This window comes from Hemicordylus capensis, chromosome 6 (genome assembly GCF_027244095.1).
Source record: "Hemicordylus capensis ecotype Gifberg chromosome 6, rHemCap1.1.pri, whole genome shotgun sequence".
Lineage (NCBI taxonomy): Eukaryota > Metazoa > Chordata > Lepidosauria > Squamata > Cordylidae > Hemicordylus > Hemicordylus capensis.
The window spans coordinates 35,351,812-35,638,067 of record NC_069662.1 but is presented as its reverse complement, the minus strand read 5'-3'; the positions used below and the strand labels follow the sequence as shown (position 1 = coordinate 35,638,067).

General features: G+C 47.4%; 6 protein-coding genes and 2 non-coding genes across 20 annotated transcripts; 6 read left to right on the top strand and 2 right to left on the bottom strand.

Annotated features, from left to right (window-relative positions):
* The first annotated feature begins 20,251 nt into the window (after positions 1 to 20,251).
* POLD1 (DNA polymerase delta 1, catalytic subunit) lies at positions 20,252 to 63,599 on the top strand. 6 transcript variants are annotated; one of them, XM_053264164.1, is made up of 27 exons: positions 20,252 to 20,406; positions 22,477 to 22,691; positions 25,134 to 25,247; positions 26,774 to 26,914; positions 27,029 to 27,154; positions 28,525 to 28,693; positions 29,878 to 29,992; positions 31,332 to 31,461; positions 31,867 to 32,033; positions 35,019 to 35,123; positions 37,371 to 37,511; positions 37,661 to 37,771; positions 40,731 to 40,922; positions 42,524 to 42,612; positions 43,595 to 43,711; positions 44,649 to 44,762; positions 46,382 to 46,529; positions 49,650 to 49,745; positions 51,324 to 51,461; positions 52,459 to 52,634; positions 52,894 to 53,046; positions 55,989 to 56,091; positions 57,590 to 57,722; positions 59,323 to 59,436; positions 61,092 to 61,144; positions 62,057 to 62,154; positions 63,232 to 63,599. In XM_053264164.1, exons 2-27 carry the CDS (start codon positions 22,487 to 22,489, stop codon positions 63,326 to 63,328), a joined length of 3,345 nt encoding a protein of 1,114 aa, XP_053120139.1. In that variant the 5' UTR covers positions 20,252 to 20,406; positions 22,477 to 22,486; the 3' UTR covers positions 63,329 to 63,599. The 6 variants fall into 6 exon arrangements, with proteins under 6 accessions (XP_053120139.1, XP_053120137.1, XP_053120135.1 ...); XM_053264162.1 differs by having other exon boundaries at positions 20,402 to 20,447; XM_053264160.1 differs by lacking the exon at positions 20,252 to 20,406 and adding an exon at positions 20,424 to 20,495.
* On the top strand, positions 54,708 to 54,779 carry TRNAP-UGG (transfer RNA proline (anticodon UGG)). The gene has a single exon. It is a non-coding gene; the product is annotated as a tRNA-Pro (tRNA).
* SPIB (Spi-B transcription factor) lies at positions 63,595 to 90,287 on the top strand. 2 transcript variants are annotated; one of them, XM_053264167.1, is made up of 6 exons: positions 63,595 to 63,651; positions 75,958 to 75,985; positions 77,143 to 77,230; positions 82,048 to 82,253; positions 83,854 to 83,998; positions 89,193 to 90,287. In XM_053264167.1, the coding sequence occupies exons 1-6, from the start codon at positions 63,599 to 63,601 to the stop codon at positions 89,489 to 89,491; spliced, it is 819 nt and encodes a 272-aa protein (XP_053120142.1). In that variant the 5' UTR covers positions 63,595 to 63,598; the 3' UTR covers positions 89,492 to 90,287. The 2 variants fall into 2 exon arrangements, with proteins under 2 accessions (XP_053120142.1, XP_053120141.1); XM_053264166.1 differs by lacking the exon at positions 63,595 to 63,651 and adding an exon at positions 72,787 to 73,104.
* Positions 90,288 to 94,224: 3,937 nt separating this feature from the next.
* On the top strand, positions 94,225 to 176,289 carry MYBPC2 (myosin binding protein C2). The gene is given in 31 exon segments (XM_053264010.1): positions 94,225 to 94,257; positions 94,259 to 94,409; positions 121,974 to 122,075; positions 129,368 to 129,394; positions 129,902 to 129,979; positions 131,921 to 132,069; positions 135,054 to 135,171; positions 137,195 to 137,243; positions 137,432 to 137,494; positions 139,124 to 139,332; positions 140,343 to 140,475; positions 144,232 to 144,356; positions 144,541 to 144,646; positions 147,590 to 147,756; positions 147,861 to 148,026; positions 149,728 to 149,834; positions 151,739 to 151,768; positions 153,429 to 153,571; positions 155,026 to 155,185; positions 155,817 to 155,921; positions 156,710 to 156,898; positions 158,142 to 158,276; positions 161,520 to 161,687; positions 163,681 to 163,769; positions 165,052 to 165,247; positions 169,795 to 169,934; positions 171,375 to 171,534; positions 172,666 to 172,802; positions 174,277 to 174,463; positions 175,232 to 175,274; positions 176,045 to 176,289. Coding segments are annotated over 30 exon segments (3,633 nt in total). The 3' UTR covers positions 175,243 to 175,274; positions 176,045 to 176,289.
* Positions 176,290 to 176,432: 143 nt separating this feature from the next.
* Positions 176,433 to 209,610, bottom strand: GARIN5A (golgi associated RAB2 interactor 5A). The gene is made up of 5 exons (XM_053258879.1): positions 209,456 to 209,610; positions 195,107 to 195,248; positions 189,197 to 189,372; positions 178,314 to 178,559; positions 176,433 to 176,646 (listed from the first exon to the last, which is right to left on the bottom strand). Exons 2-4 carry the CDS (start codon positions 195,188 to 195,190, stop codon positions 178,328 to 178,330), a joined length of 492 nt encoding a protein of 163 aa, XP_053114854.1. The 5' UTR covers positions 195,191 to 195,248; positions 209,456 to 209,610; the 3' UTR covers positions 176,433 to 176,646; positions 178,314 to 178,327.
* On the top strand, positions 198,088 to 207,844 carry EMC10 (ER membrane protein complex subunit 10). Of its 2 annotated transcripts, XM_053258876.1 has the most exons (8): positions 198,088 to 198,246; positions 200,905 to 200,971; positions 202,136 to 202,248; positions 203,184 to 203,288; positions 204,738 to 204,919; positions 206,460 to 206,553; positions 206,731 to 206,820; positions 207,690 to 207,764. In XM_053258876.1, exons 1-7 carry the CDS (start codon positions 198,112 to 198,114, stop codon positions 206,812 to 206,814), a joined length of 780 nt encoding a protein of 259 aa, XP_053114851.1. In that variant the 5' UTR covers positions 198,088 to 198,111; the 3' UTR covers positions 206,815 to 206,820; positions 207,690 to 207,764. The 2 variants fall into 2 exon arrangements, with proteins under 2 accessions (XP_053114851.1, XP_053114850.1); XM_053258875.1 differs by lacking the exon at positions 206,731 to 206,820 and having other exon boundaries at positions 207,690 to 207,844.
* Positions 209,611 to 214,195: 4,585 nt separating the features above from the next.
* SYT3 (synaptotagmin 3) lies at positions 214,196 to 270,535 on the bottom strand. Of its 6 annotated transcripts, none has more exons than XM_053264011.1 (10): positions 270,260 to 270,535; positions 247,050 to 247,539; positions 244,057 to 244,197; positions 241,477 to 241,858; positions 239,165 to 239,717; positions 225,764 to 225,884; positions 221,749 to 221,920; positions 220,514 to 220,643; positions 218,655 to 218,778; positions 214,196 to 215,917 (listed from the first exon to the last, which is right to left on the bottom strand). In XM_053264011.1, exons 3-9 carry the CDS (start codon positions 244,190 to 244,192, stop codon positions 218,692 to 218,694), a joined length of 1,581 nt encoding a protein of 526 aa, XP_053119986.1. In that variant the 5' UTR covers positions 244,193 to 244,197; positions 247,050 to 247,539; positions 270,260 to 270,535; the 3' UTR covers positions 214,196 to 215,917; positions 218,655 to 218,691. The 6 variants fall into 6 exon arrangements, 5 of the variants coding, with proteins under 5 accessions (XP_053119986.1, XP_053119987.1, XP_053119990.1 ...); XM_053264012.1 differs by having other exon boundaries at positions 270,175 to 270,272; XM_053264015.1 differs by lacking the exon at positions 270,260 to 270,535 and adding an exon at positions 270,103 to 270,127.
* Positions 237,829 to 237,900, top strand: TRNAT-UGU (transfer RNA threonine (anticodon UGU)). The gene has a single exon. It is a non-coding gene; the product is annotated as a tRNA-Thr (tRNA).
* Positions 270,536 to 286,256: the final 15,721 nt, after the last annotated feature.

Here is a 286,256-nt window from a genome sequence, read left to right as displayed (position 1 = left end):
TTTTGGCTACAGGCAGCTTATTGTTGTTGTTGTTGTTGTTGTTTTACACAGTCAGACAGGTGTTATTGACTGGTTTGTTTTATCCAGACATCGAGTCCTTCCCAAGGACCTGGGATGGCTGAATTTTATTGTCAATTGTTATAGATATCGTCGCAGAATATAGGCTGTTCCCAGTAAAGCTGCTTTTTGTAATTGGCTGATGGTGATTTCTGTGACCCCCTATGGTGTTGAGGTGCTCTTCAAGGTATTTTGGAACTGCACCCAGGGCGCCAATTACTACTGGGATTATTTTGGTATTATTATTATTATTATTATTATTATTATTATTATTATTATTATTATTTTACACAGTCAGACAGGTGTTATTGACTGGTTTGTTTTATCCAGACATCGAGTCCTTCCCAAGGACCTGGGATGCCAGAATTTTATTGTCAATGTTGTTGCTGTTGTTATAGATATCGTCGCAGAATATAGGTAATTATTATTATTATTTTACATTTATATCCCTGAGAATCCCTGAGTTTAGAACCCTGAGCGTCTGTGCAGGGGGTTAGGCTAACCGACGGGCTTCAATTTTCACACACCCTCAGGGGCACTGTAGTAACCAATTGTAGAACACCTGAACAAAGCTCAAAGGACACAGCTGGGGAAACCAAGAGCCACTCCCAAAGAGAAAAAGGAGTAAGAGGGCAGAAGAAAAAGGAAGAGGAAGGCCTGTTCCAGGTCAGAGAGAGGGGTCAGAAAAAGGGTTTTATTTAATCAGGAAGAACGCCCACACAATTGTCACAGCGCCAGCTCTTGAGCTCACCAACTGCTACGGAGCTGGTGAGCTCACCAACAACATGAAGTATGGCATAGCAGTTAAAGTCTTGAACTAGGAACAGGAAGCCTTGCATTTCATCCCCACTCCATCATTGGGTTCACTGGATGACCCTGGACCACCCAGACCTCTCTCAGAGGTCCACAGAGGCCCAGGCCGCTTTTGAGGCCCCTACTCCTAATGAAAAATTTAAAAACAAGTTGTGGAACTTGTCGCATGCCAAAGAATTAATAAGTGTCTAAATTTAAGGTCACATTTGAGCTTGAGGACAGGGGCCCTCCTGTCCCTGCCACCCCCCAATTAACTTTCGGACCAGTTCGGGGGCGTAGCTATAATTGAGCGAAAGGGTTCAAAGAACACGGGCCCCCAGCTCCTGAGGGCCCTCCAGATCCATCCATCCCTATTTTCTTCATTATCTCCCTCACTCTGGGGGGGCCACCAGAGAGAGGGATGAACACGGGCCCCCTCTCCCCTAGCTATGCCCCTGGACCAGTTCACTAAACCAACTATCCTGGAGATTTTAGTAGCTTGATGCTGTGAAAAATACTGAGGGGTAAAGACAGAAGGGACAGCTTGGGGAAGAACTGAAATTTGTTTTGGGGGAAAGGAAAGACACTTGGGGTGAGAAAAATATTTTAGGGATAGTTAAGTAAAATGAGGAGAGGTTCCTCAAATGTTTAGGGGGATCTGAACACTGTGAAAACAAATATGGGAAAATAAATCCAGGAGTAGCTTCAGTCAGCATTGGCAGGCCTAGCCACTCAGAGGGACGATGTTGTGATTACAGATTGTTATAAGTATAACGTGACCTTAGTTTGATACAGGAAAAGATGAGAGAGATCACATGGTTGTTTTACAACATGAGACTGCTAGCCAGGGGTGTAGCGAGGCTGTTGTGGAACAAGAAGTGAAGATGGACATCTGCCTCCTGGACCCTCCTACTTTCTTCCTCCTCCTGTCAGTTAGGCTGAGGGAGGGGTAGGCTGAACTGAACTCTAGGGAAGGTTGCTGCCTGACACTCCTCTCCCTCCTCTCCTGGAGAGGGCCCATCTCCCTTGAAGCCAAGAGGAATTGCCAGCAGTGATGCGTCTTGTTGGGGAGGCAGGAGGGGGAGAGCAAAGAGAGAGCTGTCACCCAGCCAGTGGGGACCCCCTCCCTCAGAAGCCCAGGGACATTTTCATTCATTCATTCAGTTTATATACCTCCTGACTGCAAAGACTCCAAAAATAAACACACACACACACACAAAATAAGAAACTGTTAAAACACTTTAAAACATTCAAATATTACTAAAAGCCTGGCTTAAAAAAATTTCTTAAGGGCTCTTTTAAAGGCTGGTAAAGATGTTAACCCACGACCTATAGGGAGCGCATTCCACAGTCCAGGAGCCACCACAGAGAAGGCCTGCTCCCAAGTCACCGCCAGACAAGCTGGCGGCATATGGGGACGGACCTCTCTCGGTGACCATAATGTGTGGTGGGGATTATGCAGAAGGCGCTTTCCCAGGCAACCCGGTGCCAAGCTGGGCCTGTCACCACCACCCCCATAATTCAATTATAGCTACGACTCTGCTGCTGACCACAGGGTTAAGGATGGGCAGAATGAAAGATAGGCTTTTCCTGAGTTGAATGATAGCCTTGTTTCCCCACCTTCAGGGGAAACCTGTCCTGTCCGTATTCCTTGATATTGTTTGGATTCCTTCCCACATTAATAAAGCAGAATTGCATTCCCTTGCATTGCCCGATTCTGCAGTAAGACCAGGTCAATACTCCCGCCCTATTCCTGTTAATATTCAGTTCTAATTCTGTGGCTTTAATCCTCCCTTTCTTTCTCTCCTTTTCGCTTTCTGGGAATCCAAGAAAACAGGGGATCCCCCCATCTTTCCTTCTTCCCTGCCCAAGATCTGCAACCAGGGACTTTCCAAGCCGTTATGGTTGTCGTTATTATACATCACTCCACTTCATGACCTGAATGTCAGCTGCCCTCCCTCTTGCAACCCCTGAACACCACAAAGGGAGGATGAGCTATTTTTGAGCAGCTACTGGAGCTCCCCTGACTCTGTGGCAGAGGGGTCAAATTTGTGGGGTTATTCAGACATTATGTTGTATGAGTGTAGAGATGTCTGTACACATATACATGCTTTTTGTGTGAATGACTGTACCTGTGTTCATTTACTGAACCTGGAGGCTTTACCGACAGGGCTTCTACCCCGAATCTCCTTCAGAAGAGAGTATGTGCATTCACACAACAGCCAAACTTACCCCAAAGTCCCTTTTGAGATCCTTGGACCCAATCCACACACAAATCGGGCTTTGTCTTGCGAATTCTAGCTTATCTCGATGTATTTCCAGGTTTTTAAAAGGCTGGTTTTAAGCTACTTTTTCTGAAAACACTGGAGCAAAACACAGGGAGAGGCAAATAGGGAGAGCATGATAAGAGGGATACTCTCTTTAAAAACGCAGATATAGCTCTTTAGTAATCTCTCTCTCTCTTTCTCCCTCCCTCCCTCCCCATCGGCTAGAAGGAGGCATCACTGAGGCATCATGCATGCCATGTGAACTTGCAAAAACAAAAACCAAGAGCAGAGGGGTGGGGCTGCTTCCCTCAATGCTGTGAGTGCAATTGGAAGTGGCTTCACTCAACATTTACCCCGCAGCATGAAGCCATGTGCGAATAACTCCCTGGGTACGGGCCCCTCAAATGCATAATACATACAGGAAGTGTACAGCTGTACCTGTGTTCAACATAAAAAGTGAATAACTGTACCTGTGTATAGATTTGTGCTTTTGTGTACTGCACACTCATTATAATGAACGTAATATCTTAACAGGGCTTTAAAGTAAAAGTAAACTCCTGGCGACCACAGAGCCCTGTGGTTGTCTTTGGTAGATACTGGAGGTGTTTACTATGGCCATCTCCCATGCAGTATGAGATGATGCTTTTCAACATCTTCCTGTATCGCTGCTGCCCAGTATAGGTGTTTCCCATAGTCTGGGAAACATACCAGCAGGGGTTCAAACCGGCGATCTCTTGCTCACTAGGTAAGTTACTTCCCTGCTGCGCCATTAGGTGGCTGTAGTAGGTGGCTGTAGTAGGACACAAATTAGGAGCCAGGTTCTGGGGGAACTGAAATGTGAGGTCTATCCAGTGGCTCCTTGTGCTTTCTCTGCAGAGATCTTGCCTATCAGTGGCTGTCCTTTGTCCTGTGTGTACATGCCTCACCTGGTATCTTGTCAATGCTGCTATGAAATGAGAGCCAGGAATCAGAAGTCAAAAGCTGGGGAACAGAAGCCAAGAGTCAAAACACAATGAGAACTTTTGTTATCCAGGCGAAATCCCAGCCTGTATAATTTTTCCAGTTCAAGAGGGTCAATGTCCAGCAAGGGTGGACAGAGTCACTCCAGTACTTGGTGATAATCACACAGTCTTTCTAGCTTTGCTATACACCTGCTATACACCTGCAGTGGCAGAGAAATTTGGGTCTTGACTGAGTCCCAAGCAAAGTGAATAAAACAATCCCAAGTATCTTATGACTTCCAAAAGCTAGGGTGCCAGTTTTGCAAAGTAGCCAGGGATGTAGCTATATGGAAAAAATGGTGGGGGGACGAGACAAATGTCCCTCAATCCCTGAGGGAGGGGACCCCATTGGTTGCGTGATGGCTTGCTCTTTGCTCTTCACTATGATGTTGTGTGTATATATAAGTTGATTGTAATAGGTATCTATGTTAAGAAATGTTTTGGGGTCAGGGGAATAAGTGTGTGCAAGGGTGTGTGGGAAAGTATCTCTGTGCATGGGGAATATGTGATATTAATTGCATAGGAGTGAAACAAAGGGCATGCTGAAAATGTTTTCTTTTCCACCATGTCCTTACATGTCTTTTGCAGCAAAGAGATTTGTGGGCATGTGGGTGTGTGTGGAGAAGATGTGGGAATTGAGCGGCAGGGGCCCTATCCACTTCTTGCCCCAGAGACAACTTGCTAAGCCCCTGAAATCAGCATTCCAGTTTTCACACATAAACATTGATAGAGGTATCAGCCATTGTCATGACTGCAGATGGGTCATGACTTTCATTCACGATGGGATGGGAGTTGTAGTTTGAGGATCCAAGTTTGAGGACCCCCCAGCCTGAAGGACTGTCTGCTCCCATAGGAACCTACCTGGTGTGCTGAGATTCCATGGAGGCCCTACTGCCTCCTTCTGAAGTTCAGAGTGGTGGTGGCTCGTGACAGGGCCTGCTCTGCAATAGCACCCCTTTCCTAGTGGCACAGTGGGGAAATGACTTGACTAGCAAGCCAGAGGTTGCCTGTTCAAATCCCCGCTGGTATGTTTCCCAGCTATGGGAAATAACTATATCAGGCAGTAGCAATACAGGAAGATGCTGAAAGGCATCATCTCCTACTGCGCAGGAGGAGGCAATGGTAAACTCCTCCTGTATTCTAACAAAGACAACCACAGGGCTCTGTGGTCGCCAGGAGTCAACCCTGACTTGATGGCAGACTTTACCTTTACCTAGTGAAGTGCCGCATAATTACTGGTTTTAGGCACTTTTCTGCAGGGCTGAGATCTATGGCTCATATTAAGGTGGCAGTTAATTAGTTTTTACAGTTTGATATTTTTAAAAATGTGATTTTATATTCTATCCATTATATGTTCATCCCACCCTTCCACCAAGAAGCTCAGGATGATATACATCAGGAGTTCTCAAACCTAAGTCCCCAGATGTTGTTGGACTACAACTTCCATCATCCCCAGCCACAATGGCCTTTGAGAACCCCAGGGTTATGTGGCTCTCTTTCACTCCCTATTTAGTCCTCAAAACAACCTTTAGACTGTTAAGGACTAGCCTAAGGTCACTCAGGGAGTTTAATGGCTAAATGAGGATTTGAACCCAGGTCTCCCCATTCCTAGGTCAGCACTCTGACTCAGGGCTAAACAGCTTCAGTCTTCCTGTGGATGTTAGATTATATCATCCCTGATTATTGGCCACAGTGGCTGGGGATGATGGGAGTTGTAGTCCAGCAACAGCTGGAGGGCCAAAGTTAGAACTGTGTTCTAACCATTACAACCCACTGGCTCACTATACTATTTTTAACATGTTTTGTTATTTATCTTGGACACTTTTCATTGAAAGGCAAGCTATAAATACGCAATCAGTCAATCCATACAAAGGAAAGTGAACAGTGAACTATGAAAGTGAACTATGTTACCCAACATCCAGATGTCATTCCCCCCCGCCCCCAACATTTGGGAAAAGGAATCAGTAGTGTAGGTAAAACAAACTATAGTCTCTCCATCTCCATCTCTCTCTCTCTCTCTCTCGTCTATATACATATAGTCTATCTATCTATAATTATCTAAGGCATATAGTCTATCTATCTATAATTATCTAAGGCATACCCATGGCTAATCCCGTGTGTGGCAGCTCTCGCAAGAGTTCGTGAGCAGAAGCACCTGACTGGGCAGTGGGGATTCCATATGCAGATAGGGAGGAGGAGCCTATGAGAGCAGAAGTACCATGGTGATTGGGCAGTGGGGATTCCATATGCAGATAAGGAGGAGCCTGTGATGGTTAAAGTCAGTTGGAATGCAACCATTACTGGTAGGAAGATGTTCATGATTGTAGAGGAGAGGAATTCTATATATATAAAAGGATAGTGGGCAGGGGTCTGTGAAGAGAGGGGTCGTGAGGGAGGAAAGAGCTGCCGTTGTGTGAATTAGATGAGGAAACAAGATGAACAAGATCTGTTAACTCAGGAAGGGAGAGAGAAAGAGATAGAAAAGGGAGGAAGGGGAAGAAAGACAGAGGGGAAGAGCGAATGGAGGAAAGAAAGAGAGAGAGAAAAGGGAGGGGAAGAGAGAAAGAAGGAAGGGTGAGGGACAGGCCAGAGCCTGTGGGAAACAAGAGACCATGGCAGTGGCAGCAGCAAGGAAAGGCTTGATCAACCACTGCTGCTGCTGGGGAATGGAGTAAAGGGATGGAGGAGTGACTAAGAGGGGTGAGGGGGATGGAAGCAACCGGATGGAGCAGGAGGAGCTGCTCAGGGGAGGGTGGAGATATCTCTGAGGTGAGGGGGGCTGTGGCAGGGGGTGAGGGGAGCAATTAAGTACTAGTGCACAGATGTTCTGCGCGGGTTATGCTAGTCTATATATTTAATTCTCTAAGGCATACCCGTGGCTAATTCTGTGCATGGCAGCTCTTGTAAGAGTTCGCAAGCAGAAGCACCTGATTGGGCAGTGGGGATTCCATATGCAGATAGGGAGGAGGAGCCTGTGGCACCATGGTGTTTGGCCGTGGGGATTCCATATGCAGATACTGGGGAGGAGCCTGTGATGGTTAAGGTCAGTTGGAATGCAACTGTTACTGGTAGGAAGATGTTACATATACACGTATACACACACACACACACACACACACACATGGATAACAGGCAGGGGTCTGAGAAGATAGGGGACATGAGGGAGAAAAGAGCCCCTTCAGGAGAAGGAGGCTGCCGTTGTGTGAATTAGATGAGAAGACAAGATGAAAAAGATCTGTTAACTCAGGGACGGAGGGAGGGGGAGAGAGAGAGAACATGGAGGGGAAAAGGGACAGGGGAAGAGCGAGGGGAGGAGAGAAAGAGAGAGAAAGAAGGGAGGGGAAGAGAGACAGAAGGAAGGGTGAGGGATGGGCCCAAGCCTGTCAGCAGCCTGAGGGGAATGAGCGGCCATGGTGGCACCAGCAGCAAGCAAGGGTCCAGGCAACCACTGCTGCTGTTTGGGGCTACCGAGGCCATTGGCAGAGGGAGGCAGGCAGGCAAGGGAAGGGCCCCGGGCCTGTCAGTGGCCTGAGGGGAACAATGTGGTGATGGGGGCAGAAGCAAGGAAGGGCCTGGTCAACCACTGCTGCTGCTGCGCCTGTGGGGAAGAGCAGGAGTAGGGCTCAGGAGGAGAGGTCTCTGGGGATAAGGCAACGCTGCAGCCATGACCAAGAGGAGTGAGGGGGGTGGAAGCAATCGGATGGAGGAGGAGAAGCAGGAATGCAGCTCTAGTGAGGGTGGGGAGATCTCTGAGGTGAGGGGGGCTGAGGCAGGGGGTGAGGGGAGCAATCAAGTACTAGCGTGCAGATGCTCTGCGCAGGTTAAGCTAGAAGAGAGGCGGCTGGGAAGAATGCGGTGGGGGTGGCAAGCAAAAAAGCGGCAGGGATGGGAGGACTAGGGGCGCAGATGCTCTGTGTCGGATTAGCTAGTGTATATATATATATATATATATATATATATATAATTCTCTTAGACGTACGTATCCGTCACTAATCCCATGTGTGGCAGCTCTCGTGAGAGTTCGCAAGTGAGGGGAGGGGGAGGGAAAAGTGACAGCAGAGAAAGGAAATGGCCAGGCGTTCAGGCCAGCGGGTGGGGATAGAAAGTGGTGGCTAGGCCGGCCGGCAGGGGTTGGGTGGGGAGCGAAAGTGGCAGCCAGGCCAGTCGTCGGGAGGGGGGTGGTGGAGAGAAAGTGGTGGCCAGGCAGGCTGGGGGTGTGAGGAGAGAAAGCGGCGGCCAGGCCCAGGCCAGTTGGCGGGTGGGGTGGGGTGGAGAGAAAGTGATGGCCAGACAGGCAGGCCGGCAGCGGTGGGGGGAGAGAAAGCAGCAGCCAGGCCAGTGGGCGAGAAAGAGGGAGGGGGTCCAAGAACAAGGGAGAACTAGAGGCGCAAATGCTCTGTGCCCAGGCTAGCTGGCACCCGGGTATTAAATAATATTCTTCACGGAGAACAATTATGTTTTCTGATTTTGATTAAAGCTTTTCTTCCACAATCATGCAAATTAGAAATGTGCATTTCTTAAATGTATTGACTGACATACTGTGCAGAATTCTATCTGCATTTTAACAAAACATGTGCACACTTGCATAAGAGTGCTGTTGTGCAAACACATGGAATTGCTCAGAGTTGCATGATGGATGACCCTAGGGAATAATGTCTATCCATTGAGCATCACTGCTTGTGCAATTTTGCACACTTCCGCAAGAGTGCTCTTGCACTATTGTGCAAACATTTCATTACAGCACAGGCAGAATTTTGTGCAGTGTATCAGCCATTATTAAAATACACACATACAAAATATCTATACTCTACAATATACTCCATGATATATATTACATAAATCCAGTCAAAAATACATGTGGCTCAGTTGTTCAATAACTCAACCCAATCATTAACTCTTATTTGATTAAGCCTTATTTGATTAAGGCATGGCTTTAAGAGGGGTTTGGATAACTTCATGGAGGAGAGGTCTATCAATGGCTATATGCCACCTCCAGCCTCAGAGGCAGGATGCCTCTCAATACCAGTTGCAGGGGAGTAACAGCAGGAGAGAGGGCATGCCCTCAACTCCTGCCTGTAGGCTCTCCTAGTGGCATCTGGTGGGCCACTGTGTGAAACAGGATGCTGGAGTAGATGGGCCATGGGCCTGATCCAGCAGGGCTGTTCTTATGGGGCAGGGAACCCAATCCATACAATTAAAAAATGCAACAAAAATTGAAACATAGGAAGCTTCCATATCCCAAGTTAGACCATTGGTCCATCTAGCTCAGTATTGTCTATGCAGACTGGTAGCATCTTCTCCAAGGCTACAGGGAGGAATCTCTCTCAGCCCTATCATGAAGACTCTAGGGAGGGAACTTGGAACTTTCTGCATACAATCATACAGGTACTCTTCCCAGAGCATCCCCTGAGGGAAATATCTTGCAGTGCTCACACATGCTATCTCCCATTCATATGAAACCAGGGTGAACCTTGCTTAGCAAAGGGGACAATTCATGCAGGAAGCCTGTCCTTCTCTGTCCTCCTGTCCTGTGTTCTGTTGCTGAGAACAGGACAGGAGAGAGGAAAGGGGGTGTCACAGAGTCACATGACTGAAAGTTGGGACTGGAGCTATACTAGTAGGTGCTTTTGTTTTGCAAGCAGCTGCCCCACGTAAGGACAAGCCTTGAGATTTGCAAATGTTTTATTTATTTATTTATTTATTTATTACATTTGTACACCGCCCCAAACTTTCATCTCTGGGCGGTTAATAATAGTATAAAACAAGTTAAAATATATACAAAAACTTAAAACTATTTAACAATTTAAAAATCAACCATGAATTAAAACCTTAAAATTTAAAGAACAGAAAAAGCTTGGGTGAAGAGGTGGGTTTTCAAATGCTTTCTAAAAATTGTCAGAGACGGGGAGGATCGTATCTCAATGATGTTTTTAAACATCATTAAAAAAATTTTTTAAGGCTGAACCACTAAATAAACACACGATTCCCTATTATGCTGCACGTTCATGATAACCAGACTAAAAACATGATCACCAGAATGGTTTTAACTGGCGAGCAAGAGTAAAGAGATGTGTCTAGTGTAAGGGAAACATGAGGAAACGGTCAAGATCTTTTGATAAGATGAGCCTCAGGAAGAACAAAGGCTACTGAGCTATAAAAGGGTAGCAAGGGATAACGGGATCTCAAATGGCTAAGCAAGATAACGAGAGTGTAAGTGGCCAACAGGCAGCATGCCAGACAAAGGGAAGAGGCTGTTGGGAAACATATATTTGAGGGACTTTCTGGTCTATAACCATGTTTTAATCCTTCTCTTCTGCAATAACAAACCAGTCTTTTGTGCATTCTATGTTGCCAATTCTTTTAACAGAAGTGTTTCTTTCATCCAAGTGTGTTTACCTGTTGTGAAGTAAATTCTGAGACAGCCGGCCAACGGCCTCCATGGATATACCCAGTATGGAGTAGCGGATAAAAGAAGTGGCTCCCAAATACTGTAGAAGGAGAATGTTTCACGTTCCAGGATTCAGTACGGCCAGTAATAAGAGCCAGAAGCCTGGCCTGACACTTGAGCAGGAAATACACCTTTTCTGCTCAGGTGGTTTACTTAGGGGATAGGACATCCAGCAGAAGAGCATCTTCTGCCCAATTTCAAGAGGTCCCAGTTTCAGGCATTTCCTGGCAAGGGTGGAAAGAGCTCTGCCTGAAATTGTGGAGAACTGCTGCCAGTCAGAATAGACAGTACTGAACTAGGTGAGCCAGAGATTTCAGATGTAGCGGCATAAGGCAGCTTCCTATGTTCACCCCTGAACAATGCACCAAAGGGTGAGCACAGACCAGTGATTCCTTGCAGGGTTCCTCTAAATGTTGCTGAACTACAACTCCCATCACCCCCATCCACAATAAATTGTAGTTGGGAATGATGGGAGTTGTAGTTCAGCAACATCTGGAGGAACCCTGGTTAGGAACCACTGGCACAGACCTTCCATCCTGAGCCTGGCTGTGGCCCTTTCAGACTGTTCTGCCTTCTGCAAGTTGCCCCATTACCCAGCAAAACTCGGACTTCAATGCTGGAATGCCTTCCCTTGTCACCAGCCAGTGGGGTAGCCACTGTGGAGCAAGGGGGAGGGGATACAAATGTCCCTGGCCACTGGAGTCCAGGGGCCAAGCCAGGCCCCCCTCTCGTCTCCCCAGGACACCCATTCAGCTGGCAAATGAACCAGTCACTGGCTGGGAGGGCAACAGACTGCAGATCTGGGTTTTGATGCTGGTCACACCCTTTGCAACTAGTGTCAGCATGTCAACAAAGGGGGCGTGGCCAGCATCAGAGCACGGTGGCACGGCCCATCGCCCACCCCTCTCCCAGTCGGCAAGAGGTTCCTTTGCCAGCTGGGTGCTTAATTGGTTTAAGCACGCAGCCAGCCAAGGAATCACTTGCCAACTCGGAGGAGGTGAGCAACAGATGGTGCAGCCATGCTCTGATGCTGACCATGCACACTGTGTCCATGTGCTGGTGCTGGTGCAAGCAGCCAGGGACGTTACTAGTGTTGAAACCCAGAAGCTCAGCCTGTTGCCCTACCCAATAGGTAGAAGACGGGTGGCAAAGGTGGTGGCGAGGGAGGGCACAAAGGCAGGGTAGGGTCACCGCCAACTTTCTTATGCCTCTGTCACCAGCCAAGCAGAATTTGAGTCCAGGGACCTTCAGGGGGGAACCACCTGACAGAACAAAAAAAAAAAAAATCAGGTTCAGGACAGTCTCTGCACCTCCTTTGTCGCATTGTTTAGGGATGAACACAGGAAGCTACTTTGACATTGATCTCTGAGTGGTCTTCGTGTATTGGTCTACCTAGCTCAGTGTTGTCTACACAGTTCTGCAGCCCTCAGGGACATATATCAGGATGGCATAGAGGGCTTCCTGGGGAAAGGATGGGGGTCCTAAAATACTGCCCCATCTCCGGTGCACTGGTGCAGTTAGTCTAGAAGTACAAGTTAATCTGCTCCTCTCACTGTACTGGCCCTTCCTTGCTCTGGACATGTCAGCTATTGACATTTTTCAGTCCAAAGTAATTATACAAAACTGAAAGATTTGCAGGTATTAGTTTATTTTGTACAAATATTTCAGCTGAGAGAGAGAGAGAGAGATTTGCTAATAGAACATGGTGGGGGCAATAGGTGTGTGGAGACAGAGAGAACATCCCTTTGTTTTTGTAAGGGCATGTCTACACTACAAATCCAAGCAAATTTCAGAATGGTTAACTGTCACAACTTCCAATGAAGGATCCTTGGGAACTGTAGCTCTATAAAGGGTTGGATATTGAAGAATCTAGAGGAAAGAGTTGTGATATGCAAGGAAAAGGTAGTGGAGTAGAATCAGGAATATTAATCATTTATTGAAATATAGATTATTTACAGAGAAGCAAGTGTAGACTAGCCACCTAATGGTGCAGTGGGGAAGTAACTTGTCTAGGGAGGAAGAGGTTGCTGGTTCAAATCCCTGCTGGTATGTTTCCCAGACTATGGGAAACTCCTATATCAGGCAGCAGCAATATAGGAAGATGCTGAAATGCATCCTCTCATACTGCACGGGAGATGGCAATGGTCAACCCCTCCTGTATTCTACCAAAGAAAACCACAGGGCTCTGTGGTCGCCAGGAGTCAACACCGACTCCACGGCACAATTTTACCTTTAAGTGCACTCTGCCTTCAGTGCTTTTGCTGCTGGCTGTTTGTTAGCTCCGCCTCTACTCCAGGACTGGAATAAAAGTAACTAAAGCCCCATTCAAAAGCTGGTCTGGATTAAGGAATGGGTTAACCAAAAACACCAGAGATATTAAACTCTAACACATTTCTCAGTACCTACAGTTCCCTTGGTTAATTGGTGTAGACTCTGACAGTTAAAACTGTTTTGAAACTGCTTTACACGTATTGTGTAAATATGACTCAAGCGTTTTCCTAGATGCAGGTACCTACCCATTGGGTAAGACTGCTTAACAATTGTGCTTTACTGGCAGGAGCCACGGGGTAGCCCAAGGTATTTTGCTGCCTGAGAAGGAGAATATTACACACGCCCTGTCTGAGGGCGGGTGCTGTGCAGTTTCAGGCCTTGCTGTTGAAGCAATGGCAGCACCTGAGCATGAGCACCCATCAAGTCAGGCAGTAGTCGCAGGAGCCCTCCTAGCTTGCAGTGGGGTGGGAGGGAGGAAGAGGGGAGAGAAGAGGTGCACCCCAGTGACTTGAGGAGGGGTGTGTGGCACCGGTGGCGGTGGGGGGGGGGCAGTGCTTGCTGCCCCCTGCAGCCCTCTTCGCTCCTGTGCCTGAGGCAACCACCTCACCCTGCCTCTTGAAAGGGCTACCCCTGAGCAGCCATATGGAATGATAAACCCTCTCTTTACGCCCTGGAAAGAGGTGACTGTCTAAGCTAGTCTTGCTATGGAGGAAGTCACTTTAATAAAAATAGCATATGCTTGAGTGCTGGAAAAAGTGAGCCTGGATTTTTCAAAGGGAGGGAAAGCAAAGAAATTAGGGGGAAAACCCAGAGGGAAACAGCAGTTTAAAAATAAGTCTGCCCAGTATGTTTTCAAAATTATTTTTATCTGTGTCGCTCTTCTTACCTCTTTCTCCTGTTTTTATAATTGTTGTTTTAGAATTGCTTTCCAAGTGTAATAATTTTGTGTGTTTATTGATTTTGCATTATTTTATTGATGTGATCCACTTTGAACAATATTTTGGAAAAGCAGGCTATCCCCTTAGGACGGGGATTTCAAACTTGGGTCCCCAGCTGTTCTTGGACTACAACTCCCATCATGCCCAGCCACAATGGCCTTTGTGGAGCTACACTCCAACAACTGGAGCTACACTCCAACGACAGCTGGGAACCCAAATTTGAGAACCCCTGCTTTAATAGATACATAACTTAAATATATTCAAAATGGCCTAAGGAGACAGAGGAGGGATTCATGATGCACCCGCAGGAACCACACAATGAAAGCCTAAAATTCTAGCACAGCTACCATCCCCACAGTAAAATATTTGCATACATTAAGAACATAACAGGAGCTCTGCGGGGTCAGATCGAAGCCCCAACATTCTGTTTCACATAGTGGCCAACCAGAGGCCATCAAGAAGCCCAGAAGCAAGGCATGAAGTCAACAGCCCTCCTCCACTCCCAGGAACTAGGATTCAGAGGTATACTGCCTCTGAACATGGAGGTTCCATTTAGCCACCATAGCTGCTGATTGAATTGTCCTCCTCCATGAATTTGACTAATTCACTTTTCAAAACATCTAAGCCAGTGACCAACACCTTGTGATAGTGAACTCCATAAATTAATTTATGTGTTATGTGAAGAACCCACAACCCCAGCACAGCATCCTTCCAGTGGCTGTTGCTGATATCTACTTTATGTTTCTTTTTAGATCAGTTCTACTCAACTTAGCCCCCACCCCCAGCTGTTTTTGGACTACAACTCTCATAATTACCAGTCACAGTGGTCAATAGCCAGGGATTATGGGAGTTGCAGCCAATGTCTGCAGGTGGGCCAAAGTTGAGCAGCCCTGTTTTAGATTGTGCCTTTGGGGACAGGGGACCATCTTATTTATGTATTATTTATTTTTCGATGTAAACCACTTTGAGAACTTTGGCGGAAGAGCGGTATATAAATATTCATAGTAGAAGTAGCAGTAGTAGAAGTACTTTCATTTGTCTGCCCTGAATCAGGCAACCAGTTTCAGGAAAGACAAAATAATAAACAATTAATAAAATAATAATGTACTTCTGGCACAAGTCACTCATTTTATCACAGAGATGCTTCTCTCTGTGTGCCCTGCCCCTCAGTTTCTTTAAGAAAAATAAAGTTTATTTGAGTTTTATTTGGGAGGAGGTATGTTAAATTGTTTTGTTCTGTGTGTTTTTCTTCCTTTCTCAGTTGTAGTCCTCTATACTAGAATAGTGCCATGAGAGAAGTTATGAGCTGTGCGAAGTTGTGGTGCTGCTGGGAATTGTGCAATTGGAAGCACCACCAGAGTGCCTGCTCAATAAAGGATGTGAAGTAGGATGTTGCACAATTGCAACACTAGTCTGGAGCAGAAGCTCCCATTTCCCCCAGAACTAACTTATGCCATATTCTTGCACCAGCAGCACAACATTTTTGCACTAGGGCAGTACTAGTCTGGATGTCAGCCACTATTTTGTAGGTTCCTAAGAGAGTAAGATGGGTGAGCTTTGTGGTAGTATTGTCTATTTTATGAACATCTGTAAATTGTACCATATAGGTCAGAAACAATCTTTTAAACTTACACCTGTTTACAAATTTTATCTTGATCTAGGAGCCAACCCAAAAAATGAGGAATCAGACAATTTAAGGGAGGGTAGATGGGCTTCTCTTTATCCCCTTCCCAAGTAACATACTTAGAACAGAAACAGGGCTGCCTGGGACAAATACATATTTTATTAAATAGCTCTGCCTCTGGATATCCTAGTCTAGGTGCCATGGGAAAATATTTAGGTGCCCAGGAAGCCCAGGCTTACATTATAAGCCTTTTGCAGTCATTGTAATTTGGAAAATAAAAAATAATTAATGCATTAATTAAGAAAGAAAACAGTACTTTAAAAAAAAACACAAAACCTCGGGTTAGCAGCAATCTGTATTTCCTCTACCACAGAAGTGCTTGATGGGGCAGCAGTGTTTGTTTGGTTCAGTGATGGCTCCGTCCGTCCTCTCAGCTAGGCTTGGAATGTCTATGGAGCCTTGAACCCTGAGACTCAGGATAAGGAGACTGGAAAATAAGTAGTGATGCCTAGGTAAGTTGGAGGAGAGCATGATGAGGTGGGCTTTGGCCATGGTGGCTGGGGATGATGGGAGTTGTAGTTCAACAACATCTGGACCCAAGCTTGAGAACCCCTGCTATGATATGAATGAACAAGTGAATAAAGCCCTTAAGTATTTGTGGAAACCTCCCCGTTATTTTATTTTTCTGATAAGATAAATAAATAAATAAATAAATATTTAAATTAAACTTGGATTTTCAGAATTGTATTTTTTATTACCTCTATATCCCATTATTCCTGCATTCGCTGAGAGTGGTGATTTATAATCCCATGCATAGGATAAGTACATTTCCAAGGGCAAGTACTTGGGACTAGGGATGTGCACGAACCTGTTTGGAGGCCCTTTTATGGGCCTCTGAAAGCTACTTCCTGTCACTTACTTCCTGTCACTTCCGGTCTGAGGAGTCACGCTACTTCCTGTCACTTCCGGTTCGAGGAGCGGACGGGGCAGCAGGGAGGTATGCTGCCGCCCCGCCATACCAGTTTTTCAGGGAAACGCGGCGGCGGGGAGGGTAAATGCACCCTCTCCTGCCCTTAAAGTTATCCCCCGCCACCGTTGAACCAGCCCCCGCTGGTTCCATGCACATCCCTACATGGGACTAAACCCCAAGTAAATGTGAACAGGACTACAGCCTTACAGCACAATTATATGTACACTGACTTGTGAGTCAGCCCTGTTGAACTCAGCAGGATTTACTTCTGAGTACACATGCACCTAATGGCTCAGTGGGGAAGTAAGTTGCCTAGTGAGTAAGAGGTTGCTGGTTCGAATCCTCACGGGTACGTTTCCCAGACTATGTTTCCCAGACTATGGGAAACATCTATATCGGGCAGCAGCGGAATAGGAAGATGCTGAAAGGCAGGAGGCAATGGTAAACCCCTCCTGTATTCTACCAAAGACAACCACAGGGCTCTGTGGTCGCCAGGAGTCGACACTGACTCGACGACGGCACAACTTTTACTTTACACATGCACAAGACATGCATGATAGGAGTTACTCCAGTGTCTGACAGGGTTATGGTAGGTTAAGCTGAAAGAGAGTGAGGTCATTCACAGAATAAAAGAAATGGTGTTCTACCTGGGTTTGGGAAACCAGGTTTTCCTCCTACCTTTCTTACACACCACCAAAAATTAGGAGCAATCACAGACAGCTCCCAAACTCCGGAAGAACACAGTTTTTGATTCTGTGAATGATCTCAGTGACTAGCCCAAAGACTTTGTGGATAAGCAAAGATTTGAACTCTGACCTTCTGGACCAAAGTCGAATACATTGACCATTATACAACACTGCCAATCACTTGGGGGAAAGTATGATTTGAACCCATAACTTTCAAGCCTCTTTAGGCACATAACCAGGTTAACGCCCAGTAACTGGTTTTGTTTTTAATTAAACACAAGTGCACCACAAAAAAGAAGAAAAAAAGGAAGTGCTTTTCCTTAGAGAGGGGAAACAAAAGAGAAGCTTTTGCACAATCCGGGGGGGGGGTTTGAGAGAAAGAAGCCTCTTGCACCGCATTGGGCAGACTTCACGGAAATCCACACAGAAGATCAAAGTCTCTCAGGCCAGTCCTATGCTGCAGCTGACAGCACATTCCTGTGCAACCCTCATCACCACAATTAAAACATGGATTCCCAGAACTTTGTTTATTGATTTCCTCTATATCCTCCCCTATCCTTGTTAGTGAAGAGTGGCAATTGAGAGCTTGATCCTAAACAAAGGATAGGTACTTCACCAAAGGCTACTTGTCTAGTATCTACTAAGATACCTCCAACTTGTAAGCCTATTCTTCACTATTAGTATAGTGGAGGGGCATTGTATGTATGGTCCCTTTGTGCTGGTACTGCTTAGTTTCCTGTGTCTTCATTGCTTCCCCACTGAGTTCCGTTTACTGCGTTCTGTTTTTACTCCATTCTATGTGTTACAGGAGCCTGTTCCATGTTTCAGAACAGGCCAATGTCTGTATGCTCTGTTTGGGGATACCCTGGGGGATGCGTGTGCGTGGTTAGCAGACCGTCCAACATTTTACTTATGAAAACTGGGCCATACCGGGCGAATGTTTAGGGGTATGGCCAAGCAACCTGGAGGAATGGCATAGCATTCTGTCTACATGCCTCCCCAAATGGAAAGCAGGACATGCCTGCAGAGCACATTCTTCCAGAAGACCCAAGTCCATACCCTCCAGCATCCCCCACCCCCAGATGAAAATGGGGATACCCTTGTAACAATCAATTCTCATTTGGGCTTACTGCCCAACTCCTCCAGCTACTAGTCTATCACAAATTGCTGGATTCCCAGCATACTGGATTTACAGTATGCTGCGCATTGCACAGTGCCTTAGCTTAGCGTGACCACTTACACTTGTGTAAGTATGACCACTCACAGTACACACAGGGGCATTAGAGAGAGAGTTGTTCCACTCACCTACTTGGAGATTCAGTTTCTAGAGGCTCTGGGAGGGAGCTGACTCCTGAAGAATGACAACTCTAGCAATTCAAGGTGGGGGGTGGGGGGTTGTACAAGGCATCCCCAAGATGCAAATCAGGAACAAAGTAAGGACCATGACTTACCAGAACAAATTCCAGAAAATAGGGACTGTCCCTAGCAAAACAGGGACGATAGGAACCTACTTCTGCCATTTGGATGCATAAAAGAAGCAGAGATGTGGGTTTTCTGGGGGGAAAGTAGAATAGAGATACTCCAGGAATTTTTTCCCATTAAAATTTCCCCCTCATTTGCACAAAATTTGCATTTTTTTTCTAAAAAGAATTACAATTTTGATTAATGCTCTAAATAGATCGTGATCTGATTTGGCATTTTATTTGACCTTTCTATCCACCAAATAAACCACCTCCAGCACCACCATATTAATTTCCTCCACTGTATCTTTACGTTTTTCAAGTAGCCAAGTAGTTGAGGTGAAATATTTGAGGGTGGGGGGTCAATAAATACACTTCATGTGCTCTAATTGTTATACTGAAACAAATTCAAAGCTTTATGTGGATTTCTTTTTAATTGGAATACTCAACAAACCAATAAAACATATATTTACTCCCTCACATTTGTTATAATTACCTGAAAAACATTAATTACAATGCTGAAATTGATGAACTTGGAGACCCATGACCGAGCTTTCTCTGTGGCTGCCCCAGGGCTTTGGAATATGCTCCCTACTGAAATAAGAGCATCTCCTCCTCTTGTTTGTTTTCAGGAGGAACCTCAAGACTCTCTTGTTTTCATCGGCTTTTAATTAGAATTACTTTTAATAAAACTAATAAAACTTGTTTAAATATCTATTTTAGTCTATTGTTTTAATTATGTATTTTAATTTGTAACTTTTAAATATTTTACATTTTGTACACCGCCTAGAGATGTACATATCAGGCAGTATAGAAATATGATAAATAAACAAATTATTGCATTGGCATCCACTGTGTTACTAATGAATTATAAATGAAACCATGCTGGACATCCAAGACCTGGCATTATGCATATGTTAGCACAACTGTTCCAGACTACCGCTGCGCAGTGTAACTTGAGCAGGGGAAGGGCGATGTTCTTCCCTTCCCTCTGAAGGCCACTGTACGTCAGTCATAAGGTGTCTTGCAGTATATATCTCCTCTACACCCGTCTTATTAAGATGATTACAAACCACAGACTGGGGCTCTTTCATCACGCTCGGTAACATCTCCCCGCCCCGTTCCTTTTATAGTTGTAGGGTTTCATTGTTTTTGTTTTTGCTTATCATGCTCCAGGCTGAAGAAGCGTTCTGGTGAACGCAGAAGCTTGCTGTTTTGTGACGTTTCATTTGGTTCTCCCAATAAAGGCATTACGCAACGCCACTGCTGCTTTGGGATTTCCCCCCGCTCCCGCTAATGAACGAACGTCCAATTCGCCTCATTCCTGCAGAGCGGGTATTCTCTTAACTCTTTGAGTGCGGTTTGATCTGATTGGACCTCTGCGAGGCAGGAAACATCCGAAAGCCAACAGAAATAGGAATCGTTTACCACTCTCAAAATGTCGCTAAACCCTGCCCACCGAAAGCCGCACTCAGAATGGTGTCCTTCGGAAATCTGCCTTTGCTTTCCTTAGTCACTTTCACCCAAGACTACGCTATTACCGAATGCGCATGCGGCTTCGTCTACATTGGTCTAGGAGTCTACAACAGTTCTCTCCTGTGCAAGACACTATCCCACTTGAGTTACTACGCATGTCTTTTTGGATACCCGCTCTTTTGCCACTCTAAATATGGCGGCAGCCGCCCGCCGGAGGGGAGAAATACGCATGCGTAGTTTTAACAGGCTGCAAAATGTTTGGTTCCTCGTCGCTCTCTGGATCGAGGACAAGCACATGGTGGAGCGGCGATGACCAATGAGGAGAGGGTTACCATGGCAACAGGGGGTGGAGAAAAGGCTCCTCCCCCGAGTCTGTTGGCGGGAGACTGTCTGATCAGGAATTGAGGGGGAGTGAGGTGAGGAGTATGTGGGGCGCATCGGGGATTGGAGACGACAGGTGCCAGGGGAATATGGGGAGTGAGGATGCTGGTGTGCAGTGGGGAAGGTGATCTGAACCTCTTCCATGGGAAGAGGCTAACGGAACTGGGGAGCAGGGCGCATGGGTCTCCAAGTGAGCATGGAGTAGATAAGGGGGTGCTGCTGGATGCTTGAAGTTGGGGGCACTCCTTTGGGAGGGGTCACTACAGGCCCTCTAGAGAACTGGGGCAGACCATATGAAGTGCAATTAAAGGAGAGGGTGCTTCTGTGGGTTAGGATAGATGTGAGAGTAATTGGAGCATGGACAGATCTGTGGCTGCAGGATCAGAGGCCTATTGCTCTTGAGTTCGCTGGTAGATGGGTGATGTGGGTGCTGCTCACACACACAGACATAAGAACGTTATTTTGGGGGAGCTGGTCTTGTGGTAGCAAGCATTAATTGAGTTTTTTAAACTAAGCAGGGTCTGCCCTGGTTTGCATTTGAATGGGAGAAATTTGTGAGCACTGTAAGATATTCCCCTCAGGGAATGGGGCCGCTCTGGGAAGAGCATCTAGATCCTAAGTTCCCTTCCTGGCATCTCCAATATAGGGCTGAGAGAAACTCCTGCCTTCAACCTTGAAGAAGTTGCTGCTCGTCCATGTAGACATCCCTGAGCTAGATGGACCTACGGTCTGACTCAGTATAATACAGTTTCCTATTTCTTCCTATGGGGCCAAACCGAATTGCCTTTTGGGGTTTATCTAGCTCCGCTAAATGCCTCACTTAAAATGTTTTTAAATGAACTAGGAAAAGCTCTTGGGAGTACAGGTCTAATGGTCATTACTAGCTCTGAGAATCAAAAGCACAATCAGAGATGGCCTGTCTCTTCTTGGGGACAAACCATAGGACCACTGCTTGTAAATGTTCTTGCCAGCTGGTCACTTCTGTAAGTCAGTGTTGCTCTTGGTGCTGTTCTGATTCTGATCTGTATATGCTTCTGGAAAGAGAACTAAAGGCCAAACTTTCACGGGAGAGGCATGCATACTTTCCCAAAAGTTTTTATTTTTTTAAAACTGAAAAGTAGCTGCTGGTGCCTATGAGTTTAAGCAGAAAAAATAGTTGAGGAGGAAGGGTTGGATAATCTCTCCCTGCTGTCTGCAAATTCTGAGTTGATCTTCTGAAGATGCTTTTTTTCCTGAAGGAAAAATATATGGGCATTCTGTAGCACTCCCTCCACTGCAGGGAAAGCAGCTTGGAGGGGAGTGTTATTGAATGGGCAAATAGCAGGATGGGAAAGAATTAGGCAGCCACTTATGCTGCTTGTTGCCACTTCTGAGGCTGCCTTTCTGGCTTTTTTATATAAGACGGCCTGACTGGAGACTCTTCATGCATCTTCTACATCATGTCTAGTTTGGCCCTATTTGCCATTGCTGGTGCTTAAGTGTTGTATACTGCTTAGCCAGTGTGATGAAGTGGTTTGTGTATCACACTGGAACTTGGGAGACCCAGGTTCAAATCCCCACTCAACAGTTGGTGAACTTTGGCCAGTCATTCTGTCTCAGCCTAACCTACCTCACAGGGTTTTTGTGAAGATGAAATGGTGGGGAGGACCCTGTATACTGTCCTGATTCCTTGGAAGAAAGGTGGAATAAAAATGCAATTATAATAAAATAATTTACTTCTTCTGATAGTGTAGCTATTTGATAGTGTAGAAATAATTAAGTTCTTTTGCCTGCAAACTCTTTGGTTGTCTCGGTGGTAGTGCTTCTGGTGTAGGTGAAAGTTTATACTATATTTGTGTGGGGGTGCAATGGCAGGGGAGGAAAGCAATGAGCTGGGCCATAGATTCCATGCAGGGAGATGTGCAGTCCTGGACTGCAGCAGCAGGCAGTGTGATCAGCAGCTGCAAAAGAGGCTTTTGGGTACTGGTGACTTGAATTAACATAGCCTTGCCTGATTCTTCACAAGATGTGACCAGGGACTAGTCCTAGGTTTTGAAGGCTTAGGGGAGAGAGTTTGATGATGAATTGGGTTGGCCATTGATATGGGGTACCCCTTGCTTCCTTAGGAATGCCAAGATGGAGAACAAGCGGAAGTCTTCTCAGGGAGGCTCTGGTTTGGGCGACCCTGCATTGTCACAACGGAAGAGGCAACGAGGAGCGGATTGGGATGAGGATGGCCCTTCACAGTTTGAAGAGGAGCTGGCTTTTCTGGATGAGGTGGAAGCTGAGATGGCTCTGGAGATGAAAGAAGCACAGTTGGTACCAGATGTTATCCCCCTTGGTGAGTCAGATGAGTGCCAAATAGGGAAGGGGCTCTCTGGGATAGTGAAGCAGAGGGACACTCTGTGCTAGAGCATCTGCTTTGCTTGCAGAAAGTCCCAGCTTCAATTCCTCACATCTCCAGGTAGGGCTGGGAAAGACCTCCATCTGAAACCATGGAGAGCCACTGCCAGTCCGTTTAGACAGTTCTGAGCTACATGGATCAATGGTCTAACTCAGTATAAGGCAGCTTCCTATGACTTGGGTGTGGAATGACAAAACAGTGTGATCATAGTGGAAGGCTCTATCTGGCACATGTTGCTAAAAGAAGTACTGATCAAGTACCCAGTTGTGACGAAAGCACTAGCCAAGTACTCAACTGTGTTGGGTGATGACACTTATTCTTACTTAAAACAAATAAATATAGAGACCTGTTAATAGTTGCTCCCATACTACTAAAGTTATGTACATCCTTTATGTGTGTTGATTTTCGGTACTTCAGTGTTCAGTCATTCTCCCCCAGTGCAGGAGGGTATCCTTAAATGTGGGTTGTATTCCCCACTTGCTCCCGTTGGACAGGACCAAATCAAAATAGACTGAGTCCTATCGCACCCTGAGTGGTTGAGGTACCTCTCAATTTCGGTCCTTTCTTGCTCCTGAGAACAGGTCCTCTGGAAGAACTAAAAAATAATAATTCTCCTTTATATCTGTTCTTTCCTGGTTTTATTACTTTATTCTTTGAGTTCTTTACCACCCTTTACTTCTCCCTCCATTTTCTCTCTCTCTCTCTCGGATCTTCGGATCAACCCATTGAAGGAGAGTACTGCAAGTCCTCTCTTTTCTCCAGGCAGTTCTCGACAAGGGTGTCAAACCAAATACTCTTTCTTCAGTTTTGCATCATTGTTCCAAGACCTCTCTCACCTACCATCATAGCTGGAGATTCCTCCGCAGTACTCAGAACATTGTGCTGCCTGTCCTTCTCATGTTCCCATCCTGGAATTTAAATGAGGTCCTCAACCTCAAGGCACCATTTAAACTCTTGAAGTCTGTATCTCTCAAACTTCTCTCATACGAAGTTCTCTTCCTAGTGCCAATAACAGCACACAGGGTTTTGGAACTGGGTGCTCTCTCCGTATGTAAACAGCTTTGTCTCTTCCAACCAGATTCAGTTTTACTCAAAACATCCCACTTTTCGCCCAAAGGTCAGCACTTCTTTCCTCAGGGACCAGAGTATCATAATGCCCTTTTTCTGTCCTTCTCCTAAATATCCACGGAAGAAGCTCTGGCACAAGTTGGATGTTAGAAGGGCTCTCAAGATTTACATCAGGCACGCCAAGGCTTTTCACTAATCGGATTCACTGTTCGTCTCCTTCCTCCTAGCATCTCTGGGCAACAAGGTCTCCAAGCAAACTTCAGCCCACTGGATTAGAACCTGCCTCACTCTCACTTACAAATCTCTATCCCTTCAACTACCTAGCAGAATCACCGCTCATTCAACTATAAGTGTGGCAACCTCCATGGCCTTCTCAACCAATACTCCTCTGGCAGACATATGTAGAGCGGCCATGTGGTCTTCTGCTTCTCCTTTCGTCAAGCATCGCAAGTCTTCCAGTCAGGGCAAGCAGCCCTTCAGCCACACAGTTCTGTAACAAGTAGTATCTACATAAACCAAATCTCTCCCTATAATAACTTGCTTTGGTATGTCCCGCCATTGAGGATACTTTCATACGCTGGGGGAGAAAATAACACTGGTAGACTTAGGGTTCTTTCTCCCCAGTATACGGAGGGTATCCAACCCACCCTTGGTTCATCGGTGTGGTATTTTGATTTCTACAGTTCGGCTAATTGGCTTCCTTCCTTAAGGGCCTCTTTTCCTTTCACTGATAGGAAAAGCTCTGATATGGTATAATCTACTTGTCGTACCAAATATCGTTACATGTAACTTTTTTATAGTTGTCTTTTTCTGTTGACATATCTAGTGTTTTTAAATCTCGCATTGAGCCTTCCTTTTCTACAGTACCCCAAACTGTCCTGGAACTGGGAGGTTCCTCAACTGTCCAGGGTGTGATAGGACTCAGTCTGGTTTAATTTGGTCCTGTCCAGTGGGAGTAAGAGGGAAAACAATGCACATTTAAGGGTACTCTCTTTACACTGGGGAGAAAGAACTTTTCATGGTAAGTCTACCAGTGTTACTTCTAATGGTTTTTATTATGCCATTTACACAGAGCCCTTGAGAAATATTCTGTTGAATTGTGTTGAGTAAATCACATATTGACATATATTTAATTTTTCAATCATCCATTTGAGGCTTTGCCTCTTCTTTTGGCCCTTTGATATTTTGGGTACTTCTCTTTTCTGCCTGTAGGCTGAAGGACTTGGAAGGGGTATGAGTTGTTTAGGGGTCTCAGGCTGGTTAAAAGGAGCTGATGTTAATCTCTGATCCTGGTTTTTCTGTTCCTTTAAGGTACTCTCTTCTCATCTGTGCAGAATCCCAAATGGCAGAGGCCACCGCTTCGCAAAATAAACCCCAAAGAGGAGGCCCTGTGCTTCCAGCAGGTGGACCTGGATTATTATGTAGGTAGGTTGACAAGCACATTGAGATGCCAGTAAGGAGTTCTTGAAGGCATTGGGGAGTGGATGGGTTGGGCCCCAGGGATTCCTGGTTGCCTACCACTTCCTTGGAACGGGTTTGCAGAACTGGGTATTCCCTCCCTCTGGCAAAACAATGACTCTCTGCTACTGGAGGGGAAGTCTGAAGTTGTTATAGTTCTTGGGGCTTTTGGTAGCTACAATGGCCCTACAGTGGCCCTAGCTCTGTGTGACAGGATGGACAAGGTCTGGAATTCCCCAGAGAGGTTATAGTCCCATTTTGTTTCTTATTTATGAGTTGTGGGAAGGTGCTTCGGCCAACTTGTAGCAAGGTGTATTTGGAAATCCGCATGCAGAACCTTTTAAAAATGGGTTTCATTTTGGTGAAATGAAACATTGTGGTGAAATGGACAGTGGTGCTTGGTGCTGTTTTTCTCATTTCCCCCCTTTACACAGGAGAGGGATGGGGGTGTTTCACCTCATAAGCCCAATCCAATATGCAAAATAAATAGGACAGTAACACAAGAACAGGTGAGAAATGAACCAAACATGTATGAAGTGTTTACTTTGTTTAATAGCAGTTTCCAAACTTAGAAAGCAATGAGTGTTCTAGAGAGAAGTGAGAGCCCAACAATGTCACTTGAGAAAAGAGGTCTCTCTCTGTCCATACACTTCACAGCCAGTGTTCCCTCTAACAGGGATTCCCAGATGTTGATGACTACAGCTCCCATAATGCCCAAGCAAAAGCCATTGCAGCCGGGGATTCTAGGAGTTGTGGTCAACAATATCTGGGAATCCCTGTTAGAGGGAACACTGTTCACAGCTAAACCCAGAGACCCACTACTGCTCTTGCTAACTCTAGAGATTATTCAGAAAGGAGGGGACGTTGTTTACTGAGCCATTGCGAGAGAGAGAGAGAGAGAGAGAGAGAGAGAGCACTAACCCAACCAGTTGGCAGTGTAGGTGCCAGACATAGGGTAAGAAATGGGGCTTTTAAACATTGACCCATGTAGCTACAGTGCCTGGAGGAACAACACCAGGGGGGGAAAGGGTACAATTCGTTAAAGCAATCTTCCTGCTCAGATTCCGGGACATTTCATATCCAGGATGACATTTGTCCTACAACCTGGGCAGGATGCCTCAATCTTGGACTGCCCAGGCCAATCCTACTTCTAGCCTAGATAGTTGTGAAATTTAACCAAAAAAAATCTACAGAAACCAGAATGAGAAAATACTGATAAGAATATAAAAGATTAGGGGGGACCTAGGAGAGCCTAGAGCATCTCAGCTCACATTTGCACTCTTCTCCACTCTGCTGTCTAAGTAGCTTGTGTGCACCGTGGATATTTTTTTGGTGGAGGGACATTGTGTCCCAGTATACAATGGTGGTGATTCTGCACAGACATTATGCCTGTGCATAATGTCTGTGCCTCAACTGGTTGTAAAGCATTTCTGCAGTTGGGGTGGGGACACTTTTTCAGCAACTGACCTGGCCTCCCTCTCTTCCTGAGGCAGGTTCTCATCTCCCTGGATTCCCAGGATCCACCCAGGGCCCAGTTCCGGTGTTGCGGATGTTTGGCATCACTGGAGCAGGCAACAGTATCTGCTGCCACATCCATGGCTTTGCCCCTTATTTCTATGTGCCCAGCCCGGCTGGTGAGTATGAGCACACATGGTGGAAGGTACTACCCCCAGATTATCCTCTTTATTGCTACAGCTTAATCAACATCTTGCTCTCTCTCGCCAACCCCAACCCCTTTATTTTCCCAGGGTTCCAAGCGGAGCACCTGGCTGACTTTCAGAGGGAACTCAATGCAGTTGTCCTTAAGGACATGCGGTCCAACAAGGATGGGTTGAGCCAAGCTGTTCTGGCAGTGGAGATCTGCAACAAGCAAAGTAAGTGAGAGGAAATGTGTACAGGTGCCCCCTTTTTCCATTGGGTCTTCCGCTGGGTTAGGGTGACAAGCTGGAGGGGTGGGAAATGAGTCTCAGCTTCTCCGGTACTGGCAGCCGCTCTTGCTCCCTTCTGGCCGTGTCCCTGCTGTAATTGAGCGTGCAGGCGGCCATTCATCTGGTAGAGGAGGCCATTCCACCTGTTGGTGACTTCCTTCTCCTACTGGACAAATGGCTTTCCACATGGTTCAGTTACAGCAGGAGCCCAAAGGGAGCGGCTGCAGCTCATTTTCTGTCCCTCCAGCCTGTTAGTGAATGGGCCCCTACTAGTGAAACCCAGATTTTGAGTCTTCCCCCCACCGCCCCCTCATATCCCAACAGTGACCCTGCTCTCCTGGCATGTGAACCAGCATGCTCTTTCACACTTGGCACCAGCAGCACCATCTTGCTGCTTTGACTGTCCCATAATGGTTGATTTGGACCTGAAGAGAGCGCATTGCATTGGAGTGAAAATCGATTAATGAAATTAAATCAATTTGATTGAATGATCACTTATTTAATAATTAAATCATACCTATGATAGTTAGTTCAGTACTGCCTTTCTTACATGGGAAGCTGCCATATTCTGAGTCAGATCATTGGTCCATCTCACTCAGTATTGTCTAGTCTGCACAGACTGGCAGCGGCTTCTCCAAGGTTGCAGGCAGGAGTCTCTCTCAGCCCTATCTTGGAGATGCTGTCAGGGAGGAAACTTGGAACCTTCTGCTCTTCTCAGAGCAGCTCCATCCCCTGAGGGGAATATCTTACAGTGCTCACACTTCTAGTCTCCCATTCATATGCAACCAGGGTGGACCCTGCTTAGCTAAGGGGACAAGTCATGCTTGCTACCACAAGACCATCTCTCCTCTATGGTGGAACACAGGAGGGTTCCCTGGTGGTCTCCTGTCCAGGCACTCGCCCGTCTTAGTTTTGGCAAAGTTGCTGCATCATGTGCGTTGGGCAGCCCATGTCCTTAAGAGCTCTGGCCCTTGGTTTTGATCAGTTCCAGCCACTTCCTGATCTAGATGTCCCTAGCCAGTTGCCTGCGATGAGTAAGAATTGCCTCCCGGTTCCACGGAGGAAAGGCTTCACAACTCTTCTCTCTGTGGACTAATAATTTTTGTGAACTTTGCAGTTTGAAGGGCTTCTGGTATACAGCAGATGCACAAAGTTAAGGGGAAGGAGAAAGATAAAAATATGGGAGCCTCTGATTTCAGTGTAGAATTTGGGATAGGGTGGGGAATATGGTGGCTGAGAACTTGGTAAAGCGATCCTTAGTTCTTAAAGGAAGCTGAGTATCTCCTGTGCTCTACAACTGCTTTCCTTCATCTCAGGCATGTACGGCTACCATGGGCAACATCTCTCACCTTTCCTGAAAATCACAATGGCGATGCCCCGGCTGATTGCCCCGGCCAAGAGGTTGCTGGAACAGGGACTGCGGTGCGGCACGTTGGGAGTGCACCACTATCAAGCTTTTGAGGCTAATATTGACTTCGAAATCAGGTAGGATCCCTTATCAAGGCAGCCCGTCCCCCCCTCCGGAAAGCAGACACCCTTATCCTGCCTTGTCTCACAACCAGGGCAAAATGCATTGTGTAGCCACATCAGAATATTGCTTCTAGCTCTCATAGCTCCTTGGGAAACGTGTGGCATTTGGAGAAGGCTCAGAAGCTGAAACTAGGAATGGGCCATAGCTCAATGACAGAGTACCTGTTTTGCATGCAGGAAGTCCCAGATTCAGTTGCTAGCATCTCCTGGTATGGTGACCCCTACCTGAAACAATGGAGAGGCACTTCTAGTCAGTGCAGATCATCCTGAGCTACATGGGCCCTTGGTCTGGCTTGGGATAAGGAAGCCTCATATGTTCTTCAGATGACTGGGCAAAGCTTTATTAGTCATGTATGTTTCCACATATTTGATTCTGGGGTGACTGCTGCTTGCTTACAAATACAATGGATTCGTACCATTATATACCGCTTTTCAACAAGAGTTCCCAAAGCGGTTTACGTAGATAGAAATAAATAAGAGCCAGCATGGTGTAGTGGTTAGAGTGCTGGACTAGGACTGGGGAGACCTGAGTTCAAATCCCCATTCAGCCATGAGACTTGCTGGGTGACTCTGGGCCAGTCACTTCTCTCTCAGCCTAACCTACTTCGCAGGGTTGTTGTGAGGAGAAACTTAAGTATGTAGTACACCGCTCTGGGCTCCTTGGAGGAGGAGCGGGATATAAAATGTAGATGATGATGATGACAAAATGGCTCCCTGTCCCCAAAAGGCTTGTGATATAAAAAAGCAACATAAGATAGACACCAGCAACAGCCACTGGAGGGATGCTGTGCTGGGGATGGATAGGGCCAGTTGCTCTCCTCCTGCTAAATAAAGAGAATCGCCACTATAAGAAGGTGCCTCGTTGCTCAGTTAGCAGGGGACTAACTGCCCCTCTTCCATTGGAAAGAAATGGCCAGGATCCTGCTGTGGGATACAAGTACATCTGGATTGACCCAGCGTAGCCTGCACGGATTTTGGGTGGTATGGTCACTGGGGCGGGGGGGCGGGACCTGCTGAAGATCTCATTTGTCTTGGTGCCCTTGATGCTCCCATCCCTCAGTTGGTCTCCCTGATGGCCCTGTATTGGAGGCAGCCTCTTTCCCCTGTTCCACTAAACCCAAGATTTGTCTCCCATTTAGGTTCATGGTGGACCGGGATGTTGTCGGCTGCAACTGGATTGAGTTGCCCGCTGGCAAGTATCACCTGCGGCCGGAGCAGCCTGCCGGTGACTCCAGCAAAGAGAACCCACCCAAGGTGCTGTGTGGAGGGAGAGCAGGGCACTGAAGGAGTGGAGGGGACCCTGGGGAGGGACCCTGTTCATGGGGGCTGATAGTATAGATTCAACTGTCTCTGCCCAGCAGCAAGTGATTCAGAGAGGCCTCTAGGATTTAGCATGGGTGATGCTTTTGATGGGCCAAAACCCCTGCTAACTGGGCAAAGAGGCACCTTTTAAAGATAGTGACTCTTTTATGCTTAGCAAGTGGAAAGCAACTGTCCCCAGCACCGCATCTTTCCAGCAGCTGTTGCCAGTATCTACTTTGTATTTCTTTTTCTATTGTGAGCCCTTTGAGGACAGGGGGATGGTCTTATTGTGTGTTCCAGCATTGAGAACTTTTTGTTTAATTTAAAAGTTGTATATAAATATTCTTAATCATTATTAACAATAATAATCTTTATCAAAGAGTGTCCAGGGGGTTCTTGGATAAGGGAGATTATTGGGCATAACAGAGCATTATACATTTGTTCTTGAGGCCTTATGGAAGATTTTAAACCAGTATTTGGAATAATTGGCTAATATGGAAATAGCAGCAGGACCTGTTGGTTACATCTGAGTGCAGGGAGAGGAGGTTTTATAATGTAGGTTATTACTTTTATCAATGCTTATATACCACTTAATGACGATGACAACCACAAAAAGTCCCCAAAGCAATTAATGTGCCAAAAGATATGAGAAAATAGTTCCCTTTCCCCAAAGGGCTTACAAAGGAAAGAGCGGCTGACATGCTGACAACATTTACTTGAGGAAGTCCCTCAAGACTCACTCACCTAGAAGATGCTACTCGAGCAGACTTAGTCTCAGCCTAATAAAGGCCAATGTGGCTGAGGACGATGGGAGTTGTAGTCCAGCACCATCTGGGGACTCAAGGTTGGGAACCCCTGTGTTAGGCTATTGAGCTGTGGGACAGGAAGCAGCCCTGCATTGGAGTGGTGGGCAGTCCAGGCCTAACTCTATGCCACAGCCAGCCCCATGGGCCCTCTCCCACTCCTTTCCATACCAGAGTCTGGCTAGCTGTGCCACCTGTACCTCCATGTTAGAGACACCCTATGTCTCATACCTGTGACCAAAATTCCCTAACAGAGGTCTGGCCAATCTTTCTTGAAAGTGAGTAGGGATGGAGGGTTTAGCCAGGGTTTGGTGTATAAGCTCCGGTTAGGCCCTGAGAGGGGAGATTTTTCTGGAAAGCGTGAACACAGTATGTGTGGAAGCTTAGGCTGGGAAGATGCAAAGGGTCTCTCAAGACTGAAGACTTCTTGTTGAGGAGTGTAGGAACACCTCGCCCATTAATGCTGCCTTTCCCCTCCTCACCTGCAGGTGTCGCTCTGTCAACTGGAGGCTGATGTAGCGTGGATGGATTTCATTAGCCACCCTGCTGAGGGGGAGTGGCAGCGCATTGCACCCCTGCGTGTGCTTAGTTTTGATATTGAATGTGCTGGACGCAAAGGTATCGAGGGCTTTTAAGGGGGCAAAATGTGACCTGGTGTGGGGGATTTACAGTATGACCTTGAGCATGTTTACTTAGGAGCTAGTCCCATGGAATTCAGTGGGCCATTTCCATATGACTGGACTAGAGATTTCAGCCTTGGGCTCTGGAGATGGGAGGTTAGGGTTAGAGTCCTTCTGGATAACCCCATGAGGGCAACGAACCCCAAAGTATCCCTCAGTTAAGTCTCGGCCTGAACGGTCTGGGAGGAATGGAACGGTGAAGTGGTGCATATAGCACGGAATGAACCTTTGACTGATGATTTCACCATTATTGGTCTTCACCGTGAATGCCCACCCTGTTTTCACTGAAGGGAAGGCCACACTTTCCGCTCTTGGGTTAACCATCTCCTGTGTTTCTGCTCAGGCATTTTCCCTGAACCAGAGAAAGACCCAGTGATCCAGATTGCCAATATGGTCCTCCGACAGGGGGAGAAGGATCCTTTTGTACGCAACGTCTTCACCTTGCAGAGTTGTGCCCCTATTGTCGGTTCCCAGGTGCTCTGCTTCCAAAAGGAGGAGGAAATGCTGAAGGTAAAGGCAAAGATTTTGGGGCTGCATTGAAGATGGGGAGCATTGATGGGGGTAAAGAAGGGATGGTCAACCGGAGTCTCTGTAGCTGTTGTCAGACTACAACTCCCATCATCCCCAGGCCAACAACCACTGGAGGGTCTCAGGTTGGCCAACCTTGGTGTAAAAGAGCTGAGCAGCTGTAAGTTAGATATGGACCTGGTAATATCGGCATATTCCATCCCTTAAGGTTCGAGGGTGTACACCAGGAGGGGACAGAGTAGAACCAGGTAAAGAGCAGACAGAAGGATGTGCTATCTGGTCAAAGAGATAAAATGGCCATAAATAAGAGATTCAGCATATAGATGCTTATATGCCAATGCCAGAAGTCTCTGAGACAAGAAGGGTGAGCTGGAGTGCTTGGTTCCTAATGAAAACATATAGTGGGTGTAATGGAAACATGGTGGAACAGTGTGAATCAGTGGGGCACTGTTATCCCTGGATCTAAACTCTATAGAAAGGAAAGGGAGGGGCGAACTTGGGGTGGAGTAGTGCTGTATTTGGGTCTGGAAGATGAGGAGCATTGATGGGGGTGTGGAAGGGATGGTCAACCGGAGTCTCTGTAGCTGCTGTCAGACTAGAACTCCCATCATCCCCAGAAAAAGAAGGGATAGAATCTAACAAGCTAGAAAACCTAGGAGGACTGGAGTTCTCCACAGAAACTCAGTGGGTGACAATACAAGGCCTGAAAGGGAACGTGCTACTAGGAACGTGCTATCATGCTCCTGTTCGAAATGCTGACAGTGATTGGGACCTGCAGAAGAAAATCAGGGACGTGTCAAAGAGAGACAGAGCTATAATAATGGGTTACTTCAATTACCCACATATAGACTGGGTAAATTCACATCCAAATAATGATAAAGAGGCCCAGTTTCTAGATATACTGAATGGCTGTGCCCTAGAACACTTGGTCATGGAACTAACCAGAGAGAAGGCGACCCTGGAATGGTGCACAGGACCTGGTGTGAGATGTCAGTGGCGTGGAACCTTTAGGGAACAATGACCGCAGTGTGATCAAATTCATCATCTTTGTTAGGAGAGAATCACCAAGGAAGTCTAACAAAGACACTTTGAATTTCATAAAGAGCAAACTTCTCTAAAATGAGGAGTTTGGTGTGAAGGAAAGGGAAAGGGAAAATCAAGAGAGTCACTTGGCTCCAGAATGCATGGAGTTTATTTAAAACCACAGAATAGAAGCCCTATTAGAATATATACCAAGAAAGAGGAAAGGTTCCACCAAGTCCAGAAGGATGCCAGCATGACTAACAAGTAAAGTCAAGGAAGCTATAAAGGGGAAGAAGAATTCCTTTAGAAATTGGAATTGCCCAAATGAAGAGAACAGAAAGGAACACAAACTCTGGCAAGAAATGCAAGGAGACAATAAGGGAGGCAAAAAGAGAGTTTGAGGAACATTTAGCTAAAAGCATCAAGAGGAATAACAAAAACTTATTTAAATACATCAGAAGCAGGAAACCTGCCAGGGAGGTAGTGGTTGTATTAAATGATGAGGGAGTGAAAACTATTATTAAGGAGGAAATGGAGGTTGCAGAGAAGCTAAACGAGTTCTTTGCATCTGTCTTGACAGCAGAGAATACTGAGCATATACCTGTGCCTGAACCAAGTTTCTAAGAGACAGAAGCTAAAAAACTGAGTCAGATAGATGAGAGATGATGATCTAAACTCTTTGAAAAATAAAACATTAACAAATTGCCAAGGTAAGATGGCATCCATCCAAGAGTCCTTAACTCAAATGTGAAACTTCCGACCTCCTTGCAAAAATATATACCTTATCCCTACAATCAGGCTCTGTACCAGAGAACTGGAAAGTAGCCAATGTAATATACCCATTTCCAAAAAGGGATCCAGGTGAGATCTAGAAAATTACAGGCTGGTTAGTTTAACTTCTGTGCCGGGCAAATTGATGGAAAGCATTCTCAAGGATCAAAAATTTAAGCATGTAGAAGAACAGTCCCTGCTGAAGGAGAACCAGCATGGCTTGTGCAAAGGTAAATCTTGCTTCACCAACCTTTGGGAGTTCTTTGAGAGTGTCAACAGGCATGTGGGTAAAGGTGATCCAGTTGATATAGTATACTTGGACTTTCAAAAAGCTTTCGACAGAGTTCCTCATCAGACCCTTGAGAAAACATAGCAGTCATGAGATAAGGGGACAAGTACATGTGTGGCTTGGTAACTGGTTGAAGGACAGAAACAGAGGGTAGGTATAAATGGGCAGTTCTCTAAATGGAGGGGAGTAAGAAGTAGGGTCCCCCAGGGATCTGTACTGGGACCGGTGCTTTTAAAATTATTCATAGATGATACAGAAGTTGGATTAAACAGTGAGGTGGCCAGATCTGCTGGTGCTTCCAAATTATTTAGGGTAGTGAATTCCAAAACAGATTGTGAGGAGCTCCAAAAGGATTTCTCCAAACTGGGTGAGTGGGCAACAAGCAAATTTCTCCCTCTCTCATAACACTAGAACCAAGGGTCATCCCATGAAACTGATTGCCAAGAAATTTAGGAGTGACAAAAAGAAGTACTTTTTCACACATCGCAGAATTAACATATGGAATTCTCTGCCACAAAATGTGACAGCCAACAGCCTGGATGGTTTTAAGAAAGGCTTAGATAAATTCACAGAGGACAAATCTATCAATGGCTACTAGTCTGAGGGCTCTAGGCCACCTCCAGCCTAAGAGGCAAGATCTCTAAATACCAGTTGCAGAGGGAGCAACAGCAGGGGAGACGGCGTGTCGTCGCCTCTTGCCTGTGGGCTTCCACCATCCAGTAGGCTACTGTGTGAGACAGGATGCTGCACTAGATCGGCCTTGGGCCTGATTCAGCAGGGCTGTTCTTAATAGGACAACCACTTAAAAGTTGCCTCTTAGCTCAGTTAGTAGGAGTGTAATGTGTACAATTAGCATGGCTATAAACTCAGCAACTTTCTTCCAGGCCTGGGCAGAATTCATACGAATTGTGGACCCTGACATCATCACTGGTTACAACATCCAGAACTTTGATCTTCCCTATCTCATCAACCGTGCCCAGACCCTCAAGGTATATTTATTCTTATTTTACACATTAATAATTGTCATCTACTGCTTTTCAACTAAAATGGTTTTCAGAGTGATTCCCAATAATGAGAATCCAATGTGTAGATGGATGATATGGCTTTCGCAATGACAGATTTGGAATACCAGGTGCTTCGATGGTCTTGTGTGGCTCATGGCTCTGCTCTCCTGAAAGATGGTGGTATCCAGGGCTGCAGAAATCTAGTTCGTGACGAGTGAAAAATGATGCCTGGCGAGTGGAAAAAGTCCTGATATACAGTGTGCCAACATAGCTTGACAAGTAAAATAGTTTGTCTGGCTGATAAACTGAGTCAACAATTCTTCAGCCCTGGTGGTAGCAAAAGGGGGAGCTTGGGGAGGGGGGGCAGATGTTTTCCAGAGTCCTCTCCCCAGTCTACCAGAGGTTCTTACTGCTACTGCTGCTCTGAGCAGATAATATCCCCATCCTGCCTCATTCTAAAGCTGGGCTGCACAACTTGCCCCTCCTACTGTTTTTGGACTACAGTTCCCATCACCCCCTGCCACAGAAGTCAATAGTCAGGAATAATAATGATGATGATGATAATAGAACATTTTATATCCCACTCTTCCTCCAAGGAGCCCAGAGAGAGCGGTGTACTACATACTTAAGTTTCTCCTCACAACAACCCTGTGAAGTAGGCTAGGCTGAGAGAGAAGTGACTGGCCCAGAGTCACCCAGCAAGTCTCATGGCTGAATGGGGATTTGAACTCGGGTCTCCCCGGTCCTAGTCCAGCACTCTAACCACTACCCACACTGGAGTTGTAGTCCAGTATCTGTAGGAGGCCGGTGTTGTGCACTCCCGTTTTAGAGGGGGAAACAGGGCAACTGGCAGGGGCCAGCTGCTGGGAATGTGATCAGCGTTTCAAGCCCTGCTGAAGTTGCCACGTGATGAAAAAGAAAGTTTTGAAGAAGAAGCCCACTGCTGCCACTTACTTGGGTATAATTCCTGGCCGCCAGAACATAAGGCAGCTCTGATGTACTGTCACACTTGCACCGGCGTGTCTGTGCCCATTGATATGTTTTGACATGCAGCGGTGTGCATGTCCTCCTTTCTTGCACGCACATCACCAGGCAGCAACTAAAGGAAGAGCAGAGGAGAAGTGCTGTCCTTCTCCCCGAATCAGGGAAAACAGTCTGGGTGTGGGGGAAGAGTCTCCTTCCTCTTCCCATGCTCTTTGGAATTAGCTGCTTGGCAAAGAATTTGCCTGCTGCGGTTGCAGCTGTGGACGTTGCCTTGGCCAGACGGCCACCTTGACAGCTCCGGGCCCCACTTCTGTCACAAAAGCTCTCCTACCTTCTGAAAACATCATCAGATTGGTCCCTGATGTTTGGGGGTGTTGCCAAGCTAGCAGGGGCTGGGGGAAAGTCACCGTGAGATAAACAGGAATGTGCTCCAGAATCCCTCCCCTTGCAAAATTCATGATCAAGTCCTATAGCAACTTCCCAGCCTTGGGTCCCCAGCCATTGGTGGACTACAACTCTCATCATCCCCTACCACCAGGGCTTTTGGATGATGGGTGTTGTGGTCGCACAATGTCTGGGAACCCCTGTTATAGTAAACTTTCATTTCCAGTTTTTCCCATGCTGGCTGCCAGTGTGTTCCCTCTAATAGGGATTCCCAGATGTTGTTGACTACAACTCCCAGAATCCCCAGGCAAAAGCCATTGCTGCTGGGGATTCTGGGAGTTGTAGTCAACAACATTTGGGAATCTCTGTTAGAGGGAAGTCTGCTGGCTGCTCTTTAGAAAGCTCCATTTCTGGCGCATTCCCCAACACAGTGGCCTCCCATCTGGGGAGTACTTTGATTCCCCAGTGCTTTGACAGACTCCAGGAACTAGGTTTGTTGCCCGATTGGAGAAATCATAGTTGATTGATTTTGCATGTGAGGGAAAAGGTGTTAAGAAAAACTGGTGTTCTCAGATGATTATGCATAATCATGCATCTGCTACTTGCATTGCAGCAGATACCATCCTAGAAGATGCATCCCCCCTTCCCTCACACAGAGGAATGGATATTCCTTCTTAGATAGTGCCAGACATCAGCAGTTCTTACAAGTATTTAAAAATAATTTAAGTCTGCTTCCTAACTAATCGGGAGCACCTCCTTTAGTCCACTTAAAATGTTTTTAAGTCGACTAATCTAATTGGTTTTCTCATCACCGTAGGCCTACTTCCTACCATGCCCCACGACATGCTTTTTCTGCATCCCCAGGTCTCCACGTTTCCCTTCTTGGGCCGCATTCCTTCCCGCAAGTCAGTCATCCGCGACTCTTCCTTCCAGTCCAAGCAGATGGGCCGGCGGGAGAACAAAGTCATTAACATGGAAGGCAGAATCCAGTTTGATCTGCTTCAGGTAAGGAAGGATGGACGGCCATCCCATTATACAGATCAGGTGACTGAGGCAAAGGAGTGGCGATAGGCAAAGCCTTTCAAGGACAGGGTCAATATTCTGTCCATTGGGACCCTGCCAGCTCACAGCGTGGCTCTTCCTTCCCCCTCCAGGTTTTGCTGCGGGATTACAAATTGCGCTCCTACACACTGAATGCTGTCAGTTATCACTTCCTGCAGGAGCAGAAGGAAGACGTCCAGCACTCCATCATCACAGACCTGCAGGTAAGGGTTCGCAGCCACGACTGGCCAGCCATCCCCTTGGTTGCACAGACTTGTTGGGTGAATTTGATCCTCACGGTCACTTTGGTCTCCATCTGTTGTGTGATTGCCCTGATAGTCCTGGGAGCTTGCCCTTACAGAGCGAGGATGTTTCAGTCCTCCAACATCTGGGGGCGCAATAGCCTGAATGCTCAGATAACATGGATTGGCCCATAAAATGTTCCTGACAATGTTGAAAACTATCCCACCCTAATTTCCCCATAACGGCAATTCCCCTAATTATATATACTGGCTGGGCCAGGCGCAGAACATCTGCGCCTCTAGTTCTCTTATCCGCCTTCTTCTCCCCCCAGCCCTGGCCGCTGCTTTCTTCTTTCCCACCCTGGCCGCCGCTTTCCTCAGCCTGACTGTTGGCCTGCACCTTATCTTCTCTGCCGCCACTTTCCTTTCTTTCTCCCAGCATCTTTCTCACGAAAGATGCCACGCATGGGATTAGCAACTGGTACACCTGAGAAAAAAATTTATTTTATTTTATTATACTCTCTCTCTCTCTCTCTCTCTCTCCCTTGTTTTAATTATTGCCTTTTCTCTTACTTTCCTATTAATTCTGGATTCATATATGAAGAATGGTGGCATATAAATTCCTTGCAAACATATGCTGACATGAAGTATACACACACTCACACTCACACACAGCTCATATTGGCTTTGTTCTTTTTTGTCATCAGCAAGATCTGTCTGGAATTTACTATAACTGCCTTAGGTTTAACCTGTTAATATTGTGTTGCAACTTGTGTGATTTATTTTGCTGAGTTTATGCAAGTATGTATGTTTCATTATGTATGGGTCTACTGCCGCAATAAAGTGTCCTGTCCTGTCCTGGCTTCCAAGAGAGGGGCTTTGTCTAATGAAGCATTTGTATGTTGGTTCCAGCTCCTGGCCCCTAGGACCCTTGCAAAACTCTTCAGTTTCTCTACATGCAAAAATTCGGCTTCCCAGGGAATCTCAGCTTTTTGGAAAAGCAACTTCCTAGCTCTCATTTGTGTACATACTGGTAATAGAAGGTCCCAGTCTTTGTAGAATGTTTCTGTGCTTTGCAGGGACTTTCTTCCCTTTGAAAATTTATAGCCTGACTTTCTATACAGTGATTCTTAAGTTTGAGAACAACAAAGGAAACCAAATACATTTTACGCAAATTTTTAGATTGTATCAAAAGGAACAATAAGCAGGGAGGGAGCGGGGGAAAAAACCCTAATGTAGCAGCCAATAAAACCAACAGACACATAAACCACCAAAAAAACACCATCCATCTAAATAGGTGGGTATTTAACCTTCAGTTGAAATTGGGGTCAAATATATCCCATTTGAGGGGGAAAAATAATGAAATTTCGTGTTCAGTGTTCTAACTACGAAAAACATGCTACTACAATTTGGATGTGCAAAAAGGATGGTTAATCCTTGGGGTACTATTTACCACCCAAACCATTTGTACATATGCCTGAGATGAGTGAGCACTTATTCAGTTGGGAGAGATTTTGTGTGTTCAGCATTTATACTTCTCCCCCGCACAAGACATGGAAGGAATAGGTTCTCTTCTAAGCATCTATGGACCTAAAGCCTGTTTACAGTATTACGTTGTCATTTTGTGGGGTCTTTTTGACCCCTAGAACCATAAATGCATGGTAACTTTCATTTCCCCCATGCAATGCATTCGGGTTGTTGATACCCCGATATCCATATTAATAAAAAGGGCACTTTTAGACAATATTACGGTGGGGGGGTGATGAATGAAACACCACAGGGTATTTAATCTCACTAAGGTTGATCTTGACCTGGGAGTTACAGAACACTAAAACGAAGCTTTATCATCCCTCCCCCGGCCCCACATTGGGGTATAATCCACTCTGATTTTGACAAAAGTTTAAAGGCCGTTTTACAAGAATTCTAAATCTGGCAGACCTCAGCAGGCAGCTGGTTCTGTAATTCACCACAGTGGCCACCAACCTAAGCATTCCACCAACCTCCACAGTGGCCACCAACCTAAGCATTCCACAATCTATCAAAAGTTTCTCTCTTCTTGATCTTAAGGAGCAGGGAGGCACATATTGAGGAGCTATCTCCTCTGAGGTCCCTCCACCATAGCTTTTTCTCTTTCTCTCTGCTCCTACCACTAGGCTGCAATTGCCTGAAGGAAGTCTAAAGCGACTGCTTCAGTACTACCTTAAAGGACCTGAACCAGCTTAAACACAAATGAAGTCTGTTTGCATATGCTTTGTTGACTTCCATATGTCCGCTCTTGGACTCTTGTGGTACAGAGCATGAATGTAGTAGTAGTAGTATGTTTGTTGCAGTCACAGACCAGGTTAACAAACAATAACAATTAATAGCATTAATAAGAAAATTCAAAAATTTCAAAAGTTTACAAAATCACAAACTATTCAAATTACTAATACAGTCTTTACGGAGCTTCGACGCCGCCACAAAACAGAACTTTGCCACATTATCTGAAATTACAGGTTTAAAATTGGCCAGCATAATTTCCAAATAAAATTGGTCTGTGTGACCAGGATAAATGGCTAAAATAGGAGCAATAAATTTGGTGCGAGCGTCCTTATAAAACTGGCAATAAAGAATAACATGGGTGATAGACTCTATATCCCCTGAGCCGCAGGGACAACAGTGCTGATCATAAGGAAGTTGTTTGAATTTACCATCAAGTACTGCCGAAGGGAGAACGTTCAATCGCGTGAGGGTCAGAAATCTCCTAAATTTTGGTACCAAGATCTGGTCTAAATATTCAGCCGGCTTATAGAGCATGAATGACCTGAGCGGAGGGGGCAGGATATGTTTTGAGTCTGGAACAGCCACTAGCCTGTCTACTTCTGCTTCTCTGTATCCAGAGGCAAAGGTGATATCTGTTCCTCTGAACCCACGAGCTTTGTCTTTCCCTCTCCATTTCCAGAATGGTTCAGACCAGTCACGCCGGCGGCTGGCGGTATACTGCCTCAAGGATGCCTACCTGCCTTTGCGGCTCTTGGAGAAGCTCATGTGCGTCATCAACTACATGGAGATGGCCAGAGTCACTGGTGTCCCTCTCAGCTACCTCTTGGCACGGGGGCAGCAAATCAAAGTTGTCTCTCAGCTCCTGCGGCAGGTGAGGAGCATTCGAATCCAGACCCAAAGCCAGAGAAAATAGAGGGCGGTTGGGGGTTCACCTTCCATAGCCAATCTTAGAGGCACTGAGTTATTAAAGACATGTACAGTGTTAGTCCTGATGTGCAGAATTGGGGTAACTCGCAGATATGTTGTCAGTGTCCGGGTCCCACCCTGACACCCCTTTCAGTTCCAGGGAGGTGATTTGTTTTTATGTTGTTCTATGACAGTTTAGTCTCCAGGTTCTGGGCATTCATCCCGTTTTTACTTTCCCTCGCTGCCACCATATAAATTCTTGTTACTCTGTTCTCAATACTCAGCACCTTTGGCTACATAGCTTCATGAGCAGGATAGGCATATATGTTCAGGATATAAATGAAACAAAACTTGAGGTTCAGAATACAAACAAGAATAAGTATATTATTTACTGATTAGAATAAAGCTCTCTGCAAAGTAGGGCAGACATGATTCTCTACCAAGTTACTAGGTACATCCGCTGTTCAACTTTCTAAGTGGTTCTTTCCTTCTGGATAAAATGTAACATATAGGGTGAGATAACTGGATCAGAGATAATTAAAACTGGGTTTGTAAACTTAGTGATTTTTTCCAGACATTGTCTGTTTCTAGGAGCTGCCCAGTACACTGCTGGTTCCACAGCCTCCACACATTCACGCTTCCACACCCCCCCCGAACAATCTCTCGTGTTCAGAACACACACCTCAATCTCTCATCTTAAACCTCCTCCTACTCCAACGCAACTAACTCCAACTCTCCTCTCCCTCTCTCTGTCTCAACTGCCTTAATTTAAATCCCTCCCCCTCTGAAGCTTCCATGCCTGGTTGTTAGGGCAACACTCACGCACTCACTCACCAGCATATATGTATATACACATGTTCCATCACAGTTGGTTTCACAAAAATCTGAAGAAAAGGGGGGCCAAAAACCACACAATTGCCCCAATGTAACCCAAAGGAGTGGAATGTTTATGGACTCAAAGGGCACAACAGACAACCAGGTGGGCGAATCTAATGGAATTTGGTAGTGAGGAGTTGTGGAAGGTGGGCTTGGAAAAAGTGGGGTGGGGAGCTTCTCAGCTTGAAGAACACTCCCTTGAAATAACCACACACCCCTTCTGCTTCTGAGGGGGAAAGTTGCCTAAAACTTTCACAATGTTTAGCCACAGGCTTGGGTAACACATGCATACGAAACATTTTGTTGTGGGTCCATAAATGATTATGAGAATTAAAAACATGTACATACTGCTACAAAAACAGCAACAAAACAAGTTGTTTAGATTGTAAAAAGAATGAGAAAATGGTCCCCTGTCCCAAATGGGCTCACAGTTCCAAAGGAAATACAAGGGAGACACCAGGAACAGCCTCGGGGAGGGAGGCTGTGCTGGGGCTGGATGGGGGCAGTTTGCTTTTTTACTTCCTGCTAAGTAAAAAGAGCCACCGCTTGCCCAGTGAGCGGGGGTAAGTTTGGACCATAGGCAGGTAGCACAGAGACTGGCTGGGCAGATCCTAGTAGGGGCTCCTTGTGAGTTAAGGTGGGGGAGTGGCAAAAGAGCCCCCGAACAGACTCCTCTCTCTCCCCGCACAGGCCATGAAGCAGGATCTGGTGATGCCGGTGGTAAAATCGGAAGGTGGGGAGGACTATGCTGGTGCTACCGTCATTGAGCCGCTGAAGGGGTAAGTCTGGCAGCAGCTGGGGTGTGGAAGAAGGGGGAAGAGCCTTAACCCCGGCCCAGAGAGGGGGATTGCTCCTTTCCCAAGCGCATCTCATGGCTGAGCCGACCCCTTGGACATGAGTGCAGGAGGAGGAATGGGCTGCAGCTGGGAGGCAGCGGGAAGCCGAGATCCAGAGGTGTGGAGAGGGAGCGGGGAAGGAAGAGGGTTGAGTGGTAGGGGGATCGGGGCTGGCCCTGGGCTAAATAGCACCCTGGCCAAGGGCATAGGAAGGCTGGCAGGGCACCTCCCCGCTGCCTGCCTCCGAGAGCGGGAAGGGTAGTGCATGCGCACCCTGATATTGGTCGTGCCCCCTGCACTGGCATGCTTCTGATGTTGACGTAGGGGGCGCGGTGGCCATCATCAGAACATGGAAGCACTGCCTACCCTCTCCCAGCCGGAGAGTGGTTTGTTTGCCGGATGTGTGCTCGGGTGCGGGGGCTAGATGGACCCCAGAGGCCCAGGGACATTTGTGGCCGCACCACTGACCCTGGGCAAGGAATGCCTTTGGCACGCGCGCGCACACACACACACACACACACACACCCTTCTGGTTAGTTTATCAGTGTAGCCAGGATGTTGGCTTGTGCAAGTCCAGTTTGGCACCCCCTTAGGGAGGCGCCCCGGGCAACCTCCCAGCTTGGCCATCCCAAGGCTTGGAACCTGCAGTGCTCAGTTTAGATGAAGGCTGGGACAAGGAGGCCCTCGTTTGGGGAGGGGCTTCTGATTATACTGCGCAGAGCTGAGAGACAAGACGACGTTGATGCTCTCTTGGCAAGAAATGGTGTGCCTGGCGGGAAAGGAGGGGCAGGCGTCGGAAGCTGGAACTCCTGGCTTCTCTGGAGGGAGGCCTGGGATGGATTGTTCGGAAAGGTGCGGAGGAGGAGTGCAGAAAGCCCTCTTCCGGTCTTCTAGCTTCTCCCTCCCCCTCCTCGATTTCCTTTAGCTATTACGATGTGCCCATAGCCACCTTGGACTTCTCCTCGCTGTACCCCTCTATCATGATGGCTCACAATCTGTGTTACACCACGCTGCTGCAGCAGGGGGCGGCGGAGCGCTACGGGTGAGTGGAGAAAGCCCTGGAACCTGATGCCGGGATGGTGGGGGAGAGCCATGTGGGGAGAACCAGCTGACCCCATTGCAACCCTGTGGAGGGCGGTGGGGGAGGGGGGAGGGATTCCTTCCTGCTGCCTGATGTGGCAACCGGTCAGAACCTGAGCATGGTGAAAGCCATACAGGAGAATCTTGGTATTTGTGGCACTGCTATTCGTGTTTTTTGTCTGGAGGAGCCCAGGCAGAGACAGGAGGAGCCACTTTATGGCTGATTTCTTGAGGAGAAAAGGACTTTTCCCAATTTTTGTGTGTGGGGGGGGTTGTGGGGGGCATTCTGTCCGGGGGGGGCATTCCGTCCGGGGGGGGCATTCCTTGGCACATGGGAGGCCCGCGAAGCATGCCCCAGTAAGTACTGGGCCGTTTGGGAGCTTTTAAAAATTTCCTCCTCCATCCTGGAACCACATACAACCCCTTTCCCCATAGCCGTTATGCCTTGTTGCTCATGGTTCTGTTTCTCGTGCTAGTAGGTGAGGAACAGAGCCCTTGCAAGTAACAAGGTTCTCCTGTATTTCAAGGGTCTTTGGGGTTCAAGTCCTTGTTGGCCCAGCAAAAGCAAAGAACTCTTCAACCCTTGCAAGCTCTTAGTGCAGGCCTGCTCAACTCCAATCCTCCTGCAGATATTGGCCTTCAGCTCCCATAATCCTTGGCTATGGGCCACTGTGGCTGGGGATTATGGGAGTTGTAGTTCAGAAACAGCTGGGGGGCCAGAGTTGAGCAGGTCTGTCTTAGTGGCATGAGGGAATTTGGGGATGGGAGCTTTCCAAAGGAGGCATATGGTTGGAGGGGGCACTGGCCACACAGATGGGGCTGTGGCATCGCGGGACATGGCTGGACTCGGGTTGTGCGGCCTCTTGCAGATGGTTACCTTTCTCCCCCACCCTTCCCAGGCTCACCCCGGAGCAGTTCATTCGCACCCCGACCGGGGACCATTTTGTGAAAGCGTCCGTCCGCAAAGGGCTGTTGCCGGAGATCTTGGAGAACTTGCTGGCTGCCCGTAAGAGGTGAAGCAGGAGGGGCATTTTCGGGGTTTAAAGTAGCTGGGAGGCGTGGGCGGGGGGTGTTTGCCAAAAGGCCCAACCCTGAGCTGTGGTTCGGTAGGAGAGCGCCTGCTTCACATGCAGAAGACCCCCCAAGTTCAAGCCCTGCTGTCTGAAAGGTTGAAGGGCTGTGTGGAATCGGTGTGTGGACTGAGCTAGCTAGACGAATGGCTGGGCTTGGCAGGAGGCAGTTTTGTATGTTCATAAACACCGAGGAGCGGAGCCATCCCCCAGTGGCACAGCACAGGCTTTGCATGGAGAAGGTCCCAGATTCAATCCCTGGCACGTCCAGTTAAAGGTGAGCAGAGCTGGGAAAGTGTAGGGACGTAGGCAGCTGCCATATACTGAGTCAGACCCTTGGTCCATCTAGCTCAGTATGTTGGTATTGTGTAACCAGAGGAGAGCTGGTCTTGTGGGAGCAAGCATGACTTGTCCCCTTAGCTAAGCAGGGTCCGCCCTGGTTGCATATGAAAGGGAGACTAGAAGTGTGAGCACTGTAAGATATTCCCCTCAGGGTATGGAGCCGCTCTGGGAAGAGCAAAAGGTTCCAAGTTCCCTCCCTGGCTTCTCCAAGATAAGGTTGAGAGAGATTCCTGCCTGCAACCTTGGAGAAGCCGCTGCCAGTCTGTGAAGACAGTACTGAGCTAGATAGACCAATGGTCTGACTCAGTATATGGCAGCTTCCTATGTTCCTATGAGTTGAGTCCCTGAACAATCTCCTTGCCCGCTGCAATCCTGTCTGTTATTTACATTCTATACCACCTTTCTCTGAGTATCAAGGCAGCGTTTTAGAGGTTTCCTTCATTTCTAGCCTCACAACAACCTTGTGGTGTAGGCTGAAAGATACTGACATAGCAAGTTTCATGATTGAGTGGGGATAAAAATCCGAGTCTGCCTGGTTTAAGGCTAATGCTTTAGCCACTATACCATACTGGCTTATTTTTGTCAAAGGGCTTAAGAGGGCTGTGACTGGAAGCCAGAATACTTGGGTTTTGCATACAAGGTAGGTAGGGGTGTGTGTCTGTGTCTGTGTCTTTTCACACTTATATCCCACTCTTCCTCCATGGAGCCCAGAAGAGTGTATGTAGCTATGTTTCTCCTCATAACACTGTGATGTAGGTTAGGCTGAAGGATAAGTGATACGTAAGCTAGGACATGGATTTCTAGTAATTCAGAGGGGAACAGCCAGAAGTCCTGGGTGCACGAATTTAAAAGGTTCAGGCTTGTCAGTGGTTGGCTGGTGGCATTTATGGGTGGGCATTCTGGTTCTTTGTGGTGGGGAAGTATTTTTCTCCTACCTAGGAAGCTGCCTTATACAGAGTCAGACCACTGGTCCATCTAGCTCAGTCTTGTCTGCACTGACTGGCAGCAGCTCTCTGAGGTTTCAGGCAAGAGTCTTTCCTCAGCCCAACATGGAGATGCCAGGGATCGAACTTGGAACCTCATGTGTACAGGGCAGATGCACTCCCACTGAGCTGCAGCCCCAGCCCCACACGAAAATTGGTATGAGGGGCCAGTATGGACTAGCTGGTGGATGTTCCTTAATGGACCTTGCCATGTCCCTTCTTCCCTGTTCGTCACAGGGCCAAGGGAGAGCTGCAGCGAGAGACGGATCCGTTCAAGCGCCAGGTGCTGGATGGGCGGCAGCTGGCCCTGAAGGTCAGCGCCAACTCCGTTTATGGCTTCACAGGGGCCCAAGTGGGCAAACTGCCTTGCCTCGAGATCTCTCAGGTAAGCCTGGCTTCCCTTAGGGGAGTTTTCAGGTTATGGTTTTTATTTTATTTTATTTTATTATTGTGCTAACATCACTTGAGTGCGGGAATCTGCTGTTACAGATCCCCTGTCTGTTATCAGATCAGCCGCTTGCAAATCAGCAGAGAGCAAGGCAGGGGGTGATTAAACAATTCCTCATTTGCTGTCACGTAAACAGACGGAGTGAATTCCTATGGACTCCTATCATGGGCCTTGGCCTGGCCTGGCTGTCTGCTTCCAATAACTAGTTAGGTTATCGTTTTGAATTTTTCAGGCAACAAATGCTTATGGTTATGATTGACAGCAGGCTTGGCACTGCACAGGATTAACTTCCCAGAGTTCACCGTCCCGGGATGCCGTGACTGTCTGCTGATAGCTTAGAGGACTCTTTGAAAGATTAGATAAATTCAGGGAAGGATAAGCCTATCTAAGGCAATTCGCCTAGCCAGCTTAATAGAGACGCCACGTGCAGAGGCAGTATACCTCTGAATGCCAGATGCTGCCTGCTTGTGATCGTCTGGCTCTCTGGTTTTAGGAACAGAGACGTGTTCAGCCTTGGTCACTCCAGCCTAATTAAAACCTATTGCCGTATACCAAGGCAGACCATTAGTCCTCTCACTCATTATTGTTTTCACTGACCAGCAGCACTCTCCGGCATTTCTGGTAGGGGAGTTTCTGGGACCTTGGGCACGCGGAGCAAATGCTCTGCCACTGAGCTGCAGCCTTATCTGGAATTCCACCCAAACCCAGGGCTGAGCATTTGCCAGAGATAAGTAGGAGGGCTCCTGTATTGGCTTTTAGGTAGCTTTAAGCAGCTTTAGTGTTACCATATGTGTCCTGGCCGATGCTGCCAAGCTGAGCTCGAGTAGCATGGGTGGTGTCCAGTGTTCCCTGTCACAGGGATTCCCAGATCCCAGCATCCTCGGCTGCAGTGGCTGTTGGCTGGGGATTATGGGAGTTGTTGTCCACAACATCTGGGAATTGCAGGAGAGCTGGTCTTGTGGTAGCAAGCATGACTTGTCCCCTTAGCCAAGCAGGGTCTGCCCTGGTTGCATATGAATGGGAGACCTGATGTGTGAGCACTGGAAGATATTCCCTTCAGGGAGGATGGAGCCACTGCTCTGGGAACAGCAGAAGGTTCCAAGTTCCCTTCCTGGCTTCTCCAAGATAGGGCTGAGAGAGACTCCTGCCTGCAACCTTGGAGAAGCCGCTGCCAGTCTGTGAAGACCATACTGAGCTAGATAGACCAATGGTCTGACTCAGTATACGGCAGCTTCCTATGTTCCTGTTACAGGGAACACTGGTGGTGTCCTGCTAGGACCCAGGGTGACGCCTTGCTTCAAGCTCCAGATGGCTCCATGCCCCTGGCCAATGTTATCTTGGGGTGGAGCCCACATGTGGAGGGCAGGCTATCTTTCCTTTATCGGACCCTGCCTGGGGACTTCAGATGGCTGACTGACCCCCCCACAGAGCAGCTGCAAGACTCTTTGGTGCGGGAACGAGAGCCCGCCAAGGCCAAGCCTTTGGGCCAGGATGCCACTCCTCAGTCTGAACCAGGTTTCCCTGTTACAGGGATTCCCAGATGTTGTTGACCGTACCTCCCAGCATCCCCAACTGCAGTGGCCCTTGGCTGGGGATTATGGGAACTGTAGTCAAGAACGTCTGGGAATCCCTTTTACAAGGAACACTGGTATGAACCCGCTGGGTCAGTGGGTGCCAAGCAAAGGGCCCATGTTATGGAAGGAGAGCTGGTCTTGTGGTAGCAAGCATGCATTGTCCCCTTTGCTAAGCAGGGTCTGCCCTGGTTTGCATTTGAATGGGAGGCTACATGTGAGCACTAACGCATGCAGGGAAGGCGCAGAGAGCGGAGGGAGACTGAGAATCCAATCGAAGATCAGAGGAATTTAGCCTAGGATAGCAAATACGGAGCGAGTAGTGACAGCACCTGCTGGAGCCAGACAGGGTGAAAAACAGAGACTGGGGGATTGTCCCTCCCTCCTATTGAGGGGAAAGCTCTCTCATTGGCCCTGTCTGGAGCAGGAGGTCGAGGCAATCCCATGATCCTCAGATACAACCCATACTTCTGAGGAGAATGACTTTTCACGTACGTGCCAACAATTCATGTTCCCCCTCAAGGGATGGGGCCACTCTGGGAAGAGCACCTGCATGCTTGCATGCAAGAGGTTCCAAGTTCCTTCCCTGGCATCTCCAGGATAGGGCTGAGAGAGATTCCTGCCTGCAACATTGGAGAAGCCGCTGCCAGTCTGTGAAGACAAGACTGAGCTAGATGAACCAATGGTCTGACTCGGTATAAGGCAGCTTCCTGTGTTCCTACCCGCAGCAGGAAATGGCTGTGGCATTAACGAGCCAGGAGGCCCAGCTGACCGTTGCCCCAGCACTAGAAAGGAAAGGTGTATTGCATAATCCTGTCAAAGCCAATAAATCCTTTGAGCATCTCTCTGCCTCCAGTGACTCTGTCATGCAGCCATTATGAGCAACTTAAACCCCTTTCATGTAGAGCACTCGTCCTGGAGCGATGGCGAGTGGGGCACCATGTTGATATGTAGCGGCATGTAAGAATGGGTTGGCTGCAAACGTGTTCCTACAAGCTGCCCCCTGCTGAATGTTTCAATTAAAAGGAAAAACCAGAACAACCTAACTTAATTCAGACACTGCTGCTCATTAGGATGTGATGAAGTGAAGCTAACAGAAGTTGCCAGAAAGTTCTACTTGGTTGAGGCCCACAATGACTTTGCCCAGTATGGGCAACTGTATGTTGGATACAAATTTCTTGAAGAGCCATTGTTAGTGGTCAACATAACTTTTATAAGCATGTGTTTTCAGCTACCCTGGACCTCTCAAAGAGGGTGGAATGTTGGTTTGAAATTAGCAAGGCTTTCTTGGGATTGGGATGTAGAGATTCACACAGTGTCTGATTGTCAGTGGGGATGGCATAAGTTGCCCTGAGGAAAAATCCTGAGGGTAGCATTAAATGTGGTGGGGAGATTCAGGTTAAATCCAAGACAACTCAGAGTCTCCTTGAGCCCTTAATTTGTTCGTGAAAACCCTCCCTATCTCACCATCTCCCTCTTTGTCCAGAGTGTGACTGGATTTGGGCGTCAAATGATTGAGAAGACGAAACAACTGGTGGAATCCAAGTATACCATTGCCAACGGCTACAGCGCTGATGCCAAGGTGAGAGGGGACTAGAAAGGCTCCATATGTAATGGTGGGTAGTATCAGGGCCTACAATAAAGGAGATGAGAGAGAGAGAGAGTGTGTGGAAGATGACCTGCTTCCTTGGGGCAGAAGACCTGTTAAGGACAGTACTTGGTTGTTAAAGTTAGCTAGTACTGAACCCATCCTGAGGCAGTTTTTTGCCTTGTTCTCTCGCCTCACACGCTGTTTATGGCGGTGTTGTTGTGTTCAAAATGGCAACAGGGAAGGGGGTGCCGTGACTGAGAGGCTTAGGACTTAGGACTTGGTAGGAATAAGGCTATTATGTGATTGGGGCCTGCATGCTTTTCAGAGGTACAGTCAATCACTGCACAGGGCCCCAATCTGGCCTGGGACTGTGGCATGGAAGGACTTTAACCCTTTGCCGCTCATGGTCCCAATCTGGATCAGAGGGTCCCCTGTGGCTGCTTATTTGCCCCAGGAGGGAAGCTCCTATTTGGTGTCAAGGAGAGCTTTTTACATAGATCAAATAGCCACAGGAGGAGGCCTCAATCTGGATCAGGACTCATGTTCTCTGTAAATTTTTTCATCTGTGTGCAGAATGAGTTTTGTTCTGAGTGGGAGTATCAAGGCAGTGTGTGCGTACATGCATTCAGAAGGGGGCCGTCCCGATCTAACCTGAGCAGGATCTAAAATTAACTAAGCAGACATAAAAAAAACTTGTGAATGCAGGCATGCGCACACGCCTTAGAGGGGACACTGATCAGGACTGTAGGGGAAAGGATTAAAGTGCCCCCACACATCAGGACCCAATGCTGCTGCTGTTTACACTTGAACAAACAAGCTCACAGACCTCCATCACACACCCTGAATATTATCCAGTTTGGCCATTAAGAGGTGATGGTTGGTTGCTGAGAATACTCATATTCTGCTTTCAATTAAAAGAAAGTTCTCAAAGCAGTTTATAGAGAAGGTGGTTCCCTATTCCAAAAGAGTCTGAGAGTGACTCTAAGGCAGGAGTTCTCAATGGTGGGACCCCAGATGATGTTGGACTACAAGTCCCATCACCCCTAGCCACAATGGCTGAAGGCCATTGTGGCTAGGGATGATGGGACTTGTAGTCTGACCGCATTTGGGGGCCCACAGTTGAGAACTCCTGCTCCCAAGTGAAATTAGTCTTGTGGCTAGAAGAGTAATACAGGCAGTGCCTTCATTATTTCTCCAGCCGGGAGATTTGTTTCCCTTAGAGCAGAGATTCCCAACCAGCAATACTCCAGCTGTTGCCGAACTACGATTCCCATCACCCCCTGCCACATGTTCAGCAGCAACGGGAGTACCACCAGTTGGGACCCCCCTGCCTTAGGACAGCAGTTCTCTATGTTGGGCGCCCGGCTGTTGTCGGACTGAATAATGAAAGGCATTGTGGCTGGGGCTGATGGGAGTTGTAGTCCAATAGCATCTGGGGACCCAAGGAAGAGATCGGAGCTGCCAGGGGAAGAGATGGCTGGCAGTGGGCATTAACTGCGCGGTGACTGTGAGGCGTGGAGAGGTGCCTCGTAGTTTCCAAAGGTTTAGGGTTGCCTTTCCCCATCATAGGTAGTGTACGGGGACACGGACTCTGTCATGTGCCGCCTGGGTGTGCCAGCGGTTGCCGAGGCCATGGAGATCGGCAGGGAAGCAGCCGCCTGGGTTTCCAGCCACTTCATTCCCCCCATCAAGCTGGAGTTCGAAAAGGTGAGTTGAGTGATGGGCCTCTTCCTCACGTCCTCCTGTGGGCAGAAAGGTTAAAGTCTGCCTTTGAAGCTGATCTGTTGAAACCCAACGCCTCCTTGATGCAAGATTCTCAAAGCATAAGGTGATCTCCCTGGGAAGTATACTGGTTTTAGAGACAGGATATGTTTGGGTTTTTTTTAAGGCGAAAAGGAAAGGAAAATTGAAGTGTTAGGAAGGGAGGAAGAAGATGTGGAAAGAGCAGAAGCGCTTTCTGTAAGCCAGTGAATGCTTGAGGAACATTGCCCCAAACTGACAGTAACGGAACTTCCCTCTGACTTTCTCACGCCTCATCTAATTCTTGAGTAAGTTGTTGGGAAGGCAAGCTAGCACCTGTGCTCCATTCTGGGGGTTTGGTTGAAAACCCTGTCTTCACATGTTCCCCCAGCCACTGAAACCTGGCTTGATTGTTTGTACAGGTCTTCATAAACTCTGTCACAAATAGCTGATCACTTGTCTGCAGGTAGCTGCGGAGCTAAAAATGGCTCTGCACTGCAAATGAAGATTTGCAGGATGTCCTCTAGACCTTTGGTGGAAGATAGTGCTGCGCCTTGCTTAGTTAGAAAAACTCCTCTATCCAATGCCCTGGCACTTTTCCCAAGTTGATTTGGTATTATTTTGGTAAATGACTATACAAACCGTTTACAGCTTCCTGTGTGTCCTGGAACATTTTGGAAGTTACGCTCTGATGACTCAACCTCTTCACTTTTTCTCTTTTTTTCTCTCTGGCTTGCTGACACCGCTGACCGTGGAATGATGCAACTTGCTATGCAATATGCTGATCTGTTTTTGGTATTTCTGGCTGCCAAGGTTCTCCTTTGTATTTCTGCTGTTGTAAATGAACTGCTAATTTCTTTTTTTTAAACCAATATATTAAGTTTCTGAAAGGTGTTTGGTGCCTGGAGGCTCATATGTGGACTTTTTTTTTCCCCCTGTTTCCTCCATCTGCCCCGCTCGACAGGTGTACTTCCCCTACCTGCTGATCAATAAGAAGCGCTATGCTGGCCTGTACTTCTCCTCCAGTCCCGACACCCATGACAAGATGGACTGCAAGGGCATTGAGACTGTGCGAAGAGACAACTGCCCCCTAGTGGCAAACCTCATCAACACCTGTCTGCAGAAGCTGCTGATCGATAGGTCTGTGAGATGAAGCCCCGTTCTGAATGAGGTCTGGCAGTCTGATAAGCACCTCTGAGGAGCAGGATGGTGGTGTGGCAACACACATATGGTCCAGACCTGAAGAATAAAACTTGTAAAAATGGGCTGCTAAAAATGGCACTGGAGAATATTTTCCAGTCCTTCTCTTGTTGATTAGAAGTCAGACTTGGGTCCTACTGGAGTCCATTCCATTCTGAGCAAAGTGCTCTGATTGTCACTTATGTATCTCTCTCTGCAGGGACCCTTCAGGTGCTGTGGCCCATGCCAAGGAGGTCATCTCTGATCTGCTGTGTAACAGAGTTGACATTTCACAGCTGGTGATCACCAAAGAGCTGACGCGCACAGCAGACGAGTATGCAGGACGCCAGGCTCATGTGGAGCTGGCGGAGCGGTGAGTAGAGGAAGAGGGATTCCTGCCCCGGGCACCCTCCATTAGAGAATGAAGGCAAGCGCCTTGACTCCTAACCAATTACAGAAGAGAGCAAGGGTGGTGGTCCCCGATAGCCCAACTTGGAATGGATGGATTTAACACAGAAGCTCTATTCACATATTATGTGGAACACTTGAGTAATGACTGTACAGTGTACACAGGCACAGATCTGTACACATTATGTTGTGCACACAGGCACAGAAATACACTTCCTACCTGTACCACACATTTGGGAGACCTGTACCCAGGTTCACTTTTAACACGAACGCAGGTACAGTCATTCACACAAAAATATGTACGAGCGTACAGACACCTGTACACTCATACAGCATAATGTTTGAATAGGCCTATCCAGACATTACATTGCATATGCTTGTAGATGTCTGTACACATGTAGATGTGTTTGTGTGAATAACAACACATGTGGTCATGTTAACAGTGACCCTGGGTACAAACCCTCTCAAATGCAGGCTACAGATAGGAAGTGCACTACTGTACATGCGTGGAGCGTGGTGTTTGGATAGCTGTGCATGCGTACAGATCTATCTATGCATATACTGTACAGAGATTGTATGTATATTGAACATAATGTGTGAGAAAATTTGCGTTTTGGGCGGTATAAAAATGTGATGGATAGATAGATAAATAAATCAATAAGAACTGCCTACTCCCATATCTGTTGCCTTGTACACTCTGGTCATCATCGGAGGCCCTATTGCGAGAGAGAGAGGAGAGGAGAGCTGGTCTTGTAGCAAGTATGACTTGTCCCCATAGCTAAGCAGGGTCTGCCCTGGTTGCATCTGAATGGGAGACTACATGTGTAAGCACTGTAAGATATTCCCTTTAGGGGATGGAGCCTCTCTGGGAAGAGCATCTAGGTTCCAAGTTCCCTCTCTGGCTTCTTCAAGATAGGGCTGAGATTCCTGCCTGCAACCTTGGAGAAGGAAGGCACTGCCAGTCTGTGAAGACAATACTGAGCTAGATAGACCAATGGTCTGATTTGGTATATGGCAGTTTCCTATGTTCCTATGAGAGTCTTTGCCATCAGAAGTACGGTGGGTGTTCATCAGAAGCAAGGCCCCATTGGTGGTGGTGCTGACTTTGTGGAACACCCCTCCCCTTGTTTGGCATTCACATGATTATTCTTCCATTTCCATCTTAAAACATGGGATTTTGATTAATACTGGGGGAGGCTGATGGGCACTGGCTGACGGGGTTTTAGTTTTCTGATTCCATTGCCGGTTGTCCGCTTGCTTCTGTGCGTTTTGGCTTTTGTGAGTTTTGGTTTGGAGATATGGAGATATGTTTATAGTTACGGGCGTTTTATTGTTTTGCAAAGTGCCTTGGATTGACTTTACCAAGAGAGGAGCATGAGATGTCTTTTAAAATAAATCAGCAAAAATAGCGCTGCCTCATACTGAGTCGGACCCTTTTCTGTCTAGCTCAGCACTGACAGCAGCAACTGGTCGCAGCTCTCCAAGATCAAAGATTTTGTAGGAAGCTGCCTATTACACCTGCAGGGCCACTGGTCAATCTAGCTCAGGTTTACAGAGTCAGACCTTTGGTTTATCTAGCTCAGTTTTGTCTGTACTAACTGGCAGCAGCTATCGAGGGTTTCGGATGGGGCCATAGCTCAGTGGTAGAGCTTCTGCTTTGGATGCAGAAGGTCCCAGGTTCAATCCCAGGGGTCTCCAGGTAGGACTGGGAAGGACTCCTGTCTGAAACCCTGGAGAGTCACTGCCAGCCAGGGCTGCACAGCTTTGGCTTTGGCCCTCCAGCCGTTTTTGAACTGCAACTCCCATAATCCTTAGCCACAGTTAGGGATTATGGGAGTTGTAGGCCAACGCCTGCAGGAGGGCCAGAGTTGTGCAAGCTCTATACAGTCCTGAACTAGATGGACCAAAGTTCTGACTCCGTATCCGGTAGCTTCCTAGGTGGATGTTTCCCAGCCCCACCTGGAGATGCTGGGGATTGAACCTGGGACCATCTGCAAGCAGAGGAGCTCTTCCACTGAGCTACACTTCTCCCCAAATCGGGGCAAAGTCACATTGGAGGTAAAAGAATTGCCCAGCCTGGCTCCTCTGAACTGGAGAGGCCGGTCACTGACCATGTGCTCGACCCCCGAGCGATGGTCCCTCCCTTGTGTAGCCTTGTGGGCCATCTGAGGCCTTGGTCTCTTCCTCCCCCCCATCCCCCCGCCAGTCTCTTCACCCCAAGCGATGTGGGGCTGTCTCAAGACAGCGGAAAAAGGTGGGTGGGTGTGGGGTGGCCAATGGGGCATGACTGAAGGGAAAAGCAGAAATAGCCGTGGTTGGCACAGCTGCAACCAGTCCCTCCTGGGCCGCCCACCCCTCTGCTCTGAGCTTCCTGTGCCGGTTGCAGTCATTTCAGCCGTCCTGCGGAGACACTCTGGTGGAACAGACTCGCTCCTTCTGCTTGGCTGCTTCGCTGCCTCTTGACAAACAAGTGTTCGGAAGGTGAAAGTGTCCCCGACAGGGTCATGTTTGGGAGGCAGAACTGATGCTGGTGGCACTTGGTCGTTTTCATTTTTCCTCCCGGTTATTTCTCAGCAGTGTCTCTGCTCGGGGGAAAATATGTTAATAGGTTGCTATAATCATGCATTGGAAACAGCCTGACATCTGACCCAGTCTCCCACGTTGAGCCTCTTCTGACCCTTTGGAGGGGACATGTCGAAAGCGGCTTTTTAAATTCCTCTTTAAACTCCTTGCTCTCTTCCCACCCACCCCAACCCATCCCATCTGTAAATGTTCCTCAGGTCTGCTCCACAATGCTCAGGCTGTGGATCACGTAGTCTTGAAGGGTCACGCTCTGTCCATCCTGACAGGGCCACTTCCCTCGCACTCCTCCATCCTGACCCACGTGACATCTTTTCTCACCTTTAGGATGCGCCGGCGGGATCCCGGCAGCGCCCCCAACCTGGGGGACCGAGTTCCTTACGTCATTATCGGCGCTGCTAAAGGCGTCGCCGCGTACATGAAATCTGAAGTGAGTGTGGAAAGAGGGATGTGATGGGTAGTTGGGGAAAGTGTGTGTGTGTACGCATGTGTGTGTGTTATAGTGAGGAATTGCTCTGTGCTGTAGTACATCCCCGGCACAGCATCCCTCCAGTGGCTGTTGATGGTGTTTATCTTATGTTTTCTTTTTTAGACTGTGAGCCCTTTGGGGACAGGGAGCCTGTTTGTTTGTTTGTATGTTGTTGTTATTATTATTATTTTACATTTATATCCCGCTCTTCCTCCAAGGAACCCAGAGCGGTGTACTACATACTTGAGTTTCTCTTTCACAACAACCCTGTGAAGTAGGCTAGGCTGAGAGAGAAGTGACTGGCCCAGAGTCACCCAGCTAGTATCATAGCTGAATGGAGATTTGAACTCAGGTCTCCCCGTTCCTAGTCCAGCACTCTAACCACTGCACCAGTTATGTAAATCGTTTTTGGAACTTCTGTTGAAAAGTGGCATATAAATATTGGTCGTATTCCCAAGCAATAAATTGTGGCTGGGGATGATGGGAGTTGTAATTCAGCAACATCCGGAGTACCCCAGGTTGGGAGCCCCAACCGTAGAAGATAGTAGGAATGACCAACATGAGGCTTTCCAGTGGAAGTTGGATTACAGCTCCCATCATCAGTGTATTGCAGCTGGGGATGATGGGAGTTGTAGTCCCAGCAACAGCTGAGGTTGAGCACCCCTAGGACAGAGTGTTGGAACAGGACCAGAGAAACCCAGGTCCAAAATCCCTGCTCGGCCTTGAAGCTTGCTGGGTGACCTGGGACCTGGCTGGCTCTTTTTCTCAATCTAACCTATCTCACAGGGCTGTTGTGAAGGGAAAGGAAATGGAAGGAGGAGCGTCAGTGAAATAAAATAAAAATTAACCCAGGACTTCAGGGCAGCAAAAAGCTTGGGGTGGGGGGGGCGGGCAGGAGTATCCGTTATACCTTGGGAGGGAAGAAATATTGGTAGCAATAAGTGGAGCCCAGTAAGTCATTGCTATTGCAGGTTTTGAAGGATGTGCGTGCATGTTAGTGCACACCACACACACACACACACAATTTCAGTGGGTTAACTTAATATTAGTCCTCATGTTGAGTTTAACTAATCCTCGGTGCATGCGTGTTGCAAACGTCTGATCCAGCTGCACCATTTCCCCCACTTCTCCTGCTTAGCTAATTGGTGAAACCCTTGGAGGGATGAGTTGCCTCCATGCCCACCCTCTTCCAGCTCTCTGTCTCTCTCTTGATGCCCAAACGTTCTGCTGTTTTCCCTCTCCTGGACCTGGCCTCTGAGGCCGACTGCTGCCAACTTGAGCTTCCCACATGACTGTCTGCACATGCGCTCACACGCATGCGCGTGCACACTATCTAACAGCCTTTTGCCGGCGTCTAGGGTAGGACCGATTGGGCAGGGGGGAGGGTGTGCTTTGTGTGCCAATGTCCACTCAGCCATATTTCCTGCCTCCTGGTTTCCCCTTGTTTTTGTTGCTTCAGGATCCCATCTATGTGCTGGAGAACAACCTGCCCATCGACACCCAGTACTACCTGGAGCAGCAGCTGGCCAAGCCGCTCTTGCGCATCTTTGAGCCCATCTTGGGAGAGGGCAAGGCCCAGAACGTCCTCCTGAGTGAGTCTGTCCTTTGACACAAACCCCTGCCCCCCACACACGGCGAAGGGCTCAGGGCCTTGCCTGGGAAGCCATGACTCTCGTAGGAGAAGGGAATACACCTCTAACCCCCATGGCTCCAGGCCCATATGCCCCCAGATCATGCCCCCTTAATTAGCGACTGGTGTGCCTGGAATACCTCGCCACCAGTGCAGATGCTCACTCAGGACAGTTGCTTGGACCAGCATTCCTTTTATCAATGTCTCCAGCATGGTTTGGGTGTATTCTTCTCAAGAGAATTCTCGATCTTCTTGAGGATAGCTCTGTGTGTGTGTGTGTGTGTGTGTGTGTGTGTGTGTGTGTGTGTGTGTAATTCTTTGCACATCTCGCAAAAAGAGGGCAAGCGCATGGGCCAATATGCATTTCTGGCTCTGTCAGGAGGAGCAGGACTTGCCCACTTTATCCACACCTTGACTAGGGTCTCCAAAGAGGTGGTGAATGTGTCTTTAGATGTTCCTCACCTCAAGGCCGTGGTCCAGAAGCCCTCCTCAAGGGAGCGGGGAGGAGAAGCAGATCTTTGCCTGTGACATTTGTCACAAACTTGTCCCTCTAGAGCTGGGTGGCACAACTTTGGCCCTCCTGCAGATGTTGGGCTACAACTCCCATAATCCCTGACCTTTGGCTGCTGTGATTGGGGATGATGGGAGCTATAGTCCCAAAACAAGTGGAGGGCCAAAATTGTGCAGCCCTGGAAATGGAGGGAATCTCCAGATGTGAACCCCACCCATGAATGATGAAATTCAGGGCCTCTTTGGAGGGACTTCCACCACCACCCTCTCCACATTCTGTTTGGAGACGCGGAGGTTTTCTCTCTCCACCCCACAGATTACACACCTTTCACTTGAACCGTAGGACAGAAGACAGCTTTAATACTGCCCAGTCATGTAAGGCAAGGGTTCTCAAACTGGGTTCCCTGGATGTTTTTGGACTACAACTCCCATCATCCCCAGCCACAGTGGCCAAAGATGATGAGTGTTGTCAGCCAACATCTGGGGGACCCAGGTATTGAGAACCCTTGATGTCAGGAGACAGTATCTGGAGTACAGCCCTCTTTAAGTTTTCAGGCACCGACGACTCACTCTATAACAGGCCTGCTCAACTTTGGGGCCCCCAGCTGTTTTTGGACTACAACTCCCATCATCCCCAGCCACAGTGGCCAATAGCCAGGGATTATCGGATTTGTAGGCCAACATCTGCAGGAGGGCCAAAGTTGAGCACTCCAAATATCAACCCCTTTCTACCCCAGTAAAATTGTGAGCAGACTGGGGTGGGAGAACACGGGAGTACCATGAAACTTTTATCTTTTCTTTTTGTTTTGTTGTTTTTGTTTGGGCTGCTGCTTTTATCTTGCTTTTGTTTTCATTGGCTCACTTTATTGTTTTGTTGTTTTTAATGATGTTTGTCCTGTGAGCCTCCCTCTGCATGCCTGCGCTCAACCCGGGGGAAAGCGGGACACAAATCTTTCAAATGACACGTACGGTTTTCCTTTCGCTTTCCGAACACATGGTGGAGGGCTCAGGGAGTGGATTACACTTGACCCTTCCCTTTGCCTCCCTTGCAGAGGGGGAGCACACCCGCTGCAAAACAGTGCTGACAGCCAAGGTTGGAGGGCTCATGGCGTTCGCCACCAAACGGAGCACCTGCATCGGCTGCCGAGCTGTCCTCCCCCACCATGGTGAGCGCCTTGTCTAGGCCCATCTCTCCTCGCCCCTTTTCCCTGCTGCACAGCATCTGTAAAAATGGGTTTCCCCTCCCCCCCAAGCTTCTAACCAGCAGTGAATGTTGAAAGTTCCTATTGCCGGAACTTGCCACAGAGTGTGTACGTGTGTGTGTGTGCGCGTGCGCGCAGTGCCACTGAACTTTTGTAACTAGCAGGGGAAAGATGTTTGCTATACATAGAAACTGGCCTCTGTGCCCGTCCTTGCCCACACCCCAGTTCTCACTCTCTCCCAAGATTGCAAGTGGCAGAAGAAAGGGTGGCGCCTAGAGCCAGTCTTGCAGTAGTGAGCATGAGTTGGCCCCTTTGCTAAGCAGGGTTCACCTTGGCTTGCATTTGGATGGGTGACAACATGTGAGCACTGTCTGCTGTAAGATATTTTCCTTTAGGGGATGGAGTCATAGGCTCAGTGGAAGAGCATCTGCTCTGCCTGCAGAAGGTCCCCGGATCAATCCCTGGGAACCGAGAGGGAATCTCGCCTGAAAGCTTGGAGAGCAGCTGCCAGTCAGTGTAGACAATACTGAGTTAGATGGATCAATAGTCTGACTTGGTATGAAGCAGCTTCCTTTGTTCCTTCCTTTAAAACTGTGGAGTAAAGGTTGAGAATTAAGAATTCTGGGTGGTGTAGGATGAGGCCACACATAGGAACATAGGCAGCTGCCATATACTGAGTCAGACCATTGGTCCACCTAGCTCAGTATTGTCTTCACAGACTGGCAGCGGCTTCTCCAGGGTTGCAGGCAGGAGTCTCTCTCAGCCCTATCTTGGAGATGCCAGGGAGGGAACTTGGAACCTAGATGCTCTTCTCAGAGCGGCTCCATCCCCTGAGGGGAATATCTTACAGTGCTCATACTTCTGGTCTCCCATTCATATGCAACCAGGGCAGCCCCTGCTTAGCTAAGGGGACAAGTCATGCTTGCTACCACAAGACTAGTTCTCTGGGAAGGGCGCCTTCATGCTTGCCTGCCGAAGGTTCCAAGTTCCCTCCCTGGCAATTCCAAGATAGGGCTGAGAGAGATTCCTGCCTGCAACCTTGGAGAAGCTGCTGCCAGTCTATGTAGACAATACTGAGCTAGGTGGACCAATGGCCTGACTCAGTATATGGCCGCTTCCTATGTTCATATAACTCATGGACTTTTCTGAGGGGTAGAGAGCAGGTGGTATGCAGAGGCACTGGGAACAAGGGTTTCTGGGAACTTATTGGGACTTCTTGAAGGCGTGGTCTGCACAAGTCTCATCCTTTGAGGGAGGAGAGTGTTCAAAGCGGGTGGCCTCCTGAGTGCCACCCACCCACCGCGCTACAACCGAGACCATGATGCAGCAAGAAGCAGATTAAGCAAGTGAGCCAAGCCACTCTTCAGATGAAAGGCCAAGCCAAACCCTCCCAGTCAGCCCTGACTAAGTAAAAGTCTGTTTCCAGACTCAAAAGCAGAGTTCAGACCCTGAGCATGAGTGAAATTCATCCACCCAACCTTCCCGCAGCAAATGCTGCTGGGTACTTCTCCATGCCACCCAGAATCCAAGTTGTGGCTTTTCTTCAAAATGGTCATGAGGCGGGGAACCCCAAGGTCTCAAGGAGGGGAAAATGCTTCTTGCTTCCTGCACTCTTCCAGGTGCTGTGTGCAAATTCTGCCTCGGCCGCCAGTCTGAGCTCTACCAGAAGGAGGTAAGTGGATCTGCGACTGAGTGGGTAGGGTCACAGACAGCCAGACTGAAGGAAATTACTCTCCATCGCAGAGGATTTTGGGGACCTGAAATCTTCAGTACTGTACAGTTTGAATTTCACCATTTGCTTGAATTCTTTAAGTGGTGAGAGCCAGCATGGTGTAGTGGTCAGTGTGTTGGACTAGGATTGGGGGGACCCGAGTTCAAATCCCTGTTCAGTCATGAAATTCACAGAGTGACTCTGGGCCTGTTACTTCTCATCAGCCTAACCTACCTCACAGGGTTGTTGTGAAGATAACCCTATCCATGTATACCACTCTGGGCTCCTTGGAGGAAGAGTGGGATAGAAATGTTTTTTAAAATTTGGTGGCCTCAGGTGTATGCCAAGCCACTCCCTCCCTCATCCTCAGTCTCCCCTCTGCAATGTTTGTTTATATATGTCGGTTGGTTGGTTCAGTTTGTAACACCTTTCCTAAAACTCATCCCAAGGCAGCTTACAAAAGTCAAAAGACAATAAAATTCCATGAAAATTCCACGAAAATGCTAAAATCAATTAAAAACAGCACAACCCATAAAAACACCGCGATGCAGCAGCCGTAAAAAGACAAAGAGAGCAGGGAAGCAGAGAGATTAGCAGCCTCTAAGGGGTAAAAGCCCGAACAGATAAAAACGTTTCTAGTTTTTTAAAAAGCAGCCACAGGTGTCAGAGAACGGACGCCCCCCAGGAGAGTATTCCAGAGGCTGGGGAAGGCCCTGCCTTGGGATATGGGGTTAGCAGTACTGCCCCACCTTACAAGGCTGTTGTAAGGAACGTTCATGCTATGTCAATACCAAGTGATGTGCTGCTGCTGCTGCTGTGTCGGAATGCCTGGCTTGTGCCATCTGCCTGTTTTTCCTCCTTCCTCCCCCATAGGTGGCCCATCTGAGTTCTCTGGAGGAGAAGTTCTCGCGCTTGTGGACGCAGTGTCAGCGCTGCCAAGGGAGCCTGCATGAGGACGTCCTCTGTACTAGGTGAAGGCAGGCCGCCCGCCCCACCCTCACCCAGCGGCACCCGCCCTGGCCCGTTCCCACGGGAGAGTGGGCTAAAAGATAGCTTTATGCCACCCCCAGGTGTTTACAGCAGCTTATCAGGCTGGCCCTAGACCAGCAAACAGATGGCTCCCACGGAGAGGTCGGGGTTGGGGGTACTCCCGAAGATGTTTATTGCCTCTGTGTATGGATCTATCTATCTAGCACCTGTCAGATGCCTGGGGCGTGGCAAGGAGTGGTGAGCGAGAGAGCTCTCCACTCCAGTATGCAAGGTATCAGCTGCCTTGTCAAGGGAGGAGAAGGCAGTGGATAGAGAGAGGGAAATAGCAGTGACCAGGGCCTGGGCTGCACTTTCAAATGAGGGGGCAGAGTGGACTCTACCACTTAAAGACCACAAGGGGAAGGCACCATTTCTGGATGCGCCCATGAAAACGACTCCTTGCATCTAGAAAACGAGTCCATCCGGCAAGGAGGTGAGGTAGAACCCTTTTTCCTGCTGTGCTAGTTTTCTGTTTTCAGGGAGTTCTTTTTAGGTGAAAGAGAATGCAAAACCAGAATCCTCACTCCCCCAACCCCGGCCCCTGAAGTGGCACAGTCTATTCTCCTGCTTATATGTTGATCTGGCCAGAAACGAGGGGGACCGAGGGGGACCGGGTGAGCCGAAACTTCGGGTTTCTGTTGCAAGCCCCAGCCTCTTCGCCTGCCACTGCCCCACCAAATGTCACCAGCTCTTCCACTAAGATGACGGCAAATATTTGTATACTGCTTTTCAGCAAAAGTTCTCAGAATGGCTAACGCAGAAAAATGAACAATAAATAAGAAGGTTCCCTGGCCCACTCTTAAAAAGAAATACAAGGTAGACACCAGCAACAGCCACTGGAGGGATGCTGTGCTGGGGCTGGAGAGGGCCACTTGCTCTCCCCCTGCAAAATGTCAGATAATCACCACTTTAAAAGGTGCCTCTTTGCTAATTTAGCAGGGATTCTACCAGGCCCCTGTAGGCTTCCTTCTCCTGTCCCCTTTCACTCACTTCTAACTAACCATCTCCTCCTCCTCCAGCCGTGACTGCCCCATCTTTTATATGCGAAAGAAAGTTCAGAAGGACCTTGATGACCAAGAAGTTCTGATCTCGCGCTTTGGCCCCCCCACGTGGTGATGTCACCTCTTTATCCAGCAGACTGAAACCCCTCCTTTAAGTGAAGACGAAGGCACAGTGGGGCCTGAGCAGCAGAAGGAAAAGTTGCCCCCCACACACACAAGATAGGGCGTGGGCGTGGCCTCCAATGCCGGGCTTGTGGCTGGGGGCAAGAGGACCCAGAGTGTTGCAGGAAAGATGTCATACTAAGCCCCAACCCCTCAAGAATTACTATGGGAACTATATTTGTAATATTGATTTCTACAAATGAAATAAAGATTTTTTTTTCCTATGTGTGCATGGCTTTTTATGGAAGAAGCATGGAGAGAAATAGAAGCAGCACGGTAAGTTGTCTTGAGTACTCTGGGAAGAGAGGATGTACATGAGTTTGGGTGTGGACAGCTGGAGGAAAGATAGCGAGGATTTTCAAAGAGAGGTGTTGAGTAAGAAATTGTGGATTAGGCCTCAGTATCCTGCAGATTACAGCTGATTGCAGAATCTGGCTTCTTTTCCCTCCTCTGGGTGTTGATGTATATCTGCATGAAGCACACTCATGTTTGTGTGCGATGATACATATTGGGACCAATCAATGCTGGGTAGTGCAGGCAAGTCAGATACCTTTATGACAGTCTTATGGACAAGCTTCTTGTTCTCATGGGTTATTGAAAAAGCAAACCTGAGGAGGAGGTGGTGCTCAAAATATGCAGAGGAGATCTGGACTGGGCTTTTAGTCATGAGGCTGACCAGTTTCCATTCAGAACAAATGCTGATCATGTTCTAAGATACCCCATGGTTGTATTGCTTATGTATTGCTTTCACCTTGTTCTCATTCTCCCTTCACCCATTATCATGTGTTCACAGAGATAAGGAAAAGCCATAAATTACTCCCAAACATATACTGAATGTCTACTGTATGCTCCTTGTTACCTCGTTTGTCATCCCTGCCCAGACAGTTTTGCCAACAAATTGTTTGACAGTTTGCCACCAAAAGAAAACAAATATCAGCAGTTGAGTCCAGTGGTTATATAATTATAAAAGAGGCATCTGGCAGGCCAATGTTGGTTCAAATCCCAGCTCGGGCAGGATTTATGTGGATTAAGTTGCCCACCCTTGGCCTCAGTTTTTTTCAACTGTAAAATGGACATATTTAATCAATTTCACAGGGCTGTTGTGAAGAAGTGCCACAGGGCACCATGTTGTGTGGGAAGAATTGGGAATGATCTTGTGTACCTCAAGCACCACTTGGGGTTTCTGACTGTCATTTTGTCTACTTCAAACACGAATGGGGGTTTCTGATGGCAATGTTTGATCCCTCCCTCCTTATAACTGTTCCCTGTTCTGAGTGCAGCACTGCCTATACCCTTTCCTTGGCCTGCTCCCACTGCAAGTGTGGGCAGGATCTGGCATAGCAAGGAGCAGGAGGTGGGTTGTGGCAGAGCTTGCTGGAGAGGGAGCCAGTGACAGCCACTCAGAGCGCCTTCCTGATTGAGCAAGGACCCTCCCCCGGGCCGCATGGAGGAGACCGGGCAGAGGAGATAGTAGGGAAATGTGTCTGAAGGAGATAACTGCTCTTTCAGGGTCTTTCACAAGTCATGAGTGTCCTTCACGTGAGCTCCCCTCGTGAGCCTCATGCAGATCTGGGGGAGGCAGAGAGGGAAGAGTGAATCCAGGCCCCTCTTGGCTTGTGCCGGGCTATACTTGACCTGCCTCTGGGATGGAGGCAGTGAATTACGCAGGGATCCTCTGCTTATGGAGAAGAGCGTTTTTCTTCTCTTTAGAATAGCCTTGTGCCTTTAAAGACTATATGGTATAAATGTGCATGGACTACAGAAGGGATTCCCAACCTGGGTCCAAGGGCATAGCTATACTTGAACTTGAAGGGAACAAATGGCTCTGGGCTCCTGAGCGAAGCAGGGTCCCACCAGCTGTGTGACCACCCGCCCTTCCTTTCCCGCTCCCTAACACACTATTGGCTTCTGATCGAGGAGGCCACATCTCGGCTTCAGGCAAGACAACCCCCTTCACAGGAGGGGAGCTTCTGGAGGGAGGTTATTAGGTGTATCTAGTGATGGATTAATTTCTTGCACTGAAGGACCTGAACACAGTACTGGCGTAAATCCCAGCTGATGGGGGCCTAAAATCAAGTTCTAAACAATGGCTATGGAGCGGCTGACTGGTAGCCAAGAGACTAATACTGTGGCAATGGAGATCTCCCACTCCCTAGGATTGAGGACAGGGTGCAAGGCCTGCTCAAGTTAGCAGCACATGAAAAATGGGCCCTCATAGAAGTAAATAAACCAGATCAATGGTCAATAGTAAATCTGGGACAACTTCTTTGAGTTATTCTTAGAATCAAAATCCTTTCCGTTTTACTTACATCTATTGGAGCAACAGAGTGTATTCCTTCTCTTCTTCCCTCCCTTCCCTTCTGCTCTCCTCCCTCTTTCTCTTTCCCTCTATCGCTCCCTTCCAGAATCAGCCAACCCTCTCCACCACCACCCGCTGCACCCTGCCGCCCCTGTCTGACTGGCAGGCTCAACAGTGAGGGAAATGTCACTGAGCATCGGGCACCCAGTCACGAGGAGAGGAGGGGACGCTGCTGCCTGGCACTCCTTCCCCGCCATCTGAGACAGAGCTGAAAAGATCTTTCGGATTTTAAGGCCCCTTTTTCGAATCCTGCCCACTTTAAAAAGGAGAAGACTGCAGAGGCCCAGAAGGCAAGAACCCATCTTCAGCTTTTTGTCCCAGGGCACACTCCAACCTTGCTATGCCCAGTTGTTGGACTACAACTCCCATCATCTCCAGACACAATAGCTGAAGGCCATTATGGCTGAGAAGGTGGGAGTTGTAGTCCAACAACGTCTAGGACCAAGGTAGGGAACCCCTGCCCAGTGCCCACTTCAACAGCTGAATAAAGTGTTGCATTTTGCATGCAGCACTGGACTTAGATCTGAGCTCAGGTTGCTCCTCACTCACTCAGACTAGCCACTTTTTGCTTATGGGTGTAAGTACACGTGTATTTCTGCTTTCTAGGGCTGGTAAGATGTGATGGTCCTTCTCACATCCCAAAAGGCAGAAGGCACAAGTGCATGTAAAACAGGGCTGCTCAACTCCCCCTGCCCCATGTTTTTGGACTACACGTCCCATTATCCCTACCACATTAGCCAATAGCCAGGGATTATGGGAGTTGTAGGCCAACATCTGCAGGAGGGTGAAAGCTGAGCAGACCTGAGGTAACGCATCTCCTTTCCTAACCCCCACCCCACCCCAGCAATTTGTAACGTGGGAAGCCAGCTCTTTGGCCCAGCTGTACACACACCTTAGTCCTTTCCCTGTAAAATGGGGACAATAAGGGCCTACTTCACAGGGCTATTGTGAGGACAGACAAGATACGGGGTGGGTGGGGCTGTAGCTGAAGGATAGACAGGGGTGTATCAAGGTTGGAGTGGGTTCCAGGACAAAAACTGAAGTTGGGCCTCTGCCCTGCCTTTTTCAGAGAGGTGCAAAGGGAAGAACAAAGAGCAAAATCCTCGCCCTAACCCTGGCATCTCCAGGTAGGGCTGGCAGAGACTCTTGCCGTGATTAGCTGCAGCCAGCCAGTGTTGCCAATATTGAGCTAGATGGACCAATAGTCTGACTCTATAAAGAATGGACATCCCTTAAGGAATAGAGGGAGTTCTGTCTTTTATTTTCTTGCTTGTTTTTTCAAACTCAATAAAACAGAGGCCATTCACACAACCAAAACCTGTGTTCTATCTTGGTTTGGGAGCTGTGTGTGCTCCCAGTGTGTGGTTGTGTGGAAGCAAGGGAGGAGGAAAAACCTGGGTAGAAGTGATGGTGTGGAAGCAAGGCAGGAGGAAAACCTGGTTAGATTTTCGTCCTATCTTACTTCCACAGAATCACTTCTACCCAGGTTTTTCCTCCTCCCTTGCTTCCACACAACCACACATTGGGAGCACACCCAGCTCCCAAACCCAGATAGAACACAGGTTTTGATTGTGTGAATGGCCTCAGAGAGTTCACATACAAAAAAGGCCGGGGTGGGGGAGAGGGAGCCAGTGTGTGTCATTGCCTGACAAGGAGCAGGATCCCCAGGTTAAAACCCACACTCGGTCATGAAGCTCACTGACTGACCTTGGGCCAGTCACTCCTACTTAGCCTAATCTATCTCCCAAGATAGTTGGCTTTGGGCTTTGAATTTATATCTTCCTAAAACACAAAGATAAAACAAACGGAGGGGGTGGGAATAAACCATGCATATTGCCCTGAGCTCCATCAAGGAAGGGCAGCATAGCATAGGCATTCAATAACTAAATAACAATGTTTAATAGGAGAGCTACTAGGTGCATACTGGGTCGGGAAGCCCAGCCTCAGGCCTGGGGAGGGAAATGAGGCTGCTGCTCAGTGGAAGACCCTCTGTTTTGTATGCCAAAGGTCCTGGGTTCTCTGGTATCCACTGACAGGGATACCAGAAAAGGCCTCTGATGGAGAGCCACTGCCAGGCAGTGTGTGGACCAGGCATCCCCAAACTGCGGCCCTCCAGATGTTGCTGAACTACAATTCCCATCACCCCCAGCTACAATGTATTGTGGCTGGGATGATGGGAATTGCAGTTCAGCAACATCTGGAGGGCCGCAGTTTGGGGATGCCTGGTGTGGACGATCCTGAGCTCGCTGGGCGGATGGTCTGACTTGGTATATAAACCTCCTTCCTATGAAAGGCACTCCATGAGGAGATTCTCACGATCCACCAAAAGCGGGCTAAGGGGAGCCTAGCCCGCTTCTGGTGGATCGTGTGCTGCCACAGGAGCCACACAGCTCCCAGCAGCAAACCCTCCTAATTCCCCCTCCCCTTCGCTGAGGTTAGCAGAGCGAGCGCTCCGCTAACCCCGTCTATGTGATCGTAAATTGGGCTCTGAGCCACGGCAACACATGAAGAGACCCCCGCCGGGAGGCTGAAACAAGCCTCCCGGCTCTTGGGGGTCTCTCCGGGATGCCCTGTGTGCTTGTGCAGGGCATTCTGGAACTTCCAGGGACCATGTGGTCCCTGATCCCCACAGCCCCCGCCAGCTCCGTGATGGAGCCGGCAGTTGTGTGGGATGCTGATCCGGCCACCCAGGGCTGTCTGGGGATCATCTGCGGGGAGAGCGGGCTAAGCCCACTCTCCCCGCAAAGCCTCTTAAGGCGGGTCTCACTGATCGTGAGACTCGCCTCAATGTGTGTTCACAGGGATTTGTTTAGACTGGGCGGGGTGGGGGGCGCTGAGCCCATTCAAAAGAGACTCCTGGAATCAAAGCCTGTTGGACTCTGTGCTGGTATCACACCAGCAGGTTTTTCACACCCCACATTTAGCTCACATCTCCTCCGGAATGGAGGGGGTGCATCCACATATCGGCCAGCTTTGCCCTGAAATCCCTGTGAGCTATCGGGGGTTTGGGTTTTTCACTGCACATTAGAGTGTAAGCCCGATGTATATCCTGGTTAACAAATCCACTTTTTGAATCAGTTTTTGGGGAGCAACTTTGAACTCGCAGTAAAGTTTCTGTTTCTGCTGTTTGGGAAAACTCCAGGATGTGTCATGTGTCTATTGGACACCATTCTTGATCCCTTTGGATGGTGACGAGACTCCATCATTCTGCCTGCCTTTGATTTTAAGAAATATAATCATAGAATGTCAGAGCTAGAAGGGACCTTGGAGGTCTTCTGGCCCACCCCCCTTCTCAGTGCAGGAATCTCTTATAGCATCCCATAACAGGTGGCTGTTTGAAAACCTCCAGCAATGCTGGCAGAAGGCAGACTGTTACACTGTTGAACAGCCCTTATAGTCAGGGAACTCTTCCTAATGTCTAGCCTAAACCTGCTTCCTTGCCATTTCAACCCACTGGTTCTAGTCTTGCCCCCAGGAGTAACAGAGAACAAACCGGTTCCCATTCTGTGTGACAGCCCAATTACTCCAAGGCAACTATCCTTTCTCAAAGGAACATAGGAAGCTGCCATATACTGAGTCAGACCGTTGGTCTATCTAGCTCAGTATTGTCTTCACAGACTGGCAGCGGCTTCTCCAAGGTTGCAGGCAGGAATCTCTCTCTGCCCTGAAACATACTGTATGCTTTGGTAGTTTGTTGGTTCAATAAAAAAATCTTGTCCTATAAAAAAAATCTTGTCCTATCTTGGAGAAGCCAGGGAGGGTTCAGGAACCTTCTGCTCTTCCCAGAGCAGCTCCATCCCGTGAGGGAAATATCTGACAGTGTTCACATGCCATTCAAATGCAGCCAAGGTAGAACCTGCTTAGCTAGGGGGACAAGTCATGCTTGATGCCACAAGACCAGATCTCCTCTCCTCTCCCTTAATCTCCTCTTCTCCAGGCTCAACATAACCTGCTCCCTCAACTAATCCTCACAGGATTTATTTTCCAGACCCCCTCAGCACCTTGGTAGCCCTCCTCTGAACTTGTTCTAGACTAGAGTATCAATGTTTTTCTTAAAAGGCAAGGCCCAGAACTGGACACACTATTCCAAGTGAGGTCTCACCAGCACAGAATACAGTGGAACGGTCACTCATCCTGATCTGGGCACAATGTCTCTGTTAATACAACCTAAGCTTGCATTTGCTTTTTTAGGAGCTGCGTAATAACTGGCTTCTTTTCAACATATTGCCCACTATGACACCTAGGTCCTTCTCACAAGTACTGCTGCCAAGCCAGGGTGCTTTCCAGATTAACTCCTACAACAGCGTCACAATGTACCTAAGTGTGCTTCTGTACTTGCTGTGTTGTGACAGTGCAGACACTATGCTGTCAGCAGGATGCTGTTCACATTTCGGATGCCTTGTTTCAGATTTTATTGCTGTGATTTAGTGCTCTAATGTCGTATGTCCGTTGCACAATCGTAGCTGTATTTTCCGTTGTAGATTCTGGGGATCGTTTTCAATTCAATCCTGCCAAGCCGAAGCATTTTACCACGGTTGAAGTGGGTAATCTGGAAAGCACCCTAGTCTCCCCCATTGTGTATTTGTGTGTTCAATTTTTCTTATCAAATGCAGGACTTATTTATTTATCTATCACATCTTATCTATCTATCTATCTATCTATCTATCTATCTATCTATCTATCACATTATTATACCGCCCAAAACACGAGTTTTGACATTTGACATTTATCTCTATTGAACTTCATCTTGTCCCAAACAAAGTCTGTCTAGATCAGATTGAAACTTGATTCTGTCTTCTAAGCTATCAGCTATCCGCCCCACCAAACTTTGTGTTGTCTGCAAATTTGATAATAAGCATCCCTTCTATGCCTTCCTCCATCATTTATGAACATGTTGGACAATGCAGGATCCAGGACAGAGCCCCCGTGGCACTGAATTCAATACCTCCTTCCAGGATGACGCAGCGCCATTTTATTTATTTATTTATTTGATTTCTATACCGTCCTTCCAAAAATGGCTCAGGGCGGTTTAGGTACCCACTGGGTATGATTGTACTACCAGCTATGAATCCACCTAACAGTAGTTTAATTTCATCCACATTTTACCAATTTGTCAACAGAGATATTATGGGAGACTTTAAGGCTGTTCTCATGCACTGTCTAACCCAGGCTAGGGAAACCCAGCCTGGGTTAGGCTGTGCTTGAGAACCACTGAGATCGGACCTGATTCCGGTGGGGCAGAGCCTCGTCCAGCTGCCTAGTCCAGCTTTTGAGCCCGACTTTCAGCCGAAGTTAAGGGAACAAGCACTCCCTTCATCTGGGCTTCCTGCTAATATAGCTAATAGCCTATAGTGCCTGTGTCCTGAGGGAATCCCCCAATGCATTGCATTGCGTGGTGAATGTGGGATTTCCAGAGGCTGGGATGTGCCATCCCGGCCTCCGGAGCTCTGAGCTGTGTTGGATTGTCTGGGAGCTTGATCTGCGCTCCCAGCAACAGACAAGCAAGCGGTCATCTGGGGGGAAGGTGAGTTCAACCAGCCACCCTGCCCGCCCAGTCGTGTGAACGACCTCTTTTCAAATGCTTTGCTGAAATCAAGAAGCATTTGTGCCTATGGCACTGCCATGATCTACTAAACTAGTAATTCTATCAAAAAGGAGATGAGATAAGTCTGGCAGGAGATAGGCAGCAAAATCCGACCCTCTAGATGCCCCTTTGTAATGGGGCAGCTGCTTTGGATAAACTTTGGAACTATCAGGAATTATGCTTTTGGCAAGCAGAGCTCAATAGTTAACTTCAGGCCTGCACAACATAAGGCACACCACTACATGGTGGGTTTCCGGCCCACGGGAGGGGGGCAGGCACGCACTGCAGTTGTGCACCCCTGGTTAACCAGAAGATGTCCTGCCCTGTTGGACCATTTTGAATCTCTTTGGACTCAAATACAACAAAAAGTTGCAAATGGAGAGGAAGTGGGTTCTCTCCAGTTTTGTTCCTGGGAACCCTTGGTGCCAGGAAGTAGCCAAATTCTTCATGGATGGAGGTGATTTGCGGCTGAAGACGAATCTCCCGTTGGAGGCTATCTAGGATTTGTGTGTGTTTGTTGCGAGGGGTGGTGGGGTCGCCATCTTGCTTCCTAGCACACGGAAAGAGGGTCTCATCATTCCTGGGGACTTTGGCAGCATTCATACAATCGCACTTGACTTGAAGACATCACCTTTGATCTGAACAATTGTTTTGGGGTAGGACTGCCAGCTTCCCATGACTGGCCTGGAAACTCCAGGCAGAGGCATCAATGTCTAGTCAAGACTGGAAAGCAACCCTGGAGATCTGAGTAGCTTGATCTTGTGATGACCATGTCCGTGTGGGGTGCGGGGAATTTCCAGGAACAGCTTCACTCAGAGTTGGCAACCCTACTTTTGAGCTGGTTGCTAGTCCTCATTGTTCACTAGACCACCTTTCGTCCTCAACCCAGGAGTTCTGGGGGCGGGACGGTCCGGGGACTGGAATCTTTCCGATCGGATCCTTTGGGTCACTTGAAGGGCCAAAATTGCATTAAGTCCGTCAGTGTTGATGGGTTCTCTCTCCAAAACTAGCAGCAGGAGGATCAGATGAAGGAGCTTTAGCGGTTTGCTCCCATCATGGGTCCGATCCGGTTCGGACCCTTTCCCCCTTTGCTTCTTGACACGGGGGAAACAACTCCCAATTGGTTCTAACGACCCGCTTTCCTGAACACAGAGATCGCAGTGCCTGTTGAGTTCCTTGTAAAGCATACCCTTCGGGTAACGAACGGTATGCTTTACAAGGAAGTTAGCCTCATTAGCCTCAGAGGGAGTTACTCCTGAGTAAACGTACCGAGGACCGGGACCGCCGCCGGCTTTAACGATGAGGCGACTAGCCGTGGAAGCCGGTCCCGACCCGATCCTCAGTCAGGGAACTGAATTTGGGTTTGCTATAAGAGCTTCTTTCTATGGGAGTCCCTCCCCGCTGCCGGTGGTGGGAGGGAGTCTCTTGCACGACCCCACCACTCACCTCTCCCTGCATCTCCTCCAGGGGGAAAAGGACGGGGGGAAAGTGTGGCTTTTGCTTACTAGTCCACCCACAGGCGCCCCGCCCCGCCGCCCGTTTCCTGGCTCTGGGACCCAATTGCGTAACGCCGCGAGCCGCGCCTCCTTTTGGGGGAATTTCAGTGTGAGATCACCACTGGACCCCACTGCCCCTCCCCGCGGGATGCCATATAAATGCTCCCCTGGCAAACTACAGCTAGTAGCCGAAACCGGACAGCGAGCCGCGACCGTTCCCAGCATTGCCTGCTGGGTGCCCTTTCGCCCCCTCCCCGACCGAGGATGCTGGACGTGGACTACGCGGCGCAGTGAGTGCCCGGGGAACCGGTTCGGGTTCGAGGGGATGAGCCTGGCGAGCTTGCAGTTGGAGCTTGCGGTCTGCCACAGAACTTTCCCCTACCCCCCAGCCTTCTGTTTGTTAAAGGCAGATGGAATACTAAACCGAGTGTGGCTTCTGAGCATGTGCAGAGTGAAGAAATACGCCCCACTGCCCAAAACTGACGCTTTCAGGCAGGCTGGAACCTCCGGCGCCGCTGCTTGGCTTGTACAGGGTGGCCCAAGGGAGTGGACTAGCGTTGGTCGGCGGTGATTAAACTCCGAAGGGTTCTGCCCCCGCAGCTCAATGGCAAGCTTGCAGATTGGATCGGTCCGTTTTAGGGTGCTGCAGAGAGAGCGCCCAAGACGGGCTGAGGGTTGCTGTGGAAAGCATTGGGAGCCCGGGCTCCTGGATTCTTTCGGAGGGAAAGAGAGTCTAGCGGCGCCAGAACTCCTGGGTTCTTCTAAAGAGAGGGAGACGGGCAGGCGGCGTGTGTCTTGAGTTCCGCTCCCTGACAGAGAACTTTTGGGGTTGCAAGTGCGCTATAAAGGCAGGCAGCGTGGTGTAGTGGTTAGAATGCTGGACTAGGACCAGGGAGACCCGAGTTCAAATCCCCATTCAGCCATGATACTAGCTGGGTGACTCTGGGCCAGTCACTTCTCTCTCAGCCTAACCTACTTCATAGGGTTGTTGTGAAAGAGAAACTTAAGTATGTAGTGCACTGCTCTGGGCTCCTTGGAGGAAGAGCAGGATATAAATGTAATAATAATAATAATAACATGATGCCGACTCTCCACCATCCAGCCCCTCAAGGCGGCTTGCTGTGAATGATTAACAATATCCTAAAACAACATTAGAAGTTTTTGTTTAAAATTAAAAACTGCGGTGGCAGTAAGAACAAATCCAATGAAGTTAAAAGGCAGGAGGGGAAGCCTGGCGGTGAAGGCAGGCTTCTTCGCTGTAGACTGAGGTATCCCTTCAAGGTCCAAAATAGAATTGCCCAGATTTAGCGCTAGGATGTTGGACTCCTAAGGGGTGTGTGTGTGTGAGAGAGAGAGAGCTGCTTGCACAGAGGTAGATTTGGGGCTAATGTCGCTTATTAACTCCCTCCCCCAATTTACATTTTGATAGTGCCTTTCCTCCATGTAGCTCAGTGTCCCAGGTCTCTCCCCATGACTTTTCTTCTCACAACTCTGAAAGTTGGGCTGAGGGAGTACCTGGTCCAAGATCACCCAGTGAACTGAGATCAAGCAGGGATTTGAACTTGGGGTGGTATCCATGGAAACCCACCCCTTACAGTGTGGTTAATTAAGTTGGGGCTTCCTAACTTAATGTCAGTTGCAAAAGATCTGGGGCAAGGCAGGGGCTGCTGGTTTCTCACATGAAGTTCAACTTCTAGGATCCTACTATGGGCATTTTTGTCTTTGTTTCTTGTGCTCAGAAGTTCTCTGGTGTTGTATCTTCATATATCCCACAAGAAACTTCAGTGAGGGGCTTCTTTCCAAAGCAGGTCGCCACCAATATGTTTTGTGGGGCTCCTGTGCATACATGGTGTAATGGTTAGAGTAGACTAGGAATGGGGAGACCTGAGTTCAAATCCCCGTTTAGGCATGAAACTCCCTTGTTGACTCTGGGCCAGTTACTTCTCTCTCATCTTAACCTACCTCACAGGATTGTTGTGGGGATAAACATAACCATGTAGACTGCTCTGGACTCCTTGGAGGAAGAGCAGGATTGAAATATAAAAATAAACAACAGGAAAAGTACATGCCAAGGAGAACTTGAACAGAGAGCACATTCCATGCTCACGACAGGGAACCATTTTATTTAATGTTCTGTGTAAACCACTTTGAGAACTTTTGTTAAAAAGCAGTCTATAAATATTCGTAGCAGCATGTTTGTCTGTCCAACACAAAGGTTTTGCTGTTGTTTTTTTAAGTGGCAACCTTATTACTCTCTATCTGATGTAGCAACCCCTTCCTCTTGATCTGATGTCAGGTGCTTTGCACTACACACACACACACCCATGAAACTTTCTCCCTCTCATTTTCCCTCCCCTTCTTTGGCCTTTTATGCAAATACTGAGGTCTGCAAAGATGGGGGAAAGATTTGAATATTTCCTTAGCTCTAAAGAGTTATGACTGAGAGAGGGCAGTGCTGGATATTCTCATCCCCCACCCCCCAGCTCAACCTTGGAAGAACTTAATTATGCTGTGAGTGTATTCCCATCACCCTGTTCCCCTTTGCCCCTCCACTTTCTCATCCTATTTTATCCCATTCAGTAAGTACTCATTTCCCCACAAATTCCACACACACCCCAGCTTTTCTGACTATACCTGTTCTCCCTCCTCTGTCTTGTCCGTCTTCTGAGTACAGGAGATAAAATTAAGTAGCACTTGGTCGTGACGAACTAGTCTGCATGCTGCCCACTGCATTTTCTGAGTACTTATTTGTGGTGTTTTTGGCTAATCCATTCCTTGATCCAGGTCAGCTTTTGAATGGCATTCCAGTCCTGGAGTTGAGGCAGGGTTAAACAGCCAGCAGCAAGAACACTGAAAAGCAGTCTGCACTTGCCTCTCTGTACATAATGTCTATTTCATTAAACTATTAAGATTCCTGATTCCACTTCACTGCCTTCTCTTTGTATACTACAACTCTTTCCCTTGGATTCTACATCCTTAAGGCTCCATATGGGTGTTGATAATGTAATGGACATATTATCCATTGATAATATAATGGATTTATTATTTCAGCCCTGGCAGGGCTGTAAACACAGTCATGCTGTGGGAAGGGAGAAGAAATGTATCTCATTTCCGTTTACTAACTTATCTTTTCTTTTTAACAGGTGTGAAGGATCCCAGTATGGCTGTATGGTAAGTATGTATTTGAATATTTCTGAGACCTGTGGGAGCGGAATAGGGTTGGAGTGTTAAAGCGGGCTTATTTATCTAAAAATATTCATATCTTGCCTCTCAGTTGCTATTTTGAGGCAGCTTGCAATATAATTGTTGGATTTTAATGTGCATAGAAATCAAGACCAGTAAAATGACAACAGAAGCCAAACCTCTAGTATTCAACTTTAGAACCTGTTCAAAACCAGAATATGCGCACGAGGTCTTAAACCTCCTTAAAAGCCTGCATAAACAGGTGCTCTTAAAAGATGCCTAAAAACTACCAAGGAGGATGCCAAGTGAATGGACAGGGGGAGGATACTGCACAGTTAACATAAGAACATCCCTTCTGGTTTGGGCCCAAGTCCAGCATCCTGTTTCCTACTGCACCAGATTCCTCTGGGAAGCCCACAGGCAGGAGATGAAGACATGCCCTCTCTCCTGCTGTTTCTCCCCTGTGAGGTAGCCTATAGCTTAGAGAAGTAGCCAGCGAAGTTGAGGTGCCACAACCGAAAAGGTCCTGTTTTGTATTGCCACTTGCCTTTCGCAGGGCCTCAACAATTGGGTGGATTCTTATAGAAATAACAGTCCTTCAGCAATATGGGATATCATCCCAATTTTAAATTGTATATATATACACACACATTTTAATGCTTGCTAGTTTTCATCTTCTATTTGGTCAATGACTGTAAATAAAATTATTACTATTACAGTCCTTCAGGTACCCTGATGATGATCCCAAGCTCTTTGGGGGGTTGTTGTGTGAGAGAGTCAAGACCCCTGAGTTCTTGTTGCACAAGCTCAAAACTGAGTGTTTGGAGAGCTAGGATTCCTGTATGCACTATCTCTATTATTCTGTGCAAACCGCTTTGAGAACTCTTGTTGAAAAGTGGCATATAAGTAATAGTAGGAAGTGGAGCAGGGGGCCTAATTTTATTATTATTTATTTATTTGTTCGATTTCTGGATCGCCCTTACAGAATAGCTCAGGGCGGTTCACAAATATCACAAAACAGTTAAAATCAATCAATGATCAGGAACAAAGATTTTAAATTACAATAAAGCATCTAAAAATAAAGAAATAGAACAATTAAAACCCTATGTTTTAATGTGGCTCATGGACCTGTCTGTACTCCCCAGCTCACCAATAGCTTCATCAGCGACCTGGAATTTTACAAACAAGAACCCTTGTTTCCTCCCTGTCTTGTGGACCCTGAGAGCTCCCCAGGTAAGACACGGTTTGGTTGGGTGTTGTGGGGCGGGAGTTGCAAAAACTCAGAGAGCAGTCAGTGAGGCAGATGACTGCAAAATAAACTTAAGGGTTTTTTTTTGTGTATGTGGTTTTTTTTAAGGCACAAAAAAGATAATGGCTATTTTTACACAATTCAGTTTAATGAATGTTCTATCTCTTACTTGCTGATCTGCTGATTAAGCTTTTGCCTGGAGAATCACTTTGCTTCTGAGCAGGAAGATGCTCATGAGACTGTAACTAGTGGCAACATCAGGAAAAAGTATTGGGGGTGGGATGGGGAGGAACAAAGTGCATTTGGAGGCGTGAGCTTTGTCCCACCTGTTCAATTTCAGAAAGAGAAATCATGCTTTATTTCACAATAATGCTTCCATCCGAAACCTATTTTCTCCAAAGGAGAAGAAACGGAGGCAAAGCCTATGTTCAGATGACGGGTGGAAGTTGAATCCACCTGTTTTGCAAATTTGTGAAAGGGTTAACAGCAGCTCAAGGTTCAGGGCTCTTGTTTAGGGGTACTACAAATCCCAGCGGCCTTGACTACTTCGGGCACTTCTGCCACAAACTAGCTACCCATCGCTCGGTCGAAACGTAGCCTAAACTTCTTCCTTAAAGCAGGATCTTCTACACCCCAACCCACACTCAGACTTCATGGCAGACTAATAAGTATCATCAAGTGAACCATACACTCCAAAAGTGTTAATTTAATGTCTTTATTACAGTCACTGTAATAAAGTTATTACAGTACAGAAAAGGAAATGCATACTGAAGCCCAATATAATAAGTTTTTAAAAACCACAGAAAGTGTTTGTGTAATTTGGTGTGTTTCTAAATAAATTTTTAACATCTTTATTTGTAGACTGCCTCCCTTGCCCTCATAGAATTTAAGGTGGTGTACATCATGGGCTTTCCAGATGGTCCCCCATTCAGTCACTGGCTAAACCCAGACTTACCCCAATACAGCAAGCTTGCTGTATTGGGTGCCTTAAGGCAAGAGTTCCCAACCTGGGGGGACGAGAACGTGGACTACAATTCCCTGTCTTAAGCCTTTTTGTGGGGCCCTCTAGTCTTTCCCAGGACAACAGCCTATACATAAAGTGTACTCTTATGCGAATCTACATTTTCTTCTTCTGACCTTGCTTTGTCTTCAAATATCTGTCTTTTTCTTGTTGCCATTTCTGACTAGATTTCCTGAAGCTTAATTTTCCCCACACTGAGGTACTGGGCTGTCCTCTTCCTTCTGCATCTGTACACTTCCTCTTCTTTCTCTCTCTTCTTAGTTTTCATTTATATCCTGTTCTTCCTCCAAGGAGCTCAAGGCTCCCAGAGAGCTGGTCTTGTGGTATCAAGCATGACATGTCCCCTTAGCTAAGCAGGATCTGCCCTGGTTGCATATGAATGGGAGACTAGAAGTGTGAGCACTGCAAGATATTCCCTTCAGGGGATGGAGCCGCTCTGGGGAGAGCAGAAGGTTCCGAGTTCCCTCCCAGGCATCTCTGAGATAGGGCTGAGAGAGATTCCTGCCTGCAACCTTGGAGAAGCTGCTGCCAGTCTGTGTAGACAATACTGAGCTAGATGGACCTATGGTCTGACTCAGTATATGGCAGCTTCCTATGTTCCTATAACATAGTTATCTTTCTCCTTGCAACACCTCTGTAGACATAAGTGATTGATCCATGGTAACCCAGTGGCAGAGGGTTACCCTTCATGGCAGAGTAAGGATTTGAACCCAGATCTCCCCAGTCTTAGTCTGATATTCTAATGCTTGTACCATATGGACATTTCTCTCCCTCTGGGTAATGCTTCCTTCTTCAGATATGGAGCCTTGGCCTCCTCTTTGACTCCCCCCCCCTTCTTCATTTATTCATGCTCCTGCAAAAACCTCTTTTTCAAAACAAATTTATTGATTTGTTATACTTGCATGGGGTTCGAGTGACTGCCCATCCAGATTACTGATCAGGGTTATGCCTGCTTAGCTTCCTCCATTGTTCTCAGAGCAGGGTCCCTGATATTGCAAAACAACAACAATACCACCCTCTGCTACCCTTCTAAATATTGCTGAAACACAATCTTATGCCCTTTTCTACTGAAAAGACACTAGCGGATTCTCTCCCAACTTGAGAGAATCGAAAGGAAATACTTTTCTTTCTGGTTTGCCTCTTTCTCAGCGTCACCCTCTCTCCTCCACTCTTAGTTCTGCTTGAACATCTAGTGCAGAACCTCTAGAACCTCTAGAACCTCTAGAAGCATCTAGAACATCTTGATCTAGTGAGCTCAGTCCTACCTATGAACTGGTAGCAGCTCTTCATGGTTTCAGACCTCATTTTCATGGATCTAGTTTCAGCTATTGCTTTTTAAACCCCCTACTGTTCCGACTCCTCTTCTATTTGCTTTCCCATTATTATTGTCTTGGTTCTGCCAAAACATTATGCCTTGGGCTCCTTCTTTCCCTTTTCATACCTCTCCTTTTCTCTGAGCAGACTGCCTCCGGCCATCCACACCTTTCTTCCCTTGTAAGGATTTGATTACTTGCGCTTCTGCAAGCAAGTGCAAATTACTGCACACTTTCAATTTCTATTCTCTGCCTCCCCCTCTCTCCCTTCTTGTTGTTTTCAAGGTATTTCTCTCTCTCTCTCTCTCTCTCTCTCTCCCCCCCTCTCCCTCTCTCTCTCTCTTTCTTAGAAGACTGCAAGCAGGGTCCCCCCCTTTCAATACTTAATATTCTCTCTTCCACTTTTCTTCCATGGGATCCAAGGCTGTGCACATGGAGTTCCCAGTTAGTCTCCCATCCAGGCATGGGTCTGGCCCAGACCTGCTTAGCTTTAGCACAATTGCTGTGTCATGATCCTTTAGCCTCTGCCCTGTTACTTATGATTGCTGCAATGCCTAGCTGCTGAAGCACTTTATAAATATTGTTGTTTCAAGGATTTTAGCCAATACTCTAGGCTCAATTGGGATGGCTGAATGGTGGGTTTCTTCTGCCTGGCACTTTCAGGGCATCCTTTTGGGTAAAATGGCTAGTTCTAAACTCTGAACGAATAGTTTCAAGCATGCAGAAGGCTCCGGGTTCAATATCCCTGGCATCTTCAGGGAGGGCTGGGAAAATACTCCTATCAGAAAGTTTGGAGAGCTACTCCCAGTCAGTGTAGACAACATTAGCTAGATGGACCAATGGTCTCGCTCGGTCTAAGGCAGCTTCCTATGTTCCTAAATTATGTTCAGCATCTGTACAAACTGTGTACAGTGTATACAGGTACAGATTTGTAGGCAGCTACAGTTATTCACAAGTTATATTGAAGGCAGGTACAGCAGTACACTTCCTATCTGTATCCTGCATTTCATGGGGCCTGTACTTGGATTCACTTTTAAAATGAATGCCGGTACACTCATTCACACAAGAACATATTTGTGTGTACAAACATCTGAATGCAGGCATAACATAATGTTTGAGTAGGGCTTATGTAGAGTGGCTAAGCCAAACAAATGCATTCTGAACAAAAAAGTGTGAACCCCTGCGTGCACTCCAGGACCAGTGTTCCCTTGAACAGGGATTCCCAGATGTTATTGACTACAACTCCAAGAATCCCCAGCTGCAATGGCTTTTGCTTGGGGATTATGGGAGTTGTAGTTGTCAACATCTGGGAATCTCTGTTAGATGGAATACTGCCCAGGACCTGGGGCAGGTAATGGGATCTGAAATAAAAATTAAGCATAGAACATGAACTAAAATTGCACACAAATGTAAGACACTTAACCAAATGCCCTGCCCATCATAATGGGTGGGGTAGTGTGTGGAGGTAGGCCTTTTGTAATGAAAGGCTCTTGGAGGCAACAACCCCTTGCCAGACTCTTGCCTTGGTTCTCTCCTCCCCCCAGAATTAGCCAGAAGGAAAATATCAGAGTAAGAAACATGGAAAGAAGGCAAAGAAAAGAAAAGATAAAAAGAAGGGGCTGATGAATGAAAGATTTTAAAAGGGAAGGCAAAGTGTGGTATTACTTAGAGAGGAGGAAGTTCAACTTGTCCAATAGTTCATCACATGGTAAAAAAAATTGCTCCCTCTAATGGGCAGAGTCAAAACTGCAGCCTTGCATCTGGGATGCCCTTGCTGTTCCCTATGCAAATGATGGCTTAACACATTTGCACAGTCTCAGGACTGCAGCTGTCCATGCACAGAAAGCCCTTTGTAGCCTGAACTGAACATATGTATTTGCTTCTCTACCTGAGAGCCAACCACATGGCTGCTTCAGCTAGGACTTAAGTTTTCTGGAAGGGGGAAGGGAGATAGAGTGGTCAGGATTAAGAGTTGCTTGCCACTGTAGGCAGCAGCCTGTTTACACTAGTGTTGCCCTGGTGCTTTCTAAAGTAAACTGGGCAGGTGCATGTCCCTAAACAAACATTGCCTTTGCACTGGGGAGCTGTACCAGTTTTCTTGTACTCTGTGAGCAAGAACACATTACCGTTCCTCCCCACAAGAATCTCAGCCAGCCCATACACATGAAGAAAGGGAAATGGAAGGAGGGAATGGTTTGAAGACCGGGGCAGAAAACATTAGCTATGAAAAGGACAAGGAGTCTTGAAGTCACCTCTTTCCCCCACCCCCAGTTTCAACAAGAGCAATGAGGACTAGAAAGTTCATTTTATTAATTTAAAATTACAGTTTTTAAAAATCAGATGTGAGATCTCGATTCCTCTAGTGGTTCCTGTGTATCTGTAGAATACCCCCTCCCCCCTCAGCAGTTTCTTGGAAAGGAATCTTGAGTTTGGATCCTCTTTCCGACGTGACCCTTTGGTTTTTCAGAGTCCTGTATGAACTGGCTAGAGATGCAGGAGCCTGGCTATGGTAACTTTGAGGTGGGACAACTGGCCCAGCTGCAGAATGTCCACGTCTCCTACCTACAGGGTTCTTACCCCCAGCACTCCATGGATGCCACCATATGCAGCCAAGATGGAATGATGCCCACTCAGAACATGTGCCTTGGACTGAAGGAGGAGTACCACGCTCAGGTGACTTGGCAGGACCCAATGGATGTGTTTTTAGGGGAGGTGGGGAAGAGCCAAGACCACTGGTTTCTCTCTGGGAAAGAAGAAGAGTCTAGTGAGCTTGAGAATGTAGGAACCCTGACTTCCTTTCTCTAACAAGAGAATGAGATTTGGTGACGAGGAGAGGGCTGCTGGGTGCTAGGACAACTGGCTCCACTGCAGAATGTCCACATCTCCTGGGGTCAACACTGGGGTGAACAGGATAAACACCATGGGAGTTAAGATGGACAGGCATGGTGGGTTTGACCATGTAGGGAGTTAAGGTAGCTGTTGTGGGAGGCACAATTTAAGGGACTCCTGCCACACTGGAAGCTGCAGTCCAGTCCAGAGCCACTCAGGTTCCAGTGTGGCACTCTCCCTGTGTGAACTAAGGGCCAAACTAGATTTTATATGCAAATAGGGCCACAGCCCTGTGGTAGATCATCTGCTTTCCACAGGTTCAATCCTTGGTATCTCCAAGAAGGGCTGGGAAGGACTCTTGACTGAAACCTTGGAGAGCTGCTGCCAGACTGTGTAGACCAGGGATTCTCAACGTTGGGTCCCCAGATGTTAGTGGACTTCAAGTCCCATAATCCCCAGCCAAAGGCCACTGGGGCTGGGGATTATGGGACTTGAAGTCCAATAACATCTGGGGACCCAACGATGAGAATCCCTGGTGTAGACAATACTGAGCTAGCTGGACCAATGGTCTGACTCGGTATCAAGAAGCTTCTTATGTTCCTGTCATCTCAGTAACACTCTTGTACCCCTGCTGTACTCGATGACTTCTTGAACTCTTTCCCACACAGGGAGCAGTTTGTCTGAAATAGCAGCCCCTCGTGTGAAAAATTCCAGGGTTGCCACAACAGAAAATGCCAATTCTGGAGGGTTCTCTCTGACTCTTTAACATTGTCATGCATTTGAGACCATTAGTATTCTCTCCTTCTCATGTGAAAATGGGGGGGGGGGGAGTTATCATGTGGTGGCTTGGCCATCTTGCAGACAAAATGTGAGCAGGCCTCTCATTAATATGGGTAAGCGCAGAGTGTGATCTGATGGATCGTAGCAAGGGCAGCTGGGTATTCAGATGCCTACATTCTCTGAGAAGGTATTACTTTTCCAAGGGCTAAGTGACGTGCTTCACAGAGAGCCTGTGAATGGATCTCCCAGCACTTTTTTTTTTAATTAAATGGAACCATAGGAACTGCCAGTTTGATCAGAGCAGTGGCACAGGGGTCGGGGGGGGCAATTTTAACCTTTTCCCTCTCACTCAAGCAAAAGAGATACCCTGTTTGTTCCCCCCCCACCCCGATGGAGCAAACAGTAGCTGGGGGACAGGTTCTGACTGAGGAAAATAATGTGGGTGAAGGGGTGAAATTTCCCCTCCTCAGCACTGTTCTGATCAATTTGGCAGCCTCCTTCCATTGCATTATATTAAAAAAAGAAAACCTGGGAAGATTCAATTACACATCTCCAGTATAATGTGTAACTTGGTTCTAACTTGACTAGAGAACTGGGAATTGTGCTTTGGCCTAGTTAACTTTTCATTCCCTTACTTTTTCTGGATGGTTTCTGGGCTCTACAGATCTACAGCCCATATGAGCAGTTCTCTATTCCTGCGGAAGTCTCCAGCCCATCATCTGAGGAAGAAGAATTTCATGGGGACAGTCGAAATCTTGAAGTGTCTGACAGCGATTCAGATGAGAATCTCTCACCTGGGTTTGATTCAGGTGGGTTTCTCCACCTCGCAGTTTTAGGCCCTAGATTTGTCATTTAAGACTCATGTGCAAAAGAAAGAAGCCACTCTTTGTGTGGGTAAACCAGCCCTATTGTGGCTTTCATGAGACTTAACCCAAAAGTCCAAGGGATCAAAATAAAATTCCTCATCTGTTTTGTCGTTGTAGGCCAGCATCTGTTGGCATTAAGGGTATGCAAGCTTTCAAATGGCATCAAACTTGCTGTTATGGAACAAGAAAGGAGCTTCTTGTTGGCTTCAGGCATATCAGTATTTGATTTGCATTCATGATTAAAAACAAATGTTAGGATGATGCAAATAATTAGGCCATCCTTAGCAGCACAACATAACCAGTCCAGCATGAGGGTGTACCAAAGATGAGTGGGTAAGGAGAGTGGGAATTGCATAATAGGGGATATAGGGAGTCTCTCTCTCTCTCTCTCTCTCTCCCTCTCTCTCTCTCTCAGCTGGAAAGAGAGAGTCCCAATGTGGTGGTGGTAGCACTACAGGGACGGGAGAACAAGTTGAATGGCGGTAGCCAAAGTTTTTGTTGAATTGGCTCCTTTTCTGTCCTCCTCCTCCAAATGCACAGTGGACAGTGATTTAATTTCTAGCAAGAGTGCTGCTGGGACTCTAATTTGCATGAAGGCTTCACCTTTGGACCTGGAATTTTTTACTTCTCATAACAAATGTGTGGGTTTGTTTGAATTACTCAGTGATCATGGAATGTACTTGGCACGTGATCAGAGATGCTCATATTCTTAGCCATTAATTGAGAACTAAAGTGTGGGTCTGGAAAATTAAAAAAGCAATACCCAAACTCGGAAGGATTATTCTCGCATTACAGTTTAGGCAGGAACAGGGGACTGTACACACGTTCATGTGTGAGTGACTACACAAGTGCTCCTGTTAAAAGTCAACACTGGGACTGGACCCCTCAAATGTAGAGTACACAGATTGTGCCTAGTGCTTGTGCGCTCTCTCTCTCTCTCTCTGTAATGTGACATGTAAATAACTGTATATATGTACAGACTGACAATCATGTCTACGTTGTATACTCATTTAACATAAACATTTGAAGAGGGTTAAGGGGGTGCTCAAGAAATTCAGTGCTAGAATCAACAGTCTGTATATATACAGTAATATATATTTGATTTATATCCTGCTAGTGGCTTACAGGATTTTAAAGCAACAATCCTGTCCCAATAGGGCTCACAGTCCTTTTTTAAAAATAAAGAAAAAACGGGTGAGAGGGGAGGAGAGATCTCACAGGGTAGGGTTCAGGAAGCAGTTAATTCTCCTGCGTCTGATGCAGGGGCATTACTGCTTTTTCTTGCCCTCTGCATTGAGAACCAATGTGGGGTGGAGGTTAGAGTGTTGCACTAGGACCGGCGAGACCTGAGTTCAAATCCCATTCAGCCATGAAACTCGCTGGATATAAATGTTGACATGTCCATTTGCATAAGCCAGGGCTTCCCAACTTGTGCTACTCCAGATGTTGCTGAACTACAACTCCCAGCTACAATTTGTCATGGCTGGGGATGATGGGAGTTATAGTTCAGCAACATCTGGAGTAGCACAGGAACCCTGGCAAATGTGAAATTGGGATCATAAAATCAGACTGTGTACTGATGTGTACTGGCTGAAGTGTGGTGACCGTGGCATTTCCTTGGAAGCTTGTGTGTGACAACTCAAGCTTAACTGTAGGGTGTAGTTGGGAATCTTCTTTGGCACAAAGAACAACCACCTCTTTTAGAAAACTCCAGTATAGATCTCCCAGTCTTAGCCACCTTTCAGCATCTATGGCTCCATATATCCAATAGGTTGTTGCCAATTCAGCCGGTAGACATACTGGAGAAAAATAAAATTGCGTCCTTTATGCTTAGTTGTATCCACTAAAGTGACTATGTCTTAGAACATTAACCCTTATTTGGAGTAATAGTTTTTGTTTTAAACACACAGATAGGGCCTCCAAGTAGTCCCATTGGTTACACTGGATGCCCCACCCCCATCCCAGGCAACAGAACCCACAATAATTTAACATTTTACTCCAGGGGAGTGCAGCGGTGATGCCCACATCCCAAGTGTAACTCCCTGTGCCATGAGTGACTGACTGAGAATATGAGCTGTTAGCACAAAGAAATAACACTTTAAACCCCACACTAATACTTCAATATCTCAGTTCTCAGCATATCAGCTGAAAGGACACTGTGACTGAGCAACCTGGGAGTTGGTCAAGTTCATTCTACATGCCAGTCATCCACAATCAACAAATCTTTTGCTTGGTCAGCTCTCCTGGACACAAACTTAGGAACATAGGAAACTGCCATATACTGAGTCAGACCATTGGTCTATCTAGCTCAGTATTGTCTTCACAGACTGGCAGCAGCTTCTCCAAGGTTGCAGGCAGCAGGAATCTCTCTCAGCCCTATCTTGGAGAAGCCAGGGAGGGAACTTGGAACCTTGATGCTCTTCCCAGAGCGGCTTCATCCCCTGAGAGGAATATCTTACAGTGCTTACACATCAAGTCTCCCATTCAGATGCAACCAGGGCAGACCCTGCTTAGCAATGGGGACAAGTCATGCTTGCTACCACAAGACCAGCTCTCCTCTGTTTACACAATACCAACATTTTCTGTATGTCCATCCAAGCCAAACAAAGATGACAGGCTTTCCTTTTGTGAATGTGGTTGCATTTCTTGGGGCATGTCTGGCTTTTTGTGTCTCATAGTGCCCATACAGGTCAGCCCCTTGCTTAGGAGAGCCTCTGCCAGTTATACAATCGGAAAAAGGTTATCCCTCACCACGATTCTCTGAGGGCAGGTTCAAATGAACATTGCCCTGCACATGTGAGAACATCAGGTTTGTGGCAAGAACACACCTGCCCTGATGTCACTGGTGGATGTGCCAATGGGCTCTTGGCACGTTCTTTAATCACATGAGAGGGATGCTCATCTGTATCACCCCTCTACACACATTTCAACAAGGGTTTGGAGTGCATGTAGAAGGGCAATTCACCTGAAGCAGCCCCAAGAGTTGTCCCATGTCTGTACACACTGCTATACAACTTGTAGGCCTACTTGTCTTTGTTGCACTCCTCCAGCTTGCTTCCCAGGGTCAACATCTCCTGTCAGTGGGTAGGATGTCTTTTTGCATCACAGCACCACCATATTTTCAAACCGTACTTCTTTGGCTTGCTTGGCATGTGTTGCCAGAAGGGATGGCATCTTGGAAACCTAACAGCTGCTCATCAATTGCAGGTCAGACCCAGGAATGTAGCTGTGCTGCAGCTCCCGCACCAACAGAGTCCAGATTCCTCTAATGGTTGCCAGCTTGGCAATCACTCTTCTCTCCTGTCATGTGGCTTTGTCATTGATCCTTAAATTACTTGTCATGTCCTCAAATCATCTTAGCTGTATCATGGCACAGAAATAGAAGGGCCCCAAATGTACTGCCCACAGTCCCTGCAGTACTTCATGTCTGGCATGAAAGACACCAGCCAGGATAGCAGGCTAAGTTATGCTTTCAGTTCTGTTAGGTCAAGATGCTTCCATTGGAAGCTGCTGCCTATTGAGTCGGATCGTTAGTCCATCTAGAGTAGCACTGTCAACTCTGGCAGTGGTTCTGACTTGAGGCAGTATTTGGATGAACTCCTTCTGGGCTCATGATGGCTCTCTCAGACTGTAGGGGAGGGAGTTGCTTCACTTGCTGCCTCCTCCAGCTGGACGAAACCTCTCTTGGTCTGGTCTCTCACTAGAGGACCCCGACCCCGTCTCACCACTGTGCAGTGGGCCAGTGATAGACTGGTTGTAGACCACCTATTGCCATTTCATGTAACCCATCATCTCAGTACCTTCACTGGCAGGTGAATGAGGTTCAGCAGACTGTCCAGTGCCACAAATTCCACCTCTACATCTTCTTGCTCTCTCCACCTGGAACCAAGTTCCAACACCACCCCCACCTCCATTCTGGGCTGTATCCCACTCGAGGAAAAGGAAAGGACCAGAGATGTACTGCAGAGGGTTGATCCACTGATGCCAAGCTTACTGAAGTTGACGTGTTGTCAGCTTGCTTCACTTGTTGTGGTTGCTGCTGTTGTGATCCTTTTGGCTTTGTTCTAGAAGAAGAGATTTTAGCCACTAGGAGGTCAGATGCTTCCAATTGCTTTACTTGTTCCAAATACTAGGTCTGGCGCTGTGGGAGGGATTGGTTTCACCTTCCCTGACTCGAGAGTGCAAAACTATACGGTACCCCAGACGGCTTTTGAGACACTGTCGTCATCAAGGGAAAGAAAATTGAAGTTTCCAAAGAGAAACAAGGAGTTCTTCTCCATCCCAAAGGGCTTAAAATGGGCATGGGATAGAAACCACCCCACCATAGAAAGCCCATTTATTTGGGGGTAGTTTTCTACCTTGTGTCATAGTCTTTATTAATAACATTTATTTTAACTAGTGAGGGGCCATTCTTGTGGATATATCATGTGCCAGAGTGCAACTAAGACTTTGACAACCGAAGCACAGCTGAGAGCTCAGTGGTTTGCGTGTTTATGCACCTTTACGCAGCTGGGGGTGGAAATCCACCCCAAAATCCGGGTGACGGTTGAACACTGACTCTAGAAAAGGGCTCTGGGTCGATGTGTTTGTTTTTGTTGTAAATGTTATTTTCTGTCCCCATCACACAGACACACACCTACTTAATACAATCAGGGGGAACTGTAAATTTGTCAGTCTTCACGGTTCCTGATTTCTTTCTTTAAACTCGTGCCAACCTTATATAGTAGAAAGTCTGCAGCTATGGCAATGGAGATCAGGACTGGTGGCCACTCCTGACGTTGTTGGACCACAACTCCCATCATCTCCAGCAACAATGTATTGCAATTGTAGTAGCTGGAGAGCTTCAGGTGGGCCACCCCTGATGCAGATTCCTCATCTGGGGTAGGGCCATAGCACAGTGGAGGAGCATCTGCTCTGCATGCAGAAGTGGCCAAGTTTCAGTCCCTGGCAGCATCTCCAGCTAGGCCTGGGAAAGATCCTTGTCTGAAAGCCTGGAAAGCTACTGCCAGTCAGTGGTAGACAGTCCTGAGCTAGATGAACCAATGGTCTGCCGGGGTGCAAGGCAGATTCCTATGCATCCCTCAGCCTATGCAGAGCTTCTGACATATACTCATCTAGATTTTGTCACCTCCTGCAGGCTCCCGCCGGAAGCTGCGCCTCTACCAGTTCTTGCTGGAGCTCTTGGAACGTGGGGACATGAAGGAGTGTGTGTGGTGGGTTCAACGTGACTCGGGCATCTTCCAGTTCTCCTCCAAGCACAAAGAGGTCTTGGCACACCGCTGGGGCCAGCAGAAAGGGAACCGCAAGAAGATGACGTACCAGAAGATGGCCCGGGCACTGCGCAACTACAGCAAGACGGGTGAAATTCGCAAGGTGAAGAAGAAGCTCACGTACCAGTTTGGGACCTCGCTGCTGGGCCAGCCGCCCACCTCCTAAGCCCCTCTCCCAGGAAAACAGGACTCGGACAGTCACTAATGAATGGACCCTCCATTGTCTGCCTTCCCCAGAACCCTTTTCTGGTGTCAATTGGTCTAACCCCCTGAAAGACTCTGCACAGCCATGCCATAATGTAGACTAAACGAGGGAGAGTAGTTTCCAGAAGGGGAGGCTGGGTGTGAGGACATCTAGCTCCTATGTCAGGGAGGAAACTCAACTTTTCGTTTGGAGGGTTGGGGACCAAGGCTACCGGATTCTCTTGTGTGGGATGGGTGAGTAGGATACTCAGGACTGAGCTGGGAGCAAGGGCTTCTGGGATACCTGGTAGGAGATTTGGCTTTTAATGGTGGGGGGCGGGGATTGGGAATAGATCCCAAATCTCCTGGAGTCCAGTACATAGCTTTCTGTGTGTGGGGAGGCTGATCAGGGTGGTGAAATCTTTCAGTAGGGAATTAAGAGGCCCGCCTTCTGATGCTTCAGGCCAGGTGCTCCTTTGCCAGATTGGGGGCCAGGGTGGTGGTGAGGCCAAAATTTGAGTCAGGGTGTCCATATTCTTTCAGGGCTCTGTGGAAATGAATGAGAACCACAAGACTTTCTGCAAAGGGAATGAGATTATTTGGGTTAAATAAGGCAGTGGTACCGGAAACTCCTACCCGGGAGCTGTATATAGTCAAGATGTTTTATTTAATGCAAAGGTTTATTATCGGAGGCATTTGTACAAAATCTGATTTATTTTTAAATGGATCTCTTCTGTATAAATTGTAAATTTGCTAATAAAATTTTACAACAAAAGAGAGAGGCTAACTTGTACTTATGTCTTTTAGAAGTGTGTGTATTTGTGTTGGGTAGCTAAGTGCACATTTTGGATGCTTCTGTATTAGCCTTTTCCTCTAGAATCACCTTTCTTTGCTCACTCACGGGAGAACATCCTCATGACTTTGCAAATTTCTGGCAAATTGTGTGTGTGTGTGTGTGTGTGTGTTCTAGACATGATTTATGCCTTTTAAAAAATAACAAACATGCAATGGCAGATCTGGTATAGACAGCCAAAGCATTATTAAGGCTTTTCAGGGCTCCTATGTCTTTAAATCGAGCACTTCCTCTTTCCAAGATCAGGCAGTTTTATTGATCCCGGCTGAGGGATTAGTGAGTATTTGCCTTTTTAATAGCCTCCCTGCGACTTGTTCCATATCAGTTTCTATTCCTGTGAGGTCTCTATTTACTGATTTCCTTATTTTTTTATAACACTATATCACCATTTTTTTTAATTAGTAAAAAATAAAAATGGGGAGGAAACCAGTAAAATCAAATACATCCCACGGGAATATAAGCTGACATGAGACTAGTTACAGAGAGACTATTCAAAAGGCAAATATTCACTAACCCGCCCCCAGCCAGTATCCACTGGAAGCAATAAAATGGCTGAAGATAGAAACAATACACTTATCTGAAATTGCCAGGGACCTTTGCTGAATGGAACCTACTTGTGAGTAGGCATTTATAAAAGGATCCTGGCCATGGTGAGGAAGGGCACTACTAGTTAATATAGTACTATATTAAATGTTGTGTAGATCCTCCACTCTAACTTCACTTCCACCTAATTGTAGAAAAGCGATAGACCTTGTTATACCGGTGTCTGGAGAGAGAGAGAGAGAGAGAGAGATACACATATACATATACATATACATATATACATGTATTTGTGTGAATGACTGTACCTGTATTCATTTTTAAAAGTGAACCTGGGTACAAGTGCCTTTTATGTTATTGTTTTTATTATTAATAATAAAAACAATAATATTATTGTTTTTATGAATATTTATCTACTGCTTTTCAACAACGTTCTCAAAGGATGGTTCCCTGTCCCCAAAGGCTCACGGTCTAAAAAGAAACATAAGCTAGACACCAGCAACATCCACTGCAGGGATGCTGTGCTGGGGTTGGAGAAGGACAGTTGCTCGCTCTCTCCTAAATATAAGCGAGTCACCATTTCAAACTGTGGACTTTGTGATTCAGATTCAGGTAGAACTACACAATACATATAATTTCCTTACTCTCATTTGGAACTTTGATTTCATATTATGCAGCCACCGAGGCTGTCATCAGAAGTGGAAGACTAGTGACCTGGGTGTCAGGGGAGAGGGTTTTTTTTTTTACCCTTCCCCATCTGATGTTTTTCAGCTGAAAATTGTCTTCCTAGCTGCTTTTACCCCTGGGGTGGAGGGAGAAAACCCTTACAAGTATTCATCCTTCAGCTTGTTAAGGAGAAAGAACTCCTTCCCCTAGCATGCCAGGGGAAACCCATGGAACTCCTTCCCCTGGCATGCCCATTTACTACATAGAGAGCATCTAAAAAATAAAAGAGGGCTCAATATTCAAACATGCAATACTGCACCTGCAGCCTGAAGTAGTGGAATCCAGAAGCTTTACTGCATGAATGTCTAAACTAGTCCTTGGACTGGTTTGCACAAATAATGTGCAAATAATAATGCATTCTAGTGGTATGTCCTGCTCGCCATGGCCGCATGGGGGCGCTAGGCCCTAATCAGAGACTCCCTTTAAGACATCTGGCTACCAAGGCTGGGTCTTCCAGCAAGGTTTCTGGGGCCTAGTGAAACAAACTAAACAAACAGAAAGCATTACAGCACCGGGCTAGAATATTTTTCTGTGATTCCACCGCTTCAAATCCCATGTTTCTCAGAGGCTGCCAATCTGACTTTCTTTGCTCCCCCAGACCAATCTCTAGTAAGTTGGGGATTTGTCTTTATCCCTCCAGCTGGAAGCTTCAAATCCTTGTCCTGTAATTTGGCAGCACAAGTGAGAATGCCAGCTATTCCTGGCCTGAGCTAAAATGGCCCAGCCCGTCTTTGAAATGGTGCAACATTCTTGGCTTTGGCGATCTTTACAATGGAAACCACTGGATTGGACTGGACTACAAAGGAAACTCTTATCAGACACTGAGGCCCAACTGATTTCTGGGATGCTGCCATTGCTGCTTCTACAGCCATCAAGATATAGCTTTGTGGTGGTAGCTGTCACACTGTCAGAGGTGCACCTAGATAATTTTGAAGCCTGGACCTAAAGGCCTTGGGAGCACCCCCCCTGCTGGAGCCCCCCCCCCAAGTTAAGCATAATCCCCCTACACACACACACACACGTGTGACACATGGGTATTTTTAACATCTGGGTTTTTCAGGGCAAAACAGCAACTGAACTCATAAGAATGTAAGAATATAAAATGGATCTATTTATGCAAATATGCATTAACAGAAACATTTCAACATGCAACTTAACACTTTCCCCACTCCCCACTCTGCCTCTAAAGCACCCAGTGGAGGTCACCGTTGTTTTCGGCTGCCCGGCACAATGTGGGCCCACACCGCAGTGCCACGAGCACACCACCCAGGACAGACGAAAGAGGATTTGGGGGCCCCCAGGGGGTGTGGAGGCCCTGGACTTTGGCCCCGAAGTCCAAAGATAAGATCGCCTCTGCACACTGTGGCTGGTTCGGAGCCAGTGCACACAACCCAGTTGGCTGGTCAGTAAAGGTGACTCCATGGGTAAATTTGTGCAATATTTGACAATGTAGAACAGAAGTCTCAATTCTGTTTATTATTTATTTATTTATTTATTTATTTATTTATTTGATTTCTATACTGCCCTTCCAAAAATGGCTCAGGGCGGTTTACAAAGAGAAATAATAAATAAATAAGATGGATCCCTGTCCCCAAAGGGCTCACAATCTAAAAAGAAACACACCAGCAACAGTCAATTTATATCCTGCCCTTCCTAAAGTGGAGCAGGGCAGTTTGCATTAAAAAAACCCCACACAAAACAAAACAAAAATTTAAGCCAGGTTAAAATTCATTAAAATTATGACTCTCCGGCTGCAGATGTTGGCCTTCATCTCCCATCACCCCTGGCTACTGCTATTGTGACTGGGGATGATGGGGGTAGTAGGCCAATGATTGCTGGAAGGCAGCAATTTGAGACCCCTGCTGCAGAATGATTGTGTGTTTACAGAGACCTTTCTCACAATTCAAATTAAACCTGAACTCAGAGAGCTTCCCCCCACCCACCCCCAGTGAACCCAATGCTAACATTAAAACACTTGGTTGCCTTGAACCTGAACCAGGACTGGGCGGAGGCAGAGGCTTCTCTGTGGTGGCACCTCACCCCATTAATTTATCTAAAAATGTTGAGTTCCAAGGAACTCAAAGGCAATATGCACAACTGCCCACCCTCAAAACACACACCATTAAAAAGTACACTGATAGAACTCTCCCTCGCACAAGTACACTCACCTGGGCTATCGTGGTTATCTTTCAGACAAAGTCCTGTTAGATCCAGACTCCAGTCCATAATAACCAGTCATATTGATTTACTGTTGGCCACTATCTACCTGTATATTTGACTTTATGTTCTCTTCATTTGTTTTATGGGTGTTTTAGACTCTTTTACATAACATTTATAAGCTCCCACGAGGGCCTAAATTGTGGAACCATGGGATATACATTTTTTGAAATTAATAAATAGACAAGTACATTTGATCTGTTGGACACTGTCTGTGTTAAGGGTCCTCTTTTAAAGTCCTCTTTAGAGAGATGCTTTCCCTTGACCACCCCCCACTTTTCTTTCAGCCAGTGTGTGCCTGTATTTCCCCTCCCCTCCCCTCCACCCCTCCAGCTGGGTTCTTTTTCTAGTAAGGCCAAGCCAGGGATTTGAAGACGTTTATGCCACAGCTCTGGAATTTGGCACCGGGCCCTGGGGGGTCAGGTGACGCCTTCTCAGTGTCCCCTTCACTGGGTCTTTAAAGCGACTGGGCCAAGTGCATTCCCCAGGGAGAACCTACACTCACTCAGACGGGCACAGCATATCGACCCAGCGGTTTTAGCCATGCCTGAACCTGCCAAACCTGGTAAGGAATCGGCAATGCAGTCAAGGTCATCTTGGCAAAGATGCTAAAGAACCTGGGTTTTGGGGGGGTTTTTTGTCTCGTGAAAACTGGGATTCCGAGCCTGGAGTGGTGGTGATGGTTAACATGTGTAGTTTGGGTTTTTACTACCCCACCGTCTTCATGTTTTGGGAAGTAATGGGGTAGGTCAGTCCCTGGATCCTGCACCAAAATCTAGGGATTAAGAATGTTTGTGTGTGAGAATCTGCCGTTCATAGATGCTTCAGCATGTAGCAGATCACCTCTGCTCTGAGTCTCTCTGGAGCAGTTTCTGTGAACATGTGATTGTTCCATGGGGCAGAAAGCAGAAGAGAAGAATTTGCAAGCTGAATATGCATTCTGGAGAATGTAGGCTTGCCATTTGCATCTTGAACCAATTCGAGAGGGGGGAAATCAACTTTCACCCTCTGTATGTTCTCTTTTGCTGCTCCAGGAAGTGGTCAGAAACAGTAGCTTGGGCCCTCCAGGTGGGTCTTTTGCAGAGGGTTGTGGCTGAGGGTGGGGTGGGGTGGGGTGGAGAGGAGCTGGGGGTGATGTGGCAGAGTGGCAGACTTAATTGTGAAATAATCAGCTCAAAAGTATCCATGTTTATGGATGGTCTGCTGCGGGTTTAAATAAAAGAAGATCCCCCAGTGTGTTCTGTCATTGTGAAACAAGAAAGAGAGTACTGCTGCAAATTAGAAATATCCTTTAAAATATTAGAGTACCAGGAGAAAAACCAATGAGCAATATCTGTTCTCCAGCTAGCAACCTCTTCCCCCTGAACACAAACTTGAGGCGATGTGGTGCAGTGGTTAGCATGTTGGACTAGGGCCAGGAAGACCTGAATTAAAATTTTGCTCGCCAATAAAACTTACAGTGTGACCTTGGGCCAGTATGTTACATTACATGTCACTGGCTTTGTCGTGCTTGGGTTTCCCCCTAAATAGTAGCCATGAGCAGGAGATAGAGTCAAATCAGGACCATTGCATGGAGGGAGGACATTTTGTCATGGTTCCAATCCTGAAGAGTGCTCTGTGGCTGCTCTTTGTCCTGGGAAAGAAGCGGCCACCCTTTCCCCCACACTGAAACTGTGATCTGGATCAGAGGCCCATGTCTGCTATTTAGGAAACAACAAAAGAAAAAGCCAACATGCCAGGGCAAATTACATGCTTGACCTAATGTGGTGTTGGCTCGATATCTTAGCCTACTTCACTGGGTTGTTGTGAGGAAAAAAGAGGGATGATGTTGTATGCAGAGGAATGGGAGTTGTAGGAGGAGGAAGAGTGGCCATAAGAATGCCGTACATGAAGGCTCCACAACTTTGGCCCTCCAGCTCTTGTTGGACTACAACTCCCATCATCCCTAACTATCGGCCACTGTGGCTAGGGATGATGGGAGTTGTAGTCCAACAACTGGAGGGCCAAAATTGTGCAGCCCTGCCGTAAATAATTAACTCCACTGCCCAGCCTTCTCTGTCAATTATATACACCATCGTTGCCACCAAAATTCACTAGCTTTTGAGCTGCTATCTCTGGGATGAGGAAGACTCCCACCACACCCCAACAGCTGTTGGCCAATTGCATGTGTCTACTTTCAACACCCGACTCTTTTTTAAACATTTGATTCCATTCTTTTAGCTCCCCTCCTCAAATGAAATTAAGCCGAATGATTTATGCCTATATTTATATAAAATATAGTATAAATATCTCCTCCCTCGCTGCTGAAATGTAGCGAGGGAGTATATTCCTTCGCTGCTAAATATATTCCCTCACTGCTGAAATGTAGATTGTAAACTCCTCTGGGCAGGGACCTAACTTCGTGTTTTAATACTTTGTAAAGCGTGACATTCATTGAGAGCAATAAATAATGGAAATGCAATCAAAGATTAATATTGCCCACAGACATACACTGAAGCCGCATGTAGAAATACCCAGGCAGGCAGGGGGCCATCCCTGCCCCCACACTCTGGGGAACAGGTGGCTGCATCATTTATGATAGCTAATACTTCTTTGCCTGGATAGATACGCCAATCTTTCATTCACAGCTAATAAATCATATCTTATATCTGTCTACAAAACCCCCTGCATGTCACTCACTCGCTGACATCTTGAGTGCTAGAAAAGTCTGACTACAGGAAATTTTTAATCTAATGGTCTGAATACGCAGTCTAAGGTCTCGCTCATAATAGCAACCCAGCACCCCTCCTGCTGAAAGAAAGACGAAAGAGTTTTTCAAGTGTGCAGAAGAGGGGTGTCCCATCCGCAAATTAGGAGAGGTGTTTGCAGTGGCAGCTGGGAACAAGCTGCATTTAACTAGTCATATTGTTTTTATATGATCAGTGAATTAATCCAGGGGTTCCCAAGCTTAGGAACCCTAGATGTTTTGGGACTACAACTCCCATATTCCCCACCATGGCCATTGTAGCTGGGGATGATAGGAGTTGTAGTCTCACAACTGGGGAGCAAAGCTTGGGAACCCCTGGATTAATTCATTGAGTTTTCATATGAGTAAAACCAACAGTTTTGAAGAGAGAAAAGCTGCTGTCTATGGTTCTAAATGCTGCACTTGCATGTCAGAACAGGAACCATCTCAGAAGAAGTGTCCTGTATGGAAGAGGAGGGCGGAAGGGCAGGATGCCTCTTCTCATATCATCCTATCTTTAAAAATACATGCATACATACATACACACACATACACACAATAGGCTTGTTCTGATGACCATTAACTGGGTAGGATAAGTGTCCTACCCAGTTTTGGGAGCTGTGTGTGCTCCTGGTTTTTGATCATCTGCAAGTAATCAACAAGGTAGAAGCAGGAGTGTTGATTTGTGAGGCTCCTGCTGGGTAGGACAGTGTTATACTACCCACCTCTTGTACCCAGTAGTTGAACGAGATAAGATAAAAAGTTGTCCTATCTAGTGGGAGCCTCATATATGAGCACTCCCCCCAGTCGCAAGTGGTTGTTTACTTACAGATGATCAAAAGTCGGGAGTGCCCACAGCTCCTGAAACTAGGTTGTGCTGCTCAGTTAATGATAATCAGAATAAGTCTATTGTAGAGCTAGAAAGGAAGCAGAAAAGGACAACTACAATGATCAGAGGGTAAGGCACCTTCTGTTTGAGGAAAAGCTACAATGTTTGGGGCTTTTTTGTTCAGAAAAAAATGCAAGGGGGCACCCAAAAGATCTAGGAGATTATGCATAGTGTGGAGAATGTGAATAGAATATTTTCCTCCCTCCCCATGATTCTAGAATTTTGGGTCACCCAATGAAATTGACAGGACAGGAAAAATCGCTTCTTTACTCAGCGCTTAATTGGAATTCCGTTTTGCAAGATGTGACAGTGGCCGCTGCCTTAGATGGGTTTAAAAGGGGATTAGAGAAACATTCATGGAGGAGGGGACTCGAGCTTCCTGTTGGCCACAATGACTTTGTGGGACTGTCATGTTCACAGACCGTATACTTCTGAATCTCAGCAGCTGGCACTGAGAGTATCTTGAGACAGACCTTTAAGGTTCAAAAACTTGTAAAGATCTATTAAGGAAGTTACATACAGGGTAGAAAGCCTGTGTCCCTGAGCTTTGTGTCTTCATAGTGCAAGAGCAGAACAAGGAAGGAGGAAAGGTGAAAATGCAGCCAGCAGGAGCATTCCCAGGCAGCAGGCGTCCTGGGTTTTCTGTGAGGCTTTACTGTGAGTTCGAAGTTGCCCAAAAAAACTGGTGCAAAAAGTGGATTTTTAAAAATCCCAGATATACATTGGGCTGCACTCGAACGCACAATAAAAAACCCAAATTGTGTGTGAAGTGCTCCCTGATAGCTCGCAGGGACTTTGGGGATAAATTTGGCTGATATGTGAACACACCTCCATTCCGGAGAGGAGATGCGAACTAAAAGCCGGGTGTGAAAAACTTCCAGGTAGGAAGAGGAGGGGGAGACCTAAGCATATCAGTTTACCAATCCGAAGCCAGAGCAGAGAGAGAGAGAGAGAGAGAGAGATTCAACAAGAATGGGGGAACAAAGCGGAAAACCCTTGCTTACTATCTCTATTCCCAATGGCCCTAGTAGTCAATAGGATAGAAGATATAAAGAGTTGATGCTACTGAACACCTCCAGTACGAGACTCAATATCACTCAAGGTTTATGGCCAAATCACATATCTGTGCCAGTAGGAGGGGCTTAAGCAGGTAGGAGGAGCCCATGGAAGTTAGTTTAGTGAGGCCCCCCTCCCTCCCCGAAAGCTGGAGCCGGACTTGCTGCAGGCCCTGGTGGTGTGCTGCTCTTCCTCCTGTTCTCCACTCATGATGACCCTCTGCAGGCTAATCCTTAGAGAGCCACTGCCAGTCAGCGTAGACAATACTGAGCCAGATGGGTGCCAGCGTGGTGTAGTGGTTAGAGTGCTGGACTAGGACCAGGGAGACCCGAGTTCAAATCCCCGTTCAGCCATGAGACTTGCTGGGTGACTCTGGCCCAGTCACTTCTCTCTCAGCCTAACCTACTTCACAAGGTTGTTGTGAAAGAGAAACTCAAGTATGTAGTACACTGCTCTGGGCTCCTTGGAGGGAGAGCGGGATATAAATGTAATAATAATAATAATAATAATAGATGGACCAGTGATCTGCCTCAGTTTAAGGCAGTTTCCTAGGTTCCTATACCCCTAATCTTTAGGGCAGAGGGTCTAAAGATTGATCTGACAATCTTCTCATGGCCTCCAGACCTGTGACACACTGGCCAGCAACATATTTCCTTCCTAGCACTTACGCAAGGCCTGGAGTTGGGGGTCTGAGGAATGTACTTGACTAGAGGGTGTTGCTGGATGCCGGTACTCAGAGCCTCTGCCAGGATGATGGCAGACGAGGCTGTGGGAACACGGCACTCAGCCTGAGAGCCACTTTGCGGCTGCCAGAAGGAGGAGGAGGTGGAGGAGGAGAAGATGGGCAGTGGCCAGATTTTCCATGCCTCTGTGCCAAGGGCTTAGAAGAATCACTGTCATCTAGCAGGTGCCACCAGCCGAGTCTGAAGGGGCAAGCTGGAGGGAGGTGGAGTGTGTGCTCCCAGTTTTTGGTTGTGTGGAAGCAAGGTAGGAGGAAAAGCTACCCAAGTTTTCCTCCTGCCTTGTTTCCACCCAGGTTTCCCTCCTACCTTGCACTTTGGGGTCCTTCCAGACAGCACTAAGCTATTTTTCTTAATGGCCTGGACCTTTCTCTCCCCTGCCTTTGGAATGTGACACTGATCAGGGTTATTGGGAGGGGAGGATCAATAGTTTGTATTATTCTTGAATGGAGAGAGAGAGAGAGACAGACCGATAGACCAAGTCAGAGACAGAGAGCTGTGTCTGGAAGAAGCAGCCTCAGGATACTGTGAGGTTCCAGCAGTTGCTCTTTTCCTGGTTCAGAATCTGATGGAAGATCAGGAGTTTTGCTGCATGCTGATGGAGTGCGTATTCTACTTGAGAGAAGAGCTGTAGCTCAGTGGCATAACACCTGCCAGGGGTCAATCCCTGGCATCTCTAGGTAGGGCTGGATAAAACTCCCTCTCTGAGACTCTGGGTATCCACTGCCAGTCGGTGTAGACAATTCTAGATGGACCAACCCAATATAAAGCAGCGTCATATATTAATATGTTCATAAGTAATATGATTGTAAATAAAACAAACCTTACAAGCATACTCTAAGTCTGTTTCCTTCCTTTTTCATACAAAGTATCCAAGTCCTGTGGCACCACCCCTGGTCTATTCACTGGTTGGGTGGGGAGTGCTTAAGTATATGCAACACAGGAGTGGATTGAAAGGACTTTGTGCAATGGATATGTGTACAAGCTACACAGACTGGCAGCGGCTTCTACAAGGTTGCAGGCAGGAATCTCTCTCAGCCCTATCTTGGAGATGCCAGGGAGGGAACTTGGGAACTTCTGCTCTTCCCAGAGCGGCTCCATCCCCTGAAGGGAAGATCTTACAGTGCTCACACTTCTAGTCTCCCATTCAAATGCAACCAGGGCAGACCCTGCTTAGCTAAGGGGACAAGTCATGCTTGCTGCCACAAGACTAGCTTTCTTTTCATTGCACAACCCTCAGGGACATATTTCTGGGTGGCACAGAGGGCTTCCTAAAGAAGGGGATAGTGCCAAAATTTACATACACTGCAAAGATTCACCGGTGCGGTTAGTTGGGAAGTTCTGTTAGGCCTGTCTCTCACTGCACCAGCGCATCCTTGCTCTGTATGTCAGCCAGTGGCTTTCGGACCCAGGAGTGGCATATTTTGGACTGCACCGCATTCACTGCATGAGAAAAAGCTTTCAGGCCCCCAGCCATGACTGAAGTAAAAGCAGGGAGCGGCTGAATTTAACAACAACAACATCAACAACAAATATTTATATACTGCTTTTCAACAAAAGTTTCCAAAGCGGTTTACATAGAGAAATAATATATAAATAAGATGGATCCCTGTCCCCAAAGGGCTCACAGTCTAAAAATAAACATCAGATAGACACCAGCAACAGTCACTGGAGGTACTGTGCTGGGGGTGGATAGGGCCAGTTACTCTCCCCCTGCTAAATAAAGAGAATCACCACGTTAAAAAGGTGCCTCTTTGCCCAGGTAGCAGGGATTTAAGACATGTTCTAGACTACAAGTCCTTCTAGATAGCAAAGATCTGTGTGATGTGAAGAGCTTAGTTGCACTGGCTGCTGATATGTTTCCAGGCAAAATACAAAGTGCTGGTTATTACCTTTAAAGCCCTGAATGGATAAGGTACAGGGAGTTATTCGCACATGGCTTCATGCTGTGAGGTAAAGAGGGAAGCAGCCCCTCCCCTCTGCTCTTGGGTTTTGTTTTGATGCAAGTTCACATGGCAGGCGTCCCTGTTTTCCTTATAGCCAGTGGTGGGGGTGGGGGAGGGAGAGAGATCGATTACCCAAGAGCTACATCTACATTTCAAAGACAGTCTCCCTCTTATCATTCTAATGATTCTACGTCAATGCCTTTCCCTATTTGCTCCACGTTTGCAGAACAAGTAGCTTAAAGCCAGCATTTAAAAAACCTGGAAAGACCTGAAGATAAGCTAGAATTCACAAGACAAAGCCCGACTTGTGTGTGGAGTGGGTCCAAGGATCTTGAAGGGACTTCGGGGTAGGTTTGGCTGGTGTGTGAACACGTGCATTCTCTCCTGAAGGAGATTCAGGGTAGAAGCCCTGTCTGTAAAGCCACCAGGTTACCTTAGAGAGCGCCTTCTTCTGCGTGATCCCCACCACACGTTAAGGACATCTGAGGAGGTCTGTCTCCAGTTTATTTGTTTGTTTGTTTGTTTATTTAGTTATCACATTTTTATACCGCCCAAAACACAAGTTCTTTGGGCGGTTTACAAGACAAACCGCCACCGGTACGTCTGGTGGCGACTCAGAGGTGGGGCCTTCTCTGTAGCTGCTTCTGGGCTGTGGAGTGCACTTCTGGCAGAAATCCGTAATTTGAATTCATTATTGGCCTGGCCTTCCAGGGTTTTTAATTTCTTGTAAATGTTTTTATTTTGCTGTAACCTGGTTTTCCAGGGTTTTAAAACTGTTTGGAATGTTTTAGCTGTTAATCGTTTTATGGTGTTTTATAGTCTCTGTTTTTAATTGTTAATTGATTTTAATTGTTTTGTTTTAATGTGAACCGCCCTGAGCCATTTTTTTGCAAGGGCGGTATAGAAATTGAATGAATAAATAAATAATAAATTCAGCCTCCTGAAGGTTTGCATCTTCTTTCTCAGTGGGATCTCATGGACTGTTCATACAGACAGCAGGGACCATGTGTGATTTCCACAGCGCCACCTGCTGACCACCTCTTACTTTCTGTGAATAACCCACCCTTTCCTCCATTCTCCATAAAAGTACCAATAAAAGGGATGGGTAATTTTCAGAAAGCAAGTGATGGCCAGAAGGTGGTGCAGTGGAAGTTGTGCAAGGTCCTTGCTGACTGTCTGAACAGCCCTTGAGATCCCACAGGGAAACAAGACACAAGCCTGTTGGAATGGGTGGAGCTGAGTAAGCTCTCACTTCCAACTTACGTGCAAACTCTTCATGTCACACAGTTTTCTGCTGTCTAGAAAGACCCTACATGTTATATTAGTCACATCTCTAGTTGCAGCACTTTTGCTTTTTCTGGTGTAAACTGAAAGCGGGAGGTGTGATCTGGATCAGGACCATGGCAGTTGGGAGGCTTTAACCCTAACTCCAGCTGCAGTCCTGAGCCAGATATCCTCTCTCCCATATTTACAGTTTATATAAACGGGCGGGAATTCATTGAAGTGAATGGGAGCTTTTTGAAGGATGTAAATTGGACACATGGACACTTAGCAGTATAAGGTGTTATGGAAGTGACTTCTTGAGGATATTTTTGGCATGAGCTGTTATTTCCATGGCTTTGACTGTTTCATTGCCCTGGAACTTTTTGTTGTTGTTTTGCTTTGTTGACATTTGATAAGAGTTTATTTCCTGTTTGTATTTTGAAACAACAAAAAGGGAAGATCCAGGTCCTGGAGAATGGGGCCGTAGCTTAATGGTAGAGCATCTGCTTTGCTTGCAGAAAGTCCCAGGTTCAATCCCTGGCATTTCCAGATAGAGCTGGGAAAGACTCCAGTCTGAAACCTTGGAGAGTGTCAGTGCAGACAGTCCTGAACTAGATGAACCAATGGTCTGACTCAGTATAGGCAGCTTCCTGTGATGCTATATTCAAAAATAAAATGCATGGGCAAGTGTGAACTGGATTGTGATTGCCTTGGGGTTTGGCTTATAGCCTTTGTACCATTGCCACAGTCCGATTCTGAATTGCACCTTGTGCATGCCAAAGCAAGCATGCTAGGGCTTATGATGTGACTAAGATCACTTGTTTGAGCCCAATTCAGCTAAATTCTCATCATTTTAGGAAGGTTGCAGGTTATCCAGGGCACGTGATTAACATCATTTGTTTGTTGGTCACATTTGTATCCTGTACTTTCTCCAAGAAGCTAAGGAAGTGCAGAACAGAGCAGGCCTGTTGTAGATTAAGATTGGTTAAGTGGAATGATCATCAACAATATCAACTACACTGGCTGCTGGCTGGTATCTCTCCTGTGATATCAGATTGTGGGTCCCTTTGGTTCAGGGAGTCGGGTTTTAAAATTATTATTATTCCTCTGCTACGTAAATTACTTGGTGAGCTTTTTGTTGAAAAGTGACATATAAATATTCTGAACTAAACTGCGGCTTAAGCTAAAAAGTCACATCCCCAGAATAGTTGTTGGCGATTTGTTGTGAAGCCTGGAAAACTGCACAAAGTGGGTTCTGTTGAGATTTGTTCGAGTTCTGAGCTTCTTAAGGAAGCATATGCTTATCAGATTTGTAGGTGCTACAAACTTGGAAACTTGCATTGATACTAGAGGATTGCATGGTGTGCAGATTGCAGAGGACTGGAATTGATCCAGATGAAATGTAGGAAAGACAAATGTGAAATGAATTGTGTGTTTGAAAATGAGATTGTGGGTACAATCAACATCTAATTGAAGTAAATATGAAAACCCCTATTGATTTTATATTTTTGTGAAATGGGAAAGGTCTGGCTTGCTCTGTGGTTGAGAAGAATGAAAGAGTTTATACACACACACACACACTAGCATGTGTTATGCCACTAGGATGCTGCACTTTGATTGCATGAAAGCATCATCAGCGCAGTAGTTAAGCTTGTCATCCTCAGCATGAACCTGGTTAGACACAGCATGAGGCAGGATGTTGGACTGGATGCTGCTTAGGCCTAATCCAGAGGGCTTTTCTTATGTTCATCTATTAAGATCTACTGCAAAGGTCTTGGGACACACTGTCTTAGTTTCAACTGTGTGGGGGCAGTTTGTTAATATAAGACACAATCCCCAGGGTGAGGGGTTGCGTTAAATGGGGCTAAGTGTGACAAGGAAGGAAGGACTATAATACTGAAGTGTAACATGGTGTTTGGTCCCTGGGAAGTTTTTCTGGGGAACTTCCAGAAAACTCAACGGAAATTATTAAGACCAGTGCATGAACACTCCTGTGAAATTTTACCTTGTAAAATGATATTTTGTTATAATGTTATCTAGTTTTAATTGTAATTTTAATCTGCTTTTAATTGGTTTTTGATTTTAATTGTTAATTGATTTTACTTGTTATTTTATTTTATTTTATTTTATTTTATTTTAATGTAAACTGCTGAGCCACCTTTGGATTGGAAAGGTAGTCGCATCCCTTCTGTATATTGTTACATTCACTTAATGAAAGGACTTGATGTTTCTAAGTGAGGGAGGGATTTATATTTTGACCTTGATCCAGAGTAACCAACAGAGGTGCACCTAGGTAATTTTGGAGCCTGGACCTAAAGGCCTTTGGAGCCCCCGCCACTGCAAGTTAAACATCCTCCTCCCACACACACACACACACACACACACACACACACACCGTGACACATGCAGTATTTTTAACAAGTGGATTTTTGAGAGCACAAACAGTAACTGAACTCACAAGAATGCAAGAATAAAAAACAGATAGATTTATGCAAATATGCATTAGCAGAAACATTTCAATGCACAACTTAACATTTCCCCCCCTCCCCCCTCTGTCTCTAAAGCATCAGGCGCAGGTCACAATCACACTTGGCCACCAAGCACAGTAAGGTACTGTGACCACACCACCCAGAACAAACTAAAGAGGATTTGGGAGGTGTGGTACGCCAGATGTTGCTGAACTACAACTCCCATCATCTCCAGTTATTGTTGCTGAAGATGACGGGCATTGTAGTTCAGCAACATCTGGAGTACCACAGGTTGGCAACCCTTGACCTAAGTCATGGTCTGACACTCTAACCGCTAGACCACACTAGCTTTCTCTCTTTGTGTTGCAATCTATTTATATATTTATCTAAGACGTACCCATTGCTAATCTCATGTGTGGCAGCTCTTGCGAGAGTTTGCGAGCAGCTGCCGGATAGTGGCAGGGATGGGCGGACCAAGGCAGGGACTGGTGGGTGGGAGAAAAGAAACTTCTGCCCAGGAGAACGGCCGAGCAGATGGCGGAGAGGGTGGCGCAGCTTCTCTCTCTGGCCCGCCTGCCGGCCAAATGTAAGGAAGGCCTGCACTGGGGCTGAATGTGGACGGACGGGCGAAAGAAAGAGATGGCGGCGGTGGGGGGGAAGTGGCAGGGAGGGAAAGCGGCAGCCGGTGGGGGGAGATAAAGTGGCAGGCTGGCAGGCAGGCAGACAGGCGGCCCCGAAATGAGCTGAGAATGGGGGAAGAGCCGAGGGGGAGGTAAGAGGGGAAAGGAAGGGGGAGGGCCGTGAACGAGGGAGAGGGGCCAAGAATGAGGGGCAAACTAGTGGCGCAGATGCCCTGTTCCCGGGCCAGCTAGTATAAATTAATACACTAGTGTTTCCCGCCCCTCACCTCACCCCTCAAGCCTTTGAAGATGGGCCAGGCCAAGCACTTAAGCAAACAAAGCCACGTTAGTGTAAACAGACTCACTATTTATCTGGACTGGGGATTCTATGAATATTTTGGACATTGTCCAGACCACTTGTTGTACAGCATTGTAAGATTCTTTGAGGATGCTCGTACCACATGGATTTATTTGGCAGTTTGGGAATGCAGATTATAGTGTGCACACTGGTGTGGGTGTGCACTTTTTAAACTGTTGTGGTCTATTCATGTTTCTGCATGTGCTTATATTGAATCAATTGATTAATTTTTATTCCAGCCCAATAGCCGTAAAATGAGAGTGATACAAACTCAAGGGAAATAAATATGTCCATGTAAAAAGCAATTAATGGTTAATGTCTTAAATAAATAAACAGAAAACCTGGGGGGTGGGGGTCTTCTAGGTTGGAAGAAACCATGTGGAGCCCTACAACCTAGAAGCTGGGCCCATCCGTCTCAGATGTTTAAAGCCGGGCTGTGGCAATTCAGGTGTCAAGTAACACTGCTCTGCACATGCTCAGAGGGACTCTTGTCTTTCTTATTACTTCACGCATTTCAGGGCGGAACCTAGAAATGTCAAACAAGGGGCAGCATTCAGAGGACTGCGGTTTCTGAGATTCAGGCTGGTGTGGTTGATCTCTTGAGAGTGTATTCCTCCCCATCTTTCACTCACTCACCAACCCACTGGAGGCCAGTTCTGTGCTCGAGGGGGTTATTGCTCTCATTCATCGAGGTGCTGCTGTAAGGGCTCAGCCTAGTGGCAGCAAATACCCTGGACAGAAGCAGGAAGGGGTAAACTGAGAGGCCTGCCTTGCCTAAAGTGCTGATCCCAGGGGATTTTGTTCCAGCCTGGGGGTTGGGTTACCTTAGGGGTTGAGCAAGAGCAGCCTGAAGCCAGGCAGCTAATTATAAACACATCTTGGCCCTGCCTGCTTCCTTGTCGCACGGAGCCCTGTTCTCTCCGTGCCCCTAATAGGACACAGGGTCCCCAAAAAGGCAATGTGAGACGGAGTCCACGAAAGGTCAGGCAGGCACTCAGGAAGGGATGAAGGACCTGCAGGTGGATGGTGCTAAATCAATGCCCCCTGCAAGGAGCCTGCCAGGCCCTTGAGGCCCTGCTGTGGTAGGAAAACCTGGGTTTATTTTAATCCAGCCCAAGATTTACACTGAAAGTCGAAGTAAAGGTAGAGTGTGCCGACTCCTGACAACCACAGAGCCCTGTGGTTGTCTTTGGTAAAATGCAGGAGGGGTTTACCATGGCCATCTCCTGCGCAGTGTAGGAATCCTAAAAAACAAAGGAAAGGACGAACAGGAGACTGGAATAACATTTCCAAAGAAATGGCGACCCCATTCATATGTACTTCCAAGCAGGCCTCTACAAATGTTCTTTGGATCTAGGAGGCAGCCCAAGAATTTAGGTGACAATGGACACTTGCAAAATTACTGACATTGTGGAGCAGGAGGGTAAATGGGTTCCTCTTTATCCCCTTGACAAGGACACACGTAGAACAGAAACAGGGCTGCCTGGGACAAATGAAGATTTGATTAAATAATTCTGCCTCTGAATATCCTAGCCTAGGCACTGGGGTTGGCTCCCTGGCACCTGGGATTTGTCAAACTCTGTTCTAAAGGCATGAAAGCCACTTCCCCACTACCAGATTCCAAGGGTCAATACAGGCCTCATGTGGGCAAGCTCCATTCATATAGGGTTGTCAACCCTCCAGGATTAACCTAGAGTCTCCTCTGGAACTGTAACCCAGCTCCTGGGAGTTTTACACACATGGCTTTTACTCCGAATCTCCTCCGGAATGGAGTGTGCCAGTCCACATATTAGCTGCATTTACCCCAAAGTCGCTGCGGGCTATGAGGGACCAGTACAGACAGGATTCTGTCCCCCACCTCCCCGAATCATGGCTGCGTATTCTGGCTTAGCCCGAATTGTGTCCGGCTTTAAAAAATTCTTTATTTTCAGTGGCTTTATTTAAAAAAAACCCTGAGGCTTTTGTTATGCCCCCAAGTTTCTCTGTGATGTGTGGAGGGGCCATTGCTGATAATTCAGCTTCTTTCCAAACTCGCACTTTCTTTTTTAAAAATTTTAAATGTATGCTGGATGGATTTCCGGAACTCCAAGTGTCAGCAAAGGAGAGTTTGACAACTCGGTTTGGTGAACTCTTTGAGTGATTTGCAATTGCAAGTGGTGGCGGTGGTTGTGGTGGTGGTGGGGGTGTTGTGGCAGATTGATGCAGTTCAGTGGAGGGAGTCCAGAAGCGGAGGGGGAGGGAGAAATTCCTGAGTTAAATGCAAGCACATGCAAAATGTGGGTCTTCCTATGCTTTCAAGTTCGTCTTCATCTTATTGAAGCCTGGTCACCATAGGAACACAGCTTTACATATGCAAATGTTGTGGAAGCTTAACAATGGAGACCGCAGGTTGGGTGTAACCTGAGCTCTTTGTGTCTGAGCTTATTTTTCTTCACCACAGAGAGAAAGCAATGATTTAACAAAGGCAAGTTCATTATAAAAACCAGCAAAGATCTGGGACAGATTTGGCAGGCTGGGGTTAAGTGTTCTGTTGTTTTTACTTGTCACTTTTGCGGAAATCCAGCTGGCTATCAAACTAAACAAAAAAGTAATAATGAAGGGAAGTGTTTCGCGCCTCCTCCTGGGATGTGACTGGTGGGAGAAAAAACCTGGAGCAAGCAGTGGGAACACACACAGGAGAAAGATTGCAGGGAATGCAGGGAGGAGCCGACGGCTATGTGGACGGTTTATCTAAACCCCTGCATTAAACTGCCTTGCATCTGCTCCGAAGCAGATTTGCTCTTTGGATAACCTGCGGCATAAAGCCATGCGTGAATAACTCCCAGGGCGTTTTTCACACAGCCGGCTTTACCACAAGTTTATTGCGAGGCTTTACAGTGAGTTTGAAATTGCCCCCCAAAAACCCGATGCAAAAAGTGGATTTTTAAATCCTGGGTATGAATCAGGCTACTCCAAACCCCAATTGTGTGTGAAGTGCTCCCCGATAGCTTGCAGGGACTTCAGGGTAAATCTGGCCAATATGTGAATGCAGACCCTCCATTCTGGAGGAGATGTGAGCTAAAAGTCCTGTGTGAGGAATGCCCAGATGACTATTGAAAGCAAACCTGGAGATTTCAGTAGCTTGATATTGTGAAAAATATTTGCTGGGGGGTTAGGAATCTCCAACCCTATGTGTGAGTCCTTTCCCTCCTGATTGTGACCGGCCTTCCCTCTCTTTCTCCATCCCTCCCAGTTGGGTGATGATCAGGAGGGGAGGAATTACGTGATGGACCCTGCCCATATGAGGCTTGCATTTGGATACTTAAGGGCCTCTACTAGTGCTACCAATGCTCCCACCCCCACAAAATGGCACCTGGGTTGGGCTTGGGGGTGGAGCCTGAACAATCCTGGGGGTAGAGTGAGGGGATGAGAAAGCAGCAGTGTTTGGTAGCTCTGGGAGAGGAGACCAACTATTCTTGGTAGAGCCGGGGGCTGAACCCAGCAGAAAAGCTGTCTGTTCACCAGAAGTGCAGAATGTTTATCCCCCCCCCCCACACACCACAAATCAACAGCTGGAGTGGTGGGCGGGGGAGACGGACAATGGCCTGGCAGTCTTGCTTTTCTGGCAGCTGACCCAAAAGGGAGAAAAAAAGGCAATGGTTTTTTTCCTCCTGATTGATTGCCAACTATTGCCCCTTCTCAGGATTGGTTCCAAGTATCAGTAGGCCCTGGGCAAAGGACCTATAGTCAAGTTGGGGTCAGTGAACCCCCCTTTAGGAGATGCTGTAGCTCAGTGGTAGAGTAAATCCATGTGTTTTAAACTAGCATTATATTTTTTTCAGACTATTCCCCTTTTTGGTGGTGGGGGGAACAATTTTTCTCATATTTAAAAGTGCCAAATGCAAAGGCACGGGCAGGGCCTCAACCACGCAGGCAGACTAGGTAGCTTCAGTACACAAGAGCAGGGGCGACCCTTCCAAGAGGCGAGGTGAGGCAGTCACCTCAGGCAGCAGATTATTGGGGAGTCAACAAGGCAGCAAGATGCTGTCCTCTTACCCCCTTCTTTAAAAAAAAAAGAGGGCTAGGAGGCTGCATGGGGGCGGTGGCCTTTGGCGTCCTGCCTCAGGTGCACAGAAGCCTTGAGTTGTCACTGCACAAGAGAACATGTCCCTCCACCCCACCATCTAATGTGTGAAATCGCTTTTACTTGTGTATACACAGAGAAGAGGAAGATGCACATTAGACACAGGGGCACAGGCAGGAGAAAATAGAAAGCAAAACCCCAGAAGCGCAGTTATAATTGTACAAGGGGGTGGAGGGCAAATGTCCCTGGGCCCATGAGGGAGGGAGGGAGGCCACCGGTTGGGAAACAGCCTGCTCTTTGCTCTCCACTCTCACTTCCCTGACTCTTTGGCAAGCGGCTGGCTCTAAGTCTTGATCAGAGTGTGGAGAGCGTGTGATTTTATTTGCACCTGTTTTGTTTTTCACCCTGTCCGTATTGTTCGTCTGCAGCAAAGACATGGGGCAGGGAGAAGATCGGGGCCCAGTGGTCCACTTTTACCTTGCTACGCCTCTGCAGAACCCTGGCAATATATAGCCAGGGGACGATCATGCCGAGCTAGCAGAGGCACCTCCGGTATTCTATGAGGCAGTGAGTGGGGTACTGAAGAGTGGCTCATCGCAGGGAAAGGTGGATTCTCCCTCTTGCTGCTGTTGTGTGGTCTTCATGCATCTTTGATCTCAGGAGGGAACCTCAAAGCCACTCGGATCCACTTCTCCCTTTGCGCTCCGCTCTTCCACTGGGAACTATGCAAAGCATCCTGGACTGAGCTGAGCCCTGCCGGTTCTGGCGGAGTCCAGGCGACAGCTGAACCCCTCTGCTGCTCATCTCCCGGCTCCCTTGACTGTGGCCCAGCAGGCTGGGTTATTATTGATCTCCGGTGGTGATGGCTCAGCACTTTCCACCTGGCTATATTAGGGGGTCAGACAGGCTGGGAGAAAGGAGTCAGTGCTGGTGGCTTTATTGGGAGGCGGGGAGTGCGGACTCAGCGCATACTGGGAATGGAGCAGGGAGAGCGTCATGGACTGGAGTGCTTGCTTTCTAAAAGGGGAGGTGCTGGGGCTCAAGCCTGCCTAGACATCCCTCACTCAGACCTGGAGGGCCTGATCCCACATGTGCTGGGGCTCACTGGGCTCACTGAGTTGTGTGGCAAAGACATGCTGCACATGCACAAAAGACAGCTTGTGATGAATGTCTTGGGCAATGAGGGCCGGGGGGGGGCGAGGTGGGGGCAAAATGGCCTTCTGATGTTTGTAATAAGACAAGCTGATAAGAGCTGATAAATGGGCATATCCATAGAAACAGATACATTATACTGTAATGTAATGTAATAAATAAATAAATTGGGCATATAAAATCTCTCTCCTCCCATCCCCAAAGGATGTCCCCAACTCCTAGCCTTTAAATTATACAACTAGTTCCCCTTCTCTGTTGCCAGCATTGTGGTTTTATATCACAGAGTAATAGCATCAGGGCATTTTAGAGTTGGAGGGTCCCGGGAGGTCTTCTGTGCCAGCCCCCGGCTCAGTGCAGGGAACTGCTCCTGCCTGCCAGACAGATGGCCATGCAGTCTCTGCCTGAATACTAGAGAAGGGTTCAACAGCGTGGTGGTGTGAGGCAGGCTGTTCCACTGGCAAACAGCTCTTACAATTAGGAAATTCAGTGTCTAGCCATGTATAAATTCATTGGGGGCCAAATGGAATTCTATCCTATTAATGTGGACTGTCACCAGATTATAGAAATCTCAGTGGGTTCATTGTATGAATTCTAATAGATTAGTCTGATTAATCCATTCAATCTGCATAAGAAAATCATTCCAAATTAAAAACACACACTTTGTGTTTAGGTGATTTGCACATGAATAATCTGGGAGTCAACTATATGATCTCCCAACGGGATGCTTGACGTGCACTGTAAAGTATTTTTCTTTCATAAAAAACAGGGGGGGGGGCTATCTTGATTAGGGACATGGCGTGCAGGGAGGGGGAGGCTAACCTTTTGCCAAAAGCAGCTGCATGGGGGGCTTCAGACTGGGATTGTAGTGTACAGGAAGGAATTAACCTTTTTTCACTAAATATCACATCCCTAAAAACTGCTGCAGAACTCCAAAGTGGCTCTCTGATGTAAATAATAGCCACGTTGGGGATTATTCATGGGCATCCACAGGACATTTTCCAGCCACGAGGTGGGAAGCTGAAGTCCTATACCCACTTACCTGGGAGTAAGCCCTACTGAATTCAGTGGGGCTGGCTCAATCTGGGAGGCGGGAACTGCCCCCTTGCCCACCCTACGGTCACCCATGGGGCTATTAGCAGTTTGTGTGTGTGTGGGGGGGTAATTTTCCATGAGAAAGCAGCATCAAGGGAGAGGGTTAACCCCTCCTCCCCTGTATGTCACAGTCCCAATCTGAATCAATTTCTTATATTAAACAGAAATGCTTGCATTAATGCTTATATTAAAAAATAAAACAATTTAAAAATCTGCTGCCACCTTTTTAATCTGTCAAAATGTTTTAAACCAGTTCATCTGAATAAAACTGCAGTCCTAAACACATTTACTAAGTGCACAGTAAATGTTGCAGCCTGTGGTGTTTGGGGTTAATCCATGCCTTGATCCAGGCCAGTTTCTGAACGGCGCTTTAGTTACTTGTATTCCAGTCTTGGCGTAGAGGAGGGGCTAACAAACAGCCAACAGCAAGAGCCCTGAAGGCAGACTGCACTTGCCTCTCTGTAAATACAGTAAGCTCTGTCTCATTAAACTGTTCATTTTCCTGATTCAGCTCCACTGCCTTGTGCTTGCATACCACAGCTCTTTCCTCTGGATTCTACTCAGCCCAACTATTAATTAATTTGATTCGCTCTAGTTTAAGTCAATTTTGAATTCAATGGCCTGAATAGGGAACATGGCAAGATAGCAAATGATAGTTGTCTTGAGCTCTGTTTCAGCACCGTTCTCTCCTGTGTGTTTCCTGTGACTGAAATCTGGAGTTAAAAAGGGCTCAAGTCTAATGATGATCCACAGAACATTAAAAGCAAACAATCACTTCTTAGCCTCAGCAGTCATCTTAACATGTTTTTAAAATCTGGGTTCTTAGTTTTTTCACTGATGAAATAACAGAAGAACTGATTAGAGCTAGCAATTTCCCAACACTGGTACTCTTTCCACCCTGTTCTGCTGAAAGGTTGTGGTTATGATAGACCTGCTTGCAAAACCTTGTAAGGGAACAACACAAAAAGTGGCCACTTTGCTATAGCACTAGTTAGAATGAGATTAGATTTTGCTAATGGTTATATTTTTTATTGTCATCTGGATCAGTCTGAGTATCTGATGATTTCTGATTTGTATCAATTGTAGGTGTTTTTAAAATCCAATTTTAACAATTTTGCTTGTTACCACTACTAAAAAAGCATGATTTTTAAAAATTTGATGTGGCAACAGGTTTATTCTGATATAATTTTCATTTAGTTCAATGGGTCTTACCCCCAAACAAATGTGCTTAGGATCTCAGCCTATGCATCTTTCTAGTCAGCAAAAAACTGCCCGTCATGAAGCATCAACGGCTACTAGTTGGAGGGCTGTGGGCCACCTCCAGCCTCAAAGGCAGGATGCCTCTGAGTACCAGTTGCCGGGGAGTAACAGCAGGAGACAGGACATGCCCTCAACTCCTGCCTGTGGCTTCCAGCGGCATCTGGTGGGCCACTGTGTGAAACAGGATGCTGGACTAGATGGGCCTTGGGCCTGATCCAGCAGGGCTGTTCTTATGTTCTTAACCTGCATGCAAGTTGGAAGTGAGAGCTTACTCAGCCTCCACACACTTGTGCAGGCTTGCATCTTCTTTCCCCAGGGAATCTCACAGGCTAGTCAGCCAGCCAGCCAGGACTTCTCACAATTACTGCAGCATCACCTGCAGGCCAGCTCTTGCTTTCTGTGAATAATCCACCCATTTCCCCATTTGCCAGAAAAGCACTAACGGAAAGAGGTGGCTTATTCACAGAAAGCAAGAGCTGGCCTGCAGATGGTGCTGTGGAAATTGTGCAAGGTCCCTGCTGGGCTTCTGAACAGCACATGAGATCCCACTGAGAAAGAAGATGCAAGCCTGACGGAGTATGTGGAGGCCGAGTAAACTCTCACTTCCTACTTATGCTGAGGCTGTTCACATCACACTTTTTTAAAAAAAGTCTGGAAGGACCCTATGTTTGTTATCTCATGACCAACAGATAATATACAAACTATAATATGCACATCCCTCTTTCTTAGTCCCCCTGACCTGAGTTTTTTGTCCCTGGCTTAGATTAAGCCATGTTCAGACAGCACTCTGTCTACATTTCCCCAAGGATACACCAACAAGTGTGACTATGGCTCAGTTCAGACATTGTGCCAAACCATAGTTGGTGCTAAGCATACCTTAGAACCCAAACCATGGTTTGAGTTTTTAGACATATCAGCAAACCATGGTTTATAGTTGATTGTCCACTTTGGTTTTCTGTCTGCTCAGCACTCCCATCTCCAGGTGCAATAGCTTGTCAATTCAGGTATGCCATGTTTTGTTAATTCAGACATCACGAAAAACCCTTCCAAAGAGTGGGGCCCTTTCCCTCCTCTTCTGACTGCAACCTCCATAGGCTGTTTTCATTTAAAAACCAAATACCTCTCTCTGTATTTTATGTTATGCTTTGTGAAGCTCAAAACTTGCATCCATGGGCCCAATAAAAAATACAGTTCTTCAAACTATGTACTATTACATTATTAAGCATAAGCATGAATCTTGTACTCATTGCACTGTGCATCTGAGTGCTCTACAAAAAATTCTCTTGAAAGAAACAGAATCAGTGTATGAATGGTAGGTTGTTTCACATGATCTGCCCCTTGCAGTTTTGCTTATTTTGTCTGTGTTCTTCTCATGGGTTACATCCCACAAAGATGATTGCTCTGGCTTAGCTTCCTGCATCCTGGGTCCACTCCCCCGCCTAGCCATTGTGAACCCCAGTTCCCTCAGGCTCATCCCAGCTCTACAGTTGCACAGTTTGCTCCCCCAAATCTGCATCCCACAGTTCCTTCTTGCTCTTTCTATAGGTGGTAATTAGGGTCCTTGCCTTGGATTAACACCCCCAGCAGACACATTTACACATAGGGGGTGTGGAAAGCTGGAGAGCAGCCCAAGAAAGGACGGGAAAATTCAGCAAGGGGCAAAATGAAATGAGTTCAAGGGGGGTAGATGAGTGGGTGCATTGAAACTTAGGGGGCATCTACAATGGGATACCCCAGTGGAGGATCTGTGTTGTGGGGGCATTATTCAACGCAAAGGTCAAACCTGACACCTGTGTTGTCTTGTATACTTTACCCAGTGTCCCACCACAATTTGAAAGGATGTTTCTGCATTATCAAAGCATGACCCCCAAAGGCATTTTAGGTGTTGTGTGTGATGCTCCCATTAATCCCTTCTGGGACACAGTTGTATAATAACTTCCAGTTCCCATACAATAGGTTACGGAGGGACAACTTTGCTGCAGGGTGGGGTGAGGAGAGAGCTGTGATTCTGTTGACTCCCTTTGGGTTTTATACGGAGAGTTGCCAACTTCTGATTTAAAAAATAACACATTGGGTATAGTGCTTCTGCACATGTGCAGAGTATTTTTCCCTTGTGAAGGGAACCAATTTTTTAAAATTATAAGTCCTCAAACATTATGAACTTAAATATTCTCTAAAATTTCTCTCCCTCTCTCTTTCTCTCTCTCTTCCTCCCTCCCTCTCTCTCAACCAACCCTCTCTCTCCCTCTCCCTCTCTACACACACACTGGATAGAGCTAGATGGATCAATAGTCTGACATAGAGGCTCTACTCACGATCCGTGTGTAGAGCCTTACCGGGTTCTGTGGGGAGAGCGGGCATAGCCAGGTCGAATTGGCTGCCCACACAACTACCGGCTCCGTCACGGAGCCAGTAGGGGTGGCAGGGATCGGGGGCTGCCCGACCCCCCAGAAGTCCCAGCATGCCCCCCCCCCGTGCTGGGAGGCTTATTGTAGCCTCCTGGCAGGGGGTCTACTCGTTAGTCGCTGTGGCGCAGAGCCATGGCAACTCACAATCGGATAAATGGGGTTAGCAGAGCACTTTAAGGACAGGGGTACTTTGTGTGGTTTGCTGCCGGGAGCCGCACAGCTGCCGTTGTGGCACACGACTGCAGGAAAGAGGGCTAGGCTCCCCTATCCCAATTTCCTGCAGTCGTGGGGATTGCCTCACAGTCTGTTAGTACATAGGTAGCTGCCTTAGACATTAGACAGCTACCTATGTACTATTATTTATTTATTTTATTTTTACATTTATATCCCGCTCTTCCTCCAAGGACCCCAGAGCGGTGTACTACATACTTAGGTTTCTCCTCACAACAACAACCCTGTGAAGTAGGTTAGGCTAAGAGAGAAGTGACTGGCCCGGAGTCACCCAGCAAGTATCATGGCTGAATGGGGATTTGAACTCGGGTCTCCCCGGTCCTAGTCCAGCACTCTAGCCACTACACCACGCTGGCTCCATACTACCAGGATAACCAGGGCCAGTCCACATATTAGCTGCATTTACCCTGAAGTAGCTGCGGGCTATCAGGGACTAGTACAGACAGGACTCTGTTCCCCCACTGAATCGAGGCTGCACATTCTCTGGCTTAGTCCAAAGTATGTCCGGCTTTAAAACATCCTCTAGTTGCAGCGGCTTTTGAAAAACAACCCGAAGCTCCTCTAATGCCCTGCCGCTTCTCCCTTGATGTGTGGAGTGGCCATACCAGTAACTCAGATTTTTTCAAAACTCAATGAAAGGGAGTTTACATAGGCTTTAGATATGCAGAATGGATGTAACCTGAGCCTTTTTGTCTGAGCTGATTCCATTAGCCTGCAGTTTTCTTCATGACAGAGAGAAAGCTCTGGTTTCTGCTTTAAACTTCCCTTCCTCTTAAATTGTCTGGGGTGTGTGTGTGTGTGTGTGTGTGTGTGTGTGTGTGTGTGTGTGGTGGGAAACATGAGGTGATTAAGGCAGTCACTCCCAAAGGGAAGGGTTAAGCATTCTACTGTTTGATCCAGCTTTTGGCAACTTGTCATGAAGGTCTTCAGCTCCTCTATAGCTGTCAACAAAAAAGCTCTCTTGCCTCCTCCTCTCTGTGATGTGATTTGTGATTGGTTGCAGGAAAAACCCAGAGCAAGCTGGTGAGTACGCACAGGAAAAAAGATCTGCCAGGGATTGCGTGGAGGAGCCGACCCTATGTGAACTGTCCATTTAATCCCCTGAATTAAACATCTTGCGAATCTGCTGCAAAGCAGATTCGCTCTTCAGATACTCCATGGCATGAAGGCATGTGTGAAAAGCCTCCAAGTAGATCTGGGAAAGGCTTCTGTCTGAAACCTTGGAGAGATGCTGCCAGTCCATGCAGACAATACTTAACTAAGTGGACCAATGGTCTGACTTGGTATAAGGCAGTCTCCTATGTCCCTACACACACACACACACCCCAGCACGAATATCTGTTCAGCGTGTGCCTGCAGCTAGCTAACTGCACAAAAATACTGACACATTTTTTCCTGCTTTTACATCCTTCTGAATGCAAGGATGTAAAACCATTGCCCAGGGCACTTTCCAGATTACACCCTGCAGTGGGGTCACGGCGGATCTTGGAAGTGTGCTTCCACACTTCCTGTGTTGTGACACCGCAGTCCCTATGCTGACAGCAGGGTGCCGTTCATATTTCTGATTCCGATATATTATTATTAATTTGATTTCTATACCGCCCTTCCAAAAATGGCACAGGGTGGTTTACAAAGAGAAATAACAAACAAATAAGATGGCTCCCTGTCCCTAAAGGGCTCACATTCTAAAAAGAAACATAAGACACTCACCAGCAACAGTCACTGGAAGTACTGTGCTGGGGGTGGATAGGGCCAGTTACTCTCCCCCTGCTAAATAAAGAGAATCACCACGGTAAAAGGTGCCTCTTTGCCCAGTTAGCAGGGGTAGTGCTATAACGTCATGTATCTAGTATTAAAAAGTTGCTGTTTTGGGGGGTTGTTAATTTCTACGAGGCTGCACCCCCTGCTGTTTACATTTTAATGTGATTTGCCTGAATGGAAGCATTTTGCGGCTGAAGTAGCTAATCTGGAAAGCGCCCAGGAGGATGTAATTGTGGCCAGTGCAATTTTGGCTGGTGGCAACCTCATGTACACCTAGACAAATGTGTTGTGGTCTTTATTGCACTAGGACTGGGCTGCTCAACTTCGGCCCTCCTGCAGATGTTGGCCTACAACTCCCACACTCTGTGGCTATTGGCCGCTGTGGCTGGGGATTATGGGAGCTGTAGTCCAAAATCAGATGGGGGGCCAAAGTTGAGCAGGTCTGCACTAGGAGATATTAGTATTAATGAGCCATTGCTCTCCTGTAATCAGCTGGAAATGGAATGAAAATAATGGTTCCAAATTCCACTTAACATAGGGCTACATTCCCTGTAAGCCACCTAATGGCTCAGTGGGGAAATGCTTGACTATCAAGCAAGAGGTTGCCGGTTCGAATCCCCACTGGTACATCTATATAGGGCAGCAGTGATATAGGAAGATGCTGAAAGGCATAATCTCATACTGCATGGGAGATGGCAATGGTAAACCCCTCCTGTATTCTACCAAAGACAACCACAGGGCTCTGTGGTCATCAGAAGTCGACACCGAATCAACGGCAGAATTTACCTGTGCCTTACATTCACTGTAACAACCATGTAACACTGTCTCCAAAGTCAATATCCTAAGTATGTTTACTTGTGAGTAAGTCTCATTTTGGCTCGGTGGGACTTACTCTCTAAGTATTGCAGCCTTGAATCTCTCCTCATTATTCTCTTTGAAGATACTTCTGCTTCTTTCCAGTTCATTCCCGTCAAAGCATTACTGAACCGGCCCTTTAATTAGTTATGTCCTGTTCCTTGCTAGTTCTTTGTTCCGTGTTTTGTTCCCTATTTAGTTGTTTCCTCTTTGTTGGCAGAAACAATTCTGCTTATTTTATTTTACTTTTTATTATTGCAGTTGCAAGAGGCAAATAAAAAAAAATTGAATGCTAGTGTTCAGGTTATACAGACCTCTTTGTCTGGCTGAATTAAAAGCAAGCAAAATCTCATATGTAGAACTAAGCAGGTTTATAACTGGCTCGAAAGTGTGGAAACATTGTGCATCTGTTGGGGACACTGAGGGAAAATGAGCTGGTGGCCCAGAGACTTAATTTGAACTCCCTGGAATTACATTTGGCCCCCAGGATAGCCCGATATCCCACCATTCTCTTCCTTATTATCCATGTTAGTAGCTTTCTCCCTGTAGGGATGAACTACATCTGCCTCTGGCAAACACATGTTCCCAAACCAATGTTTGCTGAAATAATAGTGAATGCAAGGACAGAGAGGGCATTTGTATGAGAGAATGAACAGGAGAGTGAAATGCTTAACCCCCTCCTGTGCCTGCGATTTCTCCCCACTACTGTGCGCCTCTAAGTCCATTTTTACTTCCCACCACCCAGGGGCGTAGCAAGGTTGGAGTGGGCCCAGAGACAAGATTTTAAAATGGGCCCCCCCTCACTTAAGCTCAGCTCATGAAGTAAAGAAATCTTAAATGAAGCTGAATAGTGATAACAAAAAGCATAGTAAAATTTATATAAACTTATGTGCCACAACAGAACATCATCCTAAATTATTTTTAAAAAGGTTTCGTAAATTGTGGACGATGCAAGTCATTTAATGGTACTAGAGAAAGACATGCTGTTCTGGTAGCTCCAGGTCTTAACACTCACATCAATTTCAGAGGATGAATACAACTGAGGGAAGCCCGGGCGGGTGCGTAGCTGGGGGAGTCATGTGGGAGTCATGTGGCTTGCCTCTGGGGGGACCCCCAAGGCAGTGGGCCCCCAGGCAACTGTCTCCCCTTGCCCTATTATAGTTACGCCCCTGCCACCACCACTACCACCAGTAAGATGGGTCAGACTAGATGTGACATAGCAATCTTAGGGTCAAATGAGACATACTGGGACACCTACCTGTATTGTATGCATCTGTTATTATAACATCCTGTGAGAATAGGTTCATCAGGATATTTAAGCACTGTGTGAAGAAGTCGTTTTGGATCCAAAGTAGGGTTGCCAACTCTGGCTGGAGCTATTTCTGGAGATACCACACCGCACTTGGCTGCCACAATATTTCCTTCCAACATTTTTCACAGTATCAAGCCATTAACATCTCCAGGGACTTTTACACACAGCAGACTTTACTGCGCGTTTACTGGGAGGCTTTACTGCAAACTCGAAGTTGTCCCCCAAAGCCGATGCAAATAGTGGATTTTTTAACCCCGGATATAAATCGGGCTACCCTCTAACACACAGCGAAAAACCCGAATTGTGTATGAAGTGCTCTCCAATAACTTGCAGGGACTTCTGGGTAAATCTGGTCGATATGTGAACGCACCCCCTCCATTCCAGAGGAGATGCGAGTTAAAGAGCTTTAAAACCCCGTGTGAAAAACTTCCAGGACTGCTTCAATAGTTACGTGGAGATTAATGCTGATTCCTGGGGACTCTAGGCCTAGGGTCCCCAGGAATCAGCATTAATCTCCACGTAACTAGTCTGTGTAGACAATACTGAGCTAGATGGACCAAGGGTCTGACTCAGTACATGGCAGCTTCCTATGTTGCTAATGTAACAATACAAGCAAGAGACTCACTTGGGCTTTCACTAGGCTCAAAACACAAAACCGATAGACACTTTGCATATTGGCTGTTCCCAGTAAAGCTGCTTTTTGTAATTGGCTGATGGTGATTTTTGTGGCCCCTATGGTGTTGAGGTGCTCTTCAAGGTCTTTTGGGACTGCACCCAGGGCGCCAATTACCACTGGGATTATTTTGGTCATTTTCTGCCACAGCCTTTCAATTTCAATTTGTAGATCTTTGTATTTGGTGATTTTTTCTATTTCTTTTTCTTCTATTCTGCTATCGCCTGGTATTGCTATGTCGATTATTTTGACTTGTTTTTCTTTCTTCTCGACTACAGTGATATCTGGTGTATTGTGTGGCAGATGTTTGTCGTTTGTAGTCGGAAGTCCCATAATATTTTTACATCTTCATTTTCTTCAACTTTTTCAATTTTATGGTCCCACCAATTCTTGGCTACAGGTAGCTTGTATTTTTTGCAGATGTTCCAGTGTATCATCCTTGCTACCTTGTCATGCCTTTGTTTGTAGTCAGTCTGTGCGATCTTCTTACAACAGCTGATCAGGTGGTCCATTGTTTCATCTGCTTCTTTACAAAGGCGGCACTTGCTGTTTGTTGTGGATTTTTCTACTTTTGCTCTTATTGCATTTGTTCTTAGTGCCTGTTCTTGTGCAGCCAGTATTAAACCCTCTGTTTCTTTCTTCAAGTTGCCATTCTTAAGCCATTGCCAGGTCTTGGTGATGTCTGATTTTCCACTTATATTGTGCAAATATTGACCATGCAGGGGCTTATTTCTCCATTTTTCTGCTCGGTTCTTGACTTGTTCTTTCTTGTAGGCCTGCTTTCTTTCATTGGTGTTGAATAGTTTCTCGTTCTTGACCATTTTAAGTGCATCTTCTTCACTGTCCTTGATATATTCTTCAAGGCCTCTTTTCTCCTCCTCTACTGTTTGATGGACTTGTAGCAGTGATTCGATTTCTGACTGGGACTTTCCATACAACTTCAGATCGTCCATGTACAGCAGATGGTTGATTTTACTTGATGTTTTAGATGTTTGGTATCCGAGGCCTGTTTTGTTTAGTATTTGTGAAAGTGGGGTCATGGCGATTACAAACAATAGAGGGGATAGTGAGTCCCCTTGGAAAATGCCTCTTCTAATGCTAACCTATTATTATTATTATTATTATTATTATTATTATTATTATTATTATTTTAATTAATCACATGTTTGGACCAGTGTGCACATGGGTCTACTAGCAAAGCCTGCTCACTATTCTTGCCTTTCTGTCTTGACCTGATTTTCTTTCATCCTTCTACAGCAGCAAAGAAGAAAGAAGTGAAGAAAAAAGAAGACCCAAAGGCAGCAAAGAAAGAGGAGAAGAAAGAGGAGAAGAAAGAGGAAAAGAAAGAAGAGCCAAAAGGTGGGATCAAGAGCCCCGTTTCAGCATTTCCTAAGCACATACACAGGCTAGCAGGAATTGGGGCGTTATGTGGGTGTGAAGTACTAAGAACAGTAGGAAAATACTGTTTGACTTCAGAGCACCCTCAGCAAGGGAGTAGAATCAAATGTTTACATACACAGATGTACCTCTGAGGTGGGGAAAAGGGTACCTTTTTAATGTGTTGGTTCCCTAATATTTAGCATGGGGAGAGCAACTGTCTCCATTGAACCCAGCATAACAGGCCTCCACTGGCTGTTGCTGGTGTCTACTCCGTGCTTCTTTTTAGGTTGTGAGCCTTTTGAGACAGGGAACCATTTTCTCATTCTTTTTCCTATGTATACTACTTTGAGAAATTTTTGCTGTTGTTGAAAAGTGGCATATAAATATTACAAATGATAATTAATCTCTGTCTATCTATCTATCTATCTATCTATCTATCTATTACATTTATATCCCACTCTTCCTCCAAGGAGCCCAGAGCAGTGTACTACATACTTGAGTTTCTCTTTCACAACAACCCTGTGAAGTAGGTTAGGCTGAGAGAGAAGTGGCTGGCCCAGAGTCACCCAGCAAGTATCATGGCTGAATGGGGATTTGAACTCGGGTCTCCCCAGTCCTAGTCCAGCACTCTAACCACTACACCACGCTGGCTCTTGGGTGAGCCTTGGAATGTGCGTCCCGGCACCCAGCTGATTGGCTGGGTGGCAGAGGTGCCTGATTGTCTGATGCACACCCAGGAGAATTGGTCGCCGCGGCGGGCCTGGCCGCACAGGCAAGGCAGCGGCTCTCGGCCTGGCAGCCTGGGCCCGGCACGGGCTGGCTGGAGCCTGGGGCAGAAGGTAGGCGGGAAGAGATAGCCAGCCCCAAAGAGCGTACAGATGCTCTGTGCGGGGTCGGCTAGTAATATGTGAACCCTAAACATTTTGCATCCAGGGAATCCAAAGGGCCACTTACTCTGCATATTTCTGCCTGCCTGTTGAGATCGTCAGATGAGACTCTGTTTCAATGTCCCTCCAGTGTTTGAAGCTTGATTTGGGAATATACAGGGCAGGCAGGGCCCTCTCAGTCATGGCTTTTGTTTTTATTTCATTTTAGTTCTCTCAGATATGAGAATACAAGAACTAATGGGTACATATGGGCAATTATCCACTAAGCTAGAAAACCAGAAAAGAGTTTTAACTATTCAAGTTGTGGGGTGTCTTCATGCATTTTTATGAACTTGGAAAATATTTTTGTAAAGGCTCTTTCTATGGAACTGAACCTGGGAATTTCAAAAACTATTTGCAGTTCCAACCATTCCTGACCTGCAAGAACTAGTTAAATTTGCCAGAATTGTGTTACATATGCAAAGTGCATGAAGGGACCAAAGAGCAGAGGTGAGGACATAATTTCAGCTGAATCATCAACATGGTTCAAAAGGTGCCAGAGGTTACATAAGAACAGCCCTGCTGGATCAGGCCCATCTAGTCCAGCATCCTGTTTCCCACAGTGGCCCACCAAATGCCCCCAAGAAGCCCACGGGCAAGAAAGGAGGGCATGCCCTCTCTCCTGCTGTTGCTCCCCTGCAACTGGTATTGAGAGGCATCGTGCCTCTGAGGCTGGAGGTGGCTGTAGCCACTAGATTAGTAGCCACTGATGATAGACCTGTCCTTCATGTATTTGTCTAAGCCCCTCTTAAAGTCATCTAGGCTAGTGGCCATTGACACATTGTGTGGCAGAGAATTCCATAGGTTAATTTTGCACTGTGTGAGAACTGTGTTGAGCTTGGCATGGCCTAGAGTAACAGAATATTGATGAGAAGAGGCAAGACAAGTGTCTGAAAATAGGGTGATTTTCAGTGCTGCAGAAGGCTTCAGGGTGCATCTCCACTGATGCAGTCAGCCAGCATGTGATGCTTATAAAGCAGTACAGGAAAATGCAATGATGAGGTTGTGAGTTCAAGCCTCACCTGGAGCAAAGTCTTTATTGCCTGATTAATTTCTAGGGTGTTGCCTTAGCAAAGTAAAGGGATGCCATTCTCTGTCTGAGACACTTCTGCTTCTCATCTGTCATTTCATTTGATATGAAATGCTCTGGTTTTGGGATGGCAGCACAAGGGGGATATATAGAGAAGAGAGGAGAATTATTTTTGGCTGAGTGGATGGGTCTTCCAAGGAGGGTCATTGTCAGGCTGTTGAGTAGTGCGATGAAAAAGACACTTTGAGTTGCATTCCATGTCCAAAAGTGCACTGAAGCAAGCTTATGAGGTGAAAACACAATTTCAGCTCAGCTGCACATCCCAGTGCTGTCAGTGCAAAAGGCTTTCTGTTAAGTTTGCCAGGAGCTTACCAGACAGCAAGCATTACCACGGGTTTACTGCAAAGCTTTACTACAGGTTCGAAGCTGCCCCCAAAAACTGACACAAAAAGAGGATTTGTTATACTGGATATAAATTGGGCTACACTCTCACGTGCAATGAAAAACCCAAATTGTGTGTAAAGTGCTCCCCGGTAGCTCGCAGGGACTTGGTGGTAAATCTGGCTGATATGTGAATGCACATCCTCCATTCCGGAGCAGATGCAAACTAAAAGCTGGGTGTGAACAACTTCCATGACCTGAGGATGTTGATGGGCAAAGTGTGGAAAATAGGCTGGAACATAGGAAGCTGCCATATACTGAGTCAGACCATTGGCCTATCCAGCTCAGTATTATCTACACAGACTAGCAGTGGCTTCTCCAAGGTTGCAGGCAGGAATCTCCCTCAACCTTATCTTGGAGATGCCAGGGAGGGAACTTGAAACCTTCTGCTCTTCCCAGAGCGACTCCATCCCCTGAGGGGAATAGCTTACAGTGCTCACACTTCTAGTCCCCCATTCATATTCAGCCAGAGTGAACCCTGCTTAGCTAAGGGGTCAAGTCATGCTTGCTACCACAAGATCAGCTCTCCTCCTGGTTTTCAGGAAAGCACAGAGGAGCAGCTCCATTGGTGCAATCAGCCAGCACATTATATTTTTATAAGGCAGTATGAGAGATGTAATCCTGAGGCCATGAGTCTGAACTTCACCTGTAGCAGTGCCTTTATTGCCTGAGTTATTAATGGCATGTAGCTTTAACAAAGGAAGAAGGAATCCGATTTTGTGTGGGGCTGTTTCTGAGAAACCTCTGGGTTTTTGTTTTTGTTTTTTTGGTCTGATATCCTCTTCTCTGCACTCTCATTTGGGGATAGCAACCAAAGTCAGCTTGTGAAAAAGGAATGCCTGGAGACAAGAAGCCATTCTTCAACTTCTGTCATTGTCAAGTTAGGCTGCCATTGAGGAATACTTGGGAAAAGAAGCTTGCCTGCCACCAGGGACATAGCTAGGTACTTAAAAGATTTGGGGCTCAGGCCCATAGCCCGCTTTTGTCTTTAAATTCAATCATACCCCACTCAAGAAATATTATGATTGTAAAGGTTCTAATATTATAATACAGCACCTGTGAAGGCTGGCCACTTAATGGCACAGAGGGCAAATGACTTGCCTAGCAAGCCAGAGGTTGCTGGTTTGAATCCCTGCTGGTATGTTTCCCAGACTATGGGAAACACATATATTGGGCAGAAGCGATATAGGAAGATGCTGAAAGGCATCATCTCATACTGCGCGGGAGGAGGTAATGGTAAACCCCTCCTGTATTCTACCAAAGACAACCACAGGGCTCTGTGGTCGCCAGGAGTCGACACCGACTCAGTGGCCACACTTTACCTCAGCAGAGAGCTAGGTGAGGCCAAGAGCTCTCTCCCATGCTCTATGCAGGGGCCTCCACTGCTGCACTTCCTCTCTGGAAGATGCCATGGAGGAGAGCGGTGGCTGAGGAGATTTGGGGCTGTGAGCAATTCATGGGGCCCTGTTCTCCATGAGCCACCTTCTAATGATGCCCCTGCCTTCCACTCTGTTTTGTCTGGCTTTTTTGTCTCACCCCTTATAGCTTCTAATCCTCCATTCTCCCTTTGTCCCACTTTCATTATGTGCAATGACGTTTCTGCATATGGATCTTTCTGAGCTATTGAGCAAATGGAAAGTCTGAATAGACATTTGGAGATCAAAGACAGGCATAGGGCCAGTGAACAGATCCCCTCCAGAGTCTTCAAGCAAGAAATGAAATAATATTTTGAAAATGTGTTTACCGATAAGATAATTGTGTTGGCCTGGGCTATTACAGTAGTTTTATAAATATTACACTTTGGATGAATACACTGAACATGGATGGTTTCAATGCTGTGCTCACTGTGGAAGGATGTGCGCTGATGTTTTTTGAATTGTTAACCTAAAGCCAAGGATTTGTTGTTATTAATTTTATGTTACATACTCTATGGTGTCTTGTTTTAGGTGTATCACCACCATCATCATAGACAATGATGATGGTGGTGATAATACTTATTACAATAACAACAAAAATAGTAGTAGTAGAAGAAAATTTTTAAACACATATTCCACTTTCTCCCCAGAACTGAGCTTTGGTTTGCACAGCAGAAGCTTGGTGTGTACAGTGTTGTTTGGTCAACTTTTGTGTAAATCATAAAGCCATTCCTTCTTCTTGGAGCATGACTGCGCAGTACTGACTGGGTGACTCTTCTGTCAACCATGAAGCCACCCCGACCCCTTCTTAGAACAGATTTCAAAGCATAAATAAACTTTGAACAGCCAAACAAAACCTTTGAGCAGATAGCCATGAAGGTGCTTCAAAACCAAAAACATAGGAGGCTGCCTGTGTAAAATATGAGGAGGTGCAACAATCCTCATTCAGTTTATGGTGAAATACAGGTGGCCTTTGAGAAGCAAAAACAGGGGGAAGCGGGGCCCCAGAGGAAAAGAGCCCACATCCACTTCCTGTTTCTGAGTATGTCTACACACAGCCTATAGCCATGTTTCTCAACTGCTGGTCCGTGGACTGGTGCTGGTCCACGAGGCGTTGGGTGTGTGGGTCTATGAGGCATCATTAATAAAAATCACCCCTCTAAAAACAATTTTGGGCTGGCAGTGCCTGCCAGGAGCTCTCCGGAGCTCATTTCCAGATAGCCCTCGCTGCTGTATAATGTTCATTTTGAGGAAGCGAAATGAACGTTATCCAGCGGTGAGGGCTGCCTGCCTAGAAATGAGCTCTGGAGAGCTTGCCCGTGCTCTGTGGCTCCCCAGCCCTGCCCCCTTTGTGCATGACATAATGTGCAGAGGGGCGGGGCTCAGGGTCCAGATGAGCTCTGCAGAACTCATTTCTAGGCAGGCAGCCCTCACTGATGTTCATTTTCCTTCCTCAAAATCACCGTTATCCAGCAGCTAGGGCTGCCTGGAAATGAGCTCTAGAGAGCTCCCAGTGGCAGAGGCCCCCGGTGACCCAGAATTGTTTTTGGGGGGTGTCTGGGGGTGTGGGTGTGATGAGGGGGGTGACCCCTTTACTAACTGCTGGTCCGGGAAACTGCGCACAAAGAATGTACTGGTCCATGAATCCAACAACTTTGAGAAACACTGCCCTATAGGACTCATAATATAGTGCAATCGATACAACAAGATACTTTGAACATGTATAGTGGGGGTGGGGGAAAATTGATTCAGTTTTCTCATCTTAAGTTGTAACTATGGACTGCTACACATTACAGATCTGTATTATTCACCCCCTAAAACTCACGCTTGCAGTGTGGAGGATGAGAGGCGCTCCCATGATTGCGAGACTGGATCAGTCTCGCAATCACGGGAGCGCCCACCATCATGTGGAAGGCTCTGTGGAAGGCTTCCATCATGTGGAAGGTTCTCTTCAGAGAAGCCTCATTGTTAATGAGAGTGGCGGGCTGCACAGGTGAGTGATGCGACTGGGGCAGGACTTCCTCTCCCTTCACCCTGCTGTACATGGCTACAGTGGGGTGAATTTATAACATCTGGGCATTTTCTAGACTTCAACATTTGCAATGGTTAAATTGTAGCAAAATGTGGCGGAATTAGGCAGCTGTTTGAAACTGCGAGTGCAGTGGCCTTGATGCAGTTTTTAATGCAACGTGGCAGGGTTTTGGCTGTCTGTATTGCCTGCCATTGCAGTGGATTTTCCAGGCAGGAGGTTTCCATATTCCACCTGGATCACATCTCCATTTCCAGCCAATAGGGTCACAGAGAGGGCAGGGAACCTCTGATGTGACAAACTCTTAAAAAAAACAACAACAAAACTAAGTGTTTCTGTGCAAAGGTACAACTTTCTCCTTTGCACAAGCAGAAGCACCAAACATGTGGGTTGTGAGATCAAATGGGATCAAAAGCCAAGGACGAAAGCGGAAATGAAATGGAGTGGAAATACATTAGATATATCTTTTAAAAGAAAAAAATTGGCTTTAAATATTAAATTCCGGAGACAAATGTGACTGAAACCTAAGACTGAAGGCAGAAATGAAAAACCGAGAGTCGACAACATATTAAGAAAAATATATTGTGTGGCTTTACATATCAACAGATCCTCGATCTGCTGAATGAGCGAGCAAATCCACAGTGTGAATGTGTCAAAAAAGAAGTCTTAATGAAAAACATGAGTAAATGAAATCAAAAAACGAAAGCAGATGAGAAATGAATTGCACCCTTGCACCATTGTGGGTTGCATCCTTGCACAGGAACTCGTGTTGAAATTTTTTAAAAAACTACATGAGCAGCAACATTATTTCAGGAATGGGCAGAAAGGGGCTGTAAAAATCAGCAAACACAAATGAACCATCCAGACCACACCGCGCTGCAATGTATCAAACATGGGGCAAGCCTCCGTACAACGGAAAAACACAGCACTTTCCTACAACCATTTTACAACGTTACAGGGCCAAAACACATCAATAAAACCTGAATCAAGGCATCAGAAATTTGGACAGCACCCTGGTGACAGCGCAGCAACTGCGATGTCACAACATGAGAAATGCGGAGGGGCGCTTAATGGACACGTTGCGAAACTGTTGTAGTGTGTAATCTGGAAAAAGCCCTGGAGAGGGCTACAGTCAGCAACCATAGCTCCCTGTGGTGTGTTTCCATAGTGAGAAGTTCTGAATTATTCTTTATAACATTGGAAGGATGTCTTGGAATAAATTAGGAGTGGTGGGGGGTGAAGGTCAGATTTCCTAGATCCAGGAAAATCCCCCCAAATGTAGCCAGCTTCAGGCTGGGTGAGCTACAATTAGAAATTGTAACTGGAGATATGGGGAAGTGGTACAGCACCAGGACTTAGGTGATGGTTCTAACGATTTACCTCTAACTTTCTAACTCCCCCCCCCTCTCGCTTTCTTTTCTGCCCTTTAGCAGAGGTTCCGGCAGAGCAAACTCCAGGTGAGACCAAATATCTGAACCTAGAAAAACCCCACCACTACCCTTAATTAATTAATTAACTAACTAATTAATTAATTACCCTATAGTGTTGGGGCACATGAGAGACGTATCCGCCATTGCCCTCTAAGTCCCCATATAACTCCTGCTATCAGTGCTTGGGCCCAGTGTTTGAATATAAGCAAAGAGAGCCTAAGGCCCTTGCCTTTTGTGCCAGCCCTGCCCCTCCAGCGGCTGTTTTTAGAAGGCTAGAGGAGGGCATGATTTGGCTAAAGCTGATGGAGGTCAGAGGGCAGGTGTGTGGATTTCATTAAGGGCCCCCTTCCTTTCCCCCTATAATGCAAGCCCTGGTCGACCCCCTTGCATGGGAGACAACTCACCCTCCCCAGTGCCCCAGCACAGAGAAGCCACACCCCCTGCCCTGAGGTAGTATCCCCATGGCTCTGCTTTTGCTCCTGGTTAAGCAAGGATGAGACGTGATGCATCCTCCTTCCCTTCCTTGTATTTCAGAGGAGCCCAAAGAAGAGCCCTCCTCTCAGTCAGATGGACTTTTTATCAAGAAGCCAGAAAGCGTGCTGGTGGAGAGTGGTAAGTGGTCCGCCCAAAAGAAAGCGTTTGGGTCAGTTCAAACAGACTTGTAGAAACTTCCGCATAGATCCAGCTTGTGGCTTGGTCTGTCCTGGTTTGAGTCACTTTGGGGAGATATTTTAGGATGTGGTGATTGTATAACAGTTTTGACTCCTCTGAGAACCCTGTCCTTCCAGTCCCCTCACTGTTCTCTAAGGGACTTCTTTTAACACTATCCTGGGGCCACATATTCAATAACATGACTTAGTCTATCCCCATAGGCAGCAGTCGCCAGGGAGCACATGTCTAAAGCCAGGAGGGGAGAGCCAGAAAGCAATGGCAGCTCTGGGGTGGGGTGGGGTGGGGGGCAAACATCCCCTCAGCAGGGGCGTAGCAAGGTTGGAGTGGGCTCAGAGACAAGATTTTAAAATGCCCCCTGCCCCCGAAGCTCAGCTCATGAAGTAAAGAAATCTTAAATGAGGCTGAACAGTGATAACAAAAAGCATTATATATATATATATATATATATATATATATATATATATATATATATGTGTGTGTGTGTGTGTGTGTGTGTGTGTGTGTGTGTGCGTGTGCGTGTGCGTGCGCCACAATAGAACATCATCCAAAATTAGTTTTTTAAAGGTTTTGTAAATTGTGGGTGATGCAAGTCTTTTATGGTACTAGAGAAAGACATGCTGTTCTGGTAGCTCCAGGTCTTAAGACTCACAATTTGGGAGGAAGAATACAACTGAAGGAAGCCCAGGCGGGTGCGTGGCTGGGGGAGTCAGTCATGTGACTTGCCTCTGAGGTGCCCCCCCCAAGGCAGTGGCCCCCAGGCAACTGTCTCCCCTTGCCCTATTATAGTTACACCCCTGCCCCTCAGTTAGTAGTCCCCCCCATTTCTTTTCCAGAAATACAATGTGGGACACAGCTTGCCAACTCAAATGCATTCCACCCCTTCTGTGCCCCCCCCACCATTTTTTTCCTGGTTTGCCAGTGCCAGACACTCACGAAGGGTCACACCAGTCAGTCACCAGGAGGGTAAACACAGGAGGTGAGAACCAGTAACATGCCATAGGTCATATCAAGGAACCATCAGGAGGCAGAGGGTCAGAGAGAAGCCAGAAACATGGCAAAGGTCATAAATAGTAGTCATTTGCACAACTTCAGCCCTTCAGCACTTGTTGGACTATAACTCCCATCGTCCCCAGCCACAGTGACCAACAGTCAAGAATGATGGGAGCTGTAGTCTGACATCTGCAAGAGCAGGAACATTGTGCAGCCCTGAGTCAGACAGGCGTCAGGAGCACAGCCAAGGTCAAACCAAGGAGTCAGGAACAAGACAATGCACCCGCACAAGCAGACCTTGATACCGAGGCAAGGCTTGTCTTAGCCAAGAAACTTCTTATACTTCTGGTTGCAGGGAAAGGCCAGTGAATGATCCCCTAGTGTGGGTGTGTCCGAGGCTTCAGAGGCCTGCTGTAATATAACAGGCTGCCACAAGGGGCAGCAAAACTCAGGGCAGGCAGTGCATGACATCAGCTTCTCTTTCATCATTACACCGTGCCACAGCCTGAGACGACACAGGATCTCGGCAGCTGGGTTAAGGGAGCACTCACTCCCTTAACCTTGGCTAAGAGCCGGGCTTAGGAATGAGGTTAAGCGGGGTGGGAGTGCCAGGATCTGCACAGATTGTGGTGCTCCACACGAGCAGCCTAACAGCAGGCTAGGCTGCTCATGAGAACAGCCTCAATAAATCTCATGGAGCTGTCCGTGGTGTGTCTCTGACAGCAAATAGGATAGATAACCTCAAAAATGACAAATGTAGGTGTACTCCATTCTACAAAAGTGGTTGAGAATAATGTGGTTTGTTCAATTTTAATTCCTTTATTATGGCCCTTGACTGGTATTAAAGCAGTTTATTTGCTCTGTCATCATCTTCATGTATCTATTGCACAGGGCATGATATTACCATCAGCATGCAAGTGGACGGGACTCAGATCCCTTGCAAACCCACCATCAAATGGTTCAAGGGAAAGTGGCTGGAGCTGGGTATCAAGAGCGGGCTGCGATTCCAGTTCAAGGACAGCTTTGACAAGGAGAAAAATGTGAGTTCTGCCAGAAAGAGGTTAAGGGCTTGCCGCTGACATATCTACCCTCTTAAACTGTAGCTATCGTGGCTTTCTTCTGCAGGACCCTGGGGACTGTATTGTGCAAAAGTGACTGAGGGCAGGTTCACACATAACACAGAACCGACTTGCAAAGCTGGTAAACGACTTGTCTGTTACTGTCTGAATCCTCACCAAGGCAGGAACCTGAGGTTCATTTGTGGCCTAAGACCAAGATTTGAAGTTGGCCAGCCAAGCCAAGTACTGCTCCCACAGAGGTGCACATTATATCTGAACCCAAACTCTTTATGAACCAATGGCTGTTTTGGGACCAATGGCTGTGAGGCAGCGTCAGGGCAGTCTGGGATAGCATCCTCCAGAGCCTTGCTGGAAGGCTCAGTCAGGGGGGCTTACCTCTGGCTCAACTTGGCTACTTGATTGCCTGAAGCACCAACATCAGATTCCTTCCGTATCTCAGGCTGGAGGAACTCTAGGTTCTGTGTTATATGTGAACCCGCCCTAGAGTTACTCACAAAACTACAGTTCTAGGGTGAAGCCAGTTTAAGCTTGTAAACATTCCCTCAAGAGCGGGGCTTCCTTTCAGAATCAAGGTCACCTGAGAGCTCATGGGTTGCCCCTTCCCCTGGAGTGAGCCAGTTCCCATTGTTTTCAAATGGGCATACTCCCGAGGAGGGGGGTGTTGGATTGTTGGCTCCCCCCCGGGGGGGAGGGGAGGAAAGTCCTGCAGTCAGATGCCTTTGTAGAGCTCTTTTAGTACCAAGCTCTTTAACTCCTTCATTTGACTCTGTGCATTTTCTGGGATCTGAAGAGCCAATGCAGATTGAGAACAAGATTTTTCAGATGTTCAGCTGTTTAATACTGTCAATGAACTGTTGATACCCAGTTGTTTCTGGGGACTAAGAGATCTTTCCTCGAGGTAGCACTTCTGTTCCAGTTAAATTTCATTTAAAAAAAATATATTGCACTCAAAGCAACCACATTTTTTCACCTGGAAATTCTAATTCCCCCTCCTCACTGCCACCACCAGTTAGCGTATCAATTGCTTTTGTGAATACATCCTGGAGAGACTCTATCTATGTAGTCACTAAGAGTCAACACCGACTTGACGGCACTCAACCAACCAATCAATCAATCAAGTTTTGCAAACACCTATTGGATGGTGCCTATGATATTACCAATGGCAAGCAACATACCTTACCATCCTGTCTCCATGTTCATTGAGAGTGTTTTAATTGTTTTGTTTTTGTTGTTTTAAATTCTTATAAGCTCCTCCTATGGTTTCTAGAATTCCTCTGTCATATGATTCAAACACTTATCTATCCTTTAAAAAGATGAACACTGGAAATTAACCCTGAGAGAGAGCGATGTGTCTGGGCTTATACTGCAATAAATTGGCTACTCCATACCTGTCAACATGTCCCTATTTTCCCATTCAGTTGAATGGGAAAATAGGGACATGTTGGCAAGTATGCTGCTCTTTAAATTGCCAGCTTTGCTGAACAACACTTCTTTTAGTAGTAATGCCTCCGTCATTTTGTGAACAGTTAGCAGCCTTTCAAAACATGATTTAGCTCTTTGCAGCTGTGGGCTGTACCTTTCCAGCACTTCCATACACCTCTCTCCTGATTAAAACCAACATGTGATCATGTTTAGGGCTATTTCTAGTATCAGGCTTTTACTCTGTAGCAAGGATACACCTCCACCTATCCACTCACAACTTAAGAACAAGATTTGCCCTTGATTGTGCTAGCATGAATATGTTCCTGAAGTTCAAACCAGGTTTTCTTAAACATCTGGAAAGGTCCTTGGGCCTCTAATCTTTGAAATGAGAAAAATAGGAACCCATTAAAATATGACTGAGAAAAGGAGTGTTAAGCACTGTGGGCAAAATCCAGACTAATGAAGTGCTTCTGAAAACAAGTTGTGCTTGTGCAGGGTTGTTGCAATAGCTAGTTGTGCTGAGTCAAGAGCATGTGTTCTAGACTAGTTTCTAGAGTCTGCTAGAATCTAGAAATTCTAGATGCTAGAATTTCTAGATGTTGCTAGAAGCACAAGCTAGTGTTCTAGATTGTACTTGTGCTTGTGTTCTAGATTGTACACTAGCACGATCATGCTTGTGCTTGCACAACAAGGTGTGGAACCTGTGGTGTACCTCCTGTTCGGAAAGAGCTTATTTCCTTTGTTTATGATGCAGGGATCATTTGTGTAAGAGTGCAGCTTCAGGATTGCACAGCAGCTGTGCAGGTTTCTTGCCTGTGTGCAACTTAGTTCATTGCACAAGTGCTTCAATAGTCTCGATGTCAGTCCTTGAGTACAATCATGTACAGTTTAGGCAGGCTGAAGCCCCACTGAAGTAATTTAAGTAGCTAACTCTGCACCAAGGAAATAATTACATGATATATTGAGAAACACTTGGTCCTACTCGCCTGTTTGCCGAGATAACAAGAATATGAGGGACTTCCAGGAAATAATCAATGAGCAAGATGGAGGGATGCTTAACTTTCCCCATGCAAACAAAAGGAAGAAAAGAGAGACCGCACCTTCGCTCTTTTCTCCCTTTCATTTATATCAGTGTGGTGCCATTCCTGTCATCTATTTTAATGCCCCCCCAAGACTGTTTTCTACCAACTGGGCTAACTTCTGGATTCAACTCTTGAGTGGGAGGAAAAATAAAATTGCTAGAGGGGGAGGGTAAATTGCCGGGGAGAATTGGTGGGTTAGGGAAGGTTTAATAATATTCTTATTGCAAACCAATTCTCCCCTGCACGTCCCCCCACCATTCCCATATTCCTGTTATGAGGAAAATATGAGAGTTGGAACCTTTGTAAGCATCTAGTTCTGCTCTGATGTCCCATTGGTTTTCCGTGGGATTTGGGCGTGCCTTTGTTGGATCACACCCATTATATATTACAGATGCCGTGGCAGAAATTATTGCTACTAATGGAAACTGCTTATTCCTGAAGGTTTACAGCTATGAGCTAAAAATTGGCAAAGTGGTCATTGGAGACCGAGGAGACTATCGCTGTGAAGTGACAGCCAAGGACAAGTTTGACAGCTGCAACTTCAACATTGATGTGGAAGGTACCACCAAGAACTCTCCTCGTAACTCTCCTCGTAAAAACCGTAAATGGCTCGGTCCCTGGTGCCATCGTTTGGAGACCACATCCTCCCTGGTGATCTTTATTGCCGGCCAAGGGCAGTCTCATGGGTGCCCTTCAAATGTGAAATCCAAACTATGAGAACACATTGAGAAGCATCCGTGATGGCTGCTTCCCAGTTCTAGAACTCTCTTCCCTTGAGATCTGTTCCTTTATTTGTATGTTTGTTTATTCATCATATTTCTATACCACCTGATATATAAATATCTCTATAATTTAGACCTATTATTATTAATTCTGAGATTGAGCACAACACTGATATCATATCCTGTATGGGGGAAAACAACCCAATTTGTTCTTTTTGGCACCAATGCTTAGTTTTGTTTTTATTTTAGTAATTATTTTGGTTGGGATCCAGCATTGACTCTTGATGAAGAATGCATAAATGCATTCTGAAAGAAAAATGATCTCACATTGCTTTCAGAAGATCGTTGAGCTGGGCTTTCATTAATGCAGTTACTGAGCTGGGAAATGGTTGCAAAGGGTATCTGTTAGGCCAGTGCACCCTGGAAAATATCAAATCCAATCTGATCCAATACAAAAAGTATCAGAATTGGATTTTGAGACCCTTATGAATATCAGATATTATATTATTGTTGGATTTCTGATCTGATATCTGATAAAAAATCTGGAATTTTTAACATGGAGATCAATTGGAAAAGAGGGAGGGAAATCATAAATCAGAAGTGGCTGGGCAGAGAATTCTGAAAGGTGCACTTATAGGGCAGGATGACAGGAATCTGTAATTTGAAGCAAATCAAATCAGTTGATTTTTAATGAATATTTGGGGGGGGGAATAAAACTTCAAAAAAATCCTATAAATGGCTTATTTCATGGCAGAAAGTTACAAAAGCATCTGGAACTGAAGCCCCGTCTTGTACCATCATTCTATTCTCATGTGGAGGAATCTGCCTTTTGCCTTTGTGAAAAAGGGAAACACCATTCCATTTTCTGCCCCCCTTTTATATTTCTGGAATGGCTGGGCATAGTGTTCTGGAATAGGGCACAAATGTAGGACAGGATGGCAGGACTCTGTGTTTTTAATTTCAAGGAAATTGGTCACTCCATGTATGTTTAACGTTTTTTTGGATATAAAAAAAGCTTCCAAAAAGTCCTATAAGTGGCTTGTTTAATGGCAGAAAGTTACAAAAACCTTTGGAACTTAAGACGCTACCCCAAACATAATTCCACCCTTGTGTGGAGGAATCTGCTCTTTGCCTTCGTTTCAAAGGAGACTGCCATCCCCCTTTGTGCACCCCTTTTATATTTCTGGAATAGCTAGGCAGAAATCTGTGAAAAGTTGCAAAAATGTAGAATAAGATGACAGAAGCATGTCTATTTAATTTCAAGAGATTTGGTGAATCTGCTGATTTTTAATTATTTTTCCCCTACTGCAGTAAAGCTGCCAGAGAAAGTTACAGTAACTCTATCCATAGAGTACTTCACACCTAGTGAAAGTGGAACTGTTACATTCAATAAACAAATAACCTTTCCCCCTAGGATTGGATAACCCTGGCAGCTTTACCAGCCAGCTTGCTGGGTAGTATGTGAGCCTCCTAGAATGTAGATCACTGGACCCTTTTCCATCTTAGTGAAATTACTAAGACCACCCAACATCTCTGATTCCTAACCCCAGCCACACACACTTGCTCTCCTCTCCTACTCAAACAACTCAGGAGTCCTTACTCTTCTATTTTCCACTCTGGATCACTCTAACCCACTAGACTTTTTTCTCTGCCCAATCTGTCCAGAGATCCTGGACCTCTAGGCCCTACCACAGTACACTGAAGAGACCCAACTGAAGAAGGAGGTGGATGTGGGTAGGCCACAGACTCCACCATCTCTGTCCCTGAGTTTCCTAAAAGATAAATCTAAGACACTCTCTCAAGGAAAAAGCAGACAAGTTTAAGAATCCGGCTTTATAAATTTGTTTTCTTCTCTTCTAGCATCGAGGTCTGATGAAAGTGGAAATGTATTGCAAGCTTTCAAAAGGACGTGAGTGTCTATGACTGGAGTGTGGGTCCTTTATTTTGGCTGTGGTAGCATTAAGGCACACACACCCCGCCCTGCCCACAGGCCACAGCCATGGGCAGCTCTGAGCTCCACAAAAGCCGCATATGGCAGACTGAGCCCGGTTCAGGGGGTGCTGTGCAGTGACCTCTTTCTCTCTCTCCCACTTGCAGCGGAGAAGGTGGCAAAGATGAAGTGGCTGGAGAGCTGGACTTCAGTGGGCTGCTAAAAAAGAGGTGGGTGAAGCATGAGGTGTGTGCGGTGGGGGGTGTGAGAAAGGAAACCGTGGCTCTCTCACCTCCTGTGTACATACACAGTGAAGGCTGTGAAATCTCAATACTTTTTAAAAAGCTGTTGAACAAGGGCTGGAAAGAACAGACAAGGGAGGCTTGGTCAGGGGCGTAGCTAGGGGAGAGGGGGCCCGTGTTCATCCCTCTCTCTGGTGGCCCCCCAGAGTGAGGGAGACAATGAAGAAAATAGGAAGGAATGGAGCTGGAGGGCCCTCAGGAGCTGGGGGCCCGTGTTCTTTGAACCCTTTTGCTCAATTATAGCTACGCCCCTGGGCTTGGTCAATTAAAGCAGGATGGATTTGCAGTTTCTTCTTTATAGAATAAGGAACACCTAAATTTCAAGCACTGTATTTTCACAGAACTTTGTACAAAACCTTCTACCTCTTGGAGCTTATATGGTGAGGGAGGGGGTGGAAACCCACCCAGGTGTGGGCCCAGAGTCTAAAAATTGGATTGGGCCTGAGGAATGCACTAGGTCAAAAAGGCTGTGGTCAAAAAGTTCAAACATAGGCTGTAGACAAAAGGTTAATAATAAGGGGCAGGAGTCCAGGTACAGAAGGGCAGGAGCTGAATGCAATGGATATCAGGCTAAGTGGGTCTGGACACTGAACGACAGCGGGAGTGCTGATTTACTGGCAATAGATTGTTGGCACAGAGAAAGGCCTATCAGGAAGCCAAGCTGGAAGCCAACTGGACACTTAGAACAACAACTGTGAAAGGAAAGTTCTCTCATAGGAACATAGGAAACTGCCATATACTCAGTCAGACCATTGGTCTATCCAGCTCAGTATTGTCTTCACAGACTGGCAGCGGCTTCTCCAAGGTTGCAGGCAGGAATCTCTCTCAGCCCTATCTTGGAGAAGTCAGGGAGGGAACTTGGAACCTTCTTCTCTTCCCATAGCGGTTTCATCCCCTGAGGGGAATATCTTGCAGTGCTCACACATCAAATCTCCCATTCATATGCAACCAGGGCAGACCCTGCTTAGCTATGGGGACAAGTCATGCTTGCTACCACAAGACCAGCTCTCCTATCCATTTAACTTAACCCTGGCCCCCTAACCCTCTTTCTCACTTAACCCTGGCCCCCTAAATTGGTGCTTTGTCCAGGGGCTCCAAAAGCTCTGTGTTGAAGAGATGGTGGTACCACCAGGCCCATTCCCAGATGGCAGGCTTAATTGCAGAATTATGCGACTGATCATTAGTCACAGAAGCTGCAGCCTGAATAATGGAAACCTCAGGACTGTGGGCTATATTATGCCTCTTACACCTTTCACCTGAACTTTGCAATTGCTCTGTGGCTCCTGTACATTTGTCCCCACTCTTCAGATTTGGCCTCTGGCACTTGCCATGGGCTGTGTGGGTTGGATGTGAGGTTTCTAAGGGAAACAGGTTGAACTTCATTCATGAGTTTCATTTGAGAAGTGTATCAGAACAGGGTGGGGAATGCATGTTTATGGGTGCAATGTAGTATCTTTTTCTCATTAGCCACTGTGAGTATGGAACTGGGGTGGAGGAGTCATGGTTGCTATCGAAGCTAAAGCTTGAAGGGTCCTTTCTCCTCCCTTACCCCTGCAGAGAAGGGCAGCAGATAGAAGAGGAGAAGAAGAAGAAAAAGAAGGATGATGAAGATGATCTGGGCATCCCGCCAGAAGTCTGGGAGCTGCTTAAGGGCGTGACCAAGAAAAGCGAGTATGAGCGCATTGCCTTCGAGTACGGCATCACTGACCTGCGAGGCATGCTCAAAAGGCTCAAGAAGGCCAAGGTGGAGATCAAGAAAAGTGCAGGTCAGCCTAGGTGCCTCAATTCTCTGTAGTAAAGCCCAGGAGCCAGCTCTCCTGAGGACACTGATTGAGAGTGGGGTATTTTGGTGTGGATGGGTGGGCCTGGACTCCATCCTGGATCTTTCTGAAGGTAAGATTTAGGGAAGTTGGCCATGTCTACATGGCATATCTGCTGTGCTGTTCTTTCAACTGCATTGGGAGGAATGGGAGCAAGACAAGAAGCTTCTGTCCAAATGGCAGTGGCTGGGTGGGATGAACTGACCCTGCAGGTGGTTGTCTGCTGTGTTGTATTCAGGCATAGTGAATTAACTGCACTGTCCCTTTTAAGTGCAAACCAGGTTCCAGCCACCCCACTCCCTCTTTTCCCTCTGTCTATAAAAATCCTGCTGCTGTCCTGTATTAGGAGTTCTGCCAGGGATGTGTATATAATCCTCTTTATAAATCTGTTGTACTACCAGTCTCAAGCTGGTGCCTGAATCAGTGGTTGAGGTTCAACAGACAATAAATGTGGCATGGTGCAGATAGCATGTGCCAGTCCACCAATGGTGATGCAACTTAGCTTGGACTCAGGGTGTTCAGATTTTCTGAGAGCAGTCCGAAAGGGTCTAGGTCTAGGAGCATTTTCTAGGTGTTGCATTCCTTCAGTCCATCTGAACCGCATGAGCCATCCAAGCACAGCCTGTGCTGATTCCTCATCAGACTTTATAGCAGGTACAGGAAATAATGGGTTGTGTGTCAAGGAAGGAACCCCACACAACCCTGGACCTTCTTTTCCCTGATACTGTTTCATTACTATACTTTCTACTGTGTGCTAGTGTGTGGGAACGCATAGTACATGTATGCCCACCTGGCTGCCATGGGGGCCTGGGAATTCTCTTGAGTGATGCATAGTGGTTTAGGATAGGACAGGGCTGTGGATGCAGTAGAATCCATCAAACCATTGGGGCATTGAAAGTGGATTGGTGCAGAGCACCAAAGGAGTTTCAGATTCTAATTTGCCATCTCTTTTGCAGCTTTCATTAAGAAACTGGACCCTGCCTACCAAGTTGACAAGGGTCATAAGATCAAGATGTGGGTGGAGTTGAGTGACCCAGATTTGGTTATCAAGTGGATGAAAAATGGACAAGTAATCAAGCCCAGTGGCAAGTGAGTGAGTGAAGCATGGGTTCTTTGAGAGTGGAGTGCATTTGAGCAGGTTGGGAGCAGGTTGGGATTAAGAAGCTACTGGAAGTCAGGCTCTGTGCCAGAGGACTGGAAAGTAGCCAATGGAATACTAACCTTCAAAAACGGATCCGGGGGGAACCAGGAAATTACTGGCCAGTTAACATCTGTTCCAGATAAATTGATGGAAAGCATAATTAAAGATAAAATAGTTAAAAGTATAGAAGAACAGACCTTGCTCAGCATGGCTTCTGCAAAAGTAAGTCTTATCTCACTAACCTTTTGGAGTTCAACCTTTGAGAGTGTCAGTAGGCACGTGGACAGTGATGATCCAGTTGACATACTATACTTGGACTTTCAGAAAGCTTTTGACAAAGTCCCTCATAAAAGGCTGTTGAGTAAACTTAGCAAGAGTGGGGTAAGGGGGCTGGTTTATTTATGAATTGGCAAATAATTGAAGGACAGGAAAGAGGGTATAAATAAATGAACAATTTTCACAATGGAGAGAAAGTTGGGGTAAGCAGCGAAGTGACCAAATTGGGTAGTGAAATCCAAAACCCTTTGTGAGGATCTCTCCAAACTGAGAATCTCTCCAGAGATTCTCGAACTTGAATTCCAAACGTGAATCAAAAGGATCTCTCCAAACTGAGTGAGTGGGCAACAGAATGGCAAATGTGATTCAACGTAGGTAGGTAAGTGTAAAATGATGCACATTGGGGCAAAAAAATGTGAGTATTACATGTTCACTGATTAGAGCTGAGCTGTCTGTGATGCACCAGGAGCTTTTTCAAACAGCAGGATTTACTGCTGGTTTACTACGAGGCTTTACTGAAAGTTTAGGGCATAACGGATACTCCAATGCAAAAAGAGGATTTTAAAAACCCTGGACTTAAATTGGGCTAGATTCCAATACAGAGGGGGAAACCCAAATTGTGTGTGAAGTGCTCTCTGAAATATCACATGGACTTTGAGGTAAATCTGGCTGATATGTGAACGTACACCCACCCTCCCAAAGTAAAGATGTAGTAAAGTCACAGTCTGAAAAAGCTCCAGGGTGTTTTCCAGATTACACACTGCAACATATTCTCAACGTATCTGCTAAGTGCCCCTCTGTATTGCCCATGTTTCCACATCGGTGTTGCTTTGTTGTCAGCAGGGTGCCATTCATATTTCCCATGCCTTGATTTGAATTTTAATGAAGTGTTTTTGCCCTACAACAATGTTGTAAATGCACTGCAGGAGAGTAGCTATATTTTTCCGTTGTAGGGAGCCTTGCCCTGCATTTTATGCGTTGTAGCATTTTGCAGTATGGACAGTTCTTTGCCCCCCCCCCGGCCCGTGCTTGCTTCCTCCATCCCCTCGCCATGGGGAGAGAAACAGGTAGGGGCTTTCCCCTCCTTTCCTCCCCACAGATCCCAAACCACACACCTCCCTCCTCCTCTGCTAGCTTCCATATAACTTGAGCTTGTCAGCACAGAAGGGGAGGGGAGAGCAGCTGAGCGGATTTCTGAATCCAACCCTTTTTGTGCACTTTTTACTGAAGAGGAAGCCCATTGAACTAAATCATTTACTTCTGTGCAACCCCACTTGCTTACTACAAGGCAAAGGGCAGGGGGAGAGAACATTCACTTATTTAAAAGGAAGCCCATGGAACTGAATCATGATTCATTTACTTCTGTGCAATCCTACAGCCCTCACTGGCGGAGTGCTCCCCTCCTCCTCTTCTCTCCTATTTATTTATTTATTTCTCTGGAGGCGCGCCTCCGCCATCCTCCCTTCTCAGGAGAAGGCCGGCAGGAGAGAAGCAGTGAGGGCAATGGCGGAGAGGAGAAAGGTGCTGCCCTGCTGCTGCAAGGCTCCCTGGCCCTAGCAAGGCTCTGCCTGGGCACTGACTGAGGAGGAGTGGCAGAGGCTGCTGCTGCTACTATGGCTGCCCCCAGCAGAGCTGAGGGGCTGCTGCCGCCGCCATTAAAAAAAAATAATAATAATAATTTAATATATATATATATATATATAGAGAGAGAGAGAGAGAGAGAGAGATTCTCCTCACAACAACCCTGTGAAGTAGGGTTGTTGTGAGGAGGTTAGGCTGAGAGGGAAGTGACTGGCCTAGAGTCACCCAGCAAATCCCAACATTAAAACCACAGGTTAAAATACATAAAACATGATAAAAACAATATAAAACAAATTATTCAAATTCTAATTAAAAGCTTGTGAGAACAGGAAAGTCTTGAGGATTTTCCTGAAAACAAACAGAGAAGGAGATGCTCTTAGTTCAGCAGGGAGCATATGCCAAAGCCCTGGGGGAGCCACAGAGAAAGCCTGGCCCTGAGTCGCCACCAGATGAGCTGGTGGCAACCGCAGTTGGACCTCTCCAGAAGATTGCAAAAGGCGAGCGGGTGCATGACAGAGTAGGCACTCTTAAATAGCTTGGTCCCAAGCTGTTAAGGGTTTTTATAGGTAATAACCAGCACTTTTTCACCCGGAAACATATCGGCGACCAGTGCAGTTCTTTCAAAAGTGGTGTTATATAGTCCTTTTGTGTGGCTGCCATATTCTGTACCAATTGTAGTTTCCAGACTACGTACAAAGGCAGCCCCACGTAAAGCGCATTACAGTAGTCAAGTCTGGAGGTTACCAGCATATGTACCACTGTTTTAAGGTCATTCACCTCTAGAAATGGATGTAGCTGATGAATCAGCTGAAGCTGATAAAAAGCGCTCCTGGCCACTGCCTCAACCAGAGAAACCAGGGAAAGCTTTGAGTCCAGAAGCACTCCCAGGCTACGTACATTAAACAATCCTTTACTATCATTTTTAAACCGTTGTGCTATTCCATCACAGTTTGCAGCACATTAACCGTTGCAAATCCTGTAGTCTGGAAAATGCCCAGGAGAGAGAAATGAGGTTGTGGTGGTCAGCTCATTAAAAATGTCAACTAGTGTGCAGTGGCTGTGAAAATAATTATGCGCTGTAAGAAAAAGTGCTTCCTTTTGTCAGTCCTAAATTTCCTGATAAGCAGTTTCACGGGATGATCCCTGGTTTTAGTGCTGGTAGAGGAGAAAAAATCTTCACTCTCTCCATACCATGCGTAATTTTTTAATCCCCTTTCATGTCTCCCCTTAATAGCCTTTTTTCAAAACTAAAAAGCCCCAAACGTTGTCGCTTTATCTCTTAAGGAAAGTTTTCTAGCCCCTGATCATTTTGGTTGCTATCTTCTGCCCCTTTTCGAATGCTAAAATATCATTTTTGAGATATAGTGACCAGAACTGTACACATTACATCACAATGTGGCTGCACCATAGATGTGTATAATGGCATTAAAATATTAAGAAGTCCCCCCTCCCATTCCTAATGATCCTCAGCATGGAATTTGCCTATCTATGGAATTCTCTTCCATGCAATGTAGTAATGGCCACCAGCTTGCCTGGGTTTAAAAGTGGCTCAGACAATTTCTTGGAGAACAGGTCTATCAGTTGTTACTAGTTTTGATGACTATAGGCTACCTCCATGTTTAGAGACAAGAAGCTTCTGAACAGCAGTTTCAGAGGAGCAACAGCAAGAGAGGGGGCATGCCTTCATCTTCTGGTTGTGGGCTCTCCAGAGGCATCTGGTGGGCCATTGTGGGAAACAAGATGCTAGGCTAGATAGGCCTTGAGCCTGATCCAGCAAGGTTCTTCTTATGAGTCAGGTTTCATCGCTCCTTGTCTCAGCTGGACATGGTGTTTCCTCCTTGTGGCAGGTTCATCTTTGAGAATGTGGGCAAGAAACGCATCTTGACTATCACCAAGACCACACTGGCTGATGATGCAGCATATGAATGTGTTGCTGGAGATGAGAGATGCTCCACGGAGGTCTTTGTCAAAGGTAAGATGTGTGTGTGTGTGTGAGCGTGCGCATGCTTGCGCACACATGCATAAAATTAACATGGCTAAGCAAAATGGTGCTGTTGGCCAGATGGAAGAATTGATAGAGGGATTTGGTGTAGTGAGGGTTTGATATTGGTGCCTAAGTTGTATCCCTGCTAACCTGTCTGTCTGCCCATCCCTAGAACCACCTGTCCTAATCATGGGCGGTCTGGATGATCAGCAGGTGGTGGTTGGAGACAAAGTGGAGTTGGAAGTAGAAGTGTCTGAGGAAGGAGCCCAGCTAATATGGTAAGTTGCCAGCCCATCCTTCTCCACCTTTCTCTTTCTTGCACTGTCCACCACACTGTCCATCACCCAGACAAAACTTTATCAGACTGGCTTATACGGAGTCATCCCTTGAACCTTTCTTCATACTCATGGCTGTTCGTTTCTCTGTTCCATGCAACATTCTCCTTCTTTTAGGATTTATACATATAGTCGTACCTCCTTACAGGAACCACTATGGATTATTCTGCTGCAGAACATGCTCTGTGTCTCCCTATCTTCATTGCTCTACTTACCTGCCTGGCTCCAAATCCAGCATTTCACCACAAGGGCCAGCCAACCAGCATTCTGCCACTGTTGATGGAAAAGAGAGATGGCTTTGTGATTGACGCAAGAGCTAGCCAGTCAGTACTCTTTACAGCTTCTGCTGGAAATAGGAAGAACTGGTTGCTTCTAACCTGATCTTAAAACACTGATGAAGGCTGTAGGTTTATCCAAAACATTTGCAGAACAGATTCACAGTAGGCTCACTATGATGATGTCAGTACACAGCCAGAGAGAGATTGTCTCATATTCTTATACCCTGCTCTCCCTTTAGAAAGCTCAGAACAGTTTAAATGTAGATTCTAGTTGTCTCCCATCCTAATAGTGGTCCGGTTCTTTCCATTTAGTTGCAATGGCCATTAACTGGAAGTGAAGTGACTCTGGGCTGAACTAGATGTGATGTTAAATGCACCATAGTTTTGTTTAGGGGTTATTTTTATTGTAAAATAGCTGTATGAGGGCCCAATCAGGTTCATGACTTTGCAGTGGAGGTAGGGGGTGTTTAACTCTCTACCTTGACCCTGTTTCCCACAGAAAATCTCCCTCCCTAAAATATGCCATTAGCTACAATGGCATCTTTGGGGGTCTGCGCAGGCGCATAGCAAGGCTGGAGTGGGCCCAGAGACAAGATTTTAAAATACCCCCCCCCACTGAAGCTCAGCTCATGAAGTAAAGAAATCTTAAATGAGGCTGAATAGTGGTAACAAAAAGCAGAGTAGTCCCCATATGTTGTCAGACTACAAATCGTAAGAACATAAGAACACCCCTGCTGGATCAGGCCCAAGGGCTATCTAGTCCAGCATCTTGTTTCACACAGTGGCCCACCAGATGCCTCTGAGAAGCCCACAGGCAAGTGGTGAGGGCATGCCACAACTGTCTCACCTTGCCCTATTATAGTTACGCCCCTGGGTCTGTGGGGGAGGCCAGAACAGAGACGTTTCTATCAAAGCATAGAAGGAGAAACTGCAAGAAACATAGAAACACCAAATAAAGAAGCAACAGTGCAATTCTGGGGGAAATTATGGGACAACCCAATAGATTATAATAAAAAAGCAGGCTGGATGAAAGAGGTCAAAAAATGTAAAAAAAATATTATGGGACTTCCGACTACAAACAGACAAACATCTGCCACACAATACACCAGATATAACTGTAGTCGAGAAGAAAGAAAAACAAGTCAAAATAATCAACATAGCAATACCAGGGGATAGCAGAATAGAAGAAAAAGAAATAGATAAAAATCACCAAATACAAAGATCTACAAATTGAAATTGAAAGGCTGTGGCAGAAAAAGACCAAAATAATCCCAGTGGTAATTGGCGCCCTGGGTGCAGTTCCAAAAGACCTTGAAGAGCACCTCAACACCATAGGGGCCACAGAAATCACCATCAGCCAATTACAAAAAGCAGCTTTACTGGGAACAGCCTATATTCTGTGACGATATCTATAACAACAGCAACAACATTGACAATAAAATTCTGGCATCCCAGGTCCTTGTGAAGGACTCGATGTCTGGATATAACAAACCAGTCAATAACACCTGTCTGACTGTGTAAATAATATAATATAATATAATATAATATAATATAATATAATATAATATAATATAATATAATATAATATAATATAATTCCATTGCAAGAATTACAAATTGCCAGCAAGCAAGAATTGGTGGAATCATTCGATTGAGAAGGTAACAGAAAATGAGGAGGCAAAAATCCTTTGGGATTTTCGAATTCAAACTGATAGGCATTTACCTCACAATATGCCAGATCTGACAGTCATTGAGAAGAATCAGATTCTGATAATTGGTATTGTAATCCCAGGGGATAGACGAGTCAATGAAAAACAATGGGAGAAAATAACTAAATACAAGGGCCTTCAGATTTAAATTTAGTGGCTCTGAAAAAAGAAAACAGTAGTGGTGCCAATAGTTGTTGGTGCCCTTGGTGCAGTACCAAAAGAACTTGAACACCATATTGACACCTTGGGCATCGATAAAATTACAACACATCAACTACAGAAGCCACACTACTCAGGACAGCACGAATACTATGACGCTATCTTTAATTTTTCTTTAGTTATCCTAGACCCTTGGAAAGGGCCCAATAATTAAAGTACTAAATCCAGTCAATAACATCTGGTAGACTGTGTAAACAATAATAAATAATAGCAATAATAATAATAAATGCCAATGGAGGACAGGAATGTTTATAATATCAGACCTGTCGATAGAGATTGCCACATGCCAGGTGTGATATTTGTGCTTGCTTCTTGTGATATTGTGAAGATGTGTGTCTTCAACCTCTCTACTTGCAGCATAGACCTGCTCAGAGTCATTCATGTCTTAGCAATATCTGGATTAGGTTACTCTCATGGACACTGCCTTCAAAAAGGGCCTTATTATCTGCCGCTGCTTTGATATTTTGCAGTTCTTTGTCTTTTGTAGTAGTTGTATATTGTTTGAATGAAAGTTTTACAGTCTTCTTAAAACTTGTTTGTGTTTTAGCTTCGGGGTCTTTGGATTAAAAGTGGGATGCAAATATTCTAAATCAGTCAGTATACAAATGAGAAACTGCACTCTAGTCTTCTTGCATTGCCCACTCTCCATCTTGTCTCCCTCCTCCCTCTCTCAACCCCCAGGATGAAGGATGGCGTCGAGCTTACTCGTGAAGAGGCTTTCAAGTACCGTTTCAAGAAGGATGGCAAAAGGCATATCCTCATAATCAACGAGGCCACCAAGGAGGATGCTGGGCGCTACACGGTCATTTCTAATGGCGGCCAATCAGAGGCAGAACTGGTGGTTGAAGGTCTGTAGGGGCTGGTGGGCCAGGAGGTGGAAAAGCTCCAGAAGGGATCTTCCAGGTGAGAATGCTGTGTGACTAGTCCTCTTGGGCTTTGTCTTGCTTCCCAGACAAACAGCTGGAGGTTCTTCAGGACATTGCTGACCTTACAGTCAAAGCCGCTGAACAAGCTGTCTTCAAGTGTGAGGTGTCGGATGAGAAGGTGACTGGCAAATGGTACAAGAACGGCATCGAGGTCCGGCCCAGCAAACGCATCACTATTTCTCACAAGGGCAGGTGAGTCTAGAAGGAAGGTGGTGCTGCGTTTAGGGTTCTGTGTGTGTGTGTGTGTGTGTGTGTGTGTGTTGTGTGTGTGTGATTTGTGAACTCCAGGGCTGCATTCACATCTGCCATCACATCTAAATTCTATTTCCAAAAATGTTGAAATTTGGAATCCTTTTGGGAATGCGTGTAGGCAAGTGGGAGGTATCGACAGACTTGAGATGACCCACAGAGATGTTGGCGTTAAAAAAAAAAACTGGAAGGAAAAAACCTTAAAGGGGGAAACCCTAGGAACCGCCACCCCCCCGGCAAATGCCTCCATGTTAGTCAATGGGACAGAACGTTTGTGAGCTCAGAATTAACAGTTAATAGACAAACAGGTGGGTGGGGTAATGGAACCCTGCACAAAATGTATTGGCTTGAGGAATACTCCATCAAGACAGCCAGAAGCAGACCTTCCGCTTCTGAGGTGAGGTGGGGGGGAGTTATTTTAAAACTCTTTTGCTTTCTCACTAGTCATTTCACAGCTTTGAAAAGGAACAGGGATGGAGCACTCCCACCACAAAAACACCCAGAAACCAGGAAAAAATAAAATAAAAGTTACATTTGAAGTAAAACCCAAGTTAGAACAGACACTCCTGTCTTTGTTGCTAACATTTGTTTTTCCAACATGCCTCAGCCACAGACTCAGGTAACACTTGCATATCCTGACTTATAACTTTTGTAAACTGCCCTGAGCCATTTTAAGAAGGGCGGTATATAAATCAAATCAAATCAAATCAAATCAATCAATAATATCAGGGATATACTGCGACCTTATGTTGCAGATCCATTCTTGTACCTGTACAATTACATTTGTGTCTGCTGTGGTAGCGTGGCTTTAGTGCTGGATTTGGTTGTATGAAATCCACTTTCAAGCCTTCACTGACTTGGATGTGGATCTCATTAGGTGGCCTTGGGCAAACTATCATCTCTTAGTCTTAATGTATTGCTCTGGAATGTTGTGGTGATTAAATGATGCTCTGGCCTCCTGGGAAGAAGCAAAGGATTTTAACAAATGAACACATGTCTTTACCGAAAATCTGAGTTATACTATTCACATTAAGTAGCTGAATGAAGTACGTGTGTCCCCATCCTAACTCAAAACGTACCTGCGTTTGTTAAAAGAACAAGCCACCTCACAGGTTGAGTTAGGATGTTTTGCTCAAGGAAAAGCTTGGGGTTTTTTTTAAAGTAAGGAAAGAAATATGCATTCCTAGAGAGACCCACCTCTCGCTTTGAGCAGGGTATGTCAGGGACTGAGGTGGAAGTGCAATGGAAATTTGCTGCTGGTTGTCCTGCCACTCTGGACCTGGGGCGGGGGGGCGGGGTGGTGGTGGTGGTCCAAGGTAGTGCTGAACCTGAAGCAAGATGCCAAATGCTGCCTTGTTCCATGCCAAGGAGGAAGGAAGGTTGCCAACATCGCCCTCTTTTCTCCTCATACTTCTTGCAGGCTTTGCAAGGAATGTGAGGAGAGGTGCTCGTTGCAAAGTTTGCAAGGGTCAGATCGGTCTCAAAGAGCTACTCTGGTGGTTGCAAAAGCAGGCAGCATCTTGTCATCCTGTTGGTGCCCCACCGATCTGCCACCTGAAGCAGCCACTTCACCTGGCCTCATGAAAGGACTGTCCCTGCCCATCCTCCCCCTTCTTTGCATCTAACGCCACATTCTTTCCACAGGTACCACAAACTGGTCATTGATGATGTGAGACCAGAGGATGAGGGAGACTATACCTTTGTTCCTGATGGATATGCTATTTCTCTGTCTGCCAAGCTCAACTTCCTGGGTCAGTGCAAGCCTACCTTGACAAGGGGCTTTGAGGTGCTGCATTATGCACCCACCTCCAGATGATTATTGCAACTGTCATAAATAAATAGGGGTGTGCCCGAATGATTTTTTTCATTTCAATTTGTACCTGAATTGAAACACTCCTGATTTGTTTTGGGTCCAAATCTGGAAAACACACACCCCCAAATCACCCCAGATTCTATTTGTACCCTAATTTTCCAAATTGATTTAGATTTTTTAAAAAGAGTCACAGGGCCAAAAGTGTGGTTTGGGTGGTAGTGCCCGATGGGTGGAAGCTACCACCCAAATTTCAAATAAATTGGACAAAGAGGTGATTTTAAAAGAATTTTTAAAGTTGGCGCATCTTTAAGTCTTTTCCCATAGGGAATAAAGGGGATTTCAGCAACCTTATAGCTCCACATTGGGGGGGGGGACCGGGGTGGCCCAGAGCAGGTTGTAGTGGGTGGTAGTGCCCAATGGTACCGTCCAGATTTCAAATAAATTAGTGAAAGGGGTGATTTTTAAAGAATTTCTGAAGTTTGTGCATCTTTAAGCTCCCCGCCCAGGGAATAATGGGGATTTCAGCAGCCCCATAACTCCACTTGGGTGGGGGGACCAGGGTGTCCCAGAGCAAATGGTGGTGTAGTGCACATAGGGTGCCAACCACCCACAAGCCCATGGGGCACTGGGTTTTGTTGTTTCTGAGGTATTCTAAGAGTAGATTCTCTGGTAGCAAATGAGAGTGGATTCAATGAAAAACACCAATTTATTTGAACTTTGGATGGTAGCAGGCACCTATTGGGGCACTACCACCTGACCCACTCTTCTGCCCCCGAAACCCCTTTTCTGCCCCGAATCTGCCCCAAAGACATGCCTTCAAAAATTCTTTAAAAATCATCCCTTTGCCTAATTCCTTTGAAATCTGGGTGGTAGCTTCCTTGCACTCATTGGGCACTACCACCCACCACAACCCTCTCTGGGCCACCCTGGTGCCACCCCCCGGGGAGTTATAACTAAGGCTGCTGAAATCCCCATTATTCCCTATGGGGAAAAGCTTAAAGACGCATAAATTTCAAAAATCATTTAAAAATCACCTCTTTGCCCAGTTTCTTTGAAATCTGGGTGCTAGCTTCCTTGCACCCATTGGGCACTACCACCCACCACAACTTGCTTTGGGCCACCCTGGTGCACCCCACATAGAGCTATAATGTTGCTGAAATCCCCATTATTCCCTATGGGGAAAAGCTGTGAGTGAACATGGATCACCTGCTACAGATAAGCAACCTGTTTTTCAGTACTGGTGGCTGGACCACTGACCGCCAATACTTCTCTCAGCCTCATTCCAGAAGCAGGTGGGGAATGTGTGGGGTAGGGGAAAGCAAATATTTCTTCTGTAGTAGCCTCCATGCATAACCTGGATTCTTGGGGCATGTCTTCACGAGGCTTTTTTGGAGGAGTATGCACATATATGAATCCATACATGGTAATCAATGGGTCTAGTGTGTGTGGTTTAATGGAAGCTTAGATTTTCAAGTTCCCCCCCACCCCATTATTTCAAATCTTTATTAGATTTTCAAGTTTTCATGCTAGCTGCAGAGACCACATTTCCTGCTGCATGGCATATAGATCTGTCTATCTGTCTATCTATCTATCTATCTATCTATCTATCTATCTATCTATCTATCTATCTATCTATTGTCTTGGCTACATATTGACTTGATTTTGGGTTATAGGGTAGTTTCTAGTATCCCCATTTCTCATGGGGACATCATTGTTGGGGAAGGTCACTGCATCATAATTATACAGCAGCACAGAAGGGAGGAAGATGGTAATATAATGTCAAACTGTGCCCAGAGGTGCTCATTGCTTTCATTTCCCCCCATATTCTTTTCCCCCTTCTAGAAATCAAGATTGAATATGTCCCCAAACAAGGTGAGTTTTGAGTGGATTCTACCATCCTTGGAGAATGGTGAGTAGAAAGGGGAGCCTGAGATGTTGCTCAGTGTCCTTAAGGAATGTGAGATTCAAGGCTGCTGGGCTACCCACTTGCTTTGAATTCCCCACACCATCTCCGTGTGCTAGGAACACCGTCAAAAGAAGGGCAAAGTGATGGAGTGGTTGGATGTAGATCAACATAGTTCAGGGCTGAGTAGGGAGCCTTGAGGACCTGGGTTCAAATCTTATGGACTTGCTGAATGACCTTGGGCATGACACTGTCTTCCTTGACAGTTCCCTATTTGTAAATTGGGAATAAAAGTTCCCATCTCATGGGATGAATGAGGCAAACAGTGCCGAAGCACTTTGTGCTTTGAGGGTGCTATTGAAATGAAATATAGTACTGAGCAACAGACATCTCCTGTTGAGGCAGACCTTCTGCAGTTGATATATCTAGTGGAAGCATCCTTGTGGGGAATCCCCTGTGGAAGGTTGGGAGATGTGGATTCCAAATCCCTGATCTTGTGGGATGGTTTTTGGCTGGGCAATTCACCCAAGGGCCTTTTTAAGACACTGAGAAGCCCAGGGGCATAATATTCATTTGAGAGTGTTCATTTCTTCACTCTTGCTGACATACTGAGCAACAGTATGCACACGGTGGAACATAATTGTGCCGTTGCACAAGCACAAAAATTGTGCAAACTGAGTTGCCTAACAGTGCAGCCATTATATGCACAATTCAATTTGCACAATGTCCGTGCTTGCACAACAGCACTCTTGTGCAGCATTGCAAATGTTATGTTCCACCACATATGAGCACGACAAATATTTATATAGCACTCTTCATTCAAAGTTCCCAAAGCAGTTCACACACACACACACACAACACACACACACACACACGTACGTATGTATGTGTGTGTGTGTGTGTATATATATATTTATATTTATATTTATATATATAATGGCTCCCTGTCCCCAAAGGGCTTACAATCTAAAAAAGAAACATAAGATAGACACCAGCAACAGTCACTGGAGGTACTGTAATGCGGGTAGATAGGGCCAGTTGCTCTCCCCCTGCTAAATAAAGAGAATCACTACTTTTAAAAGGTGCCTCTTTGCTCAGTTAGCAGGGGATTATGCATGAATAACATTGCACAGTATGTCAGCCACTGCATCCTGTGTCAATGTAATAACTCAAAACACCAAAATCACTCTTGATCCTGGGTTATATTTTAAGTAATTAGTTATCCTGCCTTTAATGAAAAGGATCGATCTGATAGTTTCAAATACTGAACCATACTTTGGATGCCCCCCCCAAGTGTGGGGCCTGGGGTAATTTCCCTCTGTGTTCTCCCCACCCCACAAAAGGCCCTCCTCTTCCCTGTTAGGGAATTGAAATGACAGTGATTCATCTCAGAACGTTGTCAAGGGAATTGGTGAAATTGTGACGCACTCACAATTAGTGCCATAGAAATTGTAAGGAGGCAGCCCTGAGCAGCTGGTCTCCATCTGGGACCCCTGGAGAGGTTGACTGCTTTAAAGGCAGTAGGCAGTACTGTCATGAGGAAAGGTACAATGCCCACAACCTAGTGCAGTAATGTGGAGGAAAGGGCTGTTCCTGGCTTTATCTTATGGCCATTTCCGGTTTCTCCAGAGCCCCCCAAGATCCACTTGGACTGTGGATCAGGAAAGACAAATGAAAACACCATTGTGGTGGTCGCTGGGAATAAGTTGCGCCTGGATGTGCCCATCACTGGCGAGCCAGCCCCTGTTGCCACCTGGATGAAAGGTGACACGGTAGGTGATTTTTTGGGGATGGGATGATGATTAGAATAAAATAGATTTATTTTTATCTTTGACCACCACAAAGATGATGATTAGAGAACCAGCATGGTGTAGTGGTTAGAGTGTTGGACTAGGTCTGGGGAGACCTGGGCTGAAATCCCCATTCCCAGAGGTGTAACTATAGGGGGGGCAGGGGGGGCACATGCCCCAGGCGCCATCTTTTCTGGTCACGTGGGGGGCGCCGCCATGACCAAATTTTTAATTTTTTTTTTTAATTTTTTTGTTAATACAAATGTTTCCTGCTCAGTGCAGCAGCGCTGCAGCAGTCAAGGGAGCGCGTCGGTGCCCCCTTCCCCACGAGCGGTCCCTTCCGCACCGCCTGCGCCCCCCCCCATTGCTTTGCTGGCGCCTGGCGGCCAGTCAGTGGGCCTGACTTGGCGGCGGTGGCGGGCGCTTGTGAGGAAAAACCTAAGTATAATGTAGTATGTTGGGGGGCGGTGGGGGGGCGCCATTTCAGTGCTTGCCCCGGGCGCCGTTTTCCCTAGTTACGCCTCTGTCCATTCCGCTATGAAACTTACCGGCCAGTCACTTATCTACCTCAGAGAGTTGTGAGGATAAATATAACCATGTACACTTCTCTGGGCTTCTTAGTGGAAAAGCAGGACATACATGTAAAAACACAGACATATACATAAATGTATTCCATGTTGAACACCTTGATTCCAGATAATTTAATTATAGAATAGAATTGAGCATGGAAGGTTGTGTAATTGGCTCTTTGCTCAAGCTCCTTTCGGAGCTGGAAATTTGTGGGTGCTGATGTAGCAAGAGGGAACTGATAAGCAGGAAAGGTATAAATAAAAAGCTCCGTCTCTCAATTGCTGTACTGTGGGCAGATGGTTGGCAGTAAGGGTGTATCATTGGAAGCCATGGTGGGTGAAATGATGATTGTGGTATTTTATTTTTATTTTATCTTATGATTCAGGTTTATTATTTTACATTACTTTCCCAATGTTTCAACCTGTTCTAAGTTCCCAGCAGAGCAGTTATTTAAGATACGGAAGTCAGTCAGTCACAAATGGAAGGACAAAGAGCCACGAGGCCTCAGAGGCTGCATCCCCCAGAACAGGGTTTCTTAACCTTGGGCCCCCAGATGTTGTTGGAATACAACTCCCAGAATCCCCAGCCACAAAGGCCATGTCTGGGGATTCTGGGAGTTGTAGTTCAACAACATCTGGGGGCCCAAGGTTAAGAAACTCTGCCCCAGAGCACTAAGTTTTTCCCCAGCTGCAAGTTTTTAAACCAGCTTGGGCCATCATGAGAGCTTGTGACTTGTTTTTGCTTTAGCATAGAAGCCTGTGTGTTCAAAATGCTGACCACACCACCTAGAAATCATGAACTTGCCCCCACGTAGATTATTTCTAGAGCCGCTTGACCATTTCTGTGTGTCCTCCTCCATCCTTCAGGTCTACACGGAGACAGAGGGCCGGGTTCGTATAGAAGAGCGGAAGGAGCTGAGCAGTTTTGTGATAGAGAGTGCTGAGCGCTCTGATGAAGGGAGTTACACCATCAAGGTGACCAATCCGGTGGGTGAGGACTCAGCCTTCCTCAATATCAAGGTCGTGGGTGAGTGACTTTGTTCAGTGGCGGATTACCAGAGAGGCAGAGGAGGCAATTCCGCCCCCCCACCCTAGGGACAGCGGCTGCTGCTGCAGTGAGGGTGGGGGTGGGGGCAAGGAGAAAGTCCCCCCCCTTGGCATTTTTTAAAAAATGCCGCCACGTGGCAGCAGTAGCTACAAGGAGGGTAGGGGGTGAGGAGAGGAGAACTCCCTTTAACCAATTATCTATCTTTTACCCACAGAGAAAGGAGGGTGGGATGGGTCACAGTGGCGCTGGTGGTGGAGGCTGTCGGGAAGGGGATGAGGAGCAGAGAGATCCCCCTTTAACTGGGATGGGAAGCTGGCTGTGAGCTCCTCCCTCCTCCCAACTGACTGCACGGGCCTCCCGAGTCCCATCTCTCTGCTTCCACCATGGGGTGGACTTGACACCACGCCTAACCACCCCCCACTCCCTGCAGCCTACTGCTGCCACACAGTGGCTTTTGTGTGTGTGTGTGTGTGTGTGTGTGCAAAAAGCCTTTTTGCCTATGTGCGACAAAAAGGCTAATCTGCCCCTGACTTTGTTGATGGGCGGGTTGTAAGCCTGGTGGGCTCAGCATTCCACTCACTGCTAATCCATTGCTCCTTGTATTTGGTAGATGTTCCTGATCCTCCTGAAACTGCCCACATCACTTCAGTGGGAGAGGACTGGGCCATTTTGGTGTGGGAACCACCAAAATATGATGGTGGAATGCCCGTTACTGGTGAGAGCTTCAAGTGAACATTCATGGTCTGGAAAACTGGATCTGATGACAAGTTAATTATACTGCCCAGCAGTGCAACCTGTGACTGCTGTAATAGATGTGTATAAGGTTGTCTCAAGTACCTATTGGTTAGCACTGATGATGTCAACATATATACTTTAAAAACATGTTCTGTCTATCTATCTATCTATCTATCTATCTATCTATCTATCTATCTATCTATCTATCTATCTATCTATCTAACATATTAGTGCTCCTAATATCCTTGGTACAATGTTCCCCACACTCCATGGTCAGAGCAAGCCTTAAAGTCCCCCCCCCTTTTTTTTAGTGTGCTAAAATGTGTGCATATCCGCTTAACTGGATGAGTGCACAAACTTTTTATGCTGTTACTCTTTAAAGTGGCAAGCGATAGTGTGAGGCTACCAGTTCTCACAGAGCAATTTTCCAGCATTGCAAGAATGTGGTTTATTTCATTTTCAATGTCCTTCTCTTAAATACCCTTTGCTTTGAAGGGTATGCTCTTCACCACTCAATCACATTCAAGAACATCTCCTTTGTCTGCCCCATCTTGGGAGCAGGATTAGCTAGACTGGAAGCTGCTTGCGATAATGCTCAGCGGAGGATGGTTGCCTATTGAAATATCTTGTCTATGTGGACAGTGGTTGCTCATTCACAATATAATCCTGTCAGTAACATGTCAGATACCTCGGATTGTGGAAACAAAACCAGAGGTCATATCTCCTCCCATAAGCCTCATTTCCCCTGTATTTATCTCTGTGTGTCAGGATACCTGATGGAGCGCAAGAAGAAGGGAAGCATGCGCTGGATGAAGCTGAACTTTGAAGTGTTTACTGAGACAACCTATGAGTCCACCAAGATGATTGAGGGGGTACTCTACGAGATGCGTGTTTTTGCTGTCAATGCTATTGGTGTGTCTCAGCCCAGCCTAAACACCAAACCTTTCATGCCAATTGGTGAGTGAGAGAGATGGCTGTTGAGGAAGATATGGAAACAGACAGGATATGTGATTATGAGGAAGGGAGACTGATAACAACAACAAATATTTATATACCATTTTTCAACAAAAGGTTCCAAAGTGGTTTACATAGAGAAATAACAAATAAACAAGATGGATCCCTGTCCCCAAAGGGCTCACAATCTAAAAAGAAACATAAGATAGACACCAGCAACAGTCACTGGAGGTACTGTGCTGGGGGTGGATAGGGCCAGTTACTCTCCCCCTGCTAAATAAAGGGAATCACCATGTTGAAAAGGAGCCTCCTTGCCCAGTTAGCAGGGGTTACTGATAAAGGACTGGGTCATTCCTTGCTCCTGTTTTGCACACATGGGTCGCTTTCTCCCCACTTCTTGCCTACCAGTCTCGCTGTAGTTGATTCAAAATGGCTACCAAAGGGAAGGGAGGCACTACAGCTGGGTGAATGGGAGTTGCCAAACAATTACAGGACGCCAGGCCTTTGGGATCAGAGGGCAGGGCTATGCCTTTGTGAGTGCACAAATGGCTTGCATACTGAAGATCCCTGGCATCTCCAGATTCAATCCCTGGCATCTCCAGGTAGGGCTGAGAAGACCCTCCTGTGTGAAACCATGGAGAGCTGGTCTTGTGGTAGTAAGCATGACAGGTCCCCTTAGCTAAGCAGGGGCTGCCCTGGTTGCATTTGAATGGGAGACTAGATGTGTGAGCACTGTAAGCTATTCCCCTCAGGGGGTGGGGGTGCTCTGGGAAGAGCATCTAGGTTCCAAGTTCCCTCCCTGGCTTCTCCAAGATAGGGCTGAGAGAGATTTCTGCCTGCAACCCTGGAGAAGCTTCTGCCAGTCTGGGTAGACAATACTGAGCTAGATGGACCAAGGGTCTGACTCAGTATATGGCAGCTGTCTATGTTCCTATGAGAGCTGCTGCCAATCAGAGCAGACCAGAGTTTCCCAACCTTTGGTCCCCTGGTGTTGTTGAACGTCAACTCCCACAATCCCTTTGGCCACTGTGGCTTGGCATGATGAAAATTTGTAGCCCATCTGGGGACCCGAGGTTGGGAATATCTGGGGTGGACAACAGTACTGAGCTAGATGGACCAATGGTCTGACTCAGTAGCAGGCAGCTTCCTATGTTGAGGCTTCCTGTAGGTTGTGATATCATTGATGTAGATCAGGGAATATGATGTGCTTGTGGATATGTGTAATTCCTCTCCTCCTCCTCCTCAGCCCCCACTAGCGAGCCACTCCACCTCACCTTGGAGGATGTAACAGACACCACCGCCACGTTGAAGTGGCGTGCTCCAGACCGAATTGGCGCAGGGGGCATTGATGGTTACCTCATTGAATACTGCAAGGAAGGAAGTGAGTTTCGGCAGCAGGAACGGGAGGCCTGGGAGTCGGGGTGTGTGTGTGTGTGTGTGTGTGTGTGTGTGTGTGTGTGTGTGTGTGTGCTTGCTCCACAGTCTCTAATGTCTTTCAGTTATAGTAGGAATTTGTAGTCTTCTTTTCACCAACCCCACCTCCTTTTTGGATGAAGTCCCTCGGCTAGGGCAATCCTGACTATTCTCCCTTCCATCTCTGGGTAGTCACAGCCTGGGCTTTCATATCTTCTTTGTCACATCTGTGGTTCTTCAGGATAGCCAGGACGTTGTGAATTCCTTCGAACCTCCTTGTGCCCCACCCTGACCCTCCACCACCTTTTTCCACAGAGGACCATATCTCTCATTTTGAGAAACTTCTGCTTATGAACCCTCCCTAGCTCCTTTCCTATGGCATTAGCCAAATAGGAGTCACTTTCCCCCTAGCTATCTAGACACTTGCTCTTTTACCCTGACCCCATTGTCACCGTTCTGTCTTTTGCCTTCACACCCTACTTAGCCCTTCCCCACTGTGACCTTGGCCTGCTTTTGCAGTATCCTTTGCTATCCTTGCTTCCATTGCTGTGCCCTTGTAATTACATGGTGCCAGCCTCTCATGATCTTCTACTCTCCCAGGCACAAGGGCAGCCCTTCCATGAGGCAGGGTGACGTGGTTGCCTCAGGTACGGGTGTGGGGAGGAGCTCAGGGGGGTAGTAAGTGCTGGGCCCTGCCAGTTCCCAGAAGTTTGTTTGTTTGTTTGTCACATTTATATACCACCCTATATAAAATCTCGGGGAGGCTTTACAGACAGGGTTTCTGTCCCAAATCTCCTTTGGGAGAGAGTTTGTGCGTCCACACACCAGCCAAACTTAGCCCGAAGTCCCTTCGAGATCCTTAGACCCACTCCACACACGCATTGGGGTTTGTCTTGCAAATCCTAGCTTATCTCGGTGTATTTCCAGGTTTTTAAAATGTTGGTTTTAAGCAACTTTTTCTGAAAACCGTGGAGCAAATAGAGAGAGGCACTGAGGTAGAATCATTAGCATGATAAGCAGGATACTCTCTTTACAAATGCAGATATAGCTCTTTAGTAGTCTCTCTTCCCACCCCCATTGGCTAGAAGGAAAACATGGGAGGCATGCCATGTGAACTTGTAAAAACAAAACCTGAGCTCAGAGGGGAGGGGCAGCATGAAGCCATGTGGGAATAACTCCAGGGTACTTTGCAATCCCACCAAACAACAACCAAAACCTAAGAATCATATAAAACAGATTAAAATTAGCATAAATAAAACTTTAAAACTTAAAAACATCATAAACTAAAAGCCCGATGAAACAGATATGTTTGCAAAAGTTGTTTAAAAACAACCAGAGATAGGGAGATTCAGATTTAATTTGGGAGTGTGCTCCAGAGCCCCAGGGCAACCCTAGAGAAGGCCCGGTTTTGGGTTGCCGTCAAGTGAGCTGGTGGCAACCTCAACTGAACCTCCCCTGATGATCTTAATAGGTGGCGGGGTTGATGAAGAAGGAAGCGCTCTCTTAGATCCCCTGGGCCCAAGCCCTTCAGGGCTTTATAGGTGATAACCAGCACTTTGTATTTTGCCTGGAAACTAATTGGCAGCCCATGTGGTTCTTCTAAAATAGAAGTAATGTGGTATCTATGGGTGGCCCCGGAGACCAACCCGGCGGCCACTTTCTGCACCACTTGCAGCTGTTGACTGCAGCTCTCATAATCCCCAGCTGAACGCCATTGCATCAGGGGATGCTGGGAGTTGTAGTCAACAACAACATCTGGGACTCCCTGTTACAAGGAACAGTTGTCTCTACCATCATGGGTATCACCTTGTCGTCCACTCCCAGTGTCCTTTTCACTCCAGTAGAGCATGCTCTTCACCCCACCCCCAACCCGAGCCACTTGCCCTACCGGGGTGTACCTCTTCTCCTCGCAGTTGAAGCTAGGAATGGCCCTGCTGCCACTGCCTGGCTTGGTGGTATGGTCTGAGAGCGCTCATGTACCACCAGCACCAGCATGGCCTCAGCATGCGGAGCACCCACCCACAGATGGGGGAACATTATACAGTGCTTTGCTTCAAACTGCCAAAGGAAGATTTGTAATTGGCCAGATTTATTTTGCACATGGCATAAAAGTGATAATGCTTCTCACCTTCTGTATGCATCCCTCTGCTGATCCATGACAACATGCCTGACCTCTACCTGTGACGTACACCTGAACAAGGCAGCAGAAGCCTTGGGCCAGCCCTGTCCTGGCACTCTGGGAGCCTCACCTGGCTCCGGTATCATTTGAGACTTCACTGGGATGTCACACGTGCACATGCCAACGGAATACTTGTGATTGGCCTGATTTATTTTGCACATAAAAAGCGATCGTGCGTCTCACCTCCTCTTTGCATCCATCTACTGATCTATGACCTCACGCCTGACTGCCGCCTGTGACACACACGTAAACCACCCCAGTTCTTGTTGGAATTTGTAATTAATTTTTCAAAGCGCCCACAAAGGAAGTCACCCACTCCAGTTACAGAGTAGTGGTTGCTGCAGTTATCCAAAGAAAATGCATGGAGATTGTTGTACAATCTAAGCCAAATAGGTTGATTGGTGAAGTACAGTGGGAAATGACTTGACTAGCAAGCCAGAGGTTGCTGATTCAAATCCCCACTGGTATGTTTCCCAGACTATTTCTGGGATGTATGTTTCCCAGACTATGGGAAACACCTATATAGAGATACAGGAAGATGATAAAAGGCATCATCTCATACTGCATGGGAGGAGGCAATGGTAAACCTCTCCTGTATTCTACCAAAGACAACCACAGGGCTCTGTGGGCGCCAGGAGTCGATACGGACTTGACGGCACACTTTACCTTTACCTTTACATTTTGGATAGGAAAGACCTAGCCCTTTCTAAAGGCTACACGATGGATAGGTGGAGAGAGAGAGAGATCTACTCTCCAAGAGGAAAGGAAGTGGACTGACTCCCCACAGGAAATACCTGAGGAGTCAAGGCAGGGGACATAGAGTAGAGGCAAGCAGGGACAGGTAAGGAGACCCTCACTAACTACCTCTACTCTCAGTGCCCCTAGTGGTCATTTGGATATTGGGTACACATGGTCAATGCACTGGAATTCCATCTCCAACAGTTCTTGTCTTTGGCCCACTCAGGACAGATGGCTTCGGACATCCTGCTTGCCCTTTGCCCCCCTAACCCTGTGCTTTCTACCTTTCCCCAGCGGATGAATGGGTAGCTGCCAACACAGAGCTGGTTGAACGCTGTGGCTATACTGCCAAGGAACTTCCTACTGGAGAGAAGCTGTTGTTCCGGGTCATTGCCGTCAACATCGCAGGCAAAAGTCTACCGGCCACTTTTGCGCAGCCTGTCACCATCCGAGAGATTGTCCGTGAGTCTGCTTGTGCCTTGTGAAGCCTGAGCTTCTAGAATCCAGCCTAGCACCCTGGGTCTGGTTGACTAAGGGAGAGGCTATAGTGCAGAATCAAGAGACATGTTTTGTATGTAGAAAGGCTCAGCTTCATTCTGTTATATCAATTTAAACAATACTCTGGTCCCAGGACAGAGAAGACACTAATGGGCTAGACGAAGCATCCGTTTGCCTTGTTCTTTATCCAGCTAACTGACAAATGAATAGTAACAAGTCAGTGGGAATGGATGGCATGCATCCGAGATTACTTAAAGAACTCCTACATGACATTGCCAAACTGGTATCTTAAATCCTTAATGAACTGCTAAACTCAGCCTGGATGGTGGCCATTGTCATGTCAGGTTGTAACGAAAGGATCTCAAGGAAATAGAGACCTGTCAACCTACGTTTTGTTCTAGATTAACTGGTGAGAAAGCTTTGTTCCTTCCCTCTAGGCCATTCAGCTCTCTTGCCTTTCTCAGCAGTTTCATTTTAATTAACTCTCTGGAAGATGCTTTAAGACAGGCATTCCCAACATAAGGTATTCCAGATATTGCCGAACTACAACTCCCATCACCCCCAGCCACAATTTATGTGGTACAACATCTGGAGTCCCATAGGTTGGGAACCCCTGCTTTAAGATATGGATCACATACACATTGCGCTGAGCTTTGGGATCTGCACTGACTGTTTTGCCAAATGATCAGAAACCACCCCTTAAATAAAAAACCGCAGAGCCCAACTGATTTTTTTGACTTGCATGCCAGTTGTCAGAATTGTCTGAGTGTCAGCAGCATTATGTTCACTCAGTGCACATACTTGAACATGGCCATTTGGATGACAGCTAGTGCTAATTCAACTGAGACAATGACCCCTGGTAGTTTCTATAGATATTCCTTCTGCATAATATCTATCTATCTATCTATCTATCTATCTATCTATCTATCTATCTATCTATCTATCTATCTATCTATCAAACTTCTATACCACCCAAATCTTCATCTCTGGGCAGTTAACATAAAACGCATATAAAAAGTTAAAACAATTCAACCATTTAAAATCAACCATAAAATTAAAACAGACAATTTTTAAAAGGTGGGAAAGCTTGGGTGAAAAGATGAGTTTTCAGATGTTTTTTTAAAAAATGCCAGAGATGGGGAGGATCGTATCTCAACAGGGAGCACATTCCACAATCTTGGGGCAGTAACCGAGAAGGCCTGTCTCTATGTAGCCACTAGACAAATTGGCGGTAACTGGAGACGGACCTCCTCAGATGACCTCAATGGGTGGTGTGACATATAGTGAAGAAGATGCTCTCTTAGATACCCAGGGCCTAAGCCATTTAGGGCTTTAACTAGCACTTTTTTTTTGCCCGGAAACCAATTGGCAGCCAGTGAAGCTCCATCAGCAAAGGAGTAATGTGGTCTCTCCGAGATGACCCAGAGACCAGCCTGGCTGCCGTATTCTGAACCAATGGAAGTTTCTGGACTATGTACAAAGGCAGCCCCACGTAGAACGCATTACAGAAGTCAAATCTGGAGGTTACCAACAGATGTACCACAGTTTTGAGGTCATTGATCTCGAGAAACGGGCGCAGCTGGCGTATCAGCCAAAGCTGATAGAAAGCACCCCTGGCCACTGCCTCAACCTGAGAAACCAAGGAGAGGTGTGGATCCAGAAGTACTCCCAGACTGCAAACCTGTTCCTTTTGGGGAAGTGTGACCTCATCTAGAACAGGAGATTGTTTGTTACATTTACATCCCACTCTTCCCGAAAGGCTCAGAATGGCTTACAGTATACTTTAGAATTAATATTTACTTAATGTGCTATTTACTTAGTGCACCAGTGGTGATATTCATAGCCTGGGTGTGAGCCCAGAGGGCCTGCCATCCACATTCTCCCCTCCTTCCCATCCCTACCGCCCTCCATTTCCCCCCATGCCCTCCCACTTGCCCTCTCTTCTTCCTCTCTGCAGAACAACCCAAAATCCGTCTGCCTCGCCACCTCCGACAGACGTACATCAGGAGAGTTGGGGAGCAAATCAACTTGGTGATCCCCTTCCAGGTGAGCACCAGTTTGGGGAAACTCACAACACTGGAATTCACAGCTGAGGACATTTCTGTGGGAAGTTTACAACCCTGAAATCCCAAAAAGTAGACACAGTTGCCTAAATTAAAGCAATCCTCTGCACTTGTTTGGTCAATGACTGAAATAAAGATTCCATTCCATTCCAGTCCTCTGCAGTTGGCTGTGTGTATGGCAGGGGAGGAGATTCATGGGTGGGTGAGCAGTCCTTTGAGTCATAACCCAAGGACTAGGCTGGCCTTACCAATCGGCAGGTATAGATGGGTGTCCAGCCAAACACAGCAGGGGCAGCACGGCTGTTGCTCCCTCCTTGCCTTTGTGATCACGTCTCGGATGGTGGTACAGCATGGAGCAGGGCCCCTCTGAAGACACAGAGTATGCATGGCAAGTTCATACGGGTGGGTGAAGTCCTTTAGAGCAGGGATTCTCAACGTTGGGTCCCCAGATGTTATTGGACTTCAATTCCCATTATCCCCAACCAAAGGCCACTGGGGCTGGGGATTATGGGAGTTGAAGTCCAATAACAGCTGGGGACCCAATGTTGAGAATCCCTGCTTTAGAACTCCAGGTCCCGAACTGTTTAAGGCTTTAAAGGTCAAAAGCAAGATAGCAGTCCTGAGGCAAGGAACTACCAGCTAACAAGAATGGTAATTAAGGAGCCTGGTGGGTCTAGGGCAGGGCTTCACAACTTTGATCCTCCTGTAGATGTTTTATAACTCCCATAATCCCTGACTATTGACCACTATGCTGGGGATGATGGGAGTTGTAGCAGCTGGGCGGGGTGGTGGTGGTGCTGAAATAGTGCAGCCCTGGTTTAGGGCCAAGGGGCAGCTGCTGCAGCTACTCACCACAGTGAAGCCTGGGAGTATTGGGAAACAGCTTGTGTGTGTTTGGGAAGATGGGAGATGGGAGTGGGTGGGGAGCACCATTTTAATATTGGCCCAGGGCATCCAAATATCCAAGGGGATGAAGTCGTCGAAAGGAAGGTTGAGAGAAGCTTTGTTGAGGCCTTGCATGACTTTGTGGGGTCTGGGAAGCTGCTAAGATGGGGTGGAGAGGTGGTGGGGCTATGCACGTGTGGTATTTTGTTTATGGACCTTAAATTCCTAAAGCCACCCATGTCTTCATCTGAGAGCTCCACAGGGGATAGTTCACAAGCATGGGACAAAATGACTTTGTAAGGTGGCATTGTGGCAGAGATGAGGTATCCTGTTAGGATCAAGACCTATGGTGCTAGTGCCAAGTGTTTCCCCAACTCCAGGGCAAACCCCGTCCGAAAGTGTCATGGTCGAAGGATGGGCAGCCTCTGGACCCCAAAGAGATCCATGTCCGCACTTCAGACATGGACACAATCCTCTTCATCCGCTCGGCTGCCCGGCATCACTCAGGCATCTTCGACCTCTCGGTTCAGATTGAGAACATGGAGGACAAGGCTGCCTTCAAGATCCGTGTTGTGGGTAAGGACCACCCCCACCCCAGGAATCTTACAGTTGTGACAGCAAATTTATCTTTATTTTAAAGAGCAAATAATGGCTGATGTACCGCACAGGGGTATGCCAGCCCAATAGCTTTGCATGCACGCAAGTGACGCATAAATGCAAAAATTGTGCAAATGGTGTTACACAAGAGCAAGCTTATTGGAAAATGGCTTCATTTGTGCAATTTTTTGAATTTGCGCAGATGTGCAGCTTTCATGCTCACACCGTTACTGGGCTGACCTACCATTTGAGTGTTATGTCAGCTGGGGCATGAGGGTAAAGATGGTAGGAGGAAGGTGCTGTGCAGAGGTGGGACACGGAGTCAACATGCATGTTTCCTCAGTAAGAGTCATTTCTTGTCAGGGATGGCACTTTCTCTCAAAGGGTGGATATGACCTTGGATTTCAGGGGTGAAGTTTCAATTATTTATTTGGTTAATTACATCTTTATCCTGCCCTTCCAGAGCTCAGGGCAGTGTTCACACTTCTCTCCTTCCCTCCCCCTTAGCCTCACAGCAACCCTCTGAGTAGATTAGGCTGAGAGGGAAGGAGGCTATTCTCATGATCAGGCGAAATCGGGCTAGGGGAGCCTAGCTCGATTTCGCCTGACCGTGAGAACCACCGGGCTCGCAGGCGAGCCCGGTGGCCTCCAAGCGGTTAACCCGCTTAAATAACCCTCCCCTAAGTCCAGGTTAGCGGAGCGAGCGCTCTGCTAACCCGGGATCTACAATTCTGAGTTGCTGCAGTGCGGCTCCGTGCCACGGCAACTCACGAGTAGACCCCCGACCGGGAGGCTAAAAAGCAACCTCCCGGCTCGGGGGTCTCGCCAGCATGCCCTGTGCACTTGTGCAGGGCATGCTGGAGCTTCCGGGGGCTACGTGGGCCCCGATTCTCCCAGCCCCCACCAGCTCCGTGCGGGTAGCCGCTAACCCTCCCCAGGCGGCTCCCACTGATCGTGGGAACCGCCTCAATGTGTGGCCCAGGGTCACACACAGTAGCGAGCTTTATGGTCAAGCTGAGAGTTGAACTTGGGCCTTGCCAGTCTTTGTTTGATACTCTAAATACGACACCACACTGGCTCTTAACAGGCCAAAGTATGCAGCAAGATGGCCCCTCCAACATTTAGTACCAAGTTCTTTGTCTAACCACAACACTGCTTTCAGCTCCTTTCATTTGCCACACCCAGTCCCTCCTCGCCCTAAAAATCTACATGCTTCCTGACACCTTTAAGACATCCATCCAGGCATGCTTGGGCCTGTAAGCCTCCAACTCATCTTCTCCCTCTCAACGCCTCTGGCGCCGTCACCCATTCTGCCCAGTCCAGGATTCCAGTTATGGGGAGAAACCACAGGAGCTTTCCCAGACAGCAGGCTTTACTGTGAGTTCAAAGCTGCCGAAAAGAAAACCAACGCAAACAGTGGATTTTTTAAAACCCCAGACATAAATCAGCCTAAATTCTAACACACAATGAAAAACACAAATAGTGTGTGGAAGTACTTCCTGATAGCTTGTGGGGACTTTGGGGTAAATTTGGCCGATATGTGAATGCACACCTCCATTCCGGAGGAGATGCGAACTAAAAGCCGGGTGTTGAAAAACTTAATCCAGGCAATTAATGAAATCTAGAAATCTTGTCCTTCCACAGCATTCTAAAAGGGTTTTGTGGGGAACCAGTGATCTCTGTAACAGGGATTCCCAGATGCCCCAAAGACCATTGCAGTTGTTGGGGATGCTGGGAAGTGTTGTCAAGAACATCTGGGAATCCTGTTACAGGGAACACTAGTGGAACCAACACAAATGGGGAGGCAGGCAGACCGCTCTGGGCTGCTTGTATTTCGAGCACTGGGCCCTAGTCCCACACAGTGCTGGCATCCCACCCAATCTGCGCCTTTCCCAGGATGCCCACCTCCCTCAGCACACAGCTCCTCTTTTCCCACCCTCAGCAAAGTTGTCCCCTCCCTCTTAACATAGTCTTGGCCAGCATCAGGGGTTGACACCATTGATCAGCTGCCAAGGCCCAGACCCATCAGAAGGGCCCTTTCCTATCCAGGCCTGAGGCCATTTCCATGCCCAGAACTCTTGGCAGAGTGACTCGCAGGACCTAGGAAATTGCACTTTCCTAGGTGTTGCTTCCTCTCTCGTCTTTGAAGGGAAGCCCTGCCCCAAACCTTAAGAGGGCCCAGGCAGGAGGAGGCCCAAAGAGGGCAGTTTGCTGAGGGCCCTCTGGAACCCGAGCAGTTCAGACTGGGGGAGAAATAGGAATCCACGAGGAATGGGTAGCCTCTATGTGTATGGAGGTCTGTATGGAGCTCTACAGAGCTCCGCACACACACACACACACTGCAGGCAATCCCTACACACAGACCCTCCCAAACATTTGTGATGGTTCCGCCAGGGCAAAGGGAGACTGTTGTGGGGACAGAAAATGTGGATGGAACAGGGGCTGGATGTGGTGAAGGCTCCAGGAGCCTCTCTGGGGCTTCATGCAGAATGTTGCAGATTAGGGAGTGGCGTGGGGACCGAGGCAGGGAGGCACGAGGGCTCTTCTCTCTCCTTTTCCTATGTCTCCTCCTCGCTGCAGCTGCTAAACTGTTAACAAGCCTTAATCCAGGCCTGGCCTGCCAGTCTCCCTCCCCCCCCCCCGTGGGAATCCTCCATGCCCCCAACTCACAGGCCTGGCATGGGAGAGATGAAAGAGACTGTCCGAGTTGGCATTATGCAATAGCAGTCTCCTGCCGGCTGCCCTGGGCGCACAAGAGGTGCTGGTTATGACACACAGAGAGAGAGAGAGGGGGGGGGGAGAGGGAGAGGGAGAGACTTGCTGGGGTGGCAGATGCCCTCTTCTCCCTGTCCCATGCAGGTTCTAGCTCATCCAATTTTTACCCACTTTCTGCCCCCCCCCCCCGCCTCCCTCCTTTCTTCAGTGCTTGGTACCCATCTGTCCCCTGCCCCAAATTCTCCATATCTGTTGTTTTCTCTTCCCGGCTCCCACCCTTCCCCCATTTGGGAGGGAGGGATCATATTCCTCCGCTCTATATTTAAGCTCCCTTGATGGGTTAAGCCAGATGCCACCCCATTCCAGTGCTGCAGAAAAGACGCTCCCTGCACTCTTCAGACACACACACTTTCTGATCAGCCGCCTCTAATCCCTATTTGGCTGGTGGAATGTTTGGAGTGAAATTTAGCATCTTCCAAGAGGCTTCTGGGAATCTGCCTTTGAAGAAGAGCATGTCTGTAAAGAGGCTGCCTTCCTCTCTTCCCAGCCTTCACAGGCCTCTGTGTGTGTATGTGCATTTGTAGTGCACACACTACAAATGGTGGGAGGGCAGTTACCCACATCCAGTCTAAACTAGGAGGAATAGTACATTGGTTGCCTGAGTCATCTACTCCGCTGGTTTTGCAGGCAACATCAGACATAAGAGGGACTCAATACCTCCTCCCATGCCTCTTTCCCATAATCTGGACTAGAAAAATGGTAAACCCATGGATTCTGTTGTGCTAAAAAGGAAGAGCCTTTGTTACCAATTTTTGTTAACACATGATTCTACTTTCCAATTGTGTAAGAGGGGAGTTCATATCATCCTATGAAAGCCTCCTATCCTAATGTCGGAGCTGTGTGTGACCCCGTTGGCCGATTGTTTTGTCAGTGAAAACCATGCCACCCATGATCATGTGCTAAGCAGCTGCTGGGTCAGAGGGATTTCCTGCCTACCTTGTTAAAGAGCTAGGTGCCGCTGCTGGGTAGCAGTGAGTCCTCCGACCTGGCTTCTGCTTCCCACATGATCATGGATGGCGCCTCCAATGTTGGTTTTAACTGGCAAACTATCAGCAAGCGGGAGTGTGCACAGTGTGCACAGCTCCCAAATTAAAGTAGGAGGCTTATCCTACCCTAGTGATCATGTGAACTGCTCTGTTTATTACTACTACTACTACTACGACTGATAGTTATATACTGCTCTTCAACCAAAGTTCTCAAAATGGTTTACAAAGAAAAATTAAATAATATATAAATAAGATGGTCCCCTGTCCCTGTCATGGGAAGAGAACTGGTCTTGTGGTAGCAAGCATGACTTGTCCCCTTAGCTAAGCAGGGTCTGCCCCAGTTGCATATGAAAGGGAGACTTGATGTATGAGCACTGTAAGATATTCCCCTCAGGGGATAGAGCCGCTCTGGGAAGAGCAGAAGGTTCCAAGTTCTCTCCCTGGCAGCATCTCCAATATAGGGCTGAGAGAGATTCCTGCCTGCAACTTTGGAGAAGCCGCTGCCAGTCTGTGTAGACAATACTGAGCGAGATGGATCTATAGTCTGACTCAGTATATGGCAGCTTCCTATGTTCCTATGTTCCCCAAATCTAAAAAGAAACATAAGGCAGATACCAGCGACAGCCACTGAAGGGATGCTGTGCTGGGGTTGCATAGGGCCAGTTGCTCTCCCCATGCTAAAGATAAGAGAATCGCCACTTTTGAAGGTGACTCTTTGCTCGATTAGCAGGGCACTCAACCCTTTGTGTCCCGTTTCTCCTGCAGAGAAGCCAGGTCCAGCACATAATGTGATGGTGAAAGAGGTGTGGGGTTTCAATGCCCTAGTGGAGTGGGAGCCACCCAAGGATGATGGGAACTCGGAGATCACAGGCTACTCTATCCAAAAAGCGGACAAGAAGACCATGGTAAGGTGATCCCGTCTCCCGATTGAGGAGAGCTGCCTCAGCAAAGTCCAAACCTAGTAACATTAAGCTGGGTTGTTTCTGGCCTCTGCTGAGAGTATGTGCTAGGTGGTGGCGATCCCTGCTCACTGAGATGTGCAGTATGGAGGCAGCCTCTTGGCAGATCCTGGCAGTGACCCCTGGTTTTCTCTGACACTGTCAGAGAAAGCACGCTCCAGGCTCTGCAAGATTCACATTTCATCCGTGGCAAGCCAGTCTTTCAATCCGCTTTAGTTACAGCTGGAAGATTCGGCAGCCGTCGTGCCAAGCCTGCTGTGGAAGCAGCAGCAAAGGGCATGAATGGTGACTCTAGAGCAGTGATCTTCACTAGGGTTCAAGTGGGGGCCACTTTGGCAAAAGGAACTGCAGTGTGAGAGCCATTTCCCACGGTGTTGATTGTCGCACAGTACTGCGCCTTTCTCAGTGCTGGGAGGGCCCTTTAAGAAAGACGGAGCCCTCTCTTAAGAGCTCCGTGGGGGAAGGCACCGGGAAGGGCTACACCTTCCAGCACTCAGTGCAGGGGCCCCAGAAGGCTCCATTTCCCTTAAAGGAGTCCCTTGGTGCTGGGCAGAGTGCAACACTGCACGGTGGGAATAGTCACCTCTGCAAGGCGAGGAGATCTGGGTGCTTTCCAGACTAGCTGCTCAACAGCAGCAAAATACCTCCGTTCAGGCAAGTCGCATTTGAAATGTAAACAGCAGGGGGGAGCAGTCTCGTGGAAACCTAACAACCGGGGAAAAACAGCAACTTTTTTACGCTGGATATACGATGTCCTAGCTCTATATCGCAGGGATTAAATTCGAAACAAGGCATTGGGAATGTGAATAGCACACTGCAGTCCGCATTGGGTCATGATGCAGGAAGTGTGGAAACACACTTCTGAGATCTGACGTGAGCCCGTTGCAGGGTCTAATCTGGAAAGTGCCCTGGACTTGTGGTAGCAAGCATGACTTGTACTGTAAGATATTCCCCACAGGGGATGGAGCTGCTCTGGGAAGAGCAGAAAGTTTCAAGTTCCCTCCCTGGCATCTCCAAGATAGTGCTGAGAGAGATTCCCGCCTGCAGCCTTGGAGAAGCCGCTGCCAGTCTGTGTAGATAATACTGAGCTGGATGGACCAATGGTCTGACTCGGTATATGTCAGCTTCCTATGTTTGAGACATGGAAGCTACAACTGGGCCACCAGCAGCAGGTATATGAGACAGAAATGTGAGCTAGGAGACCGGCCATCCGAGCTGCGTTGCACACATTTTTGATGGGTACTTTGCTCCAGATGGCACAAGGCGTTAATGGTGCTAAATGTTTTTGATAGAAGAAGGTCCTAAGCTCGTCCCTGCCCCATTGCAGGCCCACCCTCCCCATAACAGCTTCTCTGACTGTCTCTGTCTCTGCTCTCCTCCCGGCAGGAGTGGTTCACTGTATATGAGCACAATCGTCTTCCGCGCTGCACGGTGTCTGATCTCATCATGGGCAATGAATACTTCTTCCGAGTCTTCAGTGAGAACATCTGCGGGCTCAGTGAGACCCCCGGGGTCTCCAAAAACACTGCCTACATTCAGAAAACTGGTAAGTGCCTGGCCAGATGGAGACCTGGGTTTCCTCCATGCTCTGGGAGGGCACTGGGTCCGTAGGAGTTTAGCAGAAGGGTTTGGATGTATTCTGAACCCAAGGAAGGGCAGGTATGCATTTGTGCTTTCGTGAGTTGGGTGGCTGGTGACTGGGAGCTTTCTCAGAAGCTGGGAATTATGGGTTTTGTGGAAGGGCAGGGGAATTCATAGGAACATAGGAAGCTGCCATATACTGAGTCAGACCCTTGGACCATCTAGCTCAGTATTGTCTACCCAGACTGGCAGCGGCTTCTCTAAGGTTGCAGGCAGGAATCTCTCTCAGCCCTATCTTGGAGAAGCCAGGGCGGGAACTTGGAACCGGCCTCCCTTCATGCCCATACCGGCTGGCCGGCTCTTCAGCCTGTGCAGGCCTTCCCCCTCCGGCGCGATGGCCATTTTGGAGGCCACCACATGACTGGGTCACGCAGAGGCCCATTGCACAGGCGTGGTGGCCTCCAAAATGGTAGTGGCCTCCAAAAAATGGCCAGTTTGGAGGCCACTGCGCTGGAGGGGGGAGGCCCGAATGGGCTGAAGAGCCAGTCAGCCGGCCAGTATGGGCATGAAAGAAGGCCGGTGGGGGGAGGGGGAACCTCCACAGATCCCCTCACCGCCTTCAACAACTCCCCCAAAGGGGGTAAGTAAAAAAAAATAATTTTTTTTTTAGATTTAAAAATAAAATATAAAATGTTTGCGAACCCCCCGAACGGTCGATGGTTCGGTTCAACCCTGAACTGTTTGTACATCCCTATAAGGGGAATATCATACAGTGCTCACACTTCTAGTCTACCTTTCATGTGCATCCAGGGCAGACCCTGCTTAGCTAAGGGGACAAGTCACGCTTACTACTACAAGACCAGCTGTCCTCCCCACTGAGTTCCACTGAGTTGGGAATGTTGAAGTGGAGGGGAATGGTGCCAAGCAGGCTGTTGCAGGAGGCCCAGATAGAAGAAACAGTTCTATGGTTTCTTGGGGAAGAGGTAGGGGCCTATACTGGAGTGAGGAAGGACTGAGGATCTAGGATCCCTGGGTACTCTAGCATCCACTGACTGATCTCTGGATCTCCCCCGTCTTGTCTTCCTTTTCCCTCCAGGATTAATCAGTAAAGAGTTCAATTACAAGGAACACGACTTCAGCATGGCCCCCATTTTCCTGACACCGCTGATAGACCGGACAGTGGTGGCTGGATATACCACCGCCCTGAACTGTGCTGTGAGGGGGCACCCCAAAGTAAGCACTAAATGAGGAGGTGAATGGGGTGAAATGGGATTGTTGGGAGCAGCTGTATAGGAATCCCAGGGTGGGGGGCAGTAGGCGGGATGTGAGATAACAGAAAGGAAATAAAACAGGAAGAGTGGCTGGGTAGTTGTATGGATATATAGGGTGTAGTGGACTAACCAATGGCAATATTTTATATTTTTTTAAAAAACCCAAAACACTAGCTGACATTCAGAGGAAGAAGCGCTTGTGCAGTGAGAGAGCAGCCTAACAGAATTTCTCAACTAACTGCATCAGGGAAGCGGCAAGTTTTGACACCCTCCCCTTCCCCAGGAAGCCCTCTGTGCCACCCAAAAATATGTCCCTGAGGGTTGTGCAGCCTTTGGGGACATATTTTTGGGTGGCACAGAGGTCTTCCTGGAGAAGAGGAGGGCATCAAAAATTGCTACCTCTCTGGTGCAATTGGCTGGGAAGTTTTGTTAGGCTGCTCTCTCACTGCACTGGCACTTCCTTTCTCTAAATGTCAGCCATTATTATTAAAAATTAGATAAAATCATGCAAAACAGCCTTCTACCACTGGTCCATCTAGCTCAGTGTTGTCTAAACTGACTGGCAGCAACTCCTCAGGGCTCCATTTAGCTATCAAGGCATAACAGCCACTGTTCTCCATGAATTTGTCTAACCCTTTTTAATTGGCAACAAATTCCGTACATTAGTTGCTGTGTGAAGAAATAATTTATTTTGTCATTCCTGAATCTACTGCCCATGGGGTTAATTGCTTCCCATTCAAGCTGAAATAGGAGTTGCTTATTTTTATTTATTTATTTATTAGTTACATGTTTATACTGCCCAAACCAATGGTCTCTAGGCTTTAAGAAACTGAGGGTTGGTAGCACACTTGCAATCCAGCACTTGGCTTTGGGATCTTTGTCACAGGGCACAGGCTTCTGTTTCAGTGGAAAAAACTTGACATGAATGTTCAATTTCAATGCTAAAAAATCCACCTGGGCGCTTTCCAGATAAGCTGCTCAACAGCAGCAAAATGCCTCCATTTGGGCAAGTCACATTCAAAACATAAACAGCAGGGGGAGCAGTCTTGTGGAAACCTAACCACCTGAAAAAACAGCAACTTTTTTACACCGGATATACAACATCATAGTATTATATCGCAGCGATTAAATTCGAATCAAGGCAATGGAAATGTGAACAGCACCCTGCTGTCCGCATAGGGACTGCGGTGTCACAGTGCAGGAAGTTTGGAAGCACACTTCCAAGATCTGACGTGAACCCATTGCAGGGTCTAATCTGGAAAGCACCCTGGCAAATTCTGACACCTTCCCCCCACCCTCTGAGATTTGCTCAGATCTCTGATTTTTAGCTGGGACTGCACTTGTCCTGCGGCAACTGACTAGGTGGTACAATTTAGAATGGAGTGTTGTGCTTAGGATATCTGGATCCCTTTCCAACTTTCTTTTTCTGCTCCCAGCCCAAAATAATCTGGATGAAGAACAAAATGGACATCAGTGGAGAAGCCAAGTTCCTGCAGAAAAACAGCCAAGGGGTGCTGACCCTCAATATCCGCAAGCCGAGTCCTTTCGATAGCGCCACTTACTCCTGCAAGGCCATCAATGAGCTGGGTGAAGCCATTGTGGAGTGCAAGCTGGAGGTCAAAGGTGACTACAGGGCAAAAAGGAGAAAGGCTTAAAGCTTGTTCGAGGACCCTCTTCTGAAATAGGACGCCTGTGGCAATGGCTACGCCTCTGCCTGTTTCCCCACTGGCGACTCGTATCCCAGTCTTGCCTGCCATGTTTCCTTCTTTAGTGTGTCTATGTTTGCATGTGCTGTATTCCTAACAAATATGGCAGTCTGGGCTGGTGCAATGGTAGCAGCAATGAACAACTGGTGCATGGGCCAGGTGATGACCACCCCACCCCCAAATTGGCAGACCAGGGAGTGAGCTGGCTCTCCAAATATTTTTAATAAGCATTGGCTGAGGATACAGACATGTCGTCATAACCAGGGTTAGCAGTGGTCACATGTAATGCTGAACCAGAGTAGTGGAAGATGTAGGCAAATCTGTGTGCAAGGAGGGAGGGAGTCCATGATCCCACAGGTCAATCCCTAAATTATGCTTAACTGGTATGCTGCTTACATGACATGGATATGACAGATTAATATAGACTGAGATATTGCTAAACAGGCTTTAACCCCACTGTAGTACTCACACTACTGGCACAATAAAAGCAAAAAGAAGATGGGTTTTCCCATCCTTTTTAATGCTGTTTTGTGGGATTTGCAGGTGTGGAGACCCTGGGCCACACCACAGATCTGGGGTACAGAATCAGGAGGTGATCATCCCAGAGTTGGCTGCAATTATATGCATGCTTATCAGGGCCCATTAGAACCCACTCCTTGATGCTGTTCTCTTTCTCCTTCTGTAGCACCCCAGTAATCTTCTTGCTTCAACTGCCAGGACTGGAAAAGGTGAGTAACACACATACAACTTTTCAGTGGCTGACATACTGCCTAGTGACATTGCATTTGTTCAATGTGCATGAGTTGTGCAAATGCAAAATTTGCGCAAATTGCATTATACAAGAGTAAGCCTGGGCTTACCATACTCTTGGTTTGTCAGCCATTGTGGATTTCTAGACACTAGAATTCCTTTAAACACAGACACTGAGACTGGGTGGAAAAATAGGCTGCAGTTTGGGACTGGGTAACTGGGTGGGATGGGAGAAGTGCTGTGAGTTTGGTGTTAAGGCTAAAAAGAGCCTTAAGGGAGGAGAGCCTGCAGGGAAGACAGCTGGTCTTGTGGTAGGAAGCATGACTTATCCCCTTAGCTAAGCAGGGTCTGCCCTGGTTGCATATGAATGGGAGACTAGAAGTATGAGCACTGCAAGATATTCCGCTCCGGGGATGGAGCCGCTCTGGGAAGAGCATCTAGGTTCCAAGTTCCCTCCCTGGCATCTCCAAGATAGGGCTGAGAGAGACTCCTGCCTGCAACCTTGGAGAAGCCGCTGCCAGTCTGGGTAGACACTACTGAGCTAGATGGACCAATGGTCTGACTCAGTATATGTCAGCTTCCTATGTTCCTATGAGATATGACTGAATTGGGGAAGAAGGCCTAGAAGCCACATCTAGAGAGAGGGAGGGTCTGAGGGGGGGGGCATGACTGGGTGAATTGCCTTATTTGTTACTTGTCCCCTCCCAAAGAGCCAACTACACTGATTCCTGTTCTGCTCTCCCCACAGCTAACGATGGCCCCCTTCTTTTCTCCAGGAATGTCCCTTCCCACCATGTACTGATGCTAATGTGGGGGGAGGGGCATCAAAGTGTAGATCTCCTCTCCTTTGAAAAAGCCACGCATATCATACTTGGATAGAAGGAAGTACGATAGACTGACAGCTCCCCCCCCCACCCGCACTCCACTATCTGTCCATGTGTCTGTCTGGTTGGTTGTTGTGTCAATAAAACGATCTTGATGGGATAAAATGTGCATCGGTGTCCCTCTTTTTTGCAAAAGGGAGGAGTCCCTGAAGTGGGGCAAGGGAGACCTGTGGATGTGATCCAGGCTTGGAGGGTGGGAGGAGGGAGAATGGTCCTAGCAGAGGAGGTGAAAGATCAGCCAAACAGAACACGTTATGTTGAGTGGTTTTATTAAGGGGGACGGGGCGGGGGATTGTGTCCTCCTTACAGATGTTGCAGCAGCTTCTCACAGGGAGGAACGGTGTCCAAGACTGGGAAGCCTGCCTGGGAGGGCAACCTGGTTCTGTATTAGTTTTGGCGGGACAGATAAGATGATCCCCAAAGGTTCTTCTTCCTCACCTGGGATACATATTCTCTTTTCCTCCTGCTGCAAAGTACAAAGAACAACGCTAGTGAATCTGTGCCCTTTAAAATGATAAAATGCCCCTGAGCCTAAGAGATTCTTGACCAGTGTTCCCTCTAACAGAGATTCCCAGATGTTATTGACTACAACTCCCAGAATCCCCTAGTAAAAGCCATTGCAGCTGGGGATTCTGGGAGTTGTAGTCAACAACATCTGGGAATCCCTGTTAGAGGGAACACTGTTCTTGACCCAGCAGCCCTTGTTGCTGGTTAGGCCTCTGCCATGCTGGGCATCAGGACCTTCTCGTCCCCTTTGGGTTCTCCTACACTGTCCAATTTCCACTCCCATGCCCCCTGTTGTTTCTGCAGGTTTCCCAGAGAATCTGTGGGGAAGAGGAAGCTGGACTAGAAAGGTCTCGGGCCAGATCCAGCAAGGCTGTGCTTATGTACACTCAGGTGCTTCCAGGCCCTGAAGAGTAGCTGCTGCTGCTCCCCACAGCCTCCCACCTAGGGGTCCACAAATATTTATCAAGCCTCTATTTCTCCTTACTAAAAAAACCTCCCAGATTCCTTTGGCATGTGCAGAGGATGTATTGGTTTATTTCATTTAAAATATTTGTATCTCGACCCTCGGGGTGGCTTACAAAGGCAAAAAACTAATACATAATATAACAAGTTGTTTCAGTAAGAACTAATCTACCTACTTTCCTTTCACTGTCTCTACAACTGGACTAAATTGGGTTCAGATCGAGGTCCACAAGTTAGAGCTCTTGTACCTCAAATGTTCACGTGTCCATCATCTTGGATTGGGGAGGATTGCATCATTACAAACCGCACCATCGAGGTGTCCCTGTGTGTCACTCACTACAACTGTACCAAATTTGGTTCAAACCGGTTAGACAGTCCACAAATTAACGCACTTCTGCTGCAATCACGCGTCTGCCATCTTGAATCGGTGTGGATGACATCATCACAACCCACACCATTGGGGCATCCCTATGTGTCCTTATAGCTTTAGCAAATATGGTTCAAATCAGTTAGACAGTCCACAAGTTAGCGCACTTGCACCTCAATAGTTCACGCATCTGCCATCTTGGATCAGGGTGTATGACATCATCACAAACTACAACTTTGGGGCATCCCTATGTGTCCCTATAGCTTTAGCAAATTTGGTTCAAATCGGTTAGGCGATTCACATGTTAGCCCACTTGTGCCTCAAACGTTTATGAGCCCGCCATCTTGAACTGGGGTGGATGACATCATCACAGACTATGCCATTGAGGTGTCCCTGTGTGTCACTCACTACAACTGTACCTAATTTGGTTCAAAGTGTTTCCTGCTGTTTCTTTCCTTCTCTCATCCTCCATGCAAGTAAGAAAAGACTTCTCCCCTCTGCACTTGCCAGAGGCTTGGAAGAGAGGGACTTCCTCTCGCTTGTGCAGCAGTTTGGAAAAAAGAAACGGCAGGAGAGAAGACCTCTGTTTCTTGCCTTCTCCAAACTGCAATACAAAGAGAGGCTGTCGGAGGCTGCTGGACCACTTGCCCCCGGCAAGGGGGATTGCTGATGCTTCCATCCATGGTGCACCATCAGTCCCAAGTGTCGAGAGGGGTGGCAGTTCTTTGGGCAACTCGTGAGGGGTGTGCAAGGATCCTGAATTGTTGGGTTCTTTTAGGAGGGAAGCTGCGGCTCACCTATGAGTTCCTCCTCAGGTTTTGTGGCGTTGGAGTGTGTTCCCCTGTTCATAGGCGAGGGGGGCATCAGTGCGGTAAAAGCGCAGGCGGTAGAGCAGCCGTACCCACTGCCCAAAGATCTCGTCCTGTTTGAGAGGATGAGCCAGAAGTTGCAGATAGAATGTGCGGCCATTGGCCAGGCGGATTTTGAGCTGGTATCGTGTTTCATCATGAATGTAGATCCGGACAAATTTCAACGGCAGAAGCCTGGTGGATAGGAGAGGAGGGTGGGGGTTAGTCGGAAGGGAGTGAAAAGTGACAAGAGATGCCCAAGTCCCTCCCCCAATTGTCAAGGTGCTGCTCTCGCAGCGTGCAACTTTGCATGCTGTATGACTCTGCTGCCCGTCAGCCCTTACAGCTATTTCCGTGGTAAGAATAGCCCTCCTAGATTAGACTCAAGGCCTATCTAGGCCAGCATCCTGTTTTGCCCAGTAGCCCACATGATGACTCTGAAAAGGCCACAGGCAAAAGGTGAGGGCATGCTCCCTCTCCTGCTGTTATTCCCCTTCAACTGGTATTTAGAGTATTTTGCTTCTAGGCTGGAGATGGCCTATAGCCACCAGACTAGTAGCCATTGAAAGACCTGTCCTCCATGAATCGGTGGAGCACATTTTAAAGGAGCCATGGCCACATCCCATGGCAGAGAATTCCATAGATTAATTATGCGCTGTGTGAAATAATATTTCCTTTTGTCGGTCCTAAATTTCCTGGCAATCAGTTTCATGAGAGACCCTTGGTTCTAGTTAGGGGTTTGCATGTGTTGATGTTCACTGTTTGGTCCAAATTCAGACCAGACTGCAAGTCCACAAACCAGTTTGGCACGTTCAGTGGTTCAGCTCAACCGGTTCGGCGGTTCAATGGCCGGTGAAAGTCTTTGTGGTTTGGTCCAAATTCAGACCAAACTGCAGGTCCATGAACTGGTTTGGTGAGTTCAGCGGTTCAGTTCAAACTGGTTCGGCAGTTGGAGGGCCAATGAGAGGTACCTTCAAGAATAAATTAGCCGTTCCTTATAAGCGGTAAAAAGCCACCTAATGGTACAGTGGGGAAATGACTTGACTAACGAGCAAGAGGTTGCCGGTTCGAATCCCCGCTGGTGTGTCTCCCAGACTGTGGGAAACACCTATATCGGGCAGCAGCGATATAGGAAGATGCTGAAAGGCATCATCTCATACTGCACGGGAGGAGGCAGTGGTAAACCCCTCCTGTATTCTACCAAAGACAACCACAGGGCTCTGGGGGCGCCGGAGTCGACACTGACTCAATGGCACATTTTATAGGTGGTACTGCTGCTCCAGGCAGCTTCCAGGTGTGGTGGCACTCACTCCAGCAGCCTGCATGGCAGTGGTGCAGCTCCAGGACACACCTGGTCTCCACACATGCCGAATTTGGATTAAACCGCAAACATTGCTCCATGCACAGCCAAGTTCTAGTATTGTGAGAGAAGGAGAAAAATGTATCTGTCCAGTCTCTCTAATGTGCCGTCAAGTCGATTTTGACTCCACTCCATGCATAATTAAAAAGCCTCTACCATACTCCTTATAGCCTTCTGGACTCAATTCAAAGTGGTGATGATGAGCAATTAAACCCTAAGCAGCTGTACACACCTAAGAGATGGTTTCCCCCCATCTGTTCTATTATAAGTTCCAAGACTGACCAGGAATAGCCAGTTACGTTGAACATCTCTGTGCCAGGTCTTTCTCAAAAAGGTCTGCAGAGTCTCACTGGCTGCCCTTCGTTTGTGGAAGACCTGCCTCCTGGAGGCAGACGGTTTGCCAGAATCACTGTAACATTTTTATTAGCGCTACCATCTAGTTAAAGACCACAGATTGTAAACTGCCCAGGGCTATTAGATTGGGTTGTCTAGACATGTAATAAACAAACAAAAAAACAAACACATACATACGTACATACATACATACATACAGATGTCTTACTTGATAATTGGCTGATTAATAATTAACAATGCCCACTAATAAATGACAATAATTCATATTAATTAATACACATAATCTATATATTTATTTCTCCTAGGCGTATCCATTGCTAATCCCATGTGTGGCAGCTCTCGTGAGAGTTCATGAGCATCTGCCAATTAGTGACGGGGAGATGAGAACAGGTGAGAGCAGCAGGCGGTGGCGGGCAGGCTTTATTTTATTTTATTTATTTGTTTATATAACATATTTCTATACCGCCCAAAACTTACGTCTCTGGGCAGTTTACAACCAGATAAAAACAAAGTAAAACATTACTTAAAAACAGAAACATGAAATTTAAAAACACGACAATTAAGATTTTTAAAAACAATATTCTAAAATGTTAAAAACAATCAAAACAATATCAGTTAAAAGCCTGGGTGAACAGATGTGTCTTTAAGGACTGTTTAAAAGCTGTCAGAGATGGGGAGGCTCTGTTATTTCACTAGGGAGCACATTCCAAAGCCTCGGGGCAGCAACGGAAAAGGTCCGTCTCTGAGTAGCCACCAGACGAACTGGTGGCAAATGCAGACGGACCTCTCCTGATGATCTCAATGGGCGGTGAGGTTCATGACGAAGAAGACGTTCTCTTAAATACCCAGGGCCCAAGCTGTTTAGGGCTTTATAGGTTATAACTAACACCTTGTATTTTGCCCGGAAACCAATTGTGAAGCTCCATCAGCAAAGGAGTAATGTGGTCTCTCCAAGATGACCCAGAGACCAGCCTGGCTGCCGCAATCTGGATTAACTGTAGTTTCCAGACTACGTACAAGGGCAGCCCCACATAGAGTGCATTACAGTAATCCAGTTTGGAGGTTACCAGCAGATGTACCACTGTTTTGAGGTCATCCATCTCAAGAAACGGATGCAGCTAACATATCAGCCGAAGCTGATAGAAGGCACCTCTGGCCACTGCCTCAACCTGGGACACTAGGGAGAGACTCTGATTCAGAAGCACCCCTAGACTGCACACCTGTTCCTTCTGGGCAAGTGTGACCCCATCCAGAACAGGCAGATCAAAATTGTCTCGATCCCGCACAATGAGTACCTCCGTCTTATCTGGATTTTGTTATCCCTCATCCAGCCCATCACCGACTCCAGGCATGCATTTAGGGAGGTTATGCCCTCTCCCGATGATGCTGACATGGAGAAATCGATTTGGGTGTCATCAGCATACCGATAGCACCCTGCACCAAATCTCCAGATGATCTCTCCTAGCAGTTTCATGTAGATGTTAAACAACATTGGCAACAATACAGAGCCCTGAGGGACACCATACAAAAGTTCAGATTTTGAAGAACAACAGTCTCCAGGGGACACCATCTGGAACCTGCCCGAGAGGTAGGAGCAGAACCACTGCAGAGCAGTGCCTCCCACTCCCACCCCATCAGACGCTCCAGAAGGATACTATGGTTGATAGTATCAAAAGCCGCCGAGAGGTCAAAAAGGACCAACAGAGTCACACTTCCTCTGTCAATTCCCAATTGGAGATCATCCATCAGGCTGACCAAGGCAGTCTCCACCCCATGAAACTGCGGCCAGAAACCGCGGGCAGGCGGGGGAAAGAAACGAGCTGCTCCTGCCAGCAGCCGTCTGGCTGCTCAGAATTGGCAGGTGGGTGGGAGGAGGTTGCAGGCTGGCTTACCGGCCGGCCCGCCAGAAACTGCAGGTGGGCAGTAGGGGGAAGAAGCAGGCTGCTCCTGCCAGCGCAGGTGGTGGCGGGCTGGCCCAGCTACCGGGAATTGGCAGGCGGGAGGAGGTGGCAGGCCAGCTTTCCGTGCCCGGCCCAGTGAGTATATTATTATCATAACTAATTAATGGACAATGGCAATAAATCTGCATGGATGTGCACAAGAATACCATCACGCAGAAGCGAAAAAGCATACTTTGTTTAGAGATGGTAGATAACGAGGCTATTCTCACTATGGGAGGAAACCGGGCTAAAGGAAAAGCCCAGCCCGGTTTTCACCCATCGTGGGAACTACTGGGCTCACAGGCAAGCCCAGGGGTTCTCTGGTGGCTAGCCTGCCAAAGAAGCCCTCCCCTTAAATGGGGTTAGCGGAGTGAGTGCTCCGCTAGCCCAGTTTTTCCTATCATGAGTTGCCACGGCACAGCTCCATGCTGTGGCGACTTGTGAAGAGACCCCTGCTGGGAGGCTATAACAAGCCTCCCAGTGTGGGTGGTCTCCCCTGGATGCCCCGTGCACTCACACAGGGCATCCTGGACTTCCGGGGGCCAGGCAGCCCCCGATCCCTACAGCCCCTACCAGCTCTGTGACAGAGCCGGTAGTCATGTGGGCGGCCGATCTGGCTGCCCAGCAGCATGTGGCTGCTTGTCTGCGGAGTCCCCACAGAATCCTCCCAGGCGCTACACACGGATCGTATGTAGAGCCTCAACCTGTGCTTCAAAGAAGCATCCTCCGTGTGTGAGAGAAAAACAAGAATGCCTCTTCTAGGATGGCACTTGTCAACCTTAGTTTTTATAAGGACAAGTTATAAATAACTCTCTCTCTCTCTCTCTGAACAATATATCAATGATATCTTTGTGGTTTGGATAGATGGTGAAGAAAACTTAGAGCAGAAGTAGGCAACCTAGGCTCTGTAGTTGAACTACAACTCCCATCATCTGCCATCATGATAAATTGTGTTGGGGTGATGGGAGTTGTCGTTCAACCAAAGCTGGAGAGCCAAGATGCCCTGCAAATATTACGTTGACCGAGTTAACCTACAATCAAATTTATATCCAGCAGCACCTTAGATGATCCTCACATCTGTTTCCTGAATGCCCTGCTCATCATCAAGAACAACACAATAGTCACTGATTTTTCCCCCAAATTGAATTTTTATTGATTTTAACAGCAATAATATTCATTCATAACAAACATAATAAACAGAAGTGGACTTCCCGCGCATCTCTCTTCGTGAAACATCAGCTATAAAATTTACCCTTGCTATAATAATAATTCAAAACATAAATTTAAACCCTTACAAACACAATTAGTCTACCCAACCTGCATTTTTTCCCCTCTCTCTCTAAATTTCAAATCCAGCTGTAAGGTCCATAGTAGGAAAATAGTTTTTTAGATACACCAAAAATGGTTTCCAATCTTCTTTGAAACATTCTAAGTTTGGGTCTCTTATCAGTGTTGTAAGTTTTGCCATCTCCGCATATTCCAAAATTTTTATCAGCCAATCTTCAGTCACTGATTTTTACAACAAATCTACCTACATGCACAACTAGAAATCCTGCTATCCAAAACACATTAAAAGAAACATCATCTACAGCCTAGCTCTGAGAATTAAACAGAGCTGCAACAATACAAAGAATGGCTAACATACTGCACAGCAAGCCACAGATCCAAGAGAGATCCCCGCTTGCTGCTTCTGAACCACTCATCAGTCTCAGAGCTGCTAGCAGTGGGATGGTCTCCTCTCTCTGCCCTTGAAGCATTATGTCATCACAGCTGCAACCTACTCCCATTTGGAATTATGGGAACCGGTTACAGCTGCAGCAACACAATGTGTCAGTGGCATGGAGGAGTCCTCACAGAGAGCTGGTCTTGTGGCAGCAAGTGTGACTTGTCCCCTTAGCTAAGCAGGGTCTGCCCTGGTTGCATATGAATGGGAGACTTGATGTGTGAGCACTGAAAGATATTCCCCTCAGGGGATGGAACAGCTCTGGGAAGAGCAGAAGATTCCAAGTTCCCTCCCTGGCAGCATCTCAAAGACATTGCTGAAAGAGACTCATGCCTGAAACCTTGGAGAAGCCACTGCCAGTCTGTGAAGACAATTCTGAGCTAGATGGACCAAGGGTCTGACTCAGTCTATGGCAGCTCCCTATCTTCCACTGACAGACTGATGAGCAACTTGGAAGCAGAGAGCACTGATCCCTCTTGGGTCTATGGTTCACTATTCCGTAGGTCAGTCAATGTCTTTAGAAGGAATTAGAACAAACTAAAACACATCTCCTACAGCGAGGATATCCCCCGCCAAAATCATCAGCTTCTACAACATTCACTGAACCTCTGTGTTACCTACAGATACCACTCTCCACATAAGAATATAAGAACAGCCCTGCTGGATCAGGCCCAAGGCCCATCTAGTCCAGCATCCTGTTTCACACAGTGGCCCACCAGATGCTACTGGAAGCCTACAGCAGGAGTTGAGGGCATGCTCTCTCTCCTGCTGTTACTCCCCTGCAACTGGTACTCAGAGGCATCCTGCCTTTGAGCCTGGAGGTGGCCTATAGCCCTCTGACTAGTAGCCATTGATAGACCTCTCATCCATGAAGTTATCCAAACCCCTCTTAAAGCCTTCCAGGTTGTTGGCTGTCACCACATCTTGGGGCAGAGAATTCCACAAGCTGATTATGCGTTGTGTGAAAAAGTACTTCTGTTTGTTGGTCCTAGATTTCCTGGCAATCAATTTCATGAGATGACCCCTGGTTCTAGTGTTATGTGAGAGGGAGAAGAATTTCTCTCTATCCACTTTCTCTACACCCTGCATGATTTTATGGACCTCTATGTCTCCCCACAGTCGTCTTTTTTCTAAACTACAAAGCCCCAGGTGTTGTAGCCTTTCCTCATAAGAAAGGTGCTCTAGGCCCCTGATCATCTTGGTTGCCCTCTTCGGCACCTTTTCCAGTTCTACAATGTCCTTTTTTAGATGTGGTGACATCTAAACCATCCACCATGGTCATATATCTACTAACAAAGCACAATGCATCCCTTCCCATTTGTAGTTGATTTCCATCCAGTGGCCCTTACTCTCACCAGCAGTTAGGGAAGCTACCCAATACTATCCAGTGCTTCCAATGAAGAACGTCTTACCTAAAGTTTCAGTCAACCACCAGTGATAGCATTTCTTAGCCATTTACTTGTGAGAACAGCTCTTAAACCCAGTGAACTTCACTCTTTTTCAAGCAAGGGTCCCTTGGGCAAAAAAAACCCCCCTTCAATATGAGAGCCATTTCCCACTGTGCTGAGCACCTCCACACACTGCAGGACTTTTCTCAACGCTGAGAGGGCCTGTTAAGAGAGACAGAGCCCTTTCCGAAGATCTCTAGGAGGAAAGCACTGGGGAGGGCTATAGAATTCCTTTCAAAATGGTGCAGGGGCTCAAGAGGGCTCCATGTCCCTTAAAGGAGCCTCTTGGCACAGGGCACAGAGCAGCACTGCATGGTGGGAATGGTCATCTCCACATGGTGCCAGTGGGACTGCGCAGAGTATTCACCTTTGGCCAAAGCATCACACTGGCCCAATAAACAAGCAGCCAGGTAGCTCCACTTAGGGTTGATGGGGACTGCCATTGGCCCCCAAGCCTTACAATGAAGAACACAGACTTAAACGGTCCATCCATCGTCCAGGGTCACAGCACTGCAATTTCTTTCTTTTCTTTTTTTTGCAAATTCAATTTTTATTGATTTTAACAATAGCAATATTATCATTCATTAAAAATACACACATAAAAGGTGGACTTCCCGCTCACATTTCTTCGTGAATCAACAACTATAAAACAGCACTGCAATTTCAAAGGCTGCATCACTTGTACTCACCATAAGGAGACAACCACCTTCAGGAGCACTGTGATTGGCGGAACTTACTACATCCAACAGTTGCAGATCCTACAATGTCATTTACATCACTGTACAGAAATGCCCAGGATGCTATATGCACTATGTAGGCAAAGCTATCCCTGACCGATGTACTTGCTTTAGAAACCGCAAATGGGCAATACTGACACTAACATTAGAACATCCATTTGCCAAGCATTTTAATTCTGATAATCACAACCTTTCGGATTTATCCAGGGTTGCCAGAGAAATACCATCTGAGCCAAACAAAAAAACAAACAACTTGAAGCAAGAGACAAATTCTGGATGTATAGACTTCCACATTGCCTCACACTGCCTAAATCTGGAGGACAACACCTGAATGAATGAATAACTTTATTATGATCATAGATCAAACAGAAATGACAAATTATACAGCATTCAGATAAGAGATCAACCATACAGTACACCAACAGAATGAATGTTTTAGGGTGGGATCTAGGAAATAGAAATTGATTGATTGATTGATTGATTGGATTGTTCGCAAATCTTAACAGCAGTCACACAAAATTGATTGATTAATTGATTGATTGGATTGTTCGCGAATCTTAACAGCAGTCACACAAAATTTAGCCACCTTGTGAGTTCAGCCAGGGTATTGTAAAAACAAGGGAGTAATAAGACTACAGCCACCTAATGGCACAGCGGGGAAATGACTTGACTAGCAAGCCAGAGGTTGCTGGTTCGAATCCCTGCTGGTATGTTTCCCAGACTATGGGAAACACCTATATCAAGCAGCAGCGATATAGGAAGATGCTGAAAGGCATCATCTCATACTGCATGGGAGGAGGCAATGGTAAACCCCTCCTGTATTCTACCAAAGACAACAACACGGCTCTGTGGTCGCCAGGAGTCAACACTGACTTGAGGGCACAACTTTACCTTTTCCTTTAATAAGGCTACTCCGGCTATCATTATAAAAGGAACAATATAGCAGCACATGGTGGACAGATTCAACCTTGCCTGAACCACGAGGGCAGATCTAACTGGCCCGGGGGAATTTTCAAATGCCAGGGGGTATAGTGGTTAGAGTGCTGGACTAGGACCAGAGAGACCTGAGTTCAAATCCCCATTCAGCCATGATACTTGCTGGCTGACTCTGGGCCAGTCAATTCTCTCTGAGCCTAACCTACTTCACAGGGTTGTTGTGAGGAGAAACCTAAGTATGTAGTACACTGCTCTGGGTTCCTTGGAGGAAGAGCGGGATATAAAATGTAAAAAATAAATAAAAAGGATAACGCCTGAAATATCCTGCCAACTGCATATACTAGCAACAGCATCCTCTCTTCTGCAACAGTCAGTTAAGCCCAGGACCTCTCAATCACATCAGAGCAAGTGAGGAAGGCAGAAGCTGAAACACTTTGTTTTATAGCATTGATAATTCTTTTATGTTAATAGCTATGAAAATGAGGTTTTTCTGTGATTAACAGCATCCTTCCAAGATCCAGAAACTACTTGTTGAACACCTCTTTGATGCTTTAATTTTCATCTATATGTATATTAAAATTGGTTGCTCGAATGATCAGGGACTCCTTTTTAATTGCTCAAAATATTTCTAACCAATTAACTGAATCGATCTGTAATTTATTAGTGGGATTGGTTATATCCACTTAGGTCTTAAGCAACATCAGGGATTTATCTCTCACTACATACATTAAGTTAGCATAGCAAAGATAGGAAGATGCTTTTATCATTAATTATAACTGTTGTTTATGGTCACTGTCTTTATTTTGCATACATCTGAACTTTGCACAGGATGTCACAGACCTTCTGGCCCCAGTTTTTTTCCATCTTCTGTGCACATATGTATATACCTGCCAACTCAAATAACACTTCCGCATCTGATGAAGTGGGCTCTAGCTCCTGCCGCAATACATGTGCTAGTTTTTATGCTGCCACAAGATTCTTATGCTGCCGCAAGATGCTACCATAAACTAAGACAGTTGCCCCTTTGGAATGTGTTACTTATATCCAGAATCGGTTTCCAAAATATTTGCAAGATCCTGAGGTCTCCATACTTTGCATTAGTTGGGGCTGTTTTCCTGTGCACTTTTTTCCTGTGAACAAGCTCAGTGGGCTTTCCATCACCAGTGATTCATCATAACCAGGTGGCAGCCATCTATAGCACAGGTAGCCAACCTGAGGCTCTCCAGCTATTGTTGGACTACAACTCCCATCATCCTCAGTCACAATAAACTGAAGTCCCAAATACAATGTTGCTACCCGTCCACGTGCTGCTGCAGGCTTTCATCCTATTTCCTAATGCAACCTTTTTCATTACTGCTTTTGTGGCAACTGGGCAGAAGGTTGAGGGATTTTTTTTGGAACATGAGAGCTGGCCAGTAGGTGATGCTACAAATATTGCACAAAGTGTGTGTACAGAGGGTAAGATTGTGTTAGGAAGTAGCACGGAAACTTGCAGCAGTGTGTGTGTATGGGCAGTAAGATCGCATTTGGAATTTGTGTCAGAGCTTTGAACATCCTGGAAGTTATTCACATGGCTTCATGCTGCGGGGTAAATGTTGAGCAAAGCCACGTCGAATCACACTCGCGGCACTGAGGGAAGCAGTCCCTCCCCTCTGCTCTCGGTTTTTGTTTTTACAAGTTCACATGGCATGCCTCCGGGTTCATTCTAGCCAATTTGGGTGGTGTGGGGAGAGATTACTAAAGAGCTACCTCTGCATTTCAAAGACAGTATCACCACCTTAAGTAGCGCAGTGGAGAAATGCTTGACTAACAAGCAGAAGATTGCCGGTTTGAATCCCTGCTGGTACTATATCGGGCAGCAGCGATATAGGAAGATGCTGAAAGGCATAAACTCATTCTGCGTGGGAGGATGCAATGGTAAACCCCTCCTGTATTCTACCGAAGACAACCAAAGGGCTCTGTGGGCACCAGGAGTTGAAATCGACTTGACGGCACACTTTACTTTTACCTTTATCCCTCTTATCATGCTAATAATTAGTGCCTCTGCCTATTTGCTCCGGTGTTTTCAGAAAAAGTCGCTTAAAACCAGCATTTTAAAAATCTGGAAATACCTCGAGATAAGCTAGAATTCACAAGACAAAGCCCGACTTGTGTGTGGAGTGGGTCCAAGGATCTTGAAGGGACTTTGGGGTAAGTTTGGCTGGTGTGTGAACACACACACACTCTCCTGAAGGAGATTCAGGGTAGAAGCCCTGTCTATAAAGCCTCCTGCAATTTATTGCCATCTGGAAAAACCCTAAGTGCTATGTGTGTGTATGTTGTGATAGGACTCACCCAAAAAGTTGTAGTTCCTCTCCAGGCTGAGGCACAGCATCCGAATTGTTACTGTACCGACCACTTGATATTGGGGTTGGTCGTGCCAGCAACATGAGATCAGGCAGTTCCAGACTTGGGCTGGTGGCAGCAATGCCCATGGTGACCCTGTTGGCTACATCCCCTGTCTTGGTAACCTGAAATGAGAGGTTCGCTTTGAGGGCTCCTTCACACACTAATCATAGTCATCTCTAGAGAAAGTCTTGAGATAGCATTTCTTTTTTTGTGAGATTTCTTTCTTCTTTTTTTTAAGAAACCCTGCCCTTACACTATAAAGCCCTCAAAGTGTCTTAACAATTGAAACAATACAAATATTGCAGTCAGCACATAAAATGAAGTGGGTGCAGCTGAAGTTACAAAAAGACAACAGTACCCCGCAAAAGCAGGAACAGTAAATAAATCTTAATTACTATTAAAAGCTTAGGTAAACCATTTTACTTTTTTCTTCTCTATTTCTTTTGCTTTATTCTATTCCACTTTTATGTTTCTTTTCTTTCAGCCTTCTTCTTGACTTTCTTCCCCTTATGGGTGGGGTGGTGGGTGAGAGTTTGGGAGGATGGTGGGAATGACATGTGAGTCACATTTTACTTTGGGGGTCATTTGCAGGAGGGTAAATGGGGAAGGAGGGTGTGAATAAGCAGAAATACTTTATTTTATTTTAAGAACATAAGAACAGCCCTGCTGGATCAGGCTCAAGGCCTATCTAGTCCAGCATCCTGTTTCACACAGTGGCCCACCAGATGCCTCTGGGAAGCCCACAGGCAAGAGGTGAGGGCATACCCTCTCTTTTGCTGTTGCTCCCCTACATCTGGTATTCAGAGGCATCTTGACTCTGAGGCTGGTGGCAGCTTATAGCCAAAACTAGTAGCCATTGATAGACCTGTCTTCCATGAATTTGTCAAAGCTCCCTTTAAAACCATCCAAACTAGTGGCCATCACCACATCCCATTTTATTTTTATTGTGTTACTATCAGAGAGTTAGGTTTATTCCAGATAGATAAATGGTTCATTTTAAAATGAACCCAGGCTTTTAATTAGATTTACAGTTTTAATACTTTTAACTGGTTTTAAGGTTTAAATTGTTTTTAATGTTTACATTTTGTTTTGATTCTGTTTTTATTGTGAACTGCCCAGAGACGTAAGTTTTGGGCGGTCTAGGAATTTGTTAAATAAAATCAATAAAAAATAAAATGAAAGTTCTTACAACTTTTGTATTCAGAGTCCAGATGACATCCTTGGCCGTTGTGGAATTTCATAGCACTATCTGCTGGCTACTTGCTACCATTCTGTGATGAGAATAAATGTTTCTGAGGTAGGCTCAAAGACCTCAATCCTCATCAATGATGGGTGGAAGCAGAGTATTTCTCCACCAAAAAGAGTGGACAAAAGACTGAGCTGCGAATCATGGACTTCCCCAGTCTAAATCTTGCCTCTGCCATGAACCCACTAGGTGGCCTTGGGCAAGTCTCTCCCCTCAGTTCTGTCCCTCAGCTACGATATGTGAATCATAACACCTACTTACCTTAAGTGGGTTGTTGTAAGGACTATAACAAGATAATACATATCAAGAGTTTGTATACAAAATATTATTGTGTGTGTCCAGGGCTGTATCTGCAAAGGGCCCCCTTCCACCAAATGCAGCTGTTGCAAGTGAACCTCTGCTTGCTCCCTGAGCTTTGATCTGAATATTTGACTACCTGCTCCATACCTATTCTCCATTTATATATTTGTCTGCCCATTTATACAAAATATCAATGGATGTCATCTGGAAAACCTATACAAAATATTATTGTTAAACTTTTGTTTACGACTATTTATAAAACTGAGGGGCGGGGGGAACCATTGAAATATTAATAGTCTACAAAAAAAAAATGTTCAGGAAAACAGGATGGACTTCAGAGTGGAGTCTAAATTCAGTAAGAAGCCAGGCAAATGTGTTTTGGAATGGAATTCCATAATTGGGATCATAACCACAAAAAGGGCCCTCTCTCCAGAAGCCCCCATATAACTTCTGAAGGCGGAGGAATCTGGAGAAAGGCCTCAGAAGCAAATCTCACTTGACAGGCAAGTTTGTAAGGGACAAGGTGGTCTTCTGAACTAGAAAACACACATGGTCACCCCAACACCGGAATCTGGCACCTGGGAATTTCACAAGTTTTTAGTGTCAGCGAAACAAAGGATAGGTGAGCACAAGCACAGAACGGACTCTATCCCTTCACAGAGAATTTGCAATCTAGATTATGTGGGAAGAGGTAGCATTCAGGCTTTGAAAAGTGACTATGTAGATGTGGGCCATTTAATACTGTGCCCTATTTTGCACAGATCAAGGCAGCTAATGGGGGTGCGGTGGGGGGAAAGAAAATTACTAGAGCCCAGAATAAAGGAAAAAATCATAACCTGAACCAGCATTAAAATACCCCAAAAGTAAAAATCAAATGGATTAAAAACTTCCAGTAAATAAGCATTCCTGGGATGCTTTCTTGCACTGACAAATTACAGAAGTCCTGATGAACTTTGGCAGGATTCTCAAGAGGAAGGGCCTGAGGGCCATTGCTCAGGGGTGGATTAAGCATTTTGCCACCTATAGGCAAAAAGGCTTTTGCTGCCCTTTTACCTTAAACAAAAAAAGGTACAATAAGGTAAAAGAGGGGTACTTTCTCCTCGCCCACTCCACCCTTGCTGCAGCCACCGCTGCCCACAAAGAGGGGCAGCAAAATTTGAGGGGCAAAATTTGCTGCTCCTCAAATTTTGCCACCGTAGGCAAATGCCTACGCTTCCTCTCTGTTAATCCACCACTGCCATTACTGTGGTGAGAGCCTTTCCCACTATCTCATCTCCCCTCACTGAACCTTATGGTGTGGTGCACCACACTTTATATCAAGCACACAATTTGCCCTGGAATCCTTAGTGACTGTTTCTTTCCTAAATAGCAGTCATGGGGAGAGGCAAGTAGATATCTTTATTAAGATCATGATGTGGGGAGAAGGAGGATTTCCCCTATTCCCCTTGCCACAGTTCTTATCTGGATACCTGTGCCTCAGGGTTGCTATTTGACCCTAGGAAGGAAACTGCCATTAGTGCCCATGACAGCTTTCCTTCCAGGGCAAATCGCAGCTGGAGGGACAATTTGGATTAAGACAGTAGTGGGGACAAAGGGTCAAATCTCCCCCAAGCTATGGTCCTGGCAGATTGGATCTCCCCCACACTACAGTTGCTGCTTTGGGAAGAGGAAACACACACACACACCATCAAGCACTGCAGTGCAGGATCAATAATATTCTTGATGTAATGTGCAGCTTGCTTGCCTCATGGAACAAAGCTTGATTGCAGGTTCCTTATGACTGTGAGGATTACACAAGGAAAGGCAGAGATATGTGCAGGCCCCAAGCCGTGAAGGTTAATCCCAGTGGATGGGGGAAAGTCAGAGAACAACAGTATGAGTGAGGCTTATAATTAATGGAAGGTTAGCTGAAGCAGAAGCAAGTCTTGAGGAAAGATGTTTCTTGACACATGAATAGAGAGGTTCTTTCAAGCACAGGATGCAGTTATGCACAGTGGATCCTTTCCACTGTGGTTCATGCGCCTTTACCCATGTCAGATTGGATTAAAGCACTGAGTACACAGATTGGATTAAAGTACACAGATTGGATTAAAGTACTTAGGGCTGGCCTTTGGTAACAGGAGATTAAGCCTGTTGAGGGGTATGGGTTTTTTAAAATTGTTGTTGCTTTAAAAAACTCTGATGCAGACAAAACACCATAGAAATAAATGAGACAAGTTGGTCAGAACTAACTTAAGTCCCATTAATTTCAATTGGATTTAGTCATGACTGTTGGCGATCCAGCTCCTGATGGCATCAACCTTTTGCACTGATAACTGTAATGACCACTGGGAGGGTGGGAATAGAGATAGTCATTTAGGGTCTCCTTCTCTTTCCTGTTTATCTCTGCCTCTATGACCCCTCAATTGATGGAATGTACTTAGGAACTTCCTGGGAGTGATTTCCTCCTCCTCCCCCCCCTCCCAGAATGCTTTTAGCTCTTTCTCTGAGCACCATGTAGCTAGCAGCTAGGGTATAGGTCCTTCCTATCATCATGTACTTCTAAATAAAGTAGATTAGTTTAACCTTAAACCAATCTTCATGCTTATCATTTACAAGCTGTTGGCCCTGAGACCCTGTTAACTTCTGCTGTGAGTGAGTTAGCTCCTGAAATACTCTGCTATATATATATTGAAGTAGCCTGCCCATAAACCCTTACAGGATTTATGTAAACCCTGGCTCAAACTTTAATTATTACTGATCTCCAGCAATCACTAACACTAATTTAGTTTGGAAGCAAGGAATCTTTGTGGAATCTGAAGAGACTCTCTCTCTCTTTTTCCTTGTACACTGACTGCCAGCAGCTCTGCTCCCCAGGGTTTCAGACAAGAGTTGTTCTCAGACCAACCTGGAGGTTTTTCACACATGGCTTTATGCCTCAGGGTATCTGAGGAACGAATCTACTTCGCAGCTGCCTCGAGGCAGTTTGATTTGGGGAGTTAGATGGACAGTTCACATAGCCATCGGCTCCCTGTTTCACTCCCCGTGATCTTTCTCCTTCGTGCATTCTCGCTGATTGCTCTGGGTTTTTTCTCCATTTCTCACATGACTGGGCTGGGGGAGGGTGATGTTTGGAGAAGCCGGTGGCACTCCTGGAGTCTCTCTGGCTGGGCAGGTGAGGTGGGGGTGTTGGTGGGGGGTGATGGCGTGGACAGGGAGGGGGTTGCCTGGCAGGGAGAGCATGCTCAGGACCCCCAGGGGTGAGGGATGGCTGCAGAAGCTTCTCTGCTTCAACTTGGCACCCCACTGCTGCTCCTGTGGCTGCATCCCTGCGTTTCTTGCTCGGCACGGGGAGTCGACCCCCAGCATCCTCCTGGTTGGTGTGCCGCTGCGATGATTTTCGTTGCTGCTGCTGCCACCACTCCCATGATCCAACACAGCAGGCGGCCAGAAAAACAAAACAGGAACACACTACGGGCAAGAGCGAGGAAGGGAAGGCAGGCGGGCGGGCGGGTGGGACGCAGGGAGGTCTTCACAGCCCAGAGGTGCTTTGCTCCAAAGGCATCGCTGCCCCCACAGGGGCGAGCAGGAAAAGGGGTCACACAGCAGCGGCAGGCTGGCTCTGCCCTCCACAGCAGACCAGCGATGCGGGCAGGCAACTTGCTGACCCTCCAAGGCAGGGAGAGGCTGTGGAGTATCAGCAGATACGCCAGTCACATCAGAGACGAGGAGGAGGAGGTGAGAGAGCTTGACTGCTGGTTACGGAAGAACAGAGTTTCACCAAGTTATGTCACAGCCCCTCCACTCCCCCAGTGCTTGCAATTGGAAATCACTCAGAGCAGACCATAATGCGAACCACTGCCAATGGCCAATCTACACATCAAAGGAGAAGTCTTGTGGCATTCAAGAAAGCTCGGGTTTTCAAAGAAAAGCTGCCACAAATAGAGGATTTTTTTTTTTTTAAACCCCGGACATAATTCGGGCCAAGCTTGAATGCGCAGTAATTTTTAACAGTAATTCGGAGAAAAGCAGAGTCAGTTGTGTACTGGTCCCTGATAGCTCGCAGGGATTCGGGGTTAATCCAGCTGATATGTGGACTCGCAGCCTCCATTCAGGAGGGGATGTGGGCTAAACGGCATGTGTGGAAACCCTCCTGGAGATGTCAGGGATTGGACCTGGGACCTTCTATGTGCAAAACAGATGCTCTGCCACTGAGCTCCATCTCCCTCTCCAAATCTCCTGTGGAAGGCAACTGCTTCCATTATTCTGCCGAATGGTAGGGATGGGGTGTGCAAGGCCTCCCACTCTTATTCCCTTCATCTATGCCTCACCTGCATGAAATTGCTTTCATAAAGGGGACAGTCCTTCAACACGCCATATTCCCCGCTGGCTAAGCACCTCCGCAGATCCCCCATTCCCAAACTTGGGCATCTGCTGGGCACAAAAGGGATCTGGGCTACTGGAGCCTAGAGCCTGTTGAGAGAACAAGAGCACAAGGGGAAGAATCAGCCAGGTTGTGAAACTCCATTCTGCTGAGTTGGTAGGGGAGCAGTCAGGAAAGGGTTGATTTCTCTTTGCAGGGCACTTGCTGGATTACACACTGCAACAGGGATAAAATGCTTTGGCTTGGCAGGATTGCACTGAAAATAACCCCCAGAATCTCAAACTCCTACAACAGGAAAACTCAGCTATTTTTTCTGCAACAGACTGGCAACATTGTAGCACTGTAACGCAAAGATAAAATCCGAGATAAGGCATCTGACCTGTGAATGGCCCCTTGCCGTCAGCGCAGGGACTGCGGCGTCACAACTAGGGATGTGCAAGGAACCACGGCAGGGCGGTTCAAAGGTGGGGTGTATCTCTCTCTCTTTAAGAGCAGGGAGAGGGTGCACTTACCCCTCCTGCCGCTTCCCCCCTGCTGGTGTCAGTTTTTCTAAAAGCCCATTGGGGCGGCAGCGTACCTCCCTGCGCAGGTGCGTCAGCGACTTCTGGTCATATCTGGAAGACGCAGCAATGGGGTGGCAGGGAGATACACTGCTGCCCCGATGGGCTTTTAAAAAAACCGACACCTGTGAGGGGAAACCGGCGGGAGGGTTAGGAACATAGGAAACTGCCACTATTGGTCTATCTAGCTCAGTATTGTCTTCACAGACTGGCAGCGGCTTCTCCAAGGTTGCACGCAGGAGTATCTCTCAGCCCTCTCTTGGAGAAGCCAGGGAGGGAACTTGAAACCTTCTGCTCTTCCCGGAGCGGCTTCATCCCCTGAGGGGAATATCTTGCAGCGCTCACACATCAAGTCTCCCATTCATATGCAACCAGGGTGGACCCTGCTTAGCTATGGGGACAAGTCATGCTTGCTACCACAAGACCAGCTCTCCTCTCTAAAGTGCACCCTCCCCCCGCTATTAAGGGGGACCCCCGCTGCCTTCGAACCGGTGGAACTGCTGGTTCTTCGAACTGATTCGGACGCCTATAAAGGGCTTCCGAACCGGTTCTGTGCACATAGTCACAACACAGGAAGTATGGAAGCACATTTAGCAGCTCCGTAGTGACACTGTTGTAGGGTTTAATCTGGAAAGCGCCCAGAAGGGCTAACCTGCTAAGACTCACCATATCCTCTTCCTGGGAGGAGCTCCTGCTCAGGTGTGGAAGGTCATTTCAGAAAAACTATTATGAAGTACATAGTAACAAACAGTAACTTGTATACAGCAGCACAAGAAGGAATAGATGGGCCACTTTCAGGCAGTGATGGAAAATCCGGCCCTGGCAGGATTGTATGTGTGAGTTGACTCCCTCCCAGACAAGAGGCAGGGGTGGAGCAGCAGCCACTCTGTCTGGAGACTGCCAGACCCGCCAGGTTTTCAGACCATGCCTGCTTTCAGGTGTCCCAGACTAATCTTCTATCCCCAGAAAAGAAAAAAATAGTACTGCAGAATCCAGCACTTCTGAGTGGTTCTTCTACTAAACCCTTTGGAGGCTTTCTGCCAAAGTGGCCCCCGCTTGAAAAACAGCAACAATCACTCCTCTAAACAGTTTAGGGTCTAGGTACTTTGGGCTGTAAGCCTTCTCTCAGATGAGCCTGCTTGGATGCTAAGATTCTCAGGAGGGCTTCAGGAGATTCCATCACCATTGGTGTCTTGGAAAGGGCCTTCTTGATGGGTACACCTATGCCATGGAATACTTTCCCCATGGAAGCCGGACAGGCCCTCTCACTAGCTGCCTTTCTCCAGCACGCTATGACCTTGCTTCTTAGACAAGCCTATATCTGGTTAGCTTTTCTAGCCTGCCTTTAGTTTGCTGCTAAGAGTGATTTACCTCTATATTTTTAATTGTGTGATTTTTAATTGTGCTTTATTGTATTGTGTACTTTAAAACTGTGCTTTATTTGTAAATAATCCTTTATATTATGTAGATTTATATTATGATTATTATATAGATTGTTCACTACTTTACATTTTGTGAAGAAAGTGGTATATAAATAATATAATAATGATAAGTATGCATGCTATATCGGGCAGATGCTGAAAGGCATAATCTCATACTGCGTGGGAGATGGCAATGGTAAACCCCTCCTGTATTCTACCAAAGACAACCTCAGGGCTCTGTGGTCACCAGGAGTCGACACCGACTCGAAGCACAATTTATCTTTACTATGCATGCTTGGGGGCCATACTGTAAATGTGTTTAGAGCTGCGGCCACACAGACTATGTAAATTTACTCAGAAGTTAGCTGCAGCTAGTTCAATTGAGCTTATTCTCTAGTCAGTGTGCTTAGGACTGCTGCAGTCTTTCTAGGACACTGAATGGGCCTTAATTCTGAGTAAGCATGCTAAGGTTGCTTTGGGCTGTAAGCTTACTCAGAACGGCAGCCACTGAAATCAAGGGGACTTTAAGCCAACTTAACTCGCCAGGAAACTGGTATAGGATTGGGAGGCATCAAGAAATAAACAACCTTAGAGTAACTCCCATTGATTTCAATGGGCTTTATTTCCAAGGTGTGCCCAGCCAGATCCGCAGCCTAAACTATGTGCCTTGGGAGGCCTTTTTGTTCCCCTTGGCCGTCCTGTGTGCAGAATCAGGGTCGGTATCCACCGGGCAGCATCTTCATTGCTGACTGAGCTGCCTTCGTCCCCGAGCTACAGGTGATTATTAGCCAGCCACCTATGCGACCGTGACAGAACCTATCACCTGCCACACGCGCGTGCTTTGCGAGATCTCAGCATCTCTTTGCACGCGGCGCGCCAAGCTCTAGGTGGGCACTGATTGGTTCTCTCTCCTAGACTAGCCTGCCCCTATCCCATACTGCCTTGCGGCCTTTGTCACATGATCCAGGGCAATGGCGGCTGCGAGGGCTGCCGGCTGCCCCCCCTGCTCTTTCCTTCCGGCTTTTCTCCTTTTGCTGCTGCTGTCGCCGCCACTGCTCGTCCAGGCTGCTGGAGTCGGTAGCTGCCGGGGAGAGCCGGGCCTCAGGGTAAGTGGCGGGGCGGCTGGAGATGAGATATGTCCTGGAAGGGGCTCCTGGCCGGCCGGCTGATCAATATTTCTTGAGCCTTGTTAATATTTATGAGTGAGGTGGGGGTGGGAGTCTCTCTTGGGCATCTACATCGTTAATATTCATGAGCTGGGAGATCGCTCTGAAAAGGGACTTGCAAAAGCGGGGGGGTGGGGGGGAGCGGGGCGCTCACACATCCTAGACAGTGAAATGTGGCAGTGGATGCTCTCTGGGGTAGCCAGCTTGGCCATTGGACAGGTGACCACAGCAGAGCAGGTTGAAAGCTTTATGGTTCCGTCCCACATGTGTCTTGCAACATCTGGCTGATGAAAATCACTAGGGGTGCAGATTCCCTCTTAAGCATCTGAACAGCCCCCTTCCCATTTTGCTGAGCTCCCCCACCATGTTTTTCTCTCCTCACGAAGCATATTTTTCTCTCTTCATATTTTTCAGCATATTTTTCTCTCCCCACGAAGTGTTTTTCCTCTCCTCCACCAGTTTAAGTGAGGAGTTGCTCCTCAAGTTTTCCCTCTTAGCCCTATTCAGACATTGTTGTGCAAATGTACAGATGTCTGGGCACTTGTACATGTTCTTGTGTGAATGACTCTACCTGTGTTTAGTTTACCTGTTAACTGAGCAAAGAGACACCTGTTAAAGGGGTGGTTCTCTTATATTTAGCACGGGAGAGCAACTGGTCTTATCCAACCCCAGCACAGCATCCCTCCAGTGGCTGTTGCTGTTGTCTACCTTATGTTTCTTTTAAAATTGTGAGCCCTTTGGTGGCAGGGGACCATCTTATTTATGTATTGTTTATTTTTCTACGTTAATCCCTCTGAGAACTTTGGTTGAAGAGTGGTTTATAAATATCCGTAGTAATAGTTTAAAAGTGAACCTGAGTACAGGCCTCTCAAATAAATCTAACAGATTTTCTGTATCCACTGCAATGTTGACCTGTACACTCATCTGAGTGTTGAACTGTCTGCACCCCTGAAAATCACCATGTGTATTGTAGGTCCAAGCTTCCATATTTATTCAGAAGTAAAGTGTGCTGAGGCTAACTTGCAAGGGGGTGAGAAAAATTTATGGAGAATAGGTCTATCACTGGCTAGTAGTCATGATGGCTATGTAAAGCCTCCATGTTCAAGGGCAGTCTGAATACCATTTCCTGGAGGGGCAGCAGTAAGGTGGGGGGCAGTGTTCCCTCTAACAGGGATTCCCATTTGTTGTTGACCACAACTCCCATAATCCCCAAGCAAAAGCCATTGTAGCTGGGGATTCTGGGAGTTGTAGTCAACAACATCTGGGAATCCCTGTTACAGGGAACACTGGTGGGGGGCTATTGCTTTAATGCTCAGAGGCGTCTCATTGACCACTGTTGGAAAATGAATGCTGCACTTGATGAACCTTTGAAGCTGATCCAGCAGGGCTCTGTTTGTGGCCTTAGGTGTATAGGGCTGCCGAAGTTGCCTTTCCCACATCATTTTAGAAAAGCTTAATGTTGCTTTTCTGCCCCTCCATGGAACCCGAGGTATTTGTTTCACCCAACATATCTCCACCTAAATATGGCTGCAATCCTGTGAACACTTATAAAAAATCACTTAAAGAAAAAAGTATAATTAAAATATATATTTTTTAAAAATTCAGCAAAGAGTTATATTAGTTAACAGCTTGAAAAAAACATGATATATACCACCTTATATATGAAATTATATCTTTCACCTTTATATAAAAGTATATCTGTACTATGATTTGTAATATATTCCTAATGAATAAAATAAAGTAATCAAAGTATTAAATATATTTATATTTTAAAATCATAACCCAATTTCTAAGAGTAAGTCCCACTGGACATGGTGGGACTTGCTGCTAAGTAAATAGTCAAAGGATTGTACTGTGCAATACTTCTTCATGTCATTTTAAGACTTAGGTTTTTTCATCATGCTTAACAATGTTTTTCTTCTCTGCTTCCCCCTTTTTACAACTTACATTTAACATCTGGCCTGATTAAAATTTTGGTAAACTTTACAAAACAAGAAGCTTGTTTGCTTCTTCATGGCCTTATAATTGTTTGTAATAAAGGGGTTCCCTTGCATTTAACACTGCCATATCGTAGATATGCAATCAACAAAAGGCAGATTCCAGTGCAAAATTCTGAACTAGTTTCTATTCTATTTGATTAGGGTTTAATAGAACCCAGGTGCTTATTTAACATGACAAAATTAGTATTTATTTTTGCCAGTTGCTGCTTTATGCATAAAAGCCTCTGCCCCAGTAAGTCTGTTAAGGAATCACAAGATTTGGTTATATTTAGATGTACTATAAATCTGCATTTTTTTTGGTGTTGCCCATTGTGCTCTCCACCACTAAATATTTAGTATTTAAAATTCTATGCATGGTAGCAGGTTTGTGAGTGTCTGTTCCTAAATAAGACAGACTGTAATTTATTTAATGGTTGGCAGAGCTGCTTTGGCATACATATTTACTGCACAACAATTACCAATGCCCATGGTGAGAAAATAGAAGCAGCATTTGCTAAACAAGTACATGCAGAGCATATGGTGCCAAACTGGGGTATGGGGAGGATGACTGAAAGAATATTGGGATAGATCTGTGATCCACCTCCTCTGTTGCCTTCAGCCAGGTGAGAGCCGGGACACTGAGGCCTGTGGACTGACCCTGCATCTGGAGCATTCATTTGAGCTGGGTGAGTAGATGGGGTGTGCGGGAGGGATTGGCTGGGTGTGGGGGAGTGTATGCATAGGGCTGGGATCATTGTTGGAGAGCTGTCGTGAGATTCCTGTTCTGATGCCCCACTGGACTCAGGTAGTTTGGAGCTCTGTTTTCCTACCTCTCCCAGATATGGCTGCCTTTGGTGCAACAGACCATCACAGTTGGTATTGGGTGGTATGTAGAGGCAGTAGCAGCCTGTGTGGGCGCAGTGGGGGTGGCAAGAGACACCTTTAAGCATCAATTAGTCGGTGCTTGCTTCTGCTCCGGCCACAGCTGCAAGCTCCCTGCAGTGGATCCTCCCTGCAGCGGGGGATCGGAACTGCCACTCACCTGATTTCTACACAGCTGATCCTCTGCTGGCAGCCAGGTGAGTGGTGGAGGCTATCCCCTGCCGCAGGGAGGCCGGGCGGCACACTGCTGCTTGCATCAGCTTGAAGGTGTGGCCGGAGCAGAGGGAAACACCTACTACTTTATGCTTAAAGATGCCTCTTGCTGCCCCTGCCTGCCCACACCAGCCGCTACTGTGTAGAGGAGACATACAACTGGCATGTGAGGAGGAGGAGGAGATGATGATTTGGTGGATGGATTTTGTTGAGGGCCTGCCGGATGGGTTTGAGTAGGCATTTCCCCTCGGGTCAGATTGGCTAAAAATTCTGTACTTGTGTTTTAATCCTCTTCCTGCTTGACTCCTCAGCAGTCTTTGTTCTGCTCAGACACTTTTTCAGTGCACCTGTTTTCTGCTTGTGCCATACAGACCCTTGGGCTGGACTATGTGGATGGTCATGGGCTGGCTGGGGGAGGGCAGGACATGTGGATTTGGGTTTACAGCTACAGTGGATTCCTGAAAAGGGAGCTAGGATTTCTGGGAGGACAGTTTGGCCTAGTTCAGGGTTTCTCAACGTGTGGGTCCCCAGATGTTATTGGACTTCAACTCCCATCATCCCCAGCCCCATTGGCCTTTGGTTGGGAATTATGGGAGTTGAAGTCCAATTACATCTGGGGACCCACACGTTGAGAACCCCTGGCCTAGTTGATTATATAGCGCACCTGTGTGTGTGTTTGTGTGTGTATGTATATATTCACTTTCCAAGAGTAGAATCAGAATCCAGAACTCTCCGGGGTTTTCTCTCTCCCACAGATGACAGCATCCAATTCAAAAAGCGGGGCACTCTCCTCTGGAACGTGGCTCCTGACACCAGCCTCTCACTCAGCCAGAAGCAGTTGACTGAGGATGAGCGCAACAAACTTAGGGTGGGTGTGTCTGCACAAGAGAGGAGTCTTGGCTGTGCTTATGCTGGGAGAAACAGTTATCAGAAATCTAGGGAACGGATGCACTTGGGAAGAGGGTGGCGCTCTCTTCTGATGAGGGGGTGAGTAATGGCTAGCAGAACAAAAAGGAAGGCTGGAGTTTGGCACACAGAGCAGGAAGGAGGACAAGAGATGGGGCTAGAGTTGGAGAGAGGAGCAGGCTGTATTAGCCTGTTGTTAGTCCCAATGAATGCCTGCTAGGATGCTGGCTTTGTAGTGCATGCTGTTGGCCATGCTTTTCCAGCTGCCACTCTTGCCATGACCTCTCCTTGGGCTCCACTGGCCTTCTGCTGGTTCAGGAAAGGCAAAATTGTTGATTGGCCACTCAATAAGCCCCGGAAGTGCTCCCTAATTACCTGGGGCCGTATTCTATGGTTATTGGGCATTATCTCTGCTTGGAACTCCGGAATGTGCATCTGGGGCTGCTGGAGTTCTGTAGTGATAGGAAACTAACAGGCAACCCCCATAGATAGAGGGCAGCAAGAGGGTGCAGAGGACAAAGTGCTTGAGTTTGCCCTCTTCTGACCCCAAAAGTGATCTTATATATATGGGTAGCTGTTTTAACTTTCATTTAAAAAAAGAAGCAAGTTTCTTCTGAGGTGGAGGATGTGTCTTAATTCAAGACACACACTGGGAAATACTTGTTTTTTGTTTTTTTGTTACCATCTTAAAAAAAATTGAAATCATGGAAAGAGAATCAATTATGCTCAAGTAAGCAAACATATTCTGATCACTGGATTTTGATCCACTGTCACAAGCCTAGGAGTGGCTCTTTCAGCCAGGGGATGGTAAGGGGGAGAAGAAGAGTTGGTTAGTGTGGTGGGGTGAGAGGCAAGGAGTTATTTTCTACCTGTGTCTTTTTTCTTCCCAAATGCCAGGAGGTGGCTACAGAAGGAGGGCTCTACCGCGTACGGATCCCACGACGGCCCCTGGGGGCCACTGAGGAGACCGGAGTTGAATATGTCACCTCCTTTGTCCGAGCGGTGAGTATCCTCTGATGCGGCTCATAAAGAAGCATTGAACGGCTTTTGGCAGGGGTTGGTTTATTTTTGTGTTTTGCCTTGGCCAGCCTCACCTCTTTACCAGTTTACTCACTTAGGCTCATCTTAGGGATGTGAAATTTCTCAAACTGTTGAAAGTACAAGGGGAAACTCCACTAATCTTTTTGTTGAGATGGACTGACAGGGGTTGGGTGGGGAGACCTCTAACCTCTCTAGAAACCTGGCTCCATAACCACTCCATCTTCTAGTCCTGGAGTCCTTTTATTTAATCGACCCTTGGATGGTCGGCTAAAGAGTTGTACTGCTGTATGTGTGTATTTGACTGTGGGAAGGGGGAAGAGTGTCCATTAAAATCTCCAAAGGATCTTGTTGCCTCTTCTGCAATAATTATTCAAATGCTGAGATCAAAAAAAGACATGGGACAAATAATCCTATCTAATAAAAGGCTTGGTGTCCGTCCGTGGACGGACACCAAGCGTGTGTCCGTGCCTCCCTGGCCTCTTCTGGGCATGCGCGAAGCGCATGGCCAGAAGAGGCCAGGGAGCCAGGACCGCCAGCACCCGGCAGCCATCTTGGGCGGCCAGAAGCGGCCGCCCCGAAGAAGCCGGGTAAGCGGCGGCGGGGGACACTGGCCGAGGAGGCGGCGCGGCCGAGGAGGCGGCAGAGCCATGGCTGAGGCCTGGCCGTGCCGCCGCTTACCCGGCTTCTTCGGGGCGGCCGCTTCTGGCCGCCCAGGATGGCCGCCGGACGAGGCGGCAAACAAAACAATGCGGCGGTGGGCCCCGGCAGCAGTGGGCCAGGCCGGAGCCGCGGTGGGTGGCGGGCCCGGCCGGAGCCCCGGGCGGCGGTGAGTGGCGGGCCCGGCCGGAGCCCCGGGCACCGGGGGGTGGCGGGAGAGGGAATGGCGGCGAACGTCTGGAGCGCAGAGCTCCACTAGCGCCCGTTAACCAACGGGCTACAAAACCACTAGTAAAATTATAAATAGATAAAATATTCAGCGTGAAAGCGTTTTTAAATAGTGGAGTGCTAAAAACCCCACTCCATGCCAGCTCAGCTGTAATTCCTCCTGAAAGCTCAACCAAACAAAAAGGCTCTATAATGCTTCCTGAAGATGTTTGGCTTTGGTGAATCTCTGGCAGAAGAGAGCTCCTCGTTTGCAGGGGCAACCACCAACAATACGTTAGGGGACACTGATGGTCAGTCTGAAGCAATTGTGATAGAATGTGGGAAGCAAGAGGATCTCATTTGGCTCATGGCTGATCAGTCATTGGAGGACTGATCAAAGGGCTGTGAACCCATTCATCCTGCTTCCAACAACTTCTAAGTAAAACTGAGGGCTGCAAGGGGGAGGGTATGTGGTTCAGCTCATGTCTGCTTGGTAGAAAAGGGTATGAGAGTCAGCAGCTTTTCCCTTTCTCCCCCTCCATACAGTGCTCAATGGTAGAGTCTCATCTGTCAGATAGGCTGACGGTTCACACAGACGTGACTGGCAACATCATTGGCCTCTCCATCGTCACTGTGCCTGGCTCCTGCCATGGGGCTGAGGTGGAGGATGTGGACCTGGAACTGTTCAACACCACGGTTCTTCTCCAGCAGCCCATCCCAGCAGCCGTGTGAGTTTCTGTAGGCGGTTAGGTGGGGCTGGTGGTGGGCTGGAGTGGATGAGAGCTGGAGGGGCCAAGAAATGGGGATTTGGTGTTTGTTGTGGAGAATTGGAAAGCAGTTGAAAACCTGGGGAAATGGCTGATCTGTGGAAGCTGTCTTGTGAGTCAGATGGCAGGACTCCCCTGGGCTCTATGCATGAAGGACTGGGAACCAAGGATGTGCATGGAACTGCTTCGGAGGCCCTTTATGGGCCTCCAAACCGGTTCGAATGGCAGGTGGTTCTGCCAGTTCGAAGGCGGAGGGTGGTACTGCTTTAAGGGCGGTGGAGTGTGCCTTTACCCCTCCTGCCGCTCTTCCCCTGCTGGCGTTCCATTTTTAGTAAGTCCATGGGGCGGCGGCGTACCACCCTACTGCCCTGTTTGCCTCTATTTACTGGATATACCTGGAAGTATCTGATGCGCCTCTATGCACTGGCGCAGGTGTGCGATGTGTGCACACCCACGCCGGTGTGTGCAGGTGCAGCAGATATTTCTGGGTTTATCCAGTAGACGGGGCATCAGGGAGGTACGCTGCCTTACTAAAAACGGAGCGCCGGTGGGGGAAGAGTGGTGGGAGGGGTAAATGCATTCTCCCCCGCCTGGTTCCGTGCACATCCCTACTGGGAACCAGGCTTTTTTCCTTCTGGGAAAGGAGGTTCTTGTGGGGTGGAGACAGTAAGCAGGAATTGTTGCCATGGAGGTGGCGGAGAAGGAGAAGAGGAAAGGCCAGTAAGCTTCTAGGTCAGGGCTGCACAACTTTGACCCTCCAGCTGGTTTTGGACTACAACTCCCATCATCCCCAGCCACAGTGGGCAGTTGTTGGGGATGATGGGAATTGTAGTCCAGAATCTGTAGGAGGGCTGAAGTTGTGCAGCCCTGTTCTAGGTTCTCTGGAAAGAAATGGCTGAAATATAGGAATCTCACTTTCTTAGGGAAGGATTTTATGGGTTGAGGATTGAAAGGTAAGAAAGAGGTGAACCCAGAGACTTAGGATGCCATTCTAAGCGCACCTGACCTGGGAGGAGTAGGCTCACTTAAGTCAGTGGGATTTGCTTCAAACGGACTGGATTTAAGGTGAGTGGGATTGGGAGGAGTCTGCCAACCATGGTCTTGACTTGTTAAGAAGTGGAGTGAGTTCTGAGAGTAGGAGGGGCGACTGATTGGAGGGGCAGCACCAAAGAACTGAAAAGCAGCCAAAACCTCAAACAGATGCTCAATAGAATGTTGTTATGGGGTGTGATGTGCCCAGTGCATTTCAACAGTCTTCCTCAGGGATAAAAACCAACTTGCACTGTTTTGTTCTTGTGAGAGAAACTACAAAAGTGCATTTGGAACATGGATTTTCATTCCTGTGAGGAAGAAACACATTGGATACTGTCACCTATAATTAAAATCTGTTTTTAGCAATCTGTTTGAGGCTTTGCATCCTTCGTTTTTGCCTTTTTGTGAGCTCTGGGAAGATGTTTTCTGTTCTGTCACTGATAGCCTTTTGCTTCCCCCACCCCCCCAGCCCTGAGACAGCAGCATTCATCGAACGCATGGAACAAGAGCAGGCACAGAAAGCCAAAAATCCACAGGAGCAGAAATCTTTCTTTGCCAAATACGTAAGTCATGAGTGGAGAGAGAGAGAACCTCCCTGCTACCTCCCCGCCCTGTGAGACTCCGGATACGTTACAGAGCCAGCCTGCTGGCTTGACTCTGGCCAGACTGCAGCACCTGGGTGGGGGCAGAGGGAGAGAATCGCTCCCCACTCTGATATCTGTTCTCCCCAATCCCTGCAGTGGCATTTAATTCTGGGCGGGGCAGTGCTTCTCCTGGCAACCAGCTCTGCAACAGCCCCTCGGGAGCCAGGACGCCAGCCCTGAGCAAAAGTAAAGGCACAGCTGCCTCTCTCTTCCTTCCATCTTCCTCTGCACACCTTTGAATTGGCTTAGAATTCCTTCAACACTCCCCCCCACACTCCTTCTTTCCTACTGGAGGTGAAAAGATTCTCTCCCCTCCCCACCAAATAATTTTCTGTAAAACTCACACACTGGGGGGCTGGGTGTGCAGTGGCTGCAGCTCCCCCCCCCCCTTCATTATATATGAGCTGATTGGGCTAGTGGGCCATTTCCTGGTTCTTGGTATGGTGCATTCTGGGAGTAGCGAAGCCCTCGAGAAGTGCTCTTCCAGACCCCATCTCTTGAAGAGTATTTCCTTGCCTACCGCTCATGCTACTTGAGGCAAGAACTCCCCTCCTCTGCCACTGGCTGGGTGAAAACTCCCTTCAAAAAGACACACATTTCATGGGAATTTGGCCTGCTGCACCTTCTTGCCCGCCGGTCAGCTTCTTGTAAAGCCAAGCCCCTCCCTGCCCTCTTCCCCTTGCATGGTAGAATTTCCCTCCCCCCACTTCCTGGTGGCAGGTCCTCTTCTTTATGGGCACAACCTCCCTCCCCATTGGCTGCCAACTGGGACAAGATCAGGTGCAATCCCTGGTGATGGGAATCTTGTGATTTTAAAAAAGGGACCACGTCTGTGTGCCACATGGGCGGGAGGATGTGCGGCTGGGGATATATCTTGAACTGGAGGTTGGTTTTGAGTTACCTTCCTCCGAGGAACTAAAAGGGGTGGGGAACTGTGTCTTGAGGGGAGGTTGGTGGGTCCTTTTGAGGCAGAGTGTGAAAAAGACAAGCCTTTGCACCGAGAGCCTTCTTTGTTCTGTAACTTTGCTTTCCTCCCCTCTCTGTTTCTTCCACAGTGGATGTATATTATTCCCATCGTCCTCTTCCTGATGATGTCTGGAGCACCAGATGCAGGGGGGCAGGGAGGGGGCAATGGGGGCAGTGCTGGGGGCGGAGGCCGATGAGGGAAAGGGGCCTCCTTTCTGGTGTTGTAAGGAGGGAGGAATGTAAATAAATATTACTGGAGGAAAATGGTGTCTCTCCTAGTTCCTGACTTGTGGGAGTGGAGTGAATGTTGGATTGCAGATAGGAAAGTGTTGGTGTCAGCAGTGAGATGAGAGGAAGCTGAATAACTATGCAACTCTAAATCCAGGGTATGTTTGCTCCCAGACAACAACAAAGTACAACTGCCAGTTACTCTGCGGCAAGGAGACTCGGATTCTGCTTCCAAGATTCAGGATTGGAAATGGTCATAAGACCAAGCTCTTAGTAAGCCATGTTTCTAAGGTTCCCATCCCCACCCGCACGCCAAAGTAATGAGGGCTAGGAACTCGCTGTTTTAAAAAACAACACCACACACCACAAAAACCAGATTGTCATTCCAAGGATGCTTTATAACCAGAAACTGAAAACTGAGGCTATGGAACCTGTAAGTTACACCTGCCTGTCTTACTAACAAGACGACAAGGCAACTGCTGTCAGCAGGCTCAAAAGAACCCAGAAGAGAGAACCTATTTGTATACCAGGTACCATTGCTCCAGTGTTATGAAGGCCAGTGATTGTGAGCTGTTGCAGTCAAGGTGGGCTCTTGCTATCAGCTTGGAAACCTCTCACACACAAGTTACTCTCATGATAAGGTGTGGAATCAATGGCCTGAAGCCATCTTGCTTTCTAGAGGCCAGTGTGGGCAAGATCTCTTGCAGTGCTGATGTCAAAGCCACCCAGCCTGGCTTTGGGAATCAGCAGCTGAGGATCCCTCCTAATGATTGCTGTATGGGATTTCTAGCCCTTGCTAGCTGTACAGACCTCCACATGGAAGGAACCTGGCCTCTTCTGCTGGCTGTCAAAGCCAATGCAAGTGAGCTTGATTCCATGCATCTCCTCACAAGAAAGGTAACATGAATTGCCTCTGAAATGTTGCCAGCCCTTCCCTCTGGGGCTGCCATGCAAAAACCTAGAAACATAGCAAAAGAAAGGAACTGGGGGATCGCTTTCTGACTTCTTATTTATATAATCCTGGACAGATGCTTGTCCAACCTCGCGCCAAAGATCTCCCTGGAAGGCAATTTGACAGAGCGCACATAGACACACCTGGGCAACCTCTGTCCAGCTTTGGTGCTTTGTTAGTGCAGTGTGCTGGATGGAATGTCGTGGGAAAACATCCTTTTCACTTGGCTCTTGGTTTGTGGGTGGTTGATCTGATTGCCAAATTTGGAATGTGGTTATCTTTTTCTCTGCTTGGGCTATCCAGGCTTTTTGGGGGTAACTCTATAGGGGACTGCCAGCTAATGAATCTTGTCTTGAATGCTGAATAGTTCTAGTCCTTCAGTGAGCGGCCAACACCCTCAAAGATTTAAGGTGCATTTGCAGATTATGGGGAGGAGGTGAATATAAACTGTTCTAGGTAGGTAACCATAACTCTTGGTGTCTGCTAGAGCTAAGAGCAACGATTGGGGGAATGGCCCTGGCCTTGTGCTTCCAATAGTACCTAGATTAAGAGATGCAGGAGAAAGATGGGGAGACCAGATATGAGGAACAGCCCTATGGGGACAGAAAACACGACTCCCAGCCAGGTCTCTTAACTGCTGTGAACCAGACATCCTTTAGAGAGTAGATGACCCACCTGTTGCCACCCAGAACCCGGCTGCGTGGATCCCCCGTGGTGGTGGTCCTGGCCGGTGTTCTTCCATGCTGCGTCCCTCCAGAGTGTGGGACACTCTTCTCAGCTGTGGCCCAGCTTGGCTTCGTGTGGTTTCCTGGAACCTCTGTAGCCATAGCAACCACAAAGGCCTAGAATTCGGGAGTGGCTTGCTGGGGAATTCTAGAACAAGTGGAGCAGAGAAGCAAACTCAGGAGGCCTTCAGCTTCCTGGGAGAGAAGGCTAGGAGCCAGGATGCCCAGGAATTGGGAAGCAGGTGGGGGGGAGATAGTCGAGCTTGGGCATGCTGTGTGGTTGAGTCAATGGAAGAGATTAGGCTGGGAGTTCTCCAAGGATGTAGATACCAGAGTTAGGAGGAAATTTATAAAATCTAGATGTTGGAGGCTCCTGTGCCATCAAGGGAGGCGAGAAGGGTGCAGTGGGTCAGCCTGTGCATTATTAGTATCTGCTGCGAGAGTTCTGTGCCCTACACCAAAATATTTTGACCCAGTGGTTCTCAAACTCTTGCCTGGAATAAACAGGTAGGATATTGGCATATAATTCTGCTTTCAGGATGGAGGACTGGGACTGTCAGAGGAGGGATGAGGTGGGTTAGAAAAGCAGAGAAAAGGCCAAAGAGCTGATTCCCTGGCTTCTGAAATCTCGGCCAATGCTGGCTCACAGGTGTTCAAGTTTTTCTTTGCAGCTGCAAGGCCTAAAAAGAAAAGAAGTGAGACTCTGGCTCTGTTGATCCTGCAATCCGATAGCTGTGCCTGCAGGCATGCATTGCTGGAGCTGTTGAGCTTACTTGCTCTGATTTTTTTTCTTCAGCATGTTGCAAGCCCGGCTGGTACAGCAGCACATCTGAGAGCTGTGGCGAATGGTGTTCGGAGGATCTCGGCTTCATCAGCTGTGACCCATTGTGCTGGGTAGGGTGTGGAGGTGTTTGGGGTCAGAAGGTTGGCGGCAGCTCTTGGGAAGGGGCGACATGAAGGTGTTGCAGTTGAGAATCTGCATGTTGTCCTCACTTTGCTGCAAAGCTCATTGCAGGCTCTTGGGGTTGGCACTGTCTCTGTTTAACCTACTTCACAAGATGGTTGTGAGGCTCAAAGAGGGTGGGAATCTGTGTATATGACATTTGCTTTTTTCAGTAAGACTGCTTATGAATAACTTAATCTGCATGTTAACCAGTGACTAGGTGCCCATCTCATAACTTTAGGCAGCTTCAGATTTTATAAAAATGCCCCGCTGTAGCTGTGTACAGTGGGACAAAGGGAGAGGAAGTCCCGCCCTTGTTGCGTCACTCACTATATGCCCTGCCACTCACAGTGGGCTCCTCTGAAGAGAGCAGAGCCCTATTCATGACAGCGGTCGATCCACTGTCACATACATGGGAGCTCCCGCCATCATCTCTGCCCTCTTCAGATGAGTTCTGCTGTAAGTGTGAGTGGCAGGGCATGTGGGTGACTGATGTGGTGGGGGCGGGACTTCTTCCCCCTTTCCCCCACTGCACACTTCTACAGCAGGGTGCTTTTATAAAATCTGAAGAGGGCTTCTAGTAATTCTAATTTTTGTGGATGTACTTATTTAAAATATTTATACCCTGCCCCTCCAGTACACTACCATTCGCGGTAGCTCACAACTTTAATAAAATAGATACAATGGAAAGTAAAAGATTTATAAAGTTGAACAAGTTAAGACCAGGCTAAATCCACATTTAAAATCACATTTTTTTTTTAAAAAAGTTTCTTCTTATTATTTAAGTGTTCCAAAGCTGTGGAGCCACAACCGAAAAGGCCCTGTCTCTAGTCCCTGCCAACCAAATCTCAGTCAACAGCGGGGCCACAAGCAGGGCTTGAGATGATGAGTGAAGGGCCCTGACAAATACATATGGAAGAATGTAGTCCAACCGGTACCCCGGCCCCAAGCCATGTAGAGCTTTAAAGGTCAAGACCAGCACCTTGAATCTAGCTGAGAAGTGGACTGGTAGCCAATCAAGCTGCTGCAAGAGGGTGTGACATTCATGAGGTGACTTGTGCCCACAAGCATCCTTGCTGCAGTGTTCTGGACCACCTGACGCTTCTGAACCATCTTCAAGGGCAGCCCCACACAGAGCACGTTGTAGTAGTCCCCATATATAAAATATATGTTGATAGTACAGAACATTCTGTTTTTAAGTGTTGCAGTTAGGGAGATGGGCTACTACAGTCACTGGCTCACATCCACACTAAGTTTAGTCATAAGCAATCTTATTGAAATTAATGGGACAAGTAAACTTCTCACATTAATTTCATTGGGAGCAGTGTTCCCTCTCATCTAAGGCATGTGCTCGCATGTTTTTTGATGTCCGCTCAGTTCATTTTAGATCCCGCTCAGGTTGAATCAGGAAGGCCCCATTCTGAATGCATGTGTACACACACTGCCTTCATACTGCTGCCTGGAACAAAATTCATTCTGCACACATGGAAAAAAAAATAGAAAGAACACTGATTGGGAGTACTCCATGATGATTTTCTAAAGCCTGTCAGGCTGAGGGGAGCAGTCTGCTAAGCTTCAGCACATAGCCAGTCAATCAGAAGCAGAGTTCCCTTTCCACAAGCAGAGAGAGCTGAGGATGGAACAAATAGTGTGTCTGCAGCATGTGGGCTCATGCAGGCATGAGGGCTCAGAGTACCCCTCAGGGCACTAGTACTTCCTAATGAGAACCCCTGACTTGAATGAATAAAAGGGATGTGCATTTGGCACAAGGCTGAGGACTGACCATCCCAGGTCTCCAAATTGACAGCTTTGGTTTCTGCCTCTTGAGTGTACTGGCCCCTGCTTTGGACTATGCCAGAATCCTGCCTAGATGCCTCACTGCTAATTTAAGAGCACTCAATTTCTCCCCAGAGGACCCAAGTATTGTTAGCTCTTGCTTCACTGGAACCTACACTTCCTCGATTAAGCCAGCCTCTTTCCCAAGTATCTTGGCAAGGACTTATCCTGAATTAAATCATGGCTAGTTGTGTCTGAATTTGTGCAAAGCAGAAGCAAGAGTAACCTTGACAACTTTCATATAATGACATTGCCCAAGACCATTGCTCAGTTGCTGTGTCCATGGCTCAATCTAGAAACTTTGGCCTAGTTCTCTAGTAAATCTGAGCGCTGTACCACTGCACAGAGGGGCTCATGTGAGGAAATGATCCTCTGTATAAACAAATCCCTACACATAGAAAACTAGCAGGTAAAGGTTTGACCAGAACTCTTCTCCCTGGTGTTTTTTAACATGGGATTTTTTTTAATCGTGCGAGTCTTCACCTATATTCTGTAGTACTAGAGCTTGAGTATGTCACTTTGAGTGGCGCAGTGGGGAAATGCTTGACTAATAAGCAGAAGGCTGCTAGTTCGAATCCCTGCTGGTACTATGTCAGGCAGCGGTGATATAGGTAGATGCTGAAAGGCATCATCTCATACTGCGTGGGAGGAGGCAATGGTAAACCCCTCCAGTATTCTACCAAAAGAAAACCACAGGGCTCTGTGGGCACCCAGAGTTGAAATTGACCTGACGGCACACTTTACCTTTACCTTAGTAGAGCTTGAAGTCAAAGTTCTCCTTCTCTGCCTCCTCTCAGGGAGGACAAACCTCTTGTAGTCTTCCTCAGATCCTAGAATAATGTTGCCACTGCTCCTTGGACCCTGATACAACGGCTGGTTCTGGTAATCTGGAGCCTGTTTAAAGTTCTGCAGTACATTTTTGCCCACAGTGCAGTTGGTTAACCTGAGCCCTAGCTCTGCTTATGATCTTAGCACTGCATAAACTCTTGCTGAAGACTGGGCAACCACTGGATATTGAACCTAGTTGCAAGATGTTTTGTTAGGATATAGTTTGCATTTGACTTTTGCAGATTAAGTCCCAGGGCTATGGTAGAATAGCAGAAGGTGCTGCAAACTAAGCAGACCTGGTTCCATCCGGGAACCCGCCCCCTGTATGCTATCCTGAATTCCATGATGAAAGAAGCGGGAAGCTTAATGTATCCAACCTAAGGAGCTACATCCATGTGGCAAATGTGAAACCTCTGCTTTCTGAGCTGTTTCCTGGAAAGCCTTTGCTATCGAATAAAGCTGATTCTGCTTTTCACCAGATTTCTGTGCGAGTGGGTGTTTAAGCCGATCCTAGGCTTAAGCCAGGTTTTGTTTCCAGCCTGGTGCTTAGAATGCAGCTCTCCAGTTCCTGGTATACTCCCCCTGGACAAGGTTAGCTGCTTCTACTACAGCGGCATGAGGCCTGTGAGCTCCTCCTAATAGCCCCACAAGGGACTACTCCCAGCCCCTCTTCTCTAAATATAACTAAGCTTAAGTATATGTGCATGAAATCAGGTTCTTCCCGAGTTTAACCCCGTCTCCCATTGTCAATGCCAGATTACAAGCAGAGACCTACCCTCCCATTCTTTGTAAAGCACCACACACACGGATTGCGCCATATAACAAGGGTAATGATATTGGGTATTATAGTGTTACTGATGTAATTTTGCGAATGCTTGCCAAAGCATCTCTCCAGGCAAGAAGCTTAGCTTGTCTCCTCTGTGCGGACGGGATACAGCCTCCTTGTCTTTGAAAATGATTTCTAGGATGTTTTTGACTGGGACAGAGCTAGAGCTGTTTGGAATCCAGGCCCAATCTGCTCTTCCCTCTCCCCAAATAATGCACTACCTCATTCTCCAAAATGGTCCTGAGACCCACTGATGATCATGTTTTTGTCCAGTTTTATTGATGTCACGGTTTTAGCAGCAGCTTCAAGTTCCAAACCTATTGCAAAGAGAGAACACTTCTGGCCCCCTCCCCTCCCCCCTAACGCTGGGGGGGCTTCCACCCAAGCAACGGGGGGAGGTATATGGCTTTTCCAAAAAAAGGGGGACAGAGGTTTAGGAAGGAGGGCTGTTCCCCCCCCTGTATATCTGCTTTTCTTCATTTCTCTCACTTTTTTTTTTTTTTAAAAGCCCAAACCAACCATAAACAGGACAATCTCAAAAACAGAGGACAGACAAAGACAGAATGACAAATGGACGTGCGTTAGGAGGGCAAGGGGGAGGGAAAAAATGACATTCCAAATAAGAAGAAATTGGGGGGTAAAGAGGGAAAGACGCACAAGCAGGACTTTTATCAGACAGAACTAGGACGCCTAGGTTCTCTGAACAGGCACTCTTCCAGCTTAAATCTGAGAACTGCCCCTCACCCAAACTGGGTTGAGGGCAACCATGCAAACCACAGAAGAACAAAAAAGTCTAGGTTTAGGGAAAGTGGGGGAGGGGGAAGAGACACACCGTTACCCCCCCAGACACTTACACACACACACACACACACACACACACACAATAGTCCAGAATCAGCCGACTTGTGGAATTGGAGGGAGGCCCAAGTCTGGCTTTAACAAGGATTGAACTGGGCCCCAGCTTGGTCCCTTGTGGGGCCTTTTTATGCCTGAAGCCCTCCCTGTGCGTGTTTCACGAAATTCCATGGTCGTTCTCATCACGGGGGACACAGCAGGACAGACAGGAGCACAGTCCACACACAGCCCTCTCCTTGCCTCTTCCAAAGTTGTTCCTCAGGGCAGGAAGTTCCAACATTCCCTTGTCTCCCTCCTCCTCCTCCTCCTCCTCTTAGGTTGGAGGCACAAGCAGATTGGGTGAGGGGTCTTGCATGCATCCTGGCAAAATGGAGCAATTCCCACCAGATGTTTGGGCAGCAGAAGGAATGCTACCAGGGCCCCAAGGAGGTCCATCGTGAGAGGAGAAAGGAGGGATCCCAGGGCAAGCCGTCGCATTCCTTTGCACAGGGCCAACTGACCGTCACTTCCTTCTAAACTCACAGCTCAGGAGAAGGCTAAAACCTCCGCTGTAGAGAGGGGGTGTGGGAAGAAAGGCTCCCACCTAGGATGGCTCCCCTTCTCTTACCATACCCTTTGGAGAAAGGCTCCACAACTTTAACTATTGCTAAGAGTCAGAACTTCAACAGGAGAGACAACACCACTCCCACAGAGACGCCATGAAGGAGCACACATTGAATGTTTGCCTCTCATGCAGCTTGTTAAAGCCACAGAACCCGCCACACACACAAGTGATGCCCCTAGCTCCACCCCCCCTTCCACAACAGAGACTCCAAAACATGCAGGTCACAAAAGGTCACCTCCCCAAACATGTAGAAGGGGCGGGGGGGGGAGGGCAGGAAGGGTTTCCTTGCACTTGATAGCACACTTCCCCTCCCTACATGGGGAAAAAAAATGCTCTTCAGTGGCTGCCTTTATGGCTTTGGGGGGGAAAAATGCAACAGGCAGCAACTCCTAGGGAGAGATGGGAATTGAGGAAGGGCAGAATCCTGCCTCCCACCCTCCAAAGCCCCCTGCTGGCAGGTTCCTGTAGGGTGAGTCAGAGGAAACAGTCCAGAACGTTCTGTGCGCACATCACTGGAAACCTGTTGGGGGAGAAAGAAAAAAGATTTAACATCCATTCCTTGATGCCCCTCCCCAGTGCTGGCTTATGTCTTAGGAATTCCGAGATCATGAGCTAACTGGGCTAGAAATGTGGAGCGACTGAGTACTGAGCCTTGGAAGCACAAGACATGAGCATGCGGCGGGGCTGGCCCTTACTGGGGGTGTGCAGCAGCAGTGGCGGGTGGTATCTAAGAGAAAGCCACTCCTGGGACAGGCTGGAATAGGGAAGCAGTGTGGTCGATGCCAAGGGGAACTTTCTGCTCCATTAAAGTCACAGATAGCAAGCTGCCTTATACTGAATCAGAGTCTTGGTTCACCTCGCTCAGTATTGTCTATGACTGGCAACAGTGGTGTGGTCACAAATTCAGAAGTGCGGGAGTTCTCCTTGATAGCCCCCAGAGCCATGCCCCATAGCTCTGTTGCCAGATTTGGCTTTTTAAAAGCCAAATTTTGGGTTACGGCCCATTTGACTCACGAGTATACCCCTTAGGTTCTGGCCACACTGCCCCATAGCCACATCTACTCCAACGCCCTTCCCTGCTTAGTGGTCATAATTGTGGGGGTTCTGTTACAAGAAGTCAAGGAATGTTTCCTAATCCTTCCTATAATGCTTGGACTTCATGTTGTTATTCACCCAGAAGAGCAGTCTGGATTGTCGGCCACAAAGGGTGGAGGCCACTCCTTGTGAGAAAAGGCAGGACGAATGGGAATAATATCGATGGTAGACTGACATGAAATTATGTAACAAACTGTTGGGGTAGCAAGAGCAATGCCAAGGGCTTTGCGTCTCTGCTGAGACCTTGGAGGGAAAAAAGGGACCTGGACTGCCTTCTTGCCCATCCCTGAAGCACTAAACCCCTGACTGGCAGGAGTCTTTCCCCACCCTACATGGAGATTTCGGCAAGTCAACCTAGAACCTTTTGCACACAAATAGATGCTCTACCACTGAACTATGGCCCCACCCTCTGCATGAGTTAGTCCATTAGAAAATCCAAAGAAGAATTCAAAGAATCCAAAGAATTATCCAATCGGATAATACAGTTATTAGGACCAACTGAAATGGAAAGAAGGGCTGGTTTCGCGGCCACATCCAGCCAGCACTGCCCACCATGGCATTAGTATCTGGAATACGAATGTGCAAATCCTGCTCCTTCTCCTGGCTCAGAATTCCAGTTTTAATAATTATGTACATGGAAGCACTTTGCATTAACTGGCCCCATCCTGGCTACTGCCCTGTTGAAATAACCTTTAACGCAGGATTCGCTCTGCTGAAAGGCATGGGGACGGCTTCAAAGGGCTGAAAGGGAGCCATGAAAAAAGAGCTGTATTCTACTCCCTCAGGTGGTCCAAGAGGGAACTGCAGGCAAGCCTAGGGCCAGGGTGGCCTTGCCACAGGTAGCAGCTGTGGGGTGGCACAAGCCGTTTCCAAAGGGCTACACTACACATCACGTTAAGCCCATCATTAAGAGATGGCCAAAGCAAGGGAAGCAAACTAGAAGCATCTCTTAGTGGTAATAAAGCAGCTGCATGAGAGCCAATCCAGATTGGGAAATATGGTGCAGAGCTGGTGGGAGTTAATGCTTCCTCTGGCGTCATTTTCCCACCAAAACACCCCGAAGCGGTTATTTGCAGCAAAAAGCCATCTTAGAAGGGAGCCTTCAGTGGGAAAATAGCACAGGGGAGAGAATTAACCCCTCACTTACCTGTGTGTGCCACAATCCTGCTCTGGATTAGAGGAGTGGGGTGCAGCTGCTATTTTACAGCAAATACACACTGGCGTTGTCCAGATTACCTGCTGCAACAGTCCCACTTCGTATATTAAGCGACCTCTCAATGATGGGCTTAACTCAAAGCATACTTTCATTTATTTATTATAGATATATCCTGCCTTGTGAAATTCAAGGTGGCTTACAAAGAAAATTTAAGATATCAAAGATCAAAACAAGAAATGTATCGAGCTGGATCCAAAACTGATTAACAACAGCTCCCCCGAAAATAAATACGGGGAAAGGAAAAATGGCAGCTGAATTTTAAAAAAAAAACATCTTAAGCTGATGAAGTGCTGGCAAAGATGGAGCCAGCTAGATCTCTGGGGGAGGAAGGTCTACAGGGTGGGAGCAGTGACTGAGAAGGCCCTATCTTGTGTGGGCATCAACTGTACCCTCTGGAAGAGGAGGGACATACAAAAGGGCCTCTCTGAAGGTTTGCACAGAGTGGGCAGATTCTTGTGCGAAGTGGTCCTTCAGATATCCAGGCTCCACGTAGAGTTGCCATAATCCAGCTTTCCAAATCTGGGCACCTAATTTGCATATTATGTAAATTGGCTTGAAAAATGTTTTTGAGCAGAATAGTGACTGCACATTTTGCTCCATAACTCCACTTCTACAAGGGCTAGAACCTAGCTTTTCTTTTCTTTTTTCTTTCTTTTTTAAATGAAAGCGGGAATCCAGGCGAATCTGGGTGGGCTTAGAATATGATGCTTAAAATCCAGGTGAAACCCGACATTTCGGAGGGCATGGCAACTCTAGGCGCCAGAACATTTAAGGCATTAAGGCTCAAAACCAGCACTTTCAATCGCATCTGGAAACACACTGGTAACCAGTGCATGGAGAAGTGCAAGTCAAAAACAGGTGATGATCTCAGAACTGCTACACTGTGCTACAGTTAAGACTGTGTGTGCATTTCTCACCCCATTTCCATTTTGCCAAAGGTACTCACAGTCCCTGGTGGTGAAGGTCTGGTTGAGGTGGCGGCTTTAGTCCGAATGAACGCTTTCCACTACGATGCTGGGTTTGTCCCGTGCTGGAGGATTCTTGTTGATGTAGATATTCAAAGTCTTTTCCTAAAAACGAGGTGGGGGGAGGAGAGGAAATGACCAGAGAGGCACACATAATGGTCCCAGAAGATCCGGCTTACTCCCAGAGCCTGTCTTGTCTTATAGCCTGCTTGACAGCACTCTTGGTTTCAAAGAGTCCTCCTTCCTAGGAGTCTCACTGACTGGACCCCGGTTCCTTGTCAAACAATTCTGAGATCCTGCCTTCCAAATAACCAGGAGGAATAACCAGAAATCCTAGCTCCCAGTTTTTCCCCAAGTTCAAACCCCATTAGATCTCATTGCTCTTCAGCCCCAAGCCTTCTACGCAATCTACAAATAATTTGCCCATTTTGTTTTCTCTCCCTTCTCTTCCTGAACTCTGGCTGTTGTAGGATTTTACAGCATTGCTCAACGGGAGTGTTTAATGGCAGAATGCTTCATGCCAGCACTAATAAATTCAAGCAGCTTTACGGTACTTTTGCAGTACTTGGATTCCGTGATACACACACTGCACAGCAGAGATAAGATGTTTATGTTGGGGTTTGTGATTATTTAGCAAAGCACCAAGGAAGCTACCACTCCAGTTACACAGTGCAGAGTTTAGTTGTTGCAGCTATTTAAGTAACACGCATGGAAATCACTGCAGAGTCTAAACTAAATTGATTTATTGGTGAAGTACATTTGAGATAGGAAAGATCTATCCTATCTATCAGCTACATAATGAATAAGTAGGGGGAAAGAGAAAGATATGTTTCCATCTTCTGTCTAGGAGGAAAGGAAGAGGACTGACTCACTAGGAAGTACCTGAGGAGTCAAAACAGGGATCATAGAGTAGAGGAAAGTAGGGACAGGTAAGGAGACCCTCACTAACTACCTCTACTCCCAATGCCCCTAGTGATCATTAGGATAGTTGGTGAAAAAGATTGATGCACTGGAACTCAACAGCAATATAGGAGAGATGCTTGAAAGGCATCATCTCATACTACATGGGAGATGGCCATGGTAAACTCCTCCCGTATTCTACCAAAGACAACCACAGGGCTCTGTGATCGCCAGGAGTCAGCACCAACTTGATGGCACACTTTATTTACTGGAACTCCATCTCCAACAGTTTAAGATTAAATATCTTAAGCCCCTTTATAAGGGGCTTAGACAAATTCATGGAGGACAGGTCTATCAATGGCTGGTGGCTGTGGGCCACCTCCAGCCTCAAAGGCATGATGCCTCTCAATACCAGTTGCAGGGGAGCAACCTCAGGAGAGAGGACATGCCCTCAACTCCTGCCTGTGGCTCCCAGAGGCATCTGGTGGACCACTGTGAAACAGGATGCTGGACTAGATAGGCCTTAGGCCTGATCCAGCAGGGCTGGTCTTATGCAAGGTTTTGTATTGTATCAGTCTGAGTTTTTGTTCTGAACTTTCTAGAGACTTCATAACAAAAAAATGAACCCTTCATAATTAAGCAATGGTTTTTTTCAGATTATGATGATGAATATTATATACTGCTTTTCAACAAAAGTCCCCAAAGCAGTTTACATAGATATAAATAAATAAATAAAATGGCTCGCTGTCCCCAAAGGGCTCACAATCTAAAAAAGAAAAAATAAGACAGACACCAGCAACAGCCACTGGAGGGATGCTGTGCTGGGGATGGATAGGGCCAGTTGCTCTCCCCCTGCTAAATACAAGCTAATCACCACTTTTAAAAGGTGCCTCTTTGCTCAGTTAGCAGGGGAAAGGGACCAGCAGAAACAAATACTCACCTCCACCAGCTGGTGCCAGTGCTCAATGGGTTTCCGTGGGTTTGCCAGCATCTCAGCCCAGTGGTCCCTCCCAGGACTGTCTGCATCGCTGCCCACTCGACACATCCCAATCACTTCATTGTGCCCAATGCTGTGGACATCGAAATTATTTCAGTGCCAGCCTCCCACAGAGGAAGAGGACTAGCAAGACAGGGAAAATCGGCACTCACACTAAATACTAGTCAATACAATACTAAATTCAGCACCAGAAGAAATTATACCTGTTATGCACACATTTTGCTTGATCTCTATAAATTGTGATCTTTGGGACTGGGCAGAACTGAATACTGAGAGGCTGAGATAAAGCCATGTGGTTTTTAAATTTAATATAACTTAGCACCCTGCTTCTGGGGATGGGTGTGTGCAATTCATGGTTTTTCAGCACCTTTTCTTACTGGTTTACCTTGTTTCTGCTTACAGTTTCTTTTATGCAAGGGTAGGCATGCGTGAGCACTGAGGGGAGCAAAAGAAAGGCTGTTTCATTTTCCTAGCAAAACATGTGTCAGCTTCCTGATTCAGCATTACAAGCGCACGTGCAAGAATATGAACCAGCCCTACAAATACACAGACCATGTGAGTTATCCCTTTCAGCCTAGTAGGAGGAAATGGAACCCAGGCATTCTGAACGGCAGGGTCCCACTCTGTGTTTGGCTCCCCATCCATTCAGAGAGTAGATACATTCTGACGCTCAGCTCTGCATCCTATTTGGGCTCAGATCAGGCCCTCTCTCTTACTCGGATACTCATCTTCTGGCTCCTACCCTTCTCAGGGAAAACAAGCATCCTTATTCTTTGACCCCTCTCCTTCCCTGATGTCCCGCACTCCTGCTCCCTTTCCAGAGAAGCCATAAATCCTGCTTCCCCACCTCTGCTCTCCCAGCTACATCATGCCATTCAGTAGACACCTCTCTCCTCCCAGGAAATCCAGCAGTCTTGTCTTTGCCTCCATTCGGCTTCCTTGGGCCTGACTCCCAGTGCCCTCTTTGCTTGAATGCCAGAGCCTCCATGCTCCTTTTGCCAGAGACATCCAAGGAGATGCACGCTCGTTTATTGGCCGTATATCAAGGAAATGCACTGGGAGCTGTCACTGACTAGAAGAGTCCTTTCTGCAGCATGAAGGTAGCAAGCGGAATAGGAACTCACCATTTCCAATTACCCTGGCTAGAGTTAGGGTGCATGCACACGTGCATCGCTCACCAATCATAATCCATGACCGCCAATGTGATGCTGACATGCTCCATGCTATCCTGGGGGATGTCAAAGACAAGGGCCTCGTTGTAACTGGGGTTGAGCGTGTTCTTCTTGATGGACGTTTTGCGCTTCTTCAACCGCCTCCCTTCGCACATGAGGGACGCCTTGACATAGGGGTCTGGAGAGAGGGCAGGTGGAGATACAGGAGGCAGTCAGAACTATGGGGAAGGCAAGCCCACACAACTCCACCCTGTGCTACCCGCCTACCTTCTGCCCTTCTCCTCAACCCTGCCTAGGGGTGCCGCCATCTTGACTGCATTCATTCTCTGTTGGCTAAAAGCATACAAGGAGCTTGTGGTTGCTAGGCAATGACAGGGAGTGCTTTCCAATCACAGCTGGGTTGACATTTAGAGGCTGGGGCGCACTGCCTGTGATGGCCCATTAGGACAAACCTGCTTCCTCCCTTACCAGCCTCTGCAAAATCAACAGCCTAAGGCCTGCTCTACACGTGCAGCAGAACGAGGCAGCAGAGACTTCACATAGGGGGAATGAACTGGCTGACGTCAGGCAGCAGGCGGGGGCTCACATTCTTAAGTGTTCCTCTGCATGAAAAAAAGAATCCCTGTAAGTAGAAAACTAGCACAGAAGGGAGCAGACGAAGCTAGAACCTGCTCTTTTTTAAAAAAAAAACCCAAAAACTTGCAGGGAGGTTTCTTGTAGGATGAGAATTCAAAAACAGCATTCTGAAGTCGTGTAATCTCTTCTACTGCCTCAAGATTCAGTCACCTTGTTCTGCTGCATGTGCAGCACAAGCCCAAGACTAAGGCTATGCCAGAGTGGCAATGCCACCTCTGAAGGCCCTCAGCAGGCAGGATGCCAGAGCCAAACATTCATCCAGCGAAGAGTAGCCAATAGGGATGTGCACAAATCAATTTTTTTAATTCGATTTGTGCCCAAAACAAATCACTACTGATTTGTTTTGTATCCAGATCTACCCTCTTCAAATCACCCCAGATTCTATTTGTATTTGCTTTGATTCAATTCGGACCACTTAACAAGGTCTCAGGGGCACCAAATTTAGGTGGTGGGTGGGTTCCCATGGGTGCCACCTACCAACCAAATCTCAAGGCAGTGGGACACCTGGTTGATTTTTAATGATTTTTTAAAATGTTTTTAATTAATTTGAACATTTTTGCCATAGGAAACAATAGGGATTCAGAGTTGCCATATCCTAACCCTAATATGGATCCCCAGCTTTCTTTTTTTTAAAAAAAAGCTAAGCTCTAGCCCTTGTAGAAGTGGAGTTATGGAGCAAAATGTGCAGTCATTATTTTTCAAATGTTTGGATTCTTTGGTGTATAATAACTTTTCCTCATAATGAATCCCTATGAGGATTCATTGCACACCTTCATTTTTTTCTGTTCATTTTGACTGTAACTGGACAGTGCCAACTGTCAACTGCCATGTGCCAACTACACCCTCCCCCCACACTTGCAAGGCAGTGGGGTATCATTTTAATTTTTAGGAATATTGAAATTAGATTCTTTGGTGTCTAATAACTTTTCCTCATAATGAATCTCTATGACGATTCATTATACACCATTGTTTCTTTTGTTCATTTTGACTAGCATTGGACAGTGCCAATTGTCAACTTCCATGTATCAACTACACCCCACCCCCCGCACACATACTGGGATACTCAGTTTATTTTTTAGGTATTTTTAAAGTGTTTAGATTCTTTGGTGTCTTCATTACACACCTTCATTTCTTCTGTTCATTTTGACCCCACTGCTTTGCAGGTGTGTGTGGGGAATTAGTGGCATCCCATTTTCCAACTACCCCCCAATCCACCCCTCAATACCCCTCAGTTTATATTTTAGGAATTTTTGAGGTGTTTAGACTCTTTGGTGTGTAATGAATCCTCATAAGGATTCATTATGAGAAAAGGTTATTAGACACCAAAGAGCCTAAACACTTGCAAAAAATCCTAGAACATAAACTGAGTAGTACCCCACTGCCTTGCGGGTGGGAGTGGGGTGTAGTTGGCACATGACAGCTGACAGTTGGCACTGTCAAAAAGACAGTTAAAATGAATAGAAGAAATGAAAGTGTGTAATGAATCCTCATAGGGATTCAGTATGAGGAAAAGTGATTATACACCAAAGAATCCAAACACATGAAAAATAGTGACCACACATTTTGCTCCATAACTGCACTTCTACAAGGGCTAGAGCTTAGCTTTTTTAAAAAAATGAAGGCAGGGAATCTGGGGGAATTAATAGGAGAGATCCAAATTTCGAATCGATTCAAATTGAATCAAGCGCAATTAGATTTGTACCCGAATGTAGCCAATGGACCACAGGAGTGATTAGTTTTGTCTCCAAATCACCTGAATCAGCTAGATTGGGGTACAAATCGATTTGTACCTGAATCAGTTTGCACATCCCTAGTAGCCAACCCTGAATTTTCTCCAGAGTCAGGGCTCTGTATCCATCTTTCTAGAGGGCTTTCTTCTCCTTACCGGTCATGGCATTTGCTGCCTACAATTACCCCACCCCCACCCCACATAAGCCTATCCTCTTAAGCGCCATCCCAGCAAAACAGTATGGGCCCTCCTTTCTTCAGCATGCCTGACCCTTGGCTGACCCTTCTCTCACATTGTCTGTCCACCTCACCTACGCTGGCATCTCTGGGATGATCTCGTCCCCCTCACTTACCCCCCCTCCCTGCCACCCCCTTCAGAATATTTCTGCTGCCCCCATACACCACACCAGTTCACCGCAAACACTGAGGCCTAGTCTGCCAGAGCCCATTTGGCACTTTGCTCCTCTGAACATCCACCTCTGCCTATTCACAGCATGAAGGCCTAGCTCAGGATTGGCCAACTCAGGGCCCTCCAGATGCTGCTGAAGAACCACAATCCCTGGCTAGTGTCCATTGTGGCTGGGGATGATGACAGCTGTAGTTCAACAACAGCTAGGGAACCTCAGGTTGGCCATTCCTGGCCTGTAGCCTCTACTATACACACCAGGGTCCATGCTCAGTAGAAGGGCATGGGCCTTGCAGGCAGAAGGTCCCTGGTTCAATCCCTGGCATCTCTAGTTAAAAGGATTCCAGGGAGCAATGGGAAAGGGCCAAGACCCCTGGAGAGCTGAAGCCAGTCGAAGTAGAGACGACCTGGCTAGAAGGACTCAAAGTTTGACTAGACGGCAGCTTCATAGCAGCAGCTGTGGGGCAGATGTGGTAGTGAAGCCCCATCTACCACTTTTCATGCCCCGCCCTCTTCCTCTCGACAGACCCAAATTCTGCCTCATCCACCCTCCACCCCACACCATTCGCCTGACTGCCAAGGACTGACTGCCCACAGCCACCTAATCTGCTCCCTGCCACCAACATTCATCTCTCTCCAGCTCTTCTCTGACATTATGTTGTGTGTACAGGTGTCTGTACACGTATACATGTTTCTGCATACATGACTGTATGTGCGTTCATTTTAAAAGTGAACCTGGGTATGGAGGGTGCAGGGTCCAGATAGGAAGTGTATTATGTGTTGACCATTATGTGTAAACAACTGTACGTGTGTACAAATGTGCACAGGCATACACTGCACACAGAAGCCCTGTTCACCTATGATGTTCAACGCACATAGAATATGTTGTGCAGTGTGCGCGCATCACAGCTATTCACACATTACACTGAATGCACATATACATTTGTACAATTCCTATTCATATCCTACATTTCAGTGGACCTGTACCCAGGTTCATTTTTTAAATAAATGCACATACAGTCATGCATGCAGAAACATGTATACGTGTACAGACACCCAAACGTATGTACAACAACATCAGGTTTGAACCGGGCTAGAGTGTACATGTGTTGAACACATGTGTGAATAGGGCTTTTATCTTGCTTGCGCCTTCCTCCTGCCCTCTCTGATGCCCCTTGCCCAATGAAGATCATTAGTCCTCTAATCATCCGCTAAAGACCCCCCTTCCCTACTGCCGCCCCCTCTGCTCACCAGAGAAACCAGTCAGGTCCATGGCTTTGAGGTTGGTGGCCTTGATGATGGTGACTGTGAGACGCCCGGCTGTGGGCAGGTAACAGAGGGAGAAATTCAGCTCCCCTAGATCTGCTTTTTCCTATGAGAGATGGGAAAAGACACAAAAGTGGGGTCAGGACTCTTGAAAGTCTACTACAATTGTCTTCTGGTACTACAATTGTCTTCTGGAAGAGAAGAAAGCCCCAGAAAGGAGGAGATTAATACTGCTAAAGGCCAGTGAGGCACTCAACGTATAGGATGCTGCCACATACCAAGTCAGACCCTTGGTCCATCTAGCTCAGTATTGTCTTCACAGACTGGCAGCGGCTTCTCCAAGGTTGCAGGCAGGAGTCTCTCTCAGCCCTATCTTGGAGAAGCCAGGGAAGGAACTTGGAGCCTAGATGCTCTTCCCAGAGTGGCTTCATCCCCTGAGGGGAATATCTTGCAGTGCTCACACTTCTAGTCTCCCATTCATATGCAACCAGGGCAGACCCTGCTTAGCTAAGGGGACAAGTCATGCTTGCTACCACAAGACCAGCGGGTGGGACATCCGCTCTCCATTCCATCTACAATTTTGAAAGACACCTGAACTGGATATGGGGCTAAAGGACAGGCCTCATTTTCACTAATGTGGTAAACAAACATCAGAGCTCTCGTACTTCAGACCACTCCCTGCACACAGAAAACTAACACATTGGGGAAAATGCTAGGCCAGAACTTGTCTCAAAACCTATTTTTCTATGTGGAGGAAATATTTCAGTATGGAGAAGTATTCAGTCCTGTGGGTCCCTGTCTACAATTCTTACTAGGATGGCCTCCTAGACCCAGATTTACCTTCTCAGAGAGGAGAACTTCACCTGCCTCACCAGGGAGAATATTGTTGACAGTGCTCCTTGGAGGAGCCATTGGTGGGCATCCAGACTAAGTTACTTCATAGTAGTAGGCTAGTTTGATAAATTCAGGAAACTGCTAAGGACACCCTGCTACCTGGGCAAAGAACTGTTATTGTTGTAAAGCAGTCTATACATAGGAATTATAACAATATGTTTCGTAGGGGGGATCACATGAGCCCGTCTGTAGTAAAATAGTCCAGACACAGATTTACACCAAGGTAGGTCTTAGAGCAGGGCTGTTCAACGCTGACCCTCCAGCTGTTTTTGGACTACAACTCCCATAATCCCCAGCCACAGTGGCCCATAGCCAGGGATTATGGGAGTTGTAAGCCAGCATCTGCAGGAGGGCCAAAGTTGAGCAGCCCTGCCTTCGAGTGAAGAAGAAAATGGCTCTAAACCAGGGCTGCTCAACTCCGGCGCTTCTGCAGATGTTGGCTTACAGTTCCCATAATCCCTGGCTACTGGCCACTGTGGCTGGGGATTATGGGAGTTGTAGTCCAAAAACAGCTGGGGGGCCTAAGTTGAGCAGGCCTGCTCTAAACTAAAACTACCTGGATGGTTTGTGGGGTATATATAGGGCTGCCACCTTTTCTCTCACTCACCCAGCTGTTGTGGGCAGAAACGGAACAGGTGACTTCTTGGCATGGAGATGCAGTGATGGGGGAAGCTGCACCTGTGGCATTTCTGCTACCACAGAGCCATTAAAGGCACCGTAGCCTTGCCAAAAGTTTTTTAAAAAAAAGATAAAGAGGAACACTCTTAGAGGTGCAATGGGGCTGGGTTTTCTACCCCCATACAGAAGAGTCACTGTAGAACCTCCACCTGGCTCTCCCTCCACTTGTAGGTCAAGGAAAACGAATGCTGAACATCCCCCGAGGGGGAACCCATAAGCTTGGCACCCAAAAAGCAAGGTGTGTGTGTGAAGGAGGCCAGGAATTTCAGCTGCTGGCAGTGGGCGGGGTGGGGAGGGGAAAGAGGGACTCAGAGGGTGCCAGTCCCCCCCCATCTTACCAGGCAGTGCGTTGTTTCCTGCGTGAATATTTTATGCCCTTTTACCAGCTCAATCCCATTTGCAGCTTCATTAATATTAATAAAGCTTTCCCCTCCTTCTCTTTCTCCCCCGCCCGCCGCCCTCAGTCCTTTGCTCTGCTTTGCCAATTTGCTCGTTATGGGGCAGGCAAAGGCTTTGCTGGCCACCAGCCAGGCCAACCCCACAGGGACTCAAGGCCGAGAGAAAGAGAAAGTAAGTCAGAGAGCGGGTGGAGAGCATGATGGGGCATGGATTGTCCAAATGCAGGGAGGGGTGGTTGGGGAAGAACAGAGGGAAGAAGAGTTGCCCCTCAGTGGGGCAGGGAGCATAGTCTTGATTTAGATACAGCAAGTGAGTTCAGACATGAGGTTGCCACCATCCTGGGATCATGTGTGCCCCCCACCCCCTGTCACATGAGCCCCAATTTCCAGTCTCATTAATGATACGCTGAGATTGGTGGGTTTGCACAACATGATATCCAATCTCAGCATATCCTACCCTACTTGTGGCAGGGGACCCGATATTCCCAGATTTGAAATGAGCGACAGATGTCAGGTTCCCTGCCATAAGCAGGGTAGGATATGCCAAGAGTGAAGGTTCATATGATACAACCAATCTCAGCATAGCTTTACTGAGACTGGAAGCAGGACTTCTGCACACTCCCAGGGCTGTAGCAGCTGGCAGCAACCTCAGCTGTTGTGTGATGTGTGAACTCAACCAGCCCATTGCTGCCATGAATTGGTGGTGTGGGTTTTATTTTACACATGAGTGTTCATATGGAGTGCCTGTCCATCAGTGACCATGTTTACCTTCTCTCATCAACAAAGGAGAGCTGGTCTTGTGGTAGCAAGCAAGAATTGTCCCCTTTGCTAAGCAGGGTCCACCCTGGTTTGCATTTGAATAGGAGACTACATGTGTGAGTGCACTGTAAGATATTCCCCTTAGGGGATGGGGCCACTCTGGGAAGAACATCTGCATACAGAAGTTTCCAAGTTCCTATCCTGGCATCTCCAAGATAGGGCTGAGGGAGACTCCTGCCTGCAATCTTGGAGAAGCTGCTGCCAGTCTGTGTAGACAATACTGAGCTAGATGGACCAATGGTCTGACTGAGCTGAAGGCAGCTGCCTACGTTCCTAAAGTCTCCTGCACTTCTGTTCATCTCAGATACAGCCCTCACAGTGACATTCAATCCCAATGAACAGAGACCCATAGGCGGCCCAGCATGACTAAGAGCTGGGTGGTGGCACATAGGCAAAATCCTCATCTGGCATCTTTGGGGTCACCAGTTCAAGACCCACAGTTGGCTCAATTCTTGATAACCACTCTCAGCCAAAATGGATGCGTTCTTTCCGCTGTTGTGTTGGACACTGGGTGGTGTGGGAGTTCCTCTGTGACGAGGAACTCAGCACCGAGTGATGAACTCGAATTGGCCCAATGAGGAACTTGTATCTTCCTTGAGGATTCATAACAAAATTCAAATTCATCTCCAGCTTTGCTAATGTATAAACATTACATTATTGTTGACGTTGCTCTTTACTTCTGCTCTCTTCTGCCTGGTAAGGGACCCATGCGTGTTCTGCTTTGCGCCAGAGACAGAATCAAGTAACTGGTGGGTTCTATATTTCCAAAAATGGGGGAATAGCCATTTCTCTTTCTGTCTCTCACTGGCCCTTGGCACAAAGTGAAATCCAACCTGCACATAGCAGAGGCCAATCTCATGCAGTCTGTACAAAACCTCCTGCACTCCATCTCAAGACCTTTGCAAACTACAGACTGGGAGTTTTTCTATCATGTCCTACTTTGGCTATTTCCCCCTCCTTGTTATTTTATGTTTTATTTTTATATCCTGCTTTTCTTCTGAGGAGCCCAGTGTGGTATTCATGGTTATGCTTATCCTCACAACAACCCTGTGGGGTGAAAGATAAGGGAGTGGCTCAAAAGATAAGGGAGTGGCTCAGCATCAACCAGTGAGTTTCATGGCTGAACGGGGATTTGAACTCAGGTCTCCCCAGTCCTAGTCCAGCACTCTAACCACTATACCACACTGGGTCCTTCACATCCTGAAGAAGAAGTCTGAACAATTCGGAAGTCTGCTGACTATGTTGATATTTTAGTTGGTCCGCATAAAGGTCCCTTTTTACACATCAAATTGCTACTTATATATCCAATAATCACCACCGTTTAGTGGTTGAGCACACAAGCCTTTTGCATACAGAAGGAGGCAGGTTCAGCCCCAGGTTCTCCACCTAAAAGGATCTAGGGTAGGAAGAGATGAGAAAGAAAGACCCCTCCCTGAGACCTTGGAGAGCCATGACTAGATAACTGGGCTAAATGAACCAGTGGTCTGTCTCCATATAGGGCAGCAGCTTCCTATATTCACTTCTGGGACTGCCACTTTTAGGTTCAACAGGTGAAGCTTTCCCTACATGCCAAGAGACCGAAACAAAACAAACTATTGTTAGAGTACCTTTCCATGCTACCTGTCTCAGTCATTTCAAATCATCATCATGGCCATGCCTTCACCTTGGTCCGATAATGAGTGACTTGACCCCAGCTGCATGGCTGAGCTGGGGCTGTAACCTGTACGGGCCCCCCAACCCTCTCACCACTGCAACATACTGGCATGAGTGGAGAGAAAGGCTGTGGGCAGGAACGCAGCCAGAAATTCAGGTCTGCCAGAATGTAAACCTCTTCCTGCACTGTCCTCCCTTCCCCCAATTCACAAATCACATACTCAGTTTAAACGAGAAAGAAAAAGAAAACCCAACAGAGTCAGATTTCCTGGCTGCAGGAACCCAGAGAGTGACTAATGGTAGTATTTATAGAGCATCTTTTTTAGTGCTTCACGTGTTTCATCTACAGTATCTCAGTGGTTCACATACATTATCTCAGATCTCCTTACAACAACCCTGTAAGGGAGGCGAGTATTAATTCTTTGAGAAAAGTCAGAAAGGAGGGCTTCTTTCCAGTTACGTTCTTTTGAGTGAACAACGCAGAAACAGTGGGATATACTTCGCTTTAGAAGCAAAGCCCTTACCTGTGGCAGTGTCTGCATGGAGAGGCAAAGACATTTACGACACTCCTTACCATATCTATATTAATAAAATATAGTATGTCTTGTAATGTATGTAATATAGTAATGTACGTCTTGCCTTTGTGTCTTTAGAAAGACCCAAGGCAGCTAAGAAATTTCAAACTAAATAAAAAAGTGTGTGTGTGTGTGTGTGTGTGTGTGTGTGTGTGTGTGTGTGTGTAGTAAAACAGAAGCAGATAAAAATAAGCCAAAGTGAAACTCACCCCCTTACCTCTCTTTGCTCCCCCTGGCCAAACATCCTGTGAAAGGACCATGTTTTTGCTGTTTGGTGGAAGGTCAGAGCAGCATGGTGTAGTGGTTAAAGTGCTGGACTAGGAGTGGGGAGACCTAAGTTCAAATTCCCACTCAGCCATGAAACTCACTGAGTGACTCTGAGCCAGACACATTTCTCAGTCTAATTTACCTCCCAGGTTTGTTGTGAGGATAAACATAACCATGTACACTGCTCTGGGCTCCTTGGAGCAACAGTGGGATGTAGATAGATAGACAGACAGGCAGAGAACTGTGATACTATGATGGGACAGACCCTACCCCATGTATTCACCCACCTACCATAATTCAGATGGCTGGAAAGGTGCAGAAAAAAAACTTCTGATGTTGAACTAAGTGACTGGATAAGTATATTTGGCATACCTGCCAACATGTCCGTATTTTCCAATGGGAAAATAGGGACATGCTGGCAGGTATGCATTTGGGTGGAGACTGTTCTTAAGACATTCTAGTTCCAGACTATGTAGGTAGGGTTGCACCACTTGAGCCCTCCAGTTGTTGCTAGACTACCATTATCCTTGACTAGTGACCATTGCAGTTGGGGATGATGGGAGTTGTAGTCCAACAACAGCCGGAGGGCCCAAGTTGTGCAGTCCTGATTGAGTGCCCCAAAGGCCCTATCAAAACCACATACAGGAAGTGTAACTTAAGGTGGTCTATAGTGAGACTTGACATCAGTTGGGCACAATAAAATCTTTCACACCAACACATTCAAGGGCTAGGAGAGAGGGGCAGCTCGAGCCAACGTCCTACATTTATGATGGAACTGCAACCAAGTTCAGACCTTCTGGCTCTAGACTTCACAGACGTTCTCACAAATTATCAGGATTGATCTAATACCCGAGGCAGTTTCTCCTGGAGTGGATTGGCAATAATCAGCAGCAAAGCATCTAGATGACCGCCTGTCAACTTGTTATTTTGGCAGCCAAATCTGTGTCACTGCAAGACACAGGAGATCTGCAGCTTTGCCTACGATTTCAGAACGGTTAATTAAGGGATCTCAAGACCGCTGAAGTGAACAAACTGATGGTTGTGGTTCAGGCGGGGGAAACTGTTGTCAACCACCCATTTTTAATAACAGCAAAACGAGCTCGGTTCTTGATTTAATGGAGTAAGACAAATGTAATGTCATTGTTTTGAAACGCAGTTTCTCTTTTGATCTGTTCTTGACATCATCCATAATGATAACAGTAATAATGGCTGACATGACAGGCAGTGCTCCATTGCTGGTAGGGACCCGCTGGGCAGTGTTCTCTCTAACAGGAATTCCCAGGTGTTGTTGACTACAACTCCCAGAATCCCCAGCCGAAGACCATTGCAGCTGAGGGTGCTAGGAGTTGTAGTCAACAACATCTGGGAATCCCTGTTAGAGAGAACACTGCCGCTTGGGTGCAGTAACCCAGCAGCTTCCTAGTAATAACCTCAAAGCCGAGGTAATCATCTCAAAGCCACATGTGTCGCCCAGCTGCATTCCAAGGAGGTGCTCAAGCACTGCTGCGGGGCTCCTGGGCAGTCTGCCCCTACCAGGACAGGAGTTTCCAACCACTGAAGATGCAACTTTAAGCTCCCTGCAACCTGCAATGTGGGACCCACTTTTCATCGTTACAGAAGACATCGATTGTAATGTTCTCCTTCCCTCTCTCCGTGCCCTCTCTCATCTTTCTCTTTCCCTTTCTCTTAATAAGAAGTTCTTTTTTTAAAAGACCAAAAGAAGAAAAAGAAGAGGAGGAAAAGGACATGCATCTCTGATGTGACCCAGTTTTGGATCCCAACCTACAGGTTGAAGACCTAAAGCTAGTCCTAGAGCTAGTAGCTAAACTGGACAAGAAAGAGGAATAAAAGTGAGGAGGAGGCAGAAATACAGCATCCTCTAAAGAAAAAAAATATAGATGAAGAAGTTATTACTCTTATTCCTCACATTTATATCCCACCCTTCTTCCAAGGAGTTCAGGGGTGTGTGTGTACATGGTTTGCCCCCTTTTATCCTTCAAACAAGTCTGTGAAGAGATTGAGAGCTAGTGACATGTCCTATGTCACCCACTGAGCTTCAGTGCAAGCAGGGATTCACAGATCTTCCTGGTCTTAGCACAACACTCTTATAGTGTTGCATATATCTATATAGCCAATTCAGAGCGAGGGCAATGCTTTTTGTACCACACTGCCCTCACTCTGGAAGGGCAGATAAACATGTATGCCAGGCAACCCAGTGCAGCTGGTACCGTAGTCACCTCTTGTTAGGTAGCCTGGGCAAGCGTCACAGCCGTGCTTGCAACCCAGTCCCCCGCCAAATTGCTGTAAGTGTGAGCCTCTTTTTGTTGCCTGAAAACAAGGCTGCAAAGTCTAGGAGACTGCTTTGGCTCTGCCCTGCATATAAGTCTGCACAATCCTCAACCCTGTTAAGCCAAAACATGTTCACAATGCCAGTTTTAAGACACCTCAGGACTGGACTGCCTTTAGTACTTAACTCTTATTGTGGCTGTGTTGGATCAGTCCCTTCTATCCTTTTGCTCCCCCACCCCTAGCAACCCCCACCCCCCGCTCCTAGTGGGAACATCCACACAGATGCTGCTCCCTGCTCCTTTCCTTGGTTCTGCTGCCTGGAGCTGATTTCCTGGAGCTCAGGAATAAGGTCGTGATCAATGACAATTGCATTCAACTAGGAGAACATTGAGAGAGAGAGAGAGAGAGAGAGAGAGAGAGAGAGAGAGAGAGAGTGTTTTGGGAGAGACAGAGGCGGCGGCTACAGGTCTGTATTGGGAGTCACTGGAAGCACAACCACCACAGGTGCAATGAGGAGGAAGCACAGGGTTGAGATAAGGGGGCCTATTTTTTGCGGGGCGGGGGGGAGAGGGAGAACCAGCTGCTTCACACCTGACTGCCCTAATTAGCCACCAGCTTCATGAATAACCAACCCAGCTAAAAATACGCACAGGGAAAGAAGAAGAAGAAAGAGAAAGATGACAAGCCTATTTGTGCCAGCATCTCTTTGAGAGAGCTGGAGCCTAAGGGAGTGGATGGCGGCAGGCAGGGGGATGGCAGCAGGGAGAGAAGCTGACAGGTAGGTGGGCCAGCAGACGCAGGAGAGAAGGCAGGGGAAGAGAGCCCCCCCCCCCCGGGCCTGCCTTCCCTGCCCTGGATTCTCAGGCTTCCCACCTCTCGCCCAACATCCCCGGAGGTTTTTCTCACATGGCTCTATGCCTCGGGGTATCTGAAGAGCGAATCTGCTTCGCAGCAGATTCGAGGCATTTTAATTCAAAGGATTAGATGGACCATTCGCATCGCCATCAGCACCTCCTTTGCACAGCCATCAGCACCTCCATCAACACCTTCGGAGAAAGCAGAAGCCCTTTTCAAAAGCTGCTGCTGGAAATAGAGGATTTTTTTACTCCGGACATAACCCCGGCTAAGCCAGAATTCGCAGTCTCCATTCGGGGAGAATCAAAGTCCTGTCTGTCCTGGTCCCTGATAGCCCGCAGGGAGGTCGGGTTAAATCCAGCAAATGTGTGGACTGGCACACTCCAATCAGGATTGGATTCAGGGGTGGGAGGGGGAAACCCAGTCTGTAAAACCTCCTGGGGTCATCCTTCTGGCTCCATTTCTCGTGAACTGACTCTGTGCCCATCACCCTCATCTAGTTCCACACACAGCCTCCTCCTCTCCCTGCTCGAGCAGTGTGAGACACAGACATGGCTCACTTTTGTTTCTCTTGCACAAGTGTGCAGAGCATTTCTCTTGTCTGGGGGCCTTCTGAGGAAAGTCGCCCACAGGGCCAAACCACAAGGAAATCCACAGTTTAATTATATTTTTAAAAAGTTAACACAGGTGCAGGGGGCTCTAAATTCGAACAGAGCAGCAGTCAGGGGCATAGCTAGGAGGGGGGGGCTGTGTTGGCCCCTCTCCCGGGGGGGGGCCTCGGAGTGAGGGAGATAATGAAGAAAATAGGGAGGGGTGGAGCTGGGGGGCGGGCTCAGGTTCTTTGAACCCATCCACTCAATTATAGCTACACCCCTGGCAGCAGTGCTGGGGGAAGGAGGGCTTAACCCTTCCCCCCCCCACTTCCCCAGTCTCAGCCCCACTCCCCTCTCCTCCACAAGCTGCTGGGTGGGGATGGCACAGGCAGGGGAAAGGGATGACTCAGGTCTCCAGTGCTGCTGCTTCAATCCAATGCAGAGAACAATTTGTTATGGCGCGGCTAACAAATAAAGATGTTAATTAATTAATTAATTACCATCATCATCATCATCATCATCATTATTAATAATTATTATTATTACGCAGGACACCCTTCACCAGTCTGAAAGTTAAGTGAGCCCAGGAACAGGGCCCAGAACTAACTCCAAGTGGCTGCTTTGCTGCCCGTGCTCTCCTGCTCCAGTTCTGGGGTCCCACTGAAGTCCCACAGACCTTCTGCAGCTCCTCCTTCACACTTTCTCCCTCGTGCTTTCTCCCTCACTCACTCCTTCACGCTTTCTCCCTCGTGCTTTCTCCCTCACTCCCTCCTTCACGCTTTCTCCCTCGTGCTTTCTCCCTCACTCCCTCCTTCACGCTTTCTCCCTCGCACACTGCAGGGAAGACACTCAACAGCAATTCACCAGTCTCAGCTTGACACCCCCTTCAGATGGGCACCTGGGCAACCACCCAACTCATTCACCCCTAAGGCTGGCACCCGGTGGCAATTTTTATTTATTTAGTCTAGTTTTACGTTTATATCCTGCTCTTCCTCCACAAAGTCCAGAGTGACACACATAGTTATGTTTATCCGCCACAACAACCCTGTGAGGTACGCTAGGCTGAGAGAGAGAAGGGACTGGCCCAGAGTCACCCAGTGAGTTTCGTGGATTTGAACCCAGGTCTCCCAGGTCCTGACCCAGCACTCTAACCCAGGGGTAGGAAATGTGCGGCTCCTTAGAGGTTGCTGAACTACAATTTATTACAGCTGGGAATGATGGGAGTTGTAGTTCAGCAACATCTGGAGAGCCACACGTTGCCTATCCCTGCTCTAATCATTATACCACACTGGCTCTAAAATAACTCTCTGAGGCTATTCACACGCATGTGCAAAACTGGGCTAAGGGAGCCCATCCCAGTTTTGCATGTGCATGTGAATCACCAGGATCGGACCCAGCGGCACCATGGCAGCAAACTCGCCTAAGGAGCCTCCCTTCTGAATGGGATTAGGAGAGTGAGTGCTCTCCTAACCCCGTTTAGGAACATAGGGAACATAGGAAAATAGAAATATAGGAAACTGCCACATACTGAGTCAGACCATTGGTCCTTCTAGCTCAGTATTGTCTTCACAGACTAGCAGGAGCTTCTCCATGGTTGCAGGCAGGAATCTCTCTCAGCCCTATCTTGGAGAAGCCAGGGAGGAAACTTGGAACCTTCTGCTCTTCCCAGCCCCTCCTTCCCTGAGGGGAATATCTCACAGTGCTCAAACTTCTAGGCTCTCATTCATATGCAACCAGGGTGGACCCTGCTTAGCTAAGGGGACAAGTCATGCTTACTACCACAAGACCAGCTCTCCTCCCATTTTGATCAATTGTGTGTGACAGACTGGCAGACTCAGGGACGGAGGATCCCCATAATGCACCGCGTACTTGTGCAGGACATGATTGGAGCTCCAGGAGGCGGCACGGGGTGGCACATCCTAGCACCCCGACCCCTGGAGCTACCGGCAGAAGCTGATGCTCGTCTGGGCAGGCGATCTACCTGCCCAGGTACAGCAGAATGATTGTCTGTGGGGAGGTAAGCACTTTTGGGCTTCCTTCCCGCAAAACGTGTAGCCCTTTCTCATTGCACGTGAGAAAGGCCTCTCTGTATATCTTAAGCAGGCCTGATGACTGTCAGAGTCCTGCCCCCTCCTTACAAGGAATCTAAAGTCTGCAACACTTGCCTTTTATTGCTGCTGCAAGGAGTTCAGGAATGTTAAGGGGCAGTACTCCTCTTTAGAGTTGTGCAGTCTGGCACCACTGGATGGCCTCCACCTCAGTGCTTGAATTCTGGGGAAACAGAGAGGGATTTTAATGAAAAGTGGAAAGATGGCGAAAGATGGTGGATTTTATTAAAATCCACAAACTCCTGGATTTCATTAAAATCCATAAACTCTGCTCCTTGACTCCTTTGACCTTCCAAGGAGTCAAGGAGCAGAGTTTATGGATTTTAATGAAATCCAGGAGTTTGTGGATTTTAATAAAAACCACCATCTTTCACCATCTTTCCACTTTTCATTAAAAATCCCTCTCTTTTACCCCAGAATTCAAGCACTGAGGTGGAGGCCATTACTCCCTGATTAAGAGAATTTGCTAGCATTTTACTGTAAAAACGTATTGGTCATCAGCTTGCTGATCTCTCTCTTTCGCTACCACACTGAATTGCACTCCAAAATGGCTGTGTTGAATTCCAAAATGGCTCTGTTGTTGGGTACTGCCGGGATTATGGGTGTCAGGAGGCTGACACAATCCAGAGGCAGATGGGTCTTGACCAAATGGATTGAAATGCAGAGCTGAGTGAAATGTGCAGAAATAGCACGTGGTATAGCCCTTTCCAGGTGTGCCACCTCAGACTGCAGGTATGGCAGTTCAAATCCTTCCACCAGTAAGATTGTTTATCAATATCATGGAATGTGCTTAAAAGACAAACAAGAAAAGAAATCTCAGATTCTCATGGGCTCTTGATCCCTTAAGCTCATGTCAGACACTGAAGAAAAAGAGGAGATGAGCTCCAATAAGGTGCACAACAAACAGGATTTATTTGGGGTGGAGCTGTAGCTCAGTGGTAGAGCAGCTGCTTTGTATGCAGAAGGTCCCAGGTTCAATTCCTGCCATCTCCAGCTGGGACTGGAAACTCCTGCCTGAAACCTTGGAGAGCCGTTGCCAGGCAGTGTAGACAATACTGAGCTAGGTGGACCAATGGTATGAGGCAGTCACCTTTGTTCCTATTTAGGAAAATACAACCTTTATAGGGCCAACACATTTCATTGGGTGTACCTTGCTTAGGGACCCTGAATAAATAGACAAACTATAAGTAACTAGCTGGGCTGGGCACCGAGCATCTGGGTCTCTAGTTCCCCCGGCCTCCACCGCTTTATCTTCCGCCACCGCTGCTGCCACTTTCTAACCCCCCAACTGCCGCTGCTTTCTCTCCCCGCCCGCCTGTTTGCTTGACTGTCCTTTGGCCTTATGTTCCCCACCGCAATCGCTTTCCTCTCCCCCTCCACTCTCTCTTTGAACTACAACGCCCACCATCTCCAGTGGCTGGGGATGATGGGAGTTGTAGTTCAACAACAGCTGGAGGGCCAAGGTTCCCCACCCCTGCATTAATGCATAAGTACTTTTGTAATTGGACTGGCAGCTGTGCAACATTTTCATGTTTTATTGAGATGACTTGCTGTGTTGGGTTGCATCAAGTTAAACCATTGGGTTGTTGGGTTCAAGGGTTGAATTATTGGGTTAAATAAGGCTCCATGGAATTTTTGCAACATTTGGGGCACAAAAGGGGGCTTTTCTGAAGACCAATTGTTCCCTAACTGCTCCTCCACACAGCCCTGGTTTGCACCTGTTCACAGCCCTGATTAGCGGCTGCTTCAGAACTATTTATTTTTATATCACCCTGTAGTCATTCAGATTGCCTATGACATGATGATGCCACTGAGAATGAATGAAGTGAGGGCAATCATGAATCAAAACAATGAAGTGAGGAGAGGAGCCCTGCTGTGCTGCTCCCTTTCAAGCTCCTCCTAAACTGGCGAAAGTGGGGCAATTTTCATAGGAGGTGAAAGTGTTTGTGAAAAGCACTCATCCCTCATTTTGGCTCAGCCTTAGTTTCTGAATTACTGAGAGAGTTGCAGTGGCTCAGCTGACTTGCCCCATTGACCATTTTAATTGATGGAGTGGCTTGACCGCTCTGGGTTAAAAATGCTGAGTTGAAAGGCTGGGTTCCTTGACTGACAAATCAGGCTGGCAAATGCCATTAGGCTGAATTTAATCATCTGGCTGCTTAGTGCAGCTGGATGGATGTGCTTACTTGACTCAGTGCTTTTCAACAGCATCACTTTTTGCAGAGACCCGTTCCCTGCTTCCGCTGGAAGCACTCACCGAACTAGCTTCTATGATGTCCCTCCAAAGGGGGGCGTCACTGTCACGCTCAGCAATCTCCAGCAGGTTGTCCAACACCACTTGGCCAATGAGGTCGTGGCGGGAGAAACGGTCAAAATCGTAGACACTGAAGTGCAGCTTGCGCGAGGGCAGTTCAGCGAAGGGGACGTTGAAGCTAAAAGTCTCGTTGAAAATGGGGTTCAGCGTCTTGCGATGCACCTTAGTCTGGAACTTCTTCTTACGGTCGGGCAGCAGGTACATTTTCACATAGGGGTCCGAGAAGCCGTTGGAGTCTTTGGCGGCCAGGTCCAAGGCCCGGAGGATCCTCACCACTAGCTGCTCTGTGCTGTAGGCGTAGCGCAGGGCGAAGCTCAGCCGCCCACAGCTCGGGGCCTCCCCTTTCTTGGAGTCCGACTCGCCCGAGCGCTGTTTATATAACTCTGGCTTGATCTGCCCAATGCTGGTTACTTGTTCCACTTTCTCCTCCCCGCCATGGACCCCGGTGTCCGGGCTGCTTAACTGCTGGGTCACAGGGCGGGGCAGTGTATTGTACCTGCAGAAAGCAAAGGGATACAGCCAGTGGAATGCAAACCACACATCTCCACCGAGTGTGAGTTCACCACACCTGAGGAGTCCTGTACTCAGAACAACAATCAGACACCACGATCATCTCCGTTTTCAGTTTTGGCAAGCCTGCAACATTTATGAATTAAAACATGGTCTAGCCTACCTTTCCATTCTAAAGCAAAACCCTCAAAGTGGCTGACCACCACCATAAAAACAATAATCAACACAACCACTACCTAAAAATGAGTGGGGGGGAACCCTAAGGAGACAAAAACCAAAAAGAAGCAGTAATAAAGGTATTAAATTATACAAGAGTGGACTAATGAATGGCCGTGTTGTTTTAGATTTATCCGCCATGAATGTGTCTGTGGCTCAGTATTACTCATGATGGTTATGTGGAAGTTCCACATTCCAAGTCTACCTCTGAATACCAGTTGCTGGGAGCAGGGCAACAACCGGGGAGGGTCATTGCCTTCTCGGAGCTTCCAGGAGGTATATATTATTGGCCACAGTGACCAAATGCTGGATTTGATGGACGTTTGGTCTGATCCTACAGCACTGGTCAGTTTGTTCTTGACTAGTCAGATGGCAGCAGATGAGTGCCAGTGGAGTGGTCAAAGGACAGTGCTATAAATCAAGACTTCCCTGTTTGGGAGGAGAGCTGGTCTTGTGGTAGCAAGCATTAATTGTCCCCTTTGCTAAACAGAGTCTTGCTCTAGTTTGCATTTGAATGTTCCCTCTCTAGCATCTCCCAAGATAGGGCATGCAGAAGATTCCAAGTTCCCTCTCTAGCAACCTTGGAGAAGCTGCTGCCAGTCTGTGTAGGCAATAATGCGCTAGGTGGACCCATGGTCTGACTCGGTATAAGGCAGCTTCCTATGTCTCTATGATCCTATGAATCTTGCTCTACCTTGGGCTCACCAGGCAGCCTCAGCCTAGCCATTCTCAGCTTCAGATGCAATGTGGGAATAATACTTATATGGGGATAGCAATACTTATTTATAAAGAGGAGATCAAGATAATATACGTGAAGCACTCTGCACACTGAAAAAAGTGCCACAGAAATGCTAAGTTACTAAGAATTGATTAAATACTTTTTATCAAATAAAATGGTATCTCCAATTCATCAAGTAACACGGTTTGTTTTCAGTTCGAGCAGGTATGAAAACTACTAACAATGGATAACAGGGCTATACACAGCTCCCTGACAGGGCTGCTCGACACACCCCAGCTGCAGTGTTCTTCTAGGACAAGGACAAGGGCCCCTTTGGCTGGGGATGGTGAAAGTTGTAGTTCAACAACATCTGGGGACCCAAGCTTGGGAACCCTTGTCCTAGGACAAGGAAGTGGAGGGGGAGGGAGGAAAAGTATGGAGGCTGAGTTGTACTTAAGGGGACAGCGCATAGTTAATTTTTATGTTTGAATAAAACACACCAAGTCTCCCAGATAAACTCTGCCCAGCACACCACAGAGGATGCTTGTCTTTTTAATTCCACCTTCCCACTTATGACATTTTTGTGCATCTTCAGTGGGTAAGTTTTCATAATACAACTTCTACCCACATCAGCCCCCATGGATTCTCTATTCTTCCATCCTTCAACACACACCCCTTATACAAAGAGCAATGCACATGGGTCCTGTCTATTCCTCCTGCAAAACTTCTTCCTGCACTTTCCATCCAGCGACCCATACATCCATCTTCCATCCTTGCCTCCCACCCCACAACCTTTCCTTATCTCACTCACCTAGGGGTGGGTGCCAAGCTTGCAACTTGCTGGTGGGAGTGGGCGTTGGGGAGATTGCCCTCCTTGGTGCTGGTCTGGCCTTCCACAGGGAGGTCGGGAGAGGTCTGGCTGACCTTAAGGTTGGCCTCGGGGTAAGAATCCATATCGAGGTAGGACCTCTCAGGCATCTCTGGACCCAGTTCCACCCGTTCCGCCAAGAGGTCCCCAAAAGGTGAGTGGTGGAGGTGAGCATGGAGGGGGTGCTCTTTACGTTGGGTTTGTGACGCGGACCCTTTATCCCGCCAGGGGATCCAGCAAAGCTTCCATGAGACAAAGAGGGAGACGCCCAACAGCACAATCCCACAGAAGGTCACGATCACAGACAGGAGGCTGACCAAGATTTCTAGAGGGGAAAAATGGAGCGGGAGGTACCATGATGGAAGGTTGATGGAGAAGCTACCTCGGTGGGCTGACATATTTTCCATCAGCCTGACGTTGAGCCCCTATGCAGTTCCTTCTGCCCCCTCACTCTGAAGAGAAGAACCTGGAACCTGATCACCAACTGTCAGAGGTCAGAAGATCAACTGATAGTCTAGAATTTTGATGTCCACCATCTCCCCACGTTTACCTGAAGCTCATTCTGCCCCTACCTCAAGGAAGAGTCTGTAACTTGGACAGGGATCCCTGTCAACTGACAGGGATCAGAGGAGGCTGCCACAGACACCCACGATGACATTGTCCCTATGCGTGGGTTTGACTAGAGACAGGGCCGTTTCAGTTGTGGCCCCTTGGCTTTGGAATGGAAAGCTCCTTGGCTTTGGAAGGTTCTGCCAGATGAGCTTTGCCATCTCCTTCCCTCTGAGTTCTTAATATTTATTTATTTATTTAGTACATTTGTATAATGCCCTATACAAAAAAGTCCCCGGGTGGTTCACAATCCAATAAATAATAAATAAACAAACAAACAATTGAAAAACCCTTTAAAAGGGGGGGGGGTTGGTTTGTATTCTTTGTTTCAGAAAGTTTTAAATCTGTAAATCTGATTTTAACTGTGTCTAATTTTTAACTGAATTATATTAATTTTGTATTGTTTTATTGTCTTTGTGAGCTGCCCTGAGCAGTATTATCTTGGAGGGGCAGGATATAAATATTTTATATAAATAAGTACCCTCCACCGTTTCACAGATGAACACTGGGATACGCTTGCACGGGCCTGGGCAAGTTTTCTTTGGCTCTAGGAGCCAGCCCCAAAATGAAGGAGCCAGAAAATGGACACTTGACATAATTTCTAGACTTATTGATGGACACTGAAGTTGAAAGAGATGAGAATTAGCTTCTATTTATCCCTTTTAGAAGTTACAGAGTAAGAACATTAATGCCCGGGACAAACAAAAATTTTATTAACTAACTCTGCTGCTGAATATCCTAGTCTGAATGCCATGATTAAATTTCTAGGCACCATGACTCCCTGGCACCTGGGATTTGTCAGGTCTTGCCCTTCTAACAACCAACCCAAGGATCATCGTCCAAGCTGCCCACCCACTATTACACATTGCTGAAGACTGGATTCCACCTGCTGTAGACTGTGCACTGCACAGCATCTTTCTATTGTATACCTTCTTACATGCAGGTGCATTAGAGACATGATTCATTCACCCACCTGCTTGGAGATTTAATTTCTAGACTCGGGGGAAGGAGCTGAATCCTGAAGAACTGAACAGAGCATCCCCACGGGACAAAAATAAGGACAAAATAGGGACAGTGATTTACCAGGGATAGATCGAGGAAAATACGGGCTGTCTCTGGTAAATTGGGGGTAAAATAACTATATTCCACTGAAAAGCGGCAAATAAATAAATAATAAATAAACAAATAATAATAGGCACAGTTGGAGCTTATATCATTGTACACTGGTTTGGGAGCCAAAACACCAACTAGGGACAGATTATTTTCCTTCTGCTCTGTTTCTCTGACAAAAATTGCACATTGCTATTTAACTCTCAAGATTAAATTGTTGCAAATGTTCAGGGTTAAATAGCTGCTATGGTGGACAATTTCTGTCAGGAAAACAATGTGGAAGTAAAAGGTGAAACATCCCCTACCTCTCAGGTCCCAATCCAGATTGGGGCTCCGTGCAGCTGCTACTTTAGAGTAGAAACAAGCCATTGGGACACATTTATTGTCCCACCTAGTTTGGCCGAAGCCACCTAATGGAGTGGCGGGGAAGTAACTTGCCTAGGGAGCAAGAGGTTGCTGGTTCAAATCCCCGCTGGTATGTTTCCCAGACTATGGGAAACACCTATATTGGGCAGCAGCGATATAGGAAGATGCTGAAAGGCATCTTCTCGCACTGCATGGGAGGAGGCAATGGCAAACCCCTCCTACCAAAGAAAACCACATGGCTCTGTGGTCGCCAGGAGTCGACACCGACTCGACGGCACAACTTTACCTTTTTACCTAGTTTGGCCACAATGCTGCCCTCTTGTGCCTTCCACACCGTAAGGAATTCCTGAGGCTAGGACGTTGTTCCTCCTCCTCCTGTGGAGCTCCTTCCTCCAAATGCAGGCCGTATTATACCCCTACCTCCAGGCTCCTCCTCACCTGTGTTGATGGGACCCACATGGCCTGTCAGCTCCTGACACTTCTCGCGTTCCTGGGCAGCACACGTATTGGAACACAGCACCCGAAGCAGCTCCATGGCCCTGCGGTTCCGTTCTTCGTCGTAATCTCCCGACATGGTGCCTAAAAGGTCGGTGGGAGAGAGATTTCAACATGCAAAGCCACAAGTCCCTGTGGACTAAGAGGAAGTTTCTTTGGGCCAAGGCTATGTTTGCAGTGCAGGCTCACAAGCTATTCTTCAGTGTGCTGTCCACAGCCACAGCCTCCTAGAGCGTATTTTGAATCTAGATGGTGGTTCCATAGGGCACTCCTATATTAGAAGCAGATCCTGTATCCATGCACAAATTGCATTATTCAAAGGGATTGCCCCAGACAAAAGGATTACCCTGGATGACTGTATGCCTTTTGATTTCAGCCACCCTCAATATTTGCTTTTGGCATTGGTGCTAAAAACACAGAGATCCCCATCCATCACCCCTTCTTTCCATCCCAGCCATGGGGCAAAATTAAGAAGCCAAAGTAGGTGTGGTATGAGAGTGGGCAAGGAGACCAGTGGAGGCAGCAGGCCCTGTAGCAGCTTCCCATCTTGATGCTTTGGAGCACCAAGGTGTAGATATCATCACCGGGTGAGGGCCTGGCAACCTTAGAACAGAAGGGGATAAAGGACTGAGGACCCAACAAATACTGTATGGGATCAGGGAAGGGTCAGGCACTCAGCAGGAAGGAAGAAGGAGTGAAGAACACAGTGGTCTATTTATGCCAGTTTGGCCCATTCTGGCCAGTTTGGCCTATTCGCTACCTTTATGCTTCTCTCTTCCTCTTAGGAGATAATTTGCAGTATAGAATGTATCATCCTCCCCCAGCCCCCAACAAAACCCTATTCTCCTTTTGTACCCAGGAGCACAAAAGAAAAGAGGTGTGGGGTGTAAACTCTTGAATGAATGGAAGAATCGCACAAAGACAACTTCCCTCTAGTAACTCTGACAGAAGCGCGGCTGAAGACTTGTCAGCCCGTGTTTCATTTATTCCAGGCAGAAAAGGACAAGCCAGCCAGCCACCAGGCAAGGGCAGACAGGCGACAAAAGGTAAGGCAGGTCCATAGAGGCAACACAAACTTCTTACACAGGGAGAAAACACTTCTGAAGCAGCTGTATTTATAAAGATGCAGAACCAATGGGAAGGGCTTCTCGTTTTTGACCAATCCAAACACAGACTGTCCCATTCTAGAACATGGGGAGGAGACCAAGAGTAAAAAAAGACCTTATAAGAGAAACAAGACCTTCCCACTCCTTGCTTCCAATAACTTCGATGTGGAGACTATACAGGGCAAGGGGACACTTTCAGAGGAGAGGTAGGCAGAGAAACTCCTCACCCACTGATTCTCTACTCTGTGCTCCCTTGGAACTTTTTAATTCTCCCCTCCTCAGACAGGAAGTGAACCTGGCTGGGGGGGGAGGGAAACACAGTCTGCGGGGAGGGGCATTTGTGGACAAGAATTGGTAGGTGTGGGGTCTGAGCACCCTTCCCTCCCACTTGCCAATCTGTTCCTGCAGCCCATCCACGCCCACTCCACATTTCCAGTTATCTTGGCAAATGCAGACTTGGGATCACGCATCGGCCAAGAGGATGCCTATGTCCCCCTGAGAGAGCTTCCAGAGGGAAAGCTGTGTCAGTCTGTTAAAACAAACAAAGGAGAAACTTCTGGAGCGGTCCTTCCATGAGGCAAGGTGCGGTGGCTGCCTCAAGGGGCAGATTACTGAGGCTCCAGCACAGGACAAAATGCCCCCTGCCTCCCCACCGCGACCACCAGCTCACATGCCTTCCATCATTACAGCTTGAAAAGGGGGAGAGGGTGAATATCTCTTGGGCCACCGCTGCTTGTGGGACCTTAAAGACACTCAGATTTATTATGATGAAATGGGCTTCGGGCCTCAAAAGTTGATGCCACAATAAATCTTTTGGGAAGGGGCATTTCCTGAAGGAGCTCACGGCAGCTGATAAATTATATTTGAAGGGCACTCCTCAGGCAGGCCACCAGGGAGAAACCCAACACAGTTGCCAAAATACAATGCACGAGGCCCTCCTGGGAAAGAATGGGCAGTTGCTAAGAGAAACACATTCACTGACCTCCCTGCCTTTCTCCCACACTTGTATGTGTACAAATCTTGACTGACTGAGCTGTCAGGTGAAGTGCCCCATATTCCAGGGTCACATGCTGTCTGTTGCTAGATCACGAGTGAAACTCCGCCCTATAGATCTAGGCTTCAGGGGCAGTCTAAAACCTTTTGCTGCCTGAGGTGAAGAACAAAATGGGATACTCAAGTACTCTCTGACTATGCCACCACGCCAGGCAGTGGCAGCAGGGCGTTCCTAGCTCAAGGGTGGGGAGGAAAAAAAGGTGCATCCAAGTAGGGTGAGGAGGGGGAAATGAAAAGTGTGCCCCAGCTGGTGAAGAAGAGCAGTGACAGTGGTCAGCTGGGTGGTGCCCACGGTGGTGGGGATCCAGCACATGCCACTCCCTGAGACCCTCTTTGCACTGCAGCCACACCTGAGGTGAAGGCCTCACCTTACAGCATGGAAGGGCCGTCCCCTGTTAGGCCTGTAGGTACTTGGGACTCCCTCCTGGATTATCTACCAAGGGATCCAGACAGCTCTAATTGTGAGGACTGGGTGACCTTTTTGGCATTTCAGAGCCCCACAGCGCAGTTATCTGTGTATGTTTTTAAAAGTATGGAGTTTTTAGGTGATCTGGCCAAACAGCTTCAAGGAAGACACATGTATGGGTGGGAAACACCCATGGGCACAAAAAGCAAACAGTTGACCTAGCTTTGATTATACAAATAAGTAGGCAAATCTAGATTTGAGGGGCTCTCACTAAAAGAAGCCCGGGAACCTTTACTTCCAGTGATAAGGACTAGAAACTACACTTTTTAAAATTAATGTTGGGATTCCCCACCCGCCAAAACCATTCTTACCTGGTCAGCAATTGGTTCAGGGTATGGCTGTCAGGTTGCTTCTGTATTGCTGGATCCAGGATGCCAACTGGTCCAGGTCAGTGCCAGGCAGTAGGGAAGCAGAATGCCAATGCCAAGTCCCTGGTGATCCGAGTCCACACGTGAGGAGGAGGAGGAGCAGCAGCAGCAACCAGCTGGAAGCAGGGCACCAAATCTGCCATCCGGGGCACTGCTGGGTCCATGCGTTGCAAAGTGCGGGTGGCAGGGTGAGGGCAGTAGCGCCCTCTGCTGGATGCTTGAGGGAACAATAGTTGAAAGTATGGCTGCCAAGGAGGGTCACTGGCTCTAGTGGGCTTTGCAATGCCGGGAGGGGAAGTCAGATTCACAACGGACCCTGGGGGGCTTCTTCATGGTGGGAGGGGGGTGGTTTTGTTTGCGAAATCCTTGATGAAATTGCTTGCCAGGGAATTGCACTGCTGCGGTTTACCACCCTCTGCTGTTATGCGGGCAGCTGCACAGATACAAAGCCTGGTTAGATATGGACTTGTCCTCCCCTCCCATCACTCCTCTCTTCGCCATCGTTTTTTGCAAACCTAAAACCTGCTTCTCACCACCTTTCAGCCCACTTCTTAGCCCTACAGTCTGGCAAGAAGCCAGAACACCTTGACTCCCAGGAAGAGGGAAGGGATCTGTGCTGGATGGGGTTACACTCCCCCGGAAGGAGCAGGTACGCAGCTTGGGGGTACTCCTGGATCCAGGCCTCACTCTGGTATCTCAGGTGGAGGCTGTGGCCAGGAGTGCTGTGGAATGCGCTCCCTGCAGACATTCGTAATTTGAATTCTTTATTGGAATTTAGGAGAGCCCTAAAGACCTACCTGTTTGGCCTGGCCTTCCAGTGCTCTTAAATTGTTTTAAAGGGTCTTTGATGTTTGTGAACTGCCCTGAGCTATTTTGTAAGGGCGGTCTAAAAATTGAACAAACAAACAAACAAACAAATAATAAAACCATTAAAGGGGCAGAGGCAGCTGGAAACCAGGACTCTGGGTTCTCTGGGGGGAAACTACTGGAACCAGAAGTCTAGGACTGGTCTTATTTATGCATTTATATCCCACTCTTCCTCCCAGGAACCCCAAGCAATGTCCATGGTTATATTTATCCCCACAACAACCCTGTGAGGTAGGTTAGGCTGAGAGATAAGTGACTTGACCCAGAGTCACACTACACAAGGAGTTTCATGGGTGAATGTGGATTTGAACAGCCCTAGTCCAGCACTCTGACTGACCCCTTCATCACACTGGCTCTCCATCTCATCAAAAGATGAGCTGAGATTCTTGGGAAAGAATTGTTATTTAGACATTTAAAACAATGGTGGTAGTAGCGAAGAACCACAACTCTTGGAGTCTCTAAGCCAGGTGTGGGATCTAATGGACTAGGCCAGGGTTTCTTAACCTTGGGCACCCAGATGTTGGACTACAATTCCCATCATCCTCAGCCACAAAGGCCATGTCTGGGGATGATGGGAGTTGTAGTCCAACAACATCTGGGGGGCCAAGGTTAAGAAACCCTGGACTAGGCTAGGGAAGAGGAGAGACTCTAGACTGCTCTGGGTGGGAAATGAGGTAGAAATGAGGTTTTGACCAGGTGCGATTCGACAACTCTGCCCGTTCCTTCAAAAGAATAACCCCAAAACAGTGGTACCCCAGCTGGTATCCTCCAGGTTGTACTACTGCAATGCGCTCTATATAGAGCTGCCGTTGCACATAGCTTGTAAACTTCAATTAGTCCAAAATGCGGCAGCCAGATTGGTCTCTAGGGTATCCCGGAGAGACCACATTATGTCTGTTCTTAAACAGTTGCACTGGCTGCCAATATGTTTCCGGGCAAAGTACAAAGTGCTGGTTATTACCTTTAAAGCCCTAAGGGTTTAGGTCTAGGGATGTGCACAAACTGCCGTTCGGAGTGGTTCAGCAGCAGGAGGGGGGTTACCTTTTAGGAGCAGGGAGGGTACCCATCCCTCCCCCCGCCACGCTTCTCCCACCGGCACTGTTGTGGGGCTGCTGTGTACCTCCTTGTAGCCCTGGTAAACATCCCACCACCACTCACCGAACCACTCTGAACACCAGACCTCTGAACCGGTTCGACAGTCTGTAAAAGGACCACCGAACCGGTTCGTGCAGATCCCTACTTAGGTCTGAATTACCTGAAAGAGTGCCTTTCTCTACAAGATCCCCACTGCTCATTCAGATCATCTGCAGGGGTCCGTCTTTGGGTGCCACCAGTTCATCTGGTGGGCGACCTGGGATCATGTCTTCTCAGTTGTTGCCCCTGGGTTGTGGAACACGCTCCCCATGGAGATAAAAGGATTATCTTCCCTGGAGGCCTTTAGGAGAACCTTAAAGAACCTTATCTTGGCTCTTAATGATCTCTAGTTTTAATTTTAATTTTAATGAGTTTTAATCAGGTTTAAATGTTGTTTTTAAAAAAAAATTAAATACTTTTATTATGTGTTTTTTAAAATTTTAATATAAACCACCGTTAGCCACTTTAGGAAGGGTGGTATATAAATTGAATGAATCAATAAATATCTAAATCATTATTAAGGATATTTATATCCTGCTTTTCAACCAAAAAAAGTTCTCAAAGTGGTTTACATAGAAAAAAGAATAAGATGGCTGGCTGTCCCCAAAAGGCTCATAATCTAAAAAGAAACGTGAGGGAGAAACTAGCAGTAAGAACTGTAAGATGCTGGGCAAGGGTTGGACAGGGCCTGGAGGGTGGATAATCCAGGGGCTCTTAAACTGGAGTCCCCAGAGGCTGGACTACAACTCCCATCATGGAGCTGTAGCCATAACAGCTGAAGGATGATGGGATTTCTAGTCCACATCTGGAGACCCAAGTTTGAGAGCACATGGATTAAGGAGTACTACAAGTCCCTGCCTCAGTGCTTTTGAATGTCTTAGGGGTGTAGCTATAATTGAGCAGATAGATTCAAACACCCGGGGCCCCCAGCTCCTGAGGGGGCCCCAGGGCCTCCCCTCCCTATATTTTTCTTTATTATTTTCTATTATTATTTTCTTTATTATTTCCCTTACTCCGAGGGGCCACCAGGGAGAGGGACGAACATGGGCCCCCTCTCCCCTAGCTACGCCCCTCGTCTTGGAGAATCATGTGTGGGAAGGTCTCCTCAGCTGTGAATACCCTGCAAAAGGAGTCCCTTTAGGGGCCAAACTCTGTGTGTGTGTTAGTGTGCGTAAGCTGAAAGCTTTGAGGACATCACAGTGGGTGTGTGAGAGATCCTGCAACATTGTCTCCCTTTCTCCTTCCCCATTTATTTCTGTGACAGGTTATGCCAGTCCAGGGATGACCAGGATGCTCCCCTGTCCTCCAGCAGAATATTGTGTCATGGGGTGTGGGGGGGAGGAACTCCAGGTTCTCGGGGCTCGCCACAAATGCTGCTGCTGCAGCCTCCTCTGCTGCCATTGCTGCATCCCTGCTGGAGTCACCAGCGTTAGTTCCTGCCCAGAATAACAAGTAACCAGGGCTGAGTGAGAGCACATTTCCTCCCCGACACCCACAGCCCGCTGCCCAAGAGCCCTATTTCCCCAGGGGTGAGCCTTCTCTCTCCCTCTCCCTCCCTTGACCCTCTGCCTGCCCTTCTCTACACGCAGAGCAAAATCACTCCCCTCATGCCAATCACTCCCCCCCCTCCAAGTAACTCTCCCCACTTCTTTCCACTACCTCCGCTCCCACCTGCAAACATTTCAGGAAGCTGGTAAATATACTACTGCTTTGGGCTCAGAGGGAAAGAAGCAAGGCCTCTAGCAAACATTCTGCCCCGCCTCTCCCCAAATAAGCGGCCTTTGCCTCCTCCATTATACCACCCGCAATGGATTTTTTTTCCTCCAGGGTTGCTTTGAATCATTAATAATGATTTTTGAGTTCTTTATTAGCATTTCCTCAATGGGAGCGGCCCCCACAGCCCAGCTAGACTGCTTTCTCTTAGCTAGAGCTAATTTTTAGTACAGCACCTAGCAATCTTCAGGCACCCAATGACTGGAAATTTTTTAATGATGTTTTCCTTTCTCCCACCACCACCTAGTGAACTTCTACCCCACCTGCTCTCCCATTCCACCCTCCCTGCCTGAATGGCTCATTGCCACCCACACTTCATGGCATTCCTTTATCTCGCATACCCTCAGTTTGCCTCCCAGCATCCTCTCCGCCCTGCTTTGCCACCTGCCCCTTCACTATTTGGCTCTGTAGCTCAGCTATGGGGAGGCGGAGGTGGGGGAGAATGTCCGACATGCCTCCCAGTGCTTCATCTTTTGGAAGGAATGCCCTCGACCCATTATTTCCAGAAAAGGAAAGATAGTTTTAAATGAATGCACACCTACACACACAAATATGTGCCCGTGTACAGATATCTGGACACACGTACGACATAATGTCTGAATAGGTCTAGAAGGGTCTCTCCTTAAAGCAAAATACCCCACCATGCCAAGCTCTTTACAGGTCCCCTCACTGCCAGGGGAAGGGACCTTGAAACCTCCCCTCTCCCATATTATTCAAGAAGCAAGAGGGCAGTCCATGAGGGAGACCAGCAAGCTGTGGCCCGAGTGGGCGTTACTGGCATTGCACTGGGGAGCAGGGAGAGATGAAGTGAAACGCTCCGAAACGGTCTGAGACCTTGGTTCTCTGGAGGAACGGTGACCTGACTTGGCCTGGCCTGGCCTAGCCCGTGCTCTGGAAAATCCTCTCCCCCTTGGCCCGGGTCAGAGCGCCGGCAGGAAGCCCCTGCCAGCGCCAGGCATCCAGATGCTCACTGCCACATCGTGTTAGGGCACCCAGCACAACACAGCTATAGCCGGCCCAACCTTCTGCCAGCATGCTCAGGGACGGCGCCGGGCAGAGGAAGCATGCGGGAATGTGTGTGAGAGAGCCAGCTGTCTCCCAGGCCAACCGAGAGGCACTACAGCCCACACACACACACACACACACACACGCGTGCGGTTCCAGGGCATGCACTTGGTATTGGTGCGCACACAGACCGTGCAAGCAAGCGCTCGCTATCGAACATACATGCTTGTGTTTCTAGACATATGCATGCGAGTTGACATTCTCACGCTGTCAAGGGATTTTAAGCAAAGGCAGGCCTATTTGCAAGCCAAATGGCCGCTTTCTCCCGAGCACTGAAGCGCGGCGCTTGGGCATTAGCGCACTTGACTAGGTTGTCACCAGTACCACATGAAAGCCGGGAGAACATCAAAGCACATACTGCCATGAAGCTGCTTACAGAAGAATAGGAACATCAACACTTGTGCATTAATGTGTTAATTCTGTAACCACAGAAGCGCCAGGATTCAGGTCTGATGGTTAGTCAAGTCCTTTGTCCCAGAAGCCCAGTCCTATGATCCAGAAGCCGGGGGGGGGGGGCGGTGTGTGGCGGCGGAGGGGCTGGCTATTCAGAGCAAGCATTGTTCAGTGGTTAAACAAACACCAGGAGGACCTGGGTTCAAATTCCCAGGGGGCCAGTCACTATCTCTTGGGCCTAACTCACAGGGTTGTTGTGAGGATACAACAAAGAGAAGAGCCACTGAGTTCTTGGGAAGAAGAGTGGGATAAAAATGTTATAAACAACAAATATCATGATTCAGTGTTGAGGCAAGGGTACGCTGCACATGCTCAGAGGCAGACTCCTTTCCTGCAGACATATCGTGAACTCCGGCAATGCTTACCATGGGAGACGTCTGTTCCTGAGCCAGCCAGTGGCTCTTAAAAATCGGTTTTGAAGCCCAGAAGCTCGTTTGCCCTGTGGGTTCCATCGTGAAATTAACATGAACACACAAACTGAGCTGGAGATTTTGTGAAGCTGGCAAGAATAGAAAAACTGCCTTGGGGGAAATCAGACCAATGAGCCATTTAACTTGCCATCCTGTCTTCCAACACATCCAGCCAGATGAGAGACATATCTCCAGAGGCAGCCCTTCCAGGAGGCGAGGCGGTCGCCTCAAGTAGCAGATTACTCGGGCGCCAGCAGTATGGCGAGATGCCCTTCTGAACCCTGCTGTTAAAAGGGTGGTGGGGGGGAAGGGTGCAGACAAGGGGCCCAACATTTGGCACCCTGCCTCAGGAGCACAGAGGTCATGGGTACATAGGAGGCTGCCTTCTGCTGAGTCAGACCAATGGTCCATCTAGCTCAGTATTGCCTATACTGACTGGCAGCAGTTCTCTGGAGTTCCAGGCAGGGGTCTTTCCCAGCCCTACCCGGAGATGCTGCCAGGGATTGAACCCAGGTCCTTCTGCATGCCAAGCAGATGCTCTACCCGAGAGCTGCAGCCCCATCCCCAATGGGATTATTTTACAACAGACAGTGCTCACAAGTAGTCACCCATTCAAATGCAAACCAGGGCAGACCATGCTTAGCAGGGGGGGAAATCCATGCTTGCTATTGCAAGACCAGTTCTCCCCTCCCCAAGTCGTGATCTCGAGCCAACGCTGTGTTTCTTTGAGAGCTAATGGGGTCACAGAGGCTAAAGGCGTGACTAGGAAGCCCTCATTCAAAATCTCACCTCAGCCACAAACGTGGTAAGTCGATTGAGGCAAGCTACCCCCAGTCTCAGCTCCTACATCTTCCACCATTTGCAAGTTGCAACACAGGGATGGGTCTACTTTACAGGGCTGGTGTAACGATGACTGAAAAAGCACACGGGAAGCACCACGAACGTTGACACCAGCGATCGAAGTGTCAAGTGTGATTAAACATGCCTTGATTGGCAAAAGAGACATTGGTAGACTTACCATGAAGGGTTCTTTTTCAGGGTATAGGGAGGTCATCCTAATGTGATGGGTTGTCAGTCTATGCATGCTCCAGAAAGGACCAATCAAAATCCAGGCACTGCTTAACTAGTCAGGCATCTGTCACTCAATCCCCAGTTCTGGGACTGTAGAGTATAGAGAAAACTGAGAAGGAAGACAGAACTAACCCCAAGAGGACAACCATACAGTAATAACAACAGTGGAAGAAGAATAGATAAACTCAACCCTGGGAGTCGCCCCGCCTCCCTGAAAATAATGAAACTAGACCCCCTCATCTGCGGGCAGGCTGGATGACCTCCCTATACCATGAAAAAGAACCTTTCATGGTAAGTCTACCAATGTTTCTTTTTCTATGGTATAGGGAGGTCATCCTAATGTGATGGGACATACCCAAGCAAACAAACAGGGAGGGGAGCAGATGGTTAAACCACCTGTTGCAACACCGTTCTCCCCACCGCAGCCTGTGCTGCATGGAAAGATGGAATTTTATGATGTTTCACAAAAGGTGGCACCAAAGCTCACATTGCCACCTTGCAAATTTCCTCTAAGGGTGCCCGAGCTGAGAACGCAGCCGAGGTACTGGCGCTCCTTGCTGAATGAGCCATAATCCCCAGAGGAACTGACAAGTGCAGAGATTCATAGGCTAGGGCGATGACGGCCCTAATCCACTGACTTGAGGAGGCTTCAGAGACCTTAGAACCCATAGAATGATTAAAAGACACAAATAAAGAATCAGTCTTATGAAAGGAACTTGTACAGTTGATGTATATCCTAAGTGCCCTACGTACATCCAGGGTGTGCCCTTTAGGATGAGATGGCTTAGGGCAGAAGGAAGACAGCACCACCTCCTGACTCCTATGAAAAAGTGAATTTACCTTAGGTAAAAAGGTCGGATCTAATTTCAAAACTACCAAATCTTTCTGAAAAATGCATAACTCCTTACATACAGACAAGGCAGCCAGCTCAGAAACTCTTCTGGCCGACGTAATGGCCACGAGAAAAATGACCTTTAGAGATAACAACTTTAGTGACACTTCCCTGAGAGGTTTGAAGGGAACCCTAGTCAGGGCATTCAAGACCTTGTTCAGGTCCCAGGAGGGGAACCTATGCTCTGGAGGAGGAGCCAAGTTATTAGCCCCTCGTAAAAAAACTCCGAATATGAGGGTGCAATGCCGAAGACCCAGGAACAGACAAATCCAAAACCGAAGATAAAGCAGAGGTTTGACGTTGTAAAGTGTTTGGATGAAGACCCATATTGAGCCCAGACTGTAGAAAACCCAGTACCTCGGACACCCCTGCTGAAGGCGGGTGAATACGGTTTTTAACTTCCCAGGAACAAAAAGCTGGCCAAGTAAATTGATAAATGCGGGAAGTAGATGGTCTTCTTGCAGCCAGGATAGTGTCCTGCACCTGCTTAGAATATCCCTTGTCCGCTAGCACCCTGCACTCAATCTCCATGTGTGGAGCTGTAGCCATGCTGGATCCAGATGAAATAGGGGCCCTTGAGATAGGAGATCCGTTCTCAGCGGAATGGACCACGGTGAAAGAATCAACAGAGAAAGCAGGTCCGAAAACCAGTCTGTGAGGCCAGTAGGGTGCTATCAAGATTAATTTGGCCCCTTCTGTAAGGAACTTGCCAACGATCAAGCTGATGATCGGAACTGTTGGAAAGGCATACAGCAGACCGTGTGGCCATGGCGAAGTGAGGGCATCCACTCCTTCTGCCAGATGACATCTGTAACGTGTGTAAAACCTGATAAGTTTGGCATTGTTGCGAGACACGAATAGGTCTAACTCTGGGAACCCCCACATTTCCCCAGCTGGCAAAAAACAGCTGGATGCAGAGCCCATTCTGCGGGATCCAACCTCTGGCAACTCAGCCAGTCTGCCTGCAAGTTTATGGCTGCACTCAGGTGCTCCGCAGCAATAGAACCTAGCAGGTTTTCTGCCCAAGCAAATAGTAGATTCGATTCCCTCATGAGGTTCTTGGATCTGGTGCCCCCATGATGACTGACATGGGCTTTTGCTGTCACATTGTCGGTTCTTATGAGTACGTGTCTTCCCTCCACTAACTCTTGGAAGTGAAGACGTGCCAGATGGACGGCTTTCAACTCGAGCCAGTTGATGTTGTTTGTCAGATCCACCTGGGTCCACAACCCCTGTGCATGGTGCATCTGACCATGAGCTCCCCATCCAGAGAGACTCGCATCCATCATGACTATTATCTTGTCTGGCTCTCCAAGGAAAGATCCCTTCCCAAGGCTGGAGACAACCAACATCTGAAGGAGTCCTTGACCTTTCAATGCAACCACACCTTCATCTATCTCTTTCCCACAATAGCCATCTGAAATGGAAGGATGGCCCATTGAAGGGGCCTGGAATGCCACCTTGCCCACGGAGTGTATTCCAGACACGCTATCATAAACCCCATGATCTGTGCAAGAGTCATGAGGGAGAGCTGCTTTTGTGCAGTAACGGCAGGATGACAGAAGCAATCTTCTGCTGACGTTCTGGTGTTAGGGCCACCGTGGCGGTTCGAGTATTGAACAAGGCTCCCAGATGTTGAAGGCACTGAGATGGCCATAGATGGCTTTTTTGACGGTTGATGACAAACACATGTGTCTCGAGTATCTGGACCGTCTGCTGCAAATCCTGGGTAGCTAGAACTCGAGATGAAGATCGAATCAGCAGATTTTCCAGATACGGATGGACATGAATCCCCTGGAGACGAATGTGGATGATTACCGCCATGATCAGGTTGGTAAACACTCGAGGTACTGAGGAGAGCCTGTAGGGAAGGGTCCTGTACTGATACTGTCTTTGATTGTAGGAGAACCTCAGGAAGCATTGATAGCTTGGGTGAATTGGCACATAAAGGTATGCCTCAGAAAGGTCGATGGACGCCAAGAAGTCCCCTGATCGAACTGTGGCCTTGATCAATTTCAAGGACTCCACGCAAAATGACTTTTTCCTTACATAATGGTTCAGCTGCTTCAAATCCAGGATCACCCACCATGATCCATCTTTCTTGGGAACCAAGAAGATCAAGGAGAAGATGACTACACATGACTCGGTCCACAGTCCTCTATAGCCCAAATATCCAACAGATATTGGATGGCCTGATCCATCAATAGTCTTTTTGACCAGACCTTGGAGGTTGGCATCACCAAATAAATCTGGGGAGGATGTGTCATAAAATCTGTGTAGTACCTCTGGCAAAACATCCGGAGGACCCAGAGGTTGGAAGAGGTGATATTGTAAAAACTAATAAAATTTTAAAATGAAAAAAAAAAAAGGTTGGAAGAGGTGGCCGCCCAGGCCTCTGAAAAACCGAGAAGCCTGCCCCCACCGGAATCATGTCATTGCTTACGATTTTGTTGACCTGCCGAGTTGGAAAAGGCTCTAGACTGGAATCTGGTGGTTCCTCTGCCACGGTTGTTCCAGGGCTGGTGCCAGGCAGGTCTAAAGGATTGACCCCAGTTGTCTCTGGCATTGTCTCTGTATTGCCCTCCCACGGTCGAGCAAAGGCCCTGTTGGGATGAAAGGAAAACTGATAGGAAGTATTTCCTCGAAAAGGTCTATGAAATTACCTACGTCCCCCAAGCATGGCATTCTTCTTATGCCTGGTGTCAACTAAGAGTGGCTCCAGGCACTCCCCAAATAATTTAGCCCCCAAGAAGGGGGTAGCCACCAAGGTAACCTTAGACTTTGTATCAACATGCCAATTTTTGAGCCATAAGCCTCTCCATACTGCTACACCCGTGGCCATGGCCCTGGATGCATGCTGAATGCAGTCCAGACTCGAGTCTGCCATAAGGGCAGCAGCTTTAGCAAGTCTGTTTACGCCCTGGCGCAGTATGACATTTTCTGGAGGTATGAACTTAACCAATTCTTTTGTCCAAAGGACGGATGCCCTGGCAAATATAGAATTTGTTGCGGCTGCCCTGATAACAGTGGCAGATGCCTCATGACCCTTGCGTAGTAAGTGATCCGTCTTCTTGTCCTCAGGGGACTTCAAATATTCATCACCTTCCTTGTTCACTAAGGCCCCTGACATGAGTTGTGCCACCGGCGCATCCACCACAGGTACCGCTAAAACAGACATAATGTCATTAGGCAGGTTATACAATTTTTTAGGGAGGGATAATGTAGGCTTGGGAGACACGGGAATGCCCCATTCAGCCATCATAACATCCTTAAATAATGTAGGGAAAGGTACTGTAGCAGCCGAAGCTGCAGCGGAGGGGGAAACTTCTTGGTTCAGACCAGATACAGCAGCAGTCCCTGTTTCCTGAGATATCTCTTTTATGACCCTTTTGGCCTTGGCCAAGAGGACCTCATACTCTGAGATAGTAAAGAGACGCATAGTACTGGGCTTCTACGTGGGCGTCTGTTCGTCAGGTAATTCACCCTCCTCCTTTTCAGACTCAGATAAGTGCGTGTCTGAAGAAAGTGGAACACAGGACGGCTGCATACCCTTAGGAGGAAGTTGAGGAGGCATAGCCAGTTGCAGAATTGCAAGCATAGATGGCGCAGAGGGAGGCACTGATCCTGCTGGTGAGGGCCCAACTGGACCCCCTGAAGGGACCAGAGTGGGAATAGGAACAGCCCTCCTAAGAACCTCTGAAGCCTCCCCCTCCGAAGAAGAGGAAGATCTGGGATGCTTCCTTTTACGGAAAAATCTGTTCCACGTTCCCAAAAATCTCTCTCTCACACCATCAGGAATGGCCTGCCTTGCAGGGCTGGAGTTGGGGGAGGATGAAAATGAAGGATGTCTAGGACGTCCTGTCCCTGTCGTGATAGGAATGTGTGGGACATGATCCGGAGGAACAGAAGGACCAGTAATATCAGAAGGGCCAGGCACCCCTGCAGCAGCACCCAGCAAAGGAGTGACCACGGAGAAGCACTGCGTTGTAATAAAGTCCCCCAGCAATTGAGCGACATCAGGAGACACATTCAAAGCCTGTAAATTACTCACAGTAGATGCTGCCGGCAACACAGGGATGGCAGGAGCCAAAGGAAACAGACCCTGATGAGGGTCTTGGGGCCGACATGGACTGTTAACTGGGACGATTGGACCCGAAGGCGGGTCTTGCATTGAGGGAGAAAACAGACTCCGTGGGTGTGTGTGTGTGTGTGTGTGTGATGCAGCCAAAATGGACCCCAAGAGGGGTCAAGGGGAAACTCAGCCCCATAAATAGGAGTGCTCTGCCCACATGACAAGTCACCAACATCTGCAAGGGCTAGCGAAATAGACCCTTGACCGGGAATGCCTCTCAATAAACCTGCCGCGGCTTCACCGGCAGCCGGAGCTGCGCCCAAAATGGCCAACGGGCAGCACAGAATTAGGCAGGGGGAAATGGGGCCGTTGCCCTCGAACAGCTTGCAGCCTTTCACAGAGCGGGGCTCCTGGAGCGCGTTTGTGTTTTTTCCTCTTTTTTGTGCCCTCCAGATCCTTCACATGTTTCATTTCCTTCACCACTTTTTTGAGCGGTGCCACAGACGCGGTGGGAGCAGCAGCCGAGCAATGACTAGAAGTGCTAACTAACAGAGGGGAAGGCGATCCAGGAGTCTTTGAAGCAGGGAGAAGAACCCGTTCGGGTTCCTTGCCCTGAGACTCCGAAAAAAGACTCTCCGAGAGGGAGTCTTTCAACAGGTTCCCAACTTGGGGCAACTCCATAGCCCAACAAAGAAACCACAAAATCAACACATTTGAAAAATTAACAGAAAAAATAACAAACAATTTGGTGTGGTAAAACAAAACACGACTCCCTTCCACTCCTTGCACACAGAAGAAGCAGGAAAGGAAAAACTAGCCTGAATAGCTTGAGACATATATGAAGAGGTAATAAACCTGAACCAAGAACTGTCTTTCGGACTGGGGAATGAGTGACAGATGCCTGACTAGTTAAGCAGTGCCTGGATTTTGATTGGTCCTGTCTGGAGCATGCATAGACTGACAACCCATCACATTAGGATGACCTCCCTATACCATAGAAAAACATGCTTGATGTGCACAGCATGAGCCAAACCGCCTCTATCTTGACCACATATCTTCAGGATAGGAACACAGGAAGGATAGGAACACATATACTGAGTCAGACCATTGGTCTATCAAGCTCAGTATTGTCTACACAGACTGGCCGCGGCTTCTCCAAGGTTGCAGGTGGGAATCTCTCTCAGCCCTATCTTGGAGAAGCCAGGGAGAGAACTTGAAACCTTCTGCTCTTCCCAGAGGGGAATACCTTACAGTGCTCACATGTGGTCTCCCATTCAAATGCAACCAGGGCAGACCCTGCTTAGCTAATGTGACAAGTCATGCTTGCTACCACAAGGTCAGCTCTCCTTTCCAAGGATCAATTCAGTTGTTCCCTGATAGATACAGTTTGTGGACTGGAGCAAACTGGTCCTCCTCCAGCTAAATCTGCATGGGAAACTCAGTCCGTCACTTCTATGGCCACATTCTTTGCAATTGGCCCTAAAAACGTCATGGTGTTGTGGTGTCATAGAGGAGTTGGGCAGGCCTCAATGAGGAAGGAAAATAGTCACTTGTTATTTCTGTGGTGTTTCTCCCATCAATACTACTTCTCTCTGACCTCTTGGGCCGCATTCTAAGACCTCTTCCATATGGCAATAAAGTGCAGGATATTCTAAGCTTTTGCACAACAACTGAGCCCCATCTTACTCCCCATACACACACTGCTGCAGGCTTTCACACGACCTCCTAGTGAGATCTTATCCTCTGTATACACACGTCAAGCAAGGACCTCGCTCAATTTTTGCTGAGCCAGCTGCCAGCCAGCTCTTGCATTCTGAAAAGAACCCACTTTTTTTCATTACTATTTTTGTGGTGACTAGGGGAAAGGATGGGTCCTTCTCAGAAGGCCAGCAGGTGGCGCTGTGAAAATGGTGAGACGTCCCTGCTCAGTGTGTCTAAAGCGAGGCGGGTGGGTGGGGAGGTGGCGGAGAGATCGTGCTAGGAACTAGCGTGGAAGCCTGCAGCAGCAACTGTATGGGAGTGAGATCACCCTTGGAACTTGCATGAAAGTTTTGAATGTAATGAATTTTATTGCCATATGAAAGTGGCCTAAGAGAGTACATGCTCACCATCTTAGTCGCTCTGGAAATGATAGGCGTGCTAAGGAGAAAACCTAACAGGTTAAATAGAAAGTATGGGTGGAATTGCCTGCTCTGCCCCTGTTGGTCAGTCAATTGTATCTGATGTGCTAAAGAGCCAGTGCAGCACAGTGACTAAGATACTGAGCTGCAAACCAGGAAGTCTCTGGCTTGAATTTAATATCTGCCGAGAATCCAACAGTGGCCTTAAGCAAGACATCTAGCCCCAGCCTCCAGCCTCAATATAGGGTTAAAAATATGCACTGGCTGAACATACTGCACAAAGTTCTGTGTGCATTTAACAAAATGTGCATAAAGCTGCACAAGTGTGCTTTTGCACAAACACAGAATAGTGCAAACGGAGCTTTGTGATGGACAGCCATTGCAAATAATGCGATTTTTGCATTAGCAGAAGCATGCTGCTGCGCAACTGCACACTGCATTTCATTAAAATGCACACTGAACATTGTGCGGCATGTCAGTGATCTACCTTACAAGGTTGCTGTAAGGATCACACATGTGAAACACTTTGAACACTCAAAAGAGCTATACAAATGTCAAGGATCATGAAAGTTTTTCACATGAGGATGAACTATAATCCGTTGCAAAGCACCTTATCTACATACTGTTTGAGTCTGGTTTCAATTGACATATGATTGCAATTATTATTGTCGTCATAATCATAAACTTGTAATCATCTCTCAATATATACTAGAGATTGATCAGATATGGCAGAGACAAATTTTCTAAGCCACATTACGGTTTGGGGCCAATAAAGGTATTCGGGAAAATTCCTAGGAAGGTAATAAATCTGATGGACAATATACATTTCCCTCAAGTATGAGCAAAAAGGAAAAATAGCAATGCCTACTGCTCTTAAAAACAAGAAAGAGTCTTGTGGCACCTTAAAGATGCACCCATTTATTGTGGTACATGCTTTCATTGGTAAGAACACAACATCCAGCAAGCAGCTCACTTATGAAAGCTCATACCACAATAAAAGTGGTAATGTTGAAAGCGCCACAGCATTCTTTGTTGTTTTTGTGGCAACAGACTAACACAATTATTTTTCTGGAATGTACTTCAAGTGATTTAAGATTTCCCTCCGAGTCCAAGAGCAGACAGAATAAAAGAAACTCTCTCCACACTGGCAATACTCATATTCTTTTAACATCTTATTGTGAGGTTTGGGTATTCCATTTCCTTTTTTACAATCGTAATTATGTTGAATGCAGTTTTAACGAGCCAAGTGTTTTACAGCATGCAGCTTGTTTATTCTCACAATGTTGCCCAGCAGAGGTCATTGATATCTCCATCCCAAAGTCAAGGAAATGAGGCCAAGGAAGTGGGGTCGTGCCCATGGCAGGTCACTGAGCCCTTCACCAACAAGAACTTGAACTCAAGTTACCCCTGCTAACTTGGCAAAGATCATCATCAAAACTACACTGAACTAAGAAGCACTGACATGAACACACACTCACTTTGCCACAATCTCTCCCACATACAGAAACCACATGCACCACTTTGATATTATTATTATTATTATTATTATTATTATTATTATTATTATTACTACTACTACTACTACTACTACTACTTTTATACCGCCCTTCCAAAAGGCTCAGGGCGGTTTACATTAAAACTATGAAGATATGAAGATATGAAGCTACCTTATGGGGTCCATCTAGGGTCACAACTGTCGACACCAACTGGGTCTTTCACTGCCCTACCTGGAGATGCCAGAGATTGAACCTGCAACAAGTTACCCCTGCTAACTTGGCAAAGAGGCACCTTTTAAAATGGTGATTCTCTTTATTTAGCAGGGGGAGAGTAACTAGTCCTACCCACCCCCAGCACAGCATCCCTCCAGTGGCTGTTGCTGGTGTCTATCTTATGTTTCTTTTTAGATTGTGAGCCCTTTGGGGACAGGGATCCATCTTACTTATTTATTATTTATCTGTGTAAACTGCCCTGAGCCATTTTTGGAAGGGTGGTATAGAAATCGAATAAATAACAACAACAACAACAACAAAAACATGGGCTCTACCACTGAGCTACAACCCCAAGTGGCCTTTGTGCAGTAACATCCAACACATGGGTGCACACGCTGAAGTAGATGCATGCATGACCCCACTCTAATTGTGAGATCAGCTGAATTCCACAAGTGTATGCCCACTGCTTTGCACACACGCCCTGGAACAGAGTCACAACCATTACAGAGATGCAATGACGCAGCTCATGGCATTCAGACGTACATTTCCAACACTTTGTCACAGAGCAGCAAGAAAAACATCCATTCCGCAAAATCCCTAAGGGGCATAAGCACAGACAGCCTTAAGCAACAATGCACATGCGGACACACCCACTTGAATCCCACACATGTGCTGCGCAGGACATGGCTGCATTTTCCATCCACTGCACACAATTAAATGCAAACCACCCTAGCGTTGCTGCACACACACGCATAATTTGGCAGTGTGCATGCACACACAGTTACACTACAGTGGGCTCCCCTTTGCTGAAGTATCTTCCATGCCCCTCCAAGGATCACAGAACAGAGCCGTGCAATGGTGGATCAGATTCAGATTCAGGGTCCATCGAGTGAGGTATTCTGTATTTAACAGCAGCCAGATACCCCCATAGACTCACAAGCAAGGCATGAAGGCCACAATCATCCCCTGTTGCTCTTCCTCAACATCTGGCATTGTGATGCTTTTCACCTCCCTCCCTCCCTCTCTCCCTCTCCCTCTCCCTCTCTCTTTCTCACACACACACACCAACTGAGCTGCTATACATTGCCTCACACTCATCACTCCCATGCTCATGGGCTGTATAAGGGCACAAATACACAGAAGTACTGTACAGCTCCACATACACGGACATCCCAAGCCATTACACACAGCCAAACCTCTCGTCAAGAACAAATGCACGGAGCACCTGCCAGAAACCCATCACACCCCCTCCCCTAGCACATACCCTCCCTATACACTCACCACACTCTCCGGCGCATGTACCTTGACACGGCCAATGCACTGCCATTACACATACATGCACAGAAGCGGGCCACAAATTCAAATACACATTCACAGCCACGGGTAAGATCAATCGCACTGGGGAAAGCAGCTGATGGTCTTGCGTGGACACTTGACACCCGTCCAGCTGGGCACACCTTGCAAACGCAGACGCCGCACACCTGTGGCACATGCTCCATGCGTCCAGCCTGCTGCCCGGCTCGCCAGCTGGATGGCAGACAGAAGGAAGAAAGCCAGGGTGAGAGGGGGTGTGGGTGTGCGTGCATGATGGGGGAAGACACGGGGGTTTCAGTTCTCCGGCTCCCGCATCAAACCCGACACAGTTTCAATCATTCCCCATTCCCCACCCCCGCATACAGTGAGTCACTGTGCTGTGTGTGAGGGAGATGAGGAGGAACAAGGGGAAGGGGGGATTTTCAAGGGAACCTCCAGGAAGGTGGATCTGAGCAGTTAGTGCCACCCCCATGCTGTGGGAAGGGAGCGGGAGACACAAAAGAAAGAGGCTCCCTCTGCCCCAAGGCCGGGGGAGGAAGGGAGTGAGGGATTGGTGGAGGCTGAAACCAGCAGGAAAAAGCTTCCACTTGAGACATGAAAAGCAAGAACAAATTTTATCCAGCACACCAAGGAGGGGAGAAGGGAGGAAGGCGTCGATAACTGACGCTGTGATTTAACACGAATCGAGCCCTGGGTATGCCAGGCACAGCGGAGAGCATCAAACATGCTCGAGTCCCTGCCCCAGAGGCCTTGCAGTTTACATGAGGCAGACAATGCAACATGAAGGCTGTGGCTTCCCATGTCCGCTGGCCTAGCAGCACCAAAGGTGTGAGGCATCACTGTAGAAAGAAAGGAGGTCAGGACTCCCGGGGTCTGTTACAACTTCAGACAGGACTCTTCCAGATCTCTGTCTGCTGGTGGGGAGGGGAGTAGAGGAAAGAGAGGGGCTTCCCTCACACTGGAACAGCTGCACATCAGTGACAGTGAGGAAGGGGCAGGTGAACTGAGGCCAGCGCAGCCCTAGCAGGCATCTGCCACCAGCTGCTCAGGTGAGAAGGCAGGAAGGCAGGCGGAAAAGGCGGGGGGAGAAAGACAAGGCTGCACAACGGCGGCCCTCTTACCGACGTTGGACTAGCACTCCCACCATCCCTTACTATTTGCCACTGTGGCTGGGAATGATGGGAGTTGCAGTCCAACTACAACTGGAGGGCCAATGTTGTGTAGCCCTGGCATAAGACCATCACCAGCCCAGCCACTAAATACTATTACTGCTTTGGGATACAGAGGAGAGCTGGTGCAGTGTAGGGGCTAAGGGACTGAGCTGCGAATCAGGACTTCCCTGGTTTGAATCCCTACCCTGCCATGAACTCACTAGGTGGCCTCAGGCAAGCCACTCTTGCTCAGCTTCAGTTGCAATCCGGGAATAATCAGACTTACTTACCTTACAGGGCTGTCGTAAGGATGGCATCGCCACAATAATCATGAAACACTCTGAACACAACAGCATTATACAAATACAAAACATTGGACTAGTTTGGAAGATCAACCACCGGTACTCGCGGAAAGGACAGTGACGCATCAAGAGCATGCTTGCCTTGATGTCATTGCAGGGTATCCTTTAATCACATGAGTGTGTGTGTGTGTGTGTGTGTGTGTGTTCATCTGAATCACCCTTCCACGCATGCTCCAGAACTCTGCATTTTGGAGCATGTGTAGAAGGATGATTATGATGAACACTCCTCTTAAATGATTTAAGAACACCCTTTCAATATGTTGGGTTGTCCTGCTGTGATGTCAGGGTACATGTGCTCTGGGCGCATCACCATCTGATTGCATGTGCCAGCATATGATCATCTGAATTATCAGGGCTGCAGAAATCCACTAGTCTACTAGTCTGTGACGAGTGAAAAAAATGATGCCCAACGAGTTAAAAAAGTCCTGATGAGCAATGTACCAACATAGCTTGACAAGTAAAATATTTTGTCTGGCTGATAAAGTGAGCCAACATTTCTTCACCCATTATTATTTATTATTATTATTATTATTATTATTATTATTATTATTATTATTATTAACCTATAGATCAGACTCCACTTCCTTGAAACTCCAAAGGTCTGCCTCTTATACAATCCTCTTCCTTAATTCACAGGGCCTCTAACAGGAGTCCTGGTGTCCAGCAAACCTTGAGTGAAGGCCATAATCCCCATGCCCAAAGAACCCAGGAGTTCAGCTACCTAACCTACCTGCTGTTCTCGCTCACTAGGCCACACTGCCATGCCAAGGAAGAACCCAAGAGAACTAGATCCTAAACTCCTAAGAGGAGTTCAAACCAAACAGCCATCAAGCCCATCCTCATATTTTCCACAGTGGCCAGCCGGTGGGCATGAAACCCACAATCCCATTTCTGTTCACTGCAGCAGCTGGTATTCAGTGGGCCTACTGCTTCTGAACATGGAGGTTCTCTGTAGTGATTGCAGCCAACGGTAGCTGATGGGCCTCTCTTCCGCAGATTTGTTTGGCTCCTTTTTAACAGCCATATAAATGAATGGCCACCACCATGTCTTCTGGAGTGAATTCCATAAATTAATTATGAGTTGAGTGAAGAAGAGGAACCCAAAAGTCCTAGGCTCCCAGCATCCCCTACTCCTGCCCATTAGAGGGCCCTGGCTCCTAGCAACCCTTTGCTCCATTTCACTAGGCCGTAATCCAGTTCTGAAAGGCAAGAGGACCAGAGTTCTTCGCTTGTAAACCCTGCTGTACTCGCTTTTTCCAAACCCCAGGAATCTTCAAGTCCCAGCATCCCCTGCTCTAAAGCATCAGGCCTAACGCCACCTCCTGAAAGATCTTGGCTACAAGCCACCCTTGCCTCACCTGTTAGTCCTCTACCACTCTTCCAGGGAACCCAGGAGTTCCTCTCCCAGCAGCAGCCCATATTCTCACCCACCAGGCCCAAACGCCACACGGATGATCTGATCGGGAGTTCCAGCTCTCTCCCCTTCCCTCTCCTCCTCGCCCATTTCTGCAGCCGTCTTTCCCTTCAGCTGGCATCTTCTCGACGAGTAACATGACCCACCCCTGTTGCCTCCACAGCCATGTCGGGTCGATAGGATGCCTTGTCACTGCCAGAAAGAGGAACTGCATCTCCATCCCACACACTTTCTCCACTACCCCTCAAGGAAGACCCCTTCCACAGCCTGACAATTGTAGGATTTGAGAACGGGGCCAGTGACCCCATATATTTTCATTGCCCCTCAATAGTCTTTTTACCTCTCTCTCTCTCTAACTTTAGCAGGGGCTAGGGGCTGCATCTCTCCATGGAAACAACATTCCTGAGTAATCTGGGAGAGAATGGGGAGGGGGATATTTATGGGGACAGGCTAAGGCTCCCCAGTTCTCTAGGAGGCATAGGGTGGAGCTAGGAGCCAGGACTCCTATGGTCTCTGTGGGAAAGTTGGGCCTAGTTTGTTAAGGGAGACCTGGAAGCCAGGACTCACAAGCCTAAAGCAAAGGGGCTGAGATAAGAGGTTGAAGCCTCTCAGGAATGTCTACTGCCATATTAACCTCCCATCCCAACCTCCTGCTAACTGAGCAAAGAGGCACCTTTTAAAAGTCATGATTTTCTTTACTGAGCAGGAGGAGAGCAACTGCCCCTATCCATCCCCAGCACAGCATCCTTCCAGTGGCTGTTGCTGGTGTCTATCTTATGTTTCTTTTTATATTGTGAGCCCTTTGGGGACAGGGATCCATCTTTAATTATTTTTATTTATCTATGTAAACCACTTTGAGAACTTTTGTTGAAAAGTGGTATATACATATAAATATTCATCGTCGTACTAGTGAAGCCTGTAGTATCTTTCAAGGTATCCCCTTTTATGGATGCAAGCTTAGCATCTTACAAGAAGCAGGGCTTTCTGTAGAATGCCCTGCCTCAAGCGTTCCTAACCTTGGGTCTTTGGATGCTGTTGGACTACAACTCCCATCATTCCCAGCCACAGCCATTGTGAATGGGGATGATGCTGGATTACAACTGCTTCTGCTATTGATGGTTGAACACATTTGATTGCATTTGTTTCATTATTTTTAATGGCTTGTACTGTTGGGAACACCACTTTGTGAATTGAAGAACTGAAAAGTGGCATAAGAATATGGTGAATAAATAAAAACAAAGGGTGGAAGGGTGCAAGGTGAACCATCACATAGAGTCCCATGCTAGGGAAATGACTGGAGAGCATTTATCTGTTGGGTCTCTAGGAGATCTCTCTTCCTCCAAAAGGCCAGCAACATCTGCACAGGCTTGGATCTGACCCCGATCTAGATCAGATTTGTGTAGATGGGATGTTGGGAAGAGCCAGGAAAATGCATGTCATACTTTACTAAAACTAGTGCAGTTCTCACACATTTATGTGCAAAGAACACATGTCAGAACTCAGCAAAGGGCACAATGGATCACAAGATGTATATTACAGATATACTATGGCTTGCTTCGTCTATGACAAAGTTTCCGCATGGATATTGCTTCTGCATAGGAAGTTTCATTTATTCTGCAGGAACACCTGCGTGTATAATGAACACATGTGTCTATCTGGCCCTTTGTACACACCACTGGGACACATATGCGGCAAAATAAACACACGTGCACCTAACACATGACCCCATTTGCCACACAAAAGCAATATTTGTGCAGGAAGTGTACCATGTGTAAAATGGTCCTCAGGGACTCACACTCTGAGCCTGAGGGTCACAGTTCTCACCTGCGCTTTCCTCATTCAAGCACATGGGCAAAAATGGGACAACCTCGCTTGTCGACATACACGCGCATGCTAACTTCCCACATCTCTAAGTGTGAGCTGAGTGTCGTAGCACGCGCACACGCACAGGGTGTTACTAGAGTCCTATTTATTGCACACAGGCAAACAGCTGCTCTGTCGCACTCGCACTCTTGGCGCGTACACAAACCAAGTGAGAGCTGTGAGGGTGTTACACACACCCCTCCACAGGAAGATTATTTAGACACATGTTTCACACACAGCGCTGGGGACACAGCGCGATTGGACGTGTGCACTAACACACACACACACACACACACACACACACACACACACACACATCCCAAGCACACCTGTGCGCCTCTTGTACAAACCCCGTTTCCCTATTCTATGCCTGCGTGCACACATCTGTGCACGCTCCCTCCCTCTGGAAATACCCTGCCCCCCCCCATTCCTAACGTCCTCGTTGCCTCTTTGCTCCAGGGGACACGGCCTTCACTGACCTTCCTCCCCGCCCTGCACCTTCCTCTTCCTCACACCTTGCATGCGCTGTGCCTCCCCCTCCCCTCCCCCTCCCCTTGCACACTGACTGGCACACGCAGGAGGCCAGCTCTGGCTGCGAGATGCTCCCCTAATCACATTAGCAGCGTGTTGGCACAACAGCCGCCCCGGGAGGCTGGGCCATTGTCTATGCCCTGACGTGCTGAGCCCTGCCAACCGCCTCCTAATTACACCCTGCGCCAGGCAGGGGTGTGTGGGTGGGGGAGGCCCTATGTAGTCAGATGCCCTGCCCGCCCCCGCCCCCCCCCCACCAAGCAGGGCCCCAGCCCTGGTACAGCGTCTGTATGCAGCTGCAGACGTCCTTAACCCCGCTCCTCCCCCCTCAAGATGGAAAACCTTCTCTGTGGCCCCAAAGCACCTGCACCTCTATGCCACTGCTGCACCCCACACCTTCTCCCTCAGCACCCCGCCTCCCACTTCTTCCTAGGACACCCCCCCAACCTCTCCACCTTCTCCCTCCGGACCGGCACCCACTTTCCCCACCACAGCAACCCCCACCTGTGCCTCCCCCCACTGCCTGCAGCCTTGTCCCCCCCCCTTCCGTTCTAGCGGCACCCTCTCTGGCATCTACCTGCCATTCTCCTGCTCTCTCCGCCACCCCCTGCCCCATTCCACCTGCTTGCCTTTCTAGCACCCCGTACCCCCTTTTTCCAATGGCACCCCCTTTCCCTCCCCCTAGCATCGCCCCTTCTTTCCTGCCTCTCCTGCAGCACCCCTTACTCCCTCCTGCACCTTCGCCCCATATCTCTGTGGACAGCTTCCCCATGCAGCCCCCACATCTCAGCGCACCCCGTTTTTCCTGCCTCCCTGCCCCCCCGCCGTGGGGAGCGAAGCCCGATCGCAGCTCTCAGCTCTGCGTACCGCTATCATCATCATCATCATCACCACCACCACCACCACCATCATCATCACGGCGGCGGCAGCAGCTCGGAGTCTCCTTCCCTACCTGCAGGATGGAGAGACTGGAGTAGCCGGCGCGGCGCGAAGGGCGGGTGGCTGGTTGCGCTCGGCGATTGTCGCCTCCCTCCCTCGCCCGGCTGGCCGGGAGCTGGTGCTGCTGCTGGCCGAAGCGAGGCCGCTAGAGGGCGCCGGTCGTGGGAATGGAGGGGGGAGGGGACGGAGGGAGCTGCGGCATCCCCACTCAGCCCAAGCCGGGTGGGGCGGGGTGGGTCAGGGAGTGGCGGCGGAGCTGGGGTGGGAAGGAAGGAAGAGAAAGGAGGATCTGGGGTGGGGCGTCGGCGAGGCCGAAGGGGAGGCGTGGGCGGCAAAAGGGCTCGCTCGTGGAGGCGTGTGGATGGTCGTCTGTGTGCCTAGCCCAGGGTGCGTGCGCACGCCCAGCAAGGGTCTGGGCAAAGTGTTTCTGGGTTCGCAGCAATGGCAGGATCAGACCCAACTGGGCAGCCCGGCATCGTGGGAAGGAGCCTGGAGAGACGTTGTATGAGTGCGGAGGAGGAAGGTGGGCAGGGGGCGCGCGCTTGCTGGGGGAGTGGGTACAGAACAGTGCGAGGCGCGCCGCGCTGCTGTTAGGGTTGCCAACTCTTGAACCGGCCCCTGCAGCTGTGCCTTGCCCAAGTTTCACCCGCTGGTTTGTGCTGCTAAAGCCCAGGAGCAGGCCAGGCCGCTTCCCCCTCACAGCCCGTTGGCAAACCTAGTGGGTATGTGTGGGTACGGTAGCCACCTCTCTCCCCACCCCTGTCTGTCTCCATGGCCGTTCTCCTGTGCTCTTAACAACAGGACTTTTGCCGCGGAAACGGCTGACTAAGAAATCAACCTGCTCCTGCCTTCCAGTGTCCTGGCCAATGAGTGCTCAGGTACTGGGGTGACTGACAAGGCAAAGCTTCTTTTCACATGTCATGTCATTAAACGGTATTAATATATCTAATACAATTAAATAACTGGCCAGTCGACCTGTATTTAGGTTCTGCCTGTTCTGCACTGCACGGCTTTCCTCCCGACGTTCCTGTGTACCTTTATTTTCATTTATTATTTATTTAAAATATAATAAATTTATATCTGCACTATATATTTACCTTTAGTTCGCTTTGCATAATGTTTTGGGCTCTGGGCCTGGGAGGCAGAGGAAGACACTGCTAAATTAACTGTCCCACACTAGCCTGCTCCCCCATGCCAGGAGAAAATGCATCTCTGTGTCAGACAAAAGTATGTGCGGCTACCCCCTTCCCCCTCAGAGGTGGTAGCAGTGAGATTAGGGGCTCAGATTTTGGGTGCAGAAGGTCCCAGGTTCAATCCTTAGCATCTCCAGGAAAGGAATTTCAGGTAGGGTGGCGAAAAACATTTGCCTACGATAAGCAGTTGGTGACAGCTGCTGCCAGTCAGAGCAGATAATTCTGGACTAGATTGACCAATGTGATCATATTATTATTATTATTATTATTATTTGCACTTATATCCCGCTCTTCCTCCCAGAAGCCCAGAGCAGTGTACTACATACTTAGGTTTCTCCTCACAACAGCCCTGTGAAGTAGATTAGGCTGAGAGAGAAGTGACTGGCCCAGAGTCACCCAGCAGCTGAATGGGGATTTGAACTCGGGTCTCCCCGGTCCTAGCTCAGCACTCTAACCACTACACCGCGCTGGCTCGTTTATGATTTATGGTAATAAATCATATGTTCTTTGGGTGAGGGGCTTTGCATGCAGAATGTTCCCGTTCAGTCCCCAGCACGCCCATTAAAGGACCTGGAGTGGCAGTGCTAAGAAAGAGCTCTCTCTGCTGGATGCTCTGGAAAGCTACTGCTGGTCAGAGCAAACAACACCGGGCTAAATTGGAACACACATACCCCCGCCAAAACCAAAGACCTTCATATATTCAAACGGTTTGTTGTTGATGGGGCTGTGTGCACTTCACACCAAAAGAATCCAAATTCTCCTTCTAGACAAGGGGAGTCCTGCAACCTGCATCAGTTATACAAGCAGAGCATATTTGCATACTGTTTGCATAATATCTCTTCAGTGTGGCGGTCCGCTTTCCTTTTAAAACAGTTTTGCATAATCTCTTCCAGTTGTGGGGTTATGCGGGCTACTGAAGTCCCACACCAGCAGCACTGGCATGACGTTCAGCCACCCCTCTGGCGCCTGAGATTTCAACAGGCATTGCCCATGCTCTTTCAAGTCTCTTTTTTTGCAGCCACAGGGGCTAGAAACTTCCTTTAAACATCAATAAATGGAAGCTTTGATTCTCAGCTCAGCCTGCTGTCCAGGACTGCATCCAGCACTTTTCCTGTGCGCTCAGGAATTGCAGCAGACTCACAGCTCTGCTTTTAGCTCAAGCTGGCGTTACTGCAAGAGGCCTGGAAGTAAGGGGTGTGTGTGTGTGTGTGTGTGTGTGTGTGTGTGAGGCTGGGGACAACCATCTGTGCTGGCACCACATGCTCCAGTTTTATGGTGCATGGAGAAGCCACCTGGGTATCTTTGCGCCATGGAACAAGCTACTCTTAGCATTTCCCAGCAGGGAAGGTGTTCTCAGCTGCCTGCTGGGAATAGGGGAAGAAGCCAGGAATGGGGACACAGCATTTACACGTGTGCAGCCAAAGGGGTACAACAGTGGGGTGGGGGAAGTTGCCTGTGGCCATCACACACAGACTACATGGGCCCGGTGTCCTCATGAGGCACATATTCTGTATGTCTGCGTTCTGCACAGTGCATGCATACATATGTGCTGGGTGGCTGATTCTTAGCTGTGCACGGGCAGAAATGCAGGCAGCTTCTTTCTGCGTACCTGCACGTACACAGCTATGTACACAGATATGTACATGCCATCGCTCAGTGGAAGGGCTTCTGCTTTGCATGCGGCAGGTCCCAGGCCCGATCCCTGGCAGCATCTCTAGATAGGGCTGGGAGAAACTCCTGCTTGAATCCTTGGAGAGCCACTGCCTGTCAGAGTAGACTATACAGGGCTACATGAACCATGATCTGACTCCGTATAAGGCAGCTTTCTATGCACCTATGAAGTCCTGCTCAATGTAGGCCCCTCAGCTGTTTTTTGACTATAACTCCCATAATCCCCAGCCACAGTGGCCAGTAGCCAGGGATTATGGGAGTTGTAGGCCAAGGAGAGCTGGTCTTGTGGTAGCAAGCATGACTTATCCCCTTAGCTAAGCAGGGTCTACCCTGGTTGCATTTGAATGGGAGACTAGAAGTGTGAAGACTGTAAGATACTCCCTTCAGGGGATGGGGCCGCTCTGGGAAGAGCATCTAGGTTCTGAGTCTCCCCCCTGGCATCTTCAAAATAGGGCTGAGAGAGACTCCTGCCTGCAACCTTGGAGAAGCCGCTGCCAGTCTGAAGACAATACTGAGCTAGATAGACCAATGGTCTAACTCAGTATATGGCAGCTTCCTATGTCCCTAAGTTCCTATCTGCAGGAGGGCCCAAGTTGAGCTGCCCTCACCTATGTCGCCCACCTGTTGACACTGTCTGTTGCTCACCTTCACATTTGCAGTGAGCAAATGAATGTATTTATGCACACACAGTGAAAGGCTTGGTTCCCATGCATCAGTGTTCATGCATTGCAGCTCACAGTACATGAATATATACATATAGTAGTCACATGCAAAACAACTTCACTCAATAAATGTACCCGCAAAAGCCTGTCTGGTTGTTTTAGATGTACACTTTTTTTTTAATGCAGCAAATACTATGTCTCACATACTGTATAGGGGTGAAGAAATTTTGACTCAATTTATCAGCCAGACAAAATATTTTACTTGTCAAGCTGTGTTGGTACATTGCTCACCAGGACTTTTTTTTCACTCATCAGGTATCATTTTTCACTCGTCACAGACTAGTAGACTAGTGGATTTCTGCAGCCTTGTGCATTAGCTCATAGATCATGCCTTGCTGTTCTTGCCTCTCCATTCTTTTACTCCTTCTGTTATCTTCCCCACCTACTACAATATCTTGGCTTGCAAGCTTTTGCAGCCAGGGACCTGCTTTTATTCACTGACTCTGTAAGGTGCCCAGCGAATTGAGGGTGCTGTAAAAACAGTAATTGGCTGAAGCCTTTGGTTTTAATCACACGGTTGGCCTCCATTTATAAGTTTGTTGTCTGTTGTGTCTGTATTATAACACTGTTGAATACCACAAATTGTGGAATTAAATTCTGTACACACATTGAGGGCACAATTCTATATTTCAGGTTCATTGCCAGTGTGGTGCACACACAGAATTTCAAAGGAAGAATATGCAAAGCTCAGTCCATAGTAATGTTTCCTCTGGAGACACTTTGAGAATGAAAATCGGTGTGCACATTGGGAACACCATTCTATGTTTCAAGTTCAAAAGCCCACCTCAACTTTTACACCCATTTTTCAAGGGAACTAGGAAAAATGCAAAATACATGGCTATGCAATATCCAAATGGAAGATTGAACTTCTGCAGTATGCATAATATAATTTCCTGATCACTTGCTCAACCCTTGTATCTATTCCTGGATGTGGGGGAGCGGGGAGGAAAAATGCAGAATTTAGTGTAACGTGACCTCTGCCTTGAAGACTGATATTGAACAGGAAGTTGCTGTGCACATTCAGGACACAATTCTATGTTTCAAATAGAAACCTTAGCTGGACTCTCCCACATATTGTCAAGTGCGCCAAAAGGAGCAATACCTTTCAAACACTGTTTTCCTTGTCGTACCTTGTATGTATTTTTGTATGTGTGCACACTGTTGCAATGAACAATTCTTTCCTTGTGGGCAAACAGATGCTTGCAGTGTGGAAATTCTTATGAGCATGCCTACACAAGCTACATCAAATCTGTGTCTGCACTCTCTCTCTCTCTCTCTCTCTCTCTCACACACACACACACACACACACCATCCATTTTAGATACAGCTGTAACTATGCATGACTAGTTTCAGTGCACATATTTATTTACAATGCAAATCATTTTTGTGCACATGTATACACATGCTTGAAATGTACACTTCCCCCTCTCGTGCACGCACCATCACTTTTTATCTACTGACACATCCATCTAATCTTCTCTCTGTATCCATCCATCCCTCTGCATCTCTCTTTCTCTCATTTGTGGAGAATGAATCTTTGCATGCAGTCATAATCTGCATTCTTTGCCTAGAAACACACATACCTGTAGGCATGACACGAATCCTTTCTGAATGCATGCACACACAGATTCCTGCAAGACGTGCATCTTTCGCATGTTTCATGAACACAAAGACCACATGTATTCTGTTCCCACCCACACCACAAAGGCAAAAATCCATTTTAGATGCCCTCAACACAATGTACATAATTTCTGTGCATTCACAGACACAGGCCACATCCATTCTGCAAATGAACTTGCCTAGCTCACATGGATTTCCTCAAAGAATCCTGGGTATTGTAGTGTTGTGCGAGCGTTGAAAATCCCCATGGGTGTTTGAAGAGAATTGCATAGGCTTAAACCTGTGGTCTGGAAATTCCCATAGCTTCACAATATGTGTACCCCTTTGGTTCATTCTTTTAGACATACAGCAAAAATGCATGCATAGATGGGTCTTTCCCTGCCCCTGTCTTCATGCCTTAACCCCACACATGCATGACTGTACTGTTTGAAGCTGAGTCACACTTCATATGATGTACTTTTATGCCTACTTTCCTCCTATGCTTCACATAGTAATATTTACTCACAGTACAAAATGCCACACAGAGACATAGCAGATGAAGTATTTTGTGTGTACTCCTAGTAAAACAATGCACCAGATACTCACCATATACTCACGCCACATGCCATATATTCACTTCTTTGAGACATAACATGTGCAGCCTTCCTGTACTGGCATGTCTATCCATGCACATGCACACATACTTGCCTGTACGTTGCATATGCCTGCAATATCCACCACAGAGGACCAATCTGTTCAAGGGTGCACGCTTGATTTTTGTACCCCTGATAATTAGACAACGAAGCCCCTGATAACTGGGTGAAGAGGCACCTTTTAAATGTGGTGATTCTCTTTATTTAGCAAGGGGAGAGAAATTGGCCCTATCCATCCCCAGCACAGTATCTCTCCAGTGACTGTTGCTGGTGTCCTTCTTATGTTCCTTTTTAGATTGTGAGCCCTTTGGAGACAGAGATCCATCTCTATCTATCTATCTATCTATCTATCTATCTATCTATCTATCTATCTATTATTTTTCTCTGTAAACCACTTTGGAAACTTTTGTTGAAAAGCAGTATATAAATATTTTTGTTGTTGAAGCACCTTTTAAATGTGGCGGATCTCTTGTACTCTGGCCATCTCCAGACTTAGAGGCACAGTGCCTCTCAATACAGTTGCAGGGGAGCAACAGCAGGAGAGAGGGCATGCGTATACCTCTTGCCTGTGGGCTCCCCAGAGGCATCTGGTGGGCCACTGTGTGAAACAGGATGCTGGACTAGATGGGCCTTGGGCCTGATCCAGCAGGGCTGTTCTTATGTATTTAGCATGGGGAGAGCCACTTTCCCCATCAAACCCAACACAGCATCTCTCCAGTGGCTGTTGCTGAAGTCTTCTTTGTGAGTTTGTTTAGATTGTGAACCCTTTTGGGACAGGGAACCATTTTCTCATACGTTTTGCTACATAATCCTCTCTGAGAACTTTGTTTTTGGTCAATAAATGATATACACATACCTTAATAGCAATTAAATGCATCAACTTGTATTTAGCCACACAAATCTGAATTCTCCCATCAAGAACGGAAGTTTGCCACCAGCATTTGGGTTTTGCATGTATACCTGAGCACTGAATCCAGATCTGAGTTTCAGGTGTGCAAATAAAATCGACATGTTATGCCGACAACATGGCATGCTTTCCTCCCTCTGAAACAACTCCATCTCACTTCTGAGACCAACATGTTGAATGGTACAGCTGAAATGATGCGTTTCAAACCTGGAAGCTGGGTGTTCAAAATCTGAGCATTGTGACCTTTTCAATCCCAGTTTACAGTCTGAAATTTAGGATCTCGTTTTTTGACATGGTTTCAGCTCTAGGTCTGGATAGGCGTGCCCATCATATGCCTTTGCAGCTACGCTCTGCATAGATTCCCCATTTCTCGGCACGCACACAGGCTAAGCGGAGATGTCTCTCTCCACTTGCTTGCACAGAGAGAGCCCCTGGGCTGTGCTGACTTGCAACATATGGTCATACTCTTGCTTGGCCACTCTTGGCAGTCATGTGCTTTGTGGAGTCCGGAGGATAGAGTCAAGCATGAGGCAGGGTGGCTGAGAACAGGAGACACCCTGATCACTCCTATCCCTACAGGCCATTCCTTTACATGTATGTAGATGACATTTCCTTACATGAGAAAGGCCAGGGCCTAAGTTTGCCTGGGAGTCACATTCTCTGGTATGGTAGCCCGCGCTCCTCAGATTATGAGGTTGGTTGTGGTTACTTAGTCGTAAGGATGCAAGAACAGCTTGCTGGATCAGGCCCAAGGGAGGAGAGCTGGTCTTGTGGCAGCAAGCATGAATTGTCCCCTTTGCTAAGCAAGGTCCTCCCTGGTTACATTTGAATGGGATACTACACTGTAAGATATTCCCCTTAGCAGGTGGAAAGAGCACCTAGTTGCTTGCATTCAGAAGGTTCCAAGTTCCCTCCCTGGCAGCATCTCCAAGATAGGGCGGAGAGAGATTCCTGCCTGCAACCTTGGAGAAGCCGCTGCCAGTCTGTGTAGACAATACTGAGCTAGATAGACCAAGGATCTGACTCCGTATATGGCAGCTTCCTACATCCCTATAAGGCCTATCCAGTCCAGCAGCCTGCCTTCCACTAAGTGCCTCTGGGATGCCCACAAGGAGGAGATGAAGGCATGCCCCCTCTCCTACCATTGCTCCCTTGTACCAGGTATTCAGAGACATCCTATCTCTGAACCTGGAGGTAGCCTATAGCCACTGAGCTTAGTAGCCATTAAAAGACCAGTCAAGAACAGCAAACACTCTGCACATGCTGGAAACACTTTTTTTGTCCCATGGCTGAACCACGTATTAGAAACAGATTTCGGGTCTAAGCCCTTGCCCTGGATTTAGTTGTCACTGCCTGAATCAAGCTTGTGGAGCTTTTCTTTCTCGCTAATTTTCTTCTTTTTCTTTTTGCTATAGCACAAGGGCACACAATGAGTCATAATCTTGTGTGATGGGGAAAAGGCTTTAGAATCTGAACTAGACAAAGCTGTTCACGCTCCCTTGGTGCTACTGAACTTGTTCACTCCATTTCTGTTCTGTCCCTGCTAACTTGGCAAAGAGGCACCTTTTTAACATGGTGATTCTCTTTATTTAGCAGGGGGAGAGTAACTGGCCCTATCTACACCCAGCACAGTACCTCCAGTGAATGTTGCTGGTGTCTGTCTTATGTTTCTTTTTAGATTGTGAGCCCTTTGGGGACAGGGATCCATCTTATTTATTTATTGTTTCTCTATGTATACCACTTTGGAAACTTTTGTTGAAAAGCAGTATATAAATGTTGTTATTTCTCAGCTCACAATTGCAACTGCGATAGAAAGGAGATGTGAAATTGACTAGAGAGGAGAGCTGGTCTTGTGGTAGCAAGCATGACTTGTCCCCTTAGCTAAGCAGGGTCTGCCCTGGTTGCATATGAAAGGGAGAGTAGAAGTGTGAGCACTGTAAGATATTCCCCTTGGGATGGAGCCACTCTGGGAAGAGCAGAAGGTTTCAAGTTCCCTCCCTGGCTTCTCCAAGATAGGGCTGAGAGAGATTCCTGCCTGCAACCTTGGAGAAGCCACTGCCAGTCTGTGGAGACAATACTGAGCTAGATAGACCAATGGTCTGACTCAGTATGTGGCAGCTTCCTATGTTCCTAGTCCATATCCCAAACAGCTTTGGTCTAGACAATTTGCTCCTTAGAGCAAAGTTGTACTTGTACAAGATCTTTTTAACGGGATATGTGAACCGTGCTTTGTGGATATGTAATCTGTCCTTTTCTGTAAAGATCTTGGATGAAAAAGTCCCTGATTCAAATCCTGACTCTGCGATGAACTCAGACAGGCAGCTGTCTCTCAGCCCCAGCCTCCCACTCCCTACATCTGGACTCTGGAGTTGATGGTAATAATTACTGAGCTGTCTTACAGGGTTGTTGTAAAGATTATGGAGACAATGTATGAAAAGTGTTTTGAACACACTAAAGCACTATATTAAGAAGTGTTTTGAACACACTAAAGCAGTAATGGGCTGGATGAGGGAGAATAAAGTGAAGCTGAATCCAGATAAGACGAAGGTACTCATTGTGTGGGATCAGAACTCTAGAGACGATTTTGATCAACCTGTTCTAGATAGGGACACACTTCCCCAAAAGGAACAGGTTCGCAGTCTGGGAGTACTTCTGGATTCACATCTCTCCCTTGTTTCTCAGGTTGAGGCTTTGGCCGGGGTGCTTTCTATCAGCTCCCGCTGAATCGCCAGCTGCGCCCGTTTCTCGAGATCAATGACCTCAAAACTGTGGTACATCTGTTGGTAACCTCCAGATTTGACTTCTGTAATGCGCTCTACGTGGGGCTGCCTTTGTACGTAGTCCGGAAACTTCAATTGGTTCAGAACACGGCAGCCAGGTTGGTCTCTGGGTCATCTCGGAGAAACCCTGTTACTCCTTTGTTGATGGAGTTACACTGGCTGCCAGTAGGTTTCCAGACAAAATACAAAGTGCTAGTTATAACTTACAAAGCCCTAAACGCCTTAGGCCCTGGGTATCTAAAAGAGCATCTTCTTCATTATGAGCCCCACCACCCATTGACGTCATCTGAGGAGGTCCATCTCCAGTTACCGCCAACTCGTTTGGTGGCTACACAGAGACGGGCCTTCTCAGTTGCTGCCCTGAGATTGTGGAATGAGCTCCCTGCTGAGATACGATCCTCCCCATCTCTGGCAATTTTAAAAAAACACCTGAAAACCCATCTTTTCACCCAAGCTTTCTCAGCTTCCTAAATTTTGAGGGTTTTAATATCTAGTCTATTTTAAAATTCAAAACCCGATTTTGGGTTTTTTTACAAATCAAATCAAATCAAATCAAATCAAATCAAATAAATAAATAAATAAATAAACTCCTTCCTTCAAATCCCTTCTCAAAATCTATCTTCTACCTCAATCTTTTGGTGCAAATTCCCGGCCGCTATACCCTACTGCAGGGGTTCTCAGATGCTGTTGGACTTCAACTCCCATCATCCCCAGCCACAATGGCCAAAGGCCATGGGAGTTGTAGTCCAACATCTAGGGACCTGCTGAGATTGGGAAACCCCGTCCCACTGCAACTAAACCTAATTTAATTCATTAAACCAGGCCTGCTCAACTTTGGACCCCCCCAGCTGTTTTTGGACTACAACTCCCATAATCCCCCTCCACTGTGGTCAATAGCAAGGGATTATGGGAGTTGTAGGCTAACATCCGCAGGAGGGCTGAAGCTGAGCCGGCCTGTGTTAATCCCTCTTTCACCTGTACGGGAAATGATGGTATATTTTTCTCCTGTTTACTCCTCCTGCCAAGAGCATAGGGACAATGGAACAAGGGAGGACCACTGTCCCCCAGCCGACAGGGTCTGGGGAGGTGGGCACCAAGGCACCCCCGTGCCCTTGGCACCCGCTTGCCCCCTCCCATCCCCAGCCAGCGAATGAAGCGCATGCCGGCTGGGAGCACGAGGTGTGCCCCTCTTCTCCGCAGCCGGTGATTCACTGAAATGCCGTCTGGGCTGTGGGGAAAAGCTCAGCCAGCCAGCCAGCGTTTCAATGAGATGCTGACTGGGGAGGATGGGAGAGGATCCAAACAGACCCTCTCACAGGCAGTGGCCCCACCCCTGCTCCTACCGTCAGAGGCAGAGGAGGTAGGGAAAGGAGCTCCCAGTCAGTGATTGCACGAACCGCTGCCTGGGGTAGCTCTGTAGGGGCTGATGGAGGCCCTCCGTGTCCAGTACTGGCCCCGCCCCTGCAGCTGACATCAGATGCAGGGGGTGTGGCTTGGGGACATGGAAGCTGCCCAAGCGCTTCCTATGCCCCTGCTGCCTGCACTTCCCTCCCCTTCCTCGCTTGTATCCCCGTGTCTCTTTCTAGAGTGTATGCCCCTCGGGGCAGGGAATTGTCCTTCTCACCTGTTGTAAAAGCACCACCTGCACAGAACTGGCACTCTGTAAATAAATAAATATATAAATGCTATTATTATGAAGTGTTTGAAGGCTAAGAGGCTCGCCTGCCTCTGTGCATTTTGCAGACTCGCCCATGTGAATATGCACTTCAGATGCACACGCTCCAGTGCGCCGGTGTGTAAGGGCCATGGGTGTGTGCAGACATCAAAGCAAGCATTCAGTTGCACAGACCATTGTGTCAGGAGAGGAGGGACAGCTCTCTGGCCACAGGCACCTGCCTGTCACTGTCCCTAGCTGTCACATTCCTGCCTGGCGCTCTGTCAGCACATGGCGAGCTAATCCCAGCTGACAACCAGGCCTGACGGGCGAGGCTACTCCAGGAAAGAGCAATTACTCAGAGCACACAGGAGGACTCCAGAAGGGGCGAGGGGGTAGCTCGACTTGGATTGTTTTGTGGGGCTGTATATTGTTTTGATCGGTGTTTGTGAGCTTCCTTGGAGGCCCAGTGAGGAACTGAAAGGCAGGAGATAAATATTTGAACTAATAAATAAAATTGGATGTTTCCAGGTGAAAGAGAAAGAAGCTTGGGAGTCCTGCTAGCTGTCTCTTGTGTCTCACTCTGACCCTCTAGAGGCCCTCTGCTCCCAGGCAGAGGCGGCCCTTTTATGAGGCAAGGTAAGGCCGTTGCCTCAGGTGGCAGATCACTGGGGTGCCAACAGGGCGGCACGATACCCCCTACCACTGCTGTTGGCGCAGCTCTTTGGGGTTGCAAGAACCACGAGGGAGGAGGAGGAAGCCAGAGGAGAGAAGAGGAGGCTGCTAGCAACCTCCCCATTCACTTCCAACGCTTGCCAGAGTTGGCTGTAAAAGTGCCCTAGCCCCCACCAGTGTTGTGAGGCAAGGTAACAGTTTGTGCCTTGCCTCAGGCACGGCAATACCTTGGGCTGCCTCTGCTCCCTGGGACAACAGGCACACAATCGTATGAATCTGGGTATAATGTCGGTTACCAACATTAGCCTGATCGTATGAACCCATACCAAGGTGGGGATCCCAGATTCATCTCAGGCCAGAAACCACTTGGTGTGGCCTCACACAATCACACTCATGTTGGTAACCCACATTAAACCTTGATTTGAATGGTTGTGTGAACCGGGCCCAGGAATCCTGACTCCCAATTCCTCCCTTTCTCATCCACTCAAGCTAGGTTTGTTCTTCCCCTGAAAAAGCAGGCGTTCCAGCCCCTGACCCCCTTCTCTGCCCTGCACTCCGCACAGGCACCTCCCTTCCTTCCCCGAGTCCTCCGGCTCATTTCTCCTGTTCCGCTACCTGAGATTTCCTTTCTCTCCCAGGAGAGCCCTCAGGAGTCCTGACTCTTTCCTTTTCCCCTTCTCTGATCCGTGACAACCCACTTTCCTTCCTGCTGAGAGCACAAAACTCTTCTGTTCTCCGCCCTCCCTCCCAGCATGCATCGGCTCATTTGCTGCTCTCCAGGCCCAAGAAACACAGAAGTCGCAGCTGCCCACACCCACCCTGGAAGCCAGAGTCCATTCTTAGAAGAATTAAGCATGAAAGGGGCCAGGGCAGGAATATGGATCATTGTTGCCATGACAACGGTAGCCATGGCAATGGGCCAACCTAGTCAATCATTCCCCCTCCACATCTGCCAGCCCTGGCTGATGGGGTGGCGGAGGGGTGAGTGGGAGAATAAATGGGGAAGCTGCTAGCAGGCACCTCATTTATAAGGGGGGGGGGCGGGACGGGGGGAGGCTGATCCTCAAATGATCACAAGGCAAGAAGCATCTCTTTAGAAGAGGCTGTAGCTCAGGGAAGAGCACATGCTTTGCATAAGAGCTCCATCGCTGGCATCTGCAATTAAAAAGGGACCTCAGGCTGCAAGGCGGAGATGGACCTTGGGGAGACACTGCCACCCCATGTAGACCGTCCTCGGTTAGATGAACCAATGGTCTGATTTGGAAGGCGGCTTCCTTCCCTTACTCACCTTTGTGCCAGGGCGAAGTGAGACGAGCGAGAGCAGGCTCAGGGGGAGAAGGCTGGCCAGGGGCGGTCTCCCATGAGGCAGGGTGAGACGGTGGTCTCAGGAGTGGGTGCAAGGAGGGATGATGCAGGGGCAGTAAGCACCTGCCTCCTGTCACCATGGGTGCTACCCCCAAGGGGCCTTCCTTCAGCCTGCTGCTGCTGCTACAACTACTACTACTATGCAGCGGTTCACATAGAAAAATAACAAGAAGGAGAAGATAGTTCCCTGTCCCCAAAGGGCTCACAGACTCTAAAGAAACACCAGGTAGACTCCAACAACATCCAGCGTAGGGAGGCTGTACCAGGGCTGGATAGGGCCAGTTGCTCCCCCCCTGCTTAATATAGAGAGAATCACCACTTTGAAAGGTGCCTCTTTGCCCAGTTAGAAGGGGTAACTTTGCCCAGTTAGCAGGGTTAAAGTTATTGCCTCCCCCTTTTCTTGTCCCACTGGGGTCTGCTGTTCGTTTTTCGCTCCTCACCCCACTGGGGCACACTGTTTCCAGCTCCCACCTTCAACGAGCTAGAAACCCCCTTGCTGCCACTGCCTGGCTTGGTGGCATCATCTGAGAGGGCTCGTGTGTTGCCACTGCTGCCTCAGCAGGATGACCTGAGAAAACCAGTGTGGTGTAGTGATTAGAGTGTTGGACTAGGACAAGGGAGACCTGAGTTCAAATCTCCATTCAGCCATGAAATTCACTGGATGACTCTTGGCCAGTCACGTATCTTTCAACCTAACCTACCTCACAGGGTTGTTGTGAGGATAAACTTTACCATGTACACTGCTCTGGGCTCCTTGGAGGAAGAGTGGGATATAAATGTAAAAATAAATAAATAAAATAAAACTTAACACCCACCTGTACATGGAAGGGGATGCCATATTGTCCTGTGCCCTAGGAGGCAAAAAGTCTTAGCCTGCCCCTGGGGCTGGTATAGCATTCATTCAAGAGTATGGACAGAGCATCAGTTTTGGATGTGAGGAGGGCCCAGGTCCAAATCTCTGCTCTGCCATGATACTCTCTGAGCCGGGTCTCACGATCAATGAGACCTGGTTTGGCAGGGTGCGCGGGGAGAGTGGGCTAAGCCCGCTCTCCCCACACACGAGCAGGGAGGGAGCACTAGGTGGCCAGATTGGTATGCTGAGCGCGCAGGGCATACTGGGGAGACCCTCAGAGCCGGGTGGCGGCTTTTCACCTCCCCTCCGGGGGTCTCCTCGTGAGTAGCTGTGGCACGGAGCCACACTGCAGCTACTCACAATCTGAAAGCCCGGGTTTGCGGAGTGCTCGCTCCACAAACCCGGGCTTTGGGGTGGGCTACAAAAGCGGGAGAGCCTAGCCCTCCCCAAAACCCTTTGGGGAGGGCTAGGCTCTCCTAGCCCGATTTTTGCTGATCGTGAGAATAGCCCCTCTGTGTGACCCTCTCTGGCTCATGATCTTTCTGCTGAACTTCTCTCAGAGCGGGGAAACAACATATGCCACCCTGAGCTGCTTAACGTAAGGGGGGGACAGAAGTGTATTTAACTATGGTCTGCTTCACACAATCATTTGAATCGGGGTTTATTGTGTTATTAGCATGATTGTGTTAACTCACACAAAGGGCTTTGTTGTTTTTGTCCTGAGTTGAATCTGAGATGCCTGCCTTGGCATGTGTTCACACAAGCATGTTAATGGTGGTAACCAACTTTAAACCTATGATTGTGTGAACCAGGCCTACCACTTGTATGTCTGAGAGGGCAGGAGAATAAAAGCCACACACACACACACACACAATCGGTGCGTCAAGAAAATGGCTCAGTGGACCCAAGGAGAGCTACCCCTAGAAGAGGTGGACCAAGGTGTTGTGGGGCCTGAGGCGAGGAGGTGCGAAATTCTGCTTTGCTCCATGTCTTTGGTGAGGGGCATCCTCTTTCAAAACTCATCCTTGCAAGCTTTGAAAGTGGTGTGGAGAGGAGGGGAGGTTGTCAAGAGCCTGCTTTCCTCTCCTCAGGCTTCTTGCAAGCAATAAAAGGAGTGTGAGGAGAGGAAGGCAGCCTTCCCTCTTCTCTCTGTGTTCCTTGCCAAGCCGGCAAGGGTCAGATCATTCCAAAAGAGCTGCTCTGAGGGTGGTGACGGGGGGGACGGGACCCCATGCCTCTGCTGACCCCCCAGTAACCTGCTCCTGCCAGAGGCAACCGCCTCACCTTGTCTTATGAAAGGACTGTCTAGTGCTGCAAAGGATGCTGGGACATAGTCCTAAGAGTGGTGTCCTGGCATCATCTGAGACACTGAAAGGGATTGTGTGGCGAAATCTCTCAGACCATGCACTGCCCTATTGGCTCCCCTAAAAATATTATGATCCTGGGCAACAGTTAGGATTGTGTGTGTATTTAGGCTGGACCTAGAGTTGACCAGCTGATCAGAAAGCGAAGTGATCATGTGACTCTTTCTCCACACTCTCGGCCAATACAACCTGTCTTTTTATTGCACCAACACAAATAATTCAAATAGGGCTGAATCGTGACTGATAAATGCAGAGTAAGCTGCAGGCAGGGTCTACAGGGAAATGGTTCCATGACACTGATGCTACCTATAACTTTGCTAGTCTTTCAGGTGTCACAATACTCTTTGTCATTCTTGCTGCAACAGAGTAACACAGAGCTGCCCTTCTATAAGCCCCACCTTTGCTTCATTATGAGAGACACTCTGCACAGACCCACAAAGGCCACCGTTGCAACTCACTGATTTTAAGATGTGAGTTGGCTGCAAGGCAGAGAGGGGAGAGGCAATGTTGGCAGCAGAGAAATAGTTCAGTTCCAGGAAATAATGCTTTATCAATAGGGCAAACTGTTGCTTGC

Coding starts and splice junctions, on each gene's coding strand:
- POLD1 (XM_053264159.1), top strand. CDS start 21,242: ATGGTCATTACTAGCTCTGAGAATCAAAAGCACAATCAGAGATGGCCT. Junction 25,248..26,773: donor GGACCTGGATTATTATGTAG/GTAGGTTGACAA, acceptor TTCCTGAGGCAG/GTTCTCATCTCCCTGGATTC. Junction 46,530..49,649: donor CTTGCCTCGAGATCTCTCAG/GTAAGCCTGGCT, acceptor CTCTTTGTCCAG/AGTGTGACTGGATTTGGGCG.
- SPIB (XM_053264166.1), top strand. CDS start 72,974: ATGCTCCCCTGGCAAACTACAGCTAGTAGCCGAAACCGGACAGCGAGC. Junction 82,254..83,853: donor AGGAGGAGTACCACGCTCAG/GTGACTTGGCAG, acceptor TGGGCTCTACAG/ATCTACAGCCCATATGAGCA. Junction 83,999..89,192: donor CTCACCTGGGTTTGATTCAG/GTGGGTTTCTCC, acceptor CACCTCCTGCAG/GCTCCCGCCGGAAGCTGCGC.
- GARIN5A (XM_053258879.1), bottom strand. CDS start 195,190: ATGGGGGATCTGCGGAGGTGCTTAGCCAGCGGGGAATATGGCGTGTTG. Junction 189,373..195,106: donor ATGAAAGCAATTTCATGCAG/GTGAGGCATAGA, acceptor CTCTCATTTCAG/GTTACCAAGACAGGGGATGT. Junction 178,560..189,196: donor GAGGAACTACAACTTTTTGG/GTGAGTCCTATC, acceptor CCTATCCACCAG/GCTTCTGCCGTTGAAATTTG.
- EMC10 (XM_053258875.1), top strand. CDS start 198,112: ATGGCGGCTGCGAGGGCTGCCGGCTGCCCCCCCTGCTCTTTCCTTCCG. Junction 203,289..204,737: donor TCACCTCCTTTGTCCGAGCG/GTGAGTATCCTC, acceptor CCCTCCATACAG/TGCTCAATGGTAGAGTCTCA. Junction 206,554..207,689: donor AATCTTTCTTTGCCAAATAC/GTAAGTCATGAG, acceptor TTTCTTCCACAG/TGGATGTATATTATTCCCAT.
- SYT3 (XM_053264011.1), bottom strand. CDS start 244,192: ATGTCGGGAGATTACGACGAAGAACGGAACCGCAGGGCCATGGAGCTG. Junction 239,718..241,476: donor AGCTTGGCACCCACCCCTAG/GTGAGTGAGATA, acceptor TGCTTTCTGCAG/GTACAATACACTGCCCCGCC. Junction 218,779..220,513: donor ACTGGCACCAGCTGGTGGAG/GTGAGTATTTGT, acceptor CCTCGTTTTTAG/GAAAAGACTTTGAATATCTA.